The 218426-nt window shown below is 35.2% G+C and overlaps 2 protein-coding genes across 2 annotated transcripts; one reads left to right on the forward strand and one right to left on the reverse strand.

Moving 5' to 3' along the window:
* Window positions 1-19203: 19203 nt before the first annotated feature.
* Window positions 19204-208823, reverse strand: LOC101889167 (uncharacterized). The gene is made up of 10 exons (XM_059122357.1): window positions 208063-208823; window positions 199112-199522; window positions 187580-187730; window positions 57104-57238; window positions 32888-33611; window positions 29615-32250; window positions 29352-29550; window positions 24877-25060; window positions 24687-24806; window positions 19204-24488 (listed from the first exon to the last, which is right to left on the reverse strand). Exons 1-10 carry the CDS (start codon window positions 208482-208484, stop codon window positions 24302-24304), a joined length of 5169 nt encoding a protein of 1722 aa, XP_058978340.1. The 5' UTR covers window positions 208485-208823; the 3' UTR covers window positions 19204-24301.
* On the forward strand, window positions 150998-155165 carry LOC101889344 (pupal cuticle protein 20). Its single transcript, XM_005178675.4, has 4 exons — window positions 150998-151099; window positions 151166-151461; window positions 154637-154846; window positions 154916-155165. The coding sequence occupies exons 1-4, from the start codon at window positions 151091-151093 to the stop codon at window positions 155079-155081; spliced, it is 681 nt and encodes a 226-aa protein (XP_005178732.1). The 5' UTR covers window positions 150998-151090; the 3' UTR covers window positions 155082-155165.
* Window positions 208824-218426: the final 9603 nt, after the last annotated feature.

Below are 218426 nucleotides of genomic sequence, written 5' to 3' on the forward strand. Positions count from 1 at the left end.
ATTTATTTTGGCCCAAAAATTTTCTATAGAAAATTGTGTCCCAAAATTTATGTTGGCCCTAAAATTTTCTATAGAAAATTGTGTCCCAAAATTTATTTTGGCCCAAAAATTTTCTATAGAAAATAGGGTCCCAAAATTTATTTTGGCTTAAAAATGTTCTATAGAAAATTTTGTCCCAAAATTTATTTTGGCCCAAAAATTTTCTATAGAAAATTGTGTCCCAAATGCTTTGGCCCAAAAATTTTCTATAGAAAATTGTGTCCCAAATGCTTTGGCCCAAAAATTTTCTATAGAAAATTGTGTCCCAAATGCTTTGGCCCAAAAATTTTCTATAGAAAATTGTGTCCCAAATGCTTTGGCCCAAAAATTTTCTATAGAAAATTGTGTCCCAAATGCTTTGGCCCAAAAATTTTCTATAGAAAATTGTGTCCCAAATGCTTTGGCCCAAAAATTTTCTATAGAAAATTGTGTCCCAAATGCTTTGGCCCAAAAATTTTCTATAGAAAATTGTGTCCCAAATGCTTTGGCCCAAAAATTTTCTATAGAAAATTGTGTCCCAAATGCTTTGGCCCAAAAATTTTCTATAGAAAATTGTGTCCCAAATGCTTTGGCCCAAAAATTTTCTATAGAAAATTGTGTCCCAAATGCTTTGGCCCAAAAATTTTCTATAGAAAATTGTGTCTCAAATGCTTTGGCCAAAAAATTTTCTATAGAAAATTGTGGCCCAAAAATTTTCTATAGAAAATTGTGGCCCAAAAATTTTCTATAGAAAATTGTGGCCCAAAATTTATTTTTTTGGCCCAAAATTTTTCTACAGAGAATTCTGTGCCAATTCCTTGGCCCAACAATTTTCTATGGAAAATTTGTGTCCCAAAAGGATTTGGTTTAAAAATTGTGTCCCAAAGACTTTTCTCCAAATATTTCTGTCCCATTAAATTTAAAAAGGTACCCTTATCCTTACAAAAGCCGAAAAATTCTTTTTATAACCCAAAATATATATTTTTAGCTACCCTCTTTACGATAAGGACCTGGTTGTCCTAATCGTTTATTCTCGAAAAAATATTTGCATCGTAACCGCTTTTAGAGGATTTTGAATTTTATTAAAAATTAACTGTCTACAAACCGGTTGTTAAATATTTCAATTGAAATTGAACAGAAATTCCGGTGAAAGAGGGAAATGCCCTTTTTCCTAAGTAACCCTCACACACACACACAAACTCAAACAAACAACCAATTATTTTTATTTTCTCTTCGTCTTCGTCGTTGGCTTAAGTAGAGTTTCATTGTCTCCGTCTGAAATAAATACTAAAAGAAAAATAAAAATGTGGAGAGCTATTGTGCGGAGCGGTCGGTGCATGAACCCATGGCGGTTTGCCATTTAGATTTCCCAAGTCTTTGCTTTCGTCCGTCTCTCCTCCCGCAATGGAAACAACAATGGCATTTAGCAAAGACTTGACCTGATTTATAAAGTATTCAACGCTAACATATTTAGAGAAATTGTATGAAAGTTGTTTTGCTTAAAACAACAACAGCAATAACATTCACAATAACACCATAAACAAGAACAATAACAAGAACAACAGCACAAAGTGAAGAAAAATATGAAACCACAAAAAGGCGCGCACACAGGCATACACACACAGCCATTCTCATGCTCGAAAACAAATAAACCAAGGAGCCTAACAAGCCAACAAACTCTCTCCCATTCATTGGCAATATTTGTTTGATATTCAACAATTCAAACTGATGTTTATGTGTGTTTGCCTGTGTGTTGCTAGTGAATGTTTTAGTTGTGAATGAAAAAGTCAGAGTATGTGTGTATGTGTATGATTGTGGGTGGCCATTGCTCACTCTGAGTGTATTGATGGCTGCCATAACAACGCCACCTCCACATCAATACAACATCAATGAAGGGAGAAATAACAAGAGAAGGTACTCTCTCTCTTTCTCAAATGCCGCTACTGCAGGTACTGTTGTGTATAGGAGCGTGGGTGTGTGTCTGCTCACCATTGTGGCCACCACATCACCAAATAGTGTTGATATATATTATTTGTAGTTGTTCTTTTTATTCTTGTTGTTGTTGTTTTATTATTATTTTTTCTCCCTTTTAAGCTTATTTGAACAATTACGCCCGTGTAACGTGAGCGGAAATGATTTATTTTACCACAAATTAAACAACTAAACGATGTACTTGTGTTAATTATATATTTTTGCTGCATAACAAAATATGCGTAAAATACCTACCCACATGTGTATGAATGTGTGTGTGTGTATGTCGGTGTATTTCCATATGCATGTGGTGCAAACAATGAGTGTGTTAATATCGCCATGATGTATGTGAGTATTTGTAGAAAATGTTAAATATTCCTGGGTCAATTTAAATGGAAAAAATGGAAGGAAAATGTATGAGATTTTGCCCCAAAAGCAGTGGGACATAATTTCCAACGAAAAATCAGACTCCATATATTTTGGAAAATAATTGCAGCAAGGCTGACAGTACTTTGGGACATTTTTTCAAAGAATTTGTCAATTTTTGAAATATTATTATATCAGTTTAATTTAATTTTTTTTAATAATTAGTTTCATATAATTTCTAAAGGAGACTTAGACTTCCAAATAATTTGGAAGAGGTTATTTTAATGAACAATTGTCCCAAAAATGTCCTTTACAAATTTTGTCATATGACGTTGGCACATGTTTTTAGTTTATATAAGCCCAGGAAAATGCATATTTGCAATTTACATTTCGGCAGAAAAAATGTCTGTGACAATATTTTCCGTATAAAATATAATAAAATTATAGATCATTCAAAGGCATTTTAAAATAGAATTTTTATAACATTTCAAGTCTTGAAAATATTTTATGCAAGTATTTGAGACGATAGGCATTAAAAATTGTCAAAATCCGGTATAAAAAAAATCAAATTATATTTCGAAAAATACAACCTTTTTTATACCTTCACCCATATGGGACAACATGCATAATCGAAATAATGGTTTTAGACCCTAGGTCTCTTTGGATCAAATTCGTTTTGAGGACATTTTAAGTTGATTTGGGGATGTCCGTCCGTTCGACCCTCTGTCGGTCTGTCAGGTTGGTGAGCAGGACAACTCTCGAAGTGAATATTCGATTTGTTCCAAACTTGCTACATCGTAATATTATTATCAAACCTAGATAGAGTTCGGAGATGGGTAATATCGGTTCAATGAATATGTTATTTTCAAAAAATTAGGACACAAAATTGAAAAAAGAATGTTTTAACGACAATTAATTTTTTTTTTAAACAAGTTTTGAAAAAAAATCCCTTTCTTTATTCTTTCATATCGGAAATAATGGCCATTTCTCTATTTTTTTTTTTTAACGAAATATATGTAAGCTTCCGGTATCAGTAAATTCTGAACGTGTTCTGTTTTAATAAATGTTTTGCTCAACACGTCATAACATTTGATAGCTCATTGGCCTCTCTAAGCTATTGAACAACAAAACAGATAGATGGCTCCTCACCATAAATGATTAACACATATTATTTCGGAAAACCAAAAATCGCACACACACACACAGTTGCACATAAACACTCATTTATTAACATTACAAAATATCTTCCCCCAGGGGGCCAGATGAGTTTTTTTTTCTGTTTTTTTTTTTTTTTTTTTTTTTTTTTTTTTTTTGGGGGGGGGGGTGGAGGGGGTGGTTAGTTCAGAAGTAAAAAAATGTTTTGCACTTGAATTTGAAATAATAACAACATTTCCCCTATGGTTGGGGGTATTGGGCGCTAAGCAGAAGCTAAAGTCTGTTCAAATTGTATTGGAATTTATGTGTTTGGAATTTTAATGTGATTTGAGTTTTTTTTCTGTCAGACTTCAGTTCACAGGAAATCGAGGGAGACTGGACTTTTTTTCATCGTCTCAACAAATATTGAAAATTGACAGGACATTTGGTAGCATTGGTGGCGGTTGTTAAGGATTTGTGCTAACACAACGCAACAAGGTAGGTAATAACATTTTAAATGAAATAAATATATAATTATATTCTGCAGAAGAGAAAACCACCAAAACAACAACTAATGAAGAAAGTAAGGGTGCTTTGAAGGGGGAATTAAAAAATAAGCCACGTGGTGGAATATATAAAAATAATCAAAAAAAGAAAATCGTCACTCGGTGATGTTCAAGAAATTTCATTTTTTTTATAATTGTCAATCAGCCTGTCAATAGGTTATGTTAGCGTCGAATTTTTATCATTTTCTTTAAAATTTAGAATCATACTTTTAGGCGCTCCCAAAATATATTATCTAAGGGTCTAGCCTTATTTCCCTAACATATGAGACAATTTTCTCTAGCCCAGCAGAACTTCAAGTGGTCTGATTCTCCAGGCTCGAATCCAAACGAAAAATAAAGAGAGAGAGAGAGAGAGCGAGAGAGGGAGGGAGGGAGGGAGGGACAAAGAGAGAGAGAGAGAGAGAGCAATAGAGAGAAATCTGCGGAAGCTACTAAGAAAATATCAACTTTTTTCTGACAACAGTACTGTCTTCCGCCGACCAAATAAAAAATTTGGTATGGTCTGAAGTTCTACAATACGAATTTGGAACAGAGAAATTCGGCTTGATCCCTAACCCAAAATCGGAACATAAAATAATGAACGGGACGTTTTATTAAGTGATTCTTTGATTCTTAAATTGATCCTGTGACTGTGTTCTCTGTGACGAAATACCAATAAGTTCCCTAGTTAATGGTGAAGGTCATACTTAGCTTCCGATTCATATCCACAGAGTTACATAAAGTCACTAAAATATAAAAGCACAAAACACATTGCCAGGAAAAGGGGAATCCTTTCCTCTAACTCAGAGGAACTTTAAGTTGTCTGATTCTCCAGACTCGAATCCAAACGAAAAATAAAGAGAGAGAGAGAGAGAGAGGGACAAAGAGGGAGAGATCAATGGAGAGAAATCTGCGGAAGCTACTAAGAAAATATCAACTTTTTTCTGACAACAGTACTCTCTTCTGCCGACCAGAAGAAAAAAACTCATAGGACTGTTGCAGCCCAATAGTACATGGTAAAGAACCTGTCTTCTATTTACCTACAGTAAATAATAAATTTTGCTATTTAGTCGACCATAGCAAAGCTTCAACTCATCTAAAGGTATTCTCTAGCAAAGGCTCTCCGAGATGTGTATCGCAAGTCCAGATAAGCCAAAAAAAATTAATCACCCATATCATGATTTTTTCAGGTCGGAGACTTCCCTTCATGCTCGTTTATGAGCAAAGCTCCAACTCATCTAAAGGTATTCCCTAGCAAAGACCCTCCGAGAGGTGTATGGCAAGTCCAGATAGCCAAAAAAAAAAAAAATTAATCACCAATATCAAGATTTTTTCAGGTCGGACTCTTCCCCTCATGCTCGTCTATCTCGAGAAGACTCCCTAAGACTCGTCTATGCAGATAGGATTGTCAGTGAATCAGTTTTTCAGAAGGTTCTCTGAGACTTCTTCTACTCGAAGACTTCTTGAGCCTTCCTCAGCTCTTCAAGGTAGTCAAGACTCAAGAGCACGTCGATGAAAAGACCACCTGGGCCTCCAACAGCTCAGCTATGTAACCAAGACTCCCGGAGTTTGTTTTTACAGTACGGCTATATAGACAAAGTTTCCTAGGCCTTCCTCAGCTCGCCAAAGAAGAAGACTCCAAGAGCTTTCAGATAATCTATAAAGACATCCTCTACTTCTCTATTATAACCCTTTTGATTCGAAACGCTTCCGAGGAAGAGCCAAGCTTATTGACCTAATAAAGCAAATAGTTAAGGTGACGTATTAGTAATTTTAATTATTTTCATTGGGGCGTATGGCTGCTTGTCTTCCAGAAAAAAAAAAATATATTACTAATACGCAACCTGTGAAAAAAATGGGAGATTATAAAATTTATTCGAACAAGGCCACCTTGATGAACTAATTCCTTCATTTTTGAAGCCACACTTCATTCAACGTCTGTTAGTTCTACTCCCTCTCCCTTGGTACCATCAATTATTCTCTCCCTCCAGTGTGTATGATAAATATGTTAGTGTTTCATTTGAATGCAATTCCTCTCTAGATGTTGGTCTGATTCCTTTTTTAGAGGAAAACAAAACTTAGAAATCAATAGATGTCCTTTTTTTCTTCATTTACTGACAGAAAATTCACTGTAACCACACCATCACTCACTCACTCACTCACTCGCAACCTCACTCAAATGCCCGCTCGCTTGCTGTGCGTGTGAATATAAATGTTATTTTCACTCTCCTTTTATCACCCATCAGCCAGCTTTTGATGAGTTGATGGGGTTTTGCTTTCGCCGCTATATTGTTGCAGATCAATGATAGTTTTTTTCGTGGGAGTTCCACTTATTTTTTTTGTCTTCCAACTGTTCTCTATGTAATTCAATGGATGGCTAGCTGGCTGGCTTCATGCTGGTCTTCTGTTTAGCGAAAAATTGTGCCAACGTTTTTTCTCCTTTTTTTGGCATTTTTGGAGGATTCTCTGATGTTTTTTTTTTTTTTGCTATTTTCGAGCCACACTTAATGTTTTGACCATTTAAAATGTATTTTTTTGTTTTGGTTCTTTTCTTTGGTTATTTTTCTCTAACAGCCATGTTGATGTCATGTTGCAGCTGCTTGGTACTTTTTTGATTTGTATTTTTTGATATTGGACAGCAGGACAGACGTTTATTGGCTAAAACAGCATGTTCTGCTTCAGCTGCAATAGTTTGAAATGTTTGTTTCAATTATTATGCGATACTTTGTATTTGACTTGTAACGTTTGTTTTTTTTTTTTTTTTTGGCTAAAAGCAAATAGTTATGACAAGTGCGAGGGGTGGGGGGAAGGAAAAAAGAGGGAATTAAGGATGAAACATAAAAATTTGGCTTAACTCTAGTTAAGTAAAAACTTTCAGATTTTCAGAGATATGTATTTGTAGCCTGATTCCGGGAAAGAATTTTTTTTTGGGGACGACTCGGATACCCGGGTGTTTGAGCCGAAAGTCCGGGTCCAAGAACCGGCTTAGACGCGGATCTACAAAATCGATATAGATAATTGATTTCAATGCCAATGAAAATACCTATTCAACATGATGGTCACATGATGGGGTTATTTGAAGCTGTTCGGTTATGTCAAAAGTATTGTATCCGAATTTTTTTTTAAACATTCCCCAAAAATCGGAAAAGTCCCAATTTTTGGATTTCACGAAATATATGCCAAATTATAGTTGACACTCTAACCTGCCCAAAATTGTATCCAGAAATACGGGTCTAATCAGGTTATGTCCGACGCTGGCTACGCGTACCAAAGTTTTTCTAAATTTGATATTTTCTTTAGTAGTCGCCCTTTGGCTGGACGTGGATATATTTTTTTCAAGGGTCATCATCTATAGACAAGCTGTGAAGGGTCATAGAGTCTTCTAAATCGAAGAGCTGGAGATGCTCAGAGAGTCTTCTCTATCGACTAGCTGAAGAGGCTCAGAGAGTCTTCTCCATAGACGAGCTGAAGAGGTTCAGAGAGTCTTTTCTATACACGAGCTGAAAAGGTTCTGCGAGTCTTCTCCATAGACGAGCTGAAGAGGTTCAGCGAGTCTTCTCCATAGACACGAGCTGAAGAGGTTCAGCGAGTCTTCTCCATAGACGAGCTGAAGAGGTTCAGCGAGTCTTCTCCATAGACGAGCTGAAGAGGATCAGCGAGTCTTCTCCTTAGACGAGCTGAAGAGGTTCAGCGAGTCTTCTCCATAGACGAGCTGAAGAGGTTCAGCGAGTCTTCTCCAAAGACGAGATGAAGAGGTTCAGAGAGTCTTTTTTATAAACGGCTGAAGAGGTTCTGCGGGTCTTCTCCATAGACGATCTGAAGAGGTTCAGCGAGTTTTCTCCATTTATAAGCTGAAGAGGTTCAGAGAGTATTTTTAATACACGAGCTGAAGAAGTTCAGACAATCCTCTTTTTATAAATGAGGTGAAGAGGCTCAAAGAGTCTTCTCTACAAATGGGCAGATGGCTCAAGGAGTCTTCCCCATAGACAAGTAGAAGAGGCTCATTGAGTCTCCTTCATTAACGAGCTGAATAGGCTAATAGAGTTTTCTCTCTAAACGAACTGAAGAGAGAGAGAGGCGTTCGAGAGTTATATCAACCTGCCTGGCCGGACCTGGCTTTTTAAAGAATATTTTTTCAAGGACCAGCAGTTAAAGAAGCGTGGATTTTTTAATGGATATTTTTTCAAGGACCAGCAGTTAAAGAAGCGTGGATTTTTTAAAGGATATTTTTTCAAGGACCAGCAGTTAAAGAAGCGTGGATTTTTTAAAGGATATTTTTTCAAGGACCAGCAGTTAAAGAAGCGTGGATTTTTAAAGGATATTTTTTCAAGTACCAGCTGTTAAAGAAACGTAGATTTTTTAAAGGATATTTTTCAAGGACCAGAATTTAAAGAAACGTGTATTTTTAAAGGATATTTTTTCAAGTACCAGCTGTTAAAGAAACGTAGATTTTTTAAAGGATATTTTTTCAAGTACCAGCTGTTAAAGAAACGTAGATTTTTTAAAGGATCAAAGCTTAAGAAATGTGGATTTTTTAAAGGATATTTTTTCAAGGACCAGCAGTTAAAGAAACTTGGATTTTGAAAGGATATTTTTTCTAGGACTGTCAGTTGAAGAAGCCGGGATTGTTTAAAAAATATTTTTCCAAGGATCATCCGCTTACGAAACTTGGATTTTTTAAAGGATATTTTTCAGGACCAGCAGTTAAAGAAACGTGGATTTTTAAAGGATATTTTTCAAAGGACATTCACACAAAGAAACGTACATTTTTAAAGGAATGTTTTTCGAGGAACAGCCGTTAAAGAGACGTGTATCCTTTAAAAATAAAGGATATTTTTTCAAGTACCAGCTGTTAAAGAAACGTGGATTTTTTAAAGTATATTTTTTTAAGGACCAGCTGTTAAAGAAACGTGTATTTTTAAAGGAAATTTTTTCAAGGACCAGCTGTTAAAGAAATGTGGATTTTTTAAAGGATATTTTTCGAAGGACCAACTGTTAAAGAAACGTGGATTTGTTAAAGGATATTTTTTCAAGGACCAGCTGTTTAATAGACGTGGTATTTTAAAGCATATCTTTTTCAAGGACCAACTGTTAAAGAAACATGGATTTTTTAAAGGATATTTTTTCAAGGACCAGCATTTAAAGAAACTTGTATTTTTTAAAGGTTATTTTTTCAAGGATCATCAGCTAAATCAACGAGGACTTTTTAAAGGTTATTTTTTCAAGGACTATCTGTTGAAGAATCTTGGATTTTTTAAAGATTATTTTTCCAAGGACCATCGGCTTAAGAAACATGGATTTTTAAAGGTTATTTTTTTAAGGACTATCTGTTAAAGAATCTTGGATTTTTTAAAGATTATTTTTCCAAGGACCATCGGCTTAAGAAATATGGATTTTTAAAGAATATTTTTTCAAGGATCATTAGGAAACACTTAATAAAGCTTAGGGTATTTTTCCAGGATATTAAAATATTTTTTCAAGGACCATCAGCTTAAGAAACGTAGATTTATTTGAAGAATATTTTTAATCGTGGATTTTAAAAAATATTTTTTTCAAAGATCATCACTTTACGATTCTATTATGTCATCTACTTCTCTCAATTCCATCTTCGAGCAACTTATTTTAATTAATTTCAATAAGTATTCTTCGGAAATAATAGAAAACTTAGTCAATAAAATTCAATACCAAATAAATAAAAATAACCTGCCCCGAACAAAGTTCACACAGATAACCTTTTAAGTCTTGGGGTCATTGCTACCGCCGCCATCGATATGGCTAATCAATCTCTGTTGAAGTTCATTGCTTTATACGAAAATGAAAAAAAAAAAAAAAATACACAAAATAATGAAAAAAAAAAATACGGCGAACTCTTTCAATTGAACCTTGACCTAGGATTATGAGTGCACTGTCAAGGGTTAGACAGCCTAATTGGAAGGATACATAATCCTTTAGGAGAGAATAGCTTGCTATTTCATTTTCAGTCAAAGAGTCCAAGGACATGTATTGCTATTAATAGAAAATCAATTGAAGTAAATTCGCCGTTTTTTTTTCAAGGATCAAAAAAAATCCTTTTTAATCGAATTTGGAAATCACAAAGTATTGACTTTATGTAAAATGAAATTAAGGTTCTTTGCTGATGTAGAAATACGTCATCGAAGAAGAAATTCGGTTCTAAGTTTAGAATATAAATATAACAATAATTGAAAAACACTTCCTAGAGATTTGAAAGGATTTTATCAGAACTTCACCATGCCTGTGGTAAAGGTATTAAAAAAAAAATTGAAAAACACTTCCTAGAGATTAGCAAGGATTTTATCAGAAATTGGGCATAGCTTTGCTACAGTTATTACAAAAATTTAAAAATATTTCCTAGAGATTAGCAAAGGTTTTATCGGAATTTCGGCATGCCTGTGGCATCGGAGGCTTTGTTTTAAAGTTGTAAAGTCAAAAGATCAAGTGCTTGCCTTGTTTAACTTCCGCCAAATGTATTTCTATTTTTGTCCATCATTTATCTCCGACATTTAGTCATAATCCATCATCGCAGCTTCCTCCAAAGCCCCGCTAATGTACTTCCTACAATCAGCATATTGTTTGTTGGCCGTTCATGCCATGCCATGGAATTCATAAATATTTGTCCAACTTTTCGTTGTCGTTGTTGTTGTCGCTGTCCGTGTTGTTGTTATTGTTTGAAACGCATATTGTCATTTTGGCTGTTTGCAATCATCCATAATGTCATATCCTCTCACCGCCAACCATTGTCTCGCCTTCACCACCCCCCCCCCTCGCCTTTCCCTCACTCAGTTGGAGCAACAATTTCGTTGTTTAGCATTTAGTTGGATGCTTTGAATTTCATTCAATTCAATTTAGCAGAAGGATGGGACAAATTGGCAAGGGGGGAGGTGGGGAGAGGGTCATGATGGTCTGCGAGGTGGCAAGTTATTGTTTCTGTTATTTTTATTTCGTTTCCTTTATTTCATTTCATTTTGTTTTGTTACATTTCTCGCCCTTTGGTGTCGTTGTTGCGCTTCTCGCTTTTTGTTCGAGCCTTCTACATTATTTGCTTCATTTCCGTTTTTCCTCGCGCTGTCCACACACATACACACACACGCCCAACGCTGGCAATTAAGTGGAACAACTTGTGTTGTTGTTTTTTTGTTGCTTTTTTTCATTCCCGCTTTGAACCGTATGCCAGCTTGAATTTATGCTGATGTTTTATGTTTGCCATTGCCTTTGGCTTTGTATTTTAAAAAAATGTTTATTGCAGCCAGCAAAGGATGATGGACGGACAAGGGTCCCCAAATTCGGTTAGATCCTGGCAAAGGCTTAGTCACATTACTCCCGCTTTTGGTTTTCAAAATATGTCGCAGATAAATTGGAGTTTTTACATTTATTAGTAAGTAAGGGGGATACAGAGGGGTAAAGGAGAGGGGGAAAGGTCGGTAACTGAACCGAAAAATTTGAAACCAGCCAAGGACAAAAAGGAGGTCAAATTGAAACTAAGGAAATTATTTCAGACTAATTCGGTCTTTTAAAGAAAAGCTGGGGGCAAAGGTAGTATAATTTTAGGCAAGCTGAATATTCAGACGATTTGAAGGCTCAGAGTGGGGGCTTTGCCCAAAATAGTTGAAAGCACAGCTCGGAGAATCACAGAGGCCCAAAGAGTCTTCTCTATAGACGAGCTGAGAAGGCTCTGAGAGTCTCTAAGCGAGGTAAAGAGGCTCTGAGAGTATTTTCTATAAATGAGTTAAAGGGGGGTCAGGACGAGTCAGAGGGTCCTCTCTATATAGATAAGCTGAGAAGGCTCAGAGATTTTTCTATATAGACGAGCGGAAGAGGCTCAGAGAGAATATTCTCTATAGACGAGCTGAAGAGATTCAGAGAGTCCTCTCTCTATAGGGGAGCTGAGGACGCTCAGATAGTCCGATCTCTATAAATGAGCTCCGGAAGCTCTGTTAGTCTTCTATATAGATGAACTGAAGAGTTTTAAGTAGTCTTTTCTTCATAAATGTGCTAAGGAGGTTCAAGGAGTATTTTCTTCATAGACGAGCTGTAGAGACTCAGAAAGAGAGAGAGAGAGAGAGAGAGAGAGAGAGAGAGAGGGAAAATTCTCCCTATAGAAGAGCTGGGAAAAATCAGGGATTCTTCTCTACAAAAACGAGACGAAGAATCTCAGAGACTCTTTTCTATTGACGAGCTGAGAAGGCTCAGAAAGTCTTCTCTATAGACGAGCTGAGAAGGCTCAGAGAGAGTTTTCTATATAGACGAGCGGATATGATTCAGAAAGTCCTCTCTCTATAGACGACCTGAAGAGGTTCAGAGAGTCCCCTCTCTATGCCAGGTGAAGAGGATCAGATAGTCTTCTTTATAAATGAGCTGAGAAGGTTCAAAAAGAGTTTTCTCTATAGATGAGCTGAGAAGGTTCAGAGAGTCCTCTCTATGGACGAGCTGAAGAGGCTCAGAGAGTCCTCTCTCTATAAAAGAGCTGAGCAATCTCAGAGAGTCCTCTCATTATAGATGAGCTGAGAAGGCTCAGAGAGTCTTCTCTCTATAAATGAGATGAAGAGCAACAGAGAGTCTTGTCTATCGACGAGAAACTGAGAAGGTTCAGGAAGTCTTCTCTATTGGCGAGTTGAAGAGGCTCAGAGAAAGCTTTCTCTATAGACGAGCTGGTAAAGCTCAGAAAGGGTTTTCTCTGTAGACGAGCTGAAGAGGATCAGATATAGATTTCTCTATAGATGAGCTGCAGAGGCTCAGAGAGAGTTTTCTCTTCTCTACAAAGACGAGCCGAAGAGCCTTCTTTTCATAGACGAGCTGAAATCTCAGAAAGTCTAGAAGAGCTAAAGTCTCAGGAAGTCTAGAAGAGCTGAAGTCTCAGGAAGGCCCAGGATGTCTTTGCCTTTACCAGCAGAAACCTCATGTTCTCTGCCCAGACCATGCAGAGGTTTAAGGATTCTATTCCTAGACGAGGTGAAAGCTATTGGAGTCCCCCTTGGACGAGTTAAACGTTATTTGTCTAGGGGAACAGCATAGACGAGCTGAAGCTTCAATGAGCCATCTTTGCTGAAGTCTCAGAAAGTCCAGAAGAGCTGAAGTTTCAGGGAGACTAGGAGACATATAGGCTCAAGAAGTCTTTGCCTAGACGATCAGAAACCTCAGGGACTCTTTTGGCTAGACAAGTGGAAGGCTCGATTCCTTGCCTAAACCAAGCGAAGGTTCAAGGATTATTTTCCTAGACCAGTTGAAAGCTATCGGAGACTTTCGCCTAGACCAGTTAAATGTTCTTTATCTAGAACAGAGAGTCTTCTCAACACAGGCCAGTTGAAACTTTAGAGAGTCTTCTTTCCATAGGAGAGCTGAAGGCTCAGGGAGTCTTCTTCGAATAGAAGGGCTTAAATCACAGGGAACCTTATTTACATAGACTTTAAAAACTCTAGAAGTTTTGTGATGAAAAGCGGACTCATGCAGACCTTCAGCTTAAGTTCCAGCCATTCATTTTTAGTAAAGTTTTATTTTATTTTTTTGAAAATATCCATTTTTTCATTTGCACATCACTTATACCTTCTTTATTATTTTTATTTTCCTTTCCACTTTTCTTCTCCCATTATTTGTTGGCACCGGCCTAAAGCGGCTTTGTCCTTCAGCTTTATTACAAAACCCCAACTGCAACATGTTGCGCAGTATTTTAATGGCCACAAGTGTTGATGATATTTAAATATGTTTACAGCTGCCAGCTACCAAATGGATTTTCCTACGAGTCTTGATATTATCCATATGCAGGACGGGGACGAGGATTCGGGCATACATAATTTTCATGGCATCCCAAAAGCTGGAAAAGGATTTAAAGGGGCAACTGCAACACACAGAGCACAACAGTGGTCAGTGCTCATCACATACCACTCCTTTTCCCCGTGCCCCCAAACCGGAAGGTCGTTAAGAAGTTAAATTCCATTTTATGGCGGTAAAATGTTTTAGCTGTGTGTGGAATTGCACGAGTCCATGTCGTAAAATTGCAAAAAAAGAGAACTTCACAATAAGATTAAAATTATAATTATTTTTAAGAGGGGATCCTTTTGGAATGAATGGAATGAAATGCCAGGACTGCATGAAAGCTAAAAGGATACCAATACAAAAAAAAAAAAAAACGAACAAGTTCAACAGAGTAATCGTAAAGTTTATTTGTTTTCATTTTCGTTTTTTAAATCGGCTTTGTTTAAAGACATCAACGCATCCGTCATTATCTCGTAAATCAGAGTTCTGCCAGTCAGCCATCCAGCCATCCATTGTAGATTCATTGAAGAGGACATAAGACGGCTGGTATGTGTGTGTGTGGCTGTGTGAGTAAATGTTCTCCCCAATCTAGCCAAGTGCAAGTGGGGTCCATGCAACAAAACAATGCCACTCAACACCCCAAAACACGATACTCACGCTCAGCAGCAGCAACAGCAACACCACGAAGGGAGTACATCATCACATTACCGACTGACTGACTGAATGTGTTTTTATGGCGGTCAGTGTGTTAGACAAATCCACATTTTTTGCTGTCTGAAAATATTTAGCTTTATGATGGTGATGCCCACTCTCCCAAATACGCTCTTTGCTATTTCTACTAAAAAGAGACATTGAAAGAGAGAGAGACATTTCCACAAATCAAAAAAAAAGAGAGGAAGATTCCATTTAAAAATTCTCATTTAATGTTATTCCCTCAAAGGTCTCTCCCTCTCTTGCTGAGAGGTAATTTTGACCACGCATGTCCCTTGTCTGGTATAAAGTGGAGACTGGATGCAAAGGAATTTGGCAAAGATGAAACTAGATGACATTTACTGTCAAACTTATTTGGCAAATGTCAAAAAGAAAAGGGGGTTGAAAACAGATGTGGCATCACTGATTTTTTCTACCAGAATTGCCAACCTATTTTTTGGAAGATTTAATAGAGTTCAGTTGGTAATGAAAGGTCTCGAAAGGTGAATATCTTCGATAATTCAACCATTGCAGCCATAAATAGTGAAAATATTGAAGACATGAACCTCAAAATACATATTTGAAGAGGAAGCATCATCTCTAGCAGAAACAGGGTGACATCATATAAAACTGGGTGCTAAAAAATTGGGTTTATATTTAGTTATTTTTATAGCGTGTTGTTGTTTTTAAAATTATATAGTATACTTTTAGGCGCACGATTCGTTATTCAGAAAGATACTTCTCATACTTCAGAATAAAGACATATATATTGATACAGGAAAAATATAAATTTTCGTATATATTATATAAAACATGTTAATATAACACTATAGTAATTTATATATCTTTCTAGTTTATGTTAGCGCTTAAAAGTATGCTTTAAAAATTCGAAATATGAAAAATATAGAGGTTTATTTGTTAAGGAATATTAAGGGAGTGCTGAAGCAAATGTATGATACAATTTTTAAAAAGTTGAAAGGTCAAGTGATAGTTATAAACCTGCTGGAGGCTCACGGTATCTACAGGAAAGAGCTTAACTCACGGGGAACCCTCCTGAAGGACCTAAGGACTAAGTGACGCCCCGAAAAATATAAAGATATGAAAACTCAAAGCCAACTGTTATACCAACTGAAAGATCGGTAGGTTTAAGGAAATTCTTGTGGGTGAGCTGAAGGTTATGAGAGTCTTTGTGGTTGAACCGAAGGCTCAACAAATTTGGACAACGAAGAACTGAGAGCTCAGGGAGTCATTATTGTTAAACTAAAGGAAACTCTTAAGAAAAATCTGATAAACTTGTCATCATTGTTGACAAACTGAGTGCTCAAAGAGTTATTGGAGACGAGTTGAAGCTTTGTGGAGTTTCCGATATAGACGAACTGATGGCTCAGGCAGTTTTCTCAATGGAAGGGCTGAAGGCTCTGGGAGTATCAGTGAATCCCCGCAGTGGACGAGCTGAGCGCTTAGAGATAGGAACTCTTTTAAAGAGGAGCTGAGTGTTTAAAGAGTCTCCGCTATCGCGTGCCAAGTGCTCAGAGAGAGTCTCCTCCACACACGACCTAAAGGCTCTGAGAGAGTCTCTTTTACAGATGAGTTGAGGGCTCAACGAATCCCTTCGATGGTCGATGGCACAGGGAGTCCCTCTATGTGCGAACTGAGCGCACAATGTCTTTTTTATATGCAAGCTCGGAGAGTTTTTTCCATAGACGAGAGAGTCGCTTCTATAGATGAGTTGATGGCACAGAGATTCTCCGCCATAAGCGAGCTGAGTACTCAGAGGAAGTCTCTACTATAGACGGGAGTTTTCGCTGAGTGCTCAGAGAGAGAGTCTTTCCAATAGACGAGTTGATGGCACAAGGTGTCTCCGCTGCTGGCGTGCTGAGAGCTCAGAAAGAGTCTCCTCCATAGTCGAATAGATGGCTGTGTGATAATGCCTTCTATCGATGAGTTGATGGCTTAACGAGTCTCTTCTATAGACGAGTAGATGATATACCGGGTCCTCCCTACAGAGGAGTTGATGGTGCAGAGAGTTCCCGCTATAGGCGAGCTGCACGCTCAGAGAGAGAGAGAGAGAGAAAGAGAGTCTCTTCAATATGCAGGCCCTTATATAGAAGAGTTTTCTATATGCAAGCTCAGAGAGTCTTTTCCAAAGACGAGCCAATGGCTCAGAGAGAGAGAGAGAGAGAGTCGCTTCTACAGATGAGTTCATGGCTTAAGGAGCCTATTCTATGGACGAATTGATGACACAGAGGGTCTCCGCTTTGGCATGCTAAGCGCTCGCTAAGAGTCCCCCAAGTCTTTTTCTATAGACGAGTTGATGGTATAGCGAATCTTCTGAACATACGAGTTGAAAACACGGGGAGTCTTCACTAAGAGTCTCCGCTATAGGCATGCTGTGCGCTGGGATAGAGTATCTTCTATACACGAGCCGAACGCTCAGAGAAAGTCTCAGCTATAAACAGGCTGATCGCTCAGAGATATTCCCTTCAAGAGAAGAGTTGATGGTTTAAAAAATCTCTATGGGTGAGGTGATGACGCAATTAATCTTTGTAATCGAGTAGGAGCCTCCTACTCCCTCTTTATTAGTAAGGAAGGTTGTTCATTTAGTCTATTTCTTATCTATTTTTTTATTGAAATCAAAAACAAAACTTATATGTAACAAATTTGTTTTTTGATAAATTAGGAATGTTTCCAAATTTGGGCTAAATCACTCACAAAGGTCTGTTGTAGAGATTTGTACCCAATGAAGATAATATTCTTCACAAAATTTCACTATAGGTCGGTGAACACAACATAACGGTATATACAACAGATCTCAAAAATACATCCACCTCAAATAAATTATATGTATCAAATTTGTTAAGAAACTGGTTTTTGATAATTTTGGGGCGTATTACAAATTTGGTCCGAAACACCCAAAACAATTCATCCTAGAGTTTTGAGGCCAATGAAGAAAATGTTCTACACAAAATTTCACTATAAGTCGGTGACCAGATCATAACGGTATATACATCAGATCTCAAAAATATATGCACCTCAAATAATTTACATGTAACAAATTTGTTTTATGACAATTTAGGGACGTTTTGCAAATTTTGTCGAAATCTCCCACTAAGATCCATTCTAGAGATTTGTGCCCAATGAAGATAATATTCTCCACAAAATTTCACTATGGGTCGGTGAACACAACATAACCGTATATACAACAGATATCAAAAATATATGCACCTCAAATGACTTATATGTATCAAATTTTTTAAGGTTTTTGATCATTTTAGGACATCTTAAAAATTTGGTTCAAACACCCAAAACTATTCACCGTAGAGTTTTGAGGCCAATGAAGAAAATGTTCAACACAAAATTTTACTATAAGTCGGTGACCAGATCATAACGGTATGTACAGCAGATCTCAAAAATATATGCACCTCAAAGAATTTATATGTTTCAAATTTGTTTTTTGATAATTTGGGGATATTTTCCAAATTTGGGCAAAATCTCCCACAAAGATCCATTGCGGAGATTTGTGCCCAATGAAGATAATGTTCTCCACAAAATTTCACTATGGGTTGGTGAACACAACATAACCGTATATACAACAGATCTCAAAAATATATGTACCTCAACTTATTTAAATGTTTCAAATTTTGTTAAGAAACTGGTTTTTTGATCATTTTAGAACGTTTTACAAATTTGGTCAAAAACACCCAAAACAATTCACCGTAGAGTTTTGAGGCCAATGAAGGAAATGTTGTACACAAAATTTTACTATAAGTCGGTGACCAGATGATAACGGTATGTATAACAGATCTCAAAAATATATGCACCTCAAATAATTTACATGTAACAAATTTGTTTTTTGATAAATAAGGAATGTTTTCCAAATTTGGTCGACATCTCCCACAAACATCCTTTGTAGAGATTTGTGCCCAATTAAGAAAATGTTCTACACAACATTTCACCATAGGCTGCTGACCACAAAATATCGGTATATACAACAGATCTCAGAAATTTATTCACCTCAAATATGGCTTATAATGATTTATCAAATTTTTTCCCGTAGTTTAAACTTTTATGGAATTTGTATCATTTTTTCTGATTTTTTTCATGCAAATCTCCGCTAGAACTTCAATTTGATTCTTTAATGGTAAATGCAAACACTTTTCTACACAAAATTATGCTTGAAGTCCCTAAATTAAACTTATATATAGTAATTATGTATAATTTATAAGTATGAACTTTTTTTTTGATGACTTTTGGACGTTTTTTAAAATTGGTCCAAATCTGCCAAAAAAATTGACTATAGACATTTGGAGCCAAAGAAAAAAATATTCTACACAAAATTTTATCATAGGCTGTTGACCACAAAATAACGGTATATATAACATATCCCAAAAATATATTAACCTCAAATGTGTCATTTAAACGACATATCTCATACTTGTCTACTTCGGTTAAAAACTGTTATCGAATTGGTATCAAATTCTCCCACAATAATTTGTTGTAGAAGAAAGTTATTAAAGAGAAAAATATTCCCCATCAAATTTCACTATAGGTCTCCAAACAATAGAAAACGGTATAAGTTAAATAAGGCCCTGAAATATTCATTTCAATATTTGACTTTTGTGAAAAAGAATCTATAGAACGTCCATTAATTCCAATATCTTTACTCACCATTTATTTATTTTCCATATAAAAAAAATTATTTCTGTTTTTTTTGTTTTCTATGTAATAATTGTTTCTCAGTTTTATTTCTATGTATGAACTTCTAAAAACTATACAATATTTTATTTTGTATTTTCTGTTTGTTGATTTTTTTATTTTATTTTTTCATTCAGTTTTATTTTCGGGGTTTATTTGTTAATTTTGTTTATAATTAATCATTTTTTCAATATGTATATCATGTTTTTGTTGTTGTTGTTGTTATTATTGTTATCATAATAATATGTTTAATTGTTGTTGTTTGACGTTACATTATTTTTTTATTTTTTGTTTTAAATCTAGAAATATGGAAATGTATGTTTTTATGGTTAGATAGGTGATTCGTGTATACTAGACCCTCTATGATGTTGTTGTTACTTTTTTTTTTTGAAATCTTAGTATTTTTTATACCTTTTTTGTTTGCAAATCTAGTAAAGAATATTATGGAATAAAGAGAAAAATATTGAATGAAAAATATTTTTAACAACCAAAAGTTAGTTTGTTGTATTTTTATAGAACCTCTAGTTATTGCACTTCAAAAGAAAGTCCGATTTGATTTTCGTATTTTTTTTTTTGGCTAAACGAAAAAAGTCTAACGGAATTGTTATTGTTTGGCACACGATCTGACTAAAATTAAAAAAGAAAAACTCTTAAACTAAATTGTAATCACAACAAAATTGCTAAAATTAGAAAAAAAAATATTTAAAAAAAATATTGCACATAACTCATATATATTTTCGAAATTTCGCATCCTTTAAACTTAAACCAAAAGCTTAAAATTAATAAAATATGTGGTGCTGGACCTACATACTGACGTCGTACATAGCTTACAATTAATTATGATCGATTCATTAATGCGAACGTATAGATAGATAGTTTTGCTCTTTGAGAGTCTTTTTTTGTTTGTTTTTGTTAATTTTTATGCTCTTTTTTCTCTATTTTTTTTTCTTCTGCTGCAATTAGTTGTTTTTTTTTTATTTTTTTCTGTTAAGCTGTTTACATAAAATTAATCAACAAAGTTATCAGTTTTCTTAAGATTTGTTAAATATGTTAGCTTCTTCAGTTTTATGTCTCAGTTATAGCTACCAAACTACGCCAAGAGATCTAGGTTAAGAGATGGGTGGATTTCAATGACAAAGAGAGGAATAAATGGTATAATGGAGAGAGAGACAGATAATAATATAAATCAGCCTTGGTCAATATACATGCATTAGTGGTAATAAAGAGTCTCTCTTGACATCCTCTGAAATCAATGGCAAATAAAAATCGAGAGAGAGAGAGAGAGAATACGTGTTTTCTGTGTACTTTTTAGTTCGAGGCTGCTATAAATGGCCACAATTCTCAGAATAAACAAAGACGTGTGCCAGAGAAAAAAATAAAAAATATTGTATCATTTTCTTAATTCCCATTTTTTTTTGACAAGTTCAGTAATGAATTAAATTATGCCATTTATTTCAAAAATGCCATAATGAAAAACTTTCAGATATAAGCCGCCAAAATTATAGAAGACAAAATAACAGTAAATTTAAGAATGAAGAAGAAAATATTAACTCAATCCTGACTCACAAGTATAATGGTTAGAAATTCGACCATTATGATGAAAAAGATCGAAACTAAAGATAATATAGGCAAACTCAATATTGTAGCTATTTCCAAATTTTTGGTAGAGGGGTTAGCTCTTTTTCAAAAAAAGGTCCAAAAATAGACCAAACCGACCAAAATTTTAAAAATTCTTCCAAAATATTCCAATTGTATAAAAATCCGGGATTACGAACAGCAAATTTTCGAAGAGTTTTTCATGACATTTTGTTACGAGAACAAGAATGAAGAAGAAGAAAATATTGACTCAATCCAGACTCGTAAGAATAGTTGTTAGAAATTCGACCATTATGATGAAAAAGTTCGAACTAAAGATAGCATAGCCAAATTCAATTTTGCGGCTATTTCCAAATTTTGTGTAGCTCTTCTTCAAGAAAAAGGTCCAAAAACAGACTAATCTGAACAAAAATTGAATAATACAATGTTAAGCAAAGTTTTTGTTGATATTTTTATTTTTATTTTTTTTTTGGTAGAAGTTGAGGGGTTAGCTCTTTTTCAAAAAAAAGTCCAATAACAGACCAATCCGACCAAATTTAAAAAAATTCTTCCAAAATATTCCAATTAAATAGCACGATATCAAGAAAAGTTTTTTTTTTAATTTTTTTTTTTTTTTTTGGTATAAAATGTCCAAAATTAATTCGACCAAATTACCAATTTTCCTGTTTTTACAAATTTTCTATATTTGTCTAAATATAAATAGTGTCGAAAATCCGGAATTGGGAACAGAAAATTTTCGAACAATTTGTGGTGATTTTTGGTACCAAATCCCCAAAAAAAGATCCCTTACTTCTGAATTGTCTCTGTATTGAAAGATATTGTTCGAAAAATCTCCCAGCAATAATGGATTTTTTCAAATTTCTAGCACTTTAAGAGATTTATACAATATTTCATTGCAAAAACTTTTTCGATCAAATTGACCAAAAATGTATCATCGATTTTTGGTCGGAACACCCCAAATTTTGTCTAAAATTTGTGTTTATATGAATTTTAGCTTCATAATGTGCTACAAAAAAGGCTTTTGCAAAGTTTTCAGAAATTTCTGAAATTTTGCAAATAAGAAAAATCCGACCAAATTTTGTTTTTTTTTTTAAATTGGCCAATTTTTTTTTCTTTAACGAGTTTATTGGTTTATAATTTAATTTTGTTAAGTATTTCCCTCAAGTCTAACGGAATTGTTCTTTGTGCAAAGAAAAAAAAAAGAAAATGCTAAAAATGGACTATTTTTAGTAGAAAATGCCCAAAATGAGACTAATTTCAACAAAAATTTATGTTTATGTAACGGTTTAGCTTCCAAAGTGCTACAAAATTAAATGGCTTTTGCAAATTTCAATATTTTGGAAATTCTAAGTAGTTCCAAAATGAAATGAAAAAATCGACCAAATTTTAATTTTCGAAAATTTTTCCAGAATATTCTTAGAAAAATTATTTGATACATATTGGAGAATTACAGAGCTACAGAATGTCATTTCGTTTGAAATTTGTTATCATTTTTTGCACAAATTTGCACAAAACAACCATTTTTGGCAGAATATGTCTAAATATTCGAAAAAATCGATCAAAAATTCCATCCGTTTAAAAAACGTTGGTTTTAAATTTTCTTTGCACAGATATAAGATTAAAAAAGTAAATTTTAATTAAATTTTTTCGAAATTTAAAAAAAAAAATTTCACCAAAAATTTTCAGTTAAAAATATTAGCAATTTTTTTTGGTCGATTTTTTTTTTTTTGTTAATGTGTGTGAGACATAGTGAATTTAAAAACTTTATTCAGTAAAAAAAGTATTCATCACTTCAGATAGAAATGGCCCATAAAAGTAAAAAAAAATGCGAAAGAAATTGTGGTTTTTGGTAGGAAATGCCCAAAAATGCAACTATTTTCGACCAATATTTCTATTTTCCAATATTTCAATTTGGCTTCGAAAACCCCTACAACGATAAATAGGTTTGGCATATTTCTATGTTTTAAAATATTGAAAAATATCCGAAGTGCGAAAAATATCCGACAAAATTTTAATTTAAAAAAAAAAAAATATATATTCAAAATATTTGGGTCAAAACTCGTTGGTATGGAACGGATGCCTGATGGAGCATACAAATTTTATTTTGTTCTAATTTTTTTTTATTGTTTGCACAAAGGTGGAAAGCTAACAATTTTGGTAGGAAATTACCAAAATGGAAAAAATTTCCGACCAAATTTTATTTTTCGAAAAAAAAAATATTCAAAATATTGGGGTCAAAAACTCCTTGGTCTGGATCCTGATCTGAGGGGGCATACAAATTTTATTTTGTATTAAATTTGCATTATTGTTTGCCCAAATTTTAAAAAGTACCACTTTTGGTAGCAAATGACCAAAATGAATTAAATTTCCGACCAAATTTTAATTTTCGGAAAAAAAATTGACAAAATATTTGGGTCAAAAACTCGTTGGCAAAGACCGGAACTTTACGGAGCATACAAATTTTATTTTGTATTAAATTTGCATTATTCTTTGCCCAAAGTTTAAAAAGTACCACTGTCGGTAGCAAATGACGAAAAAGAAATAAATTTTTAATTTTCAGAAAAAATTGACAAAATATTTGGATCAAAAACTCGTTGGCAAAGACCGGGACTTTACGGAGCCTCAAATTTTTTTTTTTGTATTAAATTTGCATTATTATTTGCCCAAAGTTAAAAAAGGACCACTTTCGGTAGCAACCGACCAAAATGAAATAAATTTCTACCAAATACTCTGCTGAGATAGAATTTTATAGCCATCGAAAATATTGTAAAGCAATTTCTATTTTGTCAAAAATACAAAAACCTCGCCTCTGAAAATCTGCTGATCTCCTCTCTTTATATACACCAAATTTCTCTTTCTCTTCCATGAGAGACCCCCAATCTCCAAGGATTTTTGTAAAAATTAATTTCACATCTAACGTTGAGAGCTGCACTATTTAATTTCGTTAATTATTCATCAGTGTAGTAGTAATAGTAGTTATTGTTAGTTAGTTGTTGTTCTTGTTGCTGAGTTTGTTTGTGTGGTGGTGTGTGTGTAAGTGAATAGGCGATAGAGTGAGAGAGTTCCGGCGATTACTATTCAATTTAAAAATTATAAAATACTATCTCTTGTTTATCTTTCTTTCTTTCTTTCGTATATTGTCTGTGTGGATTACAACTAAAAAAAAATGTTGTTGCTGTTGTTGCTATCAAATTTGACATCCTTAAGTGTTTCTAACATTAAGTATGGGGGGAGGGGGGTGCTTTAGAGTATATATATATGTATATGTATGTATCTTGTTGTTGTTATTTCTTTGATATTATCATCATCGTCATCATCATCATCATCATTGGGGCCTCTAAAAGAGTCCTCTCTGTGTTGGGTTTCATTCTTTCATATTTTTTCTTGGAAGATTTTCGTTTGCAACTTTGGGGATTATGTTATTGTTTTTTAAAAAATGGCTGACATTTTGTTGTTTTTTGTTGTTGTTGTTATTTATGGATTTGTTTTTCGTTTGATTTCTCCTTCATTTTCATTCCTTAAAGTAGTTGGGCAATGACCGGCTCTATTAAGCACATGTGCTCAGCTCCTCGGACGGGTAGTCGATTCAAACAGAAATGCCTTATCATGTCGGGCACCGTCTCAAATGGCCGGCTGAACTGGCCCAGTATATATTGACCGCATTCGTTGCGCTGTATGCGCATGTGCATGAAGCCTTTGGCTCCCCTGAAAGTAGGCAATGGGAAATAATTAAAATATTTTTTTTTATTGGAAAAAATTAAAATTTTTTCATGGTCAACAGTTTTCAGATACATGCGAACTCTGGATAAATAAAATCAAAGTTCCCGAGGCTTTACAAAAGCAAATCCATCTGCCATCATTTTTTTATTCTTTTTAATCAAAAATTTCTCCTTAGAAACTTACTTCAATGACAGCGAATAATCCTGTTTGGTCGATTCACAATTGCGCACCAGAAAACTACCCTCCGCCAGGGGGCGCAGTGTAGTTTCAGCCTCAATTCTTGTTATGGCACCGTGATACCAGCTGCAAACGAGAAAAAAATTCCAAAACATTATAAAATGGAGCTCTTTAGGAAAATTGAGATTTTACTCACCCCTGCCTCTCCAGCGGTATCGAAACATCGATTAGATCCACAGCATTGGCAAAGCCTTGATTTAGATTCAAGTTAAGTTCTTTGTTATTGCTTAGACCACGCAAATCTAAGCTACCGAATTTATTGTTGGTCTGTCTCGGCTCGTTGAGGTTGAGGGTTAGATTTTGACGGAATATTGCCGAATCTGAAATGAAACGGGAGGTTATTGAAAGTTATAGATTAAAGAAAATAATGAACTTTTTTGTGGAGAAAATCTCTTTCTTCCAAAAATTATTTAAAAACATTCCGATTTTTTTAAATTAAAAACAATTTCAATCCGCTACCTAAAAATATTCCAAAAAAATAAAACAGGTTGTAGGCTTGTTCCTTAAAATCCATGAATAAGGTTTCAAAAGCCCCAACCCTGAATTAAAATTGGCTCCTAAAAATATTCCTATAAAAATTCAGGGCTTTTGCTCGAAAATTGATTAGTTCCAAAGGACATTCAAGAATCCTTTAGAAGGAGCTTTTTTCAAAATTTTCTTAGAAATTGTTTTTTTTTTTCGGAAAAATCGAAAAAAAATGCAGAACAAACCTTAAAAAATACTTTTTTGGTCCTGATGGCAGGGCAAAAGGTTAAAGTAAATTCCTCAATATTTTTCTTTAATAATACGCCTTTATAAACCAAAGTACCTTTATAGAGCGTATAATGTTTTCTCAAAGAGTCAAATTTATTTTTAAATAATACCTCCAACACGTAGTGTTGTAGGGTATAAAAAATGTCTGCAAATTTTAAATAAGAAGGTCCTTCGCAATAATATCCAGAATTTCCTCTTAAAATACAATCAACTTTAAAGCCGAAACTCATCTAAACTCTTTTCTAAAAGTCGACTCAAATACATATCCCAGAATCCTTCGAAGTTTCTATGAAATTAAACCCGATTATAGGCACAAAACCCGAAGATCATTCGAAGTTTCTATGAAATGAAAACCGATTATAGGTCTGACGTCCCTTCCGATTTCCTATTTAAAAATTCTAAAAAAAAAATTCTTTGGTTAAACAGGACATTTTCAAATATTCTAAAAAATTATTGGAAATTTCTTCAAATTTTTTTTAATTTGAAATAGTATACCGTACATTCTCCTGACTATAGGGTAACAACTCATTGGTTGAAGAAAATTTTTATATAATTCGCTCTTTATAGAACCATCATTTCTTCATGCTGCTTCTGAAGATGGTGTTCTCTAAAAGAGTGCTCGATTATAGATCAGAGAGCCCTTCCTCTCAAAATGTCTAAAAATTATAGATCAGAAGGTAATTCTCAATAATTTCCGAAATTCATTCTCAAAAATTCCACATAATTATAGATCCAAAGATCCTTCGAGGTTTCCCTCAAATGTCGGTATAGGCCTTATGTTCTCTCTGGTTTTCTTTACAAATATTCCTAAAAAATGATGCAGGGCTTTTTCTTAAATATTCTATGGTTCAAAAGGACCTTTCAAAATCCTCTAGACACAAATTTTCAGGATTCTCGCAAGGAGTGCTCAATTAAGGACAAGAAAGTCCATCCTTTCAAAATGCCTTCAAATTTTATATAAGAAAGTCCTTTTCAGTAAGGCCCAGCCTATTGATCGGAGTGCTTTTACTGTCAGAAAATTCGATTTCCTACTCAAAAGACCACTATGAACAATCAGAATACCCTTTCGAATTTTCCCTCATAATTTCTCAAATGTACAACCTTAGGGATATTTTAATTGTCTGGTAAGAAGTCATAAATTACACGACTCTAGCCACTTAAAATAAATCCAAAAACGTTGATCAGAAGGCCCTTGAAATATCATCTCAAATACATCAGTTTTTAAAAATGTCCTTTCGAGAGTCCTCAAATTTCTATCAAATTTTCCTTTCAAGAGTCCCTTTCATGGATTCAAATGCCACAGATAGAGTGAAATGGTCCAAGATTTCAGTTTTCCTTATATTATTGACAAGAAAATCTCCTGATTATTGACCAGAAATCTCTTCAAAATTTATGGATAATAAATCCTTGATTATTATATAAAACGTCACCCATTACAGGATCTAGAATTTCCCCTCAAAAAACCACCTTTTATAGTTCAGAAGGTCCCTTAAACATCCCCTCAAAAAGTTAACATCTTAAGAATTATAGATCGCTCTTTACGATTCCTCTCAAAGAGCTCTCGATTATATATCAGATAATTTTTCTTTAATTATTCGAAAATCATCCTCAATATAGAGTTAAAATCTACAATCTTCTTCCTGAATATTTTTCTGAAAATATGAGCAGAGAGCCATTTTTCTAAGAACTTCCAGCGGTTTTGGGCCGGTGGGTATTATTTTTGGAACCAAAAGCAAATTTTTTCAACAATCCTTTTTCTAAGAATCTAAAATTTTTATTTTAAAAATCCTCTTTGTAAAGTCTAGGATTTGGTCGAAGAATGGCTTGTCTAAAACACCACTAAAAATGAACAAAAATCTCCATTGAAAAAATGAACCGAGAATCCATTAAAAACCACTTATTTTTGAATAAACCAAATACAAATACAAGCCCTCTGCAATTGGCTATCAAAAGTTCTTCTGTAATGAATCGGAATAATTCCAAAATTTTCTAGTAATATTCTTCGTATTTGCTTTCTGTAATTTCAGGTAAGAAGGGCATTAATTTTTTCCAAAAACATCCAATTTTAGATTGGTAGGGCCTTAATTGAATATTTTTTCAAGGACCAAGAAACGTGGATTTTTTAAAGAATATTTTTTCAAGGACCAAAAAACGTGGATTTTTTAAAGAATATTTTTTCAAGGACCAAGAAACGTGGATTTTTTAAAGAATATTTTTTCAAGGACCAAAAAACGTGGGTTTTTTAAAGAATATTTTTTCAAGGACCAAAAAACGTGGATTTTTTAAAGAATATTTTTTCAAGGACCAAAAAACGTGGATTTTTTAAAGAATATTTTTTCAAGGACCAAGAAACGTGGATTTTTTAAAGAATATTTTATCAAGGACCAAGAAACGTGGATTTTTTAAAGAATATTTTTTCAAGGACCAAAAAACGTGGATTTTTTAAAGAATATTTTTTCAAGGACCAAGAAACGTGGATTTTTTTAAGAATATTTTTTCAAGGACCAAGAAACGTGGATTTTTTTAAGAATATTTTTTCAAGGACCAAGAAACGTGGATTTTTTAAAGAATATTTTTTCAAGGACCAAGAAACGTGGATTTTTTTAAAGAATATTTTTTCAAGGACCAAGAAACGTGGATTTTTTAAAGAATATTTTTTCAAGGACCAAGAAACGTGGATTTTTTAAAGAATATTTTTTCAAGGACCAAGAAACGTGGATTTTTTAAAGAATATTTTTTCAAGGACCAAGAAACGTGGATTTTTGAAAGAATATTTTTTCAAGGACCAAGAAAAGTGGATTTTTTAAAGAATATTTTTTCAAGGACCAAGAAACGTGGATTTTTTAAAGAATATTTTTTCAAGGACCAAGAAACGTGGATTTTTTAAAGAATATTTTTTCAAGGACCAAGAAACGTGGATTTTTTAAAGAATATTTTTTCAAGGACCAAGAAACGTTGATTTTTTAACAAAAATATTTTTTCAAGGACCAAGAAACGTGAATTTTTTTAAGAATATTTTTTCAAGGACCAAGAAGTCAATTGACCTATATTATTTTGAATTGAAAATATATTTGAAAAAATCCCTATAGCCCCTGTAAAAAATTAAAAAATCTTACTATCCCATCCCTGGTTTCTGTCACACAATTACGACTAGTTACATATCCTGGCAGGGTAAAGCAAAACCATCTAAGTGGAAGGAGATTAATAGATAGATTTGCACAAATGGTAATGTACTTAACATGGGATGATGGGAAATAGAGGAGAATTGAGTTAGAGAGATGCGAAAAAAAACCTAAACAGAACTAGAAAATGGCATTGTTTCACATTTGTGGTGAGCCACATGTCCTGCCTTAATTAGTCTATGGGTTATTCTGTAATATTGAAAACGTAGTAAAAAGAAAAAAAATTGAAAACGTTTTCTAAGGGACGTGGTGTGGGTATCGACTCCTTTGAGGTTGGGTCGAACTATTGTGAAAAGGAGTGTTAATATAGAAGGACTTCCTTCCACACACATGGTGTTAGAGTCATATGGAAAGTCACTTTTTCTACTATTATCTATAGAATTTCTATAGAATACTTTTAGGCGCTTTTTAGTATAGTATTAATTTATACACATATACTATATAAATATATAAACTATAGGATTGAGGTAATGCATAGTATATAATATATTGTTGGGAGCCCCTAAAACTATGCTATAAAAATATAAAATTTGAAACTCATCTAAATATGGCTATAACACAGTGTGTAATCGGGTCTCTTGTGTTGGAAAGCATAATTATTAATGTTTTTCTCCACTTTTGCAGGGGTATCATAAGCTATCTTTGTTGGATCTAAGAAACCCCTCTCTTTACTCACCCAACTTCAAACCGGTTTTATTGTCATCCCGCATCGAATGACTTGAAGATGCCTGGGATATGCCACTCGACTCAGTACTGTGCATCATGAGATTGTTGATTTCGGCTTGATTGGCCCTTAGGCGTCGTCTTAACTTTGGCATGTCGAAGGGTAAATCACCCAGGTCCACAGAAGTGGCACTGCCCGAGGTGCAGGCATCCTGAAATAAAAATTCAAAGTAAACTTCCACTTTCCCTCAAATTGTGTTAACATTTTTCACTCACCTGCTGCAGTGTTTTTCTCCTCCTCAGCTTCGGCATATCGAACGGCAAATCCCTTAGATCCTGCGGCAGACCCACACTACTACTCATCCCACCCACGGCACTTATATCACTGTGATTATTGCCACCCTTATCATTGGGTGGAAAATTCAATGTGGGCAGGGTGAATTTCTGCAAACCCATCAAAGGTTTACCATCCTCCCGGGAGTGAAGCGAAATACCGCTATCGGAACCCAAAATTTCATCGGTTAGTTGCATCAACGTCTTGTTGGCCGGTGGTCTTCGTTTCTTGAGGGCATCGATTTGTAGCTGAGGTGTGGGTCGCACGTTTTCTCGGTCTTGTAATTGTTGTTGTTGCTGTTGGGCCTGCTGCTGCTGCTGTTGCTGCTGCTGCGTCAACGTGGCCCCCGCATTATCTTCGGGCGTCACATTCTGCGTCTTATTCTGTTCAGACAACTCTGAGGCCGGCTCCTGCGATGACTTGTCTGATATGGGACTAAGGATATGCAATTTGGAATGGATCACCACAGGCGCTCTCAGGGGAAAAGCCACACTCGAGCTGCCAGATTCAGAGCTATGTGAACTCAACGAGGTCGAGTGCCTTGACTCTGAACTGGATGTGCTACGATTGCCTTCGCTCGTGCTCGAGCGTAACGATTCCATGCTGCCACCACTACTCGATGTGGCTATGCTCTCGGTCGAGGAGTAGTTATGCGTCCTGCGACTGCCATTGCCAGCATGGTGGTGGTGGTGGTGATGGTGGGCGGAGGACGAGGCATGGCTTTTGCGCAGCTCCAGCACCCGCCCCGACTCCAGGACAAAGGAGCGTGGTCGGCTGCGGGACCTAGAGCTGCCGGCATTTAAACTGTTCGGGCCACCCTGGTGCAGTGCGGATGAGAGATGATGGTGGTGGCTGTGACTGTTGTTGTGTTGTTGTTGGTGTTGGTGTACAATGGAAGATGGTGGATTTACATAAGCACTGTCGTTGAGGCTGTTCTCATTGCTGGTGGCCAGCGAGGACACAGTGGCCTGTTGCTGCTGCTGCTGGCGCCCCAGATTCGATTGCAGTGGAAGACGTAGATCGCGCAGACGGGGATGGGCCGGATTCGATGATGGCAGGTTGGGTGCACTTCGTATGCTGTTCATAAAAAAACGCTCATGCTTGCCGGGAAACTTCATGGGCAGTGGCGCTGTGGATGGAGGCGATGGTGTGTAGCCGCGCATGGGCAACTGCGAGCTGGACGTTGTGGGGTTGTTCTGTTGATCCACCTCAGGCTCCCTGATGTGGACGTTGTTTAAGTCTGTGGAGAGGCCGGAAATGTTGGAGGGCAACATCTGGTCTGTGCTCCGGTTCGCCGCAGAGCCCACGGTCAGCGGGGAACCACTGCCGCTGTTGTTGCCACCCGAATTGGAGGCCTGATCTTGGATGGCCTGATTTTTGGAGTTTTTCAAACGCTTGCCATCCAAGCGGCTCTTGTGCGACTTGGACGAGGAGCGTCCTTCAGCCTTGGTGTTCGACGGTGCCACATTGTTGCCATTGTTGAGCTGCAGCAGCACCGAGTGGTTGGTAATGCGATCCACCTCATCCAAGTCATCGTCGGACTTGGCAATCTTGCAGTCGAAAGCGGTTTCGTAAATTTGTCTGGTACGGCCCGACATGTCGTCTTCGAGCGCCGAGTTGACCTCGTCCAAGGCGTTGTCCGATTGGGCCAAACTGCTCGAATCGAGGATGCTGCGTGAGCTGTTGTGATTCAGTTGCTTGGAGTCGGGGGCACAGTCGTCACACTCATGCACGCCATGGGGATGGACATAGAAGATGCTGCGTGGCCGGAAGTACTCGTCTATATCGTCGCCGATAGAGGGAGCAACACAGGCACAAACTGCAGCCGGTCCCAGCAGTCGGTGCGGTGGCATTGACGGTGTCGTTTCCGCAAAGTTGCCGCAGTTCAAATCCTCGTTGGCCTCCTGGCAAATGTTGCCGTAATCGGCAGCAGCCGGTATCAGAGGTTGGACGTTACAGGTCTTGCGTACCAAGGCAAGGGCCCGGGCGTGCCATTCACGGCGTTTCAGGCATTCACTGCAGTCCGATTCCTCCGAGGTGGTGGTGGAGGGCGAGTCGCAGCGTATAATGTGTACTCCGTCCTCGGTGAAGGAGTAACGTTTCGTGGAATCGTCGGCGAGTGGGAGAACGGTGTTGGTGGTGGTTGTCGGTTCGGTTATGTCAAATTCGTCTTCTTGTTCTTCACGTTCCGGTTCCGTGTGTTCAGGTGGCACATCTAGACTGGTGCTTTTGCGATAGGGTTGCCCTGGCTGGGCATAGAGTTGATTGGTTGGTGGCGGTGGTTCGGAGACAGTGGATTGGCGACTTTTCTGTTTGGCCTCCTTGTCGGTTAGTTGCTGGTGTCCGGAGGCCGTGGGATCTTTGGCCTTGAGTAGATCTGAATAGTAATAGGGTGAGGGGTTACGTTTGCTGCCGTACTCCGATTGGGAGGTGGTCAATTTTCGTGGACTGCGATTTGTGGTCGAAGGCAGTGGCTTGACCAGGTCATCAGAAATGCTGTCGGGTGAATTTAAATCAGGAACTTTAACAGATTGATTGTCGTCGTCTTCATCATCCGAGGATTTGGGGGCTGAAGAGTCTGCAAAAGTGAGAGAGGGGGGGAGGAGAGAAAGGGGAGAGGGTTACTGGTTTTCCATGGCAAAATAAAATCGCAAATAAAACTCCATTTCATGCCTGAGTGAATATCACACCAGGACTCAATGCAGGGGAAAATAATTAAATTTCCATGACAGAGGAAGGCAGCCAGCCACCCTGCCAGGCTATGCTGAGCTCGCTGGGAAAATGTAATTTATTTGCTGCAGTTGTTAATGGTTAAGTGAAAGTTGATTAACGTGGCTAAGGAAAACTTTGTTAAAGAGTTTCTAGAGCCATTGAAACTGGGCTCTCCTTCCTTCAACTGGCCTCCAACAAGGTATTATGCAAAGCAGAATTGAAAAAAAAACAACACCCCAAGAGCGCGAGAGAGAGAGGGAGGGAGAGAGAAAAAAAGTTGGCTTAATCCCTGGACCCATGTGCATCGAATTGCCAATTGTTGTTAAGAACTGGACAGACCCGGCCGAGTTAGAAGCCAAAGGTTTGGAGGATTGATGGATGACCAATGAATGGGGAGAGATTGATTGATTCCCCTCAGTCTCTCCCTCTCTTTTTCTCTATTTTTATGGCTTTTTTTTTTGTTACCTTGTTTTTGTTGTTGCATGGATCTGACCCATACTCACCTGAGCTGTAATTGCTGCGTTTATCCTTCTCCTTGCTCTGAGGAGTTGTTAATGTTTGCGGATTATTGCCAGCTGCTGTTGGTGTTTTAGTTAGCGTTTGTTGCAAAGTCTGCGAGGAGGACGAAGGACGTTTAGTTTGAGCCCTACGCTTGGCCTTCTTGTGATAGACTTTTTTGTGGCGTTTCGTATCTTTGGGATCCGAATAGCCTTCGATGAGTTTGACGGATGCCTGTTTAATGGCCGATGTATGGCTGTGTATGGTTGAGGTTAGGCCAGAGGGCAAGGGTGGTGGCAAGGGGGCTCCAGCTGCACTCACAGCTGCCCCAGCTCCAGCCGATGCTGCTACGGCACTGTTAAGGGTAGAATTGTTATTTGTTGTGGCAGTTATTACAACAGCCGACGATGATGAGGCTGACGACGGATGTGGTAAACGTTGCTGTGTCTGGCTACGTTGAGTATGTGACTTTTTCTGATGTTGGTGTTGTTGTTGTTGTTGCTGCTGCTGAAGAGTCTGTGTGGTCTGTGATGCATGCAGCCCCACTGGCTGGTTGGGCAATGTGCTATGGGCCACAGATGCTACAGTATTTGGATCGCCGTTGTTGGCATTTGCCGCCACCAGTTGGGCATTGACTCTGGAGGGTAAAGTCGATAAGGGAGCCGGTGGTGGTGGTACCAGAGGCTCAGTTTGTTGTTGCTGCTGCTGCTGTAGCTCGGCAAAGGTTAGCTGTAATGAAATGAGCGCAAGAAAATAATTAATTTTGGATGGGAAAAAATATTTGAACTAAATAATAATTAAAATTAATTCTTTGGCAAGGACTGGCGGAAAAATTGCCGAGAGCAATATTTTATGTTCTGGATTTTAATAGGATGCCAGGCAAATTATTTTTAGGCAGAGAGACCAAATAAACCAAAAAATATCCAAAAAACCCGTAGTGTGAGGTCACATTACTCAGTGGCAACTTTTGAGGGAAAATCATGCCTTTGGCAACTCATTAACACTGCCTTTTTACAGCGACACACACATAGACAAACTAAACAGCTGCGGAACGTGCTGAAATTATTTTAGCTGCAGTTAGGCCACCACACACACAAGTGGAAGCCATTAAAATCGGTTTTTCCTTTCAATTTACCACAATAATGGAAGGAAGTTTTTATTAAAAAAAAAACACCGAAACCACAGAGAGGCCTAAAGCATAAACAGTTTCCTAGTTCTGCCATAGATATCTCATTAAAACATGGCAGTCATAACTAAATATTTCATATTTTTATGGGAGGGGAGTGGGGAAATAATAGAAAAAATATTAGAATTGACTGGGGGATAGAAAAATCTGTGAGAGTTCTGGAAAAATCTTTATCTGAGCTTGTTTCAAAAAAGTAACTTCGGCAAAAAAATTGTTTAAAAAAATCATGGAGCTTTGAATGCAGAATCCCTTATTCTTATATTTCAAAAAATTCCTGATGAGGAGAAGCAGCTTTTAAAAATCCTTGGATGTCCTTAAGAAACGGTATTTGAAAATCCCTGGAAGTCTAGTCAAAAACTAGTCTTAAAAATCATTGTTTATGGTCTCTTGAATCCTTTAGGAATAGTTTAAAAAATATCCCTGGAAGTCCCTTAAAAACAGATGAAACAATGTATCTGGAGGTCCTTCAGAAATCGCATTTATGCTTGGATGTTCTTAATGAGTTTTTTTGAGTCCATACTCATTGCCTTGCAAGTCCTTTTAAAATAAAATATTGAAGGATTAAGAATCAGAGAGATTTCACAATGTCTCGGGGTCCTTGAAAATATAATTAAAAAAAATTCCTGATGAGGAGAAGCAACTTTTATAAATCCTTGGATGTTCTTAAGAAACGGTATTTGAAAATCCCTGAGGATCTTCCAAAAATAGTTTACAAATCAATGTTAATGGTCTCTTGAATCCTTTAGGAATAGTTTTAAAAATATCCCTGGAAGTCTCTTAAAAACAGATGCAAAAATATATCGGGAAGTCCTTTAGAAATCGCAAGTATCCTTGAATGTTCTTAATGAGTTTTCTTTAACCCATACTCATAACTTTGCAAGTCCTTTTAAAATTAATTTTTGAAAGATCCTTTAACATTCTTCAAAAGTGGTTTTTAGCAAAACCCTGGAAGTCCTTCAAAAATTGTTTTTAATTCAAGTTCATGGAAATCCTTAAGATACACCACACCAAATCCTTGAAATTCCTTCAAAATAGTTTTAAACAATTCTATGAATAATTTTTAAAAAATCTTTAAAACAAAGCCCGCCTTTATGGCCTTAGATGTCCCTAAGAATAATTTTTATAAAATCTTTAAAAAAGTCCACTTAGAAGTCCTTTATAAATTCCTTTTCCACACCCCATATCCAAGGCTCCGAAGGTTTTCCATTTTTTTTTGTTTTTTTTTTTTTTTTTTAAACACTTTTATTCCTTTCTTCGTAAGTTCTTTAGAAGCTTTTTCATAGAAATTCACTTTCATGACTTCGGAAGCCTGTTAGGATTTTTTTGTAGGTGGTTTCTGTTGGCAAGCTGAAGAGACTGAGAATCTCTCTATTGGCAAACCGAAGGCTGAGAGAGTCTCTATAAGGGAGATGAAGGCTCAGGAAGTTTCTATAGACGAGCTGAAGGCTCAGAGTGTCTCTATAAAGGAGCTGAATGCTCAATGAGTCTCTATATGAAGGCTCAGGAAGTCTCTATAGACGAGCAGAAGGCTCTTTAAGGGGCTGAATGACCAGGGAGTCTCTATTAGCTAGCTGAAGGTTCTGATAGTCTTTATAGGCGAGCTCAAGGCTCACAGAGTCTCTATAGATGAGCTAAAGGCGCAGAGAGTCTCCATAGACGAGCTGAAGGCCCAGAGAGTCTCTATAGACAAGCTGGAGGCTCAGAGAGTCTTCATAGCCAAGCTGAAGGCTTAGAGAGAGTCTATATGCGAGCTGATTGCTCATAGAGTCTCTATAGACGAGCTGAAGTCTCAGATAGTCGCAGTAGGCGAGCTGAAGGCTCAGGGAGTCTCTATAGACGAGCTGAAGTCTCAGAGAGTCTCTATAGACGAGCTGAAGGCACAGGGAGTCTCTATAGACGAGCTGAAGGCTCAGAGAGTCTCTATAGACGAGCTGAAGACTCAGAGAGTCTCTATAGACGAGCTGAAGACTCAGAGAGTCTCTATAGAGGAGCTGAAGGCTCAGTGAGTCTCTATAGACGAGCTGAAGGCTCAGTGAGTCTCTATAGACGAGCTGAAGGCTCAGTGAGTCTCTATAGACGAGCTGAAGGCTCAGTAAGTCTCTATAGACGAGCTGAAAGCTCATTGAGTCTCTATAGACGAGCTGAAGGCTCAGTGAGTCTCTATAGACGAGCTGAAGGCTCAGAGAGTCTTTATAGGTAAGCTGGGGGCTCAAGGAGTGTTTATAGGTAAGCTGGGCGCTCAAAGAGTCTCTATAGCCGAGCTGAAGGCTCAGAAAGTATTTATAGGCGAGCTGAAGGCTCAGAGAGTCTCTATAGAGGAGCTGAAGGCTCAGAGAGTCTCTATAGACGAGCTGAGAGCTCAGCACATTTTTTCGACGAGCTGAAGGCTTAGAACGTTTTTTCGATGAGTTGAATTTTTGGAACGTCTTTTAGACATGCTGAAGGCTGCACACGCTTGTTAGACGAGCTGAAGGCTCATTAGGTTTTTTAGACGACCTGAAGGCTCAGCATGTCTTTTAGGCGAGCTCAGCACGCTTTTTGGATGAGTTGGAGGAATAGTACGGCATTTGGACAAGCAGAAGGATTTGATATGTGGCCCAGTTCTTCGAAATATTTTCCTTAAAAAATTAACGTTTATAACAATAGAAGATTATTAAAAATTTGTTTAAAAAAATCAATATTAGCAGCTCGGAATGTCCTTAGGAAAAATTTCTTAAAAAATCCACCCTCATTATCCTGTAAGTTCTTTTGGTTTTCTTTTTAATTTTATACGTGTCTCTGGAATTGATTTCGATATGTGTCGCCAAAAGTCCACATTTTAGGCTTTAGGTGTCCTTATTATATGTTTATAACATTTTCTGAAACGTTGGGCGCCACAAGTTTTTAAGTTAGTACATTCTTACCATTTTTTGGACGTTTTTTTTTTTTAACTCTTTTTTGAAGTGGAACCCTTTTTATTCAGAAACCTTTTATTGATGCTTTTACACCCTTCATGGTGCTAATATTTCATATTTTTTCTTTTCTTTTTTTTTTGAAACATTAACAGTCTTAATCTTATAATAATTATTTATTTCTCCGCAAGGAACTTTTCCACCCATATCCCTCATTGCAAGATTTTTTTTCAATAATTTACAACCCTAAGCCTTGAATATTTGGTGTTCTTCTGGGCTCTACAACCCAAAGACTTAAAATTTACGTGCTCGTATTTTTCTGAGCTCTTAAGTCGCCTTATAATTTCTCAAAATTTCACCAGGCACTCGAATCGACAATAAATATCAGTTTTTAATTACTTGTCACACACGGACACACGTTTTACATGGCATCTTGTCTGCAAGCCGACAAGACGTAATAAGTACGATATCATTGTATTTGTTTAATTTATGACAAGCAGACAAAACATGTAACTCCTGTTTGCACTGCTGCTCTCCTCTCTTCTCCCGTACTCTCGTTCTCTGCTATCCATGTTTTATATTCATATTGAAAATTATTGCAATTAAAATGAAAAATTGTCTGCAAATATAAAGGCATAGACAACAACATATATAAATATCATGTACTGTCGTGTCATTCTACAGCTATCTTCTGTTGTACCTGTCAGTGGGGTGAGAGAGGAGAGTGAGTGGGGAGAAGAGGTGGTATTTGGTATTTAATAAATGTTAAAGTAATATGATGTGCTTCATGTCCTATCCAGTTAACATGTTACGATATTTTTATGTTAACCACAATGTAGACAACTCTTGGAAGAGAGGTAGGAGGCAAGGGGGAATTTAAGGCTTGGAAAGTAATTTAAGTGGGAATATTTTTAGATATTTTTTTTTGAATTTAGAAAAAATGTAGGAACATTTAAATAATGAAAGGAAGAGAGTCTGATTGAAAAAAAAAAAAAAAAAACTTAGAGAGACTCTCAAATTTTTGCTGAGAGAAATAAGTTAGGAGTATAAGAGGCTTGGAACTTAGCAAAGAAGGAATATCTTTGATTTTTTTTTTTCAATTTGGAAAAATCAAATCATAAATTAAAAAGTATCAGCCGGATGTATACCCTACTTGTCGTCCAAGACAATGTTCGATTATTTAAATATATTTTACTTTTGATATGATTACTCAAATCTTTCCCTCTCTCCCTCTATGGAGTAGGTTCCGAAGGAATGGGCCAATATTGTTCGTATCGGACCTAAATAAATATGATATAAATATTGCGACTTGCCAGGTTTGGACTATATTGGTTACTTCCTTCACTTTATACGGGATATGTGATAATTTTTAGAAAAATGTTAAAATGTGGGTGAGGTATCAGATATAGTCGACCGAAGTATTCATACTCCATTTTCATACTCCAGTTAATACAGATAAAAATATTGATATGGGCAAAATTACGAGAAAATCGAACATTTATTTCGAATTTTATGCGAAATTAGAAATTCCATCAATTCATCTCCGGTATCTGGTTGGGAGAAATATTTCGATATAGCCAGTTGTAAAAAATCACTGACTTGTATCGCAAGTTATGACGTATAAAAGCACTGAAAATTGTAACCATTTGTTGGTAAGATACCAGACAGGTACCAGAAGGGGTTCGCAGATATGTATCATCTTCACAGCAGACCTTGAGCAGATTTACCAAGTCTAAATGGAATCGGATATAAATTTCCCGTTCTATGAGTTTCATTGATATTCAAAATTTTGACCCTTTGTGGGGGAGGTACCAGAAGGAGTGGACCGATATATTCCGTCTTTACACCAGACCTTGGGTTGGTAGAAATAATGGGATGTGTGTAATTTGAAGAGAATCGGAAGCTTGTTTTGAACTTTTAAAACCGTTTTGGTTATTCAAAACATTGACCCTTTGTGGGGGAGGTACCAGAAGCAATGGTCCGATCTCTATCATCTTTATAACAGACCTTGTGCTGATAGAAAAATTGAGATATACAAAGTCTGAATGGAATCGGATGTTAATTTCGCGTTTTATGAGCTTCATGGGTATTGAAAATGTTGACTCTTTTGTGAGGAGGTACCAGAAGGGGTGGAGCAATATACTCTGTTTTTATACCAGACCTTGTGGTAGTAAAAAGATTGAGATGTGTGTAATTTGAAGACAATTGGACTCTTGCATCATATTTTATAAGAGTAATAATTATTCCAAATTTTAACCCTTTGAAGGGGAGGTGCTTAATGGAGTGGATCGATATTGTCCATCTTCGCACCTGACCTAGCACTGACGCAAATATTAGGATTTGAAAAAGTTGGAGCAAAATCGGATTATCGTTTCTCTTTCTGTGCAGGAAATATATATTTTTTGAAAATTTCGAACTTTTGTGGGGGAGGTACCAGAAGGAGTGGACCGATATATTCCATATTCACACCAGACCTTGGGTTAATAAAAATATTGTGATGTGTTTAATTTGAAGACAATCGGACTCTTGCATCACCTTTTATAAGACTTATAATTATTCGAAATTTTGACCCTCGTGGGAGAGGTGCTTGATGGAGTGGGCCAATATTGTCCATTTTTGCACCTGATTTAGCACTGATGGAAAAATTAGGCTTTACAAAGTTGGAGAAAAATCGGATCATCCTTTCACTTTGTGGGGAGTAAAATATGTTTTTTTTTTTTTTTTTTTTTGAAAATTTTGACCTTTTGTTGGGAAGGTACCAGAAGGAGTGGACCGATATTGCCCATATCCAAATTGGATCTAAGTTTGGTAGTATTATTACGATATACAAGGTTTGGACCAAATCGAATACTCCCTTCGAGAGTTGTCATGCGATCCAGCCAGACAGACAGAAGGACGAACGGACGGACATCGATAGACCGACTCCAAATGTCCTTAAACGGATTTGGTCCAAAGAGACCTAGGGTCTAAAATCGTTTTTCGATGAGGCACGTTTTAGCCTTAGCAAATGATATAGACCCTCTCTAGCCACATGGCTAAGGTGATAATAAATGAGGAAAAAATAGCCCTTCACTCCTACCTCCTGGAAAAATAGTCTGGAAGAGAATCTCAGGAAGGTACAAACAAATTGAAAGCACCGATAGTCTTTTCGATGATCCCAAAGGCCTGTGTGAACCAGCTGAAATGCCCAGGGAGTTGATTTATGGAAGCTCATTTTTTTAAATGTTCTTTTTTTATTTAGGCCTCATAATTCGTTCAAATCGAAGTGAATATTTTTTTTCTCATGATTTCTAAATGAAAATCAGTCATACGCCCCATTTTGCCAATTTGTTTCAATATTTTTTTTTTATTGTTTTAATGCATTTTAATTAACTTCTGTCACTGCAGATGCCACATGGCCACTGAGGGCTGCCCATAAACTTAATTCAATTAACTTTTTTTTTTAATTGCCAGTTTCAACCATAATCCTTTGCTTTACGTTTTTTTTTTCTCTCGATCTGGCTTTTCTGACCACATGTGTTCTCTTTTGAAAATCATTTCAAAATTAAATTTAAATTTGTTTTTTTTTTGTCAAATAACAACTCATTAATTAAAATTTAATGACATACTTAACAAAAATTAAGAGCTTTGGCCTTAAACGAGTTCATGGTAGAGCAGACAGCTGATACAGTGCCACAGACAGGTCACATAAATATTTCATGGCTGGCTGGCTGTATCTGAGAGAAACAACAATAAATTATGTACTCAAAAAAAATGAAACTAAGTGTGTATGCAGAATTTTGTTGTCATAACAATTAATTTGCCAAAAAACAACAACAACAGCAAAAAAATATTTACATAAATGTCCATGACATGGCAACGTTTTATTTCATTTGTTTGCAACAAGGAATAAATTCCATACATGTCCTTTGAGGTAGTGTACCCTTTTTTATTGAAATATATTTGCTCTCTCTCTTTCTCTCTCTCTGCCAGTACGTAATTCAATATCATAGTGTAGAAATGTGTGTGTGTGTACTCTATGATATTTATAGCTGATGAAATGGTACAGGAGCTCCAATAAAGTATCACTTTCACTTGTATTTTACTGCCAAGACTAATGAATGTAGAAGTTTATGACGATGACGGCAATGATGGTAATGACCAAATACTTGCTCGGGGGAAAGGGTGAAATGTGATAATAACAACATCGACAATAATAATAACTACATTGTTATGTGTTGTTTGCCACATGGATATATGGTCATGTAACTCATCATTTCCACAAAATGGTTTTGTGGTCAAAGAATAATGTTTATTTTGAGGAGGAGGAAGATACTTAGAATCAACAGCAGGTGGAAAATTTTTGGCAAGAAACTGCAATAAAAGAGGTTTCAGAAAGTCAGCTAAGGTTCGATAAAGGATCAGAGATTCTCTAATGGGAAGCTTAAAGCCTAGAGGGTCTCTTTAGGAGAGCTAAAGAGTCAAAGATCCTCTATACGAAAGCTGAAGGCTCAGATATCATCTATAGATGATCCAAAGACTCTGAGAGACTCTATAGGCACGTAGAAGGCTGAGAGAGCCTCTATGGGCGAGTTTAAGGCTCACAGATTTTCCATAGGCGGGCTGAAGACTCAACATCAAAGGCTCAGATAATCTCTATGGCGAACTGAAGGCTCAAAGAAACACGATAGGGGAACTACTGAAATTTCAGAGAGTCTTTATTGAGGAGCTGAAGGCTCAGGGAGTCTCTATAGGTGAGTTGCAAGCTCTAAGATCCTTTATTGGAGAGCTCAGAGATCCTCTATATGTATTAGAGAGTTTCTATTGGGCAGCTGAAGGTTCAGAGAGTTTCTATTGGGGAAATGAAGTTTCAGAGAGTGTCTATAAACCAGATAAGGGTGTCAGAAAGTCTCTATAAACCAGATAAGGGCTTAGAGATTCTCTAGCGGTGAGCTGAAGGCTCAGGGAGCCTCTATAGGCGATCTGAAGGCTCAGAGAGCCTCTAAAGGCGAGCTGAAGGCTCAGAGAGCCTTTATAGGCGAGTTGAAGGCTCATATAGACTCTATAGGCGTGCGAAAGGCTCATAGAGTGTGTTTAAGCGAGCTAAAGGATTAGAGGGATTCTATAGGCGAGCTTAATGCTCAGAGAGCCTCTACAAAGGAGTTCAAAAACTCAGAGGCTTCGACATTCTCTAACGGTGAGCTGAAGCCTCAGCGTGTCTCTATAGGCAAGCTGAAGGCTCAGGGGTCCTCTATAGGCGAGCTGAAGCCTCAGCGTGTCTCTATAGGCGAGCTGAAGCCTCAGCGTGTCTCTATAGGCGAGCTGAAGCCTCAGCGTGTCTCTATAGGCGAGCTGAAGCCTCAGCGTGTCTCTATAGGCGAGCTGAAGCCTCAGCGAGTCTCTATAGGCGAGCTGAAGCCTCAGCGAATCTCTATAGGCGAGCTAAAGGCTCAGCGAATCTCTATAGGCGAGCCTCTCCAGGCAAGCTGAAGGCTAAGAGATTCATAGGCGAGCTGAAAGCTAAGAGATTTATAGGAGAGCGGAAGGCTCAGACAGCACTTTTGAAAGAGCTAAAGGCTCAGGAAGCCTCTATAGGCGAGTGAAAGGTTCATAGAGTCTCTTTAGGCGAGCTAAAGGTTTAGAGGTCTCTATAAACGAACTCAAAAGCTCGAAGAGCCTCTAAGGGTCTTTGTAAAGGCGCTAAAGTCTTAACCTTTCTCAACACGCCGTTTAGACAAACTGAAAACTTTTAGAAGAGCTAACTGACCAGCACGTCTTTTAGACGAGTTGAAAACTCAACACGCCCTTTTAGACAAACTTAAAGTTCAGGGCCTCATATAGACGATTTGTAGGCTCAGGGCCTCACTCAGACGAGATGTAGGCTTAGGTCCTCACGTAGACGAGTTGAAAGCTCAGCACGTCTTTTAGACAAGCTGAATATTCAGGGCCTAATTTATATGAGTTGTAGACTCAGGACCTCATTCAGATTAGTTGAAAGCTCAGCATTTCTTTTCGACAAGTTGAAGGCTCAAGGAAGGGTCAGAGCCTCATTTAGACGAGTTGAACGTCTTTTAGACCAGCTGGAGGCTCAGCATGTCTTTTAGACGAGCTGTAAGGTCAGCACGTCTTTTCTACGAGTTGAAGGCCCGGCACGTCTTTAGACGAGTTGAAGGCTCAGCATGTCTTTTAGACCAGCTGAAGGCTCAGCATGTCTTTTAGACAAGATGAAGGCTCAGCAAGTCTTTTACACCAGCTGAAGACTCACCACCTCTTGTAAACGAGTTAAAGGCTCAGCATGTCTATTAGACCAGCTGAAGGTCCAGCAAGTCTTATGCGAGCTAAAGGCTCAGTACATCTTTTAGTGTGTCTTTTCGACCAGCTGAAGGCTTCACGAGTCTTTTAGACCAGCTGAAGGTTCAGCACGTCTTTTAGACCAGCTGAAGGCTCTGCACGTTTTTTAGACGAGTTGAAGGCTCTATACGTTTTTTTAGGCGAGCTGAAGGCTCAGAACGTCTTTTAGACGAGCTGAAGGCTCAGCACGTCTTTTAGGCGAGCTGTAGGCTCAGCACGTCTTTTAGGCGAGCTGTAGGTTCAGCAGGTTTTTATCAATGAAACCAGGGATCACTTAAAAACAGCTTGAAATTCATGGGAGTATTTGAATAACCAACTTGAATTTTTAGATGAGTTAAGGACCCATGATCTCATGACACAAGAATACTCTTTGCAGGGCAGGGGCAGAAGTATGAAGCTCTTTTAACATCCATCATTTCCCTGTCCTCTCTAGACATACTACTGCCTTTTAATTTCAAAATAATATATCCCCTTCCAAAACCCCCCCCCCCCCTCCATCTCAAGAGATGCTTTTCATCGAGTACGTGAACTTTTCAACCACAGCTGTTGTAATCCAGAGCCCCCACCCCTTCCCATCAATACATTGACACAAACCTAATACGGCCATAATATGTCACTTTTCAACTGTACAATGGCCAGCCAACATGACTCTCACTCTCTTTGTGCGAAATAAAACATATCTCTTCTCGCATGCCATAATCAATACCACATATACACATGGGTATGTGTGTACGTATTTCGGTATTAACAAGTCCTATAGGCCTTTATTTGATTTCGTCCAACGGAAATGTCTTTAGCCAGACAAATATCTCACACACACACACACACTGCCACTCTCATTCATTGTTGCCGTTGCCATTATTCCAACTTGTAATGGATGAGTTTTTATTGTTGCCAATATTAGAAATAGCAACGGCAGCAACAACAACAACATGTCATTGTCAGTGTTTATAAGGTAATGACAATGAAGTGCAACAATGGATATCCAATACCTTCTTCACAATTTGCTAAACATCATTGTTATCATGTTGGGTATTTATGTGTCTCTCTGTGTGTGTGCGTGTGCATGCCAATACCACGAGAAGCAGCAGAGAACTTGGCTAGACTGACTCGACAAAATATGTCGTCTCGCTCCTCAATGAAAGGCGAAAGTTGAGCCAGCCACTTTTTTTGATGTTGTATTGTGTTACATGGTAATGTCATTGTCAATGACATTTATTGGCCCTTTTAAGCTTCGAAATTAAATTCTTGAAGACAATGAGAGGCCATAATGGATTGGTGGGCGGTTTGGAATTGAAAAAAATTAATACTTTCTTTCATTGGAAAATATTGGAGAAAATAAATGGGAATGTCGGAAAAGGTTTTAATAGAGGCAGATGGTTCTCTGTGGAAATATTTTCCAGGATGTTATTATTCTTGAAGAGGGTTGATCTAATAAAAATTTTCTATTATTGTCTTTCCCGGAGGTTATACTTTCAGGTGGAGAAAAATCCCTAAATGTTATCCTTTTGAATAGAGGCAGATGATTCTCTGAGGGAATATTTTCAAGGATGGTATTATTCTTGGAGAGGGTTAATCTAATGAAAATTTACAAAAATTGCCTTTTCCGGAGGTTATACTTTCTGGTGAAGAAAAATCGCCAAATGTTATCCTTTCCATAGGAAAATATGGAAAGATGTACAGACTCGCAAAAATCCACTCATTTTGTTCCTTCCGCAGGACATTGTTCTTCCTGAGGATATTTTTTTAAAATACGCTCTTTCCTTCAAATTTGGAGATTTTTTTTTATTTTTTGGGCATATAATTGCAGAACTCCAGTTTTGTTCTCTTTTAAAGGATATTTTTCTTTAGTGGGGATATATTCTAAAAAATCTCAAAATTGTGTTCTTTCTGTAGGATATTATGGAAAGGTGGACTGACTTGTAACAGTCCAATCCTTCCGAAGGACATTGTTCTTGAGGAGGATATTTTTTTATGGGGGTGTTATTTTTATTCCTTCTTTAGAATATCATTCCTAGTGAGGAAATTGTGGAGAAATCCAAAAAAAGGAGGACAGACTTGCCAAAATTTACTCATATTGTTCCTCCCACAGGACATTCTTTTTAATAACCATATTTTTATACCCTCCACCATAAATATTCGTCGTAGACACCATAAAGTATATATATATTCATAATCAGCATAAAATTCTAAGTCGATTTAACGATGTCTGTCCGTTTGTCTGTCTGTCTGTCTGTCCGTCTGTCTGTTGAAATCACGATACAGCCCACATTATTTGACGTAGAGCGCCAAAATTTAGCAGAGCAATTTTTATTGCGTCTAGGATGGTTGGTATTGAAAATGAGATATATCGGTCCACGTTCTGGTATAGTCTCCATATAAAGGTACCTCCCGATATTCCGTATTTTATTATTTTTTGCCACATATTTTCACGGATTTGTCTAAAAAGTGATATTTGTTGGTCATAATGGGTTCCAGCTCTGGTGGCGAAACATTGCATGTATGGGTCCACGATTTGGTATAGCCCCCATATAACGGTACCTCCCGATATTCGGTAATTTGATGATTTTTGCCACATTTTTTCACGGATTTGTCTGAAACTTGGTATTTGTAGGTCATAATGGATTCTAGCTCCGGTGGCGAAACATTGCATGTATGGGTCCACGATTTGGTATAACCCCATATAACGGTACCTCCCGATATTCGGTAATTTGATGATTTTTGCCACATTTTTCACGGATTTGTCTGAAAATTGGTATTTGTAGGTCATAATGGGTTCTAGCTCCGTTGGCGAAACCTTGCATGTGTAGGTCCACAATTTGGTATAGCCCCCATATAACGGTACCTCCCGATATTCGGCATTTTAATGGTTTTTGCCACATTTCTTCTAATGTTTTCTTTACCCTAAGGTGGAGGGTATTAAAAGTTTGTCCCGGCCGAACTTAAGGTTTTTTTTTTTTTTAAATATTTTTGAATCAACCTTTTTTGCGTATTTTTCGCCAGGTTAGTTTCTTCTAATACCGCTATTATTAAATCTACCTTATTTCTGTCTGTCCAAAGGATATTTTTAAGAATCCTGAGCCCTGGATATTTTTGTGATGACTACTTTTCGCAAAAACCCACGCCAGAGGTATATTTTCCCAAAATCCTTTCCTTCTCTTACGCAAAGGAGATTTTTCAAATTTTCCCTTTAGGATATTTTTTTTTAATTTTTTTGTTTTTTTTTTTTTTTTTGCCCAATTTTTCTCCTTTGCCTCTCCACACGAGATACCTTATTCTGGGAATATGCCTTCTTTTTGGGTAAATATTCTTAAAATCCTATCATATCCTGTCTTTTTGTAGAGATTTTCCAGTTTTTGATATTTTTCTGAAAGCCCGTGTTCTTTTTCCTTATTTCTTCCAGTCCAAAGGCAAGTTACATTCTCTCGCAAAGTTAAACCCCAGTAAATGTTTATATCCTTGAGAGAGATGATTATGGCTTCTCCATGAGAAGATATTCAAAAAAAAGCGATACTCATAAATCTCAAGTAGAGAACGTCAAAACTTAAGTATATGAGTGAGTACGCACTTCATAGCATAGTTTTTTATGTCGGTTTTTTTTCTGAGACGAAGTACCCGTATGAGAATGTTTAGAAGTATCCATGTGGAGAACACGTGAGTGCTGTATAACATTTAATATAATATGGGTATATATGTTGGTATGTGTGTATGTGTGTATGTTTATGTTTAGTTATTTTATTGAAATTAATAAAAACGGAAACTCCCCGCCCCACCCCGCTCAACATTTACGTGCCAGACTTGTTTCCTCCAACTGCCATGAAATGGCAATGTTTTGTTGGTGTTTTTTTCTTTTTTTTATACCCTCCACCATAGTATGGAGGGTAAATTAGGTTTGTCATTCCGTTTGTAACACCTCGAAATATACATTTTAGACCCCACAAAGTATATATATTTCAGATCAGCATAAAATTCTATGTCGATTTAGCGATGTCCGTCCGGCTGTCCGTCTGTGGAAATCACTCTAGCTTCCAAACGAATTGATGTAGATTGATAAAATTTTACTCAAATGTGTATTATGTCTGCAGGACTTTTGGTATTGAAAATGAACCATGTAGGTCCACGTTTTCGAATAGCCCCCATATTACGTTACCTCCCGATATTTTTTATTTTGATGATTTTAGCGACATTATTAACCGGAAATGTTTCAAATTTAGAATTTGAAGTTCGTAATGGATACTATAGCCTATGACAGAAAATTGTCCGGGCAGGTCCTCGTCTTCGTATAGCCCCCATATATCAGTACCTCCCGGTATTCGGTATTTTGATGACTTTAGAGTCATTATTCACCGACATTGTTTCAAATTTGGTATTTGAAGTTCGAAGTGGATATTACAGCCTAAGACAGAAATTGTCTGTGCAGGCCCACGTCTTCGTATAGCCCCCATATTACGCTAACTCCCAATATTCGGTATTTTGATGATTTTAGCGACATTTATTAACGGAATTGTTTCAAATTTGGTATTTGAAGTTCGTAATGGATACTACAGCCTAAGACTGAAAACCGACCATGTAGGTATACGACTTCTTATAGCCCCCATATAACGGTACCTCCCGATATTCGGTTCTTAGATGATTTTAGCGACATTATTTACCGGAATTGTTTCAAATTTCGTATTTAAAGTTCGTAATGGATACTACAACCTATGACAGAAAATTGTCTATGCTGGTCCAGGTCTTCGTATAGGCCCCATATAGCAGTACCTCCCAATATTCGGTATTTTGATGACTTTAGCGTCATTATTCACCGGAATTGTTTCAAATTTGGTATTTGAAATTGGTAATGGATACTATAGCCTGTGACAGAAAATTGTCTCTGCAGGTCCAGGTCTTGGTATAGGCCCCATATATCAGTATCTCCCTATATTCGGTATTTCGATGATTTTAGCCACATTTTTCACCGGAAGTGTTTCAAATTTGGTATTTGAAGTTCGTAATGGATACTACAGCCTGTGATAGAAAATTGTCTGTGCAGGCCCACACCTTCGTATAGCTTCCATATAACGGTACCTCCCTATATTCGGTATTTTGATGATTTCAGCTACATTATTAACCGGAATTGTTTTAAATTACGTATTTAAATTGTCTATGCTGGCCCAGGTCTTCGTATAGCCCCCATATAATGGTACCTCCCTATATTCGGTAGTTTGGGGATTTTAGCGTCATTATTTACCGGAATTGTTTCAAATTTGGTATTTGCAGTTCGTAATGGATACTTCAGCTTAAGACAGAAAATTGTCTGTGCAGGTCCACGTCTTCATATAGCCCCCATATAACGTTACCTCCCTAATTTCGGTATTTTAATGATTTTAGCGACATTATTCACCGGAATTGTTTCAAATTACGTATTTAGAGTTCGTAATGGATGCTACAGCCTGTGACAGAAAATTGTCTGTGCAGATCCATGTCCTCGTATAGACCCTAATATAACGGCTATATTCGGTATTTTTTAAATTTTAACAGAATTTTTTAAGGATTTTATTTTTTTAAAAATTTCCAAATTCGTTCCAAATGGTGGAGGGTATTCAAAGTTCGGCCCGGCCGAATTTACTGCTTTTTATCTTGTTTTTTTTTTTTTTATATTTTCTTTTCCATTGTTGTGTGTATTTGGCTTTAAATGTCTATATTGTTGTTGCTGCTGCTATTATAGCCGGGTATTTGGCGTTATTTGCAAATGCCGCCTTTTCCAGTGGCTGGTTGGCTGGTTCGATGTCAGGGCAGACTGTTGTTGTTTATAGCACCCCATGGTGTTCATTTTTTTCGTTTTGCTTTTTTTTTTGTTTTTTTCCTCTTTTGCTTCGTCACTGACGTTTGTGGCCATAACCACCAAAGCCATGCCATTTACTCAACGCCCCACTAATGCCAACATCATACGCTGTGCACGTTTTCACTCTTGATGTTTTTACATTAATATCACAACAACAACAAAAAAAAAAAAACAACAACAGCACGCAAAAAGGCAACAGCATCAGTGCGAACAACAACCACATCAATATCCCGTGAAAACATACGAAGATAAAATTACGCATATTTTACTACGACAACAATACCCTGGCAGCAACAGCAGCAGAAGAAGAAAAATAATAACAACAAGAACAACAAAAAAACCTACCACATGCAGCTTTTCATAAAACCCCCCACTTTGGGTGGCCATCCAGCCATGGCATTCCATGTCATATGGGGATTTTTGTTGCCATTATCATCATCCGACTCGTCCTGAGAGAAGTTGAATTTGTGTGAGTGAGTGTGTACGTTTCAACTACGCAGTCATTATTAATATACCAACCAAAAAAAACAACATTCTCTAATACAAATGCCCACTCTCTCTCTCTCTCACACACACACACCCATTACACTAATAAAAAGCATTGGAAAGGTACACGAGGCGAATAAGTTATGGCAGACACGCTTAGTCATCATCAGCAACGCTGACATTGTTGTTGTTATTATTATCAAAGCTGTCAGTTCTTGCACCGTGGTTTCATACAGGGAAATACCTCTTCAGAAAATATTCATTTTTTTAATGGCAGATGAAAAAGTTCGGAAAAGTATTGACAAAAAAGACATTTGCAAATTCTCCATCAAAACGAAATTCTTGAAAACAGGCCGGAAATGTTCCAAGGAAAGGAAAGTTTTTAATGGAGGAATAGCTCCAAGTGAGGGGAACACTCCAAGGGAGTAAAAGTTCAAAGTAAGTATTGCTTTCCGAATAGGATATAGTCCTTTATAAATAAAGCAAATGCAATCACCATCAAAATTCACGACATGTGATCGCCACAAAATGAGATATACCTAACTTTCAATATTCGTTTTCCAAATATATAGTACAGGGTGACATGAAAAACAAGTAAAAAAAGCTGTAAGTTCGGCCAGGCCAAACTTTGAATACCCTCCACCATTTTGTACCAATTTGGCAATTTTCCAAAAAAATATAATATCCCTTAAAATTCTGTTAAAATCTTAAAAATACCGAAGGTAGCCATATATTAGGGTCTATGCGACAACGAGGACCTGGTAATAGGCAACTTTTTGCCATAAGCTATTACAATATTCAAATGCGAAATTTAAAAACAATCTGTTTATAATGTAGCTAAAATCATCAAAATACCGAATAGAGTGAGGTACCGTGGGGGTTCTAAAACGTGGACCTGCATAGACAATTTTCTGCCATAGGCTGTATTATCCATTACGAACTTCAAATGCGAAATTTGAAACAATTCCGGTAAATAATGTCGCTAAAATCATCAAAAAACCGAATATCGGGAGGTACCGTTATATGGGGTCTATACGAAGGCGTGGACCTGCACAGACAATTTTCTGCCACAGGCTGTAGTATCCATTACGAACTTCAAATGCGAAATTTGAAACAATTCCGGTAAATACTGTCGCTAAAATCATTAAAATAGCGAATATCGGGGGGTACAGTTATATGGGGGATATACGAAGACGTGGACCTACACGGCCCATTTTCCGTCTTATGCTGTAGTATCCATTACGAACTTCAAATACCAAATTTGAAAGAATTCCGGTAAATAATGTCGTATAACCCCCACTGTTATGTGGGGGCTATACGAAGGCGTGGACCTGCACAGGCAGTTTTCTGCCATAGGCTGCAGTATCCATTACGAACTTCAAATGCGAAATTTGAAACAATTCCGGCGAATAATGTCGCTAAAATCATTAAAATACCGAATATCGGGGGGTACCGTTATTTGGGGGCTATACGAAGATGTGGACCTGCATGGCTCATTTTCAGTCTTAGGCTGTAGTATCCGTTACGAACTTCAAATGCGAAATTTGAAATAATTTCGGTGAATAATGTCGATAAAATTATCAAAATACCGAATATCGGGGGGTACCGTTATATGGGGGCCATACGAAGACGTAGACCTACATGGCCCATTTTCAGTCTTAGGCTGTAGTATCCATTACGAAATTCAAATATCAAATTTGAAACAATTCTCGCTAAAATCATTTAAATACCGAATATCGGAAGGTATTGTTATATGGGGGCTATACCAAAACGTGGACCTACATGGCCCATTTTCAATACCAAAAGTCCTGCAGACATAACATACATTTGAGCCAAATTTTATCAATCTACTTCATTTCGTTCGGAGGCTAGAGTGAGTTCCACAGACGGATAGACGGACAGACGGATAGACGGACAGATGGATAGACGGACGGACATCGATAAATCGACATGGAATTTTATGCTGATCAAGAATATATATACTTTGTGGGGTCTAAAATGTATATTTCGAGGAATGTTATGATCTTCCTCTCTTTCAGTGTTCAAGAATATTATTCGGTTTTCCAGGATCAAGGATTTCGTTTAAAAGTCCTGGCTTCTTACAGGATGTTGGATATTCCTATATTTTCTTCTCCTTTCTAGGGCCCTGCGATATTCCACTTGGTGGAAATATTCCATCTTTTCAGTTATCGAGAATATAACTCGGCTTTCCAGGATCAAGGATTCTTTCATTGTGGGGGAGTCTTCGTTCAAAATCCAGACTTCTTGCAGGATTTGGGATATATTTATAAAAATAGTTTTTTTTTCAAATCCACTACTTTTCAGGACAAAAAATTTTTCCTAGAAGGGATCTTTTTATAAAAATCAAATATCTGTCAAAGGTTCAAGAATATTTTCCCCGGGTGAAATATTTTTTAAAATAAACACTGTTTTAAGGATAAAAAATAGTTTTTATGCCTAAACATTCAAGGACATTTTTCTTGTATAAATATCCTTAAAAATATCCCTGTTTCGAGTTGAAGGATATTTTTCTTATGTGGATTTCCTTAAAAATCAAAAAAATCCTTTTTTTCGGGATTAAAAATATTTTTCCGGAATTATGGAAAAAATCCTTTTTTTCCAGGATTAGAAATATTTTTCCGGAATTATGGATATTTTTCCTAAAGGACTCTTCTTTAATAATTCACATCTCGTTGTAGGAGGAAGAACATTTTTGGAAAATTATTTAAAAATCTAAACCTTTTTCCAGGATCCAGAATTTTTTCATGTGGGAATATTCCTCTGAAATTAAAGATTTTTTCCCCAGAAAAAAAGTATTAGTATTTTTGATATTAAAAAAAAATCTACCTGATATCCCAGGATGCATTCCCTAAGAGATATTTTTTTCTAGGATAATGTATATATTTTCTGAAGGCTATTTTGAAATGAAGGATATTTTTCTGGAAGTAGAGGACGAAGGATATTTTTTCCTGAAGTATTTTTTGTAATTATCCTTGTAATTTTCAATGTTACTGCTTTCTATATTTGGAGAGAGTGTTTTTCTAAGTAGAACTTTTGAAAGCCTCTCTCTCCCTCCCATCAGGACCAATTCATTACAGAAATGAAATCCTCTCTTTTCTCCTCCTATTGTTTTTTTTTTTTTCTTTTATCTCCCATACCCACTGTCCTCGCTAAATACCGTTAATGATATTGAAAATTTTTGTCATTTCCTCCCCCCTCTCTGTATGTGCTCTCTTTTATTTCCCGTTTAGCTGGCAGCTACGTTCGTAGCTAAAAAATAATGATTTCGAACAGCCATTGAATGGGCCATAAAGTTGTGATAACAATAGCGAAAACATTCAGGTCTATCTTATCTTTCGATTCTCCCAAATGGAGCATAAATAATGCAGAGCTAAGGTGGAAATCAGATCTTCCATGTATGACAAGGCAGGGAACCTGTCATCTTTTCACGGCCGAGAAATAAATCTTCAATTTGGGGATTTGGGCGAAAAATTGCTGAATTATTATCATCGAATATGCTGTGTCTGCCTTCCTTTCCCCCTTTTATGGAATTGAATTTATTTATGGGCGGGATACCTGTGGATTTTTTGGGAATCGGAAATGGAAATTACATTTTATATTGAGAGAGAGAGAGAGATTTGAATATCTTCAATACGTTTTAGGGTTCTTCAGGGGGTTACAAAAAAACTCCAAAATATCCCATTACAATATTTCAAAATCCTGGGAAAATATTGATTCCTACCCCTCCGAACCACCTGCCAAATCGATTAACAAATATTTTGATCTTTAAAACAAACTTAAAGCATTAAAAGCTTGTCTATCATTCTCTGCCGCCCTCTCCCCATTCCCCTCAACCTCTCCCCTAAACGCCCCTGCCATATCACAACATTCCAATTTTCACAACCCGGGGGCTAATACACGAGTCTCATGTGTTCAATTGAGACGCGTGTGCTTGCATTGACGTTGTTAAGTCCCCTCCTCCCCCCCTCTCCACTCTCTCTCCGTTAAATACGAACACAAGCAAAAATATTTACGTTCTTTTTAGCCATAGATTTTCGATGAGTTTTTTTTTTTTTGCAATTTTGGCGAGTATCAGCCCTTGAAAATGTTTTTCCAAACGCAGCAGCGACCACAATGGCATTACAGACAAGAGAAGAAAAAAAAACCTTCCAAAACATTTATGACTTTATGACATTTTATATGGCAAGGATCTGAGGAAAAAGCAAAAATAAAACGAAAACAACAACAGCAAATCAAAGATTATTTTTATTTTTCACTTGTTGTCGTTGTAAAAAATAATGGCTTTGCAGACTGTTTATGGAAACGCCATGTGAGGCTCCAATAAAAAATGGAAAACAAGTGGGTCTGACTGACTCACTACCTCATTTCGTATTTTGGATTATTTACTTCAATGCAAAAAATATTGAACGGCAATGGGGGGAGGGGGCGCAAGAAAAACAGGCAATTTTATTTTCTCTTTCATTAGATAAGTGCATCATTTAGGGATTAAAGCTAGGAAAACAGTGAGAGGGGAAGGAAGGGGAAAAATAAATTCGATTTCAGTAAGTCTTCAAAAAAAAAAAAAAATCAACAACCAATGACGACAAATTTTAAAGAAAAATGCAACCAACCAGGATTATAGAGTAAATATTTAAAAAGTATGAAAAAAGCGGAGAGAATTTGAGGAGTTTATGTTTAGGTTGAGCTCAAGGACTAAACTACAACCGTTTAGAGATCTCTCCTTCAAACAAAAATTGGTGTTTGTTTGTGCTTATTATGCCCTGTAACACACATAGTATGGAGGGTATTCAAGTTCGTCATTCCGTTTGTAACTCATCGAAATAAAAATTTTAGACCTAACAAGGTAACAGTGTAAAAATCTAAGCCCTGTCGGTTCGTCTGTTGTAATCACGCTAGAGTCAAAACGAATGAAGATAGGAAGCCAACATTTTGCAGAGATCAATCTTTTATGTGCAGACATGTCAAGTTGAAGATGGGCTTTATTGGTCCACGATATCGTATAGCTACCACATAACGGTACCCCCCCCCCCTAAATATTCGGTATTTTAATGATTTTAGCCAAATTTTTCAATGGAATTTTCAAAAACCACACAAAGAATTCTTTCTGAGTACTTTACCCCCTGAAAGTGCCACAATGTCATACGCCATAATTTTTACGTTTTTTTTTTTTTAAATTTTATTGAATGAAAGCAAAAAAAAATGTCGAAAATAGCATCAAATTCTAGAATAAGTTTAGATTTGTTCGAATTGGTCATCTTTGACACGAATTATGGCCTTTAAACGGCCAATGAAACCGTCTCACGCTGCCCGAAAATTGCTCTGCGGTATTTTGGCCCATTTCCGGCAAAGCGCTTGCTTGAAGTATTTTTTAGTTCCAACTTTGCTTTCCAAAATATTCCAGACACAATGGTCGTAGATTTTGGTTGCCATTGTGCCCTGGAAATGAAGCGAGGAACCTAATTTTGTAACCATTCTTGGGCGGGCATGTACTAAATGCGATGGTGCTGAGTCCTGTTGGGCAAGCAAACATTTTGTTATGCGGCCAAAATGTTTGCTTGCCCAAGGCTTTAATACACCCTCCAGAATATTTTCGCGATAATATTCGGCATCTGATGCCACGGTCGATTAATACGAGCGGAGAGTGCCCATCGGCTGTTATGGTGGCCCAGACAATCACCATGGCCGGCGCTTGAGTTCTGGTGGCCAACCGAAGGTGCACATTTTCAGCTGACCTCTTTGGTACGTAAACACGATCATTTTGTTTGTTTACAAATTGCTGAACAACGAATGTTTTCTCATCGGAGAACGGAGAAAACCAAATTCGGCAGTTCACCACTTTCGGCCAAGCGAAGCAACTCTTTAGCTCTTTTGAGTCTATTTTCTTTCTTTGCCGTTGCGCTGTAAGTTCTTGCACTTTTTGGAATTTCAGCGGCTTTACCCCGAGCTCATTTTCAATATTTGCCGAATATAATATTGCGATATGTTCAGCTAACCAGCCATTTTTCGGCCACTGCGACCGGGGTTTCGATCAAGTCACTTCTTTACTTTTCGAACCATTTCTGCTGATGTTGCTGTTTTCTATTATTTTTCAGGCTCCAAACCTAAAATCCACATTTTTAATTGACTATCCCAAATAACCTTTTCCCAACACCACATGTCTTAAAATGTCCCTCACGTCTGTTTTTGTAATATTCCAGCCTCGGCAGGAATTTTATTTATATTCCACGTATTAGAAGAGATTATCCAAAATTAACTTTTACCTAATCTAAACCATATAATGCTAAACAGGTCCTTTTCAAAATTTACAAGCCTTTGAAAAGGACTTTTTCTGTAATTTGCGTCTTTTATCACTTCACTTAGCAAAAGGATCTTACATCTCTGAAGGACCTCTTTTCGAAGAATCATTTTCACGACACAAAAGGACAATTTTCCAAATAATTTTTTTTCAATATTCCAAGGGTCCTTTTCTAATATAACCAAAAAAGTATATTTCCTAATGCTCTACAATGCTGAAGGTGTTTATTTAAGAATATATATTGCTCAGAAGCATACATTTTTATAATTCTATCCCAGCAGAAAAATTAAATGCCAGATATTATAGCCGTTAAAAGGATATTTTCCTTGGAGGATCTGTTTTTTTAATATTTTGCATTTGTCGCCAAAGGATTTTCTTTTTTTTTTTAAAAAAACCTGGAGATATTCTTTATTACCCAACAATTCACATCATTTTTTTTTTTTTTGAGTATATATTTTTTTACTTCCGAACTCTCTTCCCTCTCTGAAGGATATTTTACAAACTAAAAGATATTTTTGGGAAATGTGTTTTTCTGTTCCTTCCTCGCATTGAAAGGCATAGAGATTTCCTAAAACTTTTTTTGGCTAGAAGATTTTCCCCTAATTAGGGTGTTAATTTTCAATCTGAGTTATATTCTCTTAATGTTTTGTGAATATTCTATTGGCGAACTAGCCTCATTTAGCCGAAAAGATTTTTTCTAAAAAAAGATATCTTGGAATGTTTTTCATTCACAGGTTCTTCTATTCTATGAGGCTGTGTTTCTGATTGGAAATTATGTTTTTTCGAAGGAAACACTCCTGAAAATTTTTCCTAATATGCTGGATATTTTCTTGAAGATGTGAACATTCTTTGTTCGAAGGATTATCTCCAGAAACTATACATATGACAATATTTTATTTTACGTAACGCTTTCTTCGTTTCTATTGAGCAGATTTGCTCATTAGAAAACATATTCCTCAAAAGAAAAAAAAATACTAAAAATAAATTTTCATTTCTTGGCTGGAGCACATTTATTTCAAAAAACCCCTTTTACTTTTCCTTGACGATATTCTACCCAAACTTTTATTAATTTTTTTTTTTTTTTTTTTTTTTGAATAATTTTTGTGAATACCCCACCGATATTTTAAAATTCCAAGCACATAAAATTAATGTTATTATCTAATTAATTTTAATTTCATTTCTACTCACAAATTCCTGTTGAGGACTGGCGGCTACCCAATTTTCGGGATTGGTTGGTAAGGCCTCAGCTAAACAGGGATCAAAACTGGACGGTCGCTTTTTAACAAAGTCCACGGGCAGACTATAATCATCACAGATAGCAATCTGAAAAAGGGAGGGAGAGAGAGAGAGAAAGAGAGAATGAAATAATGATTAAGAGGAAATACATTTAAGTAATTTGTAAATTGTTTGTTCAAATAATTAAACATATTTGGAATTACAACTTCGACATCATCATCGTCAACTTTAACATCCTGGCCATAATCATCATTGGCGGCACATCCACCAGACAATCAACCACCAAAATACAACAACAAAAAGATGCCATTAAGGCCATCACCCCTTGTCTTCCTGGGTTTTCAGCTTGCTTCCTTATTATTGCACTCATGTAGCCAGAAGAGTAATCCTTAAATCTCACAAGTTAAGCACGTAGTCGAACAAACTCCCAAAATGTAGTGGGGAGGGCAAAGAAAGAAAAAACCCGGCGAAGGTCAGACAGAAATGATAACATCGCATCCTTTTGATGGCCCTCACTAAATAAAAGAAATTCCCGAAATTTTGTGGATTCAAAAAAACCGAACAAATTTCCCAGCAACTTTTCCGAGAGCGTGTTTGCCTCTCATATCATCCTTCGGCCACGAAAAGTAAAAGTATTTTGTAATTATGATCCCAGGTTTTTAACGGGCTCATACTTTGCGTTTAGCGTTAATGCTTCCGGTTTGCCTCAGGCGCACGTTGGGCAAAAAAAAAAAAAAAACGGAGCAAAGTAAAATAATTCATAATTCTTTGGTTTTCTTTCTTAAAAGCATTTTTGTTCTTCTTTTGGGAGTCTGGCAGGCAGGCAGGCAGGCACGCAGCCTTTCAAGAGGACTTATTTTCTTAAACAGCTGCTTAGCATTAAAATAATGGCCATGATGATGACGATGAAGGGAAGAGGGTAATTTTATACGCTTTCCTGTTGTTTTGTTGCTGCTAAAACGTTTTTCTCAAGAAAATAATTATCATTCCTCGTGTCGTCGTTTCTGGTATGGGTGGTGTTTGAAACAAAGCTGAGTTTTTCAAATTTCTTAGCCATGGATATGTGAAGAGAATTTTTTTTGTTCCTTTTTTTTAGGAATTTTTATTTTTTGAAAAATGGGCACGTCTTAGGAATTTCTTTTCAATTCGAAATATAATAAAAGGCATATAAATCACAATTTTTCATTGAAACCCCATAGGGGAGGGCTGGTTTTGGAGGGAAAAAATGTTCCAAAACGTTTTGTCTTACATATTTAGACAATTTAAAACAATACCAAGGGAAACTCTTGAGCAGACAAGATGACAACTCAGTTTGGGTTCTCAAAATAAAATATGATAATGGCAATGGCAGGAGGAATCGTCCTTAAAGCTTTAAATGCCAAGATTTTGAAAGAGTTTAAAGTGCCATAGCAAAATTAGGGGAAATAAATGAAAAAAGATACGCAATGGAGGTGATCCGAGTAATGGGTCCATAGAATCCATTTGGAAATTAGTATTTTCTCAAAATTTTGCGTGCAAGGTGGGCAGTACCTTGGCATAACCTAGTGTAAATTTCGTAAAAATATCTTTAAATGCTAAGCTTTTGAAAGGGTTTAAAGTGTCATAGCAAAATTGGGCGAAAAAATGGAAAAAAGAAACAATTGAGGTGATTCAATTAATGGGTCCAGACATTATTTTTGGAAATTAGTATTTTCTCAAAATTTTGCGTGCAACGTGGGCAGAGCCTAAGCATTATCTAGTGTAAATTTTGTAAGAATATCTCCACTGGTTCCGTGATTATTAACACAGCCTTTCATATGAAGTAAAAAGGTTACATGGATTAAAAAGGGAAATAATCAATGTTTTGGTTCATAGCTCAGCTTGTGGGTTTGTAAACCTACTAAAAATCACCACATATTTCAAGGGCCATTTTATCATGACCTGTGTAAAAAATCAAGACGATATCTCCCATAGTTCAGTTGCTTTGGTGAAAAGTGCGAATTGCCAATTATTAACAAAGAAAATAAAATTTAATTAGGTTATCCAAATTTTGGTTCGGAGATTGGATTCTGGAAAAGCTATTTTCTCACCCTTTATAATTTATGTCACGCAGCTCTTCCGCAATTCGGATGTAAATTTTCGTGGTGCTATCTCGAGTGTTTAGTTAAGGCCTAACATGCTTTGAATATCACATAAACCAAAAGTGCGACTAATGGAGGTTACCAAAATATGGGTTCATAACTTAGCCAAGGAATTTTAAAATCTCACACAAATTAATGCATAGTTTAAGGAGCATCTTCTCATAGACCATGCTAAAAATCGTGATGATATCTCTAGCATTTCCAGAGATTTGATGCAGGGGTCTAACTTCAATTTTTATTCGAAGGAAAAAAATTAAGAATCAGAGAATGTTGAAATGTATGGGTTCAGAGCTCGGATTCTGGAAGAGCTATGCATCCCTACCTTGGTATACGAGGTTGGCAACTCTTCGACAATTCTGCTGTAAATTTTCGTGATGATAACTCTATTGGTTCGCTTACAACAACCATGGATTTTAATATATCACATACCAGCACATAAGTTAGAGGGGTTTCCAAATAAGATTATCTGTAAATGGGTTCATACCCCCGCTTATGGAGTTGCCGATCTAACACAAATTAGCACACAGTTTGAGAAGCATCTTGTTATGAACTGTACTAAAAATCGTTGATATATCTCCAGTATTTCGGCAGATTTGGTGGCGGAAATTAATTTAATTTTTAATAAAAAGAAGCTAAAGAAATATCTTTTGAGAGATTGATTTTATGGGTTCAGAGCTCGGATTCTGAAAGAGCTATGCATTCTTCCTTTCGTATTTGAAGCAGGCAACTCTTCGGCAATCCTGCTGTAAATTTTCGTCATGATATCTCCATTGGTTCGTTTCAAACTTACATTGGATTTAATGTGTACCACAAATATGTTTGAAGAGTTTCTAACAAAGGTTATCCATAAAAGGGTTCATACCCCGGCTTATCGAGTTGCCAATCTATCACAAATTAGCACACAATGTGAGGAGTACCTTGTTATGTACTGTGTTAAAGATCGTAAAGATATCTCCACTATTTCGGTTGATTTGATGCCGGACACTAGCTACATTTTTTATACAAAGAAATTAATGTTAAAGAAATATGAAATGTATGGGTTCAGAGCTCGGATTCGGGAAGAGCTGTCTATCTATTCTTTCGTATACTAGATAGGCAACTCTTCGACGATCCTGCTGCAAATTTTCATCACGATATCTGTAGTAGTTCCATAGAACTATTTATATGCCTTGTAATATATACCACATAAAAGCAAATATGTTTGAAGTATTTCCCACAAAGACTATCGATCCATGGGTTCATACCCTTGCTTATAGAGTTGCCAATCTAATACAAATTAGCACACAGTTTGAGGATCATCTTGTTATGAACTGTGCGAAAAATCATGATGATATCTCCAGCATTTCCGGAGATTTGATGCGAGGCTCTAACTTTAATTCTAATTTAAAAAAAAAGAGTTAAAGGAATATCATGGGAATGTATTTGTTCAAAGCTCGAATTCCGGAGGAGCTATGCATCCCTTCTTTGGTATACGAGGTTGGCAACTCCTCGACAATCTAGCTGTAAATTTCCAGCACGATATCTCTTCGTTTACAAATTACATGTGTTTTAATGTATACCACATTAAATTCCAAAAGTTTCCAAAAAAAAAACCTAAAAGTTAATTCAGCGTTCATATCTTAGCTCCTGAACCTGCTAGGGTCTCCTTATTTCCCACAACGTTTAAGGGGTATCTCAGTATGATTTGTGTTAAATTTCAGAAAAATATCATAAGTATTTCTATTTATTTTACTAATAATTTTAATCTACAAAAATACCTTCAAATTACCTTATGTGAATAAGGAAAAGAAGTTATGGTTCATAACTCCGCTATTTTCCCAGTTAGGGTCCTACAATTTTTCACACAGCTAGAAATGTGTTTCGAAATTATGTGTGTCAAATTTCATTAAGATTAATACATTACATTGATTGTTTTGCCCTACTTATCTAAAGTTATTGTCCCTAAGGACTTTATCACCCACACAAATAAACTTGTCATTAGTGTGTGTGTGTGTGTGGGTGTTGAAGTTTTCCCTAACATTTTCACATAGTTTTCACGTTCTCCATGGCTAACATATTACATTTCCTGCAATATGTTGTATGTCTGTTTTAGAAAACATCAAAGTAATCAATCTTTTTTAAGTTCGGAACTCCAACACTCGAACATGTCCTGCCATCAATCACTGACAGGGAATTGCAACTTGTTTTTTGCCACTAAAAATTTACGTTTATGGTATTAAGGGCCAAGTGCTTTAGCGTGTGGCATGTTAAAAAGCTTTACTTGCTCTTTTAGAATTTTCTTGTTGTTTTTGTTTCGTTTTTTTTTTTTTTTTGTCCTACCACACCTTACGTTAAGACATTTTTCAAGTTGAAGGTCATTTCTGGTAGTTGTGCGCCTTATAAAAATCTATGACAACGTTCGTGTAAATATGGTGGCCAAATGTTGTTTTTCAGCGTAATGAGGAGGTGGTTCAGTGGGGGGTGGTATTATAAAAATAAATTTACACTTGAAACGCATTTCGTACAGAGCTGCGAGTTTTGTTATTATGATGAGCAGAAGAAGCCCTTCTTTCGAAATGTCAAGGTCTTCACTTCAGATGATTCATTTGCACAATCTTTTATAGCAAGGGTTATGGTTGGATGGGACAGCGTGAGGTGGGAGGGGAGGGGAGTTGAGGTTGCTATTCTATTTTTGATTTTCAACCACACTTATACCTCAAAGTACAGCTGCAAGCGATACAATTGACGACACTGCCAACAATACCATTCGAGCTCCTTGTTGTGGGACATCTGTCGGGCCACTTCATCTGGCATTTGGAGACAGCGATTGTGATAGAACCAGGCACAGGGCCCCGAACATTGTATGAAACTGTCTTTGGGTTTGAAATCCAACCAGCAGCGGCGACAAAACATTTTGGGGTTTTGCGTTTTTTGTTGTTTTTTTTTTTTCTACTTTGGAGCACAGGTGTGAACGTTAGGAAATTACTTGCAACACTGATGCTCGAGTGGCAAGTGTAAAAAGTATTAAGTAACTTGAGATGTGGCAGCCACACAGACACTTACGCATCTGCCATCATTATCCTGTACAACCCCCCAAGAGAGTCATTAAAATTTACAAAACCATTAAATATTTGTTTTGCCTTAACATCAGTTGTTGTTGTTGGTTTTTTGTTCAAATAATAAAAGAAACCTCCAACTTCAAGGCTTGTGTAATATTTGTTTAAGTTTTCAGTGTTTTTTTTTTTTTTTTGTCTTGCAATTGCAATCTGAAACCAAAATGTTGCCCTTAAGCCGGTCATTTGTTTCGCTTTTGAGTATTTTTAGTCTCCCTCTCCTCTTCCCCCTCTCTTTCTATCTCTTTCGTAATTTCTATTGAAAGAAGTGAAATGGCACAAATGTCCCATTCATATTGCCACTGAATGACGTCCATAAATATTTAAACACATCCTAATACCACCCCCACCCTCCGAGGAGGTGTTGGAAATGGCAGCCTGGTTTCCTTAGGAATCTAATGACAAAGGCCACATAGAGTAGGAAAATAAAAGATGGGACAAAAGATAAAAAACCCACTGCAAAATCATAAAAATTGCAATAAACCACAACGAAGTTGCAGGGCGCTACAAATTTTTAGGGGAAAATAGGTCGTTGCTCAAAATATTGCAAGAAATGGAAACTTCTTCAAGGCTAATTATATTATGGCCTAAGACATTTTTTGGTGGTTTGATCTGTAAAACAAGCTCTATCAAATCCGCTTGGAATTTTACATGACCCAAACTGCCTCTTGGAGAGTGAAATTATAAGAAAATTTGCAATGAATTCGGAAAAAGTGCGGAATTGAAACTTCTTCAAGGTTAATAAAATTATGGCCTAAGACATTTTTTGGTCGTTTGATCTGTAAAACGAGCTCTATCAAATCCGCTTGGAATTTTACATAACCCAAACTGGCTATTGGACAGAGGAATTATAAGAAAATTTGCAACGAATTCGGAAAAAGTGCGGAATTGAAACTTCTTCAAGGCTTTTAAATTATGGCCTAAGACATTTTTCTGGTCATTTCATCTGTAAAACGAGCTCTATCAAATCCACTTGGAAATTTCCCAACCCATACTGCATCTTGGAGAGAAAAATTATAAAAAAATTTGCAGCGAATTCGGAAAAAGTGCGGAATTGAAACTTCTTCAAGGCTACTTTGGCCTAGAAAATTTTTTGGTGGTTCTATCTGTAAAACGATCTCTATCAAATCCACTTGGAAATTTTCCAATCCAATTTTCACCCATACTGCCTCTTGGAGGGTGAAATTATAAAAAAAAAATTTCAGACAATTAGGAAAAAGTGCGTAAATAAGAAATGGTTTTTATAAACCCAATTTTTTATGGAAAATATTAGGTATACAAGTTTCTGTTGTTCAGAGAGACACCATGAAATTTGGTCTAGAATATTTCTTCTTTTTACATCATCTCCAAAAAATTAAGTATAAAGGGAGAATTTTGACTCAGAATTAAAAAGTGTTAAATTGGCAGTAAATAATTTAAAAACAAATTTACCACTTGTAATACATCAAATTCGAATGTAATTTTCTAAAAAACTATAAAAGCTAGGTTCAAAGTTTCTTCGGAGATTTTTAATGAAATTTTGTGTAGAATATTTCTTCTTTTGACACTATTTCAATAAGACGAAATTTTTTGTTACTTTCATGCATTGACTTGAAAAAAGGTCAAAGAAAAAGTAATAAAAAAAAGGTTTGAAAATATATTTGAATTTTTTCGGCAATATTGATGGACATTTTTTCTTGTTACATAATGGAAATAGGAATTTTTTATCTTTGGTGACTTATAGTGAAATTTGATAGGGAATATATTTGTTTTTGACGTCATCCTCCTAAACCGACGCGTTATAGGAGATTTTAGCATAAACTCGTATGAACAACGGCTTTTACACCAAAATCTCAGTATATAAATTGTAATTTTCATATATAAATTTCGAATGTAATTTTCTTAAAAGCTTTTAAAGGTAGATATATGGGTTCTTCTGAGATTTGAGATGAAATTTTGTGTAGAATATTTCTTCTTCTCATACTTTTTCCCTAACACGAAGTTTTATGTTACTTTCATGCACCGACTTGAAAAAAGGTCAAAGAAAAAGTGGTCAAAAAAAGTTGGGAAATATTTTCGAATTTTTACGGCAATATTGTTGCACATTTTTTCTTATTATATAATGGAAATGAAAACTGGTTATCTTTAGTGACTTCTAGTGAAATTGAATGTAGAATACTTTTGTCTCTGACGTCAGCCTTCAAAAATGATGCTTTGTATGAGAAATTTTCACAAAGTCACGCAAAGTACGGCTTAAACGCTAAAACCTCAGCATATAATTTTTACTAATTTAATTTAATTTCTTAATAACGTTAATTTTCTTAATAACGTTCATACCTAGATATATAATTTATTCTGAGACTTATAGTGAAATTGTGTGTAGAATATTTTTTCTCTTGACACTTTTTGCAGAAAACGAAATTATAAGTTATTTTCATGCAATATTTGAAAAAAGATAAAAATAGTGAGCAAAAAAAGTTGGGAAATATTTTCGAATTTTTGCGTCAATATTGTTGCACATTTTTTCTTGATATAGAATGGAAATAGAGATTCCATTCCAATGGTGACTTATAGCGGAATTTGATAAGAAGTAAATTTGTCTTTGATACCTTCCTTCAAAACTGACGCTTTATAGGAGATTTTAGCATAAACTTGCAAGAAGTACGACTTTAACACTAAAACTTCAGTATATAAATTCTACTTTTCATATATATATTTCGAATGTAATTTTCTGAAAACCTATTAAAGCTAGCTATATGATTCCGTCGGAAATTGTTAATGAAATTTTGTGTAGAATATTTCTTCTTCTAACACAATTTCCCTAGTACGAAGTTTTATGTTACTTCCAGCCGTCAAATCGAAAAAAGTCGGAGGAAAACTGATAACAAAAATGAGGTAATATTTTCAGTTTTTCTTTTTCTGGCAATATTGATGCAAAGATTTCCTTCATATATATAATGAAAATGGAGATTTCTTTTGTTCAGAGACCAAGGGTTAAATTTGATCTGTAATATTTCCTTCTTTAACATATTCTCTCAAAAATGAAGTATGAAGGGAGATATTGACTTGGATTAGAAATGTGTTAAAATCACAGTAAAAAAAGCAAAGCCATAATTTAAACTTTTGGCACGTAAATTTCGAATGTAATTTTCATAAAAACTATTTCACCTAGATATAAAGTTTCTTCTGAGACTTGTACTGAAATATTGTGTAGAATATTTCGTCTTTTGATATATGTCCCCTAACACGAAGTTTTATGTTACTTTCATGCACCGACTCGAAAAAAGGTCAAGGAAAAAGTGATCAAAAAAGTTGGGAAATATTTTCGAATTTTTTATTGGCAATATTGTTGCACATTTTTTCTTATTATATAATGGAAATATAATTTTTTTATCTTTGGTCACTTATAGTGCAATTGAATGTAGAATATTTTTGTCTCTGACGTCATCCTTCAAAAATGATGCTTTGTATGAGAAATTTTCACAAAATCACCTAAAGTACGGCTTTAACACTAAAACCTCAGCATATAATTTTTACTTTCAATGTTAAGTTTTCGAATGTAATTTTCTTAATAACGTTCATACCTAGATATATAATTTATTCTGAGACTTATAGTTAAATTTTGTGTAGAATATTTTCTCTCTTGACACTTTTCGCAGAAAACGAAATTATAAATTACTTTAATGCAATTATTTGAAAAGTGATCAAAAAATTTTGGAAAATTTTTTGCGTTTTTTCGGCAATATTGATTCATATTTTTTCTTGTTATATAATGGAAATAGAGATTCCATTCCAATGGTGACTTCTAGTGAAATTTTATAAGGAATATATCTGTCTTTGATGCCTTCCTTCGAAACTGACGCTTTATAGGAGATTTTAGCATAAACTTGCAAGAAGTACGACTTTAACACTAAAACTTCATTATATAAATTCTAGTTTTCATATAGAGATTTAGAAATTAATTCTCTTAAAACCTATTAAAGGTAGCCACATGGTTTCGTCTGAGATTGTTTATGAAATTTTGTGTAGAATATTTCTTCTTCTGACACTTTTTCCCTAACACGAAGTTTTATGTTACTTCCAGCCGTCGACTCGAAAAAAGTCAGAGGAAAATTGTTAACAAAAATTAGGAAATATTTTATGTTTTTTTTTTGCAATATTGATGCAAAGATTTCATTTATATATAATGAAAATCGAGATTTATTTTGTTCAGAGACTCACAATAAAATTTGATCTAGAATACTTCCTTCATTAATATATTCCCCCAAAAATGAAGTATGAAGGCATATATATAGACTTGGATTGGAAATGTGTTAAAATCACAATAGAAAATAGCAAAGGCATAATTTTCACTTATGACACGTACATCTCGAATGTAATTTTCATAAAAACCATTACACCTAGATATATAATTTATTCCGAGACTTATAGTGAAATTTTGTATAGAAAATTTTTTCTTTGGACACTTTCTGTCTTGAACGAAATTTTATGTTACTTTCAAGCATCGATTCGAAAAAAGGTCGAGGAAAAAGTGATCAAAAAGTTGGGAATTATTTTTTAATTTTTGCTTCAATGCTGTTGCACATTTTTTCTTGTTATATAATGGAAATAGAGATTCCATTTCGTTGGTGACTTCTAGTGAAATTTGATATGGAATATATTTGCCTTTGATGTCTTTCTTCTAAACTGATGCTTTATAGGAGATTTTAGCATGAACTTGCAGGAAGTACGACTTTAGCACTAAAACTTCAGTATACAAATTCTACTTTTCATATATAGATTTCGAACGTAATTTCCTTAAAACCTATTAAAGCTAGCCATATGGTTTCGTCTGAGATTGTTTATGAAATTTTGTGTAGAATATTTCTTCCTCTGACACATTTTCCCTAACACGAACTTTTATGTGACTTCCAGCTGTCAACTCGAAAAAAGTCGGAGGAAAATTGATAACAAAAATAAGGAAATATTTTCTTTTTTATTTTATTTTATGTTTTTTTTTTTGCAATATTGATGCAAAGATTTCCTTCATATACAGGGTGAGATAAAAAACTGCAACAAAGTCAAAGGCCAAAATTTTTACATTTTTTTTTAATTTTATGAAAGCAAAAATGTCGGAAATAGCATCAAATTTTAGAATAAGTTTAGATTTGTTCGAATTGGTCAACTTTGGCACGAATTATGAATTATGATTTCTATGCACCTCCGTTCCAAATTTTCCTGAGAAAATCAGTAACAAAGGCTTAGCGTGATTTGGTATAATTTTCTGCGTTACTGTGGGTTCTTAGATGGCATGGGCCAGTGTGATTGAGCATATTTTGTTGGCCTAAATATAGATTTTTAGATGTTTTGGTTGATTTTTTTGGTTGATGTCTCTGCTAACATTGGATCTCAGCCAGTAGATGTCGTTTGTTATTATAAATATTATGGAGATTTCTTGAGGTATTTTTTATTTATTTGTTATTATTTTTTATTTTTATTTATTTATTTTTTAAATATTTTTTTTTTTTTGCATTTTCAAAGAATGGAAATTATTTCAGCCTAGACTAGCACCTTATTTTCTGAAACTTTCATTAATTTTGCTAAACATGTTCCAAACCTCATAAAAAACTGATGCTACCCCAAAGTGATAAACAATGTCCTTAAAAAGGAAATGAAATGCCACCATATGGTGGTCATGATGGCAACAGATCGACAATTCTCTTCTGACACGATTCTTTGCTTTGTTGCCATTTTTTTTTTGTTTTTCTTGGACTAAGGCCAAATTACTGGGAGGGTGAATGAAATGAAATGCATTTCATTGTAGCACACAAACACACCCACAGAGAGGGACACACATACATGCCCACACAATGTTTGCTGTTATGCATTCAGTTCTCTTCTGTTTGGTTCAGTTCTAAGGACATCTAACCCAAAACGTGATATATGTGATGGTATTACCTTTGGCTAAAAGACTTGCATTCTTTTGCCCCAACCAACAAAACAAGAGCAGTGGCCAAATGGTTTTCGGTGAAATATTTCCCAGCAATGCAGGTTCTCACTGCCTCTCTCTTTCGCTCTCTTTCCCTCTATCATGCACTTTGCCCACTCGTTTTTGGGCAAACATTGTATGCGAACATTTTTGTGACTATTAAGCACAAAAAATTTATTGCAACTTGTTCTCGGGCAAACCAAGCAACCAACCAACTGAACACATGCAAGAGGCCAAGAAGGGCATCCCACATACTCGTATATGGCATTCTTCTCCTCTATGCTGCAGTAGCAGGCACCCAGCCAGCCACAATTGTGTGGAGAGTAGTTCATTTAAAATTAATGAAAAAATCTTGTTACCCAACTGCAAAACCATGCAACACCCTGGCACAGAGCACAGCATCCTGTACAAAATCTCAGTTTGGCCACCAAAGCGGCAGCAGCATGCGGTAGCTGGAGACGAGAGAAGAGGAGCTGTAGTAAAATCCTGTTGCTGATGGCTTATTATGCAGCAATCATAGATATGTTTAGTGCTCTCTAAAGAGGATTTAAAGTGGATTTTGTTAATAAAGGCAGATAATATCAACACGTCTCGAGGAAAAGGGACAGAGAGAACAACAACAACAAAAAACAAAAGCAACAACAACAACAAAGATACAAGGCCAGGATTTCATCACAATAAGAGGGACTGCAGTGCAAATAAAATTAATGAGATGGATGGCCTCAAATCAAACTGGATTCTGTTTTAATAGAGGAATAGTGAGAGAGAGAGAGAGAGAGAGAGAGTGGATAACTGATAATAACTGAGTTTTTTTTATTTCTTTTTAGAAGATTGTTGGCTTGTTTGTTCGGCTTGTTTGTTTTAATAGAGGAATAGTGAGAGAGAGAGAGAGAGTGGAGAACTGATAATGACTGAGTTTTTTTATTTCTTTTTAGAAGAGTGTTGCCTTTTTTTGTTCTGGATACCATAGTATTTTGTTTTTGCAAAATGGTCAGGCTTAATCCCTTTCTTGTTGTTTTTATAAAAACAACGTTTGTTTATTGGTGGAGAACGATGGTTTTATTAAAAAAAAAAAAAGATTATGAAAGAGGGATTTCTATAGAAAAACAATTTTTGTGAATTGAACTCTTCTTTGCTTATTTGAATTTCTAATAAAAAAATGGTGAATTGAGACTTTCGATAGAAAAGCAGTTATGAAAAATTGTGAATTTCCCATATAAGGCCAAGGTACTATCCGCATAGATCTTAACATTGTGACATTTCTCCAAATGCGACATTTAAAAAATTTAAATTACATTTTTTTAATGGAATATATGGACCCATATCTTAAGCTACAATCCCTACAAAATTTTCCATTTTTTGAAAAATCACAAAAAAGGGGTATATTTTTGGCTTCCTAAAACTCCTGTTTTAAAATTTAAAGACTTTGGCCGATTACCTCTTAAAATGATTTTTATCCAAGAATCGTATTTTTTATATTTTCAACGTCTTCTTGGAAAAGAATCGAGAATTTTTCAAAATTAACTTGAAGGTTTTGCCTGATGAAACTTGCCGGAACGCATAGGCCCATTTATTTTGCTTTCATACCCACAAAAGTCGAAGTTTCCAAAAATGGCAAAGGATCTCCCATTCTTCGGATTTTTGCGCAACTTTATTTTTAAATTTTAGCGGACGGTAGAATTTTTAGGAATATTTTTACAAAGAACTTCCTTGCCATTTTTTAAAATCTTTTTAGGTAAGGTAAGATTTTTTATAAATTCATAAAAATATATATAAATATTATATTCTGGAGGGTTTATTAAAACCTTGGGCACGCAAACATTTTGGCCGCAGACCTTGGACATTCCAACAGGACTCAGCAGCATCGCTCTCAGCACGCCACCCTTGAATGGTTACAAAATGAGGCTCCTCGCTTCATTTCCAGCGCACAATGGCCTCCAAAATCTCCGGATACCAATCCGTTGGTCTCCTATGTCTTGGCACTAAAAATACCAAAGTGTCGATCACCTCAAGCAAGCTCTTCGCCGGAAATGGGCCAAAGTACCACAGAGCAACATTCGGGCAGCGTGTGACGGTCTCATTGGCCAATTGAAGGTCATAATTCGTGCCAAAGGTGACCAATTCGAACAAATTTATACTTATTCTAAAATTTGATGCTATTTCCGACATTTTTTTGCTTTTATTCAATAAAAATTAAAAAAAGTAAAAATTATGTCGCTTGACTTTGTTGCGGTTTTTTATATCACCCTGTATTTCATGTAAAGTGAAGAAAGAAGGTCGATATAGCCCAATCTGGCTCCTTGTAATTTTTATATCATATTTGGGTCAGATACGAAATTAACAATATTGGCCAACACTTTTGGAACCTCCCCCATAAAGGGGCAAAAGCTTAAATAATCATAAAACAGTTCAATGTATACAGACATTGGCGAGGATATACATCTAACGGCAAAACCGAAAACCGATACTTTATAACTTGTTTTCCATAGAAATATTTTTTGGATTGAGTTCTGGTACCCCTCACACAATAGGAAATTTAAGAATTGGGAATTGAAATTTGTACCAGATGCCAATCTGTTTACATATTTTCCAATGGGTTCCCTGTAAATATTTTTGACAAAAAGACGATTTCTTCCAAAATCTTCTAGATTCAGGGCACAAAATCCGGAATTAAAAAAATCTAAGTTTTTCCCTAATAAAAAGTGTCAATTTTTAATGAAGTAGTGGATTTTTCAATAAAGTCATCCCCTACAAAAGTCATAGATTTTTTTAAAAATATTCTTCCCCAAGTCTTCCATTGTAAAATATATATTTTTTATAAAAATCATGGATCTTTTAAAAATAATCTTTCCAAAGCCTTCCCTTGGAAACATGCTGGATTATTTAACATATAAAAATATATATTTTTTAAAGACTTCCCTTACATTACTTCAATAATGTTTTACCTTAATTACTCTTTTATTTGCAAAACAAAACAAAAAACATAGACCTGGTCTGGAAGATAATTAAGAGAAAACCCAAAGACAATCAACTCATCTAATGAGAATGCTTGTAATCAGTTCCTGCAACAATCATCATTTCCGTCATTAAATTCTACCTTTTTTGGGTGGAGAGAGAGAAAGAGAGGGTGGTGGAGAGGGAGGGGGAGAGATATAGACTCTCTTAATCCCAGTTGGTTTCCGTTTAATTGTTTCCATTGGTGGTGCTAAGTTTTAACCTTTATAACCGAACAACAATTACAACAGCAATAAAACATTAACATTTCCTGCAAAGCCTAAAGGTGGAGATAAGGAGCAAAAACATTTCCCCAAAAAAATATACACAAATTAATTAATTTATCCTAACACCAATATTAAATACTTTCCGTAATGAATTCAGTAAATAAACTACCAACAAATATTTAAGGAAATTTTGGCACGGAAAGGCGAAAAGGACTCTAACTACTTGGCCATTTTTGCCAAAATTGTTTTGCCATATTTTCACACATTGGGAGGTGTTGAATTAAGATTTAAATGTTTGCGGCAACGGAAGTTTAACAATTACTCTCACTCTCTCTGGGGGTGGTAAAAGTAGCATTACCCCTTCTCTCTCTCCCTCATTTTTTCTTCTCCCACAAAAGTTACACACACACGCAATTTTGTTGACCACAAATCAATTAAGTTTGGTCAAAATGTCCCTTAGTCTAAGAAATAATAACAAAAATGCCTTTGGGGCAAAATCAGTTGAAGTCAATTGAAATTCGCATTTTTTTGTTTTGGCCAGAAAAGAAATAGACTCTCACATTTCCGTTTCCGTATGAGGCTGACCGCCCACACGCACACACACACACACACTCGCACTCGCCTTGCAATTTAATGACGAAATTCCTTTCACAAAACGGAAGTTGTAAGTAATTACTTTTTCAACGCAAAATTGTCAAATCACTCACTCGCTCTCTCTCTCTCTCTCTCTCTCCTAAAATAATGATGAGACCTAAAATTAACATCAATTTTATTGACTCTTGACCCCCTCTCCCCACAACATTAACAAGTAATAATGGAAGTATTATTTTGCCTCCTGAGCACAAAAAAAAAGGCCGAGTCAATCAATCAGTTTCGTATGACATAAAATGCCTAACGGGCATTTCAAACATGTATGGAGGGAATGACAGTAATTAAACGAAATGATTGTCAGTTCAATGGAATAATACATGTCTGGGTGCAAGTGTATGGGAGCAGGCCTTCTTAGCCTAAGGCGCAATATCCTTATTACAAGGATATGACTTAATGAGAATGGCAAAAGCAAAATATGAAGCAAATGACTTTGGAAAAAATATTTCATAAAATCCATGACAAAAAAAGGATTTTTTATTAATTTGTAATTAACGAAAATATTTTGAAAAAATATTTAAAGGAAAGACTTTTTCAAAATATTTAAGAAAAATCAAGATATTTGTAAAAAATACCTGAAAAAAAATATTTTAATGAATTGAAGATTTTTCTAAAAAAAAATCTGCGACCAAAAATTATTTTTAAAACATTTTCAATAACCAAACATATTTTGAAAAAAAAAAATAATGTACAGGGTGAGATTAAAAAACTGCAACCAAATTTAGACTGCTGTCATTTTTAAGCCACTCGTCCGGCAGCTGTTAAAATTATTCCAGTGACAGCTCATTATATTGTTTACAAGCGTACAAAAGCATTTTGGTGAGAATTTTCCAGAACAAAAGTTCTTCGTGATGGAATTCAAGCGTGATAGTGTGATTTATTTTTATTTGTCTGGAAAACAACAAGTGGTTATCGTTAGGCTACTCCAGCATTTAAATGTGAATAAATATTTAGTGTCTCGTACCATCGCTCGTTAGCGTGTTTCTGGTAGCGTAGCCCGACCTCAAGAAAGTGGACGAAAGAAAACAGCGACATCAGCAAAAATGGTTCGAAAAGTAAAGAAGCGACTTGACCGAAAAATGGTTCGTGCGCTGAACATATCGCAATATTCCATTCGGCAAATATTGAAAAATGAGCTCGGAGTAAAGCCATTGAAATTCAAAAAAGTGCAAGAACTTACACCGCAACAGAAAGAAAATAGACTCAAAAGAGCTAAAGAGTTGCTTCGCTTGGTCGAAAGTAGTGAACTGCCGAATTTGAATTTCTCCGATGAGAAAACATCTGTTGTCCAGCTGTTTGTAAACAAACACTACTTGCCAAAGAGTTCAGCTGAAAATGTGCACCTTCGGTTGGCCACCAGAACTCAAGCGCCGGCCATGGTGATGGTGTGTTGGCCACCATAACAGCCGATGGTGGCTCTCCGCTCGCATTAATCGACCGTGGCATTAGAATAAATGCCGAACATTATCGCGAAAATATTGTGGAGGGTTTATTATAGCCTTGGGCAAGCAAACATTTTCGCCGCAGACCATGGACATTCTAACAGGACACCCAAGAATGGTAACAAAATGAGGTTCCTCGCTTCATTTCCAGCACACAGTGGCCACCAAAATCTCCGGATACCAATCCGTTGGACTCCTATGTCTGGAGTATTTTGGAAAGCAAGGTTGACACTAAAAAATACCAAAGTGTCGATCACCTCAAGCAAGCGCTTCGCCGGGAATGGACCAAAATACCGCAGAGCAACATTCGTGCAGCGTGTGACGGTTTCATTGGCCGTTTGTAGGCCATAATTCGTACCAAAGGTGATCAATTCGAACAAATCTAAACTTATTCTAAAATTTGATGCTGTTTCCGATTCAATAAAATTTAAATGTAAAAATTATGGGGTTTGACTTTGTTGCAGTTTTTTTTATCTCACCCTGTATTTAATAAAATCCACGATTTCAGCGAGAAAAGACCTGGTATAAAATATTTTCAATATAACCAAGATTTCTCTAAAGAAAACTGCTGAAAACGATTCCTGTTTCTGCATTCAATTGGGTGTTTCTATAGTGAAGTTTATCTGTAAAAGAAGCTCCACGAAGTAGAATTTATTTATGAAAAATCTGTCGTTGTTTTAACAAATTTTAAATAAACTTCCTCGCCTGTGAATCCTGAAAATCCCCATGGCAATTAAGCTCTCTAATTCCCCTCTTAAATAGTTTCCTTCAGGGCAAAAAAATCCACCACAACAATTATATAAATGTTGTGTGTAATTTTCCTTTTTTAATGTCCTCTCGGGCAGTTCTCATCAGGGCAGTGAGAAGACCAGCCATTGGAGAAACACTTAAAAAACATTAAGTTGTTGAGAGAAACATAACAACACCCAGGCAAGGAACATTAAAACACTCGTCGATGTTTTGTCCTAAGGCATTTTGTGTTACTTTAGAAATAAATGCTCATACCCACACACGCACACATGCATTGCCAAACATAAATATTATGAGGACACGCATGGTCAAGCTGGTGTCCAAATATAATCCTTAGCTGAGATTCTTAAGGATTTCCTTTGTTCGAGGAAATATTAAGGATCCTAGGAAACTAAACAATAAAAACAACACCATCCACCACATAATTATTGTCTACAAATGGTGATATCCTGAAAATTGACACATACTTAAGATGGGGTGGTAATTGCAAGTTGGCGTTCCGCTGGTGTGCATGTATGTGTTTGAGACACTTAATGAACACTTTTAGTGAAAGTTGTTATTATCCTTGGCATCAATTTTTGTTTTACCTAAAATATGAAAAAAAGTTCCTAATAACTTTTCATTTCATTAAAAGTTGCTGATGCTGTTATTGGTGTTCAGGGCTTAAGGCAGAATAACAAAATTATTTTATTAATTTTATTAACCTTTGAGAGACTTGAGCCATAATCCTTTTGGGGTTAGCTAACATTTTTGCAAGAATTTTTTGCAGCAAAAAAAAATATTTTTAAATGGATATCTAGTTTATGTCTTAATTATTTAGAGGAGATATTCAGATTTCTTTTTGCCGCAGGTTCAAAGCAAAATATAGCAAAGACTTTGGTATAGAAATCTATACCTCTGCATCATCACTAGACCACTATTAAGGGATACAATTTTAACAACATGAGAAATCTATTTCCCATCCCAGAGGAGGGATAATTGAGGAGAGGGTTATTCTATCAGATTTTCGAACTTAGGTTCAAATGAAAACTAGGCGGATCCACCTGGCAGGGACGCTGATATAAAATTTTAATAAAATATTTGAAAATTGTAAAAAAAGGATTCAATTTTGATACCATGGGAAATGTAGTTGCCATGAAGGAAGATTAATTAATTAAAAGGCGGAATTTAATTTTTTATCCCATTTTCAAAGGAGAACTAGGCAGAAACGTTGATACAAGGTTCCAGGTCCACGATACGGTTTTGAAAGGAACGTTTTTTTTTTTTTTTTGGAAAATTTATGAGAAAATTAATTCCGATCGGATGAAGAACGATTGGGGAGAAGGTTGTTCTTGTCGTAAATGGAATATGTGGGACATTTTTATTCGGATCCACCGTCTCGAGACCACCTTTAAAGAAAGTTTTTTTGGAACATTTTTAAGAAAAGGATACAATTTAGACAACAAAGAAAATTTAATTCCGAACGGCTTAAGGAAAATTTAAGAGAAAGTTGTTTTTATCGTAGACGGAATAGAATTTTTTGGGGAAGTACCCAGATTTTTTTCTATTGGTCCAAGGTAAGCGGAGGCAGGGATGTTGATATAAACATAATTTAGTTCCGATCAAAATATGAACATGATTTTTTTTTTTTTTTTTTTTTTTTTTTTGAAGTTCGATTTATCCAGATTTTTTGCGGCGGGGGTTCCGAAGGATAACCAGGCTGAGACGTTGATATATACGTTTAGGGCCTCCTTTTAATGGGCTTTTTCAGGAATTTTATTAGGAATGGATACAATTTAGACAAAATGGGCAATATAGGTGCGATCGAATAAATAAGAGAGGGTTATACGTAGACGGATTATATTTTTTCTCTTTGAGGAGGTGTTAAGATTATTTGTTGCAGGTTTAAACAATCTCGAAACCACCTTTAAAGGAACTGGAAAATTTTATTAGATAAATGTACAATCTTTAAAACATGGAAAACTCAGCTCCGATCGAAGTAAGGATAATTGAAGAGAGAGGTTTTCATAGACGGGAGGTATACAGAACTTTTGCCGCAGCTTCAAAGAAAAATAAGGTAGAGACGGAGATATAAGAATCCACAATTTCGTGGCCACTTTTATTGGTATTTTTCAGAATTTTATTAGAAAAGAATACAGTCTCGACAACATGGGAAATTTAGTTCCGATCGAAAGAAGTATAATAGAAGAAAGGGTTATTCGTAGGTGGAATATTTATTTATTTATTTATTTATTTTATTTTTTATTTTATTTATTTATTTATTTTTTTTTTTTTTTTTGGAGGAGGTATTCAGATTTTTTGTCCCAGGTTCAAAGTAAAAACAGTCAGGTTCCAGGTTCCAATATCTCGAGACCACTTTTAAGATATTTTTTTTTTTTTTTTGGAAATTTTGTCAGATAAAGATAAATTGTTTAAAACATGGGAAATTTAGTTCCGATCGAAAGAAGGATAGTTGAGGAAAGAGTTATTCGTAGACGGAATATATATATTTTTTTTTTTCATTTTTTAAGGAGGTATTCGGATTTCTTGCCGCAGGGAAATTTTCACGAATTTTATTAAAAAAGTTATAAAATGTTATGAGAAATTTAGTTCCGACCCAATATGGATAATAGAAGAGACGGAATATGATTTTTTGAGATATCCAGATATACGGATAGGACTTTGAGGCCTTTTTTGATAAAATTTTTCACCAATTTTATTAGAAAATTATACAGTTTTAGCAAATTGGAAAACTTAGCTCCAATCGGAGCTTCCCTCGTGAGGGTTATTTTTAAGGAAGTATCCATTTTTTTGCCTCAGTTTCAAAGGAAAACAAAGCAGAGGTGTGAATAGAAGAAACCAACATTTTGAGATGATATTGAAACGAAGTATTTTGAAATTAAAAACAAATAAAAAATAAATTAAATTTCGAACGGATGAGGGAAGATAGGGATATATTTGTCGTAGGAGGAATTTGAATCTGGAATCGGAGGAAGAATTTAAATCTGGAATCTTCTGGAATTCCTTGAAATTTCGAACCACATTTTACCAAATTGGGAAACTTATTACCGTTCAGGGGCTCCGACGAAAGGGTTATTAGTGTCGTGAACGGAATATGATAATATTTTTTTATCGAAGTTTCAAAGAAAAACGAAGCAGATAAGTGAATATAAGAGTCCAAAATTTTGATATGAATTTTAATGGAACTATTTTGAAATTGCAAAAAAAAACCTGAAATGAAATTCCAAACGGATGGGGGAAGGAAGGACGGAATATGCTTGTCGAAGTAGGAATTTGAATCTAGAATGGGGGGAGGAATTTAAATCTGGAATCTTCTGAGATTCCCATTTTTCAAAATCGGGAAACTTAGTACCGTTCGGAGGTTCCGACGAAGAGGTTATTCTTGTCATATACAGAACATGATTTTTTGAGGAGGAATTTGGATTTTTGGCCGCAGTTTCAAAGAAAACAATGCAGAGAAATGAATATAAGAATCCAATATTTTGAGATGACTTTTAAACGAATTATTTCAAAATTAAAGAAAAAATTAAATTAAATTTCGAAAGGATGAGGGAAGGTCGGAATATATTTGTCCGAGGAGGTTCCGACGAAAGCGTTATTATTGTCGTAGGCGGAATATGATTTTTCGAGGAAGTATCCATGTTTTTCACCGAAGGTTCAAGGAAAAACGAGTCAGAGAAGTGAATATAAGAATCCAACATTTTTTGATATTAAAAAACAAAAATCTGAAATTAAGTTCCGAAGAGATGAGAGAAGCATGGGACATGCTTGTCGGAGGAGAATATTGAATCTGGAATCGGGGGAGCAATTTGAATCTAGAATCTTTTGAAATTCCTTGAAAGTAAGTAACACATTTGTGAACATTTGAGAACCTTTTTCAGGGATTTTTTGAGGAAGTATCCACATTTTTGCGGCAGGTTCAAAGGAAAGGGTTATTATTGTTGTAGACGGTTTTTTGAGGAAGTATCCACGTTTTTTACCGAAAATGCAAGAGAAATAAAGGGCAGAAATGTGAATGAATATCCAACAATAAGTTGAGAAAAATCTGAAATTAAATTTCGAAAGGATGGGGGGAAGAAAGAAAGGGTTATGCTTGTTGGAGGAGGAATTTTATTCTGGAATTGAGGGAGGTCAATCTAGTTCGATCGCACTTACTAGTTCCTTACCTAGTTCCGTGGACTCCATTCGTCTGTAGGAAGACTATGCGTATGAGTGATATGAAATTTATGAAATCACTCATACGTTTGGGGGACTAGATTGACTCAACTCTACTTTGGTCCCCTTCAGAGAGCATCGCTACCAAAATAACCCTAGTTGGCCCTCTCTCTCTCTTCAACTGAAACATGCCCTCCATCCCCTCAGTTACCCGTTGGAACCTCACATCCAAATTTTTTTTTTCATAGCTTAACATAAAATGGAACCGCTCTCCTTTGTCTTGGCTCCAAGCCAAATTTTTCTTCTTCCCTTGCAAAATTCGCCGTTCTTAACCCTTGGCAATTATTGCATGTTTGTTCTCCAACACTACTCGCAAAAGAGCTACCTTATTTATCCTACATAGAAGGCGGATTTTATGGTGGCTAGATTGTCATACTCATTGTCATCGTTATGTTTTTGTTGTTGTGGTTGTTGCTTTTATTATTTTTATTGGCACATATCATGTTGGTGGTCCACAAATGCTTTGTTGTAGCTTTGGTTGGTGTCGTCTGGCAATCATTTACAGCCATGTGTCGGAGTGATGTTTTTTTTTTTTTTTGGGTGTTATGCTTAGGATGTGTCTCGTTGGTGGAATTGGGAAATTGTGGGTTCATTGTTATGAGGTGATGGTTTGGATATGCAGGATGCAGCGAAAAAAAAAAAATAAAGAGAAAATCTCAACAATTTTCTGATATGTGAATATGATATGAGAGCAGGTTTACGGAGGGTATGCAGGAACCAGCGAAAAAAATTAAGAGAAAATTTTAAAAAATTTCTGATATGTGAATGTGATATGCAAGCAGGTTTACGGAGGGTATCTTTGATAAGCTTAAATAACTCAACGAGTTTCCATCAAAAATATTGCAGAATGGAGTCTATTTTTTTACATAACTGAATTCAGTTTTTCCATGGAAAACTCTTGTAGAATAGAACTTTTTTTCACTGAACGGAATTTATTTATAAAAAAAAAATATTGCCAAACTAAATTTTCCTCATTAGAAAACCCTTGCCGAACTAAATTTTCCCATTGGAAACCGCTTGCCGAATTGCATTTTTGTATAGAATACCCTTACAGAACTTCCTTTATTTCTCTATTGGCTCCATTGACTCCCTCTGAACAAAAATGTTTTCTATTTCAATTTCAAATCCCTTTATTCCATTCTAAAGAAAAATCCTCTTTAAATCTCCTCAATGTTATTTTAGGTAAATAATTTGACTTTTGGCAACTTCAATGTTTTCCGGATTACAGCAAAACAAACACCAACAAAAAAAAGAGAAAATAAAAACAATTTGAAAACATTAAAACGAATCCAAAGGGGGTACTTAAATGAAAAAAGACAAAACAAAAAAACTCGCCAAAAAGAGATTCACAAAAAGATTCACAAACCTTAGACAATTTTTCCTTGCCCCTCTCACCCCTCTCTCAAATTAAATGACATCGAATTGAGGAAAAAGTAAAACGAGAAGACCACCTTGCAACCATAACTTTCACTTTTCGCCAATGCAACCCCAAAACCAAACTCGAACGCAATCAAAAAAAAGGACAGCAAGGACAACGCAATGCAAAACTGGGGGATTGACATTTACTTCTGCAAGGTCTAACTGGCAAGGATAACAAATGTGGCCATGGAAAAGTGAATGGAAATCACAGGAGACAAAAGAGAAAGAGAGGGAGAACAGAGAGAGAGAGATGAACATTCAAGCCAATGATTTTTCAAAACCTCCTACCAACCATTCTTGGTTATGGCCAGGCTTAAATGAAGCATCATTGCTTGGTACTCCAATGTTTTGTTTTGCCTTATTGTGGCTGTTGTTGTTGCTGCTGCTATTCCTGTTCCTGAATGTTAAACATAAATTTTAATTAAATATTTTCAAAAAGTCCTGGCTAAATCCCGCTGTGCTGTGTGGGGTAACCAAATAGCGTTTCATACCAAAACTTTAAATTTCCTCTCCCTTGGAGATTTGACCAAAAAAAACGAAGAAGAAGAAGGAAAACCAAGCAGAGGGAAAATATTTACGTGGGTCTACGCAACATTCTGCCCGCATGGAGAGGTATGTAGAATGCAACAGTGGGTTCTATTTTCCTTGCAGGAACAATTCTGAATTCAAATTCCAAAAAATAAAAAAAATTGATGAATTGAGGTTCCATAGAGAAAAGTCGCAGAGAATTGGGGCTTTTGGTGCATCGGCGTGGGATATGATTGGGATTTTTTGCACTAAATGTGGTCCTGGTCATTGGGGATAGAGATAACATTTTGAAATTTGATATTTAGCTTACAGATGGTAACTGTGTTGGATTTATTGCAGTGGTTTGGAGATATAAAGGTAGTTTTGAAAATGTGTACCAAGTGTGCAAACTGTACCAAATGGTACTAAATTTGAAACACTTTGGTTTAAAGTGAACGAATGAAGGTGGAATTTTGAAATGTTGGTATTTGGAGTCCCAGTTGGTGGTAGGTTTGTGATAAAAAAGTGCTCCTGAAAATGTGTACTAAAAGTGTATGAAATGTACTAAATAGTACTATACTTGGTACAATGTGGTGTTGGATGAAGATATAGTGTTTGATACCTGAAATTGGATATAAGGTCCCTGTTCATGGGTAGCCTGGTCATATGAAAATGGTTTTGGAGGTGTGTATTATAATTGTACAAAAAGTACTTAGTGGTACTAAACGTACTTAAGTCGAAGGGATAAATATAAAATTCAGATATTTGATATTTTCTCGAATTTGAGAACGTGGATTTCTATTGGTATCTGGGATGGTGATATGAAAGTGATAAGGTATGGAGATAAAATCCAAGAATTTGAAATTTATATTGCCCATGGTATCTGGGTTTGAGATATGGCGGTAGTTTGGAAATGCGTCCCATATTTGTACGAAAAGTACTAAATGGTACCATATTTGGTATTGGTTTAAGGCATAAGGCTGGAATCCTCAAATTTGAGAACGTGGATTTCTATTTGTATCTGGAATTGAGATATGGAGGTGATTTTGAAAGTGTGTACTATAATCGTACGAAAAGTACAAAATGGTACTAAATTTGATATTTGATGAAGGGATTGATTTGGAATCCTCAAATTTGATTTTGTGGTCTCTGTTGGTATCTGGAATTGAAATATGGAAATGTGTACTAAAATTGTACGGAAAGTATTAAATGGTACTAAATAGGCCTTCGGTCGAAGGGATAACAGGGATAACTGTTGCTATCTCTGTTTGAGATTTGACGATGGCTTGAAAATGCGCCCTATATTTGTACGGAAAGTAATAAATGGTACTAAATATGGCATTGAGTGAAGGGATAAGGCTGCAATCCTCAAATTTGATATTGAGATCCCTGTTGGTATCTGGCGATATGGAGATGGTTTTGGAAATTTGTACTAAATGTTACTAAATATGGTATTGGGTGAGAGAATTGATCTGAAATTCTGAAAATTGATATTGAGTTTTCTTTTGATATCAGGAATTGATATTTGGCTGTGGTTTGAAAATGCGTCCTATATTTGTACGAATTGCACTAAATGGTACCAAATTTGGTATTGGGTGAAGGAATAGGGCTGGAATCTTCAAATTTAATATTGAGGTCTCCGTTGGTATCTGGAATTGGTATTTGACAGTGGTTTAAAAATGTGTCCTATATTTGTACAAAAAGTACTAAATGTTACGAAATTTGGTATTAAGTGATGGAATAGAGCTTAAAATCTAAAATTTGATATCGAGGTTACTGTTGGTTTCTAGGGTTTACATATGGTGACGTTGAAATGGTGTTGGACAGAAAAAGTGGATGTGGGTCCATTGTGCTATGGTTCTTTTTCCATAAAAATTGATCAGCATGGTTTTTTTTTCAATTTTTCCTGAAAGTCATTTCAAAATGCTTCTACAAAATTCCGCAAGATTGAGGTTGTTTATCAGAAAAATACAGTCTAAGAAAATTTAAATTTTTGTTTCTTCGTTTCCACCCACTGTCCTCCGTTGAAAGATAACATATTCCACGACATATACCTATTGCCCCCTCTCCCACATCCACCATAAACGCACAAAAAGAGGATATACAACATTTAACGTTATGCAGATTCATGGCAGTTGTCATGTTGGTCACATCAAATAAACCCATACAATCAAATTCCTTAGTACCGCACACACACACACATACATTTATGTGATATGTATATGTATATGTTGAAATAAATGAATATAATTGTAGTTGTGGTGATGGTGTTGGTGTTGGTCTTGGCAGTCATGATACTGCCATGAATCCATCCTCATGTAAAAGTGTTCATTACATCCTCCAAAAGGCATAGCAACTGTGAGGAGAGGTTGGAAGGGGGTGCAAAGGATGCTTTTTTGGGCAACCATGGTCTCTAACGAAAGGGGTTGTTTTTGTGGCTGCCCCTCAGACCCTCAAAAAAAATGCTTTATTGACTCTGTTTCGCTTGATGGCAAAGACCAGGCAACCAAAAACCTCAACCCCATTAACCACTCAGGCCTAGTTTGGTCTCTCCTAGCCATGTTCGCCCAAAAAGGAAAAGCAAATATTGAACAGAAAAAGAAAAAAACCTTACCAGTTGTGTTTGTGTAACAATTAAAATTATGGTTGACATTGTTGTTGTTTTTGTGTTTGTCGGTTTTGGTTACAATCTGAATATTGCTCACTCCTTGGAGGATGGGTGATATGTTGCAGCAGAAACATAAAGGTCTATCAGTTTGAGGGACTTTTACTTTCGATTTCATTTTGGTTGTTTGAAAGTTCGATGGAAAGGCATGAACGTTCCTGATGCGGCGAGGGGAGGGGGGGTGGTGTGTAGATTGGCTATGAGTTTGACCATCAGATTGGATTTGTGTTTAAAAAAATGGAGCAAATTATACCAGTTATGAACCTCTTTTGAATGCGTATATGGCTTTAAAGCAATTATAAATTGGAATTGGAAGGAATTAGCAATATTGGAGGTATATTTAACTCCGAACCGATTCCACCGAATTTGAGGGAGATTTTTTTTACCTCTCGTACCAAAAAGCATTGCTATATAAGGCTGAAATTGAAAAAAAAAAAACATCGAAGCTGTGGATAAATGGGAACCAATTTTCACCAAATTTCGTATTTGATTTCAGGATATTACATATTTGGGGCACAATAACTTAGAAATCGGATGAAGATATATATATATGGAAGTTATATCCAAATCTGAACCAATTTTGATAAAATTTTGCAGAGCTATTTCTGAGCTATATCTCATATCTGGTAACAAATATCATTGTTGTGGAGGGCATACTACGAAAGTGGAGGGACTTAAACACGAAATCGGGTGAAATATATAAATGAAGATATGGCATTATCTGAACCGATTTTCACAAAATTTGAAGTGCTTCTTTCGTAGGCTGAATTCGTTCGGTTGGTAGAAATTTGTACAAATATTGCATAAATGGCGCCCAATGACATTGAAATCGGACGAAGATATAAATGCTAGCTATATTCAAATCTGAACCGATTTCTGAGTTATATATAATCCGATTTTCACAAAATTTGAAGTACCTGACTCTGGGCTTAATTCGTTCTGATGTGCCGCAATATATCCAATTTGGACGAAAATTCCAAAAAAAAAATTCCGCCCAAAAAAATTTAAAACGTACGAAGATATACATTTGGGAGCTATAACCAAGTTTGGACCGATTTTTATCAATTTCTAACAAATGATTTGATGATGATTTTATCAATTCTTTTTAAAAAAAAAAGTGATGACAACTTCTCTCCTCCACTTAGCCTTCACTGTTTGCCTTGTGAATTACCAAATGAAAAATATATGTTCACAGAAAGGATAACAGTAATAATTTCCATCTCCCTGCACACTATGAATCTCCCTCTCTAATTCCTTCTCTCTCTCCCCCCTGCTCTTCACAACTTTACTCAAGGATTTCTTCTCATCTTCTAAACAAATAGTCATAACGACAACCATGCAAATACTCAAAGCATAACAGCGGCGGCGGCCAGAGTGTGGCTTTGATGGCGAAACAGCAGTAGCACTACCACCACCACAACCCTCCTCCTCATCATCATCAGCCAGGTATGGCAAAAAGTAATGAAGTCTCCACTTGGTTGTTTTGGCAGCGTTTGTTGTTTTTGTAATGTACTGTAACAACTTTAAGTACTTGAAACCGGGGCGGATTTTAATAATGTCGAGTTTAACTGTCAGCAAATATTGAAATCAAGTACAAGATTTACCTAAGGCGGGCTGTAAGTCAAGAGAATGGGGAGAGGGAGAAGTAGATACGTGGAATGGTTGCTTGCTTGCTTGGCTGACAAACAGGTCATGCAGTTCTTCCGGCATTGCCAGCTGATAGACAGGACCATTAGAAAAATCCTTTGGCATTGTGGGTGTCCTTTTTGGAAACATTTTCTACGTTCTGCATGAATTCACAAGGATGTGAAGAGGCAACATAAATGTAAATTGCACAAACCTTGGCAAGAGCAACTCTCAAAATTTAGAGAGAGAATGAGAGAGGGGAAGGGGAGCGTAAACAATTTCTGGAGAAAAATTAAGAAATTGTATTTCAAACAAATCTCAGTGTTTGATTTCCATCCACCCCCTCCCCCCTTGGAGATATCTTTTCATATTTGCCTTATGAGATATATCTCTGCCCTATTGATTTTCATTACCAAATATTTTTCCCAAATATTTGCCATAGTTTAACATTTTTGTTTTCTATTTGTTCTCTGGTTTATGCCGAATGCCAATCACATTTAACAGATGCTTGATTGTGTTGATTTAAGGATTGCCAATAAATATCCTTGAGAATATGCAAAAAGAGACGATAGAAAGGAGGACAAAAACAGAAAGCAAAATAAAACCAAAGATGGGGTTTGTTTGCACGAGAGCTTTACGGGTGTTTGCCAGGGACGTGGCTGGATGATTTTTTCAAAACAAAAATTAATTTTGCCAAATTTTCACAACGGAAATGTTATTTAGCGAAAATCTCTCTTTTTGGGACACTATATTAGGGGAAGAGTTTTTGAAGGAAAACTCCAACTCAGAATTTTTTTAAATTCACTTCATTTTTTAGAGAAAATAAACTGGGCCACTTCATCTATAGAATACACCATATCGCAAAGTTGTTTTTCCAAAGAATTACGGCATTTTTTAGAGAAAACATCAAAGTTTTTTTTATAGAAGACGGAATTCATCAAATATTTCTGTAAAAATGAGACGAAGGGAAAAACTCAATAAAAATATTTTTTTTTAATAAAAAAAATCAATTTAGTAAATATTTTTGAATTGGAAATATTTTGAAGAATATTTTTTCAAGGACCAATAAACGTTGATTTTTCAAAGAACATTTTTTCAAGGACCAATCAATAAATGTGGATTATTTCAAAAACCAATAAATATTTTTTTTAAATTTTTTCAAAAACCAATAAACGTGGATTTTTCAAATTTTTCAACCAATGGATGTTTTACATTTTTTTTTAAGGATCAATAAATGTGGATTTTTTTTTTCAAAAGCCAATAAATGTGCTTATTTAATTTTTTTTGAAGTATCAATAAACGTGGATTTTTTTTAAATTTTTTCAAAAACCAATAAACGTGGTTTTTTTTCTAAATTTTTTGAAGGACCAATAAACGTGAATTTTTTATATCTTTCAGGGACCAATAAACACAGATTTTTTATATTTATTTTAAGGATCAATAGGCGTGGATTTTTTTTTTTCAAAAACCAATAAACGTGGATTTTTTTCTTTTTTTTTTTGATTCTTTTCTTTTTTTTTTTTGAAAGATAAATGAACGTGTATTTTTTATATTTTTTAAGGACCAATAAATGTGGATTTTTTCAATTTTTTGGATTGTTTTAAACTTTTAAAATTTTTAAATTTAAATTTTTCATTTTTAAATTTTTTACATATTTCAGATTATTTTCAATTTTTCAAGGACCAATAGTCGTTAATTTTTGACATTTTTTCAAGGACCAATGTAGCTTTTTCATTTTTTTCATTTTTTTTACCTCCTTTCAAGGACCAATAAACGTGAATTCTGTAATTTTTTTCAAGACCAATAAAAGTGATTTTCAACATATTTTCAAGGACAAATAAATGGGGATTTTTTAAAATTATACGGGGATTTTTTGTTATAATATTTTTTTCAAGTATTATACGTGGAGTTTTTTTTTAACAAAAATTTTCAAGGACTTTCAGTGTCTTTTATGTGAAATTTTTAATATCAAAATCCCAAAATCTTATTATTGTTATTATTATTATTATTATTATTATTATTATTATTATTATTATTATTATTATTATTATTATTATTATTATTATTATTATTATTATTATTATTATTATTATTATTATTATTATTATTATTATTATTATTATTATTATATTATTATTTTTATTATTATTATTATTATTATTATTATTATTATTATTATTATTATTATTATTATTATTATTATTATTATTATTATTATTATTATTATTATTATTATTATTATTATTATTATTATTATTATTTATTATTATTTTTTTTTTTTTTTAAACTGCTCCACTTTTGCCCCCTACTGTATTCCGGCGATTTTCTAATCAGTTTTTCATTATGGATTTCATAATTGTTATTTGTTCGCTGGTGAAGGTAGCATACTATGCTACCTTCACCCCCAGCCACCACTCATGACAGCCATGTAATATTGATTTTTGTTTAGTTTAAATTCCATTCGAAACATGTAACAATGTATGGATGGATTGGTGTGGGTGTGGGTGTGTGAGTGTTACTGTTGGTGTCATCTTGCCACAAAGCAAACAAGAAAAATGTTCTGGCCCCATCGTCACCCCACCAGGAACGACAGCAACAAAACACAATAAATATATTGGATTTTTAATTGAATTTTTGTGCTATTCATAGAAGAAGAACAACAACAAAAACAAAAAAATATTACAACGACGACATATTGGCAATTGTTGGCAACAGTGGTGGGCCAATGGCTTCCCCCCAGAAACCCCCTGCCACAATGCAATAGAAATGAATTGTTTAACATTTTGTTTAAACATTTTTTACGTATGCCACATATTTTTAAACAATGGATTTTGTAGAGGTTTTTTGTTGTTTTTTTTTTTTTTTTTTTTTGTATTTTTCTAAGTGGTCTTTCACTTTTTTCCCAACTACAATGTTTTGTTCGATATCAAGGAAAAAAATCCTTTGCATTGTAATGCAATAAGGAAGTATTGTTGCCTTAGTTTTTCCAGCATTTGTTGTCAAAAAACAAAACTGCAGCCAACTGCATTTAGTTGCAGACTCTCCCCCACCCTTCCACTTCATACACAACACATTTTAACAACAAAAGTTAAAAGTTGTAATAAAACAACAGAAAATAAAAGTACCACTGCAGAATTCCCAAAGCTGGAAAAACAAGTCAAAAGAGCTCTTTACTCGTTTTAACCCAAATTCAAGGAAACCCATGGAACTTTTCGCCTTCAAAAAGGATGGGGGAGGGGGTGGAGAAACCTTTAAAGGCTCCCCATGCATGTGTAACAAAATGTGTAAAAATCATTGAAACTTTTGCACATTTTAATCCTTTAGGTAGAACTATTTATTTACTTTAGAGCTGGAATTTAAACATAAAACAACAAACAGAAATGTTTCTCATAGTTTGTTTCCCCTTCTTTCTTTTTTCTTTGTCGGCAATTAATGGTGGGAGATTTAAAACCAAGGGAAAATCTTTGGCAGAAAAATTGAATTGAATTTTTGGGGCAACTGAGGAACTTGGGAAACACATACCAAAAAAAAAAAAAAAAAAAATGGGGAAGTAAAGATATTTTTATGGAACTTCGAGTTTTGATCTCCACAAGAGAATTATTATCTTATCTTATCTTTGGAATCTTCCATAACCCAGATTGGTTACTCGATAGTGAAATAATAAGAAATTTTGCAGCAAATTGGGAAAACTTGCTAAATTTTTAAAAAATAAATTAATAAAAATTCTTGTTATCTTTTTCATGGTATATATTGAATATACAAATTTCTTTTGTTCACAGACTCCCAATGAAATTTGATCTAGAATAATTCTTCCTTTGACACTTTCCCCAATAAATTAGGTTTAAAGGGAGTTTTTGAATTGATATGGAAGTATGTCAAATTAACAATAAAAAAGCAAAGGCATTTTTTCAGTTGTGATACGTAAATTTCGAATGCAATTTTTTTGAAAACTATTGTACCTAGATACATAGTTTATTCTGAGATTTATAATAAAATTTTGTGTAAAATATTTCTTCCTTTGATAGCATAGACCTAAAATAAAATTTTATGTTACTTTTAGGCCTCAACTCGAAAAAAGGCCGAGAAAAATTTATTAAAAAAAATTAGGAAATATTTTCCTTTTTTTTGGTAACATTGATGCAAGTATTTCCTTCTTAAATATTGGAGATAGGGATTTCTTTTCTTTGGCGACTCATAGTGAAATTTGATTAAGAATATTTCCTTTTTTGTCATCATTCTTCTATAGTCATGCTTTGTTGGAGAATTTGACATAAACTCCTATGGAGTACGGTTTAAAGCCTAATTGTTTCAAAAATAAAAAAAGTCTTCTTATAGAGCTAAATTGAGGATATTTTTTCATGTTCATATATTGGATATACAAGTTTCTTTCAATCAGAGACTCACAATGAAATTTGATCTAGAATAATTATTTCTTTAATACTTTCCAGAAAAAATGAAGTATAAGGCGAGATTTCGATATAAGTTGGAAACGTATTAAATTAACATATGAAAAAAGCAACCACATAATTATCACTTGTAGTACATACATTTCGAATGCGATTTTCTTAAAAACTATTGTACCTAGATATATAGGCTATTCTGAGATTGATAGTAGAATTTTGTGTAGAATATTTATTTCATTTATATCTTCTGCCTAAAATGACATTTTATGTTACTTTCAGACCTCAACTCAAAAAAGACCGAGAAAAAAATTGATTAAAAAAATTAGGAAATATTTTCGGTTTTTTTTTGGTAACATTGGTGCCAGTATTTTCTTCTTAAATATTGGAGATAAGGATTTCTTCTCTTAGGTGACTTATAGTGAAATTTGATTAAGAATATTTTCATCTTTGATATTATTTTTCTAAAATGATGTTTTGTTGGAGAATTTGGTATAAACTCCTATGGAGTACGGTTTAAAGCCTAATTGTTTCAAAAATAAAAAAAAAAATCTTCTTATAGAGCTAAATTTGGGATTTTTTTCATGGTATATATTGAATATACAAGTTTCTTTCATTCAGAGACTCACAATGAAATTTGATCTGGAATAATTCTTTCTTGGACTCTTTCCCTAAAAAGTGAAGTATTAAGGGAGTTTTTGCCTTAGATTGGAAACTTGTTAAATTAGTAGTAAAAAACAAACATTTTTTTCACTTGTGATACATAAATTTCGAATGTAATTTTCTTAAAAAACTATTGGGTCTAGATATATAGTTTATTCTGAGATTTATAATAAAATTTTTGTATAATATTTCTTCCTTTGATAGCATCTGCCTAAATTGAAATTTTATGTTACTTTCAGGCCTCAACTCGAAAAAAGACCGAGAAAAAATTGATTAAAAAATTAGGAAATATTTTTTTTTTTTTTTGTAACATTGATGCAAGTATTTTCTTCATAAAAATTGGAGATAGAGATTTCCTTTCTTTGGCGACTTATAGTAAAATTTGATTAAGAATATTTTCATCTTTAACATAATTCTTCTAAATCGATGCTTTGTAGGAGAATTTGCCATGAACTCGTATGGAGTACTGCTTTAAGCCTAAATTTTTCAAAAATTAAAAAAGTTTTTTTTAGCTAAATTGAGGGAATTTTTTCATGGTACGTATTGAATATACATGTTTCTTTTGTTCAGAGACCCACAACGAAATTTGATCTAGAGTAATTCTTTCTTTGACATTTATCCCAAAAAATGAGGTTCAACGGGAGTTTTTGACTTGGTATGGAAATGTGTTAAATTAACAGTAAAAACAGCAACCACAATTTCTTTCACTTGTGGTCCATAAATTTTGAATATAATTTTCTTAAAAACTATTGCGCCTAGATATATAGTTAATCCTGAGATTTACAATAAAATATAGTGTAGAACATTTCATCCTTTGTTAGCATCCACAAAAATGAAATTTTATGGTACTTTTAGGCCTCAATTCGAAAAAAGACCGAGAAAAAATTGATTAAAAAATTAGGAAATATATTTTTTTTTTTTGGTAACATTGATGCAAGTATTTTCTTCTTAAATATCGGAGATAGAGATTTCCTTTCTTTGGCGACTTATAGTAATATTTGATTAAGAATTTTTTCATCTTTGACATCATTCGTCGAATATGATGCTTTGTAGGAGATTTTGGCATAAACTTGTATGGAATACGGCTTTAACCTTAAATTTATCAAAAATCAAAAAGTCTTCTTATACGGCTGAATTGAGGATATTTTTTCATGGTATATATTGAATATACAAGTTTCTTTTGTTCAGAGACTTGCAATGAAATTTGATCTGGAATAATTCTTCCTTTGATATTTATCGCAAAAAATGAAGTATAAAGGGAGATTTCGGCATAAATTGGAAACGTGTTAAATTAACAGTAAAAACAGCAACCACAATTTCTTTCACTTGTGGTCCATAAATTTTGAATATAATTTTCTTAAAAACTTTTGTACCTAGATATATAGTTGATTCTAAGATTTATAATAAAATTTTATATAGAATAATTCTCCCTTTGGCAGATTTTGTCTAAAATGATATTTTATGTTACTTTCAGGCCTCACATCAAAAAAAAGACCAAGAAAAGAGTGATTAAAAAATTTGGAAATATTTTCAGTTTTTTGGTAACATTGATGCAAATATTTTTTTATTACAGAATGGAAGTAGCGATTTCTCTTCTGTGGCGACTTATATTGAAATTTGATTAAGAATATTTTCATCTTTGACAAATTTTTTCTAAAATGATGCTTTGTTGGAGAATTTGGCATAAACTCACACAAAGTACGTTTTAGACACTAAAACCTCAGCATATAATTTCTATTTTTAATATATCGTTTTCGAATGTAATTTTCTTAAAAATTTTCATACTCCGATATAGTTTATTTCGAGATTTACAGTGAAATTTTGTGACGAATAATTTCTCTTTTGACATCTTCTGCGTAGAATTAAATTTTATGTTACTTTCAGGCACCAATTCGAAAAAGAGCGAAAAAAATCTATGACAAAAAGTTAATGTTTTATTTTATTATTTTTTCTTTGCAAATTTGGTACAGATATTTTCCTGATATGTAATGGATATAGATATTTATTTTATTCAGTGACTTATAGTGAAATTTGATAAGGAACATTTTAGTCTTTGGCGGCATTCTTCTAAAATGATGCTTTGTAGGAGAATTGGACATAAACACACATTAAGGCCGTATTTAATCTTAAAGTGTGCCTTTAATATTTATGTATTGCAGGCGTTTAGGTAAGTTATAGACTTTTGAAGTCTTCTAGGACCGATAGTAGAATTTAATGACAAATATATTTGTAGAATTCTGTGACTTGCTACAATGTCATTTAAAGGGAGTTTTTAACCATTTTTTGAAAAAGGACCAAAAAGACGATTTTTTGACTCGCTTGAGTAATACATCTTTCCACCGTCGTTTAGGTAAAATATAGACTTTTGAAGTCTCCTAGGACCTATAGTAGTATTTTTTGACAAATATATTTGTAGAATACTTTGACTTGCTACCATCCCCTTAAACGAGAGATTTTGATCACTCTTTTTAAAAAAGGACCAAAAAGACCCTCTTCTTGGCTTGCTTAAGTGTTAAAAATTTACACCAAATATAATCTCCGTATTTTTATCTGCAATATTGTCGAAGACAATTTATAGCTTAAATGTAAGGATTCCAAGGAATCGGAAAATGTTCAAAGTGTGGATGAAGGTGGAACTTGTATCCTCTATTTGTAAACTTTCAAAACACCAATAAATATGTCTTTTATTTTTAGCGGTACTTTCACAACCTCTTTCATTTTCCCTGTAGTTATTGAAAAAATTGAATATTGTCGCACAGTGTTATGAAAACTTAATTTACTACCATTTTGTTATTCCTAGAAATTCCTTTCGTTTTCAAAACTTAAAATCAAAATTCCAAACCAATGGTTTTGCTTTTTAAAAATCGTTTTTATGCAAATTTTCTTTTTCATATAACTTCCAACAATTTATTTGATTTAAAAAAAAAATTAATTCGAATTCCAAACCAACCAACCAAGTCTTTGCTCTGGAGACCACTTTAATGTTGCCACTTTGATTTTATGGTTGTTTGTTTAAAATGTTGCAAGTCGAGTCGAGAGAAAGAGAGGGCGTAGAGAGCAAAGGACCCAAAGTGTGTGCATGAGTGTATGTGTGTGTGTATGGTGAGAATATAAAAACACTTAAACATTTCACATTTAACATATAATTTTATGCAGTCATGTGTTATTTATGGCCTATAATTCCGTCACCCCGACCTCCCTCTCATCAAGACTTCCCCAACAAAATTGTGAAATATTTAAATAACACTGGACACTCTTTTTCCTTCTCCTCCTCTGGCTGCAGCCACAGTTCCGCACAACAACGACATGGCACTTATCGTTGTGTTTGCCATGTTTATTTCTCATCCTCCCCCCCCCCCCCCCCCCTTATTGCTGATGTTTTCCTGGCTGGCCAGTAGATTTTTAATGGATTTTTTGGTTGGTTAAATGTGTATCTCCCTCCCCGCGCTTTCCCTCCACACATTACACCTTCACCTTGGAGAGGATGCAAGTGCAAAATGACCAACCAAAAATATAAAATAAATGCAAATTTATGTGGACACACAAACACATTCGTAGGATAAGGATGCATGTGTGTGTGTGTGTCTGAAGGACCCTGCCATGGCTGAGATAAAAGTTTTGTCATTCGAGGAGCCATTGTATGGTCAGAGACTTATAAATAAATTCAATATCTTTGGAAATGCACACGCACGCACACACACACACACTCATATATGAGGCAATATAAGGAGAGTAACTGAAATTTATGTTTCCTTTAAATAAATTGAAATTCCTTTTTGGGAATAAATTAATAAAAGCAACAAAAACAGAAGTAACTCTTTTAAGGATATTTCCCACATCCTTTGTGAGCGATTGTTTTTTTCTTTTCTTTGACTGAATTTATTTCTTGCAACAATTAATTGTTTAAGCCCTGGCACACGTCGAACAAAACACTGCTATGGCAACAAATTCCTTCAGCTCTTCTCTCCATTTTATTTTTTTGTTGTTAAGTTATTGTGCCCAGTATCCTTTTCTGGTCATAATGAAAACATTTACCCAAGCAGATAAGCCGCCTGGTGTTGCTGCTGGTCGTATTAAGCCATTACTGCCCTTTCTTCCTTCTATTTGTTCGCTTTATTATACAAATCCATAAAAGAGAGAATTCTTCCTTCCTTCCACCATTCCCCCGCCGGTTCGGGATTAGAGAAGGATATTTTCTGGCCATCTCATATTACAAGCCTTTGGTATATGTGACAGTGCGGGTGTGTGTGTGTCGAAGTTTGCTGAGACCATTAGTGTTGTCCTGATCCCAATGAATTTTTGTCGTCTTTCCCCCTTTACACATGGGTGTATGTGTGCTAAGCTGATTTGCCTGTAATGAGCGACACGCTCCACACAAACGTCATACAGTGATTCAGGATTCGATTCTCCCTAGGCCAAACCTAATTTTTTGTCACCACTAATAACTCAAAAAAAAAAAAATAAATAAATAAATAAATAAATAAATAAGTAAAAAAAGTAAATAAATAAAAAAATATAAGTAACAAGTTAAGAAGCAGTAAGTTCAGTCGGGCCGAACCTTGAATAACAACATTTGGAACGAATTTGGAAATTTTAAAAAAATAAAATCCTTAAAAAATGCTGTTAAAATCCTTAAAATACCGAATATAGCTAAAATCATCTAAATACCGTATATAGGGAGGTACCGTTATATCGAAGCTATACGAAGACCTAGACCTGCATAGACAATTTTCTGTCACAGACTATAGTTCCCATTACGAACTCTAAATACATAATATGAAACAATTCCGGCGAATAATGACGTTAGAATCATCAAAATAACGAATATTGGGAGGTACCGTTATATGAGGGCTATACGAAGGTGTGGACCTACCCGGACAATTTCCTGTCATAGGCTGTAGTATCCATAACGAACTTCAAATACCAAATTTGAAACAATTCCGGTGAATAACGAAGTTAGAATCATCAAAATACCGAATATCGGGAGGTACCGTTATATGGGAGCTATACGAAGTCGTGGACCTGCACAGACAATTTTCCATCACAGGCTTTTGTATCCATTGCGAACTTCAAATACTAAATTTGGAAAAATTCCGGTGAATAATGTCGCTAAAATCATGAAAATACCGAATATAGGGCGGTACTGATATATGGGGCCTATACGAAGACCTGGACCTGCATAGACAATTTTCTGTCACAGACTGTAGTTCCCATTACGAACTTTAAATACCTAATTTGAAACAATTCCGGTAAATAATGTCGCTAAAATCATCAAAATAGCGAATATCGGGAGGTACCGTTGTATGGGGGCTATATGAAAACGTGGACCTACATGGTCCATTTTTAATACCAAAAGTCCTGCAGACATAATACACATTTGAGTAAAATTTTATCAACCTACTTCATTTCGTTCGGAAGTTAGCGTGATTTCCACAGACGGACAGACGGATAGACAGACGGACATCGTTAATCGACTTTTTAAGCTGATTATATAAATATTCGTCATAGACCCCATAAGGTATATATATTCATAATTTATGGGGTCTATGACGAATATTTAGGGATGTTACAAATGAAATGACAATGTTAATATACCCTCCATAGTATGGTGGAGGGTATAAAAATAAATAAAAATATTGGCTCAGGGGGCCTTTGATTTATGGAGACTTCCACATTTCTCGAAAACTAGTGACGATATAGAGTTTAGTTTAAATTTCTTTGATTTCCAGCCATTCAAAGGCTACAGAATTACAACCAGGTAAAAATGATAACGATTCTGAAACACTGTGCAACGGCATGAATGTCACTCAAACTCATGAGACGACACCCGGATTGTCAGACACATAACCAGGCAACCAACCAACATTTGGCATTTCAGTCCATTTAGTGCGCTTCCTACTACTTTTGCGGCCACCATGGTTTGGCAAATAGTTTTACACAATTTTACCATATCAACCCCCCCCCCATGGCTGCCTTCCGTGAAATCGCCCCCCAAAGCTCAATGACCTTTGGCCCTGGCGCTATTCTTTTAAAATTTCTTTTTTTCCGTCATAAGCAACCTCATCACTATCATCGTCATCATCATCATCGTATTCCACTTGTCTGCCTAGGAAAACTACCATCCCCACTTGCTTTTCTCTCTCACTCTCTCACTCTGCTTGGATCATGTGACATTTATTCTTTTTTGAAAGCTCTTTGCCAAAGCTGTCATTTGATGTTTCCTTCGTCGGCTTCCAATTGGAGGAGGGTAGCCGAAGCATATTTTTTTAATGTCCTAAGGATTATAAACGCTCATAAGTGACAACTAAAAGCAAGAAATTATGACCAGTCTTGTATGCAACAACAACAATAACAACAACAAATACTACAACAACAACACCGGACCAGTAGCAGCAGCTATGGCAGTAGTTTTTTCCGTCGTTGTTCTTTGATAGTTATGAGCACTAAAAATGGAAAATGGATGAGGGAAAATTATACGTGGCCATAAGTGTTACGATAACTAGTTTTTCTGTTGTTATTGTTGTTGTAGTTGTTGGGGAAAAAATCTAATTATTTGTATGCAAGGCACGGTCTTCATCTCAATCTCCCTCTCTCTCTCCCTCTTTCGAAGAATAAATTTGCAATAATTTCAGGATTTATGGCAAGCAATTATTTCCATCCTCAAATCTTAACTATTTAATTAATTTGGATAAAATTTTTAAACTTTAAAAAAATGCTTACAAAATTTTTGCAGGAAAAACTATATTATTTTTTTATTTTATAAAAAAATTGCTTATCTAAAAAATTGTTCAAAAAAATTCAATATTTTTTGTTCAAAAAAAAAACTTTGCTAAATTGATATTTTTTATAAAAAATGCTGCTTAAAAAATTTCAAAATTTTTTAATTTGTTTAATAATTACAGGGAAAATCCAACAGATTATAAAAACACCGCTTAAACAAAAAGACATTTGTATCGGTATTTTGAAATTTTACATCCCAAAGTAACCAGAATAAAGGGGGGTAAGATCCCTCCCTTCTTTCACTATGTTGGAAATTTTCGGATTAAGATTCCACGGAATCCGAACTTTTTATGTATATAGTGTCTTCAGCGATATTGCAGATAAAAACACGAGGCTTGTTTTGGTGGAGGTTTTTAATCCCTAAGCAAGGGGTTTTTTTGGTTCTTTCCTAAAAATGTGGTTAAATACCCCCTTAAAATGGGATCCCAGCAAGCCAAAATATTCTACAAAATTATTTAACATAAAATTCTACTATAGGTCCTAGAAGACATTAAAAGTCTAAATCTTAACCAAACGTCAGAAATTCATAAAAAATAAAAAAAACTAATTTTGGGGTAAAAATCCGTACTTTATGTGAGTTTATGCAAAAATATCCCACAAAATACCGATTTGGAAGAATGACGTGAAAGACGAAAATATTCTCCATCAAATTTTACTATAAGTAACTGAAGACAAGAAATCTTTATGTCTATTACATATCAGGAAAATATCAACACCAAATTTACCAAAAAATCCGATTGTTTCATAGATTTTTTTTCGCTCTTTTTCAAGTAGGTGCCTGAAAGTAGCATAAAATTTCATTTTACGCAGCAGATATCAAAAGAGGAAATATTCTACACCAAATTTCACTAGAAGTCTCAAAATAAACTATATGTGTAAATATGAAAGTTTTTAAGAAAATAAGATTCGGAAATTATACATTAAAAGTAGCAATTATATTCTGAGGTTTTGGTGTTAAACCCGTACTTTGTGTGAGTTTATGCAAAAATCTCCTACAAAACATAATTTTAGAGAAATTACATTAAAGAAAAAATTGTTCCTCATCAAATTTCAATATAAGTTACCCAACAACAAAAATCTCTGTTTTTATTATATATCAAAAAAATATTGGCATTAATGTTCCCAAGAAAAAAAAACGAAATTTAAAATTTTTTTTTTTCCAATTGAGGTCCGAAAGTAACATAAAATTTCATTTTAGGCGGATGGTCTGAAAGGAAGAAATATTCTAAACAATTTCATCGTAAATCTCAGAATAAACTATATACCTATGTACAATGGTTTTTAAGAAAATTGCATTCGAAATGTATGTATCTGTCATGGAAATAATGTGTTTGCTTTTTTCCCGTGTAAATTGAACACGTTATCAATCCGAGACAAAATCTTCCTTTGCAGTTGATTTTTTGGGAAAAATGTTAGGGGAAGAATTATTCTAGATCACATTTCATTGTTAGTCTCTCTACAAAAAAAATTTGTATATTCAATATATACCATGAAAAAATATCCTCAATTTTGCTCAGTAAAAAAAAAAAAAAAAACTTTTTGATTTTTGAAAAAAAATTTTAGAGCCGCACTCTATATGAGTTTATGGCAAATTCTCCTACAAAGCATCATTTTAGAAAAAAGCCGTTAAAGATGAAAATATTCCTCATCAAATTTCACTCTGAGTCACCACAGAAAATGAATCTCTATTTCCATTTTATAACCCAAAAATTTTTGGATCAATGTTACCAAAACACCAAAAATATTTCTTAATTTTTTGATAAATTTTTCTTGGTCTTTTTTGGAGTTGAGGCCTTGAAAGTAACATAAAATTTCATTTAAGGCGGTTGGTCTCAAAGGAGGAAATATTCTGCACAATATTTCATTGTAAATCTCAGAATAAACTATATATCTATGTACAATAGTTTATAAGAAAATTGCATTCGAAATTTATGTATCTGTCACATAATTTTGTTTGCTTTTTTCTCGTGTAAATTGAACACGTTTTCAATCCGAGTCAAAATCTCCCTTTAAACTTCATTTTTTGGAGAAAGTTTTAAAGGACGAATTATTCTAGATCGAATTTCGTTGTGAGTCTCTCCACAAAAGAAATTTGTATACTCAATTTTTACCATCAAAAAAATGTCATATATTTTTGTTAATAAAAACCTAGTTCATTTTTCAAATATTAAACACGTTTTTCCAATTTGCTGCAAAATTTCTTAATCTTTCACTATCCAATGGTCAGTCTGGGTAATGGAAAATTCCAAATAGATTTTATTATACTCGAAATTTTCCAAAAATGTGGAAGAGTAAAGAAATTTCCCTTTTATTTTGGATATTTTGCTAGGTAAACTTTGAAAACGCCAATACATGTGCCTTCAATTTTTAGTTCTAGTTTTATAATCTTTTTGTTTTTTTTCTGTATTTTTTTTATGTTGCCCAGTGTAAATAAATATTTAAATGTCTTTTATATTTTGAGGAGCTCCAATTTTCTCTCAATATGGAAAATATATAATTTTCAAGCTTTAAATTTAATACTAGGCTTCTCCAATGAAAACAAATCTTTTCCAACTCAACCTATGCCATCCTTCTTGCGTCTGCTGCCCATAACAACCAGATGTAAATAATTTGTAAATAATTATCAGCTTCTTTGCCATGATATTATCAAACCCAGGACCACAAACTACTATCGCAACCAAAACTTTTGTTTAGTTTTATAAAAAAAACTATTTTTTTCTGTTTTTTCTTTCATTTGAGAGATAAAAAGAAGAAAACTTTTCAAACTTTTTCTGGGCTCCCCCTCCCCAAAAGAAAACCTTGGACATATAATTTCCTACCAACACAAGCTGGGACTGAAACTTCTCACAAAATTGTTGTTAGGAGATTCAATTCTTTTCTTAAGAATTATTGGCTGGCATTTGTTTATGAAATTATTATGTTCGTAAAGTAGTTACAGCTCTCACACCCCCAGCCCCTTTTTGGCAAGTTATTAACAAGACAGCCTATCAAGCATCAAACCTCTACCACTCTGCCTCCCTCCCTCCCTTCAAAGTTCTCTTACTCTCTGGGGGTAAACATTTAAACGTTAAGCAAGTAATTTTTAACGTTTTGACAATTTTGTTACAACAACAAGGCGAATACACAGATATATACTACCACCATGAATGGTTACCCCCAGAGACCACCGAAGCCGGGTAGATTTCGAGGAAACCGTGGTTTGTTGGAAAACTCTGTTGTAATCAAACTTGTCGAGGGCAACAATGTTGTTGAAATTTTAACAACAGAATGTTGTGGTAGTATTGGTGCCCACCGACTTCACAATCTCTGCCAGATACTGTCAACAGCAACCTAAACACAGGACATGTGTAGAGCCACAGCCAAATGAAATGACAGAAAAAGAAAGGAAATGAAAAAAAAATACATTTCTTGTCTGTTAATGGCGTAAAGTTGGAGATAAAGAAAACAATGCCAAAAAAAGAGAAAGGACGACCAGCTACTACACCCTCCTTTGTGGTAGCATAGGTCGCAGACAAATACAGACACGGCCATAGGAAATATGTCGTCTTACACTAACGGCTTATTTGCCACGGCAAACACAATTTTAATAAGGTCAAGCAAATTGTTATTATTTTTTTCATTTGCCAGCAATGAAAAATGGAAATCTCCCCTCCTTAAATCTGCCAAGTTTTCAATTAATTTGCCTTGCATTTCATCCGACTGTAGGGTATAACTAACCAACCCCTGCTCATCTTTTATCTGCCTTTATAAAATTTTCTTTTTTCTTACCTCAAATGCAAATTCGAGTGCATTGGTGTGCAGCTGGAAGGAAAAAAGGCCTATAAAATAAATTCTTTGTCATATCTCGACGGAGAACCTGCACCCCCTGCCTCCTGCAAGCCACCCCCCCCCAGACAAAGACAATTGAAATAGAAAATACAAAACAATCTTCCATTGCACAAAAAAAACGGACAAAGTCTAAATGAAAAAACAGACGAGAAAAAAAAACAGCCCACAAAGATGCACTTGATTAAAAATGCTGTCAGCCTTAATGAGGTCTGGTGGCTTTGTTGTCGGCATCCCCCGTTCCTACTCAACACGATTTTTAGATACCATGTTATGAACTTGAAAAACAACAACAACAACTTTAACAGACTTTTTTCCTGAAACTGCCATGGCTTTAAATAACAAATTAGCCTGAATGACAAACTAAATGCTGCAAAAGCAAATATTTGACCTTATATTGTCAACTGAATTATGACGAACAAGCAGCTAAATGCAGCCATATTATGGGTCTCCAAAGGAAAATGAATAAATTATATTAGGAAATTTTGGAGCAAACAATGAGAGGAAGCAAATTGAAGACACAATGCCGGAAAAATTAAAATGATGCTAATTCAAGAAAACTTGTGATAGAAGAGGAGCTTTGAGCATCAAACTTGTCTCTATAGAAAGTTTGAAGCTCAATTTTGTCTCTATAGAAGAGGTTGAGGCTCAAACTTATCTCTACAAAAAAGTTTGAGGCTCAAACTTATATTCATAGAAAAGTTTGAGGTTCAAACATGTATCCGAGCAAAGTTTGAGGCTCAAACTTGTCTCTCTAGAGGCTTAAACTTGTCTCTCTATAAAAGTTTGAATCTCAAAATTATCTCTTTACAAAAGTTTGAGGCTCAAACTTATATCTTTGGAAAAGTTTAAGGCTCAAACTTATCTCTTTAGAAAAGTTTGAGGCTCAAACTTATCTCTCTAGAAAAGTTTGATGTTCAAACTTATCTCTCTAGAAAAGTTTGAGGCTCAAGCTTGTCTCTCTATAAAAGTTTGAATCTCAAACTTATGTTTTTAGAAAAGTTTGAGCCTCATACCTGTCTCTAAAGAAAAGCTTGAGACTCAAACTTGTATCTAAGGAAAAGTTTGGGCCTCTTAAAAGAAGTTTGAGCACCAAACTTATCACTTCAAAAAACTTTGAGTCTCAAACTATTCTCTATTGAAAAGTTCGAGGCTCAAACTTGTCTCCATAGACAAACGTCTGAATTATGATGAACACGAAGCTAAATGCAGCCATATGATGGGTCTCCAAAGGAAAATTAATAAATTATATTAGGAAATTTTGGAGCAAACAATGAGAGGAAGCAAACGGAAGACAGAATGCTGGAAAAATAAAAATGGTGGTGATTCGTACTGAAACTTGTGATAGAAGAGAAGTTTTGAGCATCAAACTTGTCTTTATAGAAAGTTTGAAGCTCAATTTTGTCTCTACAGAAAAGCTCGAGGCTCTAACTTGTCTCTTTAGAAAAGTTTGAGCATCAAACTTGTCTCTACAAAAAAGTTTGAGGTTCAAACATGTCTCCGAGAAAAGTTTGAGGCTCAAACTTATCTCTACAAAAAAGTTTGAGGCTCAAACTTATCTTCATAGAAAAGTTTGAGGTTCAAACATGTCTCCGAGAAAAGTTTGAGGCTCAAACTTGTCTCTCTAGAGGCTTAAACTTGTCTCTCTATAAAAGTTTGAATCTCAAAATTATCTCTTTACAAAAGTTTGAGGCTCAAACTTATATCTTTGGAAAAGTTTAAGGCTCAAACTTATCTCCTTAGAAAAGTTTGAGGCTCAAACTTATCTCTCTAGAAATGTTTGAGGTTCAAACTTATCTCTCTAGAAAAGTTTGAGGCTCAAACTTGTCTCTCTATAAAAGTTTGAATCTCAAACTTATGTTTTTAGAAAAGTTTGAGCCTCATACCTGTCTCTAAAGAAAAGTTTGGGCCTCTTAAAAGAAGTTTGAGCACCAAACTTATCACTTCAAAAAAGTTTGAGTCTCAAACTATTCTCTATTGAAAAGTTCGAGGCTCAAACTTGTCTCCATAGACAAACGTGTCTCTATAGAAAAGTTTGAGCCTCAAATCTACCTCTACAGAAAAGTTTGAGCCTCAAACTTGTCTCTTTAGAAAAGTTTAAGACTCTAACTTATCTCTTTAGAAAAATTTCAGCCTCAAACTTGTCTCTTTAGAAAAGTTTTGGCCTCAAACTTATCTCTAAAGAAAAGTTTGGGCTTCAAACTTATCTCTAAAGAAAAATTTGAGCCTCAAACTTGTCTTCAGCGAAAAGTTTGAGGCTCAATCTTATCTCTTTAGAAAAGATTGAGCCTCAAACTTGTCTCCATAGACTAAATTCGATTCCTAAATATGTTCCCTTTTTTCTTTTCTTTTTTTTTCTTTCTTTTTTCATCTCATTTCCCATATTCATCCTCCGTGGCCACATTATGGTCTTGCCGGTAAAGAATTTAGCCATAAAGCAATATTTATATTTAGATCTCATCAAAAAATCATAACATTTTAATAATGCATAACTTGCTCAAGTATTCACGCGCACACACACACACACACATACATTCATATGGATATGTTCGCATACATGTTACAGCAAATCTTCACGAAGTAACAACTTCTAGAATCACGTCCCAAACGTGATACTTCTACAAAATACACAGCAAATTACATACTTATATGATGTTCAGAGGACGATGGGGCACCGAGATTGCCAGGGAAGTAAGGGCCGGAGTGTGTGTGTGTGAGTGGGAGGGGGATGGCGAATATGGCCATTACATTACAGAATATCCCCACAAGGGGATCAATAAACTTGCAATAATATCAATAATCTCAAGTTGTTTTTTTTCATTGGCCTTCGTATCTCATAAGAATTTTTGAGCAAATCGATGGGGGAGAGGTGAAGGCGGGGGATGATGAGGTTTGGTTTCCTTGGTGCCAAATGGTTATCGGCTTAAAGCAATTTACATAAAAATCAAATTGAAAATCACAATCAAATAACGTCGGATAGACAGACCGACAAACAAACAAACGAATCGAGAGCGGCAACTACAAGGTGGGGAGGATGGACCTCTGCAAAAAATGAGAATTGCCAATTTTTATGAATATGAAAATTTGATTTTTGCTGGGTGCAAATGCAGAGCACATCAGCGCCACATAAATCAGTTTTGAGGTGAGCTTGTGTGTGTGGGTTGCCCTCTATTTTATTTCTCAGGGCAAAAAAGGATATGAGATTTATTATGGGACTAGAGTAAAAGGATTTCTTTACAAATTTCCCTGGCGCTCCCAAGAAAAAATTGTTATGGCAACCTGCTAGTTGGAGATAAGTCAGGTTTCCTGTTTCCATACTTTTTCGTTTCGAGAACAAATTTGATTGATTGTTGGTAGCCTGTACCCTGGGCAGCATGCCTAAAAAGGAACACAATCTAAGTTTCATGTTTTGTGTTGTAATGCTCCGGCTCGTGCATATTTTATGCTTACATGTGGTGTAAATGGCCAGAATGTCATGTACATGATCAGCACCCCGAACATTGTCCGTCATTTCTGGTAAATTGTGGTCGTAATGTCCTGTTTTTTTGTTCTGCCACAGACCAACATGATAATAATACATAATACATCACACATGCTGGACAATTTAACAAGCCGGACACTGGGGAACAGTAGGCAAAGAATCAACCACACAACTCAAATTGAACGCAACTGCCCAACCAATTCATGGGGCATATTAAATTAGTTCGCCTTGTTTTTGTGGCCACTATTCCCATGTCCAGAGCTTCACTGTGCAGCCGAGGAATGTTACAAACATTTGTTACACAAATTGCTTATTTATGTAGCAATATTGTCTGACGCTCCGAACAACTTAAGCCAAAATTAAATGAAACACATATTCGCCATCAACAACATCAACAGATTGTGGAAATTGCGGGAACTCCAAAAAATTGGTCCCTTATCCACCCACCCTCTAGCAAGGCCACTTAACGAACAATGCCACACACATTATAATTCTCGGTGACCACACAAACCCACTCACAGAGAGAGAGGGAGCGACAGGGAGAGAGAGAGGAAGTTTTCATGGACTCTTTACATGGCTGCTACTTAAAAATGCATGATGCACTTGAGCTACAACTTGCAACAGCTGATGTTTGACATGATGTTGAACACGAATTGTTAATGTCACACAAAAATGCCAGTTAAGCTTTCATTTCATTTTCGGACAGTGATAATTGCCAAAAGCTGTAAATGTCTAATGTCCGACAAGTATGAAGATAATATGTAACAATTATGAGAAGAGAATTTATTAATTGAGTTGTAACTTATATTAAGTATATTGTAACTTATATATGTGTCATGTGTGTTTGAGAATAAAAAATACTAACTAAAGTTTTTTATGGCCAACCTAAAATGCCAACAAGCTTGGCTTAAATTTCGAAGTTAGAGCTAGTCAACATTTTTCAAAAGTTGGAGCCCCAAACTTTTCTATAGAGACAAGTTTGAGCCTCGAACATTTCTATAGATACAAGTTTGAGCCTTGAATTTTTCAATGGAGACAAGTTTGAGCCTCAAACTTTTCAATAGAGGCAAGTTTGAGGCTCAAACTTTTCTATGGAGGCAAGTTTGAGGCCTCAAACGTTTCTATAGAGAATTTTTCCATAGAGACAAGTTTGAGCATCAAACTTTTCTATAGAGACATGTTTACGCATCAAACTTTCCTATAGAGACAAGTTAGAGACTCAAACTTTTATAGAGAGACAAGTTTGAGCCTCAATCTTTTCTATAGACACGAGGTTGAGTCTCAAACTTTTCTATAGGCACAAGTTTGAGCCTCATACGTTTCTATAGAGACAAGTTTGAGCCTCAAAGACAAGTTTGTGCCTCAAACTTATATGTAGAGTCAAGTTTGACCTCAAACTTCTATATAGCGGGAAGTTTGCGCCTCAAATGTTTCTATAGAGGCAAGTTTGAGCCTCAAACTTTTCTATAGAGACAGGTTTGAGCCACAAACTTTTCCATAGAGACCAGTTTGAGCCTCAAATTTTTCTTTAGGGATAAGTTTGTGGCCCAAACTTTTTGTTAGATTCATGTTTGAACCTCAAAGTTTTCTATACAGACAAGTTTGAGCCTCAAACTTTCCTATAGAGACAAGTTTGAGCCTTGAACTTTTCTATAGAGACAAGTTTGAGCCTCAAACTTTTCTATAGAGACAAGTTTGAGCCTCAAACTTTTCTATAGAGACAAGTTTGAGGCTCAAACTTTACTATAGAGACAAGTTTGAGCCTCAAACTTTTCTATAGAGACAAGTTTGAACCTCAAACTTTTCTATAGAGACAAGTTTGGGCCTCAAACTTTTCTATAGAGACAAGTTTGAGCCTCAAACTTTCCTATAGAGACAAGTTTGAGCCTCAAACTTTCCTATAGAGACAAGTTTGAGCCTCAAACTTTCCTATAGAGACAAGTTTGAGCCTTGAACTTTTCTATAGAGACAACTTTGAGCCTTGAACTTTTCTATAGAGACAACTTTGAGCCTCAAACTTTTCTATAGAGAAAAGTTTGAGCCTCAAACTTTCCTATAGAGACAAGTTTGAGCCTTGAACTTTTCTATAGAGACAACTTTGAGCCTCAAACTTTTCTATAGAGACAAGTTTGAGCCTCAAACTTTTCTATAGAGACAAGTTTGGGCCTCAAACTTTTCTATAGAGAAAAGTTTGAGCCTCAAACTTTTCTATAGAGACAAGTTTGAGGCTCAAACTTTACTATAGAGACAAGTTTGAGCCTCAAACTTTTCTATAGAGACAAGTTTGAGCCTCAAACTTTTCTATAGAGACAAGTTTGAGCCTCAAACTTTCCTATAGAGACAAGTTTGAGCCTTGAACTTTTCTATAGAGACAAGTTTGAGCCTCAAACTTTTCTATAGAGACAAGTTTGAGCCTCAAACTTTTCTATAGAGACAAGTTTGAGGCTCAAACTTTACTATAGAGACAAGTTTGAGCCTCAAACTTTTCTATAGAGACAAGTTTGAACCTCAAACTTTTCTATAGAGACAAGTTTGGGCCTCAAACTTTTCTATAGAGACAAGTTTGAGCCTCAAACTTTCCTATAGAGACAAGTTTGAGCCTCAAACTTTCCTATAGAGACAAGTTTGAGCCTCAAACTTTCCTATAGAGACAAGTTTGAGCCTCAAACTTTCCTATAGAGACAAGTTTGAGCCTCAAACTTTCCTATAGAGACAAGTTTGAGCCTTGAACTTTTCTATAGAGACAACTTTGAGCCTCAAACTTTTCTATAGAGAAAAGTTTGAGCCTCAAACTTTCCTATAGAGACAAGTTTGAGCCTTGAACTTTTCTATAGAGACAACTTTGAGCCTCAAACTTTTCTATAGAGACAAGTTTGAGCCTCAAACTTTTCTATAGAGACAAGTTTGGGCCTCAAACTTTTCTATAGAGAAAAGTTTGAGCCTCAAACTTTTCTATAGAGACAAGTTTGAGGCTCAAACTTTACTATAGAGACAAGTTTGAGCCTCAAACTTTTCTATAGAGACAAGTTTGAGCCTCAAACTTTTCTATAGAGACAAGTTTGAGCCTCAAACTTTTCTATAGAGACAAGTTTGAGCCTCAAACTTTTCTATAGAGACAAGTTTGAGCCTCAAACTTTTCTATAGAGACAAGTTTGAGCCTCAAACTTTTCTATAGAGACAAGTTTGAGCCTCAAACTTTTCTATAGAGACAAGTTTGAGCCTCAAACTTTTCTATAGAGACAAGTTTGAGCCTCAAACTTTTCTATAGAGACAACTTTGAGCCTCAAACTTTTCTATAGAGACAGCTTTGAGCCTCAAATTTTTCTATAGAGCCAAGTTTGAGCCTCGAACTTTTCTATAGAGACAAGTTTGAGCCTCAAACATTTCTATAGAGACTAGTTTGGGCCTCAAACATTTCTATAGAGACAAGTTTGAGCCTCAAATATTTCTGTAGAGACAAGTTTGAGCCTCAAAATTTTCTATAGAGACATGTTTGAGCCTCAAACTTTTCTGTAGAGACAAGTTTGAGGTTCAAACTTTTCTATAGAGACAAGTTTGAGGTTCAAACTTTTCTATAGAGACAAGTTTGAGCCTCAAACTTTTCTATAGAGACAAGTTTGAGGTTCAAACTTTTCTATAGAGACAAGTTTGAGGTTCAAACTTTTCGCTGGAGAAATGTTTGAACTGCAAACTTTTCTATAGAGACAAGTTTGAGCCTCAAACATTTCTATAGAGACAAGTTTCAGCCTCAATCTTTTCTATAGGGATAAGTTTTAGCCTCTTACTACCCAGTAGATAAAATTATAAGTCACAATTTTCTTTCTCTTGATTAACCTCCTTAATATTTGTTTATAGCCCAATCTAGTCCTTCCAGATATTGGATTTGTTAGCACGTTTATTTGAAAAGGGTTTCCAATCCTTGTTCCATTATTTATTCACCTGATTTAAAAGATGTTTATGTGTTCTTCTCAATTTCTCAATCTATTTTGCATAATCCTCTGCTACATTAGTGACCACATCACGCACAAGGCTGAATGGCTTATTTGCTTTGTAATCAGCAGCATCCACGTGCCAGCATAAAAATGATATGAATAAAATAACTTTGTTAAATTTGTTCCATTTATAGTTATTTGTTTGTCCTCTTTTTTGTTTGCCGCACAATATTTATTCTCATTCATGTGTGGCTTCTTCTTTATTGGAAGAAATAAAGTTTCTACGAAAAAAAATTAGGAACACATAAGTGAGATTTTCAGATTTTTTTTCGTGTCTTTGCTTGTGGAAACTTATGGACAAATTGTGGAATTGAGAAAACAAAACTTTCTTAATTAAGGAGAAACGTGAGTTTGATGTTCTCATATTCGAAAGGAAACAAGGTGGTGGTCAATTTCACCCCTTTCACCAGGTCATAGCATTTGCCTTGGGTCACCAAAATCTCAGCGTTTTAATCAAAAGCAATTGATAAATTATTACCTCGAAAGAGGCAAGGAGAAAACAAGAAATAATCAACCCTCCCCCATAGACCTTAATTACCACAAGTATTCAGCTCAACCTGAGCTAAGACCTCAATTCTTTCATATCGCCGAGAAAAATAATTCACTTATTTTTGCTGCCAACACAAACATGAATATGTTTACCAAGACATACCTATTGGTGCGTGTGGGTGTGTGCTTCCGTGAAAAAAAGAACAACTAATCAAAATGGACACCCCCAATCAAATGCAGCTCAGTCAAACAACAACAACAAACCTGTCTAAATTGGCTGACACCTCCCCCATTGGAACAGCGGCAACAACAACAACAACTGTTCCGTTGGGGAATTAGAAAAACAAGTGACTTATTACAGGCCAATATACTTTTGTTTGACAACCGGCAACATGGCCTTAACACATGAAAGGCAGGTCAACAAAAATAACAGCCCCCATCCCACACCTCTGCCCCCAAACAACATCAGTTACAACGCAGCCTAATCAATTCCACACTAATTAACAGAAAACTAATCCATTTAGTTAGTTTGGTGTATGACGGTTCGGTGGGTGTTCTAACCAGGTTGCCGCAATCAGTTCGCCCACCATTGCTGGTGGTCTACTGCGAAAAAAATAAATAAACGTGTTAAGTAAATTCCAACACCTGGTCGAATGCTCTCACCAGCCCCCACCATTATTTGACCAACGCTCGCCACCTCTCTTTGGTGGCATTCAGTGTCTCTCTTTTTTTTTGGCAGAGTCAGCACAACAGTTATTTCAAGTTAACGGCTTAATTAAAATTTTAGTTCTATGTCCTCTTTATTATGCGATTTTCAATGAAAAATGATTCATTTCCATGACAGACGAAAGTCCACAGGGGCAGAGAGAGAGGGAGAGAGGAGGAGGAAAAATAATTCGCCAACCCAGCATGGTCAGTCTCAAGTGTTGGAAGGTAAATTCTGCTGACAAATGAAAATGTGTCACAGCAACAAAGTTGAGGGGATGCAATAATCATCAATTAAATAAAGTGGTTACGGAGGGGGTGAGGAGAGAGACTAAAACAGAAATTGGCATTTCAAATAGTTTTATGGAGGAAAAATGGTAATTAAAAGGCAAAACGAATAAACAATCAAATAATTTTTGATCAAACTGTCCACCAGAGAAATATTTTATGTTCAAACCAGTTTATGGAGACATGTTCGAGGTCTAATTCGAAGCTCAATGACTTCAAAAGAGACAAGTACGAGGCTCCAACTTTGCTATGGATACAAGTTTGGATCTCAAACTTCTCTTTAGAGACAAGTTTGAGTCTCAAACTTTTCTATAGAGACAAGTTTGAGTCTCAAACTTTTCTATAGAGACAAGTTTGAGTCTCAAACTTTTCTATAGAGACAAGTTTGAGCCTCAAACTTTTCTATAGAGACAAGTTTGAGTCTCAAACTTTTCTATAGAGACAAGTTTGAGCCTCAAACTTTTCTATAGAGAGAAGTTTGAGCCTCAATCTTTTCTATAGAGACAAGTTTGAGCCTCAAGCTTTTCTATAGAGACAAGTTTGAGCCTCAAACATTTCTATACAGATATGTTTGAGCATCAAACTTTTCTGTAGAGACAAGTTTGAGCATTAAACTTTTTCGTAGAGACAAGTTTGAGCCTCAAACTTTTCTATAGAGACAAGTTTGAGCCTCAAACTTTTCTATAGAGACAAGTTTGAGCCTCAAACTTTTCTATAGAGACAAGTTTGAGCCTCAAACTTTTCTATAGAGACAAGTTTGAGCCTCAAACTTTTCTATAGAGACAAGTTTGAGCCTCAAACTTTTCTATAGAGACAAGTTTGAGCCTCAAACTTTTCTATAGAGACAAGTTTGAGCCTCAAACTTTTCTATAGAGACAAGTTTGAGCCTCAAACTTTTCTATAGAGACAAGTTTGAGCCTCAAACTTTTCTATAGAGACAAGTTTGAGCCTCAAACTTTTCTATAGAGACAAGTTTGAGCCTCAAACTTTTCTATAGAGACAAGTTTGAGCCTCAAACTTTTCTATGGAGACAATTTTCAACCTCAAACTTTTCCAGAGAGACGAGTTTGAACATCAAACTTTTCTATAGAGACAACTTTTCTATAGATACAAGTTTGAGCCTCAAACTTTTCTATAGAGACAAGTTTGAGCCTCTAACTTTTCTATAGAGACAAGTTTGAGCCTCTAACTTTTCTATAGAGACAAGTTTGTGGCTCAAACTTTTTTACAGACACAAGTTTGAGTCTAAAACTGTTTTTGAGACCACTTTGAGTATATAACTTCTTTACAGAGATAAGTTTGAGCCTCAAACTTTTCCAGAGAGACTAGTTTGAACTTCAAACTTTTCTAGAGAGACAAGTTTCAACCTCAAACTTTTATATAGAGACAAGTTTGAGCTTCAAACTTTTCTAGAGAGACAAGTTTGAGCTTCAAACTTTTCTACAGAGATAAGTTTGAGCTTCAAACTTTTCTAGAGAGACAAGTTTGAGCTTCAAACTTTTCTAAAGAGACAAGTTTGAGCTTCAAACTTTTCTATAGAGACAAGTTTGAGGCTTAAACTTTTCTAAAGAGACAAGTTTGAGCTTCAAACTTTTCTATAGAGACAAGTTTGAGCCTCAAACTTTTCTATAGAGACAAGTTTGAGCCTCAAACTTTTTTACAGAGATAAGTTTGAGCTTCAAACTTTTCTAGAGAGACAAGTTTGAGCTTCAAACTTTTCTAAAGAGACAAGTTTGAGCTTCAAACTTTTCTAGAGAGACAAGTTTGAGCTTCAAACTTTTCTAAAGAGACAAGTTTGAGCTTCAAACTTTTCTATAGAGACAAGTTTGAGCCTCAAATATTTTTATGGAGATATGTTTAAACCTCAAACATTTCTATAGACACAAGTTTGAACCCCAAGCATTTCAATAAAGACAAGTTTGAGCCTCAAACATTTCTATAGAGACAAGTTTGAGTCTCGAACTTTTCTATAGAGACAAGATAAGTTTGAGCCTCAAACCTTTACTTTTCAACAAACACAAGTCTTAATAACAAACATTCCTTTGTTATCTTCATTAAAAATAATTTATTTTATTTCAGTTGTTTTCTTGTTCGGATTGAAATATTTTTCCTCTTAGGACAGAAAATGGTCTAAAAACTCTTATTTCACTCCATCATCGCTAATCCGTCGTTAAGCTGCTAAAAGGAAAAACTTTCTGCACTGCCATTTGTCGAGTCCAGTTTGGTTAAATTACAATTCACATCACTGCCAACGGAGGTTCCAATTGATTTAATTTTCATTTCAAGCTATGGAAAAGGATTCAGTGGAGGAAATTAATTTTCATGGCGCAACTAATCGACAGGCCAGTAACAAGTGCTGATTTGCCTCGCAGGCAATGGCTGAATATGCAGATCTTATCCACTCGCTTGGAACTTGGAGAGGGAATGAATAACGTTAAGGAATGCTGCCGCTGCTGCTGCCATGTCGGCTGTCACTTAGCACCGAAACTATGTTAGGCTGCTACAGAGATATACTTCGCGTTCCATTTTTCGCTTCGCTTTTTTTCGCTGTACAGTTTGTAGTTGGTTTTTGGGAAATTCTAGTGGTCGTCCAGGCCTTGCTGGTTTTTATGTTCTTCTCCATTGTTAGTTGGCAAAATTCATGCCATTGTTTCGGAATGAAAACTGTTTTCATCCTTGAGCTCGTTTCCATTGACAGTTTGGTATGCGAATGTTTGTCTGTCTGTCTGTCGGTCTGTAGTTGGGTTTTTGGTTTTAGTGGTTACTCTTAGTCGACTCTTACTCACAATCGACTCTTAGGTTAGTTTCATTCGACATACATGTTTAGGTGTTTTTTTTAGGTTTTGAAGCGGGGGGTGCTTTCAAGTGCTGCGTCGGTGCGAGCTTGTTTTGGTTTTAATTTTTGTTTTTTGGTTCTTTTGTTGTTGTTTTTTTTTTGGTTTGGTAATAAATTTGTTAAATGTGCGTTTTACATTTTAATTTGTATTCGTGTTTTTCGGGTCACACAGAGACCATAAATTTTCCATTTTCCGGAAAGCTATTTAAATGCAAATTTTCAAAAAAAAAAATCAATAGCTAATTTTTGAAGGAAAAGGATTGGCATTTTTCTCAAAAGGAAATATTGTTTTTTTTCTGTAAAAAATATCTTTCGATTTAGGAAAGTTTGATCATCAGAAGTACTGAAAGGGTGTAGTTTTTAGGAGGCAAGTATGACTCTCAAATTTTATAATGAAGAGACGAATTTGGGTCTAAAACTTTTTTATAGAAACGAATTTGGTTCTTAAACTTTTCCATAGAGATAAGATTGAGCCTCAAATTTTCCTATGGAGAAAAATCAAACTTCCCCATAAATAGAGGATATATTGGTCCTCAAAGAAGAGATTTTTATATCTCAAGCTCCCCTAATGAAATATGAGAGTTTAAGCCCCGAGACAACCGAACCGTTTTACAAAGAAGAGAGTATGAACCTTAAACTCCTCCTTAGTTTAGAGAAGATATTGAGAACTTAATTCGCCAGTAGATAGATGACATATTCAACCTTTACCCCCTCAAAGGATGGAGAAGAGATTGAGCTTTGAACTTGTGGATATGTCACAATCGACTAAAGAGTGGAGTGATTGCTGTGAATTTATACCTCAACCCTCATGTAGACAGAATTCCCTCTTTGTCCTTCTCCCTCTCACTCTCTCTTACTTTGAACAGGTTTTGGAGGGAAATTGAGTTCTTCTGTTATTTTTATATTAGGCGTATGGATAATGCCAACACGTATACGAGCCCTTGTTTAATAATAGAGTTTGTGATACAGGTGTGAAGATCTAAGATTAAGGTGTGAAGATCTAAGATTAAAATAATGCGTATGAATGATGACAGCACGTATACGCCTTCAGGCCCTTATCTAAAGTTACAGTTTAAACTTTCCTCGGAGGAATTTGAAAATTGAAATTTCCATCCCAAAGCTTTCTACGGAAAGAGCAGAGTCTTGTGCTCAAACTCGTCTATGGACAGAGTTGTGCCGAAACTTCAAATATATTCAGCTCAAACTTATTTATTGGTTGAGATGTTTAAAAATCGCAAACTTCTGTCTGGATTAAAAGGAGTAAGAAGTCCAAGATTCTAGGGATGCTAAGGATAGATAGTGGAGAATTTCTAATCTCCTCTCTCTTTTCTCTTCTTTTCTCTTCCCCAAATATTTCCTATTTATTTATTTATATTTAATACTTAAGTACTGGAAAAGAATGCGTATAAATGATGTCAGCACGTATACGCCTTTGGGCCCTTATCTAAAGTTACAGTTTCCACTTTCCTCGGAGGAGTTTGAAAATCTTAATTTCCACCCCAAACTTTTCTACTAAAAGAGCAGTGTCTTGAACTCAAACTCTTCTATGGACAGAGGTGTGCTGAAACTTCAAATTCCTAAATTAGAAAACTAATAGCTCCAAAATCGCCTGTAGGTCAAGAGAGATAATGGAAAATGTTAACCTCAAATTTTTCCCCGCTCTTTCTCTCTCTCTCTTATTCAAATATTGTACTCATTTTGAGGCTTAAAATCTGGGAGAGAGAGAGTTTTTTCCTCTTTAATAGCGTATGAACAATGTCAAAACGTATACGTCATTAGACCCTTAACTAAAGTTGCGACTCTCTGGGAGAGAGCCTTTATTCCTCTTTAATAGTGTATGAGTAATGTCAAAATGTATACGTCAGTGACCCTTAAGTAAAGTTATTAAGTTACGACTTGGATCAGTTCAACTTTTTGAAAAAGATGTTTGATCTTAAATCTGATCTATGGAAAAAGAAGGGGTTCAGCTTCAAATTTATCTATGAAAAGAGGTTTTTTGAACAACAAGTGGGAGCTTCAAACCCCTTTTTAAACCTAGGAAAAATTGGAAAGACTTGGTATTTCAATCCTATTCATATAGTAACTCCTCTCTCCCTTTCTCTCTCTTTCATTGAGTATGTTTTAAAACTTGCGCTTTTGGAGTGAGTTTGAGCTCATTTTAAATATTCGAAAGGAAATATTGGAAAAACTTGGTATTTCAATTCTATTCATATTGTAAACCCTCTCTCCCTTTCTCTCTCTCTCTCTCTAATTGAGTAAGGTTTAATACTCGAGCTCTTGAAGTGAGTTGGACCTCATTTTAAATTTGTATGAATGCGTATGAGTAATATCAATACGTATACGCCATTGGAGCCCTCTACTATTTTACAGCTTGCTGTAGTCAGACATTTACGACAGTTAATGCCTCATATTTTCGTTAAACCTCAAATCTCTGATTATGATTTTCGTTTTCATATTTGTTTTACCCAAAAGAAAAAACCTTCCATGTCTTCTTCCCACTGAAGTTTGTTGCTGAAAACTTATCAAGTGTTTATGCAGATTTTGTTTGTTGGTACTGAATATGCATATTTTTCTTAAAATACAAGTTGTAACATGAAGTTGCCATCGATGTTGTGCCTGCCTTGTCTTGTCTTGTCGACATGGCAGCCGACAACAAAAGTCACGGCACTTATAAAAAAAATTATTTGAATATTGAAAAAGTTCCGAGCTGGAAAAATTCGCACTAGCAAAGTGTTTATGCAAATGTTTTGCAAACAAAAAAAAAAAAATAAAACTTTTTAAACGGCGTTCAGCCAACCCAGAGGATGGGTGGGTAGGAGAGAGAGAGTGTGAGATTTGTTGATATATGCCAACATATGTTAATAATAATAACATAAATGAAGGCTAAGGGGTCGTATACGCCCTCCCGCAAAAAAACCGAAAACATTTTTGATTACAAACTTGCTCATAAAATTAAAAATAGCTGCCATAAAAATGGATACCAAACTCTGCATGGGAAGGGGAGAAGTAATATTCTTAAGCGGCTAAGGGTTACTAGCTTTACATTGTTTATAAATGTGTTATTGTTGTTGTTCTCCACTTTTATTGTTTACAACTTTTCCACTTGACAGTCCTCAAAGAAACAAAAATATACAGACACACAGAAGCACATATGCATCCTTGGGATGCTTAAGAAGAACTTGCAAAAAAAAACATGAAGCTGATGACCCCCCAAAAACAAACTTCCCATGATAGTTTATGGCCAAGAAGATGTAAAGTTTTTCTCCAAGTATAAGATATGAGCTCAATGAATCAGCACGTCCCTGGAGCAGCTGAGAAATATGTTATTCAAAAACCACACAAGCAAAAAACACATCCAGCAAAAACATTGAAGATTTGTTCACATTTGTTTCTTGGGGGGAGGGGAGGGCAGGCCCTCACTTTGCCATGCTTTGCAAATGTGTTAACATTAGAGCTGGCATAATGATCAGCCATTCTGCCAGCCAGTCAGCCATCCAGCCAAACGAAATACATTCATTTTCCAAAACAAATTTCCTTTTTGCTGCTTCTTTCCCATTAGCAGGGGTGGGGGTACGCGTGAAAATTACAAGGCACGGAATTCGTGTTTGAATTTTACCACATTACAAATGAACGTTCATGTTTGGTGTTAAAACAAAAAAGGGGTGCATATTTAATAACCACGGGATAAAAGAAACCTGCAAATACTCAGTTTTCTGCCTAAACCACTCCCTCTCCAACCCCCACTCGCCCATGCACTTGGAATAGACTCTGGCTGCCTGGCTAAGACACTTGTAAACACCAGCAAAATGACAAATTGGCCATGGATATCCCAAAGGTTTGAGCTGAGCAAACAGACAGGTTGCCTTCAAACACGAACCTTGGTCAACTTTTTCTCCCTTTTTTTGCTGGATTTCCATTTAGATTTACAGTTGTTTTTTTGCGCTGTTATTTTCTTTTTGGATTTCAATAAATTGTCAATTCGTTGCGGTCTTAGGAGGAAAGGGGTGGAGAAATGGTGCTTCATTGTTGCTTGTAATCGTTTGAAGTTGAACGGCAAACAAAAAAAAAGTGTTTTAAGTGACAACCTTCATTTCTGAAGCGGAAGAAATTTCCTTTTCCATTTCTTGCTTTGTTGTGCCATCAAGCGCACTATTTCTTTTACCGCACACCAAAGGATACAAAAAAAAAACAGAAAGTGCTTTACCATGACAGTGCGTTTTCTTAGGAACTAAAGAAAGGAAATGGCATGGAATTTCATTTAAGTGCAAATATTATTAGAAAGACAAATATTAAAAGATTAGAGGAAAAAATTTCTGGAACAAAGAGAAACACAGAGAGAGAGAGAGAGAGAGAGAGAGAGAGAGAGAAAGAAAGAGAAATAATCCATAAAAATGGTTTAAGACTCCAACTTGTCTCTATAGAAAAGTTTGAGCTCTATAGAAAAGTTTGAGCTCTATAGAAAAGTTTGAGGTTCAAACATGTCTCTATAGAGAAGTTTGAACCTAAAAACTTATCCACATAGAGCCTCAAAATTGCCTCTATAGAAAAGTTTGAGCCTCAAACTCAAACTTATCTCTATAGAAAAATTTGAGCCTCAAACTTGTCTCCTTAGAAAAGTTTGAGCCCCAAACTTGTCTTCATAGAGAAGTATAAGGCTCAAACTTATCTTTATAGAAAAATTTGAGCCTCAAACTTGTATCTCTAGAAAAGTTTGAGCTTCAAACTTGTCTCTATAGAAATGTTTGAGCTTCAAACTTGTCTCCATAGAAATGTTTGAGCCTCAAACTTGTCTCTATAGAAAAGTTTGAGCCTCAAACTTATATCTATAAAAAAATTTGAGCTTCAAACTTGTCTCTATAGAAAAGTTTGAGCCTCAAACTTGTCTCTATAGAAAAGTTTGAGTCTCAAACTTGTCTCTATAGAAAAGTTTGAGCCTCAAACTTGTCTTTATAGAAAAGTTTGAGCCTCAAACTTGTCTTTATAGAAAAGTTTGAGCCTCAAACTTGTCTTTATAGAAAAGTTTGAGCCTCAAACTTGTCTCTATAGAAATATTTGAGCTTCAAACTCGTCTCTATAGAAAAGTTTGAGCATCAAACTTGTCTCCATAGAAATGTTTGAGCCTCAAACTTGTCTCTATAGAAAAGTTTGATGCTCAAACTTGTCTCTATAGAAAAGTTTGAGCCTCAAACTTGCCTCTGAAGAAAAGTTTGAGCCTCAAACTTGTCTCCGTAGAAAAGCTTGAGCCTCAAACTTGTTTCCATAGAAATGTTTGAGGCTCAAACTTGTCTCCATGGAAAAGTTTGAGCCTCAAACTTATCTCCATAGAAAAGTTTTAGCCTCAAACTTGTCTCTCTAGAAAAGTTTGAACCTCAAACATGTCTCTATAGAAAAGTTTGAGCTTCAAACTTGTCTCTATAGAAAAGTTTGAGCCTCAAACCTGTATGTATAGAATAGCTTGAGCCTTAAACTTACCTCCATAGAAAAGTTTGACCTCAAACTTATCCCAATAGAAATTTTTGAGCCTCAAACTTATCTCCAAAGAAAAGTTTGAGCCTCAAACTAATCTTCATAGAAATGTTTGAGCCTCAAACTAATCTTCATAGAAAAGTTTGGGCCTCAAAGTTGTCTCTTTAGAAAAGTTTGAGCCTCAAACATGTCTCTACAGAAAAATATGAGCCTGAAGCTTGTCTCTATAGAAAAGTTTGAGCCTCAAACTTGTCTCGATATAAATGTTTGAGACTCAATTTTGTCTCTGAAGAACAGTTTGAGTCTAAAACTTGTCTCTATAGAAAAGTTTGAGTCTCAAACTTGTCTCTATAGAAAAAAAAATGAACCTCAAACTTGTCTCTATAGAAAAAAAAATGAACCTCAAATTTGTCTCTATAGAAAAGTTTCAAGGCCTGTAGTTCTCAGTCTTGTCTCCCATGAACATTCCCATTATTTTCCTTCCATCGTACATCCCACGAAACATCTCTTTAGCCTCCGGATATTCAAGAGTTTAACATTTAAATGTTGCGTAATTTATAATAATTGCATTATTGTGCTGCAGGATATTTTTTACTTTTTTCACCGAAATTATTTCTCATTAATTAAGAGCTTATTTTTCCCTTCCCATTCCCCCATTTTTTCCTTTAAATCCAATTTTTCGCATTATATTACCCAAAAAAAGGAGATGTTTTTCCTTGTGGGCCAAGAGAAAACTGCGTAGAATATTTTGTAACAAAAGCAGCATATCGAATTATTTAATCTCACATTTATTATTTACGAAGTACTACCCACCCATGGAGCCATAGAGAGAGAGGGTGAGGTGGGGTGGAAAATGATATTACGATGTTCGTGGTAGTTTGGGACTGAAAAATTGCTTAATAAAAAGGTTACATGCAATTTGATAAATTTTTAAGGAAAACTTGTTTTTCACACAACAGCAACAACAACAACAAAAAAGCAATTGATGAAACTGTTCCACAAGGAAATGTTCCTCCATTGCCTTTTGTTTTGTATTCTGCACAATGACATGCTGGTAAGGTTTGATGCTAATATTAGATTTCATGAATAATAAATAAAGTCGCTTCACCCTCCCCCCCCAAAAAAAACACACCAACAACAAGAGTTCTGCAACAAAAAAAAAAGAAACTCAAAATTGTTTGGAGACAAGTGATGAAAATGAAAAAAAAGGAAAATAAAAAGCGATTTATCAGCAACAACAAGGGGAAACCTTTCATATTTGTTTTGATGGAATAACTGGACCTGGTCGTAATGATAAAAAAAGCAAAAAAAAAAAAACTACCCCCCAATATTTTTTACAAAAAAAAAATACATTTTGAAATCCTCTTAAAATTTTTCGCTTGCAAAATTTATTTCTTGAAGAAAATGTAAAGCCGACAACTGACAACAGTGGCATATCACCTCCATGCGACAGACATTATTGCCGATGCCAGCGAGCGACAGTTTTGTCCTTTTGCCTTCATAAATGACTGCTAACTGCCGAGCTAATGATTAATGATGCCAAGAATACAATGACATCCTTGCAAATGCTCTGCAGACACAATGGCAAAGAGTGACGAGTTTTCCAACATCCATTCATGACATGCCAGTCAGGCAGCCAGCCAGCCATCCAGCCAGCTTTCTACACGCCCTCAGGCCTAATGCCTGCTGCCTACTGCCTGCAAGTGTGAAAGGCCTGATAAACTTCTCTGAATTTTCCTTGAGGCTTTTCTTTGTGCCCTGTTTTTTTTTTTTGCCGTTCCTACACTTCACTGTCAGCTGTTGCAAATCTCAACATAGTGATTATACACGTGCCGTGAAAATTATTTAAGTCACCGAGTGACAAATGTTGTTGAGTGAAGTTCTTCCTTCGCAGTTTTTTCAATCCATTTAACATTCAAGGTGGTCGTAGCCAGAAGAAGAAGAAGAGTGCTGATAATGGTGTTACTTTTGCTCGTCTTTTCTTGTTTTTCTAAAGGAAAATTGACATGGAATGAGACCGGAACATGCATTCATTCATAATGGTAAATTGCTCATGTTTTTTGAAAAGGTATAGAAAAGGAGAGATAATGGAATCTTGAGAGAAAATGGTTGGAAGATAATTATGGCACATTTACGATGAAAAAAAGAGGCATTTTTCATATTGCAAACCAGTCAACGTTCTATATTTTTTCTAATTATAGAAAAATATAAAAATGATATGAAGATATTAGGCTTCCTTCTTACTTCTATAACAAGAGTATGAGGTTCAAACTTATCTCTTTGGGATAGTTTGAGGTCCAAATTTGTTTCAACAGCGAAATTTGAAGCTCAAACTTATCTCAATAGGAAAAATTGAGCATCAAACATGAAGATTGAGCCTCAAACTTGTCTCTATAGAAAAGTTTGAGCCTCAAACCTCTCTCTATAAGAAAGTTAGAGTTTCAAACTTGTCTTTCTAGAAAAGTTTGATGTTCAAACTTGTCTCTATACAAAAGTTTGAGGTTCAAACTTGTCTCTATAGAAAAGTTTAAGCTTCAAACGTGTCTCTATAGAAAAGTTTAAGGTTCAAACATGTCTCTATAGAAAAGTTTGAGGCTCAAACTTGTCTCAATAGAAAAGTTTGAGCATAAAACTTGTCTCAATAGAAAAGTCTGAGCATCAAACTTGACTCTGTAGAAATGTTTGAACATCAAACTTGTCTCAATAGAAAAGTTTAAGGTTCAAACGTGTCTCTATAGAAAAGTTTAAGGTTCAAACGTGTCTCTATGGAACAGTTTGAGCCTCAAACTTGTCTCTATGGAACAGTTTGAAACTCAAACTTGTCTCTATAGAAAAGTTTGAGACCCAAACTTGGCTCTATAGAAATGTTTGAGCCTCATACTTGTCTCTATAGAAATGCTTGAGCATCAAACTTGTCTCTATAGAAAAGTTTGAGCATCAAACTTGTCTCTCTAGACAAGTTTGAGGTTCAAACTTGTCCCTCAAGAAAAGTTTGAGGTTCAAACTTGTCCCTCAAGAAAAGTTTGAGGTTCAAACTTGTCCCTCAAGAAAAGTTTGAGGTTCAAACTTTTCTCTCTAGAAAAATTTACTCTTCAAACTTGTCTCAATAGATGAGTTTGTGGTTCAAACTTGTCTTAACACAAAAGTTTGAGCCTCAAACTTGACTCTTTAAAAAAGTTTGAGCTTCAAACTTCTCTCAATAGATAAGTTTGAGATTCGAACTTGTCTCTTTAGAAAAGTTTGAGGTTCGAACTTGTCTCTTTAGAAAAGTTTGAGCACCAAACTTGTCTCTATAGAAAAGATTGAGCATCAAACTTGTCTCTATAGAAAAGCTTGAGCATCAAACTTGTCTCTGTAGAAAAGTTTGAGGTTCAAACTTGTCTCTATAGAAAAGTTTGAGCATCAGACTTGTCTCTATAAAAAAGTTTGAGCTTCAAACATGAAGTTTGAGCCTCAAACATGTCTCTATAGAAAGGTTTGAACATCAAACTAGTCTCCATAAGAAAATTAGAGTCCAAACCTGTATCAACAAAAAAGTTTCAGCCTTAAACATATCTCTATACAAGAGTTTAAGCCTCAAACTTGCCTCTATAGAAAAATTTGAACCTCAAACTTGTCCCTATAGAAAAGTTTGAGCTTCAAACTTGTCGCACTAGAAGAGTTTGAGCCTCAAACTTGTCACTATAGAAAATGTTTGTCCTCAAACCTGTCTCAACATAAAAGTTTGAGCCTAAAACTTGTCTAGAAAAGGTTTAAGAGTCTCAATAGAAGAGTTTGGGTCTCAAAAATTTCCTGATGGATGGGTTCAAGGTTCAAGCTTCTCTCTACAGAAAATTTTGAGCCACAAAGTTATATTTATAGAAAAATTTGACCTCTGCAAGCTATTTGGATCATAGAAGTTAATTTAAAGCTCAAACAAATATGCGGACAAATATATCTCCTTTTTAAGATGCAAATAAGTGCGCTCTTCTGTGGCTCATACTCTCCAAAAAAACCTTTCAGCCTAAAACTCTGCTATAAATTTGTGAAATAATATTAAAAAATATTCTAAAAGTAAATAAATAAATTAAGTCTCATACTTATCCATTTAAAACACTTTTATCCATTTTAAAGAGTCTGAAACTAAAACTCTTCCAAAGATAAACAGGCTGAGTCTTGAACTTCTCCATAGAAATATCTAAACTTCAACTCAAAACTCTTATGTATAAGTATTTTATGTTCCACAACTATTCAGTAATCTCCTGTGATTATCTCTTTTTCCATTCGATACAAAATGTTACAACCCCACCAAAAGTCCATAGCTCTATAATTAATATTTAATCAACACTTAGCTCCAGGGCCCTTCCATTTTAACCCCATGTAAATATGTAGCCATATCCTTAACATCGCAAATAAAAACAATCCTCCAAACTAAATATGTACCTATCTACCCGAAATTACTGGCATAACAAGTAATTAACCATTTAGTTAAAGTAATAAAACGGCATAACGACATAACTCTGAACAAACGAAATAAAATGGCATTTGATTGCTTGTTAAACCGGCGCTAAACTGACACGCAATGTTGGGTCGCAGTGGCTGCCACCTTGGCTAAATGAGTATTGGTTCAAGAAGACAACACCTGTATTGCGAAATGTATGAAAACAGAGGTGTGTGTGTGTGTGTGTGTGTGTGTGAGCACAGCCCTAGTATGTGTCATTAGTCTTTGCTGGTTGGGAAATCCCTAACCGTTTTAAGGGGCCCAAAGGAGGGAATGACAAAAGCAAAGGGGGTTCCTTTTATAAAAATAAAACGGAATAAGAAGAAAAACAACAACAACATCGCTGGCTTGGCTTGCCTGACTGTCCCTACCCATAGCCAAAGGCAACGATGAGTCATGAAGGTCATGACGAAAGCAAAAACCAGAGGCACCGCACAAATAAAAAGATAATAATAATACTGGCAAGGAGAAGATGAAGAGGAGCCACACACATTACAATACACAGAGCACAAAAGAGAGACATAGAGAGAGAGCGACCATTTGAATTTCGAAATTCATTTACACACTCATTTCTACCTTTGCAATTTTAACACACAGAGGGAGAGAGTGAATCTGCGAGAGTAAAAAGTTAAAACAACAGGGAGAATGAGAGCAACCCAACTGTATCCCCTTTTTGCGGTATTTTGGCGAAATGCTGCCGAATTCAAGCAAGAGTTCGTGTGTGTTTACAAACATTTGGCCCCAAAACAAATCCCTACCAAATGGCCGACGGCTAAAGTTGTTATTATTTTTTGTTGTGTTTTTCTTATTTTTCTTGTTATTTTTGTAATGAGTGTAGGAGAGAAATTGTGTTATGACTGACGCTGTTGTGTGGGTTTGTTGGGAATGTGTTGCTGCTAAGTTTTTTTTTTTTTTGTCTTTCAATAGAAAACAGGCAGACAGTATGGCATTTCCTTTTGGCTGCTGCTGCCAGTGTGTATGTCTGTGTACGTGTGTTATTAAAAAGGGTAGGCAAGGGAGTATTAACCTCTTAAAGAGAGTTGCCAGATGGTTGATTTATAAAGTAATTAGTTAAACGGGCATGTTTATGGGGCAAATTTATTAAAACATGCAAATAAGTGAGAAATGAAGTTTTAAACACTGAAACAATTAGAGCTGATTTTGAGATTTAACCCATTATTCAGAGAAAATAAGTTTATATTTGTCTGTAATTTAAAATTAAATTGTTTCTAATAATAATTGTATATTAATAATAATAATAAATAAAATAAAATAAATAAAATACTAAATGAAATAAGAAAATTATAAAAACTGAAAAAACTAGTGCTGACTTTAAGGTTCCACCCATTGTTTATCACAAACCCCATACTGTTCTCAGTACATAGAATCGATTTTGGCCAAATACTTGAATATTGACTCATTATTTAGTACGGCTCCTTTGAATTTAGGATTCTAAGAGCCAAAAAAAAAAAAACATTCTTAGATGAACAATTGTTTAGTGTAATTTAAATAGTTGGTATCGGCTCCACATAGAGCTATCTTCTGACATTCGATATTCCGAAAATTACAGAGTTTAGCGTAGTTTGGCAATTTTTATTCTCATTGGTTAACAATTGGGCCTACGGAATATTTTCAGTAGCACTACGGACAGTCCAGTACTCACCCTATACCCAAAAGACTCAGGGCATTTGGAGTTTATTTCGCAGGGAGTCTTTCTAAAAATACCCCAAGAGTTTTTCCCTCAGAATTTCCTTTCTTCTAGAGATTATTTGGAAAGGCCAAGAAAACTCTGTTTTTTTATAAATATTTTGAAGGAGAATAATGTTAAAATTATTATTCTTAAGAGAATATCAGATAATTATTTTCATACCAAATAAAATATTTAATTTTTAATAATATTCAGTTTTAAAATTTTCAGTCTGTGAGGAAATATTTTCTGAAAGATTTTTCAATAGTTGTCTTAAGAGTCTCAATGATTTTTTTTTTTTGTTTTGAAACGTTTTTTTTTTTCTGAAAAAAAAAAATAAAATTATTTTTTATAAAATATTTTTAAGGCCAATTTTTATTCCCCGGGTTTGTCTCAGTACTTATTTTTTAACAGATCTCTTCCAGAAAATTCCTCCCGAAGCTCAGAAATAAATTTTCTATAAATTTTATTATTTGCTTCAAAAATTGCAGTCCGAAACTTGACAATTTTCAACAAATATTTTTAGACACAAATTTTGGAGATTAACAAGTTAAAAATGCAACCATATGGAAGGAACTTGGAAAAAACCTGTTGAAAAATTCAACTATGATTTTAAAAATTTAAAATATCTGGTGGTACAGTTGTGTGGTGCTTTATGGGGTCAATTATCTGCCAGAGTAGGTGCTACCTATTACGAATTACAAACAAGTTCAAGATAATTCTTGAGAAAAATATACCTAAAATTATCAAAATACGGAATTAATAAGGGTATGTTCTGTCATATGGGTCTCATACGAAACCTTAAACCTATATAGCCAATTATCTGCCGTCGATGTTGTGTACTTATTACGACGTCCAAATACAAAGTTTAAGATAAATTTATTGAAAAATTTAGCTAAAATCATCAAAATACCGAATATAGAGATGTACTGTTATATGGGAGCTATACGAAGAAAACTTAAACCTCTAAAGCCAATTATCGGCCGGCGAAGGTAGTGCTTAATACGATTTTCAAATACCAAGTTTAAAAGAATTCTGTTGAAAAATTGAGCTAAAATTATCAAAATACGGAATGTATTTTGAGTTATACGAAGATGTGGGTCTGTATCTTAAACACATCCAACTAAATTGTTATCGAACTATTCATTCGGACGGAGAAGCATCACTAAATCGTCATAGAATTTTATGCCGATCAAGAATATATAAACTTTGTCAGGTCTAAAATGTATATTTCGAGGCGTTACAAACGGAGACAATATACCCTCCATGCTATGGTGGATGATATTAAAAAATGACATTTGCCCATTATCTAATTAAAAAAATGCTTAAACTGTTCCTCTGATAATGTTAATTATTTTGATTAAATATTAAATAAATCCCGAATCTTTGTAAAAGACTACTTTGCCTAAAGTAGGAAAAATACAATTTGAATCATATTTTTAAAATCATAACATTTTTGAGAAATTTACAAGTATTCTCCTTTTTATTTATTTATTTATTTATTTATTTACTTTATTTTATTTATTTATTTATTTATTTATTTATTTATTTTTTGGAATCACTCAGCTTTTAACACATTTTAGATTTCAAAAAAATTATTATTATAAAAAAATCTATTATCTTCCACAAGCAACCTGGCATCTCTCTGTTGCAAAAAAGTAAACAAAACCTCAAATGGAGAAAACACGACAAGAGAGTGAGTTAGAGACACACACACACACAGGGAGAGAGCTCTATTAGAGAAGAGAATAAGAGTTGGAAATGGGAATAAGTGGCGTTATTTGATGTTTAGAACAGAATGTGATTTCTAATAAGAAAAATCAATCATTGCAAAACAAATAAAAACAATAGCAATAAAAAGAAAGAAAAATAACAACAATGACACTAACAATTGTTTAAATGATTCATAGATTTTAGTATCAGAAACAAATAATAAAAACCGATTTATTTCACTTTTTCTAAAAATAACTTTATCTCCCAAGAAAATCCCCCTAAGAGTGGGGATGTTCGAATTTTTCGAAGTTCGTGATTAATTGTGTTATTTTGTCTCACAGCGAAATAATGAATCTGTGATTCTTGTTTTCCATTTTTACATTATTTATCTGCTACTTACCCTATCTTCTTTTTTCGTAGTTTTTTCTTGATTTTAGAAAATTACAGCACAAAACTTCGTTTTATAATTTTGTTAAATAAAATTTCTTATTTTTTGCACTTTATCTTAAAATAAATGGATGGAATATTTTTTTGTTTTGTTTTACAATTTTAAACAAGCTTTGATATGTTGCACACAAGAATTTAGGTTAAACGCACGGGTTTTATTTTGGAAATTCACACTGAAATTCATATAATCTTTTATTTCTCAGATTTATTTCATTTTTTTTTATTTAAGTGTTGTAAATTTTCTAATATTTTTTCTATTACACTTCACTTTACTTAGTTGGTTTCTTGGTTTGTTTTTTGTTGGTCTATTTTGTTTGAGCCGCAATCGCTACGACGCTTATTTCACAACAATGTTTACACGTTGAAATCTCCCGCAGAACTGTGGAAATTTTGTGCGGAAATCGCCTTTAATGTAAGCAACCCTTACAACATCCCCAAAAGATAAATCGCACTCATCACATTTACATGCCACACATTCACTCACAAGAGAAAGAGAGAGAAATTTCCCTTTTCAAAGAAAAATCGAAAATCAACAAACAACAATAAAAATACACACTCTACCAATGTTGAGCAAGTCCAATAGGAAAAAATATCCTTTCGTTTTGGCAGAAATTTCCCAAAATAAGGGTGGAAATCAATTTTGTTGCCTGTCAACTGGATGGCATTGCCAGGCATGAAAACACGGTTTCACTTCACCTGCCAAACATAATAACGAATATACAAAGAACTCTCAGAGAGCGAAAGAGAGCAAGAGATGAAGAGTTTCACAACTTTAGGCAATCACAAAAAAAATGGTCGGAAACATCAAAGTAATCCATTTTATAAGAGAATCTACTCTACTCTAGAGGTCTACTATCGCTCAGATGATTTAAGGTCTCCTATGACCGTATGGATGACCTGAAATCTCCTATGGCCGTATAGAAGACCTGAGATATCCTATGAAGACCTGAGGTTTCCTATGAAGACTTGAGGTTTCCTACTAAGACCTGAGGTATCCTATGAATTTCAGGCCGAGCTGAAATTTCCTGCCCTGAGGTCTTCTATGGCCGTATAGAAGACCTGAGATATCCTATGAAGACCTGAGGTTTCCTATGAAGACTTGAGGTTTCCTACTAAGACCTGAGGTATCCTATGAATTTCAGGCCGAGCTGAAAATTTCCTGCCCTGAGGTCTTCTATGGCCGTGCAGAAGACCTGAGGTTTCATATGGCCGTATGGAAGACCTGAGGTATTACATGGCTGTATAAAAGACCTGAGGCCTTCCATGACAACATTGAACCACTGAGGTCTCCTATGAAGACCTGAGGTCTCCTATGAATTTCAGACCGACCTGAAAATCTTCTGAACTGAGGTCTCCTATAGCCATATAAAAGACCAAAGGTATCATATGGCCGCATAGAAGACCTCAGGTCTCCTATGGCCATATAGAAAACCTGAGGTATCCTATGGTCATATAGAAGACCTAAAGTCTCCTAAGGCCGAATGGAAGACCTGAGGACTCCTATGGCCGTATAGGGCCATATATAGAATAGATGGGTTCTTTCATGACCGTATAGCAGACCTAAGGTCTCCTGTACCTGATGCCTCCTAAGGCCGAATCGAAGATCTGAGGATTCCTATGCCCGTATAGACCTCAGGTCTCCTATGGTCGCATAAAAGATCTAAGGTCTCCTATGGTGATATAAAAACATAAGGTTTCCTATGGTCGTACAAAAGACCTCATGTCTCCTATTGCCGTATAGAAGACCAGAGGTCTCCTAGAGCCATATATAGAACAGATTGGTTCTTTCATGACCGTATAAAAGACCTGAGGTCTCCTCTGGTCGTATAGAAAACCTGAGGACTCTTTTGGTCTTATAGAACACTTGAGGTCTCATAAGGCCGTATAGGAAGACTTGAGGTCTTCTAGAACCCTTGAAGGCTTTATAGAAGACATGGGGTCTCCCATGGCCGTATGGAAGAGCTGGCTTTATGGAAGAACTCAGGTCTACAATGGCTGTTTAACACACCTAAGGTGTCCTATTTCCGTCTAGAATACCTAAAACACACTTATGGCCTTATAGAAGACCTGGGGTCACCTAGGGCCGTATAGAAGACCTGAGGCTTCAAATGGTCTTAAAGAAGACCTGAGACCTCCTACGGCCGAATAGAAGACTCCTTTAGCCGTATAGAAGACATGAGGTCTCCTATGGCTGTTCAGAAGACCTGAGGTCTTGTATGGCCGTACAGAAGGCCTGAGGCCTCCTATGCCATATGAAAGACCTGAGGTCTCCTATGGCCATATGGAAGCTCATAGTTCTCCTATGGCCATATAGAAGACCTGAGGGCCCCCTATTGCTGTTTTGGAAACCTGAAGTCTTCTGTGGCAGTTTTGGTGTCCCGAGGGACACTTTGGCAGTGTATTGGGAATATGAGGTCTCTTATTGCTCTATGGAAGACCTGAGGTCTCTTAACAAAGTATGATAGTCCTAAAGTTTCATATTGTTGTATACGAGACTAAATGTCTCCTAGATTTGAAGGTTTTATTTAGTCTTATATAAATGTCTCCTATTGCTACTTAAGTGACCAGGGGCCTCCTATTGCCTGGAGCCTCCTATTGCTCTATATGAGACCTGAAGTCCCCATTTGTAGTCCGAGAAATCTGAAATCTCCTTGAAACGACATTCACTGTTAATAAATCTCTCCCACTTTACTATATTTTGGTCGGCTTTTTGGTAAAACCCCCACCAACAGTTATTCCTTTCTCTCCCATGTGTGTGTCTCTCTCTTTCTCTTATTTACTCTCTCTCAGCATCCTCATTGAAACAAAACAAGTAATAAAATAGCTTTGCACTCCTCTTTTTTTATGATGATAATTTAGCTTCATTATAAAGGCAATAATAATGGTCCTGATGGTCTGATGTTTTGGCTGGCTGAAGTGGTTGGCCAGCGGGCTGGTTGGCTGGCAGTTTGTCGTGTGGAAAGCAACAATTTCCACATCAAAGAAATTGTTACAAACGAATTGCTTATAGTTGTGGATGGCAAGTTGTCGGTTTTATGGTCTGGTCTGATGCGGTGGGGTTGGGTGGTGATGGTGATGGTTAGCCGGGGGTTTGGTCTTAAAATGTCCCATTGTTATTAACGGTTATTTTATGTTAAATATCTTCGGTAGCAGAGATAACAAATAAATGGCCTATAAACAAAAATTAACACACTTTAAGCCTTCTACAGTTTTTTTTTGCTCTCCCTCTCTCTCTCTTTTTCTCTTTTGTGTTCTTTTTGTAGAATGGACTTAATTATGTTTTATGTGGGAGGAGCAGGGAAATGGGGGGATATTGATGTGTGGTCCAGTGCTTGGCAATAATCATAACAATAACAATATTTGGTATTTAAAAAAAAAGAAGTTATCACATGTGAACAGAATGGGGACTTATTGAGGTATGTGAGACCTATGAGAAAAAAGAATAATATTTTCGAAATGAAAGCAGAATTTGAGAGGCCTATGGCATTAGATAAAAACTTTGAAACTTTAATAGCCCAATGGACCAAAAAGTACTCTTCAATAAAAAATTGGAAAAAAAATTATTTTCGCTTCTTATGCGGAGACTAAGGGGAGCTATGGTTACAACTTCAGAAAAATGGATGTTCTAAGTCTGTGAAGTCAGAGGACATTTTCAAATGTCCTCTAAGTAAAATTATCGTCTTAATATCAGAGAATGTACATAATTCCCATCCGATTTTATATATAATTATAATATCCTTGGAGGCTCGAATAAGGACTGAATACTTTCCAAATCTCCTGAAAGTACAGAGCCTCCATCTCAATTCTTAAACATTTGATACTTATCATCACCGTTTTCAATTCAAATCCATTTTCTTCATTTTTTTTTGTCTTTCTTTTCATTACCCACCCACCTTCTGTGCCTTTCATTGCAATTCAATTTCTAACAACAGGATATTAAGTGTCCAGCTGAATGGTCATGGTGTGGACAATGCGTTGCAATATTTTTTCCTCTGCCAAGGCATTTTGTTGGACACCACAAAAAAAGAGGCCATTTGTCACACGTGGCAAAAGTTGAAGCAAAACAAAACACACATTGTCACATTGTTGGCCTCAGACACATGGCCGGTATAGAAATCTGTTTTTTTTTTCGATTTTTTTGTGGACCACAATAGCAGGTTGATAATTCAAAACTTTTTGGCTTTCAATAACTGAAAAACCCAAATAGAGAGAAAAAATAAAAGTGAGGGTGGAAGGTTTTGCCAAACAATTGCCAAAAAGCCTAGCCAAGTAATTAAGTTGAGCCATGTTTTAGATTTTTTTATGGAGAGGGATACACATACAGAGACACAGATAAAATGGACGAATAAAGGATATTTTAAAAAGGATAATTAAAGAATAACATGTCGGGGAATAATCATAGGTGTGAACGAATTACAAAATTCCTTTCAAAAGGTTTCTAAGTAAAAAAGATCTCGAAGAAGAACTTCTTTGAACATAAGGTCTCCTAAAGTTCTAGAAGGTCTCTATGATCTTCTTTATGGATACAAGACCTACATGGCGTCAGAGGTCTTTTATTGCTGTATAGAAAACCTGACGTCCCCTATGACCGTATTGAAGGTCTCAGGTCTTCTATAGATGTGTAGAAGACCTCAGGTCTCTATGCAGCAATATAGAAACTCTCAGGTCTCCCATGGTAGTATAAAAGACCTGAGGTCTACTATGACTGTATAGAAGACCTGAGTTCTCCTATGGCCGCATAGGAAGGTCAGATGTTTCCTATGACAGTATGGGAAGACCTGACAACTTCTGGAAAGACTTGAGTTCCGATATGGGCTTATAGCAGACCTAAGGTCCCCTATGGCCGTAAAACAGACTTGATATCTCCCATTGCCTTCTAGCAGATCTGAGGTCTCATATGGATGTATAGTAGACGTGATGTCTTCTATGGCGCCATCAAGAATCGAGACCTCAGATGGCCGTAGAGGAAGACATGAGGTCTCCTATGGCTGCATAGAATATCTGAAGTCACATATGACCGTTTAGAAGACATGAAGTCTCCTATGGCCGCAAACCCCATATCCGCATAGAAGACCTAAGTTCTCCCATAGCCGCATAGAAGAGGTTTTCTATGCGACCATAGGTCTCCTTTGGCCTAAGGTCCCCTTTGGCCATATAGCAGGCCTGAGGTTTTTTATGGCCGTATAAAAGCCCCGTATAGAAGTCCTGAGGCCTTCTATGGCTGTATAGAACACCTGGGTTCTCTTATGACCAAACAGAAGACTTGAGGATTGCTATTGCCGTACAGAAGACCTGAGGTATCCTATGGCCGTATAGGAAGTCCTTAGGTTTCCGTATATCAGCCCTAACGTATTCTATGGCCGTTAAGAAGGCCTCAGTTCTCTAGTGGCCATATAGAAACCTAGAAACCCCAAAGTCTCCTATAGTCTCCTAAGTCTCCATTAGGTCTCCTAGGGCTGCATAGACGACCTGAGGTGTCCCATGGTTGTTTAGAAGACCTAAGGTTTTCTATGGCCGTATAAAAGACCGTACACCAGACCTGAGGTAACCTATGGCTCTTAAGAAGGCCTCAGTTATCAATGGCCTGAAGTCTCCTATTGTCTCCTAAGTCTCCATTCGGTCTCCTAGGGCTGCATAGATGACCAGAGGTCTCTCATGGCTCCATAGAAAATCTGAGGACTTCAAGGGCCGCATAAAAGAACAGAAGGTTCCTATGGACCTGCATAGAATACCTATGGTCTTATATGGCCTTTTATCAGACCTGAGGTCTCCTAGCAGACCAAAAGTCACCTGTGGCCGTATATCATACCGGAGAGCGGAGAGGTCTTCTATGGCTGTATAGAATACCTGAAGTCTCAACTGGCCATTTAGAAGACCTGAGGTCTCCTATGTCCGTACAGAAGACCTGTGGTCTGCTATGGCCCTACAGGAAAACGCGAGCTCTGCTATGACCGTATGGGAAGTCTCGAGGTCTCATGTGGCCATACAGAAGATATCTGGTCTCCAATGGCTGTGTATGAAAACCTAAGGTCTCCGATGTCCCTATACCAGACCTGAGGTCTCCTATAGCCTGCTGAGGCGTCTTATCTCTCGAAAAGTCATAAGAAGCTTCTCAAATTTTCCATATCCCCTCCCCTCTCAGAACGTTCTAAGAGTTCTTGTACATTGGAGACTCTTAAAGACCTTCCATCCCTCCTGGGCTTCCATATGTCCCAAATCATCCCCTTAACATCACATAATCTCTTGTTTCCTGGTCTCCGATGTCCCCATAACAGACCTAAGGTCTCCTATAACCTGATGAGACGTCTTATCTCTCGAAAATTCATAAGAAGCATCTCAAATTTTTCATATTCCCTCAATCCCTTTCAGAACATTCTAAGAGTTATTTTACATTGAAGACTCTAACAGGCCTTCTTCTTCCCCTCTCGGACTTTCCATATGTCCCAAATCCTCCCCTCAACTTCACATGATCTCTTGTTTCCTGGTAGCGATGCCACAAAACAAAACACACACATTTCATGCCAAAGCAAAATAGCGAAACAAAAACAGAAAATCACACAAATTTAGTTTTATTAGAAATTACAGCCGTCAAAGAACAACTATCAGGCCAACACGGACGAACACCCGCATTAGCCGCCAACGGAGTTCGATGAAATGGAATGCCATGGACAAATGGCGAATGTGTTTTGGCTAATTGCAAAAATAGCAACAATATTGCCATTCAAAATGAACTTTGTTGGCAGCAACAAGGATGGCGGGGCATGCTGCCCTTAGAATTTGTAATTTGTGAGGAAGGGGTGGAGGAAGTGGCATGTATGTGTGTGTGTGTGTTGGTGTGTGTCCTGCAGCACATAAATCATTTAATGGGATGCCTTTTGATATTAACAATCAAACTAAAACTCAACGAACGTTGTTGTTCCAGGTTGCGTGCTTTCCGGCCATACATCTCCACAGCAACAGCTATCGAATTGAACTCACATCTCTATTTCCGTTAAGGATTCGAACAAGTATCCTGCCGAGACTTTAAGCACACAATAGCCAGTCAGTCAGCCAAGCAGCGAGCTATTGACGTCCATAATTATTGTTTAAATATCAAGAACAAGAAATTCCAATTTTAAATGAGATGTTGGCTGTTGGAGGGAGTCATGGCATGGGGGGTTGTGGGAGGAGGGGGAATTGGAGGGGAGAAAGCTAGCTCATTTATAAATATTTATGATTTCATGGCATTCTACCTTTGGTTATGTGGAAAACGATTTCAAAGAAATTTAATTTCCGTTTTTCTTGGGCAATTCGTTGAGGATAATCAGGTAGTTTGGTTGGCTCTAAACGGAATTGAGACGTAGTTGTTGCAATAAATCTTGAGATTGGAAAGTCATGGGGGAGGGAGGGAGATCTCTACTTGTTTAGCAATGAATGAAGGCAACATGAAAGGGAAAAATTATGGAATATTTTCGGTGGATATGAGAAAGTCCTTTGGGGGAAGATGTCAAGAAATCTCTTCAAATTTTGCCACTGGAGTTTTAACAACCTCTCTCTTCCTCTCTTTACTCACAATATACCGGGTGAGATAAAAAACTGCCACAAAGTCAAACGTCATAATTTTTACAATTTTTTTTTAATTTTATTGATCGAAAGCCAAAAATGTCGGAAATAGCATCAAATTTTAGGAATAAGTTTAGATTTGTTCAAATTGGTCGTATAACAGACATCAGGTCTCCTATAGCCGCAAACCAGACCCGAGGTATCCAATGGCCATATAGAAGACCTGATGTCTGTTATACGACCATAGGTCAGGACTTCCTATACGGTCACAGGAGACCTCAGGTTATCTATAAGACCATGGAATATATCAGGTCGTCTTGAATGGCCATAGGAAACCTTTGGCCGTCTATACAGCCACAGGAGACCTAAGGTTTTCCTTAATGCCATAGGAGACCTCAGGTCATCTTTGCGGCCATATGAGACATCAAGTCTTCCTATACTGCCGTAGGATACCTCAGGTCTCTATACGGCCAAATTAGACCTCAGGTCTTCTATACGGCCATTGGATACCTCGGGTCTGGTCTGCGGCTATAGGAAACCTGATGTCTGTTATACGACCACAGGTCAGGAGACGACCTATACGGTCACAGAAGACCTCAGGTTATCTATAAGACCATGGAATATATCAGGTCGTCTTGAACGGCCATAGGATACCTTAGGCCGTCTATACAGCCACAGGAGACCTTAGGTTTTCTTTAATGCCATAGGAGACCTCAGGTCATCTTTGCGGCCATATGAGACATCAAGTCTTCCTATACGGCAGACATCAAGTCTTCTTATACGGCCGTAGGATACCTCAGGTCTCTGTACGGCCAAATTAGACCTCAGGTCTTCTATACGGCCATTGGATACCTCGGGTCTGGTCTGTGGCTATAGGAGACCTAATGTCTGTTATACGACCATTGGTCAGGTCACAGGAGACCTCAGGTTATCTATAAGACCATGGAATATATCAGGTCGTCTTGAACGGCCAAATTAGACCTCAGGCCGTCTATACAGCCACAGGAGACCTCAGGTTTTCTTTGACGCCATAGGAGTCATCAGGTCATCTTTGCGGCCATATTAGACCTTTGGTCTTCTCTAGGGTCATAGAAGACCTCAGATCTTCTATGAGGCCATAGAAGACCTCTGGTCCTCTATACGGCCATGGGAGATCTCAAGTTGTCCTGAACGATCATAGGCTCGCAAACATTTTGGCGCAGACCTTGGACGTTCCAACAGTACCAAGAATGATCACAAAATGAGGTTCCTCACTTCATTTCCAGAGCACAATGGCCACCAAAATCTTCGGATACCAATCCGCCGTTGGACTATTGTGTCTGGAGTATTTAGGAAGGCAAGGTTGGCACTAAAAAGGCGCTTCGCCGGGAGTGAGCCAAAATACCGCAGAGCAAGATTCGGACAGCGTGTGACGGTTTCATTTAATACGCCCTCCAGAATATTTTCGCCATAATATTCGTCATTTAATCTGATGCCACGGTCGATTAATACGAGCGGAGAGCGACCATCGGCTGTTATGGCGGCCCACACCATCACCATGGCCGGCGCTTGAGTTCTGGTGGCCAACCGAAGGTGCACATTTTTAGCTGACCCCTTTGGCAAGATGAACACGATCATTTTGTTTGTTTACAAACTGCTGGACAACGAATGTTTTCTCCTCGGAGATCGGAGAAACCCAAATTCGGCGGTTCACCACTTTCGGCCAAGCGAAGCAACTCTTTAACTCTTTTGAGTCTATTTTCCTTCCGTTGCGGTGCAAGTTCTGGCACTTTTTGAAATTTCAATGGCTTTACCCCGAGCTCATTTTTCAATGGATTTGCCGAATGGAATATTGTGATATGTTCAACCCATTTTTCGCCACTGCGACCCGATTTCGTTTAAGACGCTTCTTTAATTTTCGAACCATTTCTGCTGATGTTGCTGTTTTCTTCCGTCCACTTCCTTGAGGTCGGGCTACGCTACCAGAAACACGCTAACGAGCGATGGTACGAGACCCAAAAGATTTATTCAGATTTAAATGGTGGAATCCTCTAACTATAGCCACTTGGGATTTTCCAGCCAAATACAAAGAAATCACACTATCCCGCTTGAATTCCATGACGAATAACTTTTTTTCTGGACAATTCTCCACAAACTGCCTTTGTACGCTTGTAAACAATATAATGAGCTATCACTGGAATAATTTTAACAGCTGTCCGACGAGGGGCTTAGAAATGACAGTAGTCTGAAGTTGGATGGAGTTTTTTCTTAAGCGCCTATTAAGGAATATTTTCGGTCTTGCACGGGGAGATTTCAAGACATATCTTCAGATTTTTCCCTTGGAGTTTTGACTACCTCTCCCTCTTTTCTCCTCCCATTACTTACCACCAGAGCTATATTTAATTTCTTAAACGTCCATTAATGTTTGCCTCTCCAAAACAATTTCAAGCGGTTTTTTTATTTTTCTTCTTTCAATTCTTTGTCTAATTATTTTGCGTAATTATGGAAACAAACAGACAGACAGTAGCGTTTGATCGGCAACCGCTTCCGTTTCCATGTTCTACAGCATAATAATGACGACGATGATGACGATGATGATAAGCTTTTGAAAGGCATCAACTTTGCTGTAAAGCATTTGTTTTTTAACCACTCCATCTCCTACCTCCTCCACTTCATCTTCCTCGTCGTTTGCTTTGTTGATCTTCTTTTCGTTTGCCAGCTAACGCTAATAACCGCTCATTAACATAATTTTAGTGTTAAAATTTAAACACACAAAGGGCGTGGAATTAAGTTAGCAAAATTATGCAGAACTTGTTTTTCATCTCTTGCTTCCACGTCTTCTTCTTCTTCTGAATTTTTCTGTGATGCAGTTTATGCAAATCTAGCAACAACAATGCTATGTTAGTCCGTCCAGTTTTTTTGCGGTGCACTTCTATTTCTTTTTTTTTTTTTTGCAAGCGCCATATTTCCTCAAACTGTTCCACAGCATTGGCATCGGCGTTTTTTGAGTAACACACACCCACACACATGGCAACATTTCTGAACATGACAATGAATGTTACAATTGACAGGCCACATCACCGCAAAAAGGAAGTGGCTTAGATTTGAATGAATGGATGATGGATTCCACGCTGACATTGATGCGAATCACATGCAACCGCTGGAATTTTGCTGACATGAAGAGATTTGGAAAAAAAAATACAAATATGAAGTGCAGCGAAGAAGAGATCTTTTTTCATGATTCTTTATAAAGAATAGGAGAACTTTGGGAAGTTTTTTTTTTATAGATATAGACTATTTGATCTGAGTAACAATTTCACCTATTTCTTAAGAAGACCTTGAATACATTCTATTCCTAGAAAATCCCTTAAAAGTCTTCTATTTCTATGGGGGACGGCAAAGGCCCTACAGGACACTTTCGAGGACTTTTTTCATATAGAGGATCTAAGAGGCCTTCTCTTCATATAGCCGCAAGCAGAGGCTTCCTATTCCTATAAACTTATATAAAAAAGGCCTTATTTTTATAAAAGGCCTCATGAGCCATCTTCCCCCATTGAAAACCTCAGAGGCTTTTAATGCATACAGATCATCTAAAATGTCTTCTACTCTTGCAAATGTCCTAAAATTTCCATAGGATACCTTAGCGGCCATTTTTTCCAATAGGATAATACCAAGGTCCTCTTTTATTATAAGAGTCCTTAAATATCCTGTTTTTTACGAGTACCTGAGGGCTCTGTACGAGACTTGAGAGGACTTTTTTCATTTAGATTACTCAGAAACCTTCATATGCAGCAAGACCTCATAGACGTTATTTTCATGTAAAGGCCTCATAGGATATCTTCCCACATTGAAGAGCTCAGAGGACTTTTATGCGCAGACAACTCCTAAAAGGCCTTCAACGCCTGCAAAAGGCCTTTAAGGTCTTAAATTTCCATAGGAGACCTTTAGAGGCCTTTTATTTCAATAGGATACCTCAAAGGTTCTCTTTTCATATAGGAGTCCTTAAAATCCCTGTTTTTTATGCGAGTCCTTGAAGGTCGTTTATTTCTTTAGAAGACCTTCTAATCTTAGAAAATCCTTAAAAAGGTCTTTTATATCTACTGGGGACCTTGAAAGCCCTATAGGAGAGCTGAGATGACTTTTTTCATACAGGGTATCTCAGAGACCTTCTTTTCACGTAAAAGCCACCTGAGGCATCCTATTCCTATGGAAGGCCTCATAGGCTTACTTCGCACATTGAAGACCTCAGGTGCTGTTTAGGCATACAGAACACCTTGAAAGTCTTCTACACCAGCAAGAGGATTTAAAGGGTTTCAATTGCCCTTAAACATCTACAGGCCTTTTATTCCAATAGCATACTTCAAACGACCTCTTTTCTTAAATTTCCTCTTTTTTCATATAAGTCCTTAAAGGTCATTTTTTATAGGAGCTATTATAGGTTAGGATACAGACATTATTTTCATATAGACATTGGCCTCATAGACAATCTTCCCACATTGAAGACCTCAGGTGCCTTTTATGTTTTAATGTCATACAAAATACTTTGAAGGTCTTTTAGTCCTGCAGGAGACCTTAAATGTCTTCCATTCACCTATGAAACCTCAGAGGCCTTTTATTCCAATAGTATACTTCAAAGGAGCCCCAAAAATGTCCTCTTTTGCTATACCAGTCCTTGAGAGTCATTTTCCTTATAGGTCCCATAAGGATAGGATACCTTAAGGAACTCCTATTCCCATAGGACACTTCATAGTCCTTATTTTTCATATAATGGCTTCATAGGCCATCTTTCGGCATTGAAATGCTCAGAGATTTTTCATGCATGCATAACTCTTTGAAGGCCTTCTGCTCCTGCAAAGGGGGCTTTATTATATGTCAGAACTCTCCCATTCAGAGGTCTCCTTAGAAGACCTTTCAGAAGTGTTTCATTCTATTGAAGACCTCACAGCGGTCTCCTATTTTATGGAAGACTTCTCCATGTTCTTCCATTTTGTGGAAGAGAAAAACTCCCTGAGATTCTATATAGAAGACCTCTCAGAGATCTCTTATTCTATAGAATTCAGAGGACTCTAACGAAAGTCTCTCTCAGAGGTCTTCTTTCCAACTACAAGACCTTTGTCAGAGATCTTGTCATCTATAAAGATGAATTTTTCAGAGGTTACAAGATCTCTCTCAAATGTCTCCCGTTTTTATAGAATTCCTGAAATCTTCTAATAGAAGCCTTCAAAACTCGTGTACTTCTATGAAAGACCATACAGCTTTACTGCCAATACTTGAAGATCTACATTTTCTGAAGGAAATTCCTATTGATTGAAGGAGTTTAATATTGAGTTGCATGAGGAGGTCTCCTACATAGAAAATAATTCTTTTAGGCCTTCGATGTATAAAAAATGATATGAAGTCATCCAGAATGAAGAATAGCCTTTTAGGTCCTTGTTTTGAATAGAGGTCCTGTTGAGATTTCACTGTAGAATATAAGTCCTATCAGATATTCTGTGCTAAATAAAAAGCTTTTCAATTTTCTTGGGACGCAGAAGACCCTAGAATGCTTCCCTTCATTAAGAATTCCTTAAAGGACTTCCTATTCATGAAATTAGTGTCTCTCAAAACTGTACCTTAATTTCCATTTTTTAATTTTTTTTCTTTGACAATTTTATCTCAGCAAAAAATGTCATCGATAAGGTGCTGACATTAATGTCCTTGCTTTGAACGGTGATTTGTCCTTTGTGTGCCATGTGCCACACAAGGCACTTTTATCTCACTCTCTCTCCTCCTCCTAATTCTCTCCCATTTGAATTTGCTTTTGTATGGCTTTGTATTTGACTGCAGGAAATAATGAAAGTAAAATCCACGAATTCAATCATTTCAATTAGATTTGAATGACCCAAACAAAACATTAATCCCTACAAAGGGAAGCGCGGACAATGCCGATTTTTTTTTCAGATAAATATTTCAGGAATGTTGGGGGTGGAGAACAAAAAAAAACATAATTGGAATTTAAATTGCAACAAAACGGAAGAGATTTATTTTTGTTTTTCGAAAGAATTCGTTTTTTTCGATATTTTTTGAAAGGAAAACATTGATGATCTGGCGAAATTTAAAAGGACAGTTTATTTTTTCAGTTATTTTTTTTTTTCTTTTAACCTTTGCCGAATCCGCACTTTCGAATGAAGATCGAAGCTTTTTGTGCCATACAAAGAGAATTATGAAAGGAATTGCAGATTTATGTTTTGCATTCTTTTTTTATTTATTTATTTATTTTTTTTTTTTTTTTTTTGTAATTTGTAAGGGTCTTTGCAAATAGACGTGAACTATGTGTCCTTAAAAGGATTAAAGTATGTGGAAAAAAATATCCAAATTGGTTTTTGCAATAAGTATACCATACCGGTTAGTCTACCATGTTAGAACCCTTCTGAGATGCTGTACTGGTAGAATTTGGCCACACAACACCCAGGTCATTTGGATTCGTAGTCTCTTGTGTCGTGAAATGTACCAGCTTGTACAACCTCTGTAATGAAGGAAAATTTGGGGGTGCGTATCACAAAGAAGGAATTCATGTGACCTCACATTCGGTATTTTGAAGCTCTCGACCACAATTTTAAACCCAATCATGGGTTACGTGACATTTTGAGTTCAGAGCGGAAAGAATCACTGACTGCTTAATTTTTGTGAAGATAGGTCCACTACTATGTGTGGATCATATATAGCGGCACCTCCAAATGTTATATGTTATGAGAATATCTCCCTGCAACATGTTGTGAAGATAAGTCCACTTTTATATGTAGGCCCTATATATAATGCTATTTCTTTAGAGGACGTTTAATACATCCTATACCTCAAAAGTCTTAAATTTCTATGGCGGACCATGAAGGTCCCGAATGAGACCTGAGAGGATTTTTTGCATATAGAGAATATTAGAGGCCTTATTTTGGCATAGAAGCTACCTGAGACATTCTATTCCTATGAAATAACGCACAGCCTTTATTTTCATAAAAAAGGCCTAATAGATCATCAACACCCTTGGAAGAACTCAGAGGCCTCTTAAGTATACGGGACACCTTAAAGGTCTAATACGTCCTATTCCCAGAAAAAAAACCCTCAAAAGTCGTAGATTTCTATAGCAAACCATGAAGGTCCCGAATAAGACCTGAGAGGACTTTTTTCATATAGAGAATATTAAAGGCCTTATTTTCGCATAGAAGCTACCTGAGACATTCTATTCCCATGAAAAATCGCACAGCCTTTATTTTCATACAAAAGGCCTAATGGGTCATCTACCCCCTTGGAAAAACTCAGAGGCCTCTTATGCATACAGAACACCTTAAAGGTCTTCTACAACTGCAAGAGGCCTTAACTGTCTTCAATTCCCTCCAGGAGAACTTAGAGACTATTTATTCCTATAGTATAAAAGACATCTTTTCCTAAATTTCCTCTTTTTCCATATGAGTTCCTCAAGGTCTTTTGAGCCCTTGTAGGCTAGGATACCTTATGGAACACATATTCCTATACGACACCTCGCAGACCTTATTTCCATACAAATGGCCTCATAGGCTGTTAGCGAGAATAGAATCCAATTTCCCTCTTCGTTTGTCAATTTTATTCTGGATCCGGCTCGAAGGACCAATGTAAGGAGAGAATAGAGTCCAATCTCCCTCTTCGATTATCAAAACTATTCTTTATTCGGATCCTGCTCAGAGGATCAATGTAATAGCGAGAAAAGAAAACCAACCGAATGGTTTGGCTGTTGATTCAATTCTGATTTTATTTCAAAAATGTGTTTCTTAAGTGCTACAAAAACTAATCGAACTTAACCTAATCACAGCCACACAATTATTCTTATCTATTCTAATATTGAATGGAGAACATTGCAGGGCTGCTTGTCATATGCGTCAGCGCACAAGATCACCGAATTGTTCACAAGTGATATTTTATGGCGGCTGGGAAATATCTAATATTTGAATATTTATTTTTTTATTGCTAGATTTTCCCAGCGCCTCAACCGCACTCAAAAGTATTTCGAGTATTACATAGGCCATCTTCCCACTTGGAAGAGCTAAGAGGTTTTTTATGTATACCGAAAATTTTAAAGGTGCACTTCTCCACTGATTTTTTAAGAGGCTCATTAATTTTTTATACATTTCAGATTTCCCACTAATAATGGTGATTTGACCCTGGCGAAACGGACGCCATCTGTACTTCATAATGGCACTGTAAAGAAATCTTCGCCTTTGTCTTAGCAATAAAATTCTGATGCCATCTACACTTCGTATTGAAAACAGGATTTTCTTCAAGATTGTTCTAAAATATTGGTTGCCAAGACAAAAGTGGAACATTACCGCCATCTATATTTGATATTCACAATTCCGTAATAACACATTATCCAAATCCTTTACAGAACTCTAGAAATTGATTTTATCTCTTCTACCAATCTTTTATTCAATCACTTTTATTTTTAAATAATTCCCAATCGAAGCCTCTCAAGTAGCACCATATCTGTAAAAGAATTTTTTCAATTTTCCATATTAGCCAAATCTTTGACAATCTATTTTACATAATCTCCTTGGCACTTCTTCAGCTTCTACATATGTTCATCCTCCCTCTCAAATCATTTCAAATCCAATAAATTAGGCAATAAAAACAGACGAGACTACAGCAACTCATTAAAATAATGCTAATTTCATTCCGTCAAAAAATAAAAAATACAAACTTATTTCGATGACAATTAAATTACAATTGTTTAAACATGTCCGTTTGCCTAACAACTCTGGAAGAGTAAGGGCAAGAGATGTGCATGGGAGGAGAACATTAAATTTTAATTTAATGACTCTATCAAATCTCGGCACACTCTGTCAGCCCCAGAGTTGGCCAAGGAGCTTACTTTTCAATCATTATCCCTGAATTGTTACACATGGGAGAGGGAGGAGAGGAAATCACAAAAAAAGGGGGCGAGAGGATGGAGTATGTGTTTGAAAACGAGTTTGATGACACTAGGGGTGATTGTTTCTTTTTGTCCTGCCACTGCTTCAGCTACTGTTACTTCCTGCTTAATGCTTTATCCCCTTAAACTGTAATGTGTTGGAAATCATGTGTTTGTGTCTAACGGCCACATTTCCGAGAGAAATTTTTAGGGTGAGCTTGTCTTTGCTTTCGAACGAAAAAAAAGAAACAAACAAGCCTCGTTGGGCTTTGTCCTTTGCCACCCAAAACGGATGCCTCTGAGATAAGCGCCTTCAACAGATGCTAAGCATTGTCATTTGTGCATTGACTATGGATTTGAAGATTTATGGTCTTGAATGATTACAACGATAAGACGAGACACATTATTGATAATAGTCAGCCAGTCAGCCAGTCTGCCAGGCAGCCAGTGTTACTCAGTCAACAATGATTAGGAGATTTTCATAGAAAAAAAAATAATCATCAAAGTCATTGTTGTGATTTCCTTGTTGATGCTCTGGGCCAAGGTAAAAAATAAGAAAAATGAACTTGCAATTTGGCTCTAGGCCAAGGTAACACAAAAAATACAAGAGAGATTGGAAAGTGTTTATAGAAAATAAATAATAAGTTAATAGAAAATCCAAGAGGACCTCTACATAAAATTGAAGTCCTCAGAGGTCCTGAAATTCCAAGAAAAATCATGTTAAAGAATGACATCTATACTTCAGATTTATTATTGGCTTTGTGGATGATTAATAATTTGCAGTATAAGTCCTCAGAATTTTATTATTAGAACCAACATTTTGAATATAAACCCTCTGTGATCATGTCTGGGAAAAAATGATATTTTTTCTATGTTAAGATCCCACCTGAGTTTATTTGCTTAAAAACCTGAGAGACGCCATCTATACTTCATATTTACCATTGGTGCGTGCTCCATATAAAATAAATAATTTCTAAAGGAACGCCATCTATGGTTCATATTTATTATTGGAATTGGGAATAATCCACGATTTGGAATGGAAATCCTCGAGTTTTATAATTATAATCGAAGTCCTAGTCGAAACTTTGAGCAAAAAGTCGCTCATGTCTGATAAAAACGATATTCTTTCTAAGTTTAAAATCCCACCTTAATCTCTCGATGAACAAAAATCTGAGAGACGCCATCTATAGTTTATAGTTATTATTAGTACGTGTTATGTATAAAATAAAAATGTCTAAGCATTCGAAAGGCTTCTGACTGAACGCCATCTATAGTTCATATTTATCACTGGTACTGGGAATAATTCATGATTTGGAATAGAAGTCCTCAAGTTTTATAATTAAAATCAAAATACTAGTCATTATTTTGAACAAAAAGCCTCTGGGGTTGTGTCTGATAAAATGATATTCTTTCTAAGATTTAAATTCCATCTAAGTTGATTTGTTTAGAAATCTGAGAGACGCCATCTATACATCATTCTTACGTCATACATATAAAAAAACATTTTATAGAGCTCCCAGGTCTTCGGAAGCCTTCTGTACCTTATCTTTGTGGGGAATAATCTATGATTTAATATAGAAATCCTCTTCGATATATTGAATTTATATTTCTATAAAAACAATATCATTTTTTAGTTTTAAATCTCTCCTGAGTTTCTCTGATAAAAAAATATCTAAAGGACGCCATCTGTACTTCATATTTATCATAGTTACGTGATTCATATAAAATAAAAATTACTAAGCACGCCTAAGGCCCCTGAAGGAACGCCATCTATGGTTCATAATTATCATTGGTAAATAATTCACGATTTGGAACATAAATCATCAAGTTTTATAATTAAAATTTAAATACCACCTCGAGTTTTGTAATTATAATCGAATTCCTAGTCGATATTTTGAATAGAAAGCCCCTGGGGAAGTGTTTGATAAAAACGATATTTTTCCAAGCTTTATATTTTACCTGAATTTCTCTTTCGAATATGTGAAAGATGCGCTTTACTTCATATTTATCTTATTTACATGATCAATTAAAATAACAATATGCACTCCTAAGGCTTCTGTTCGAACGCCATCTATACCTTATATTTATTATTGTTGGGGATACTAACCCATGATTTGGAATATAAATCCTCTGAAAATTAGAATCGAAATTCTGTTTAATATTAGGCACATAAAGCCGCTGTGGTAGTGTTTGATAAAAATGATTTTCTTTCTAAGTTTTAAATCTCACCCGAGTTTCTCGGTTAAAAAAAAAAACTAAGGGACGCCATCTATACTTCATATTTATCATTTCTTTTGAATTTAATATGAAATTGAAGACTTTTAAATGGACGACCTCTACACCTCATATTTATTATTGGTATGGCGAATAATTCAGAATTTGAAATTGAAACCCCCTTTTAACAGGATGTTATTTCTCATTTCTAAAGCCCACCCATGGTAGAAAAATATAGCTAGACGCATCGACACAGCTGCTGGGACAATGAACTGCCAAACCAATTTTGGAATTGAAAATGTTGAATGAAAAATTATTTTAATTTGTTAAAATTGTTGAAAAATGCGAATTAAAATAACCTCCGAATGACGTCGTATAAGAAAACATATAAAAATCCGCTTATATTTGAAAAAAACATTTAAATTCTTTTGACATATCAATGCACCCAAGCGTTGATGCATATACCTGTATTATTCTGTCATGACCCCACCTGAATTTTTCTGCTTTCAAACAAAGATCAGCTGAGAGACGCCATCTGTACTTCATATTTATCATTGGTCTTGTGAATAATTTACGATTCAAAAACCTTTAAGGTTTATAATTAGAATCAAAATCTTGTTCAATATTTTAGCATAAAGCCTTTGGGATAGTGTCTAAAAAACTATATTCTCTTTTTTTTTTTTAATCGCACCTGAGATTCTCTGTTAAAAAAATCCGATAGATGCCATCTATACTTCATATTTATGATTAGAACGAGTTTATGTAAAATAAATATTTTCTAAGCACTGCCATATAAAATTGAAGGCTTCTAAAGGAACGCCATCTATAATTTATCTTTATTATTGGTGTTAAGTAGGGACCCTCTTAGAGACAATGAATCTCTCCCATTAAGTGGTTGTGAGAGACTACATATTTATTATAAAAATATTCTCTAAGAACTACTTATGAAAATATGACTTAACGTAAATTAGCATTGAGTATATAAGAGAGTAAGAGAGGTAATCCAGGTAATCCCGCTATTCTCTTTTATTACAAAAACATGTTCTCTTATCCGTGAACAATTGGTGTGGCGTATAATCCATGATTTGAAATTGATTTCTCTTTGATATTTGGTTTATAAATAAAAACTATATTCTTTCTCATTTTTTAAATCCACATGAGATTGTCTTTATTTACAAAAAAGAAAATCATAAGAGACCTGCCATCTATACTTCGTATTTATCATTTGTATTGTGAAGAATTTACGTTTTACAAAAGAATACCACTCAAAATATGGTCTTTGTGGTTGTTTATACTAGTATTTTTTAAGTTTTTATTGATCATTATTTAGTCAATTTAAATTTAAGTATTTATTTTCAAAATTTCAATAGTTTGCTTTCGATACTAATTTCTTTTAATACTTGAAATTTATTAAATCTGGTTAATTATTAGAAATTTATTGCAATTAATTTTTTAATTTAATTTCCTTTATTTAAAACTAATTTTTCAAATTTTTTTTATTAATTATCTTAAACAGATTTAAAAACACCCCAAAGTGATGATGCCATTGGCATCGCTTTTATGCTATAATAATTTATCATAATTCATAATTAAAAGTTTTTTTTTTCCGAATCTTTATTATTATTTTTTGTTTTTCTTTCATTTATTAATAGATCTCGCCGAACATCTGTCAGCGGCCAAAATGACTAATTGTTAATCAGTTAGTCAATTAGATTGACAGTAATATGACACACACTTGATATTCTAGTTGATGGCATCATATCGAGGTTTTAGAGAATGTGAAATATGATTATTTTACTCTCTAGGAGACCTCTGCTGAAGAAGTCTGCTTTGACGGGTTTTTCGTTGAAAAGATGAGTGCACTTGGGATGTGGATGTGGGATGTGAATTATATATGGATATTAAGACTTCAGAGAAATTTCATATATATTGAAACGGTGTCGCATTGCAAAAACTGAAAGCTCGTAGGCCCTTCCTTAAGAAACAGATGGCGTCTGAGATCATATGCCTGTAATTGAAGAACTTTGAGGTGTACTATATAAAATAAAAGATCTCCTCCGTGGCAAACTATGGAAAATCGTCTCTAAAGGTCTTCTTTATACAACAAGATGCCTCCGAGATCCTCTATATACAATATATATGCCATGTGTTGTGATGGACGCCATCTATAGTTCATATTTAACATCGATACTGTAAAAAGACTATGATAAGTGCATTGAAATCCCCAAAGAATTCATATCCTTCTGGAAATAATTTCTATTGCCTTTTTTGCATTTTCGAGCTGAGAGTGAAACTCTTCAGATGTATTTTGTAGAAATTTCAGGAAACTGCGTCGTAAAAATACCATTTTATACCCAAAATTATGCAAATATCGAGGGCGTCCTTCAAACTGGTATAACAATGCCACTGATTTCAGGTAAAATACCACAAATTTATAACCTTTTTTTTTCTTTTTGAGATTTTCTAGAAGAGTTTTTGCTATATGATATCTACAAGTAAGTCAAAGACATATGATCCGAAATTTAGTTATCTATACAGCCAATAAGTTTGAAAAAAATCATAATTTTTAATATTATTACAGAATTTTCAGAAAATTTCACGAGTGCTTGTCTAACGCAAAAAAAATCTAGCTATTAGTTTTGCTACTTGCCTCCATTACTTAAAGGGAAAAAAGCTTCTGCCAGAAATTTTGATTTTCTTACATAACGATGGAGTTCTTTGAATATATACAGGGAGAGATGAAAAAACTGCAACCAACTTCAGACTGCTGGCATTCCTAAGCCACTAGTCCGGCAGCTGTTCAAATTATTCCAGTGACAGCTCATTATATGGTTTACAAGCGTACAAAAGCATTTAGGTGAGAATTTTCCAGAAAAAAAGTTATACGTGATGGGATCCAAGCGTGATAGTGTGATTTCTTTATATTTGGCTGGAAAACAACAAGTGGCTATCGTTAGAGCAATCCAGCATTTTAATGTGAATTAATCTTTTGTGTCTCGTACCATTGCTCGTTACCGTGATACTGATAGCGTAGCCCGACGTCAAAGAAGTGGACGGAAGAAAACAGCAACATCAGAAGAAATGGTTCGAAAAGTAAAGAAGCGACTTGATCGAAACCCGCGTCGCAGTGGTCGAAAAATGGCTCGTGAGCTAATCATATCGCAATATTTCATTCGGCAAATATTGAAAAATGATCTCGGGTTAAAGCCATTCAAAATTCCAAAAAGTGCAAGAACTTACACCGCAACAGAAAGAAAATAGACTCAAGAGAGCTAAAGAGTTGCTTCGCTTGACCCAAAATGGTGAATTGCCGAATTTGGTTTTCTCCGATGAGAAAACATTCGTTGTCCAGCAGTTTGTAAACAAAGAAAATGATCGGTTTTACTTGCCAAAGAGGTCAGCTGAAAATGTGCACCTTCAGTAGGCCACCAGAACTCAAGTGCTGGCCATGGTGATGGTGTGGGCCGCCATAACAGCCGATGGTCGCACTTCGCTCCTATTAATCGACCGTGGCATCAGAATAAATGCCGAATATTATTGCAAAAATGTTCTGGAGGGAGTATTAAAACCTTGAGCACGCAAACATTTTGGCCGCAGACCTTGGACATTCCAAACAGGACTCAGCACCATCACACGCAGCACGCGCTACCCAAGAATGGTTACATAATGAGGTTCCTCGCTTCATTTCCAGCGCACAATGACCACCAAAAATTTCGGATAACAATCCGTTGGACTATTGTGTCTGGAGTATTTTGGAAAGCAAGGTTGGCACTAAAAAATATGAAAAAGGTGTCGATTACCTCAAGCAAGCGCTTCGCTGGGAATAGGCAAAAATAACGCAGAGCAACGTTCGGGCAGCGTGTGAAGGTTTCATTGGCCGTTTGAAAGTCATAATTCGTGCCAAAGATCGAGTAGGTCCACGTCTTCGTATAGCCCCCCCTACATATGTACCTCCCTTTTTTGGCATTTTGATGATATTAGCAAGCTTATTCGCCGGAATTGCTTCAAATTTTGAATTTGAAGTTCCTAATGGGAAAATTAGTCTATGACAGAAAATTGTCGATGAAGGTCCAGGTCTTCGTATAGCCCCCATATAACGGTACCACCCTTTGTTCGGTATTTAGATGATTATATAGACATTATTCAACAAAATTGTTTCAAATCTCGTTTTCGAAGTTCTCAATAGGAACTATACCCCATGAAAAAAATTACGTATGCAGGCCTACGTCTTCGTACAGCCCCCCACATATGTACCTCCGTTTTTTGGCATTTTGATGATATTAACAAGCTTATTCGCCGGAATTGCTTCAAATTTTGTATTTGAAGTTCCTAATGGGAACTATAACCCATGACAAAAAATTACGTATGCGGGTCCACGTCTTCGTATAGCCCCCATATAACGGTACCTCAGTTTTTTTTCGGTATTTTAATGATATTAGCGACATTATTTACCGGAATTGCTTCAAATTTCGTATTTGAAGTTCGGAATAGGTACAACAGGCTATGGAAGAAAATTACTTATGCAGGCCCACGCCCTAGTATAGCTTCCATATTACTGTTTCACATAAGCGGTATTTCCCGACGGATTTTTTTTAATTTTTCAATTTTTTTTTCCAAATGGGGGATCGTATTAAAAGATCGGACCGGCCGAACTTAGCTGCTTTTATACTTGTCCTTTTTTTTTCGAATTTCATTACAAAACAATATCAAATTTCTGTCGGACATCAAATATAATTTACATATATTTTCATAAAATTTTTTCCGCCCAAAAGTATGCTCAAAAATATGTATATTTTTTCAGCCAATTATTATCTACAGCATAAATAAAGAACTCTTTAGGTAACGAATATTTTATTTCAAGGGATATTTGAAGAGTCCTTTATTTATGCTGTAGATAATAATTGCCTGAAAAATATACATATTTTTGAGCATACTTTTAGGCGGCCAAACAAATTTTGGCATATATCTAGTGTAATTTCCTTAAGACCCATAACTACTTGCTGTCTTCGCACTAGTAATTAATTTTTATATTTTAACCTTTTAATCAGATCATTAAACAGTTTAGCTTTGCTAAGATACTACACATCTCTAATTTCTAAAATAAACCGCTCCATCCCTCTTCCATGTTAATATGGGTAGAATGACCTAATAATAGGATACACCTTACCAAAAAATTCCCATTCACTTTTGAATAATTATTGATTGCCAAAAAAAAAATAATTATTATTGTTTTATTATTAATATTTTTTATAAATATTTTTGTTTTTTCTTTTATTTTTTTTTTCAAAAAAAATATGATTCATATTCATTCACTTTCAATTGGCCAAATTAGAAGCGTATCATTAATTCGAAACATTTTTGCGATTAAAGCGAAAACATTCTTGGCTTTCAAGGCACCAGTACCTCCACCGCCACCACCACAAAATTGAAATAATTAATTGATGCAAAAAAAAAGGAAGACAACAAAAAATATGAAAAGAATCAATACTCATTTTTATGAGGGTGTTTTCTATTGTTGCTGGGGGGCGATGGGATGGAAATAACAAGAACAACAACAAAAAGTACAATAATTAAAATAGAAAAAAATTAGACAATAAGTACAACAACAACAAAAAATCCATAATTGATTGACACAAATGAAGACCGTGTCAAATGAGCATAGCCCAGTCCCAAAGAAAATAAAAGAATTGATGTTTCATTAACGAAATGCATTTTCGATGCCAAAAAAAACCGAAAAAAAATAAAAGACAAGAAAATAATATTAAATTTATTTCCAATAATAACAACAACAACCCACTAGCTTTTGTTATATTTTTTATTAACTATACCATCTAGGGAGTAGTGCCTTGCCATAACCCGCAAAAAAACACAAACGCCAACCATCAATAGCCGAGATATGGCAAAGAACCGTTTCTTGGGCGTAGATGTGTAGCTGAACAAATAATTAAGTTAATAATGAATGAGCGTACGAAACGCCATAACAAAGAGTAAAAAATAAAAAGAAACAACAACACTAGCACAAATCTGCTCCAAAACTAAGTACTCCAAACTCTAGAGGTTTTTTGGGCTTGACTTGATGAAGTTTTCATTTATGGTAACTATTTTTAAACTCAGCGATTTGAATACCTGACTGACGGGCATAACTGATGAATGCTAATAATGAAGATGCAGGGAGATGAAGATAATAATGATCGCCGCCGATGATGATGATGGTTGAGTGGAACAACAACAACAAAAAAACCAAAGAAGGCAACAAAAAAAAACCGCAAGAATTGTTTTTGATTTATGAAGAGTGGCTATAAAATTGGCTTACCCTCGGTGTTAAGTTATTAGTAGCTCAGTATTAACCATACAAACAACAAGTACAAACCGCCACCTAGAACATCATGAGAATTGTAAGGATATTAGAATTTTGAAATCGAAAAAAAAATGGAAATCAGCAAATTTCCGTTCCATTCCAGTTCCTTTCTGTGTCCTGCATCTTGCTGAGTGTGGCCTATGCCTCAGCTGGCCGTCCATCGGCCAGTTATCTACCACCCAGCTATGCTCCAGTTGGCGCTGCCGGCTCTAGCCAATATCCTCGTTATCATGGCGTGAACAGTGTTGCACCCAGCCGTCCATTGCATCATGCCGCTGCCATTTCATCACCCGCTGCCGCTCATCATAGCGCCCAATATGGCCACAATAGTGCTGCCGCCCAAATTCCCATTTTGCGCAATGACTACACCAATGATGGCAATGGAAATTATAATTTCGGGTAAGTGAAGTGAAAACAAAAAATTATTCAAGGGACCCGAATTTGAAAAAAGGAAATTCTAAAAAAGTCAAATCTACCTTCAAATTAAAAAAAAAATGATAAAAAAATAAGAGTCCCAAACTCCAGGACCAATCAAGACCAGATATAAAGTCTTCGAGGTGTCCAGGAAAAAAAGACCCGGAATACCAAAATCTTTCTCAAATTACCTTCAAAAACTCACGGTTTTTTTTTTCAGAAAAAAAAGAAAAAAAAATCATTTTTTAATTCTTAAAAATTCGACAACGGAAAAAATTTTCTCATTTTTTCCATTAGAAAAATTTTTTCGTTCAAGAACCCAAAAAAAAAATTAAAACAATCCTTTTTTTAATAACTTATATTGAATTTTTTTTTTCTAAATTAGCCTTATCTTCGACAGATTCAGATTTTCAGAAACACAGAAAAATCTCTGCTCGAAAAAAATCGTGTTTTCAATACCTAGCTTTAAACAAAAAACAAGAGTCCAAAACTCCAGGACAAGTGGGAATCAGAAAGAGAAGCCATTTTTATAGCCTCTCGAGAAAAAAAATTCATTTAAATGAATATTTCTCTATACAAATTTTTTCCCAGAAAAAAATTGAAAATTTCACATTTGATATAATTATTGATAAAGAAAATAGGAAAAAAATCCTATCAAGACCGGATATAAAATCTTCTAGGTGTCTAGGAAAAATGTCCAAAATCTTTCTCAAATTTCCTTAACAAATTCACGGTTTTTTCAGATAAAAAAAAAATAAAAAAATCATTTTTTAATTCTTAAAAATTCGACAAATTCTTAAAAAATCCGCAAATCTATTCTCGGAAAAAATTTTCTCATTTTTTCTATCAGAAACATGTTTTCGTTGAAGAACCCACACTTGCTATGAATATTGACAAGAAATCGGAAAATCCAATCCAGATCAGATATAAAGTCTTCGAGATGTCCAGGAAAAAAAGTCCCTGAATACCAAAATCTTTCTCAAATTTCATTAACAAATTCACGGTTTTTTTACAGAAAAAAATAAAAAAAATCATGTTTTAATTCTTAAAAATTCGACAAATTCTTAAAAAATCCACAAATTATTCTTGGAAAAAATTTTCTCATTTTTTCCATCAGAAACAATTTTTTTTTTTCAAGATCCCAAAAAAATTAAAACAATTTTTTTTTTAATAACTTATTTTGAAATTTTTTCTAAATTCGCGTTATCTTCGACAGATTCAGATTTTCAGAAATACAGAAAAAATCTCTGCTCGAAAAAATCGCCTTTTCAATACCTAGCTTGAAACAAAAATAAAATAAGAGTCCCAAACTCCAGGACAAATTCACGGTTTTTTAACTGAAAAAAAAAATAAAAAAATTCATTTTTTAATTCTTAAAAATTCGACAAATTCTTAAAAAATCCACAAATTATTTTCGGAAAAAATTTTCTCATTTTTTCCATCAGAAACATTTTTTCAGTCAAGAACCCAAAAAAATTAAAACAATCCTTTTTTTAATAACTTATTTTGAATTTTTTTTCTAAATTCACGTTATCTTCGACAGATTCAGAAATATCTCTGCTCGAAAAAAATCGCGTTTTCAACACCTAGCTTGAAATAAAAAAAATAAGAGTCCCAAACTCCAGGACAAGTGGAAATCAGAGAGAGAAGCCATTTTCAAACCCGAAAAAAATTCATTTAAATGAACATTTCTATACAAATCTATACCCAGAAAAAATTGAAAATGTCACACTTGATATGAATATTGACAAGAAATAGGAAAATCCAATCAAGACCAGATATAAAGCCTTAGAGGTGTCCAGGAAAAAAAATTCTTGAATACCAAAATCTTTCTTAAATTTCCTTAACAAATTCACGGTTTTTTTTTAGAAAAAAGAAAATGAAAAAAAAAAAAATAAAAAAATGATTAATTATTAAATAAATCATTAATTAATTCTTAAAAAATCGAGAAATTCTTAAAAAAACCACGAATCTATTCTCAGAAAAAATTTTCTCATTTTTTCCATCAGAAAAGGTTTTTTCAAACACATAATTTTTCCCTTCGAAAAATGTGATAAAAACGAGTCTTTTTCTATTTCCTTCAAAAATCCAAAAAAAAAAATTAAAACAATCCTTTTTCCTTTAAAAAATCCACGTTTATTTTTCTAAAGGTCCTTGAAAAATATTTTTTAAAAAATCCACGTTTATTAGGCTAAAGGTCCTTGAAAAATATTCTTTAAAAAACCACGTTTTTTTTTGGCAAAAGGTCTTTGAAAAATATTCTTTAAAATATCCACGTTTATTTGGGTAAAGGTCCTTGAAAATATTCTTTAAAAATCCACGTTTGTTTGGCTAAAGGTCATTGAAAAATATTCTTTAAAAAATCCACGTTTATTTGGCTAAAGGTCCTTGAAAAAAATTCTTTAAAAAATCCACGTTTATTTGGCTAAAGGTCCTTGAAAAATATTCTTTAAAAAATCCACGTTTATTTGGCTAAAGGTCCTTGAAAAATATTCTTTAAAAAACCACGTTTATTTGGCTAAAGGTCCTTGAAAAATATTCTTAAAAAAAAAATCCAAATTTTTACACCCTCAGCCTCAGAGGGCCGTTTAAGGACATGTGGAGTCGGTCTAGGGGTGACTTTCTCTCCCTCCCTCTGACTGTCTGATTGAAAGGTGTTAACAAGAACTCTTGAAGAGAATATCCGATTTGGTACAAACTTGGTACATCCTAAAATTATTATCAAACTTAGATCGAATTTGGAGATTGGCAATATTGGACCGATCCTTTCCTGGTTACTCCTTCTGGTAACTCTCTCACAAAAAATCTAAATTTTCACAGAAAGTAATCTACCTCATAGAACAAGGAAGGATCATGCAAATTTAGTGCAAACTCTTCAAATCCTAATATTTTTATGAGAGCTAGGTGAGGTGGGAAAATGGATAATATCGACCCACTCCAACAAGTACCTTCCTCGCAAAGAGTCAAAATTTTTTAATAATTATAAGTCTTCACTTTTTTTTAAAATAAAAGTCCGATTGTCTTCAAATTTCGCAAATCCGAATATTTCAAGCAATACAAAAGTACTCTCCATCGTCCATTTGAGTTCTTTACAGGTCTCTCTCTCTCTGTGAAAGTACAATTCCCCTCAATAAAAAATATTTTTTTTCTCTCTTTTCAGTTACGAAACGGGCAATGGCATTAAACACAATGAAAGAGGTGAACTTCAAGGTGGTTGGCCCTCGGGCTCTCTGAATGTTGAAGGCTCCTACTCCTATACTGGGGATGATGGCAAGGTCTATTCCGTGAATTATAAGGCCGATAGCAATGGTTTCCATGCCGAAGGTGATCATTTGCCCACACCACCACCAATTCCCAAGGAAATTCAAGAGTAAGTTTTTGAAGAGAGAGGAATTTTTAAAAATTTTATGACAATCTCTCTTTCTCTCTCTCTTTGCAGGACATTGCATTTACATCAACGTGGCAATGCTGGTGGATCTCATTCCAATTATGCCGCTGGTGGTGTTGGTGGTTATCCAGCCGGTGGTCACTATGCCTCCACTGGTAGTCATCACTCTCCCGCGGCCACTTACTTGCCTCCTTCACCCTATGGTAGACGTCTGTGAGAAACTTTACCCGCATCCCTTTAAGGATCTCGTTTTAAGTTCTTTCTATTCTTTCTATGAATAAAGTGTTGAGAATTAAAGCCACATTTGCCTATAAAAATATATTTTTGTGGGAGTTTGGAAAAAGTTTTGGGATTTTATTTGAATTGAAATGCCAACACAGCCTCATCTCATTATTCTAAGGCACTGAAAAAGGGTTTTATTGAAAAAGTTTTTTTTTTATGCCAATACAAAATTACTGCTTAGATGGGGGAGGGCGTGTTCCCAAAAAGGGTGTTACCAAAGCTACAACATCAAGGCAATGCTAGACATCAAAGAGCATTTTCTATGCAAAAACAGAAAAAAAAAACTTAGGAGTTAATTTTAAATGAGAAAAATGGCAAAGGAAATCAGGCGTTGTAAAAAGAGTTAGAAATTTACTTTTCTGGGAAATTGGAAATAATTTTCCTTCTTCCAAGGGCCTCATTAAAGCCTGATGTTTATATTTCCTTAAGTTTTGTAAAGCCATTGATGGCATCCCACATAAAATTCAATACAAATCTCAATCTTTGGTTCTCTTTCTCCCCCAAAAAAACTTTTCCCAAATGCCTTTAAAGGTGCTAAATGCTTACTTTCAAAACTTTTTGCTAAATCTCAGTTGCCATTTTTTGTCGTTTCGTTTTTTTATTTTTGGAAATTGTCAAGTGTTTCCCAAAAAGTTGCATTGAAATCTCAGTTAATGCCTTGAAATCCCTTTTGGAAAATTTATTACTTGAATTTGTGTTGAACAAAGAAATAAGACAACCAGCAGCTGCATGGGAGAAGAAGAAGAATCTGCTTTGACTTCAGCTCCCATCCGGTGTACCATCTTTAGATTGCAACACCACCACCACCACTGACACGACACTGATTACTTTCTTTTTCAAACAGCCGCATTAAAATCACGACATTTAGAAAATTCATAAAAATAAAAACAATGGAAAGATGGATGGTTAATGGAGAGAGAGTGAGGGAGAGTAAAAGGCGGAGAGAGAGAAAGGGGTAAAAGCTTTTAAAATTAAGAGCTACAATCCAAGGAAAGGTAATAACGAATCACAGGGTTCTCATGCGTTTTGGAGGACAAACTTGTTCGGTGGAATCATTGTAGTAACAAATATTAAAATCTGTTGCATACTTTTAGGTTGATATTAAATATATAAAATCTATTATTGATTCTAATGGCTGGCTTTCATATAATGTAAAAATCATGTGTAATATAAAGTCCTGTTTGTCCTCACTTTATTGATTTTCTTATGTAATAACCACACATAGTTTCATACGAAAAAATGAGCCTACTTTTTGGCAAAAATGTGGTTTTTTAAAAATTTTAAGTAAATATTTTAAATAATTGTAAATATGATTCGAGTGACAGAGAACTAATAGAAACATATTTTCAAAAAGCGGTGCATACTTTTAGGTTTGGTTTTGAAACATTTTACCTATCAATTTTCGAAAAAATAAATGTCATAACAGAGAAACAAAAGTTTGCGAAACTGTTTAAGATATCTCCGGTATTTCCCACAAGAAAAAGGAAAAAAGCCAGCAGCATACTTCTGGGTTCCATTAAAAAATTTTAATTTTAATTTTTTTAATAAAAAATTTTAATAAATTTTAATAAAAAATATTTAATAAATTTTCAGACGCTTTTATAAGATATCTTCTGTATTAATCTATAAAAATGAAAAAAACCATGCATACTTTTGGGTTGTTTCAAAAAAAAAAAAAGTGGTGCCTACTTTTAGATGAAAAATAATAATTTTTAAGTGCTCAAAATAAAAATTTAAGTATTGTAACTAGGATTCCAGTGACAGAGAACTAATAAAAACATTGTTCCAAAAACCAGTGCATACTTCTAGGTTCCGTTTTAAAACATTTTACCCATCAATTTCCCAAAAAATTCATAACAGAGAACCAAATTTTTTTTCGAAACTGTGAAAAAAACATGCCTACTTCTAAGCTGTTGGTGCTACACACCACATATTATCGAAATAAGAGAAAAGTTAAGTTATATTTTATTGAGTCTTTTTTATCAATAAGATGACAATTAAAACAAAATAAAGGAAGCCTTAAGACTATAATGTATTATCCTAATGTCGAGAAGAGTTATACAGTATAATGCTTCATTTAATAAAAGGACAATAAAATGTAAGCATCGTATGTATTAATGGACGTCCTTGCTCCCGGGACTTTTACTTATATTTTCATCATTATTTTTTTATTTGTAATACCCAAAATTATTTCCATTCGAAAGGTTAGACCTACTTTTAGGCTTAATTGCGTCCAAATATATTTAAAATTTCTTGATATAAATCGGAATTTTAACCTAGCTTCCAGAAAAATTCTTTTCTAAAAGTGGAGCGAGCCTTTAGGCGCCTGTTCAAAAGATTGTGCACAGAAGTTTTCAAAATGAGACAAGCTCATTTTTCGGGTGTTTTGAAAAATGTCTTCTAAGAGTTCAAGAAAGAAAAACTATTGCCTACTTTTAGGCGGTTCGTGCTATTACCCAAAAAGGGTCTAATTTGAATAATTTATTTTAGTATTTATTCATATTTCATTATTTTTAATTTCACTACTTAATATCCAAACTGAGATTCATTTGAATAGTGGTGCCTACTTTTAGGAGCAAACGCAACATACCTTTTGTATATATTCTTGATAAAAATCACAAAAATTTAAGAACTGTGGTCTAGCTTCCAGCAACAGGAAACTGAAAAAGTATCGTTTCAAAAAGTGGTGCCTACTTCTGGGTACAGTTCAAAATATTGTATGCATGAGTTTTTCAAATAATTGCCAAGACTGAAAAATACTTTTTTCTCTTGGTTTGATACGGTAGGTTCTGAATTTCCCATAAAAAAAAGAAAAATTATTGCCTAATTTTAGGCTGTTTGTGCTATTGACCACGTATTACAAATCCAGAGACTAATTTCGATAGTAATTTTAGTTTTTATTCATCTTCAATTTTACTATTTTTAATTTCCCTACTTAATTATCAAACTTAAGTTCATTTGAGTAGTGGTGCCTACTTCTAGGCGCAATTGCAACCAACTATTTACATAATTTTTGATATAAATCATAAAAATTAAGGAGTTAGGCCTACCTTCCAGCAACAGGAACCTGATAAAAATTTCGTTTCAAAAAGTGGTGCATATTTTTAGGCTCCAGTTGAAAAGATTGTACACCTGAATTTCCAAATAATTGCCATCACATACCAACACGTTATTCTGGTGTTTTTATACAATGTCTTGTGAATTTCCCATAGAAAAACAAAAAGTAATGGCTACTTTTGGGCTGTTCAGGCTATTAAATACATCTAAGTAAAGTAAGGGACTCATTTTGATTATTCATGTTAGTTTTTACCCACCTTTAAATTTGCTTCATGTAATTTTCCTACATAATATCGAAGCTGAGATCCATTTAAATAATGGTGCATACTTTAAGGCTTTGCTGCGAACAAATATTTTATTTTCTTTATATAAAATTACAGAATCGCAACCTAGCTTTCAGCAACAGGAAACTGTTGAGAAAATTACGTTATAAAAAGTGGAGCCTACTTTTAGGCTGGTGTTCAAGAGATTGTCACATAAGTTTCAAAATAATTGCCACGACAGACCAACTCGTTCTTCTGGTGTGTTGATATAATGTGCTCTGAATTTTCCACAAAAAAACAAAAGGTATTGCATACTTTTAGGCTGTTCGGGCCATTGAACACGTATCACCCAAATAAGGGACTAATTTCGATAATTAATGTTAATAATGAATTCAAACCTAGCTTCCAGCAACGGGAAACTGATAAGGCAAATCGGTTGTAAAAGTGTTCCTACTTTTGGGCTCTTGTTCAAAAGGGTGCACAAACGTTTCCAAAATAATTTCAATGACTGGCCGACACACATTTCTGGTGTTTTGATACAATGTCTTCTGAATTTCCAATAAAAAAAAACAAAAAGTATTGGCAAATTTTAGGTTGTTCGGGCTATTGACCACATATTGCCAAGTAAGGAAAACATTTTGCATAATTTTTTTTTCAGCTTTTTTTAAACTTGAATTTGTAAATTACCAGCAAGTCCTCTAAAAAATATGATATAATAGAGAACCAAACTTTTCGGCGATTTTGGTATGATGTCTTCTGTATTCTGTATTTCCCAGAAAAGCAGAAGAAGTAAGACCTATGTCTAGGCTATTGACCACATAATACAAATATTAGGGAATTAATTTTGCATAATTTATTTTAGTGTTTCTTTAGCAAACTTTTTATGGGTTTTGATTAGGTATCTTCTGCATTTCCGAAATAAAAGTAAAAGTATTGCCTACTTTTAGGTACTTTGAGCTTCTAGCCACATATTCACACAATAAGGCAATAAATTTGCATAATTTATTTCAGTTTTTATTTAGCAAACTTTTCATTGGTTTTAGATTAGACATCATCTGCGTTTCCCATAAAAAATTAAAAGTAGTGCCTACTTTTAGGTCCTTTGTGCTTCTGGCCAAATATTAAGGAAATAATTTTGAAACATTTATTTTATTTTTTATTCAAAAAAATTAGCATGGAATTTGATTATATTTCCATATATTTAATTGGGAAAATATAAAAGTAGTGCCTACTTTTGGGCGCTTTGTTCTTCTGGCCACATATTGTCATAATAAGGCAATAATTTTGGAAAATTTATTCTAGTTTTTTATTTAGCAATTTTTTCACTGATTTTCTTCTGCATTTCCCATAAAAACATAAAAGTAGTGCCTACTTTTAGGTCCTTTGTGCTTCTGGCCAAATATTTAGAAAATAATTTTGTAAACTGTATTTTATTTTTTATTTAAAAAACTTTTCATGGATTTTTGTTACATTTCTACGTATTTCCTTAAAAAAAAGGTAGTGCCTACTTTTGGGCGCTTTGTGCTATTGGCCACATATTGCCATAATAAGGCAATAATTTTGCAAAATTTATTTAAGTTGTTATCTAATCAACTTTTCAGAGATTTTGATTAGATATATTTTGCATTTCCTTAAAAAGTTAAAGTAGTGCCTACTTTTAGCCGATTCATGCTATTGTTAACATATTGCCCACTATTAAGAATATTTTTTTTATTTATTTTATTTCCCATTCAACTTTACTTTGTAGAGCATTCAAAAAGTCATGTTTGTCTCCATGTCTAAAAACAACCGCATTATTTACATTTTCCAAACAAGAAATGTCCTTTCCACAAATGTCTCTCGCCTCAACATGGCAAACAACCCCCGAAAATAATGTCATGGCTAAAACTCCCTTTTTGTGTAATTTATGCTGCTGTTGTTGTATTACAGAATGTGCAACATCATTATTGTTGTTGTTTCGGTTTAAAGGACAACAAGAGTAACGACTTTTAATTAAACTCGAGTGAACAACAATGGAAGTAACCCATCAAAGGACATCATACGCACACCGAGACAGCCGAGAAATATGGGAATGGGGATTTGAGCATGATTAAATTCCCCAGAAAAAGGAAATTTATATGCAATTATTGACCTCTCTAACCCAAATGACGACGAGGACGGCGTCTTTCAAATTTAAATTTCAAAGATTTGTCCTTTTTTTAGATGATGTCTAACAAAACGCCACCAGGATTTTTTGGGAAAATGTCCTTGATAAATTGATGATGCTGTCAAGTGTAAAAATTTTTATTTTTAACAATATTTAAAAGACCCCCTTCCGCTCCCCTGCTAAAGGGCCAATCTCAGAAGATGAATAGAAAACCAAAAAAAATGCTCGTTAAGAATGAACGAAGGAAAACCCGGCAAAAAAAGAAAAGGAAACGCAAAGCTTTCCCATAAAGAAAGAGAAACTGTGAAATACGTTTCCTTAACAAAGGAAATTGACTCAAGTAGACCAGCGGGTGATTTCCTTTAGTTCTGGCAACAATAGAGAATAAAAATGTGAAGGAGGACGACATAAAACAAAAAAATACACAATGCCGATTTAAAAAAAGACTAAAACTGCCATAAAAAAGACCACAAATTTTATTTAAAATTGGCAATAGTAAGAGAGAGAGGGGAGGGGAGAGAATGGGCAAAAAAAGGACCACCAACTAGATCCGCTCGCATAATTGTTTCCTTTGAAGACATTCATTTTATTGCCAGTTACATTTGTTATTGACACATTCAACAATAGAAACTGTAACATATTATCATCGATGGTGGTGGTGGTGGTGGCGGTGCTGGTATGGCACCTGCAAAAGGACGAACCAACATGTCCTTATTTATGGACATTAATTGCTTCATTTTCCCCCCTTTAGCAAATCGTGCCAAATTGCAATTAATATTTATTAAATAAATTTATTTCATCGACCAGAATACAGGTTAAGTTTTCCATAGGGACCTGTAAGGATACGCAGCTCCTTGCAAAATATTCCATAATATCCTGTTCGCCTACTTGGCATACATTATCATCAATAATGTGTGGCAGGCAATGAATGTATGCAAACTTGCTGAGGAGAACATGCGTGTTCCGATTCCATCAATCGGTGGGCATAACATAAATTTCCGCCAGGGTTACTTAGGGAACCACCACCTATTAAATGGATTATTCAAAAAAAAAGAACAGGTTCTACATTAGGTCTTCGTAAAAATGGGTAATGGATTTGAATTTATAAGAATGTGTTGTGACTGGGTAATGAATGGCGCCTTGGAAACATAGATATTAATTAGAATACCATTAATGAGAATAAATTAAAGACGTAAATTAAACCACATCCTTAGATGAGAAATCCAATTTTGCCAATTTTTTTTTTAGAAAATTCCATATTCGACAAAGGCAGAATTCTATTTTGCGGGAGTTTCAAGCCGGAGGAATTGTTCATCTGGTTTTAATTAATTTTTTTATTTTTAGTTTCCCTACTTAGGATTCAAAACTAGTTCCATTTGAAAAGTGGAGTCTACTTTTAGGCTCAGTTGCGACAAAATATTTATATAATTTAATTTAATAAATTATGAAAACTAAAGAATAGTTTCAGAAATCGGAAAATTATAAAAAAAGAATCCGAAAATGGTGCCTAGTTTTAGGCTAATGATCAAAAGATTGTGCACACAAATTTAAAAATAACTGCCACGACTGAACAATTTATTTTGCTGGTGTTTCGATTCGATGACTTCTAATTTTCCAAAAAAAAAAGTATTGCCTACTTTTAGGCTATTTGAAGCATTTATTTTAATACTTAATATCCAAAATTAGTTCCATTTAAAAAGTGGAGTCTACTTTTAGGCAATACATTTACATAATTTTATTAAATAACTAAAAAATTGTGGTCTAGTTTCGAGAAATAGGAAAATGACAATAAAAAAATATTTCAAAAAGTGGTGCCTATTTTTAGGCTAACGATCAAAAGATTGTGCTCACAAATTTACAAAATAACTGCCGTGACTGACAAACACATTTTTCTGGTGTTTTGATACAATGTATTCTGAATTTCCCATACAAAAAAAACAAACGTATTGCCTACTTTTAGGCTGTTTGTGATATTTGAAACATTTATTTTAAGTTTTATTCATTTTTAATTTTCCTACTTAATACCTAAAATTAGTTCCATTTGAAAAGTGGAGTCCACTTTTAGGCTTGATTGAAACCAAATATTTCTATAGTTCTATTTTATTAATAATGAAAACTATTTAATTGCGTATTCCGGAAATGGGAAAATAAAAACAAATTGTTTCAGAAAGTGGTGCCTATTTTAAGGCTCATGATCAAAAGATAGTAAACACAAATATTCAAAATAATTGCCATGACTATTTAACACATTTTTCTGGTGTTTTTCTATTGAGTTTCCCATAAAAAAACCAAAAGTATTGCCCACTTTTAGGCTGTTTGTGATAGTGGCCATGTGGCCATATTACCAAAATAAGTTATAAATTTTGACAATTTATTTTAGTTTTTATTAATTTTTAATTTTATTATTTGTAATTACTTAATAGCCACAATTAGTTCCATTTGAAAAGTGGAGTCTACTTTTAGGCTCGATTGCGGCCAAGTATTTATATAATTTAATTTAATAAAAAAATTGTGGCCTAGCTTCCGAAAATGGGAATATGATAAAAAAAATCAGAAAGTGGTTCCTAGTTTTAGGCTAATGATCAAAAGATTGTGCACCCAAGATTTCAAAATAGTTGCCATGACTGACAAACACATTTTTCTGATGTTTTGATACAATGTCTTCTGAATTTCCCATTAATAAGCCAAAAAGTATTGCCTACTTGTAGGCTGTTTATACTATTGACCAAATATTACCAAAAAAAAAAAACTAATTTGGACAATTTATTTAAATTTTTTTCATTTGTAAATTTATAATTAGTAATTTCTCTACTAAATATCCACAATTAGTTCCATTTGAAAAGTGAAGTCTACTTTTAGGCTTAATTGCGACCGAGTATTTATATAATTCTATGAAGACAATACAATTCTGGCCTAGTTTCTGGAAATAGGAAAATTATGAAAACAAATTGTTTCAGAAAGTGGTGCCTACTTTTGGGCTAACGATCAAAAGATTGTGCACACAAGTTTTCAAAATAATTGCCATGACTAATAAACACATTTTTCTGGTGTTTTGATACGATGTCTTCTGAATTTCCCATAAAAACCCAAAATTATTGCCTACTTTTAGGCTGTTCATGCTGCTGACCACATATTACCGAAATAAATTACTAATTTGGAAAATTATTTTTAAATTTCTCTTTATTTGTAATTTTATAATTTGCAATTTCCCTACTAAATATCCACAATTAGTTCCATTTCAAAAGTGGAGTCTACTTTTAGGCTCAATTGCGACCAAATATTTATATAATTTCTTGGTATTAATCATGAAAATTAGAGAGTTGTAGCCTAGCATGAAATTGAAGCAGGCAACAGGAAACTAAAATAAACATCGTTTCAAAAAGTGGTGCCTACTTTTGGGCTCCCATTCAAAAAGTTATTTGTAAAAAAATGTCAAGACTGGGACACAAACCTGTCACAGTTGTTTCATAAGATAAAATATTTTTCTATCTTTATTTTCCATTAAAAAGAAAAATTAATGCATACTTTTAGGCTTATCGTGACCTATTGAGCACAAGTGAATAATAGAGAATAGTTTGTGCTAATTTATTGTAGTTTTTATTCAATTTTACTTTGTAAAATATCATAAAGACGAATTTTTCTTCGTATTAGAAAAAATCAGTAGGAAGTACAAGTTTGCCAAATTTATAAAACACACATAATTCAAGAAAATGCATAAGAACGCTATTCAGCAAAGTTTTTTCATAAAAAATTCTATTCAGCAAAGATTTTTCTGTAGAAAATAATCTAATAATCCTCTTCAACATTCCTCCTCTTATCCTTGTCAAAAGTTGTTTGGGGCCGACAAACTCAAAACAATACCGAATCCCAATGCATGTATATGGGGGGAGGAGGGGTCTGGGAGAAAGTGTAATTTGAAATAAACTCATATTTATGAGCAGCTCTTCCTTCGACCATACAAATGAAGTCAGTTTATAATTTGATGCTTAGTCTTCAGTTGCTGCTCCATGCCTGTTCCATGCCGAGCTGTTGCTGATTTGTTCGGCATGCCAATTGTAATCTCAACATATGGTCGTAAATCATATTCAAGTGATTTATATTCATAATAGAGTGTAAAGAAAATTTCAATTTTTCTTACTCTTTACCCACTTCTGCTGGAATATGAGAATAAAATCTAATGAAAGGAGAGGGGGAAGAAATGGAGTGCCAGTAGTGTTGCCGCATCGGATTTAATGCTTCAACAATCATGAATTATTTTTTCGGGAAATTTTTGTATTGGAAATAAATTTTTATTTTGTAATGGAATGGAAATTAGAATTTTCAGTAAAATTTTTAATTTTTTTCGGAATTGTGTTTTACGTCAGAAGCACTTCTGCTGATTTTTTTTTTTGTTATAGAAAAACTTAGCAGAACTGATTTCATCTTTAGAAAATAAATTCAGTCGAATGGAACATTTTTCGAAGGAAATATTCCGCAGAATTGTATTCTTCTATAGAAAAACTCCAACGTATTGAATTTTTCTACAAATGAACCCGGATGCTTATTTCGGATTTTACAATCGTTTTGGTTATTCAAAACTATGACCCTTTGTGGCGGAGGTAGCAGAAGGAATGCTCCGATCTCTACCATTTTTATAACAAATCTTGGAAATTTTGAGATGTGCCAAGTTTGAATGGAATCGTAGGTTAATTTTGCGTTTTATAAGCTTCGTGGATATTCAAAATTTTGACCCTTCGTGGGGGAGGTACCAGAAGGGGTTCGCAGATATATTCCATCTTCGCACCAGACCTTGCGTTAATAAAAATATTGTGATGTGTGTAATGTAAAGAGAACCGGATGCCTATTCTGGATTTTATAATCGTTTCGGTTATTCAAAATTTTGATCCTTTGTGGGGGAGGTACCAGAAGGAATGATCCGATCTCGACCATCTTTATAACAGGTCTTGTTTTAATGGAAATATTGAGAAGTGCCAAGTCTGAATGGAATCGGATGTTAGTTCCGCGTTTTATGAGCTTCTTGGAAATTCAAAATTTTGACCCGTTGTGGGGGAGGTACCAGAAGGAGTGGACCGATATGTTCTATATTAACACCAGACCTTGGACTAATAAAAATATTGTGATGTGTGTAATTTGAAGACAATCGGACTCCTACATCACATTTTATAAGAGTTATAATTTTTCAAAATGTTGACACTTTGTGGGGGAGGTACTTGATGGAGTGGATCGAAAATGTCCATTTTCACACCTGACCTAGCACTGACGGAAATATTAGGATTTGCAAAGTTGGAGCAAAATTGATGTATCCTTTCTCTATCTGTGCAGTAAATTATTTTCTTTCTTTTTTTTTTTTTTTGAAAATTTCGACCTTTTGTGGGGGATGTACCAAATGGAGTGGACCAATTTATCCATCTCCGAACTCGATCTAAGTTTGGTAATAATAGTACGATGTACCAACTTTGGATCAAATCGGATACTCCCTTCGAGAGTTATCGTGCGCACCAGCCAGCCAGCCAGACAGACGGACGGATGGATATCGCTAAATGGACTCCAAATGTCCTGAAACTGATTTGCCCCAAAAGAGACCCAGGGTCTAAAACCGTTTTTTTTTTCAATGAGGCACGTTTTGGCCGTAGCAAATGCTATATTCCCTCTCTAGCCATATGGTTGAGGGTATAAAAACACAAATATCCCTTTTATTTTTTTGAAAATTCCCCGACCATGGCAACCCTGTGCCGACGGCAGACAAATATGTGTTTTATTAATAAAATATTGTATTTTAGTTGGGAAATATGAATTGCTTGTTTGTTGCTGGCTAAATTTATTTGAGACCCCATAATTCTCCAAAGGAGCCTTGTAATTCATGAGGAATCACCGAGTCTGGGGAGACAGGCTCCTTTATATTTGTGTGTGAGTGTGTGGAGACAAATGAGCCATTATTGGAATGTGCGTGTAAAATGCCTGGCCATTCACACATTTTCCACAAGGATACCCCGCCAATGGAAATGGAGGAGTTTCTTGGCCTGACTTATCTCAAACTGCTTCGGCTCTTCCGTTCATACATGTTTTTACATGTGTGTGTGAGTGTGCGACATTCTCTGATTATTATGTTTATAACGTCCTCCTCCTCCTCTATCCCCTCCCCTCCCCTTCTCTTCTCTCTACTCCATTTGTATGGCATTATTTTTTCATGAAGTAATTTTTGTGTGCAAATTAGTTTATTGGAATTTATTTTTTTATGCGAGAGTTTGCTCTCACCCTTCCACACCAACACATTCCTCTTTTTTCTCGAAGGTATCCCGACCAACATAAAGTAATTTTTTACAGGTACTGTCAAGATTTGGCATTAAGCATTGCGTGTATCCTTTTCCACCATATCCAAACGGATGGGTGATAGTTGTTCCTTTGCAACTTTCAAAAGTTTTGCAAGGGGAGGGGTGGAGGTTTCGCATGGAAAATGCGTTTTCCCTCCAATTCACATGAAAGGCATTTTCTACAGCATATGAATAACACGCAACAAGGCTGTATAAAGAAAATATCGAATTTATTAGTTTTCCTGACATTTTCCTTAAGCAAGTTGCAGGTTTCCTGGTTAAGGCTACAGTTCGTGTTTAGGTTTAATGGTTATGGAAAAAAACTTTAAATGTTTCTATTTTTTCTCAATCGATAAAAATAACACGATCCTTTACACGTTTTTCGTGAACTGGAAAATTTAAAAAAAAAATTAGAAAAGGTTTAGTAGACGGCGTTTTTTCTTTACAAAAACCTTAGCGGAATTGAGTTTTTCTGTTTAATTGAGTTTCTCTACCGGAAAACTTGGGGGAAAATCATTTTTTCTTAATAAAATTATGTTAAAATGGGAGTTTCTTAAAAAAGAATTTACTTGAGATTCTCCCTAGAAAAATATAAACCCCTTTTCTCTATAAAACTTTGGCTTGGGCACTAAGCTTGGCATCATCGCAATTTTTCCCCCAACTAAATTATTCTCTCCTATAAAAGCGCTACTTTCTAAGTTAAATTAGTAAAATATGCACTAACTTGAACAGAAGTGATTTATTTTTAATTGGAACCCATTTTAAGTCTCCAGGGTTTGTATCATGAAATGGCGCGTGAAACGTGGGGCACTAATTTTTTTTTTTTTTTTTTTTTTTTTTTGTAATTTTGGATATCCTTTCATACAAATACCGGCAAATTATATACCCTTCCACCATGATATGGACAGTATCACCCTCAATCCTTCCTTCCATTTGTATAACAATACAACATTCCTAAAAACCGAGCAGGACAATAATTAACAAGTAGAAAAGCAGTAAGTTCGGCCGGGCTGAACTTTAAATACCCTCCACCATTTGGAACGAATTTGGCAATTCACAAAAAAAAAATCCTTTAAAAATTCTGTTAAAATCTTAAAAATACCGAATGTAGCTATTATATTAGGGTCTATATGACGACATGAACCTGCGTAGGTAACATTTGTCATAAGCCATTACAATATTCAAATGCTAAATTGAAAAAATAGGTTATAATGTCGATAAAATCAAAATACCGAATATCGGGAGGTACCATTATATGAGGGCTATACGAAGACCTGAACCTGCACAGACAATTTTCTGTCTTAGGCTGTAGTATCCATTACGAACTTCAAATATCAAATTTGAAACAATTCTGGTGAAAAATGTCCCTAAAATCATTAAAATACCGAGTATCGCGAGGTACCGTTATATGGGGGCTTTACGAAGAGGTGGACCTACATAGACAATTTTCTGTCTTAGGGTGTAGTATCCATTACGTACTTCAAATACCAAATTTGAAACTGTTCCGGTACATAATGTCGCTAAAATCATCAAAATACCGAATGTCGGGAGGTACTGTTATATGTGGGCTATACCAAACGGTGGACCTACATGGCCCATTTTCAATACCAAAAGTCCTGCAGACATAATATACATTTGAGTAAAATTTTATCAATCTACTTCGTTTCATTTGGAAGCTAGAGTGATTTCCACAGACGGATAGACGGACGGTCGGTCGCTAAATCGACATAGTCTGTCCATGTATTTATTTATTTATTTATTTTTTTTTTTTTTTTTTTGAAGAAACTGCTTTTATTATCCGATTTAGTTGAAAATTTCCAATTAATATTTGTTTGCCAAAGGACAAACCCCATTGAAATTGGTGAGAATTGGTACAAATTTAGATAAATTTTCCGAATATATCTTCAACCGATCTCTGGTCAATTGTTCAGCAAGTGGCCATTATCAGTCCAAATTACCTGAATTTTGCCACATCCGACAGAATTCAGTCTAGAAACCAGTACTTCAAATTTGTTTAAAAAAAACGGTTCAGATATAGCTATAGCTTCCATATGTAAGTTTAATCCGATTTGGGGTTTAAAGTCCCTCACATGCGTAATATGCACTCCACTACTATGAACAATGGTACAAGGTATCAGATACAGCCCAGAAATACCTCTGTCCAATTTTATCGAGATCGGATCAAATTTGAATATAGCTCCCATATACATCTTTATCCCATATCAGCTTTGTTGCAGCAAATGGCTAATATCAGCCCAAATGGACTGAATTTGGGCAATTCCGACTGAATTCATCCTAGATAGAAGTACTTCATATTTTGCAAAAATCTGTTCAGCTATAGCTATAGCTCCCATAAATCTATTTCATCCGATTTTGTGTTAAAGTCCCTCAAATGCGTAATATGCATTCGGCAACAATGATATTTGATATCAGGCATCTGATACAACTCGAAAATACTTCTGCTAAATTTTGTCGAGATGGGTTCAGATTTGTATATACCTTCGATATATATCTTTATGCGATTTTATGGTTATTTGTCCACCATATATGTAATATCGGCCCAGATTGGATAGGTTTTTTTCATATTCTAGCGAATTTTTCCATTTGGAGGAACTCGGTCCGGTATATGTATTGTTCCAATAAATATTTTTGTTTTATATAATTTTTGTCGAAGTCATATACATGCACTATACAGCAATGTTATTTGGTACTGGTGGTGCAAAAGCCTCCCTCAAATTTGTTGAAAATCGATTCTGAGTTGGATATGGTTCCCAAATTGTGACTACTTTTAAACCATGATACGCATTCAAATAAGGTTTATAGTTGGTATGATCTACTTCACATAAATTCCCAATATAATTTTTTTTGTTATGGGAGCTCTACTAAATACTCCTAGTGGTGCAGTGTATCATATAGTCGGCCCCGCCCGACTTTTGACCTTTTTTTACTGATTTTATTAGGTATTTTCCGAAAATTCCTTAGGAAATTTAATTGCATCTTCCATCTGTGTAGTTTTTGTTGGAAAATGGCGCCCAACGTGGGGCGTCGACTTTTTTCTTTGTAATTTTGGCCACCTTTTTATATGAAAACTATACTAACTTGAAATCTGGTCTCTTAATATTTTTTTCCTATATGGCGCCCAACGTGGGTGCTTTTAAAAATGATTATTGTGTTACAGGCACAAGCATCTAAAAAGAAGAAAATTAAATGTATCCTTACCCTTGGTCATTGACAGAATTAGCCTACTTCTTCCTATCCCTCCCATTATCTCCCCCTTGTTATAATAAAAAAAAATTGTTAAAATTGTTTGTTGTGGCCAAACTGCGTATTTTCAAGTCACTTCACGTTGTGCGCCATTTCAGAAATTTCGTTTTACAAAACAATATTTTTCTGGATCGAATTTTTTTCTAAATTGAAGTAAGCCTTCCCATAGAAAACCCCATTGAATCCATTTTTTTGCACAGAGAACATAGCTCCTTTGTCTCCTTCTCCCCCACTTTATGCTGTTAATTTTCCAAATAGGAAGTATCTTTCAAATCACTTTCACTCATTCCTCAAGTGTTCCCAAATGAATATAAATTGTTGTAAATCTATACGAAATATTACCGTTCTAATAGAATTAATTAAGTTTTTGCAGCCATTACCGCATTAGACAGAGCTAAAGCCAAAGTGGTTTTGGCCAACAAGGAGAGAACGAGAGAAACAGAGAGAGAGAGTAGGAAGTGAAGGAGAGATCCTTTAACAAATTAGTTTTGTGCGTTTAGCAATGTCATCGAATTGTCATGAATTCAGGGGACCTTTTAAGGAAGCTCAACTAATTTTCCCCTGTAGATAATGGGAGAATGGAGAGGCTTTGGAGAAAAAATCACATACACGGGTGTCTAATGGTCTCAATATGACTAGAAACAAATCTTAAATGGATAAATGGATGGGTGTCTGAATGGATGGATGCTTGTATTTCTGTTGCATACAAATATAATTTTAGGCTTAGTGGAGTCGGCATAATGGAGGACCATTAATTTTGGCCAGGATATTTAAGGCAAGCAATTGAAAGTGAGCAGCAGGAGTAGCTAACCATACAATTGCCCTCCACTCCACACTTTACCTTTCTCACTCCGTCGAAACGCTTTTTAACGTCAAACAATTCCTGGTCTGGCCTGTCATGCAATGTCGTTAACATTTCGTTTTTTTTTTTCTGTTTCAGTTCGCCACAATTTCATCACTCCAGATGACATTAATGACGATTCCAATGATGATTTCTCATCCCCTTCATTACGCCATCAAAAAAGAGCAGGGTGCAGAGCAAAAAAAAAACGAAATCATTACTCATGTCATGTTTGTTGTCTGGCTTTGGAAGAACATTGCTTTTATTCCTCTTTTTTATGTCATTGTCTCTCAGCATTCGGCGAAATGCCTTAATGCTGAGACATCAATATGAAAAATGTACAGCTGCAGCTAAAGCTGGAATTGGAAATGGAAATTGTGGAGAATTTGCCAGATTCGTCTCTGTTTTGGTAGGCTACTTAAAATGCACAACAATACGGCATTCAAATTGATGAGGATGAAACATTTTCGTGGGATTTTCCAAAGAATCCCAGGAAAAATCTTCTGTCGCATAAAACGAACTACCAGATTGGTTTTTTTTCCGAACAAATGAAAATGGAAACAAATTGATGTCTTTGCCCGATGACTTTAAACCAATTTGCCAATCTTGCCAGGAGTTTAAAGCCCGTAAATCAAATTGCTTTATTACCTCCCAAGTCACCCCTTTTCACTCTTTTTTTCAATATGTCGTAGGTGGCAAGGATTTCTTCGAAATTATTAATAAATGTTATTAAGCCAACATGTTGGAAAGGTGTGAGTCCTTCCTCTTTCCTTCCTCTTTATGTGGGAGTTATGGAAAATAAAATCACCCTCCTTTGGTAAGGGGATTTCTCAAATGATTTGTTTTTGTTTGGTTTTCAACAACATTTTAATCGATTTTTCATTGGAAAACTTATCACCCATCAAATAGGGTGTTAATGCCACAACAAAAGGTCACCGAGTTGTCACGGTATTGCAATACATTGACAAAGTTACATTCAATTTTTAACACACACACAAACTATTATTTTATTATTACAAGGAAGGAGAGAATTAGGTGGAAGGGGAGGGGGAGGAAAGGAAAAAAGCAGGGTGGTTTTATCAATGAACAAGGGTGAGGAACCATTTAATTTACTTGTGTTTAGATGTTAATGCCTCTAACACAATAAAAACATTTAATTTATAGGTGACCCACGTTGGGCGCCATTTATGGACAAAAGTCTGAAGTGGCTGGAATTAAAGTTTTTTTGGAAAAAAAATAAAAATTGTAGTTTTTAACACAGTAATAGGTGAGTTACCCACGTTGGGCGCCACATAAAAGAATATTAGTTTTATTTAATTATTCATAAAGGGATGTCCGAAGTTAAAAAAAAAAAACAAACGAATGTCCCATGTTGGCCGCCATTTCATGACAAAATATTTTTCAGAAATGAATACCCTTCAACATTTGGAACAAATTTGCCAATTTCAAAAAAAAAATAAAATCTGTTAAAAATTCTGTTAAAATCTTAAAAATACCGAATGTAGCCCTTATATTAGGGTCTATACGACGACGTGGACCGGCATAAACAACTTTTGTTATAAGCCATTACAATATTCAAATGCGAAACTTGAAAAAAAACATTCGGTGAATAATGTAGCTAAAATAATCAAAATACCAAATATAGGGAGATACCGTTATATGGGGGCTATAAGAAGGCGGGACCTGCAGAGACAATTTTCTGTCATAGGTTGTAGCATCCATTACGAACTTCAAATACTAAATTCGAAACATTTCAAGTGAATAAGGTCGCTAAAATCATCAAAATACCGAATATCGGGAGGTGCCGTTATATGAGGGCTATACGAAGGCGCGGACCTGCACAGACAATTTTCTGTCTTAGGCCTTAGTATCCATTAAGAACTTCTAATACCAAATTTGAATCAATTCCGGTAAATAATGTCGCTAAAATCATCGAAATACCGAATATCGGGAGGTACCGTTATATGGGGGCAATACGAAGCCGCGGACCTGCACGGACAATTTTCTGTCATAGGCTGTAGTATCCATTACGAACTTCAAATACCAAATTTGAAACAATTCCGGTGCATAATGTCGCTAAAATCATCAAAATACAAAAAATAGGGAGGTACCTAAAGCAGTGCTCTGATAGATCCCATCGTCTTGTGTTAGTGGAAATAATGAGATGTGTGAAATTAGAAAAGAACCGGATGTTTATATCGGATTTTATGCTCGTTTTGGTTATTCAAAATTTAGAGCATTTGTGGGGGAGGTACCAGAAGGACTGGTCGGATCTCTACTATCTTATAACCGATCTTGTGTTTATGGAAATATTGAGATGTGCCAAGATGTCTGAATAGAATCGGATGTTTATGAGATATTGAAAATTATTATAATTATTCAAAATTTTAAAAATTTTCAAAATTGTACTTAATGGAGTGGACCGATATTGTCCATTTTCGCGCCTGACCTAGCACTGATGCAAATATTAGGATTTGCGAAGATGGAGCAAAATCGGATTAGCCTTTCTCTTTTTGTGCAGTAAAATATTTTCTTTAAAAAGTTCGCCCATTTGTGGGGGAGGTGCCAAAAGGAGTAGATCGATATTTTCCATCTCCGAAGTCGAGTTAAGTTTGATAAAAATATTACGATGTAGCAAATTTGAATCAAATCGGATACTCCCTTCGAGAGTTATCGTGAGCACCTGCCAGACAGAGAGAGAGAGAGAGACGGACGGACGGACATCACTAGATCGACTCCAAATGTCCTGAAACGGATTTGGTCTAAAACCGTTATTTCGATGAGGCACGTTTTAACCGTATCAAATGATATATATGTACCCTCTCTAGCCATATGGCTGAGGGTATAAAAAATCACTTCTTTTTAAATTAGTGTGCAGTTTACTGATGTGTCTTTGCGCATTCACGAAAATAGATGCGGATCTGAAAAAGGGTAGTAATGCATAGTTTCATAAATTTGAATTCCGGTCATAACAAGTTTTGTGTCTCAGCTAAAAATATAGTGGCGAGATATAGGAGCCAGCGGCAATTAAATTACTCTCTCTCTCTCTCTCTCTCTAAGCTCTGATGTTTTTAACGTGTTGGGCGCCATTTTTATTACCACGGTGGATCTGGCTTCTTTCATGTATGGCTCAAAACATTATTTAACGAAATATTGTTGGGATTTGGGCACCGGGAGTATTTTTTATTAAGCAATCGTCACCATTTGTTTCCACTTTTATTCATAATATCTATAAGGTCCCCACATTGGGCGCCACATTGGAGACTTGTTTTCTTATTTTTAGTTATTTTTTGTCAGTTATTTATTTGGAAGATTCAAGCTCTATCACATCTTTTATTGCTTCTCTTATTATCTTTATAATTTGGTCCCCACGTTGGGCGCCATTTTTTATTATAACGGTTGGTCTGGCTTCTTTCATATATGGCTAAAACATGATTTAACGAAATATTGTTGGGTCCGGGCACCGAGAATATTTTTATAAACAATCGTCACCAGTTTGGGGCCACTTTTATTCACAATTTTTATTGGATGCCCACGTTGGGCGCCACTTTGGAGGCATGAATGCTAATTTTATTTTATTTAGTTTTATTTTTGGTTTCTCAAACATTTGAGGCCACTTGAGAGATTCAAACGCTATCACATTTTTATTGCCTCTGTTATTACCCTTATAATTTTGTCCCCACGTTGGGCGCCACTTGGGAGACTTGTTTGCTTATTTTTCGTCATTTTTGGTTATCCAAAAATTGTATGCCACTTGAAAAATTCAAACGCTTTCACATGTTTATTGTTTCTGGTATTATACTTTGTTCCCCACGTTGGGCGCCACTTTATAGATGTCAGTTTTTCCTTATTTTGAGGTAAATTTTCTGTTATTCCAAAATCGAGCGGCACTCTTAAGACCCCATTTTTCTTCTGATTAATGCTTTATTCAGTATTTTCCTAAAAATAATTGTTCGTTGAATACTTCCTCAGCATTTGCCTTTCTTTGCTTATTTAAAATGTCCTCTTGGCTTTTATGACTTCCCTTGCCGCTGACATTTACAAAAGTCTAACTAACTGTTAATTCAGACAGGATTTGCCATAGAATGTATATTAATAAACTGAAAACGTCAAATTTAATTTGCAGAACAATAATCATGGATGGCAATGTTTCTGATTTAATCAGCCAGACAGGGAAATGAGTAATAATTAACCTCCTCTCCACCCCGCCAATGCCGCTAAAAACAGCTAAATAAGCTACATAATGTTAGGCGGCCATAAAGATTAGCTCGAAATTATGCGCGGAGTAAAGGGGGGAAAGGAAATTAATGCCATGTAAATAATGCAGCCGGATTAAATTGTTACACTTCTGCCAAATGAGTTTTATTTATGCCTTAGACAAAACAGCACCTTTAAAAGAGAACTTTGAGTGGAAGAATAAAACGAGATTGAAATTAATTTTATTTCGCAGCTATGTTAAGGTGTTTGTTCCACCACTTTTTTACATTATTTTTTGGTTATCAAAGATAATTAGGAACAATACCATGGATGGGTGCTTAAAGGATTCTTCAGTCGTTCCTCCTTAACTCCATGGTTTGGTGAACGACATTTACACGTCTTTTCATTGCCTTTGGCGTCAAAAGATAAAATTCCATGTAAAACAACAGGAACAGCTGAGCAAAGGCAGTCAGAAAAACACTTAAGCTTTATTAAGACAGAACATGGAACTGCCACAACTGCAAGACCAAGACCATAAATCTAACAACAAGTGAAGCTGTCAAGGGATCACTCGTTAGGAAGGAAAGCGAGGAAAACAACAAGAAAAGGAAACACAACTCCTACCATCCACACCAGCACCACCACCACCTCCATTGGAACTTGACAGCTAGCTGCATAGCTGGAATTGAAGAAACGAAACTCCTTTTCCCCGAACAAACACGCAAGCCTTTTGCAAAATGCATGGCGGTGGCCACAGGAATTTAACAACTCCAGGTCCTTTTCCTTCTCTCCTCCTTCTCGCCCAATAATAAATGCCCATGTTCTCTTTCTGCAACCCCTGGTAATCTGACAAGATTATGGAAAAAATCAACCCAAATGACAGGTAATCCAATCACAAAACTTAACAACAACAACCACATCAACATTCTCATAACAACCGCTACAGCACTTCAGCAATGGCGGTGGAGCTAAGTAGCAACTGCCAGCTAATGGAGTAGGTGACTCAGAAACTTCAGTCAATCACCTAAAGTGGCTCAAGTTTGAAACTAATTGAAGGTGATAGGCTACCGGCGTTAAAAATGAATCTTCATCAACAGAAACCAGAAAAAAAACTGAAAAACAAAAAACTTAACTCCAGATACAGCCAAAAACCGTTGTCTCTCCACCGCCAGGCAATGATAAATGTTCCATGGCTGTCATTTGATGCCGCGTAACATAGAAGTTGAAGTTCTTCCACTCACCCCGCAAAACCAAACGGCAACATAACACTGATGATAATGATGATGCCAAGCAATTTCATTCTGATATCTTGTTTTTAAGTTCTTCTTCTTTTTTTTGGGAAATCCCATCACTTTTTCTCCAGACCTGGCCAATGGAATTCCCCAGCATTGAAATTTTTATTGTTTTTCCACCGTTCTCTCCATTAAAATGTCATAAAAATCTGTCAGAAAATATTTCATTTGATTCGAAGATTGATGATTTGTAACATTTGATTTGGCTTGGTTCGGATGGTGCCCAAGAATATTCAATATTTTTAATTATTGGGGTTTTGGAATGGAATTTCTTCTTTTATAGCCATCAAACCATCAATTTTAGATGAGGGAATTGATTTTAAATTAAAGAGATTGGCCCAATTCTCTTACCGCAGGAGATGGGAAAGAATATTGCCTAAATCTATTTGGAAATAAATTTATCAAATAAAAGTCAACGTTGGGCGCCACTTTTATTTTTATTGGAAATGAAGGAATTCTCATCCACCTCAGATGAGAAGGAATATTGTCATTGTCATTTATTAAATAAATGTCAACATTGGGCGCCACTTTTATTTTTAGTGGAAATGAAAGAATTCTCATCGCACCTAAGATGAGAAGACATATTGTGCAGGATTTTTAAGGGTCTACACTTATTAAATAAATGTCAACATTGGGCGCCACTTTTATTCTAGAATCCTATCGATTTTAGGTGATGAAATCAGATGTATATTAGTGAGAGAATTCTCATTCCGCAAAAGATGAGGAGGTACATTGTCTATATTTATCAGAAATTACATTTATTAAGAACATATCAACCTTGGGCGCCACTCTTACTCTGAGTGTCTATTCATCTTCGGTGATGGAATTAGTTAACATTTAAGGAAATAATGCAGTTCTTATCCAGCAAAAGGTAAGAAGAACTGTCCAAATATATTAGGAAATACATATATACAAACGTTGGGCGCCACTTTAATAAATTTAATGCACTTGGCAAAATTCTCAGCAATTTTAGGTGATAAAATCAGATATAAATTAGTGGAAAGGAAAGCAAAAAGCAAGGAGACATATTGTCTTTATTTACCACAAATTACATTTATAAAAAAAAATATATATATCAACGTTGGGCGCCACTCTCATTCTGAAGGTCTACTGATTTGAGGTGATGAAATAAGTTAAAAATTAAGGAAAATGAGAGAATTATTGTCCCGCAAAACATGAGAAAACACATTTTCCAAAGTTTTGCAAGGAAGTACATTCAGTAAATAAATTCCACGTTGGGCGCCACTTTAATAAAATGGCAGAATTTTTATCCCACAGCAGATATAGAAAAAACACTTTTTCCGTATTGAAAAAAGGGATTACATTATTGTCAACGTTGGGCGCCACTTTTATTCTGAAGGCCTACTTATTTTAGGTCATGGAATTAGTTAACATTGAAGGAAATGACAGAATTCTTGTCCCGCAAAAGATGAAAAATCACATTTTCCAAATTTATCATCGATGCACTTTTTGGGCGCCACTTTTATTTCGAAGGTCTAATAATTTTATTTTAGGTCTTGGAATTAGTAACAATGAAGGAAATGACCGAATTCTTGTCCCGCAAAAGATGAGAAACAACATTTTCCAAATTTATCACCTAGGCACTTTTTGGGCGCCATTTTTTTCTGAAAGCCTACTCATTATAGGTATTAGAATTAGTTAACAATGAAGGAAATGACAGAATTCTTGTCCCACAAAAGATGAGAAATCACATTTTCCAAATTGATCATGTGGGCACTTTTTGGGCGCCACTTTGAGGAAATGACAGAATTTTAATCCCGCAAAATATGATGCCAACGTTGGGAGCCACTCTAATAAATTTTGATGGAAATGGCAAAATTTTAAATTCACAGCTTATGAGAGAGCACTTTTTCTGTACTAATCAGGGACTACATTTATATTTTATTGTCAACGTTGGGCGCCACTTTTCTTCCTTCAAAAGTTTTTTCATTTTAGATGATAAAACTTAGATGAAATGACGGTATTCTTGCCCAACAAGAGATAAGAAATCATATTTTCCAAAATTTTTCAAGGAAGTACATTCAGTAAATAAATTCCATGTTGGTCGCCACTTTTGTAAAATTAGTGGAAATAGCAGAATTCGAATCCCTCATCAGATGGGAATGCACTTTTTCTGCATTAATAAGAGGCTACATTTATTTATTGTATTGTCAACGTTGGGCGCCACTTTTATTTTGAAGATCTATTTATTTTAGGTGATGACTTTGGGGAAATGAAAGAATTATCATCCTGCAAAATATGAGGAAGTTCCATGTCCAAATTTATAAGGGAGTACAATTAACGTTGGGCGCCACTTCAAAAAAAAAAAATGGTGGAAATGGCAAAGTTCTCATCCCACAAGAGAAGAGAAAGCACTTTTTAACAAGGGATTACATACATTTATTGTATCATCAACGTTAGCAGAAATGGTTCGAAAAGTAAAGAAGCGACTTGATCGAAACCCGCATCGCAGTGGACGAAAAACGGCTCGTGATTTGAACATATCGCAATATTCCATTCGGCAAATATTGTAAAATGAGCTGGGGGTAAAGCCATTGAAATTCCAAAAAAGTGCAAGAACTTACACCGCAACAGAAAGAAAATAGACTCAAAAGAGACTAAAGAGTTGCTTCGCTTGGCCGAAATAGGTGAACTGCTGAATTTGATTTTCTCCGTTCTCCGATGAGAAAACATTCGTTGTCCAGCAGTTTGTAAACAAACAAAATGATCGTGTTTACTTGCAAAAGAGGTCAGCTGAAAATGTGCACCAAAATCTCCGGATACCAATCCGTTGGACTATTGTGTCTGGAGAATTTTGGAAAGCAAGGTTGACACTAAAAAATACCAAAGTGTCGATCACCTCAAGCAAGCGCTTCTCCAGGAATGAGCCAAAATACCGTAGAGCAACATTCGGGCAACGTGTGACTTTCATTGGCCGTTTGAAGGCCATAACTCCTGCCAAAGGTGATCAATTCGAACAAATCCAAACGTATTCTAAAATTTGATGCTATTTCCAACATTTTTTTCTTTCATTCAATAAAATTTACAAAAAAAAGTAAAAATTATTGCGTTTGCGTACGTATGTTGGGCGCCATTTTTATTCTGAAAATTTGTTTTTAATATTGGGCGCCACTGACCCCTATGTTGAATTAATAGATTGAACATCGCTGCTTTGACGTTGCACACAATATTTGTTCTCATGTTGGGCGCCATTTTAATTCTCAAGGCCTGCTATGATTCCTTTCGTATGTTGGGCGCCAGATTTATTCTGAAAGTCTGATTTTAATATTGGGCGCCACTGACCTCTGATATGAATTGAGAGATTTAATATTTTGGGAAACGATTTTGGGAATTATTTCCACTTCAATTGGGCGCCGTCCAATAGACCTTGATAAAGGGATGTTATTTTGGACGTTAACTTTTACTTAAAAAATATCAATGATTAGGTTGTCTCATAACCCCACGTCGGGCGCCACAACACCTTCACTTTTAGCCTATTAAATTTTAAAATGCTGGATATTTGTGTATTGTTTCCGCATCGCACGAAGTGAAACTTTTTTCTTGTACTCCCTTGGTTTTTGTTACTTAATTGGATTACATAATTGGTTACCTAAATTGGGCGCCACTTGCGACTTATTTGGAAACACTGAGTTAGCCATCACTTTTCACTAAAAGAAACATAGATTGAATAGGTAGCAATATCAGTGCTTCAATACCTCTGTTTATATCATAAAATTACTCTTCTGTACTATTTTCAGATAACCCCACGTCGGGCGCCACCACACCTTCAATTGTGTTTTACTAAATTTTCATGTGCCGAAGGTTTGTGTTTATTTAGCATCGAACGTAGTGGAACTTTTTTTCGTGTAATCCCTAGTTTTAGTATCGTAATTTAGGTTATTATGATGAAGGTATTTAAATTGGGCGCCACTTACGACTTCTATTTGACAACACTAGGTTAAGCTGCATTTTTCACTAAAACAAACACAGAATGATTTGAACGCCATATCCGAGGTACAAGAACTAAACAGAGTTCCAAATAGTCTTCTTATCTGTTTACAGATATACCCACGTCGGGCGCCAATTTAACTTCATTTTGGTATGGTGAATTTTTTTAAAGCCAATGTTTGTGTTTGTTCCACAATATTTCTTTATTTTGAAGAATCGTAAGTGGGTTGATTTAAATGAAGGTACTTCGAATTGGGCGCCATTGCGACTTTTTTATCTTCATTTCTCCCTAAAACAGACATAGATTGAATTAGGTGCCACAACTTAGGTGCAATAACTCAGATTATCCCATCCAATTTAACAGATATCTCGACGTCGGGCGCCACTTAGCTTTCAATTTATTTAGTTATCAATTCTAATTGCTTTTTTCTAACCCAAACCCTTGATTTTAGGTAAGGGAACCGCAAGTTGATTGATTATACTGAATGGATTTAAATTGGGCGCCACCTACGGCCATTGTTTGGAGTCACCAAGCTGGGCTTTCACTTTTCACTTAAAAAAAGGCCGCAGATTAGATTGGGCGCCATTTAAGAGATGCGAGACCTCTAAATGCTACATTCAAATATTCGTTGGTTCTTCTTCAGTTCACCCTACGTTGGGCGCCAATTAACCTTTAACTTTGGTAAAGAGAGTTTTAATGTGATGGGTGTAGGTATTTTATCTTCATCAAAATTGCTAGTCGATTTCAATTTTTAATTTATTTATTATTTATTTTACTTTTTTTTAATTCTTTTTATTTATTTATTTATTTATTTATTAATTTTATTTATTTATTATTTTAGGATAATCGTAATCGTATTAATTTCTTTTATTTATTTATTTTATTTTTTATTTTCTTTATTTATTTATATCTTTTTTTGAGGCATCCCCTCATTGGGTGCCACTAAGGTCCAAATTGTAGTTAAGCAATCATAAGCTTCCTGATTATACCGAAGTAATTTAAGGAACATCTTATCACATCTTTATGTGGGTTTATTTCTATTTCTCAGATGACCCCACGTTGGGCGCCAGAATTTCCTCAATATTAGTTTAGACTATTTTAGGCTTGATAATCCTATATTTTTGTTAATATCAAGAGAGGGAAACATTTCTTGCCTCGTAGCCGTATAACCTCCGCTCTTTGGCCCACTTTTTTAAAATGCAAGAATATTTCTTTATTCTTTAGGACTTTTTATTATCATTTGCTCTTTAATAACTAATTTCCCAGTTATTTATTTAAGACCATATGGCATTCTAACTCAAAAAAATTCTAATCTCTTATTGAATTTATCCGTTAAAAAACTTCTTTCCAGCATCTGTCCCTTCCCACCTCTTGTCATAATTCATCCAAATTCGATTACCTTTGGCAAACTTTGCCGTCTGAGGTTAAAATACAAAAAATCATCATCAAATCTAAGCTCCAATATTGAAAAAAAAAAAAAACATTACAAAGATAGATGAGAATAATTATGTCTAGGATTTGCAGCCAATGGCCAGTGGAGCGCTGCAGAGTTGAAGACGAAAAGTTTTCAATTAAAATTTGTTATTGATTTGTGAGGTAGAGGGGGTCTAAACTCCACTCCAGCAAGAATTTCACAATGCACACGACCAAGAAAAAGCAATAACAGTTTGTCTGGGAAAAGCAAACAGAAACCACCATCACCACCACTATCCAGGATAATATTAGATATCTTCACCCACACATTGGGTAATGGCAAAAGCACACACACACCTGTTCCCGCTTTTTGTAATCACAAGATGTTCAACATTTGTTTGAATTTCTTGTTTTCAAAGCAAATGTGCGTAAATAGATATGCAATTTTATTCCTTCCCCAACGATTAGACTTCCGTCCAGGTGTTTACTTATCCTTCCCGCCATTAAATGTTCAGTCATCCATCCATTTGGCCAATGATCCATTATTAATTGTTTGTGAAAAAACCTGTTGGCCATCGAAGTTTATTGATTATGACGCCAGAAGAAGAAGGAGAATAAAGTTTTAAGTTTCCACTTTTTATGGCCTGTAACCGAATAATTTATCAAGGCTCTTAATCACTTAATTGGCAATTAAGGTGCAGCAGCTGGGGTTTCTTTCAATCGCTCGCCTCTGACCCATGTCTTTCCTATTTTGTATGCAAGACGTGGTCCCATTTAATCGATATCAAATTACCAATTAATGTTTTTTTTATAAATGTGGAACAAATGGGTTCCCTTCCCTACCTCCTTCCGTATTAAGAAATAATTTGATTCCATAATTTATTGTAATTTTGAATTAATTTTATTTGGAAATTTAATGCTGGCAATGCCTTTGTAATGAGATTAATCTCCTAAGCAGCGCCATCTATTGTTTATCATGTGTGTGTGCATAAACAAAAAAGCTTTGTTCGAAAAGCTTATATACTTCGTAAATAGATAATGATGCCACATGTTCTCAATATTAAAATCCCACATAATTATCAAGAAATACCAAAAAAAATTCTTTGAGAGGAGGATATTAAAAAATTACCAAAATTAAAATTTGTTTAAATATTTTTGAGCTGGAGTATTAGAAAAACATCTAATACTAACCCCATTAATCTTAAAATACTTTATAAAATGTTCTTTCTTCAGGATTTTTGAAAAATTCTGGGACTCTTCTAGAGAAACTATTTTTTTGGAGCTTTTAAAGAATGTTTTCCTGGAACAAGGCTAGGGGATTTTTTAAAATTATTTAATTTGTTGGATTGAATTTGTTGAGTTTTGAATAATATTTCTTTGATAATAAGGCTCGTGGAATTAAAAAGATATCTTGAATTAATTTTTTATTTATTTATTTTTTATTTATTTTTTTTTTTTTTTGTTCAAAATCTGTCTTTCGATGATTAAAATACATATTCTCGGACTAAAGGGTCCTAGGATTAAAAAAAAATGGCTAACTGATGTTCAAGGGATTACCCATAGAGGCCAGAGGAATTTAATATGAAGGCCGGAAGGATTCCATGTGGAGGCCGGCGGGTTTCACTATAGAGCATCCCCCATAGAGACCCGAGAGATTCCTCATAGAGATCGGAGGGATTGCCTATAGAGGACGGAGGAATTCTCCATAGAGGCCGAAGGGATCTCCCATAGGTGCCAAAGGGGTTCCGCATATAGGCCGGAGATATTCTCCAGAGGCCGGAGAGATTCATTATAGAGACCGGAGGGATTGTTCATAGAGGCCGGAGGGATTGGCTTTAGAGACCAGAGGTATTCTCCATAGAGGCAGAAGAGATTCCCAATAAAGGCCAAAGGGATTCCGCATAGAGGACGGAGATATTCCCCAGAATCCGGAGAGATATTTTATAGAGGCCGGAGGGATTGCCTATAGCGGCCGGAGGAATTCGCCATAGAGGCTGGAGGGATTCCCCATAGTGGGCGGAGTAGTTCTCCATAGAGGACGAATATATTCCCCATAGGGACCAAAGGGATTCGGCATAGAGGACGGAGATATTCCCAGAGGCTGGAGAGATTCCCCATAGTGGCCGGAGGAATTCCCCACAGAGGCCGGATAGATTCCCAATAGATTCCCCCTAGGGGTCCCGGGGGATTCCCCCTAGGGGTCCCGAGGGATTCCCCCTAGGGGTCCCGGGGGATTCCCCCTAGGGGTCCCGGGGGATTCCCCTAGGGGTTCCGGGGGATTCCCCTAGGGGTTCCGGGGGATTCCCCTAGGGGTTCCGGGGGATTCCCCTAGGGGTTCCGGGGGATTCCCCCTAGGGGTCCAGGGGGATTCCCCTAGGGGCCCCGTGGGATTCCCCCTAGGGTTCCCGGGGGAATATATATATATTTTTTTTTTTCATCGGTGATCCTAAGAACCACCTATCCTTTAGGATTTCTTTGAATGTTTTGTCGAGCCCATTAGGTTACTCAAACGTTGATTTCTTTAAAATATTTTTTAAATAAATCCAGGTCCTTCAAACATTGAATTTTCAAGATTTTTTTTTTTTTTTTTTTTTTTTTTTTGTTTTTTGGTCTTGCGAATATTTTTAGGAGACTTCAACGTTCTTCAAATACAAATTTTTTGGAGAAATATTTTCCCCCTAGGGGTCCGATATTTTCCCAAGAATCTGCATTCTCTAAGCTTAAATTTCTTAAGGAGATGTTTTTCATTATGGTCCTTTCAATGTCTTTGTTTTTAAGAATATTTTTTCAAGGACTCCAGGTCCTTGCAACTTTGATTTGATTGGATTTCAGTTCCTTCAAACATTGATTGTTAAGAATATTTTTTTAAGGATTCAACGTCGCCCAAAATTTTCTTAAGGATTAGAACTCAATCCTGAAGAATATTTTTCAAGAACTTCAAGTCCATTAAAACCCCTAAATTTTAAGGATATATTTCCAAGGACTCCAGGTCCTTCAAGGTATGGTTTATAAGAAAATGTTTTCATGGACTAGGAGTCGTCCAAACTTTGATTTGTTTTAGGAATATTTTTCATGTACTCGAAGTCCTTTAAACTCTTGTTTTTTTAAAGGATATCTCTTTAAACGGCTATAGTTGCATAAACATGGGGTTTTAAATAAAACATATTCCAGGACCCGCAGTACTTCAACTGTTTTTTTAAGAATTTATTTTAAGAATTCTAGAGCTTCAAACGCCGGTTTTGAACAATAATTTCAAGGACCCCAAGTGTTCAAACGAAGAATTTTTAAGAATAATTTGAATAAAATGTTTGAGAACACTTTTGTAAAGGAACTTCAGTTCCTAAGAACATTTTGGAGAATATCCACAGTCCCCAAACTAAGACTTTTAGGAGCTTTCTATTAAACCATCCTTCAAACTTTTTCAGAATTCAGAATTTTTCTAAAGTCCTTTTTGTTTAAGGCGTAGTATTAAGGTATCCATTCCTCCAAGCGTTGATTTATGAGAAAATTATTTTTTATTTTTGATTTTCCCCTTTCCCGTTTTAATACAAATCCTTAAATATGGCAACACTATCACTTCCGTTCTCTTCCCAGTTCCCAGTCCTTCCATCCCTCTACCAACAGCCACAAAAAAAAATAGCACAACAATAACGGCTGATAACAACAACAACAGCAAACACTAAACATGTAATGTCTGTAAGCCAATTTTCATTCATTCGTTCATCCCCGGCGCTTTCTTTGCTCTCTCTCTCTCTTTTGTAAACAAATCGCGACAATAACACCAACAATTGTTACATTTTTATACTTTCTCCGGCATTGGTTCGGTGTGCGCTACTTTCTTTCAATGGGGATGTGTCGGTGTGTGTGTGTGTGTTTGATTGTGTTTTGTTGTAACGCCTTAGGATGATTTCCGTTTTGGAGCAGAGGGAGAGAATTGAAAACTTTTTTTGTTTGAGCATTTTTTTTTTTGAAATGGGACAAGGAAGACGCTCCAGGCGAAGTCGGAGAACAACAAAAGCGTTTCTAATTTCTTTCATACAGTGGAGGATGGAAGTGGGATAATAAATTTGTAGAATCACTTGAAAAGAAATTTTCCATGGAAGACTTCCCGGAAGCTTCTATTCATGAGACCCTCTACTCTGCATAAGTTCTCCTCTTGGAGGCCAACTATTTTATAGAATTTTTCTTAGAAGGAAGACTATAGAAGACATCTCAGAGGCTTTCCATTCCATAGAAGACCTCTCTGAAGCCTCTCAGAGACCTCTCGGAGGTCTAATATTTTTTAGAAGAATTCTCAATGGTCTTGTTTTCTACAGAAGACCTCTCAAGGGCCTTGTTTCTACAGAAGACCTCTCTGAGGACCTCTTTTCTATAGAGTCCCTCTATTTAATAAAGGCCCTCTCAGAGGCCTTCTATTCTATCGACAATCTCTCAGGGGCCTTCTATTCTATCGACAACCTCTTTGAGGCCTTATGTTCTATAGAAGACCTCTAAGAGGCCTTCTATTCTATAACAGACCTCTCTGAAGACTTCTATTCTAAAGAAGAACTCTCGGAGGTCTTCTTTTCTATAGAAGACCTCCCTGAGGCCTTTAATTCTATAGAAGACCTCTCTGAGGCCTTCTATTCTATAGAAGACCTGTCTGAGGAATTCTACTCTATAGAAGACCTCTCGGAAGCTTTCTATTCAATAGAAGACCTCCCTGAGGCCATTAAATCTATAGAAGATCTCTCAGAGGCCTTGTATATAAAATAACTCTCTGAAGCCTTCTATTCTATAGAAGACCACTCTGAAGCCTTCTATTTTATAGAAGACCACTCTGAGGCCTCCTACTCTATAGAAGACCTCTCAGAGGCCTTCTACTCTATAGAATACCACCCTGAGGCCTTCTATTTTATAGAAGACCTCCCTGAGGGCCTCTATTTTATAGAAGACCTCCCTGAGGGCTTCTATTTTATAGAAGACCTCCCTGAGGCCTTCTATTCTATAGAAGACCTCTTAGAGGCCTTCTCTGGTATAGACGATTTCTTAGAGGCCTTCTATGGTATAGAAGACCTCTCAGAGGCCTTCTATTCTATAGAAACCATTTCAGAGGCCTTCTGTGGTATAGAAGACCTCCCAGAGGCCTTCTATGGTATAAAATACCTATCAGAGGCCTTCTATGGTATAGAAGATCTCTCAGAGGCCTTATATTCTATAGAAACCCTTTCAGAGGCCTCCTATGGAATACCTCACGAAAATGCCTCCCATTAAAAGCCTATATGGGTTCTTATCTTCTATAGAGGACCTCTACGAAGCCTTCTCCTCCTCTCAGAGGCCTTCTATGGTAAAGAAGATCTGTTAGAGGCCTTCTATGGTATAGAAGACCTCCCTGAGGCCTTCTATTCTATAGAAACCCTTTCAGAGGCCCCCTATAAAATCACTCACGAAAATGCCTCCCATAAAAGGCCTCTATGGGTGGTTATCTTCTATAGAGGACCTCTACGAAGTTTTTCCTCCTCCTTCAGGTGGTTTTCATGAGACCTTTTTAAAACACTTCTTTTGACCAAAAAAAAACATTAAAATTCTCCCACTTTTGCTCGCCACTGTAACAAAGTTTCCTTTTTTTGCTAAATTAGTTCTTGTCCCACTTCGAACAATTGTTGAATACTTTTTCTTTGTTTCCCTTCTCCCCAATTATCTTGGCATGCTTTCACTTACCTGCTTTTGTAGGGTATCCGCCAGCTCTTCCAAATATTCCTTGCGCTCGAAGCGTTCAAACTTAAAGCTATTCGAACGATATAATTCGTTGTCCTCGCGGCGACGATTGCGGCATAGGCGGCGGGTTATAATATTGCCACCGCTGCCGCTGCTGCAAAAATGCGGAAAAAAGAAAGAAAGAAAAACCAAAATCAGGATACATTTCGAAGCATTCCAATTACAGGATCACAAAGTCCTGCGTATAATTTCCAGCCAACTATGTGGCCGGTTTGCTCTCTAATTAAATCGGAAATCTTTATTTGCACAAAAAATGAACTGGAAATAATAAAGTAATGTAATTGTGTGTTTTGTCAGAGGCCAGGTATTTTCATTCTAAGCCTCCTGCTTTGCGTGTAGGCCAAACAGCATCAACTGGTAGTAGTTTTCTTTTTTGTGTGAAATATATTCTCATATGTGTTACTTCCGGTGATTCAAAAGCCCACCAGGCAACCAACCCATCCAGCCAACCAGCCAAAACTATAAGCCAGTCAGACATGTAAGCTATGCAAACAAACAGCTCGGCTGCCCGCCTTAACTATTTATTCAGACACTATGCCCACCCAAAAGCAAAGCCAGAGAGGCACAAACATTCATTCATTCATGTGTCACAGCATTTATCCTTATTCTCAAAGGACCTGCTACCCCAGCTTGCCTTCCCCTCAACAGCAGTGGTAGCATCATCAACCAAACACACAAAAAAACTGCCATTGCCTGCTCAACTCTTTTCAACCGAAAAAACCGAACTAGCAAAAAACACAACAACTACAACAAAACGAGAAAAGTGAGAAAAAGCTTCATTAATGTTGAATTTTTCCCACCTACAAACCTTATTTTTCCAGCTCCTTAATTTGTGTTGAATCTATGGTTTGCTACGAAAAAATAAAGAGTGCGACGCACGTTCGTTTCCGTCGACATGCTTGCACACCCTTTTTTATTTCACACTTGCACCAATAACGCTACACGTGTGAGTGTGAGTGTGCGGAAGTGTGAGAAACATGTGGTTGGCACTTACTACTTGAATCTCGGGAATGGGAGATTCCATAGCAGAAATATTCTGCAAGGGTTTTGGAATTAAAATCAAGGAAATTCTGGAAGGGCCTATGGAAATCCAGTATTTCTTAAGTTCAGCCTATATTTTATCTGTTGGAGGCTCCCTACATTAAAAAGTTTTAGCTCCTAGCCGAAATGGGTCACAGATGTCTTTCAGAGACATACTCGGGAATGGGAGATTCCATAGCGGAACTATTCTGCAAGGGTTTTGGAATTAAAATCCGGGAAATTCAAAAAATGCCTATTCCAGTATTTCTTAAGTTCAGCCTATATTTTTACATCATGGAGGCTCCCTGCATTAAAAAGTTTTAGCTCCTAGTCGAAATATGTCACAGATGTCTTTCAGAGACAGGCCTAAAATGTCCTTGGTAAAGTAACATTTAAATACTTCTAATAAATTGAAATTCCAGTGATTGGGCGCCATTTATTTCGAGGAGGATACTGCAATTAATCGTAGCATTTCTAACAATGCTACTGAGAGCAAAGCGGAACTACAATGGTCAACTATTTTTGTTTTTTTAATTCCCATGAAGATACTCATAGGTTTTAAAGTTTAAATCGGAATCCTCACGACCTCGCTCACAGACATTACATCGTTGTCAATTATTGAATTTACCTTAAAGGGACCCTAGGAGGCTTGAACTCCAATTCGGCATCGATAGACATAGACATTACATTGTTGTCTTGCGTAAAATTACAAGACATTACCTCTAAGAGGTACATTTGCTCTTTAAATTCGATCTAGGCAATATAAAAACTATCCTCATAATAGAGATAAGAATAGATTCGAATATACTTCTTCTCTTTGAGATAAGTCTCCCCTTATTCCTTTGAAAGATGTTCGTAGAAAATATAAATTAATCTTCTCTAACAAACAATTGGGCGCCACTTTAGTCTTAGTACTCTCTCTTGCTCTTAAAATTCAATCTTGGTAATAAAAACCTATCCTCAAACTAGAGATAAAAATAAACCCACATGGACTTCTTTACTTTCGGATAAGTCCCCCATATTCCTTAAAAAATGTCCGTAGAAAATAAAAATTAATTTTCTCTAACAAACAATTGGGCGCCACTTACGTCTTAGTACTCGTACAAATCAAGTTATTTGCTCTAGCAAACAATTGGCCGCACAGGCATCAAGAAGTGTGTTAGATGAAACCCTCTTTAAGGTTACTAGTACCCTGGTCCCCAAAAATGCAGTTATTAATTTTCTATATTCAACAGTTGGGCGCCACTGCTGCCAAGAATAGTTTCAGCATCCCTCATTTACTCATCACTCATTTAAATTTCTCTAAACAACAATTGGGCGCCACGAATACAAAGAAGAATATGTTCATTTATTTTAGAGATTCTAGTTATGCTGCATTTTACCACCACAGAGAAAAACCCCAAAAAACTGGTCGCAATAAATAAAATGATTTATTTTTCCTGTCAACACTTGGGCGCCACTACTATCGTGAAGCACTTTCAGAGGAAAATAAGTCAAAAATCCTCTAAACAACAATTGGGCGCCACAGATGTCGCAAAATGTTCCAGAGGGAATCAATCCATTGGTGTTTTATGGTCAACTTTGTACGTTTATTTTTCTTTGCCCCCATAAATACAATTTTTATCTTTTTCTATCCAACAATTGGGCGCCACTAATGTCGAGAAGGGTTTTAAACAGAAAATATTGGGAAACTAGGTCAGCTCAATTCCAATTTTTGTCCCTTGGTCCTGATAGAATTTTTCAGTATTTTTATTACGTCGGAAGCATTTCATTATACACCCCCAGACCCTGGATGTCTGCCTGCAAATAATCAGTTACTTTCCCTTATTTAAAGTGGGAGCCACAATAATTTTACAATTTCTATAGTTGGGCGCCATTTTCCCAAATTAAGATAATCGTTCGTATTCGATATTATCTTCCCTTTCGACAATTTTTCCGACCGTCGTAGAAAATTTTAAATTATTATTCTCCACCCAAAAATAGGGAGTCACAGATGGCGGGAAGTTTCCAGAGGGAAATCGATGTTGGGTAAGTGTCACCTATTTTTTATGGTTCCCCTAGATATTTAAAAGATGTTCGCGAAAATCTCTTACACTCCAAAATTGGACGCCAAAAAGATTGAGAGGGTTTTCGGAAGGAAATCAGTGGTATGCCTAGGGTAGCGAACAGGTGCCGAAATCTGGCTGAGAGTTATACCCAAAAATGTTCAGGCATAACTAAGTCAGGATCTTACCAACTGATGTAATCAAATAAATCGATGAATTTAATTGCATGACTTAACACAGAAAGGACATATTCTGTTTCCTCTTTGGATCTTTTTTGGGTTGCTTTTGGGTTTTCTTGCTCCTCGTTTGGTGCCATCTGTAACTCGAAAAATGCCCAGCTCTCTTTGGGGGCAATCTCCAAAAATTGTGGGTTCCATAGAAATACTATTAAAGGGTCTGCCATCCACACGTGACCCCCAAAAGTTTTTCTTCCATTGGAGGTCATAGGTCCATAAGTATATTTTTTTTATGAGGCCATTAAAGGCTCTCCTATTCTATTGAAGCCATGGAGAAAGCTTACTGCCATAAGAAACTATCTTCTTTTCTGTAGAGGACATTTAAAGGGGGTTTTTCCAAGAGAGCTTTAAAATGTCCTTTATTTGAGAATCGACTTAAAAACAATTCTGACTTCACATTGGGCGCCAAAGTGAATGAACATCGACCGAGATTCCAAGAATGGCCAGCTCTCTTTGGGGAGGCAATCTCTCTCTTTCAAAAAAAAAAATGTATGTCCCTCGTTGGACGCCATTTGTGACTCGGATTTTTATACTCTCCACCATAGTATGGAGGGTATATTAAGTTTGTCATTCCATTTGTAACACCTCGAAATACACATTTTAGACCCCACAAATATATAATATATATATTCTTGATCAGCATAAAACTCTATGTCGATTTAGCGATGTCCATCCGTCTATCCGTCTGTGGAAATCACTCTAGCTTCTGAACGAATTGAAGTAGATTGATAAAATTCTACCCAAATGTACATTATATCTACAGGACTTTTGGTATTAAAAATGGTCTATATAGGTCCACGTTTTGGTATAGCCCCCATATAATGGTACCTCCCGATATTCGGCATTTTGATGATTTTAGCGACATTATTTACCGGAATTGCTTCAAATTTGGTATTTGATGTTCGTAATGAATGCTACAGCCTAAGACAGAAAATTGTCTATGCAGGTGCACGTCTTCGTATAGCCCCCATATAACTGTACCTCCCGATATACGATATTTTAATGACTTTAGCGACATTATTCACCGGAATTGTTTCAAATTTGGTATTTGAAGTTCGTAATGGAGACTTCGTAGAGTCCCATATAACGATACCTTCCGATATTCGGTATTTTGATGATTTTATATACATTATTACCGATTTTTTTTAGGTTTCGCATTTGAATATTGTAATGGCTTATGACAAATGTTACCTATGCAGGTTCATGTCGTCGTATAGGCCCTAATATAGCAGCTGCCTTCGGTATTTTGAAGATTTTAACAGAATTTTTAACGGATTTTATTCTTTTTGAGAATTGCCAAATTCGTTCCAAATTGTGGAGGGTATTCAAAGTTCGACCCGGCTTTTTAATTATTTGGGTTACAATTGTTTTGCTTCCTTTTAAAAACATATTCTATGCCCCTCGTTTGGCGCCATCTGTAACTCGAAAAATACCCAGCTCTCTTTTGCGAAGCAACAGCTTAGCTTTTTCAAAAAAAAATAAAAAATCGTATGTCCCTCGTTGGGCGCCATCTGTGACTGGGATTTTTTTATTTTTGTTTTGAGAATCTTTGATTATTTTCGGTTTTTTTTTTTTCAAATGAATTTATTTTGAAAGCCACCCAAAAACAATTTTTGGGCGCCAAATTGAGAGGACGTCGTTCAGAAGAGCATTACGGGAACATACGCCATTTATCGTACAGCAAATAATTGAAGCAATAATTAGGCAAAAAAATCACTGGTGTAGGCCCCATTTTGATGCCATTCGAAATGTGACAGATTATTACACAAGATGCCTCGTTCTTCCACCAATATTTTTTTCAAAATCCCCGATTACACTTAGAAGATCCCCTCAAAATATCCTTGAAATATCATCGCCCAAACCACCCTAGATATCCTCGAATACTACCTCTAATTATTCTGTAACCTTAAAATAATTTTTGTCAAGCTATGGTCACAATCGGCAGCTTAAGGCCTTATTTAAGCTGCCGATTGTGACCATAGCTTGACAAAAATTATTTTAAGGTTACAGAATAATTAGAGGTAGTATTCGAGGATATATAGGGTGGTTTGGGCGATGATATTTCGAGTATATTTTGAGGGACTCTTGACTTAAATTCACTATATTTCATTGGAAGATTTCTAGAGCCTTAATCCAGAAACAGACCTTGAGATACCCTTTTCTGAAAGTTTCTAAAGAAGTTAGCTCCTTTATCACCCTTTAAAATGTCTCTGTAAATTTTTACACCATGGAAACACCCATATTTATTTAATAACAAAACAATTCCGATCCTATAGAATTCTTTAGCTGGGGTTTTGTTGATTTTTGGGGAGTGTTTGGTTTCACTTGGTTGCCTAGCTTACACTGGTCGACCCTCCGCCCCATATGGTTTTAACAACGCCAGCAATATTTTCTATTAGTTTTATTTTATTTTTCATAATTTGGAAAAAAACACAAACAGCACCCCCAACCTCTGCCCACTAGTTTGGAATGCCAGTGAACATATAGGAAAATGACTACGAATGGGATATGTAGTCACGTAGTTATAGAAATGGTGATTTGGAGGCAGAGTTTGGGGGGAGGGCGGTAAATGTTTACTTTTAAAGACGATGTGGCTTTTCTGTGAAGGCGTGTGTGTGTTTATAGAAAGTGGAACAAAAAACGTAACACATATGTTGCCGGTTCTGCTGCTGCTGATAAGCCAGGTGGCACGTAGCCGAGTTAAGGATACCCCGAGATACGCATAGCTGTTGAAATTCAGTTTTCTTCAACATCATTCCGCTACATTTTGTTGCCCAGACTAAGGTGTCCTATAGAAATTTTAGATAAAAAAGTAGAGGAGATCTCGCCTCAACTAGAATAAATGAAAGCTATGAATACAGCTGCGCCAGCAATAGTTGAGTTACCACACCAGAAGTGGAGATTCTATCTCTTGGTTAAGGGGCTGATATTTGGTAGATAACAGACAGCAAGTCAGCTGGCTAAAGTTATTGTATCATTTACTGGCTATGGAAAAAATCTGCTCTATTCAGATTTTCCACAAACACACCACTTGACTTATGAATGGCAGGCAGGCAGGCAGGTTGGCGGCCTGGTCATTTGTTGCCATGAATGGCAACATTGTGGCTTTATTTAAACCAAATAATTCCACATAGCCTTAGATTTTCTATGGCATCTGCATCAAGGAAAACAAAAACTCTACTCCGCCACTTGAGTTTAAAACAGTATTTAGGCCACAAAAGCACTTGAAACTCTTGGCTAACTGGCTGAGTGACTGGCAAGCGCATTTGTGTGGAGCACAGCTATCAGCTGAGCCGCAAAGAAGTCCTTTTTTTAGGGTCCTTTGGCCTCATTTACTTGGTTAGCAGTGAAAGCGAAACAACAGCTCTTCAGAATGCACCTTTTGTTTTGAAAACGTGCGAAGGATATTTACACAATACCCCATTAACCTGACGATGACGAAGATGACGACAACGCAGCAAACCGAGAGAAAAAAAAAAACAACAGAAAATGAACGGCATCACAACCTTTGACACTTGGTGGGCAAAAGCAAAAAAAAAAAAACACTTGAAAATGAAAACGAAAAGGGTAAAACAACTAAGAAACCCACAACCAATCTCCATTGCCAGAGACCAGGATGTCTAAGCCAATACCTTGGCTTTCCCGGCCATAACTTTTCTAGGCAAAAACACACATACGCACACAGGGGAAACACAACCAAAGCTTTCCGTTGCATATAAATAAATATGAAAACGACATGGCCAACAACAACAACAATGAAGAGTAAATATCAACAGGAAAAACCACAACGGTCCAAAGGAAGTGAAAACAAAAAAAAAATGAACGACAAGCAAACATTGCTCATCGTCAGGAACAACAACAACAACGATGTTGCCTTCATTATTATCTCAGAGACAGATAAAGTCGACGCCATTATATAGCGAACCCATTTTTCTTTGAAAGGAAAAATGAACAAAGTTCGAAACGAATAAGAAAGGCTATACCAAGGCATTTAACCGGCTTCTAGAAACATAAGGTTCTTTAAGGCTCTGGAAGATATCTTAGGAAAACATATTATACCTAGGGCGACAAGTAGCAAACAGGTGTACAATTCTGGTAAGGAGCTGTACTCAAGTATATTCTGCTCCTGATTTTGCTATGCATGAATCGAGAAATATTTGCATGGCTTTACACCGAAGTCATATCTTCTGTTCCCTATTTTGGGCGCCAAACATTACACAGCACCAGCTTTGGGTGTCAATTATTTCGTTTTCTCCAAAAAAAATGTCCTATGCCCATCGTTGGGCGCCATCTGTGACTTGTGCATATTTTAGGAATATTCGATTATTTTTCATTGAAATTTATTTGAGAATCGACGTAAAAACAATTTTTTCTTCACATTGGGCGTCAAAGTGGAAAGCCCTGGAGGAAGCTTACTGTCATAAAAGAACTTCTTCTCTACAGATGTTTAAAAGGTTTTTTTTTCCAAAAGCCCTTTAAAATAACCTTTATTTGAAAAACGACCTAAGAACAATTTTGACTTCACACTGGGCGCAAAAGTGAGTGAAAATCGACCGAGATTCCAAAAATTGTGGGTTCCATAGAAATTCTGTTAAAAAGCTATTCTTCCATTAGGGGTGATAGGTCCATAGGTATCTTTTTTATGAGGTTCTTTATTCAATGGAATCCCTGGAGAAAGCTTAATGCCATAAAAAGGGTCTTCTGTTCTGTAAAGGATATTAAAAAAGTTTTATTTTCAATAGTCCTTAAAAAGGTCCTTTATTTGAGAAACGACCTAAAAACAATTTTGACTTCATACTGGGCGCCAAAGTGAATGAACATCGATCAATATTCCAAAAATGTTAGGTTCCATAGACATTCTGTTAAAAATTAGGCTATCCACACAAGACCCACAAAAGCTATTCTTCCATTAGGGGTCGTAGGTCCATGGTTATCTTTTTCATGAGGTCGTCTATTCAATGGAACCCCTGGAGAAAGCTTATTGCCATAAAAAAGGGTCTTCTTTTCTGTAGAGGATATTTAAAAGGTTTTTTTTGCAAGAGCTCTTTAAAATGTCCTTTATTTGAGAAACGAACTAAAAGCCATTTTTTTCTTCACATTGGGCGCCAAGGTGACCGAACGAGACTCCAAAAATGCAAAAATGCTATGCTATCCACACAAGACCCCCAAAAGATTTTCGTACATGGAGGAACATAAGTCCACAGATATCTTGTTTGGGTGGCCATTCAATGAAATCCCTGGAGGAAGCTTACTTCGCCATAAAAAATGATATTCTGTTTTTTTCTTCACATTGTGGGCCAAGGTTACCGAGCGACCGAGATTCCAAAAACGGTGGGTTCCATAAAAATTTTGTAAAAAGGTCTGCTATACACATAAGAACCCCAAAAGCATTTCTTCCATGGATGGTCATAAGTCCACAGATATCTTGTTTGTGTGGCCATTAAAAGGTCTACTATTCAAAGGAAGCCCTCGAGAAAGCTTATTGCCATAAAAAATGATCTTCTTTTCTGTAGGGGATATTTAAAAAGTTTTTTCCAAGAGCCCTTTAAAATGTCCTTTATTTGAGAATCGACCTAAAAGCAATTTTGACTTCACGCTGGGCGCCAAAGTGAGTGAACATCAACCGAGATTCCAAAAATTGTGGGTTTCATAGACATTATTTTAAAAGTTCTGCTATCCACATGAGACCCCTAAAATTTGTTCTTCTGTTGAGGATATAAAATGTAATTTCTTCCAGGAGCCTTTTAAAAGGTCCTTTACCAAATATGCTCTAAAAGAGCAAACGAAGGCCGTTTATTCCCAAAAAATGTAGGAACTTCACTAACTTCGTAGATTTTTTTATTGGCCCTCTGTAGATTTTCAGACAACCTCAAAACCCTTGAAGGGCTGTACTGACTTTCTGCAAGGTAAAGTAAATCAGAAAGAGGAGTCAATGAGTTCCAAGGAAATGTCCATCAATTTCAATAAGGTTCGTGAACCATCAAATGGTGTAGTGATTCCCAGGAAGGTGTCAATGACTCTACGGATGGTGTTAATGATTTCCTATGGATTTGGATAGTATATCCTACTGACCTAAAGAGGACACCCTTTTCCGAAGTTATGATTAGACGACTCCTTGGAACGTATTCCAAAGGAAGTCAATAACTCCATTATGACACAAAAAACTCTCAAAGGATCATCAATGATAAGGGTCTTCAAGGCTCTCAATAGGTATCAATGACTCCATTAAACACGCCTGGAGCTTCTAAAGAGATTAAATTACTTCCTAAACCCCGACAATGACTCAAAAATTTGGACAATGACTCTTTTCAAGGATGCCAATGACTCCATAAAAGGTGCCATGAATCATGGCTCTATTAAACAAGTCAAGAGATCGTAAAGGGATTTAATGACTTCCTGAAACCCGACAATGACACAAAAATGTGGACAATGACTTCTTTTCAAGAATGCCAATGACTTCTCATGAGGTGTCATGACTCCATTAAGACGCGTCCAAAGCTCCTAAGAAGATTCAAAAACGTCACGACTTCTTAACACCTCAAAATGAATAAAAAAAGTTATTTAATCACTATCCAAAAGATCCAGATGGCTCCGTGCAGTGCAGATGGCATAAAGCTGCCATAAATCATGAGAGAGTGTCAATGACCCGCTGAAGGATGTCAATGACATTGCTATTGACTTTCTGAAGATTGGAATCAAAAGGTTTTAGGTAAAGGACACTCTTTTCCAAAAAAAAGACCGGTAATATATGGAGGTCAACAATGACTCAACTACTCTTCCCTGAAGGATGTCAATGACGTTGCTTTCTAAAAGTTTGGATCAACCATTTTTTATCAAGGACACCTATTGTACACAGTTACTTGAAAGGCGTGAACGACTCCCAAAAAAGTACCGGTAATGACTCCCTTACTCCTCAGGAATATCAATGATGCCAAAAAAGAAGATTGGAAGGCATCAATAACTCCTGAAGAGCTTCAATTGCCCCCTAGAAAGGCGCCAATGACAGCCTCCCGACAATGACTCAAATGGTGTCCAATGATTCAGATTCCAAGAGAACATCACCGACGGCATAGAAAACAATAATGGTTCCTCAGAGGAGTTCTATGACTCATTTGGCTCTCTCTCTCTGACTCTATCTCTCTCTCTCTCTCTCTCTCTCTCTCTCTCTGTTAGGGGCACTTAAGAAGTTCCTCCAGATTGTAAATCATTAAGAACTTCAAATTCCAAATTTGAAACATTTCCGGAGAAAAGGGTGACAAAAGCAATAAAATTCCGAGTATATGGAGGTACAGTTATATGGGGGCTATACCAAAACATGGACCTATATAGCCCATTTTCAATACCAAAAGTCCTGCCGACCTAACGTATATCTGAGTATAATGTTATCAACCTACATAATTACGTTCGGAAACTAGAGTGATTTCCACAGAGGGACAGACAGACCGACAGAACAGATAGACGGACGGACATCGCTAAATCGGCATAGAATTCTATGAAGATCATAGATTTATATTTCGAGGTGTAACAAACGATATGACAAATTAAATATGTTCTCCATACTATGGTGTGGATATAAAAAGCCATATAGTCCTGTAGAAAACCTTCAAGATACCCTTAAAGAATAGAAGAGACTTTAAGACAACGGAGGTTTCTCTGTACAACATAAGTCCCTTCAGGGGTCCTCAATAGAACAGAAGTTCATTAAGGCCAGAATAGAAGTTCTTTTAAGGGCCCTACATAGATCAGAGATATCTTTAAGGATCTTTTATTTATTTAAGGATTCATTAAGGGTCTTTGAAGGACTTTAATGGTACTCTACTGTATAGAAAGAGTATGTCCTTTTAATGTCTTCTGGAAAATAGTTAGCCTTTAAAGAACTAAAGTCGTTCGATTTTTTTCTTGAAAAAACTGTTACAAATAGTTCCCTGTACCTTGTTTACCCTACTCCCGCACTGTAGGTCATGAAAACGGAAGTAAAAAGAAATAAAGGAAAGTAAAAGAAAAACTCTTTCACTATCTACCACCACAAACTAAGATGAGCAACAGCAACAACAACGCCAACAGAATTTTTTCTGATAAATAAAATCCTTTTCAATTTCATTTCTTATATTTGTTTTCCATCCTTTTTGTGTTTTTTTTTTTTTTTTTTGTTCTCCATCCTTGTTTTTACTTACCCACAGGGCTTGCAATGAGTCATCTGAAGATCCCAATTCAAATGGAAATTGAACATTCGCAATTTGGCCACAGCTCGTTGACGCAACGAAATATCCGGTGCTTGTGGCGCCGATGTTGATGTTACAGCCACTGTACCGGATCCCGGGCCTACAGATGTCTCGGTTAAAGGTGTTCTAGTCGTTGTTGTGCCGCCACCGACACCCACACCTCCAGCATTAGCTGCTGCTGTTGTTGTCGTTGTTATTGTATTATTGCTAGCCATTGTATCGTGATGTCCGACCGCCTTGTTGGGATACATTAAAACTGTACCCAACGGTGCTGAACTGGCCATAACACGGGCCGTACGATGGGTTCGATGATAGCGACTGGTTTCGTGCGATTCGTTGATTGTATAAAAGCCACCGGAAGAGCTGCAAAGAAGCAAACAAAGTGGGGGAAGAATGAGTGGATGAATGGATGAATGTGTGTGTAATTTTAAAGTTATCACCGGCATGTTTATTATTTCTTCGCTTTTCTGGCTCCCCAGAGGACCCTTAATAATGTTTATATACATTTTTTATATTTGTTTTTTCTCCATTGCAACACAAAATTATGGTATTTTTCTTTATGAGTTATCACCTGTTTGAATTTATTTATGTAAATGCAAGCTTCGTGCTGGCCAGCCAGCCAACCAGAACCTAACCTAACTTTCGTGTTGGCTGGAAGTCAGTAAGGTAATAAAAATATACTTATACACTTATCTCACCCAGCAGAAGGTGGGTGGTACATGTAGCCAAGAATTATATACACTTGTGCCTTGATGAACAGAGCGGAAATAAGGACTTTTATGGGAATCCTTACGGCTTTGGATGGAGAGCTAATTCAAAGGTAATAAAAAGGATAAGAAAAAAATATAACTTAGAGGTTTCCAAGAATGGTCAAATGTCTATGGGTCTTCTATGGCGCAGGAGACCAACGAGAGATCTTATATGGTTCTTAAGATCTTCAGTGCCTTTTAAAGAATTGAAGGATCTTTAGAGGTCTTCCTGTAAAATAACAACTTCCCAAAATATTCTATAATTTTATGAAGTTTAAAAATACTCTTTCAAATAGAAGACCCTCTACAGGACTTCTGAAGATAAAAACAGCCTCTATAGGCATTCTATAGAAGAGAAAATCCTTTAGTGCTCCTTTATAGACTAGCAGGGTATCTAAAATTCTGTAAATAATTGGAAGACTTTTCAAGAGCCTTCTATAGAATAGAAGACCCCTTAAAGATGATATTTATAAAGGAAGATGATCATAAGAATATTTGTATGATAGAAGCTCTATAAGGGCCTTTTATAGAATAGCAGGTCCTCTAAATATTTGATGTAGAATAACAAACCTTTACATGTTATATATATAGCATAAAATACCTGCTGAAAGTCCTCCAAAGGTCTTCGATAGAAGATAAAACACTCCTAACTTTTTTTCCACAAGAGAAGATTTTCTAAAGCTTTTCTATAGAAAAGATCCTCCAGTCCTCTTCTTCTAAACAGAAGACTCTTCAAAAGTTTTCTATTCAAAAATCACCCAAAAATGCATTCTACAGAGTACAAGAACTGCCAAGAGTCAACGAGAGGTCTTCAATGCGATAGAAAATCTGAATACCGTACGGGAAAGAAATATAATTAATAGGAGACCTGGTCTTTCATACGAAGTAGAAGACCATGCCATGCTGAATAAAAGACCTCCGTCTTCTATTCGAAGACCAGGTCTTCTAAAGGGAATAAAAGACCTCCGTCTTCTATTCGAAGAAAAGATCTTCTAAAGAAGACCATGCCTTCTATAGGGAATAAAAGACCAGTTCTTCTATAGGCAATAGAAGACCAGGTCTTCTAAAGGCAATAGAAGACCAGGTCTTCTAAAGGCAATAGAAGACCAGGTCTTCTATAGGCAATAAAAGACCAGGTCTTCAATAGAAGACCATGTCTTCTATGCGGAATAGAAGACCATGTCTTCTATACGGAATGGAAGACCATGTCTTCTATACGGAATGGAAGACCATGTCTTCTATACGGTATAGAAGACCAGGTCTTCTAAACGGAACAGAACAGACCAGGTCTTCCAAACGGAACAGAAGACCAGGTCTTCTAAACGGAACAGAAGACCAGGTCTTCTAAACTGAACAGAAGACCAGGTCTTCTAAACGGAACAGAAGACCAGGTCTTCTAAACGGAACAGAAGACCAGGTCTTTTATACGGAATAGGTGACTAGGTCTTCTATACGGAATAGAAGACCAGGTCTTCTATACGGAATAGAAGACCAGGTCTTCTATACGAAATAGAAGAACAGGTCTTCTATACGGAGTAGAAGACCAGGTCTTCTATACGGAGTAGAAGGTCACATCTTCTATATAGGAGAATAGAAGACCATGTCTTCTATACGGAATAGAAGACCATGTCTTCTATACGGAATAGAAGACCACGTCTTCTATACGGAATAGAAGACCATGTCTTCTATGCGGAATAGAAGACCATGTCTTCTATGCGGAATAGAAGACCATGTCTTCTAAGCGGAATAGAAGACCATGTCTTCTATGCGGAATAGAAGACCATGTCTTCTAAGCGGAATAGAAGACCATGTCTTCTATGCGGAATAGAAGACCATGCCTTCTATGCGAAATAGAAGTCCATGTCTTCTATGCGGAATAGAAGACCATGTCTTCTATGCGGAATAGAAGACCATGTCTTCTATGCGGAATAGAAGACCATGTCTTCTATGCGGAATAGAAGACCATGTCTTCTATGCGGAATAGAAGACCATGTCTTCTATGCGAAATAGAAGACCATGTCTTCTATGCGGAATAGAAGACCATGTCTTCTATAGGAAATAGAAGACCATGTCTTCTATGCGGAATGGAAGACCATGTCTTCTATGCGGAATAGAAGACCATGTCTTCTATACGAAATAGTAGACCATGTCTTTTATACGGAATAGAAGACCTTCGTCTTCTATACGGAATAGAAGACCTTCGTCTTCGTCTATACGGAATAGAAGACCTTCGTCTTCGTCTATACGGAATAGAAGACCTTCGTCTTCGTCTATACGGAATAGAAGACCTTCGTCTTCTATACGGAATAGAAGACCTTCGTCTTCTATACGGAATAGAAGACCTTCGTCTTCGTCTATACGGAATAGAAGACCTTCGTCTTCTATACGGAATAGAAGACCTTCGTCTTCGTCTATACGGAATAGAAGACCTTCGTCTTCGTCTATACGGAATAGAAGACCTTCGTCTTCGTCTATACGGAATAGAAGACCTTCGTCTTCGTCTATACGGAATAGAAGACCTTCGTCATCGTCTATACGGAATAGAAGACCTTCGTCTCCGTCTATACGGAATAGAAGACCTTCGTCTTCGTCTATACGGAATAGAAGACCTTCGTCTTCGTCTATACGGAATAGAAGACCTTCGTCTTCGTCTATACGGAATAGAAGACCTTCGTCTTCTATACGGAATAGAAGACCTTCGTCTTCTATACGGAATAGAAGACCTTCGTCTTCTATACGGAATAGAAGACCTTCGTCTTCTATACGGAATAGAAGACCTTCGTCTTCTATACAGAATAGAAGACCAGGTCTTCTATGCAGAATAGAGGACCAGGTCTTCTATGCGGAATAGAAGACCAGGTCTTCTATACGGAATAGAGGACGAGGTCTTCTATGCGGAATACAAGACCAGGTCTTCTATACGGAATAGTAATTCTTTCATGGCTTGAATTATGTTTTTTCTTTTCACACGCCTCAAAAAAAATATCTCATGCGACATAGAAAATTGTCTCATGCCATATTTTTTGTGATAATTTTTTGGACACAAAAAAATGTCATAATTCCATTATTTTGGTTTCATGTCCATGTTTTCTTCTTTTCTCTTCTTTCCTCATTTTTGATTAAGTACTGCAACATATTTCTGAACTCCTATCGGATAAATTGTAAACTTTTTTAATTTCCCAACTTCTCTGCTCGGCTCCGTCACACGTTCCACATGTTCTTCCTACTTCATGTTCGCCACCACACACACACAAGTACTGGCATTCAAACGTGTGGGTAATTATTCATGTGTTGACGTTTAAAACGTTTCTCCTCCAGCAGTAAATCAATTTCCATGCCCAGGAAAACAACACCAAAGGAATGTAAGGTGAAAAGGAGGAAGGAAGAGGGAATGAGAGAGAGAGGTAGAGAGACATAGAAATGAAAATAGGTAATAGAAAAACAAACTCCATTGGAATTCTTGAAATTTGAAGTTGTTGTTTGAAGTTCTTCTGTTTTTTTTTTTCCTAGGTATGGCTTAAACCTAAGGTTTATACTTCGACTGGAACTAAAGCTAATAAATCATATTAGCTGAGGGTGGAAAGTATGCAAGCATTCCTGTGTTTAGCAAGGGGAAAGATTTTATTTTTTTCCGTTTTCCATTTGATTTGGGAAGACACGTTTAAATAGATGTCATGCTCAAAGGAATCAGGGTTCATAACTAGGTTACCTAGGAGTTTTTTTGTTTGGGTTTTGTTTTTCCCACTTTAAATGGCAAGTAGAGAGGAAATAAATAAATTATAACAAAGTTTTGGTGTTTGAGCGGATTATTATGACAGGAGAAGTCTAAGCAACTCACTATGAAGATATATGGGAGATTTGACCCCTTTGTATGTAATCACACGCCTAAAAGTATGCAATGGCCATGTTGAAAATATTGGATAAATAACTATTTATAATAATAACAACTTAAATAGTAGTCCGTCGGTTTAGCCGACAGATGTATACCCTCAGCCAATATATAATTTTATACCCTCCACCATAGTATGGAGGGTATATCAAGTTTGACATTCCGTTTGTAACACTTCGAAATATACATTTTAGACCCCACAAAGTATATATATTCTTGATCAGCATAAAATTCTATGTCGATTTAGCGATGTCCGCCCGTCTATCCGTCTGTGGAAATCACTCTAGCTTCCGAACGAAATAATTTAGGTAGATAAAATTTTACTCAAATGTATATTATGTCTGCAGGACTTTTGGTATTGAAAATGGGCCATGAAGGTCCACGTTTTGGTATAGTCCCCATATAACGGTACCTCCCGATATTCGGTATTTTGATGAATTTAGCGACATTACTCACCGGAATTATTTCAAATTTGGTATTTGAAGTTCGAAATCGATGCTACAGCCTAAGACAGAAAATTGTCTGTGCAGGTCCACGTTAAGGGATAGCTCCCATATAACAGAACCTCCCGATATTCGGATTTTTGATGATTTTTGCGACATTATTCAACGGAATTGTTTCGAATTTGGTATTTGAAGTTCGTAATGGATACTACAGCCTAAGACAGAAATGGATGCTACAGCCTATGACAGAAAATTGTCTGTGCAGGCCAACGTCTTTGTATAGCCCCCATACAACGGTGCCTCCTGATATTCGGTTTTTTGATGATTTTAGCAACATTATTTACCGGAATTGTTTCAAATTTGGTAATTGAAATTCGTAATGGATGCTACAGCCTGTGACCGAAAATTGTCTATGCAGATTCACGCCTTCGTATAGGCCCCTTATAACGGTACCTCCCTATATACGGCATTTCCACGTCGTATAGACCCCAATATAACGGCTATATTCGGTATTTTTAAGATTTTATCAGAATTTTTTACGGATTTTATTTTTTTGAAAATTTCTAAATTCGTTTCAAATGGTGGGGGACTGGTAGTAATCAACCGTGGTATCAGAATAAATGCCAAATATTATCGCGAAAATATTCTGGAGGGTGTATTAAAGCCTTGGGCATGCAAACATTTTGGCCGCAGACCTTGGATATTACAACAGGACTCAGCACCATCGCACTCAGCACGCGCCACCCAAGAATGGTTACAAAATGAGGTTCCTCGCTTCATTTCCAGCTCACAATGGTCACCAAAATCTCCGGATACCAATCCGTTGGACTATTGTGTCTGGAGTATTTTGGAAAGCAAGGTTGGCACTAAAAAATACCAAAGTGTCGATCACCTCAAGCAAGCGCTTCGCCGGGAATGGGGCAAAATACCGCAGAGCAACATTCGGGCAGCGTATGACGTTTTCATTGGCCGTTTGAAGGCCATAATTCGTGCCAAAGGTGACCAATTCGAACAAATCTAAACTTATTCTAAAATTTGATACCATTTCCGACATTTTTTCTTTTCATTCAATAAAATTTAAAAAAAAAATGTAAAAATTATGGTTTTTGACGTTGTTGCAGTTTTTTTATATCACCCTGTATAAAGGGTACATTTTTCTCTTGTAATTTCCTATATCACATGACATTTTTTAGGGGGATCCGCCCCTATCCTATAGAAGATATTCCATGCCTTACATCCTCCCACCATTTGATATCTACGTGATGGAATGGTTCGTCTACTTTGTATTCCTCATTAAATAGCTAACTTTCATAATGTGACCTTATATTCTACATGGCCCACACATTCAGCTAGGGCTATACAATTAAATGAGGACACTACTACAAGCTATTCACACACGTGTTTTTTGGTGGGGAGATTCCCTAGTAATTTTGTTGCCAAAATCAATTTTGTTCTTTTCTTCCACTTTCCACCACCCCCAGACAAGTTCTCTTGCTTCCTCCCAAAAAAAAAAAGTATTTTTCTTGGAATATTTAATGAAAGTGGTTTTTGTGGGAAGCTACATGGCAATGTATCCTTTGCAAGGATTCGCTACACGTACGTACAAACAGCTAGACGAATATGACTATTTAGAGACCCAACTTTAATTAATTTATGCAAACCTCAAAATGTTCTCAGGAACATACTTATTTACATATTACCCACAGCGACACAAACACACACACACACACTCACACCCACCCTCACATACTCACGTACAATAATGAAAAACACTTTAATTGTTTAAAATGTCTCTAGCATCCCAAACAGGCAACTATTGCTTAATTTCTTTCTCCCTCTCTCTCTGTATTACCAAAACGGGATTTAAGCGGAGGCCAAGAAAGAGAGAATCTATCTTCCCCCGCCTGGGTTGTATATAAATAATTAAGATTTCAAAATAGATTTCCCCAAGAAAATGGAACAAAGATGTGGTAGAGGGGGGAGAGATGTGGAGGCGCCATAGAGGAGAGCCACATGAATCGGGAGTTTGATATTCATTCATTACTCCTTCTTGTTGTTGTTGCCGTCGTTGTTCACAGAGAAAAACAATGGAAATCTGGAGCAATGAAAATCACTTGTTTTATGCTTTTGCTATAAGTTTGTAATTATCAGAAGAAAACATAGAATGAGAAGAAAATAAAGAGGGAAGCAAGGGAGGAAGTTCATATGTGAGAATGTGTGTTTGTGTCTGTGTTGGGTTATAAAACATTTTTATATTAAATATTTATTTATTCACAATATAACCTATTTAATGGAGTGAAACCGATAACAGAAATAAAGGTTTTCCCATGATTACATATTGAATAGGAAAACAATCATTAAGAGTCTATACCTGATGCATACTTTTAGGTGATTCACATTATACATTAGATATGGATGAAAAAGAGAGAGAGAGATAATGGTATGCTATCAAGATAGCAAATGCAGATTAGAGAGCCTAAAAAGGCAATGGATATGTGTTGCATACTTTCAGGGAGCTATGAAATTTAAACCACTCCAAAGATTTCAAAGAGATTCTAAACTAGACATTTTAGACCTTTAATAGTCGTCTACAAAATCACAAAAAAAAAGTTCATACCTAATGCATACTTTTAGGCGAGCCATGAAATGGACCTACTCAAAAATATAGAAGAAAATCCTTAAACAGTCTTTAATACATAAATATTCTCTTAAGCCCTTTTACGTATCGATTTAAAAACAATATTTTTCCACAACAAGATATGAGCATGGATTTTTAAAAAAAAAATTTTCTAGACCAAATATAGGCGTGGATTTTGAAAAAATATTTTTCCACAATAAGATATTTGCGTGGAATTTTTAAAAATATTTTTGGACAACCAGATAAAGGCGTGGATTTTTAAAAAATATTTTTGCACAACCAGATATAGGCGTGGATTTTGAAAAAATATTTTTCCACAATAAGATATTGCGTGGAATTTTTAAAAATATTTTTTCGCAATCAGATATAGGCGTGGTTTTTTAAAAATATTTTTTCGCAAACAGATATAGGCATGGATTTATTAAAAATATTTTTTCACAACAGATATAGGCGTGGATTTTTTAAAAATATTTTTTCACAACCAGATATAGGCGTGGGTTTTTAAAAATATTTTTTCACAACTAGATATTGGCGTGGAAATTTTTAAAAATATTTTTCCACAACCAGATATAGGCGTGGATTTTTTAAAAATATTTTTCCACAACCAGATATAGGCGTGGATTTTTTAAAAATATTTTTCCACAACCAGATATTGGCGTGGAATTTCAAATATTTTCCAAAAGAAATATAGGCGTGTTTTTTTTTTTTAAATATTTTTGTCACGGTGTGGATTTTTTAAAAATATTTTTCAAATATTTTCCCCAAGAAAAATAAATGCGTGGTTTAAAAAAAAATATTTTTGTCAAGGCGTGGCTTTTTTAAAAAAAATATTTTTGTCAAGGCGTGGATTTTTTAAAAATATTTTCCAGAATAAATATAGGCTTGGTTTTTTTTTAAATATTTTCCAGAATAAATATAGGCGTAGTTTTTTTAAAAAAAATATTTTTGTCAAGGTGTGGACTATTTAAAAAATATTTTTGTTAAGGCGAAGACTTAAAAAAATATATTTTTTTCAAGGCGAACATTTAAATAAAAAATATGTTTGCCAAGGCTTAGATTTAAAAAAATGCCAAGGCGTAGATTTTTTAAAAAAATTGTCGTTCCTGTTCCCTCTCCTCCTTCCTCGTCCTTCTCTCTCTCTCTCCCCCTCTTATAAATAACACCAAACTAAATTTTCTACTTACGACATATTATCACCTCCACCGCCAACACAGCTGACACCACTTCTTCGGGGCCGTGCCTTGCGACGACGACGCCTGCGACGTTCCGACGAGGCTGTGCGAGGTTGTAGAACATGTTGACTCAATGATTTACGAAATTGACCCATTGACGGATCCATGGCGGTATTGGCAGTTGCTGGGGCACCAGCATTGGCAGTTGATGTTGTTGTTGTCGATGACGAGGTTTGTGCGCCCGCGGACGGCAGATGCGGCGTTGGCATTTGACCACTGGTGGCCAGACGACGGCCGGTGGCTGAGCTGGAGCCAACCACCATGGGATTATCACCGAAACCACCCACCGAACTGGTGGTATCGGAATTATGGCCTTGATTTTTGGTGCGACCACCACCGAAGCTGTGATTAACTTTGCGCCACATGCGTTCCATAGTCTATTGTCGCTCTTGGTTTGCAATAGTTGCGAATGTGTGATGCTCTAGTTGTGATGATGTTCGTAGTACGGGGAGGGTGGATATTTGCCTATCTAAGGGGTTTTAGTTAACTTTCAATGTTTTGATGTTTGATGCTGCTGCTTTAGCTTTAGCTGGCTATCGAGGAACTATAAATTATAAAGTGTTGTGCGTTGAAGCGTGTTTATTTGGCGGCTTTATTTTAAGCATATTTTCATTGTTTTTTCGTTTTTGTTGGAATTTTCTTTCTTTTAAGCATTTGAAAATGATTTGATTTTTTGGAGTTTTTTTTTTCTTTTGAATACTTTGTTACATTTTTATGGATTTTTCCTTTGATTTCTTTGAAAGAGAAAATATTATTATTTATTAACTTAAATATTCGTAACTACAAACTTTTTTAATATATTAAATTTCACATAACATTTTTTATTTATTCTAAGTTTTTAAAAACTTTTGTAGTTTTGTATTATTTTCTTTAATTAAGTTTTACATATTTTTTGTTGTTATTTTAATATTCGGTATTTCGATGATTTTTGACACATTTTCTCATGAATATGTCTACAAATTGGTATATGTGGGTCATAATGGGTTCTAATGTTTACTTTATCCTAAGGTGGAGGGTATTAAAAGTTCGGCCTGGCAGAACTTAATGTTTTTTTAACTTGTTTTATTTATTTTTTATGTTTCTTTTTTAATTTAATACATATTTATCTTTTTATTTTTTTAATTTTATTTAATATTTTTTTATTTTATTTTTTATTAGTTTTATTTTTAATTTTTTAATTCAATATATTTTTTTTAATTTTTATTTTATTTTTAATTTGCATTTTTTATTATTTGTTTTATTATTTTTTATTATTTATTTTTTAATTTTTTTTCTTATTAGTTTTATTTTTAATTTTTTTTTAATTCAATATATTTTTTATTTGTTTTTAAATTATTATTTTATTTTTAGTTTGCATTTTTTATTTTTTTTTTTATTTTTTAAATACATACTTTTTATTTTGTTTTAATTTTTTATTATTTATTTATTTTATTTTTTAATACTTTATTTTTCTTTTTCTAATTTAATATAAATTTTTTCCAATTTTTAACCATTTGTTTATTTTATTTTTTTCTTAGTTTGTATTATTTATCAGTTCTATTTTTTAATTTAACATAATTTTTTTGTTTTTATTTTTTATTTTTAATTTTTTAATTTGCATTTTTTTATATTTTATTAGTTTTTTTTAATTTTTTGTATATATATTAATTTTTTATTGTTTTTAATTTTTTTTTATTTATTTATTTTATTTTTATTTAATATTTAAATATTAAATATTTTTTTATTTTTTTTTTTAGTTTTGTATTATGGATTAGTTCAGTTTTTCTTTTTTTAGTTTAATATAAATTCCTTTTTTTAATTATTTTTTTATTTTAATTTTCTAATTTGCATTTTTTTATTTTTTATTGGTTGTTTTCTTTTTTTTTCTATTTTAATGTTTAATACTTTTATGTTTTTTTTTTAATTTAATATACATTTCTTTTTTTATTTTTTTTTTCAATTTTTTAACTATTTTTTTTATTTGTATTATTTAATAGTTTTATATATATTTATCAATTTTTTATTTTTTTTTTAATTTTCTAAAAATATACATTTTTATTTGTTTTTTTTTTTATTTTTTTATATCTTTATTTTTAATTTTTTAATTTGCATTTTTTTATATTTTATTAGTTTTTTTAATTTTTTTATATATATTAATTTTTTATGGTTTTTAATTTTATTTATTTATTTATATTTATCTATTTATTTTATTTTTATTTAATATTTAAATATTAAATATTTTTTATTTTTTTTAGTTTTGTATTATTGATTAGTTCAGTTTTTTTTTAGTTTAATATAATATATATTTTTTATTGGTTTTATTATTATTATTATTATTATTATTATTATTATTATTATTATTATTATTATTATTATTATTATTATTATTATTATTATTATTATTATTATTATTATTATTATTATTATTATTATTATTATTATTATTATTATTATTATTATTATTATTATTATTATTATATTATTTTCTCTTTAGTTCATAAATATTGTTAGTTTTTTATTATTTAATTACTTATATTTTTTGTAACATTTTTTATTATTATTATTGTTACTATTATTATGATTACTATTATTAAATTATTATTGTTTATATATTTTTATATATATTTTATGTATTTTGCTATTTTCTTAATTCCTATTTGTTTATACATTTTGTTAATTTTTATTATGAATTATTGAAGTTTTTTATAATATATTACTATAATGATTTATTTTATTATATAATAATTATTATTATTATTTAGTATTTATATTTTTTTTTTATTTTTTCTTAGTTTTTTATATATACATATGTTTTGTAAATTTTTAAATTTTATTTTTATTTTTAAATCCCATATTTAATTTCTTTTTTTTTATATTTTTTTAAAAAATGTCATGTTTCTTTTTTAATAATAATATATATTAATATTTCTTTTTTATTTTTAACTATTTTTTTATATTTATTATTATTTAATTTTTTATTGCTTTTATGTTTCATTTTTTAACTTAATATATATTTTTCTTTTTTTTTTTTTAATTTTATTAACATATTTTTATATTACTATTTAATTTATATTGTTTACTAGTTTAATTTTTTAATTCAATATATTTTTTTGTTTATTTTTTTTTATTTTTTTAAATATATATTTCTTATTTTATTATTCTTATTATTTTATTTTATTTTTATTTTATTCTTTAATATTTTTATGTTTCTTTTTCTATTTTAATATAATTTTTCCAATTTTTTAACTATTTTTTATTCTATTTTTTACATGGTTTAATTGATTAGTCCTGTTTGTCTTTTTTTAACTTCATATAATTTTTTGTTTTTTTATTATTTTTTTTTTAATTTTAATATTTAAATTTCCTTTTTTTTATTTTTTATTAGTTTTTCTCTTAATTTTTTTTGTAATACTTTTATGTTTCTTTTTTAAATTAATATACATTTACTTTTTTATTTTTTTTTTTTCAATTTTTTAACTTTTCTTATTTAGTTTTTTTTAATTTGTATTATTTAATACGTTTATATTTATTTATTTTTTTTTTAATTTATTAAATATATATATTTTATTTACTTTTCATTTTTTTTAATTTTTTATTCATTTATTATTATTATTATTATTATTATTATTATTATTATTATTATTATTATTATTATTATTATTATTATTATTATTATTATTATTATTATATTATTTTCTCATTAGTTCATAAATATTGTTAGTTTTTTATTATTTAATTACTTATATTTTTTGTAACATTTTTTATTATTATTATTGTTACTATTATTATGATTACTATTATTAAATTATTATTGTTTATATATTTTTATATATATTTTATGTATTTTGCTATTTTCTTAATTCCTATTTGTTTATACATTTTGTTAATTTTTATTATGAATTATTGAAGTTTTTTATAATATATTACTATAATGATTTATTTTATTATATAATAATTATTATTATTATTTATTATTTATATTTTTTTTTTTATTTTTTCTTAGTTTTTTATATATACATATGTTTTGTAAATTTTTAAATTTTATTTTTATTTTTAAATCCCATATTTAATTTCTTTTTTTTTTATATTTTTTTAAAAAATGTCATGTTTCTTTTTTAATAATAATATATTAATATTTCTTTTTTATTTTTAACTATTTTTTTATATTTATTATTATTTAATTTTTTATTGCTTTTATGTTTCATTTTTTAACCTAATATATATTTTTCTTTTTTTTTTTTTTTTAATTTTATTAACATATTTTTATATTACTATTTAATTTATATTGTTTACTAGTTTAATTTTTTAATTCAATATATTTTTTTGTTTATTTTTTTTTTATTTTTTTAAATATATATTTCTTATTTTATTATTCTTATTATTTTATTTTATTTTTATTTTATTCTTTAATATTTTTATGTTTCTTTTTCTATTTTAATATAATTTTTCCAATTTTTTAACTATTTTTTATTCTATTTTTTACATGGTTTAATTGATTAGTCCTGTTTGTCTTTTTTTAACTTCATATAATTTTTTGTTTTTTTATTATTTTTTTTTTTAATTTTAATATTTAAATTTCCTTTTTTTTATTTTTTATTAGTTTTTCTCTTAATTTTTTTTGTAATACTTTTATGTTTCTTTTTTAAATTAATATACATTTACTTTTTTATTTTTTTTTTTCAATTTTTTAACTTTTCTTATTTAGTTTTTTTTAATTTGTATTATTTAATACGTTTATATTTATTTATTTTTTTTTTTAATTTATTAAATATATATATTTTATTTACTTTTCATTTTTTTTAATTTTTTATTCATTTATTATTATTATTATTATTATTATTATTATTATTATTATTATTATTATTATTATTATTATTATTATTATTATTATTTTAAATTATTTTTATTAATTTTTTTATTTATTTATTTACTTTTTTTGAATTTTGCGGGCTCCTCTTTTATTCCACCACCCCCACTTTACCACAGATCGAAGTTTTAAGAGGCCCACTTAGTCTTCAATGGATATTCGTTGTTTTTGTTTATTAAGGACACCGGTTTTTGTCTTGCTGAGCGTTGTTGTTGTTGCTGCTGTTGTAATTATAATGCATTCTTCCTCTTCATCTTTTGCTTTCTTTTACTCTCTCTCTCTTCTAATTGTATGGGCCATTGTTGCATGAGTCCTTTTTTTCTCGCAAAAGTAAAGGAATTTCTATGAATGCATATCTGCTTCAAATGACGCTGCTGCCGATGATGCAAAGGCGATGCTGACTAAGGCTGTTGCAGGCTGTTGATAGTTGACTTCCATGTTCATCCACCTTGGCAAGCAACAAAAAAAAATCCGATGCACAATGCTTAGATTTCTAGTCTTCATCTGCTTCCTTCCTGCCTGCCTTAAGGACTTTTGCGTGGGATTTTACCACACAACATTATTATGCTTGCTTTAACTTGATGGCGGATTTGGGGAAAACGAAAATACGCGAAAGACGGAACTTTAGGCGAGACTTTTGAATATTTGATGTTTCATCGACAGAGGCACACACACACACTCACATGAACAATACAATGTTCGAATCAGGCAAACAAGCAAGCATACCCCCACACACACACTCACTTCTCTTCACTTCACTTCACTTGGCTGCAGGATAGGTGCATAAACTTCGTCAACTCCTTGAATGAACACTAAATTGAGGCAAAAGCATTTGAAGTTGCAGCTAAACTGACTTAAGTGACTTGATGGCTGGGTGACTGACTCACACTTTTCCTATTGAGCCACGGCACACATAGCCAGAGAGGGTGTATGTGTGTGCGGTCAGGGGGACATTTGGAGGGTGGTTACAAGTAGTGTATGTGTTAGGGTGTTTTTGTAACTATTTCTAGCTTTGGGGTCTCGTGGGGAAACTACCCTACCACACTTGACTTTATCTTTGGCCAACGGAACGGAAGAATGATATTTGCCCCGAAGTCAGACAATAAACGTTAGATTACAATACAGCAAACATAGAGGCAATTGGTGTACCAGGAGTCAGGAGCCAGAAGCCAGTTCTAGGCTCGATTGCTGGCTGCTTAGCTGGCTCGCTGGCTGACTGACTATATGTCTGTCTGTTCTCCAATACGAAAATCCACTTCAGTTTCGTGCCTGGCTGCCTGACTTCCCGTCTTTGTGTGTTTCTGAATGTGCCTGACTGCCTGCCTGCCAGCCTGACTATGCTTTGTTATGTATACAACAATTGGTCCAAAGGAATTTTCTTTCTTTCGCTTCTTTTTTTTTTTTCGGCTGAAACAGTATCAAGTATCACCACACATTTGAGTATTTTGGCCCGAACAACAGCAACAACAACAACACTCGCACCCGCACCACCCCTCGCTTAAGTATACACAACTATGCAAAGAAATTGGTGAATGAAAAAGAAAACTTTTTGCTCACACATGCTGCCACACTTTTGATTTTCACACGGATTTTTGAAAAACAATTTTCCATTTTCCACACTTTTCATTTCACTTTTGATACCATTTTCCTTGTCATCTTTAAATCAACGTAAATTAATTTTTATTTCCATTTTTTTCTATTTTTTTTATTTCGAAACGCACACAAAAATTTTTGCTATCTATGCACCACGTTCTTGCTCTGAGTCGTTCGTTGGCTAGCAGCAACGTTCTGAAAAAACCCCCCACTAGATTTTCACCAACAGCTGGCTCCACATCCTGTTTCTCTTCTTTGCACACAACGAACGGACTCTCGCCCGAAAGCTTTTCTCTCCGAGAAAAATAAAAAGAAAATCACAATTACATTTCGTTTTGACAGCTCCACCGCCACCACCACCTGTCAGATGACTAATGTGTCACAATGCAGGATATTCGAGCAAAACAAGGCGGCTTTGTTTCATTTGACAACGGTACACACTCTCAGTTTCATTGGCTCTGCAAATATTTACTGAGTCCAAAGGACATTAAAATATTCTCGGAGAAATGGAATTCGCTCTTAGCAGGCGCATAACAAACAGCTGACTGTTGGGGAAATTCAAAAGGGAAAGCTTTCAAAGGATATTCTTTTTGATTTAACGGAAATATATATTTTTTACGGAAAAAGTTATACTCAATAGACTATTGTTATCTCCAATTAAACAAAAAAAGGTTGGGCCCATAGAAAAATAGGTTTCTGGTGATGAACAAAAAATCGACCATCAAGGACTCTTAGGTCCTTTTTAACTCCTTTTTTCAATAACTTTAGCAAGTCTTTTGCTTTGCAGTCCTATTTTTGAAGTTATTCCGCTTTCCCAATTTTGGAGACTATGTTCCATGAGCTCATTTTCGCAGCTCTTTTTCGCTCTCTAGACATTTGAAGTTAAAAGCTTTCATTCGAAAGTTTTCATATTTAACGGTTGGTTGCAAAAGCTCAATATTTTTGGGTAAATACCCTGGTGGTGAATAAATGACAAGTGGTGACTTTGTACGAACTGAAGCTTTGTTTACCTATGTAAAAGCTTTTTTACAAAGCTTTAACACTACCAAAGTAGTCAATGTTACCATGTTTCATTATTTCAAAATCACCCGAAGATTTTTTTTAGAAAACCAAAGATAGCACAGATTTGCTCATTTTCACTTGGGAGCAAAACTTGCTCGAGATCAGAATTTCGCAAAGAGTGAATGTTAATCATCATAAAAACTCCTACTATTCGCGAAATTCTAATCTCAGACAAATTTCACTCCTGAGTAAACCTATCTTTGGTTTTCTCCTGACTCTTTTGTTTATTGAGTGACAGCACTCCCGAGTCACTCCTGTTTGAAAATTTTTAGTAGGAGTAGAGTCGCTGAAAACAGAGCAATATTTTTTTCTTAGTAAGGGAATTTGTGGAAAAAGAGGAAAGTGTGGGGTGGGGGGAAGAGGAGAGCTGTGATCGTGTAGAGAAAAATACACATTCCGAGAAATACAAATGACAAAAACTAAAAGAGTCCTCGGTAAGATTACAAGCTGCTCGATTTCGCACGAATTTAGCTTCCCCACTCAAAAATGAGAAGAAGTTCTCACTCCTATTCGAGAGCCATCGAAAAATTGAGTCAGGAGGTCCTTAAAAAGATTTTTTCTAGAAAACTCATGACTTAAGGTCATTTTTACACCAGCAGGTTCTTGAAAAGAAATCCTGAAAAATCCTCGATTTTGGTCAAGATTTGGTCAAGAGGGCCTCATAAAAACTATGTTTTAAAAACGCTTAACATTTGGTCAGGGTGTCCTTCAAAAAACTCCAAAAGGTCCTCTTGACCAAGGACCTAATTTATTTTCAAAATCAGTCTGGAGGATTTTCAAAAGTTTCTTAAAAGTTTCTTTTTGTCAAGGGGACCTCGAAAAAAGCTTCCTTAAAAATCCATAATAGTAGACGTGCTTTCTATGCATGTGTATTTTCAGGACTATTGGTCCAGAGGCCCTTGAATAGATGTTATTAAAAAATTACACGTTTTTTTATCTTTAGGGCTTCGAACGGGAGGTCCTTCAAAGATTTTCAAAAAAAAAAACGATTTTTGGTAAGGAGGCCCTTAAAAAATCCATCATTTTTGGGTTCTCAATATAGACAAAGGGTTCTCAAATAGACATTCATTCATAAAAAAACTACAAATTTTGAAAAAGATAATCGGTCAGAAAAATATTTTTTAAAGCAGAAAAATTTTGGTCAGGAGGACCTTCAAATGTTTCTTAAAAACTCAACGAGTTTTGGTCAGGAGGTCCTTAATTGTTTTTTTCTAAATCATCGGTTATTCAAAAATTTCTTAGAACAACCACTTTATGAACAACAACTTTATGTGAATAGGTCCTTGAAAAAAGTTTCCTTAAAAATCCAAAATGATTAGTTATGGAGTTCGTGAAAAGATATGTTAACAAATTTCAGAACTATTCACGATTTTTCGATCAAGAGGCGCTTCGAACAGAATGTCCTTAAAAAAAATCCACGATTCTTTCTGATTTTTGGTCAAAAGATTCTTAAATAGATATTCTTAAAAAATCTACAAATTTTAATCAAGAGGTCCTTGAAAAAGTTTGCTTAAAAATCTCCTTCAAAAGTTTCTTAAAAAATCCACGAGTCTTGACCTATAGGTCCTTGAAAAAAAGCGGTTCTACAAAAACCAAAAAATTTTAGTCGGGAAGTTTTGGTCAAGGGTTCCATAATAAATTCTCTTTAAAAATCATGGATTTTTGGTAAAGAGGTTCGTGAAAACATTTTTTCTCAGAACAAAAGGGAAACCAGTAATTCTTGTCGGGCAGACCTTGAAAAATGTCTTAAAAGCCTTAAGTCTTAAGAAGTTTTTTTAAAAAAAAATCCTTAAATAAAAAATTAGTTTAGTTCAAGAGGTTCTTTGTTAGGAGGTCCCGGAAAGATTTTCTTAAAATCGACAATTTTTTAAAGGGAGGTCCTTTTAAACCATGTTTTTTTCGCCCAGATGTCCATAAATACATTTAGTTGAATCGTCCTTGCGGCAGGAGACGCTTGAATTACTTTTGATCTATTAGCGTTCCGAGTCTGAACATAATCGACCGGCCCTTAAAAAACATGTTTTCTTTTGTTAATACAATTAGTCGAAACGTTCTTGCGGCAGGAGATCCTTGATTTTTTTCATTTTTTATAAATATCACATTTTTGGTCAGGAGGTCCTTAAATATATTTTTGACCATTCTGGGGGCGGTGCAGAAGAAGTGGCCCAGTTTTGATCGATTAATGACAGGAGATCCTAGAATTTTTTTCTTTTTATAAAAAAATCACGATTTTTGTTCAGGTTGCCTTGGAAGAGATTTTTGACATTTTTGGGGGCGGTGCCAGGGGAAGTAGGACAGTTTAGGTCTATTAAGGTTCCGAGTTTGAACCAAATCGTCAGGCCCTTATATAAATTTTGTGACCAACGTCCTCGCGACAGGAGATCCTTGATTTTTTATTATAAAAAATCACGATTTTTGTTTAGTATGTCCTTGAAGAGATTTTTGATGTGCAAAAAGAAGTGGTCCTGTTTTGGTCTATTGATGTTCCGAGTTAGAACAAAATCGTCAAACCCTTAAAAACCAGGTGTTCTTTTGTTAATATGTCCTTTTATACATTTGGTCGAAATGTGGCCAAGGTCCTTGTGGCAGAATATCCTTGATTTTTTTTTTTAATTCACGTTTTTTGCCAAAAAAAATTGGGTCTGCTTTTGTCCATTGATGTTCCAAATTTGAATCTTCATAATGAACAGTCCTTCTTAAGGATGATTTGAGAATTTTCCATAGTTCAAACAAAAAATTATGCAAAGGTTCTCCAAGTATCTTTTTGGATATCTCTCACGCATACAAGACCCTCTTCAAGAAATAGTCCTTTATT

This window comes from Musca domestica, unplaced genomic scaffold (genome assembly GCF_030504385.1).
Source record: "Musca domestica strain aabys unplaced genomic scaffold, Musca_domestica.polishedcontigs.V.1.1 20, whole genome shotgun sequence".
NCBI classification, from domain to species: domain Eukaryota; kingdom Metazoa; phylum Arthropoda; class Insecta; order Diptera; family Muscidae; genus Musca; species Musca domestica.

What these genes read in the sequence shown, in the direction of transcription:
- LOC101889344 (XM_005178675.4), top strand. An exon ending in AATGGAAATTATAATTTCGG is followed by an intron (nt 151,462 to 154,636) that starts GTAAGTGAAGTG and finishes CTCTCTTTTCAG; the next exon opens with TTACGAAACGGGCAATGGCA. An exon ending in ATTCCCAAGGAAATTCAAGA is followed by an intron (nt 154,847 to 154,915) that starts GTAAGTTTTTGA and finishes CTCTCTTTGCAG; the next exon opens with GACATTGCATTTACATCAAC.
- LOC101889167 (XM_059122357.1), bottom strand. Translation starts at nt 208,484, where the DNA reads ATGGAACGCATGTGGCGCAAAGTTAATCACAGCTTCGGTGGTGGTCGC. An exon ending in CCAGTCCTCAACAGGAATTT is followed by an intron (nt 33,612 to 57,103) that starts GTGAGTAGAAAT and finishes ATTTCATTACAG; the next exon opens with CTAACCTTTGCCGAGCTACA. An exon ending in ACGCAGCAATTACAGCTCAG is followed by an intron (nt 32,251 to 32,887) that starts GTGAGTATGGGT and finishes TCACTTTTGCAG; the next exon opens with ACTCTTCAGCCCCCAAATCC.